Here is a 288358-nt window from a genome sequence, read left to right as displayed (position 1 = left end):
AATACCACCACCTTGTAACTTTGGGGGTTAAATTCCCAACATATGATTACTGACGGCCAGAGAGTTAAGCCACACTAAAGAAAAGTGGGGATGCGAGAAGTTCAGGTGGGATCCATCAGAAACATGTTAGGAGCATAAGCTTTATCTCATAGCTAAGGCAAAGCTGAGTGATGGTGTGAGGGTCCAGGCTGGGATGACAAAGGGATTGTACCTCATGGTTGGCTTTCACTTCTTGGAGTGCTATTTATTTTTTATAGTTCTGTTTATAAAATGAGGGGTGGCCTGACTTAAAACATCACAAAGATAAAAAGTACACACTTACGACAATACTTTTTGTGGAAAAAGTACTGTTTCTATTTTCAAAAGGCGAGTGAAACAACAGATTCTAATTGTAGAGTCATGAGCAACTCTGGGTTAACATTTTTGAGATTGATGGGTGGCCCCATCCTTCAACCAGGGTCCTTGCCTAACCTCTGGAAAGAATCTCTTCAGGTTCTCCCTCCCTTTTGTTGGGCATTTCAGATCATCTCCGTTGGGTCTTTGGAGCCTCTTGCTTTCCTGGCGTCTGGGACTTTCTGGTGGCTACCTCCAGTTACCCATCCCCCATTGCTACACACACCTCTTTGTTCAATTTCCTGATCCTCTGTACATCTCCCCCCCCACACACACACACACCTGATCCTGCCACTCTTTTTCCCCTTTCTCTCCTCTCTTCCTCCCAAGTCCTTCCCTGCCTTTAATTCCCATGATTATTTTTGTTCTCCCTTCTAAGTAGAACTGAAGCATCCACACTTTGGTCTTTCTTCTTCTTGAGTTTCATGTGGTCTGTGAGTATTCTGAGTTTTTTCCCTAATATCCACTTATCAGTGAGTACATACCATGTGTGTTCTTCTGTGACTGGGTTACCTCACTCAGGATGTTATTTTCTAGTTCCATCCATTTGCCTGTGAATTTCATGAATTCATTGTTTTTAATAGCTGAGTAGTACTCCATTATGTAAATGTATCACATTTTCTGTATCCATTCCTCTGTTGAGGGACACTTGGGTTGTTTCCAGCTTCTGGCTATTATAAATAAGGCTACTATGAACATAGTGGAACATGTGTTTTTGTTATATGCTGGAGCATCATTTGAGTATATGCCCAGGAGTGGTATAGCTGAGTCCTCAGGTAGTACTATGTCCAATTTTCTGAGGAACTTCCAATTGCTTTTGTCTAAAGGAAATACAGGGACAAAGAGTGGAACAGAGACTGAAGGAAAGGCCATCTGGAGACTGCCCCACCTGGGGATCCATCCCATATGCAACCACCAAACCCAGACACTATTCCTGATGCCAAGAAGTGTTTGCTGACAGGAGCCTGATATAATTGTCTGCTAGAGTCTCTGCCAGAGCCTGACTAATATAGATACAGATGTTTGCAGCCAACCATTGGATTGAGCACGAGGACCCCAATGGAAGAGTTATGGGAAGGGCTGAAGGAGCTGAAGGAGTTTTCCACTCCTTAGGAAGAACAATAACATCAACCATCCAGACCCCTCAGATCTCCCAGGGACTAAACCTCCAACCCAAGGCTACGATACACATGGAGGGACCCATGGCTCCAGCTGCATATGTAGCAGAGGATGGCCTTATCTGGCATCAATGGAAGGGGAAGCCCTAGGTCCTGTGAAGAATCCATGCCCCAGCATAGAGGAATGCCAGGGCATTGAGGTGGGTGGGTGGGGGAGCACCCTCAGAACCGGGGGGGGGGGGAGAGGGAGGGGATAGGGAGTTTGCGGAGGGGAAACTGGGAAGGGGAAATAACATTTGTAATGGAAATAACTAAAATAACCAATTAAAAACAAAACAAAAAATTGTAGAGTTGTGAATGTGATGCGGCTTCTGAGTGGGATCTTGTCTAAACTGCCCTAAGACTGGTGTGTAATTATGAAAAACAAAACAAAACAAAACAAAACAAAAAGAAACACCTATCAAGGCTGAAGAGATTTCTCAGCTGATAACAATGCTGCAGTTCTTGTAGAGGAGCTGGTCCAGGTCCCAGAGCCCATGTCGGGTGGCTCCCCACTACCTGTAACCCCAGTGTGACTCCCAACTACCTGTAACTCCAGTGACTCCAGCTCCAGGGGGTCTTATTTTGATGTCCTGTTCTGGTCTCCAGAGACATTGACACTCTTGTGCACATTGCGCACACCTATAGACATACACGTGTAGACATAAAAAAAAAAAAACATACAAAACCAAGAACTCTGCTGCTCCCAAGGAGTGGCATCCACACAGGTTCACTCCTTTTGTTGAGAAGGTAACTGGGCTCACACAGCACATTCACCAGGAGAAGGTCTGGACCATATTGAGATCATTTGGAAGACTCCTTCCAACAACAGGCAGATGAATGAGATAGGGAAGATGTCGACAGTTGAATAATGTACTAATTTACAAGCAAGTTCTATATCCAGATCCCTCATGGAATGACAAGAGGACTCATGTCAGTACAGGTGCAAATGGTTCCTGATGACACGTGACCAACTTCTACCTTGTAGAACACTTTAAGAAAGCAACTTAGAGGAATATACTCAAGAGTTTGTTTATAAAATATGCAAACGGTGAAGTGCTTGGGAGGGAAATTAGTCCTCAGCATACGAGTGGGCTTTGAAAACATTATTATTTAGCTAATGTTCAGGTTCTAACAATAAACACTGTTTATCATGGTAAGTTTTCAGAACACTGCTCTCCATGCGATCAAATCACAAACACTCCCTGCTCCTCTACCTTGCCTTCCCAAACCTCTTGCAATACTCTGCTCCCCTGGCACGGAACCAGCACCATAGACGCAGAACAAAGACAGAGCCCTCCTTCTCAAAGCCCCAACTGTAAAATTAACAGAGGAATAAAAAACAGCTGGTGAAACATGATAGCCATGATTCTGAGCCCGTGAACCTGAAAAGATAGTTTATTGTGGAAGACAAACAAAATCTGTGTTCGGTTTGATCTAGTGCGGCATCCACCGTCAGAAGCTGTCCGCTCACATTTTGAGAGTCCCGGGCTTGGGGCAGGCTGTACAGACGCCATAAACAAAGAACATAAAGGATCACTTTCCATCGTAATTTGACAGTAAACAGTACTAATTTGACTCTGTAGCTGTTTATTGATATGTGGGGGTGGGGTGGGAGTGTTGCTACTCACTAGAAAGAACAGTAGCCAGTGTATTGGGGCAGAATTGCTCATAAGATGGCAGGAGCCAGGCTGTCTTGATTCTCTCCGTGTAAGAAGAACACAATGTAAATTGCTGCTCATGTGGTTTCCATCTGGCAGCCGGACCAGCCAAGTGAGCCCCTAGCCTTCAGCCCCAAGAGGAGGTTCTCTGTAGTGGCTTCATCCTGATTTGTCTTAGGAACTGCCAGTGGCCTTCCTGTCAATCATTTATCATTTAGAAGAAAGCAGGTCTGGCCCAAGGCAAGATGCTTTATTCTCTCACTGACTCATTTTACAAATGTTTGGTAAGTGCTACTACGGGCCAAGAGTTGAACAATAGATTGGAGGTAAAAAAAAAAAAAAAAAAAAGATGAGGATTAGCCATGCCTCTGTGGTCTTTACTTCTGGGCTAGAGAGAAAGAAAGCTGCATACTGACAATGATCACACAGTAAGGTAGGCACAGGAGTGGTGGCACCCTGAGTCACCAAGGAGCCAGGCTGGTTTAGCTCCCATAAGAATATTGCATGAATCAGCCACACAGAACCTGGCAAATAGTATAATGGATTCAAAATCTATGGCTCCCTTCTTCTCTCCCTCTTTTTCTCCTCTCTCCCCCTCCCTCCCTCCCTCTCTCCTTCTGTCCCTCCCTCCCTCCCTCCGTCGCTCCCTCCCTTCTATGGTGATTTGAATATGTTTGGAAATGTGGCCTTGTTGGAATAAATGTGGTGGTGGGCTTTGAGACCCTCCTCCTAGCTGCCTGGGAGTCAGTCTTCTCCTGGCTGCCTTCGGATAAAGATGTAGAACTCTCAGCTCCTCCAGCACCATGCCTGCCTAAATGGACTGAACCTCTGAACCTGTAAGCCAGCCCTAATTAAATGTTGTCCTTTATAAGAGTTGCTTTTGGTCATGGTGTCTCTTCAAGGCAACGGGAACCCTAACTAAGGCACCTTACTTCCCTTTTCCCTTCACTGAATACCGTAGGCTGTGGCATCACAGGGTAGATTCAAAAGCTGTGGTTCTCTCTCTCCTTCTCCCCCCATCTCTCCAGTTCTTCATCTCTCCCTTCATCCTTCTCTTTCCCTTCTTTCCGTCCTTCTTAGGTGATTCTATTAAGGACAAATACTCCAGATGCCTTGGCATAGTGTTTTCCATGATTTATCTCCATCAGCCCTCCTTCCCTCTTCATCAGTCTGTTGTTACCAACATCACTATCTCACCAACAAAGAAACTACACTATACAGGTTGCATTTCATTCCTGGAGCTGTGCGACTCATAAACTAGGAAGCAGGGAGCAGAACCAAGAGCCTCCATATACCACGGTCTTTATAATACTGTGTATTTAATGTGTTCAGAGATCATGGATCTTAGCAGGCCTTCATGGATAGCAATCATTGTTGCCATATTATATTTTAGTAAAAAGGTGAAGCTTCTCAAAGAATATAGCTATCCTGGTAGTTCATTATATTTTACATCTCTAATCTGCCTATAGAAAATCAAACTTCACTTTGGCTGGTGCTCAGAGTCTTGTAAGAACAAACAAGATTGTGCGTGTGTGTGTGTGTGTGTGTGTGTGTGTGTGTGTGTGTGTGTCTGTGTGTCTGTCTGTGTCTGTGTCTGTGTTTAACTATTTTAGGGATGAGAGAGACAGCTTAGTGGCTAAGATTGTTTCTTGCTTTTCCAGAGAACCAGAGTTCAGTTTCTAACACTGACATCCAGCAACATAGAGTCACCTGGATGGAACTCCAGTTCCAAAGGACCCAACACCCTCTTCCAGCACTCACTGGCAAACCCTCCCACATGCAAATAAAATAATCATTAAAATCAACAACAATATTTGTTAGGTACTTGATGCTGTCCAGGATCAAAGGTGAGCTCTGTCATTCCCAGGAGCCAAGTGTCCCTCAAGGTATCTTCTGACATTACCTCAATTTTTACCAGGAGCAGTTGTCTGCTTTCCAAATCCAGAAACATAAAGCAAACACAATCCCACAGTACATTCAGTAACTTTGAAGACATTTGCCATTAAATCAAAGAACATAGTGAGAGTAGGTAGTTTATAGAAGAAGAAAGTCTTGTGTGTGTTCTCCATCATTTTACTACTTAGATTTTCATTTTCTTTCCTTTTAGATGCAATTGAATATCTGTCTTTAAGTCCTAGCTGGCCTGGCCAAACAAAGCATACTATTTAGAAAGTGGAACACTCTGTTCAGCCAACATCTCTCCACTCCACTTAAGGAAAAGGAGAAGCAGCATGCCTGTGACCCCCCTAGTTGTGTCCCGAAGTTGCTTTACCAGTGTGTGTGTAGTGAGCCGTGCTTGTAGCGAGTTCTGGAATTGGCGTGCGAGCATTTAGAGAAGTGCTGTAATGGTGCCACTTCTGCAGAGGCAGGGACGCCCCCTGGATGTAGTTTTATGTCCCTGAGATGATTATCATTTACTGCCTGCACACAAAGTGTGTGGTACACGGGGCTCAGCATCAGGAAAGGAAACGACACTAAGGTCAGCCTCCCAATTCCATGTCCTTTCACAGAGCAACAGAGTCAAGCTTGCTCGTCTGAGAGTGGCAAGCCTCTCTGGACTTCCGGGTCATTTGTTAATATTTTCCCCATGGGAACATTTGGTCTCAATAATTGTTACATTCTATTATAAATATAAGGCAGATATACATTTATATGTAGCTGTGTATATGGCTATTCATCTAGGTATGTACATACATATACATTCATATCACTATGTTGCACATACAAGCATCAGTATGATACAGTGGTCCACTAAGGTATATTCAAGACACTTCTCTTTATTACAGAAAGTGAACAGCACAAAACCACGACCCCACTGCCTTTAGCAGAGAATACGTGAATTATTTCCTATGGGAATTTCAGAGATAGGAACGTGTGATGTTAATTTTGATTACCTGGCTATATGTAGAATTTAGTGGGAGACAGTTAGGGGAGTTAACAGAGAGGTTTATTTAAGGTGGGGTATTGCAAACTGAATGTGAACAGCTTTGTCCTGTGTGCTGGGGCCCTGTAGTCAATAAAAGGAAAACAGGCAAAATGAATCTCTCTCTCCTTCCCCCTTCCTCCCTCCCTCCCTCCCTCCCTCCCTTCTTCCTCCCCTCCCCTCCCCCTCTTCTCTCCTCTCCTTTTATTCCTCTCCCTGTCCCCTTCCTTGCAAGGTGACTAAGGTCTTTATGCTTTCACCTCGATGCAGTCCACCCACCATCATGGCCTGTACACTCAAACCATGATCCCACATAAACCGCTCTCTCATGAACTTGTTTTTGGTTTGGTTTGGTTTGGTTTGGTTTGGTTTGGTTTGGTTTGGTTTGGTTTGGTTTGGTTTGGTTTGGTTTGCTTTGCTTTGCTTTGCTTTGCGTTGCTTTGGTTTTGTCATAGAAACAGGAGAAGTAACTAATGTAGGTCATCTTCAATTTGAGTCTATGCCTTGGTGACATCAATCATTCCACATCCCCACTCTGCTACCTGGAGAGTCCACTCTGTGTCCATGTGTGTCTATTGGTGGTGGCAAGATGTCCACAGCAGCCAGACAGTGTCTCACTCAGATAAAACTGTGACCAGAGAAGATGATCTCATTGCTTTCTAAGAGCAAGGAGGCCTTTCTGCTAACACCCAAGGACACCTCCCATATGGGTGTCAGGAAAGCATTGCATTTCCTTCTTCCCATCCATCCCTGACAGAAGGAACAGAGCCAACATTATTAGGTTAGCCATACCAGAACCCATTTCTTCATATGCATGGCCATATGAAAGAAAAAGATGACAATAAATGTAGGGTTTGATGATCAAGTAATTGTGGTGCCAATCAAGGAATTTAAGTGTGTGATTCAACATTCATGCCTGGTCTCTCTAATCTTCTAATAGCCTTGTGTCAGAGGAAGTGAGGGTCAGTAAAGTGCTTACCATGCAAACACAAGGACCTGAGTCAGGACCTTGTGAAAATACCTAGGAATGATAGCATAGACTTGAACCCAAGCAGTGGGGAGGTAGAGACAGGCAGATACCCAGGACTCGATGCATCTCTGTAGCCTATGTGGTGAGTTACAGGCCAGTGAGAGATCCTGTTGAACAAAACAAGGGAGACAGTGCCTGAGAAAAGACACCCAAGGTGGACCTCTGGTTTTACATGCATGGACACAGGCATGCATGGACACCCCCCTCCATATGCATACACATGAACACACACACACAAGAAAGCAGGTGAATGTTCCGCCACCCCCGAAAAGCACAGGATTAAACAGGACATTTAGCTGTTTATTCAAGGCCACATGAAGATTCCAATTATAGGGTATCAGTGTTTTGCCCACTTCTCTCTGCATTATCCATCTCCTGAGCCTTGGCATGGCTAGTGAGTCTCACCATTGCAAGGACTAAGCAGCATGCAACCAGTTTCTCTATGCATGGCTCAGTTTCTGGAGTCTGTCAGAGGCTGTGTGCTTGGTGGCTATCAAAAGAAGGGAGTTCCGGCTAATTAAACAGTTTTCTCCCACAATCATTTGATGGCCATTGACCCAATTTTATATTTGTTGGCCACTGGAGCCAGGTGAACACCTTCTAGCTCACTATGCTCTCTATTGGTGTAACTGGTGTTTTCTGAAAGATGCACTTTAAACACACTTCTAAGGCCACCCAACAGAGGTTCTGACTTCAGGGCCAGGGTGGGTCTTGAGGTTCTAGCTGAAGCTGACCTGGAACCTGGACTATTCTGATGGGTAACAGGGAAGAAATCAGGTGTGGCTGGCTTCTGAAGTAAGGTGAAGTCTGCAGGGCTACGAGATACAGTAATCGTCCCTCTGGTATTATCTATGGAGAACCAAGAGACCAGCTCAGCCTCTGAAATTCTTCCATTCTTTGGCATCTCCCCCTCCCCCCCCCCCATCGCTGGGTCCTTACCAACTAGAACGGCATCTGATTAATTTTCCCTTCAAGTTGCTTTATTATAAGAAGTTCCTGGGTGTTGAGGGAAGTTACCAGTCTCATAATTGAGAAAAATTTAGTTAAGTCAGATTCCTTTTTGTGCTAAGCTGAGACTCCTATAGATGATGGGACTTTTGGTTGGGTGGGAGAAATCAAAGTCGAAAGATTCATTTTGGGGGGGATGTCTGAGGGCACTGTAAATGGGTGCCTGGTGAGTGAGAGTCCTGGTTAGATTTCCATCAACTTGACACAAAGCACGATCATCTGGGGAGAGGAAACTTTACTTCAGAAAATGTCACCATCAGACAAGCTCATACAAAAATTTTTGGAGTGTTTTCTTGATTAATAAATGATGTAGAAAGGCCCAATCTACTTTGAGTGGTTCCCTGGGTTGTTTAAGAAAACAAACAAACAAACAAACAAAAAACAACCAACCAAACAAAAAACCAGGCTGAGCAAGTCATATGGAGCAAGCCATTAAACAGTGCTCCTCCATGTTCTCTGTTTCAGTTCCTGCCTCTGGGTTACTGTCTTGAGTTCCTGTCTTGACTTCTTTCAATGATGGCCTATAAAGTATCAACAGAGAAAAAAACCCTTTCCTCCCCAAGTTGTTCTTGGTCATCGTGTCTCACAACAACAGAAAGCAAACTGAGACTCTGGACATTCCCAGAAGATGGCACAGAACTTGGAGTTGAGCCATTCCTTCTTGTTGGGACTATCTTAAAGATCACAAGGACTGAACAGGGGAGGAAGTGGGGCAGGATTTAGATGTCTCCTAAAAGCCCTGACCTCATCCAACTGTAGTAATGGATGGCTATGAAACTCCCCTGCCCATGGAGAGCCCAGCTTCAGAGGCAAAATAGAAACTCTGGGACCTGGTGACTGAGTGTGTGTGCGTGTGCGTGTGTGTTCTAGGTGGACCCTGGGTCTATGAGAACATCTAGTGGCTTCTCTGCTCACCTATTTACTAGTGATCTTATCCCTTCAGGCTGTCACCAAGGCCCAAGGCTTCTGTCTCCTGCTTGCTCACTGTTACCCACTTGATTTCTGACTCCGTATCTCTTCCTGTGGTCTCTTTGCATATATTTCCTGTTTCTAGTCCTTCTGTTCCATGGCTGGAGAAAGGATATTACATTATGAACACCTGTGTTACAAATGTCCCCATTTCAAGGGGTGCTATTTATCTAGAACTCTTTCAAAATGTCAAAACGTCCTCTCAAGCCATGATTCTTCAGTAGGTCTAGTATCAGAGAAAGCCATTGTCCCCTTTGCCTTCTCTTCCACTGCTCCCGGGAAACAGGTAGCTTTTCACGGGGTTGCCTTCAGCAGCAGATGTATCAGATCTTCATGCCTCTGGGATGCTGGCTGGCAAACCTCTGTGGTTAGAGCAGTTTGGCTACCCATAATCCCCCAGCTTCCACTGTACGAAGGACAGTGGTTTCTGCAGGGTGGTTAGTGTTTGCTTTCATAGATTCTGAGCCTTGGATCCTCCCAAAGGGTCTTCAAGCCCTTTTGTCCCTGCATTCCTGCCTTTTTTTTTTCCCTGAGACTCCAGGACATGCACAGCATGGACCAACACCCATGGAGAGGTGTGGAAATCATTTACTGTGAGACTCCCAGGAGAGGGTGGAATTTCTGATCAAAGTTAGAGCAGACCCGTCAGGCAGTATTTACCCTTCCCCCTTTGAATCCTGATGACTGACATTGTTCTGTTTTTATTACTGGCCCTCAGAAGCAATTGTTTAAGAAAAATATTGTCTAGACTTGAAATTGAGTGAATACGACATTAATTACAGAGGCTTTCCTCCGACTGTCTCTTTGCCAGCCAGCCGTGTTCTTAGTGTAGAGGCTGCTGGTGGATCCCAGGGAGATGCAGATGATGGTACAGAGGGAGGGAACGGCAGGCAGACGATCAAAGGGCTGTGTGTGGGTCCTGGTCTCTGCAGTGAAGGAGGAGGCTTCTCCCCTTCGTGCATGCAGCAACACTGTTAAGTTCATCCCACTTTCCGTGATGGGGGACTAAGAATGCTGGGGCTCTAAAGAGTTAAGCTGTTATGTTCAGAAATATATGGGGCAAAGACATGAAGCCAGGATAAGTGACAAGCAGGTGTAGCAGTGAAGTGTGTGTCAGTGCTTGGGGCAGGCAGGGCCCACTTACAGAAGGGTTCACTTAAATTAACAATTCATCTCTCTCTCTCTCTCTATATATATATATATATAATATATATATATATATATATATATGTATGTATGTATGTATGTATATATGTATATATATACACACACACACACAAACACACACACACACATACACACACACACACACACACACACACACACACACACATATATATATATATATATATAATTAGATATTTTCTTTATTTACATTTCAAATGTTATCCCCTTTACTGGTTTCCCCTCTGAAAATCCCCAATCCCCCCCCCCACACTTTCCCCGGTCCCTAGCCCTCACACTCCCATTCCTGGTCCTGGCATTCCCCTATCCTGGGGCATAGATCCTTCACAGGACCTAGGGCCTCTCTTCCCATTGATGACCGACTAGGCCATCCTCTGCTACATATACAGCTAGAGAGCCACAAGTTCCACCATGTGTTTTCTTTGATTGGTGGTTTAGTTCCAAGGAGCTCTGGAGGTACTGGTTAGTTCATATTGATGTTCCTCCTATAGGATTGCAGACCCTTTCAGCTCCTTGGGTACTTTCTCTAGGTCCTTCATTGGGGACTTTGTGCTCCATCCAATGGATGATTGTGAGCATCCACTTCTGTATTTGCCAGCCAGAGCCCCTCAGGAGACAGCCCCCTCCTGTCCACAAGCTCTTGTTGGCATCTGCCATAGTGTATAGGTTTGGTGGTTGTTTATGATATGGATCCCCAAGTGGGACAGTCTCTGAATGTTCGTTCCTTTAGTCTCTGCTCCAAACTTTGTCTCTGTAACTCCTTCCATGGGTATTTTGTTCCTCCTTCTAAGAAAGAACACACATGATATGTACTCACTGGTAAGTGGATATTGGCCCTGAAGCTCAGAATCCTTCTTATAAGGGGGAGTTTTTATTTTTTTTAAACATGTATTTGTTTATTGTGTTTTCTGTGTGGGACACACTTATAGAAGCCAGGGGAAGGGGATTTGCAGGGCTCCATTTCCTCCTTCTACCACGTAGACTTCAGCGATCAAACTCATGTCTTGAAGTTTGTCTATGAGCATCCTTAACCACTGAGCCATGGCATTAAAGTTACTGATTGGGACTGTTAGGCCTGCTGCTGCCTTTCTGTTATTGCTACAATTTTACTGATTCACAGAGTCTGCATATATGTGATGCACATGTGTTTGTTTTTGTATGTGTACGTGCATGCGTACACATGTAGCATGCATGTAAATGTGTATGTGTGCATATGTGTGGTATGCATGTGTGTGGATGCATATATGTGTATGTGTGTACATATGCATATCTATGTGTGCATGTGTGGTGTGCATATATGTGTACGTGCATGTGTACATATGTGTGTGCATGTGTGTACGTGTGTATATGTCCATATTGTGGTCCGTGTGTGTGTGTGTGTGTGTGTGTGTGTGTGCATGGGATACACTATATGTGTATGTGTGTACATGTGCATATCTATGTGGCATGTATGGTGTGCATATATGTGTGTGCACATATGGCATGCATGTGTGTGTACATCTGCATGTATATATGTGTGTGCATATGCATGGTGTAGATATGTGCGTGTTTCTGTGTGTGTGTGTGCGTGTAATTTGTCATAAAACAGTAATAATTTTAAAGTGCACTATAAACTTCACACAATCCACAAAACAACATATTTTGAATAATTAACATTTTGATATATTTGTGGGCTGCCTATTATGATCATAACTTTATAGAAAAATAATGTAAAATTTTATGCAGAATAGAAAATTTGATCTTCTCTTGAGCACTGTTATTTTTTTAATTTTATTTTATATGTGTGTGTTTATGTGTGTATGTTTTACTTGCGTGTATGTGCATCGCATGCAAACATTTCCTGGAAATACAAGATCTCCTGAAACTGGATGTGTGGATGGTTGTTAGCTGCCACGTGGGTGCTGAGCCAACAGGCTCTAGAAGAGCAACAGTGGTCTTAAACACTGAATCACCTCTCTAATGCCTGTCAGCACTGTTAAGTATAAAATCACTTACAGAAATGTTTCAGAGAATTGTTCACGATACCTTGAGAGTTGGGAAGAGATGGAGGAGTTGACTCAGTCAGTAAAGTGCTTTCTGTACAAACACTGTGTTTAGATCCTAGAATTCAACATAATAGCTGGACTGGATGGCAAGCACCCCAGAACCCGGGTACTGGGCCAACGGAAACACTGGGGTCCCCGGAACATGCTGGAGAGCTAGCCTAGCCAAATCTGTGAAATTCAGGTTCAGAAAGAGACTGTCTCCAAAAATAACATGGAGAATAACGCAGTAAGACACTCGGTTAACCTCTGACCTCTGCATGTGCCTGTGTACGTCCCCCACCACATGATTAAAGACACACATGTATAAACAACCCCCAATGAGCAAACACTTGGGAAGATCTATCGTGTTCTTTTGAGATATGAGCTGAAAGAATAAAAGGAATTTCCCACCGACAGGCTACTAGCCTTAAAACTCTTCCAGCTTTTTCCGCACCCTGGTCACACGCTTTCAGTGATGAGCATCACCAGATGTGCTTAGACAACTCTGAGCACAAAGCTTTGACATGGTACATTGCTGGGCACCCAATCATTAGTAGAGTGAGATGTAGGATGATTCCCAAGGCTGTAAAGCAGCGATTTGTTGCTTGCTTCAGTTGGATCTTTAGTTCCTGGCCTCACCACCTGCAGAGACTGGCCCTCAAACATCTCAACAAGTATAGGAAGGAGACTGATGGAGGGGAAATTGGAATAAAAAGAAATAATGAGTGTTCCTCTATCTTATTTTCTTTGGATGTTACAAAAGCATATAACCCATTGCAGGTCCGTGTGAGCAACCCTAAAGCTTGGATATTTTGCCTCTTCATCAAAAATCCTTTTCTCATACATGTCTATCCTGGTGCTGGCTTCCCTACAGGGATAGACAGGATTACTAATTGGATTACTATTTGGAATATGCTTCTCCCACATTCAGGTGTTTCAGGAGTTTTTAAAAGCTTGAAACCTAGAGAAATCCATCCAATGGCCCTCCCAGGTGAGAGCTTATTCTAGTACAGCGTCCAGCCTGCCTTTCCTGTGCAAGACCAGGTGCTCCCGGTCTCTGCCGCTCAGCTCTGCACCCGTGACCCCCAAAGCCATCTCTGACAATGTCAATACACTGCATGGCTATGTTTAGCATGCATTTGTTTAGAAAAACAGTGCTGTCTTGATGATTCTTATTAGCTTAGTGATCGCCAATGAAATAGAAGATTCTTGCTCAAGATAGGGATAGCTTCAAGGCTGAGCTGTGTGAACTTTGGAGTTGCCATGTGAAGCAAAGTCACTGCTGTCCCCAAACATCTTTTGGTGACATTGGGTCAGCAGCATTTTGCAGGGAGAGAGAGAGGCAGCTTGTAAGATGAACAAAGTCAAGGGATTTTTTTATTTTTTAGGTGAAGATTTTTTTTTTCTTAATTTTAAGTCAAGCATAAACCAACATATACGGTAGACATACAGCTTTTGGACTCAACACATGATCCTCCTCACTCAATATAGTTGAAATATTTGGACACTCTCATTAGCTCTAAGTATCTCCCACTACCAAACCTTGGGGCCCAAAGTTTCTGATCCATGTCCATGTCTACTGCATACATCCCCACATTACCTACATCTTCATTTTTTTGAGGTTAGATTATATTAGAATGATTAAGGTAAAGTTGTACTTATCTTCTGAAGCCTTAGATGAAAAACACATAACTTTTTTTAAAAAAAACTTTTGGAAGCTTCAAACTATTTCATCAAATCACTATGATGACTGTATACTTCTGAGTTAAAATTAGGAATAAATTTAAGTATTACTTTCCCCCTCTCTTCCATTCCCTCTCATTTTAACTGAGTTATAAGACAGGACTTGATTAAATAAAGTGGAAGGCATCATGCTGTAATTGAAAGCATTTTGGAGTTGGGTTTTCCTTGTGTATACTTTCTCTTTATTATATTACATTTCACTCCCCCAATTAGATGCTTAACATCAGTAACAGATGCCCATGCTCCACCCAATGTGTGCAGAGGAGATCACGTCCAGTATTAGTCTTGAGAGTCAGTTAAGGCTCAACATAAATAGAACAAAATATTTTATTTAACCCACCAGGGAATGAGAAGTTCCAATTGCCAGATCTACTAAGAAAAACAAATGACATTTCATTCATATTTACTTTATAGCATAAGGCATACATTCTGACTGGCGATGAACACATTGGCTGGAGAAAGCTGGTATGGTTCAGATACATAGTATTCTCACAACTCCATGATTTGAATGTTTGGACCCCAGAGAATGCCACTGAGGACATGGCTCTGGAACCCAGGAGGTGGGGCCCAGTTTCAGGAAGTGGGTCACTGAGGAACATATCCCCCCTTGATGTCCCTGTCTCTTTCTTGGCTTCCTGATCGTCCATACAGTGAAGAACTACCTTCCACCTATATATATATATATTTTTTTTTTTGATAAAAGGTCTCATTATGGATTCCTGGCTGGCTTTGAACTCATAGAGATTCGCCTGCTCTGTCTCCTGAGTGCTGGGCTCAAAGCTATGCACCACCACACCTGGCCCACTTACACTCTTGACGCCATAGTATCCTCTCCCAGAGCATGGTGTCAAATAACCACAGACTGGAGCCTTAGAACTGTGAAGCACTAAGTTCATACTCCTTGAAGTTGCTTCTGTTGGACATTCTGTCCAAAACGTGTAGCTTATGAATACAGATGCTGACAGTTATGGGTTTTATAAATGCTGTGCACTCTTGTATGGCTGCTCCCACAGAAATTGGGGAGATTTGACATTTATTCTGTGACTTGTATAGGAAGTCACCAAACAGACACGCCCCAAGACATGTCTTGTGTAAGTAGTTAAGCTGGAGCAATCAAGGCATGGGTATCTAAGCAAGAATTGCCTCAGGCCAAGTGTGTAAAGGTATGTTATTGGCTCATGTATAGCATGGGGGTGGGGAGAGTAAAGAACAGGGGTTGGAGAGAAGGCTCGGTGGTTAAAAGCAGATACTGCTCTTGCAGAGGACATAAGTTCAGTTAGCACCTACACTGGGCAGCTCATAACCACCTGTAACTCCAGCTTCAGGGCATATCATTCTCTCTTTTGGCCTCCACGGGCACATGTGCTCATGTGCTCACACACAGAGACACACACTCATGTAAATAAAAATAGACTCATTAAAACAAACTAGCATGCAGGCTTGAATAAGCCTGAAGCAGGGCCTGTTGATTTACCACTGGCTGATGATCAGTGACCTAAGACAGTCATGAATTAGTACCTAGAATGCCCATTTTTCATGTGTGATGGGGGCATTGAAACTTCCTTCCTTTAGAACTATATGAGATGGCACCATAACATTTGAAATTCTGCTGCTTATCCACTTCTGTTATATGTGTTTGTGTGTGTGTGTGTGTGTGTGTGTGTGTGTGTGTGTGTGTGTGAGTGTGTGTGTGTGTGTTACTTAGAAGGCTCTTGATGGCCCCCAACAGATCCTAGAGCAGTACAAATCCAATGAATAACTGACAGGGAAACACATTAAATTATTTCACAGAAAAAGTGCATGTGAGTGAGCTAGACATCTTGCACGCTCACAATGATTTCCTTACAAGTAGAAAGGTGTCCAGATAAAGGGAGAGGTCTTAGAATATTAGGTTATATTTCCGCAGCTCCTTTACATTATGTTCAGTGGTGATCTTTGTGTATGTTACTGATTTTGCTATCTTGGCAACCCAGTAAGTATCTCCAGTTTCAGAAACATTAACCCCCTTGTGAAGGTTTGTGGAATTTTGTAAATGGCAAAATCGAGACTTGCCACTGGGCCTTCAAGTTTTGTGTTAAAAAAACATGAAGAAGACTCTATTATGTTCTGACATGTCACAGCTGCTGCCTTCCCAGCAGACTGGTGACAGAGCAGGGGAGACTGGCATGAAGATACCTGCTATTTCATATGTTTATAGGAATGAACAGCTGGCTTTCCAAACATCTGGAAGAAGGTCATTAATGGTGACTAAGATACTTGTAGGTGTCTATAAGAGTGATTCCTGACTTTGTTTTACATGGTGGAATAATTCTCCCACAAATGGGAAGACTAATATCTTAATTTTATTTAAAAAAAAAAGTAAAACAACTGGCATAGTCTACCAGTATCACATTAATGAATATAATTACTCTCAAAGCAATAGCTTACACTGTCAGAATCAGGAGATAAATCTTACCCCTTCAATGTGCCCTTTCCTGTCTCTCTCATTCCCTTTCCCATTTCCTCTGATTTCACCTTTCACCCCTCTCCTCTTCTCTTCCCTTTCTTCTCTCCTCTCCCTCTTCTTCCTCCCTCTTCACTCTTGTCTTCTCCTGTCAGTCCAGGTTATGAACTATCATTTGAGACACACAGGTGAAGCCCTCCTTCCCCACTGGGAACATGTGCTTCCTTCCTTTAGAAAAGGACCCTGGGCTGCAGTGAACTAAACCATTGAGAGACTTTCAGAGTTTCTGCAATCTGTGTTTCCAAGAAACATGGTGGATTTAGAATATTAGCATGCCGAGGTGCAAGGCAATACGTTGCAAAGGAGAGTCTGGCACTACAGGAGCGTTGTAACATGTCCACTGGTGACAAAAGGAGCTTACCTCATCTCCTCCGAGCCAAAGTGCAAGGGGCTCCATAGCCATAGGAAGCAGAGTCTAGAAACAGCCTATGCACCTGACAGCTGAGGAGGCTCCCCAGGGAAGGGCCTTGGAGGCTGTTGGCAAAGGGTGGAGACTGCAATGCTTGGATGGTGGCTCCAGGCTGCACCATCCATCGCTCTAGTGGAGCTGATGTCTCCCTATGAGTGTATTAACACTCCTGAAAACACAATTGAGTATGAGTCACTTCATCTCCTCATGCTCCCCCACCCTCTTCTCCATGCCCTTCCATAGGCACTGAAACGTCCTCCAGAATTCTCCGGATCTCCTAACTAGGCTCAGCTCTTTGGCCATGGGGGGAGATCTGGTTCCTTTATGACCATATGAGGTACAAGATGGCTGGTGAGCAAGACTCATGGGAGCTTTGTGTGAACAATCTCCACTCTGTAGGCTCCTTAAGCTAACATCAGTTGAGGAGAGGTGATAGCTGGAAGCTGGTCAGAAGCTCCCCAACTAGAGTCACATCTCAGCAGGACCCCAGGTCACGTGTGAGCCCTTTGGGGTCTGAGATGTACTGTTGCAAAGAAGATCACTCTAGGTTGTAAAACCCCTCCAGCATTGGTGTCTAGTAGAGCTGAGCTGTAGCTGCTGGGTTCCTAAAAGTTAAAATAAATTCCATACTACTATAAAGAGAGCATAAGTCCATGGTTTATTAAGCCAATTAACCATGAATTCTACATGTCTTAGGATTTCATGAGGGTCTCATTGCTGTGAAGAGACACCATGACCAAGGCAACTCTTATAAAGCACAACTTTGAATTGGGGCTGGCTTACAGATTCTGAAGTTCAGTTCATTGTCATCATGGGAGGAAGGATGGCAGTGTCCAGACAGACAGAGCACTAGAGAAGGAGTTGAGAGTGCAACATCTTGATCTGAAGGCAGCTAAGAGGAGACACTGTCACACTGGCTAGAATTGAGCATACAGATGAGTCCTCAAAGCTCCATCTCCACAGTGACATACTTCCTCTAACAAGGCCACACCTCCTCCAATAAGGCAACAACTCTTAAAGTACCGCTTCCCATGAGCCAAGCATATTCAAACCATCACATTACATGATGCCAAAACTACCTTCAAAGACAGTCCCTGATCTGGGTGGTACCCTGACCCTCTAAGTCTAAAAATCAGGAAGAATAAGCATTTAGAGTTTCAGGGTTAGTGCAAGCTATGGAGTGAGTTCAGAGTTATCCTGAGGTATAAGGAAAATCCTGTCTAAAAGACAGAGTTAGGGAGTATGGAGAAAGAATACACATGGTACAGGAAATGTAGGGCAGATAGGAGGCTGTCAAAATGAAACCTTAAATATCAAATGTCTTTTTTGAAGTTTGTCTTCTTTTCAGTCATGCAGAGGTTATTTGATTTTTTTTTACTGGACAAAAATTACATGTAATGTATCAATATGTAGTCTTACAGAGTTTGGACTACTTGTGTATTAAGCTTTTTCTTTTTAAGAGAAAGAGTGGGCTGGAGAGATGATCCAGTCAACAAAGCGCTGACTGAACGGAGATGAGGACCTGAGTTTAGATTCCTAGAAGGCGTGGAAAAGGCCAGATGTGGCATCTTACATTCACACTCCTGCAGTTGGAGAGGCAGAGACAGGTAGATGATTCTCTGGAGATGGCTGACCAGCCAATCAGGCATAACTCCATGTTCATTGAAAGAGCCTGCCTCACAAAGCTAGGTGAATTACAATTGAGGAAGGTGCACTGCATCAACCCCTAGCCTTCATATGCACATATATTCAAGACGATCCACATGAACAGGGATGCAGGGAAAAATATGCACCTACAGAATCCAGAATCACACAAAGGCTTGGTGGACAATGTGCTGAAAAGTTACCCAGGGAAAGTTTATATTAGTTCCATTTGGGGATAAAGCATTTAAACATGAACTGTGGCCAGAAGATGCTACAAGCTTCTCTTAAGACAAAATGCCTTCTCCTCTGACCTTCCAAAGACACACATCTTATCTATCCAAGCTTTAATTGCCATCGTGGGCAATTGAAAAATAGAGAGAGTGTGTCAGCCTCCATTAAACAGTCATGGTACACATGGCTTCTATGGGAAAGTCACCGGAGGAATCTATGGTGAACTGTCAGGGTCTGTCCTCTTAGCATGCCAACACAGGTTGTTTGAACTGGCTGGTGACCACCCACAATGCCAGGGTAAGCACAGCTCCCAATGACATACCACATAGGACATAGGGTCATAAAATGGGTTTTAAGATGCCAAGGCAAAGGCAGAGACTCTGGTGAGCAAACCCCTTTGAGAGCCTTCCTCATGGTCACTTGAGATGATTGAGCAAGACGGACCCATGTCACTAAGAAAGCAAACTGATGGAAGTCCCTTGGAGCCAGAGAGAGAGAGAGAGAGAGAGAGAGAGAGAGAGAGAGAGAGAGAGAGAGAGAGAGAGAGAGAGAGAGAAGAAGAAGAAGAAGAAGAAGAAGAAGAAGAAGAAGAAGAAGAAGAAGAAGAAGGACTTGTTCTTGTATCATCTGCTGTATTGTCCTTACCAATGAGCATGTGCTGAGCAATGAACACGATGTGCCTTCGAGGACAATTCAGCAAGACATTTTAGCCTGGATTTCCTCAAGAAACTTCAGAAGATCCTTAACACTGTTAATATTGTTAGCATAATATTGTATATATGGTCATTATGTATGTATATGTAGATGATGCATATGTATATGTATATGCATATGTGTGTATGTATGTGTGTGTGTGTGTGTACGTGCACATGTACATGTATATGCATAATGATCCTGCAAATGTTGAGCTGGTCAGAATGACTGACTCACCTAAGCTGCCCTTATGGCCTTGTGGTTCCTCCTGTCTGGAAAGTTCTCTCCTCTTTGCTTCTCTTGTGTGACCCCGCTATCCCCACAAGGTCCGTCTGTCCTTCAGGACTCTCAGTGAAGCTTCTCAACTCTTTCTCCATCCTTCTGAAGCCCTTCCCCTCCTGTCCCAAGGGGGCCCTTAGGGAAAATTGCTGTCTTTTCTAAGGTGATTTTAAAGTGTTTCAGAACAAGAAATGGATTGGAGAGAGTAAAGCTTATTGGATCCCAACAGCAACTGGCCAGGTGCTATCCTATGGTGTGATTTGCTTTTTTTGGATTCTCTGGCCCTTTGTCCATGGGGAGGGGGTGGTGGTCAGAAGACTTCTTCCTGGGTTCCCCCAACAGGATCAGGAAATAGAGAAAGACACAAAAACAAACCAAAGTGGTCACCCTGAGCTGTGATTACATGCTACTTTTTCCTAACCTGAAACATTTCCTTTGCCAATTGTTTGGCCAGGAAACATTTCAGCTCTGTTTAAGGAGATGGAAAAGAAGGTAAGTCGAGGGAGAGAGAGGGAAAGAGAGAGAGAGACAGAGACAGAGAGAGACAGGGACAGAGAGAGACAGAGAGACAGAGAGAGAGAGACAGAGAAGGGTGGAGTTTGGGAGATAGTTTGAAGATTTAAAAAAATGTAACAAAAAAGGAAGAAAGAAAAGAGTGCCGAGTGAGGAGTGCAAGGTAATGCAAGAGGCTGTGGAAGGAATATGGGAGAGACTCCCCCAGACACCGTGGGCACATCCATTCATGTGCGTGTACAGCCCACAACTATGTTTGCACAAATCTATCAGGGATATCAAGAATGTTATAATGATACTCCTTCACCCGTGGCTCTCATTTTAACCACTGTAATAAGCAAAACGCACAGCACACATTGCTGGCCCTGAAGGCTATAATTTTCTCTGAGGAGAAATATTGCAAAAAAGGAAAAAAGGGAGAGAGAGAGAGAGCAAGAGAGAAGAGAAGAAAACATGATATTTTGTTCAGATCCTAAAAAAAGCATTTTTCCCCTTTCTCTGTTGCTCTTTCCTTTCATTAAACTGTCCTTAAGTGCTTTTAGAGAAAACTAAGTAGGCCACAATTCTGGGCTGTTGACTGAAAGATTATAAGTCTGGGAGACTTCTGGGATGACCGGAGAGAGGCCCAGGTCCCTTTCCTGAAACCCGGAGACCCATGGGGGCCGTGCCAGCTGCGGCTAGATTCCTCACACTGAAATGATTTCTTATTTTGAAGGGAAATCGGGGACATTCTTATCCCTATTAGTCTTAGGAGAACTTGGGCCCCTGCCAGATTTTATTGGAAAATTGCAACAAAGGAATTAGAGATAGCAGGTCCTTATATTTGGAGGGTTATGTGAGAGGCATATCGAAACCATATTTATTTCCAGATCAACTCTGCTCCTGGGGCTCAAGTATATTTTCTATGTTTTGAATATTCACATTTCCTGTAACTCAGACCCTTCTGGTTAACTATTCTCTCTCTGTCTCTCTGTTTCTCTCTCTGTTTCTCTCTCTGTTTCTTTCTCTGTTTCTCTCTCTCTTTCTGTGTATACATAAGATGCAGTTAGTAAGTAGCTTAAGGGGGGAAGTTACTACAAAGACATGGGTGGGTCTTGGGCCACTGGGAGTTTCAATTTCTCTAGAAAAAGCATGGGTCTAGCTGGACCCACAGGTGATTGGGCACATGAAGGGACACCAGGGGAGACATATCACATCCAGGATGTAGAACCTATTGACAATGGGACAGAGACTGTTTATTCTCAAAACACAATGGTTATTACTATAAGCCCAATTTAAAAAAATGTGTGGTGCCAATGCCAGGATATGGCTATTTAGATTAAAGCTAGCCCAAGATAAATGGTGAAATGGTGACTGGGCTCTGAACTTGTAACATCCCAATGTTTCTACATCACTAAATTTTTAATCAGTCAATCAACCTTTGCAGACATGAATTATTTTCAGAGATGCTTATTCACAGAATGTTTCTTTGATGTTCTGAATGGAGTCAAGTTGACAATGGAGACTGTTTCTCTGTTTCCTCAGTTCTCCATTCTGACCGACTGGTGTGAACTAGATTGTGAAAAAACCCCTGAAGAGTAAGAAAAATGGCTCTAGACAGAGAGGCTAGTCTGAGACAAGGATACTGGTCTTACATTCTTTTTTGACCTAAGTGGGTTCCATGAACTGAGATGAGCTTGAGAGACCAGTTAGACAAAGAGAAGAGAGAAAAAAAATCTATTTGGAAGAGATGTGAGATAGATACCTTGAATTCTTTTCTTTATAGTCATAAATTTTACTACATTCCACACTATTGATTTTTACACAGCCAAGGAACAGACAAAGCCATGGCAATTTCTACTTTATTGTATATATGGTGCTGGTTCAATAAACTTTACATTGTTTTCCAAAGTTATTTCTCTTTACCCACTAAAAAAATGGAGACAAAAGATATGTGGACATTTATTCAAAGGCAAGAGAACAAACTTAAAGCTCTATGAGGAATTAAACTGCTCTACAAGGAAAGACTGGGTCATCTTCTCTGCCGTGGGATTGAGCATGGCATGGCATTGGGCTATTGCTGGTTGTTCACCTAATTCTGCACTTTTGATATAGCAGAATCATACTCCTTCAGCCATAAGAGAAAATAGGCTGCTATTACTGGGGCAAGGCATGTGAGAGAGGGATTTGAGTAAGAACAAATGGCTAGATACTGGAAGAAGAGCACCGGCTGCCTCTGGCTTAGATATTCTAGATGCTTAGCTGGTCCACACCCAGATCTTGGGTGAAGCTTCCCATTCAAAAGTTTTGTTCTCTTGGCTTCCAGGAAAAAAATCAATGTAGCTGCCTTTTGATATCATCTTTTATCTTTGTTCTATTATCATTTATTGGCAAGCACCACGTTTCTTATGATTCATGGAATGGCTGACATAAAGCCTCTGCAATAGAAGAATTAAATGTATCCCAATTAGAAGGACACATCTAGCTGGCAAGTGCACTTACTGGGAGGGGTACTTACAGATGGGGGTACTGGATGACTCTAGGTTTTCCCCTAGGGGATGATTGGATTAACTGAGTTGTAGAGGTATGGATATGACTAGAATGGTCACCTAAAAACTTGTGATGTATTCAGGAAACCTAAATGCTCAAAAGCACGAGAACTGGCTGACTCAACTCTCATCTCTCCCCTCCAGTCTTGAATTCTGCAATACCTACCAACTCTTATGCTCAGAAGCCTCCCTGGAGACCTCTCCTTCCCAGTTCCCTGGCCCTAAGTGAGCTTGGCATCCTGTCCCCGAGCCAGCGCTGATACTGAAAGGCAAACATCCCTCCTCCTCACACATAGATAGTGTGCTCACTCTGCAGCTCAGCCTTATCTCACACCCTCTAGAGTCCAGAGGGTGAGCACACTAGACTCTCCAGATGGATCTTGTCTTTCAGTATCACTATGAGATGCCACTACCAGGAGCCTAGACCCCTTGCTTCTTGCTCTCTTTCCAAGAAGCCCTTTTCACCGAAGCTCCCATTTTATAAATATCTGGCTGGTTTCTCTCATTGTCTACTCACAAAGTGCTCTGTAAAAGGAGGATTGGAACTGTATTTTATCCTTCTTGGCAGCACTCCCATGCAAAGTGCAGAATGACTGTCTTCATGTGTTCCTACACATGCATAAGATTGGCGTGATTACCGACCAACATCAAGTCCCATGGGCCCAAGCACCTGACCAAAGAGCTGTGCACTGACCAGTCCCTCAATAAATACTTTTGGATACACAAAAACAATTCACAACCCTCCTTTTGTGACTTCTTTCTGCATTAATAGTACTTAGAGATGGTGAAGTTTAGTGAAAGAAACCTGTGTTTTTTTTCCCAATCAACTGTCTTTGCCAACTCAAGTCTACAAGGTTCTGAGCCACAGTGACTGAATTGCAGCCTGAGCTTCTCTTCCTATGTGCCCTCCTGTCTAAGTCTCTATTCATGGCCCCGTGGACATCTGTGTGGTCCTTAGCAGTACCATTCTCCTTAACCCAATGCATAGTCCCTATCAGCCTTCTGTCAAAGAAAATGGTGGTCACCTGCACAGTGGGAACAACCCGTGTCTTATAAATGCTCTCTCACTCATTCACATAGCAGATTTATATCATCTTATACTTGATAATTAATCTTTATTGCCAACTTGACTAGAATTGCGATCAACTGGATGCAACTTTGGGCCTGTCTATGAGAGCATCTCCCGAGAGGTTTTACTGAATGTGAGTGACATCATTCCATGAGCTGAATCAGGTGAGGGCAATCTGAGCACTGACTTTAACCTTGCTCTGATTCCTGACTGCAAGTACAATGAGAGCAGCAATTTCAGGTTCTAGCCACCTTGTGGTCCTTACCTCGGTGGACTATACCCTCGATCTTGGAGCCACGGTTGCGTTTACAACTGTAGAGGCTAAAAAGGAGTCAGAAATGGTTGAGAACTCACTTTAAGGATGTTCCTAGAGAGCTAGGATGGTTCTAGAAGCTTTGGAACTTCTCACAGAAGGTGCTTGAGAGCCACTCTGTCCCTGTTACAGACGGTGCGTGTGCTAATGATCCACCTGCAGTTGGTGATTGCCCAGTTCACTAACTGTCTTGAAAGTCTTGGAAAAGATAGTTTCAAACTCTCTAGGCCCAGAGTTTTTCCAATGCATGTGAATTGACTAGTCTAGATAGCTCTCAGGCTTATAAACTAGAAGTTAGCAGTTAAAGGGGTGTCCAGCTATGCCAAACGGATAGGGAAATGGCACTTCTGGATGTCAAACAGCACTCAGAGGACATTTTAAATTAACTCCTTTAGCCCCACAGGGTCTGCACCTTTGTTAATCCTGTTTTAAAGGTGAAGCAATTTGGGCCCAGGAAGATCAAGTGACTCTCAAGGTCACACACTCTGGTCTGTAAAGAAGATTATTGGCTGAGTGGCTTTAAAGTATGACTGCGCACTGGGCTCAATAGTGCTCTTTTATGCTATGTCTTTAGTATTCTTGAGTTCATGCAACTCAGAAAGGCCTTAGGTATATTTTTTGTCTCACTGCTGTGACATAATACTTACCAAAATGACTTACAGAAGGAAGAGAGGGTTTATTTTGGCTCATGGGTTGAGGGTTCAGTCCATCCTTACGAGGACAGCTTAGTTGCAGGAGCATGAGGTGGCTCTCATTGTAGCCATAGTCAAGGAGCAGAAAAATTTATTCTAGTACAAGGCTCTTTTCTCTCTTACCTTTTTCCTTCCTTCCTTCCTTCCTTTCTTCCTTCCTTCCTTCCTTCCTTCCTTCCTTCCTTCCTTCCTTCCTTCCTTTCTCTCTTTCTCTTTCTTTCTTTCTTTCTTTCTTTCTTTCTTTCTTTCTTTCTTTCTTTCTTTATCTTTTTCTGTCTGTCTGTCCATCTGTCTGCCTGTCTTTCTTTGTTGTTGTTGTTGTTGTTGTTGTTGTATCTGGGACCCAGTCTACAGTGGAGTGAATCGTATTTGTTGAGGTAGAATTTGATTTGCCATTGGGCATTGTCATTGAGGATTGTGATTTAGCAAAGAGTACAAAGAGAATGGTATTGCGAATGGAGGGAGCAGCAACTCAGAAAGTGTGTGTGTGTGTGTCTGTGTGTGTGTGTGTGTGTGTGTGTGTCTGTGTGTGTGTGTGTATGTGGGGGGAATTTGGGCATGTCAAGTCAGAGAAGGCTTGACAGCCAGAGCTGTCCCAGTGGGAGATCAACAGAATGCAGAAAGTGTAGGTTCTGAGTGGCCATTGGTGGGGGAAATTGGAGCTGAGTGAGTTCAGCTCTCTCTCTCTCTCTTTCCCTCCCTCTCCCCCACCTCTGTGTGTATGTGTGTGTGGGTGCGCACATGCACATGCATGAATGTGAGTGCATGTGCCATAAAGTATGTGTGCAAGTCCAAGGTTAACTTGAGGATGTCAGTTCGCTAAGTTCTCTCCTTTCAGTCTATGAGTCTCAGAGATCAAATCCAGGTCATCAAGCTTCACCTTTACCCACTGAGCCATCTCTCTGGACCAATGTAGTAGTAATCTCAAGGCACCTGGCTCACACCTATTCGGACTATATCTAGAAAGTGGACCTGTGGACAACAGCAAGAATAACAAGGAACTGTTGAGTTCCTATCCAGTACCAAAACCTTTGTGTATAGTTTTATTTAATCTTCCAGGGAAATGTACTTTTGTTTTGTTTTGTTTTGTTTTCGTTTGTTTGTTTGTTTGTTTTGAGACAGGGTTTCTCTGTGCAGCTCTGGCTGTCCTGGAACTCACTCTGTAGACCAGGCTGGCCTCGAACTCAGAAATCTGCCTGCCTCTGCCTCCCAAGTGCTGGCATTAAAGGCATGCGCCACCACCACCCGGTGACATGTACTATTGAAAGCCCTCCTTCTACTTATTCTTAATGGCAGAGTCCCAGCCAAGGAAGAGCACAGGCTGCTCTCATCAATCCTTTCTCCAATCTGCAACTGAGAACAGGGTTCCAAAGTGGCAAGACTCCTTGACAATCACATGCTGGCCAATCAAGGTGCAGCTTGGATGACCTGAGTCTAAATCCATTCTCTTTATTTGTTCATGTGTTTTACTCAAGGCTCAGCACATGTTCTGCACTATCTTTGTTCATTTGTCGTTATGGTAATTTTGGGGGGAATAGTTCATAATATGTGCAGTGACACAATGAAGAAGGTGAGCGAGCAGTGACTGGTACATCCTTTGACAGATCTGTGGCTTCCACCTCGAGTTCTCAGGGCATCCATCCAAAGCCATAGTGGCTGCAGCTGAATAAGGTTGCCTACCAGGTTGACCAGTGGTGGTACCACATGGCCTTAACTAGAAGTTTCTCCATTAGTTCATTGTAAGGCAATGGACTATAATGCGTGGAGGGTCTGAGAAAAGAGCTGGGGTTTTGCTTATATGGAAAATCCCCTGTGAACAGGTGTGTGTTCTTTACCACTTCCCAATGTGGACCACCCACATGTTGCTGTGCCCTGGAATGGAGAGAGGAAACAGCCATGTGTTTTCATTTAGGTGTGACTTGTACCATTGTGCAAGTGTCACAGCTGACATTGTTCCTCCTGTGACTCTGGAATTCTAAACACAATGTCTCTGACTCCTTTGCCCTGAATTTGGTCAGACAAGTTGAAAAAAGGATCAGGGAGGCCTGAATCATTAGTGAATCCTCCTTGCCCATCAAAGAACTGTTGTATTTCTCAAGTTCTTACAGCTAGCTAGTGGCAGAGGTGGGCCCAGAACCCAGCACAGCTGCACACCAGAGTGGAGCCAAGAAGTACTCTGGCCTTGCTATGCTTTCTCCAGAAAATATCAGAATGACAGAAAACCACCTGAAACTGGTTGATCTGTCAATTATCTACCTACCTACCTACCTACCTACCTACCTATCTATCTCTATCTATCTATCTATCTATCTATCTATCTATCTATCTATCTATCTATCTATCATCACCTAATCTGTTATCTATCATTTATCTAATCTATCTATCATCTATCTATTCATCTATCTATCTATCAGCTATCTATCTAGCTATCCTCACATATCATCTATCTGTCTGTCTATCAACTCTCTACCAACTACCAACTATATATGTATTATCTATCTTCTATCTATGTATCATAACCTAATCTGTTATCTATCATCTATCCTATCCTATCTATTTATCATTTTATCATTTATTATCTGTCTATCTACCTATCTATCTGTCTATATAACTATCATCTATCCATCAATCATCAATGCACCTACTCATGTATCTACTTATTCATCCAATCATCATCCATCTTCTATCTACAAAACATGTTCATATGTATAAGCACAATATGAATTTTTATTACATTCATAATATAAGTTATGTCATCCATTCATTATCTATTCCTGTGGACAATTCCATGTGTTAAAATATACTATATATGATATTCATAATATTCATGTTTCATATGTATTAGTTCCCAATTTATTCATCTACATGTTTCATTTATCCTTTTATTTAATCTATAATAATTTCTAATAAGTCAGAGAAACCCTAAAGGTAGTTTACAAGGATGGATGAGAGGCTGCTATCCCTCTAGGAATCTATCTTAATAGATTTAAATAGGTAACCATCTGTATAGTCAGGTACAAAGCGGTTCTTTCTGGAATGTCTATGTTCATATATGTGATATAACAGAAAATAGGATTTGCTGTTTTGTTGAGGGACATACTAAATACCAGAATTGATTTAGTTCCCAGTGTGTTTAAAATCATGTTATGTTTGTATTTTCCTCTAGTCCTCTCTCCAGTCCACAAACATGTGCTGTTATCTTATTACACTGCTATAAATGACCCCATGCATTTGTGTATATGTCTGTGTAACTGTATGTGTGTATTTTGTATGTATACACATACAAAATATGTGCATAGCATATATGACATGTAATCATGGTTACAGAGCCAACAGAGAACAAAATTAGTCAGTAAGTTTCAAACTGCTCAAGGATATCCTGATTTTTCATGAATCCCAAGAATGTCTGGGCTTTTCATGAACACACTCCTATCTATCAGTTATCTATCTATCTATCTATCTATCTATCTATCTATCTATCTATCTATCTATCTATCTTCTATCTATCTATCTTCTATCTATCTATCTATCTATCTATCATCTATCTATCTATCTATCTATCTATCTATCTATCTATCTGATGCTCTGTCCTTTGTGGCGGCTGGAGGTGAGGAGAATGGAAGATGACTGTTTTGCTAGGTTGCTTTTCAAAGATCTGAAAGATCCTGGATCTTCTATGATGGTTCATCTCCATTGCCAACTTAGCAGAATCTAGAATCATCAAGGAGACACATCTTTGTGGAGATGAGTGAGGGTGTTTTGAGAAAGGTTTTACTGAAGAGGGAAAACCCACCCTGACTTTGGGTGGTACCATTCCACAGTTAGGGAAAGCAAGTGGAGCACCAGCATTAAGCTCTCCCTGCTTTCTGTTATGTAACACGGCATGATGCCGTGGTATAATGCAGTATAATACTGCTCCGGTGGGAGTACCTGGCGGTCTCTGCCAAGGTGCTCCCCTGAGGAATCATACCAAGTGACAGGCCTAATAATGAAGAAAGTTTGTTAGGAAAGGGAGGGGAGTGGATACCCAGAAAAGGGATAGAGACAAAGAAAGAAAGAGAGGAAGAAAGGAAGACAGGAGCACATGGGAACACACAGAGAGAGACAGAGAAACAGACAGAGAGAAAAAAGAGAAGGAAGAGAGGAGAAGATAAGAGAGGAGGGGAGGGAAGGGGAGGGGAGGGGAAGGGAGGAGAGGAGAGGAGAGGAGAGGAGAGGAGAGGAGAGGAGAGGAGAGGAGAGGAGAGGAGAGGAGAGGAGAGGAGAGGAGAGGAGAGGAGAGGAGAGAAGAGAAGAGAAGAGAAGAGAAGAGAAGAGAAGAGAAGAGAAGAGAAGAGAAGAGAAGAGAAGAGAAGAGAAGAGAAGAGAAGAGGTGGGGTAACAAGTTGTCCTCTTGTACAACCTTGCTGTTGCACCTGGCTTCCAGGGCAGGTAGGCAGTGATGACGAAAGCTGTGGCTAAGTAGCTATTGGGCGGAGCCTAGCAGAATTGTCCTTAAGCCAACATTGACCAACTGCACCTTCCTCCTATGGTGCATTGCACTTTCCGAATGTGAGCCAATAGCGATGTTCCTATCTGTGAGTCACATATTGTCAAATATTTCGTCACAGCAACGAGAAATGCAATATACAGTGCATTGCAGGTGTCGCCGTCACTACTCGTCTTTAACCTTGTTCCTCTCCCTACACCTCACTTCCAGTACTTGTTCTAGGTTGACGCAGTTTGGCCTGAGTATGAGTCGAGTGTTTGAAGGCCAGTGGAAAGCCTGATATGCTGTAGCCCTTCCCTGGAGTCCCTGCCGAAAGCTATGTGGCACGGCTGTTCCTTTCGATTCCCTTTGAGCAGAGACCTTCGTTGTGGAAATCCGGCATGCCACCGTTCTTGACAAATTCAGATTTCTCAGCCTCCATGTCTAACAAGATGAGACCATTTGGCCCCGAGGAGTTGGGGAAGAGCTACTGTAAGGGCAATGTAACATGGTCAAGGCCAAAGGTGTCTATGTCGCCATTAACACCCAGGGATAAGTGCCAGACAGAGCAAGGGACCTGCTGTGTGGTGATGCCTGCAGGGACAGCTGGGAGGATGCCCGCTCGCTCGTGGGTGGTACAAGAGTCTAGCTCTGGTATTTCCATTCTTTCCTGATGAGGCAGAGGGAGCCTGGTCTTCCCAGGGCAACTCCAGCACAGCTCATTTGTGCATGTTTTACAATGGTGTTGATAAAATCCCTATGGAGCCCCAGAGCATGTGTGAGGAGTTCCCACCAGAAATCTAAACAACGCCCTGGCCTTGCTGACAGCTTAATAATGTGACAAAGTTCAGCCCCTTCAATGACAGGGACAGGAATGCAGCTGGGCTGGTCTGACCTAGAGCTTGGAAAATACCTCCCCCAACTCCAACCCAGCATTTGACAAATAACCTTTTCTTAGCCTTTTTGAAGGCACCAGACAGAATCAAGTGCCATGCATGGGCCACATGCCACTGCTAAAATGTTAAATGGAGTGGCAGGGGCCACCAGAGTCACTTGGGGCTGACATTTATCTTTATTATTATTATTAATAATAATGCATATATTACTTTTTGGTGCATTCCACGTTTTTCTCTTTTTTTTCCCTACTAAATCATGGGGCTGAACCTCAGCAGACCCAATAAATCACCCCATGAGCCCAAATTCAATGCAGCTGTCAGGCCAGATCCAAGAGGAGCAGGGCTGGCTTAATTGAGCTGCAGCAGAGACCCAATGGGCGTTGCCCAGAAAAATCAGAATAATAGCGGCAGAGCCGGTGACATTCAAGAGCGAGATGTGAGCTGCTAGCTTCAGCTTCAATTTTACAAAAGGAAAATGGTTGTGGGGGGCAGGGATGGGTGCAAGGAGAAATCCAGACTCCTGGTTTCTTTTCTTTTTTTCCTTTTTTTTTTCCTGCCCCAAAGCCAGTGCAGACAATGAGTTCCACATTTCAGAAGCTCAGCAGTAAAGTCTTCCATTTGCATCTCTCCCTTACCTTTCTTTTCCTTTGCTTCCCCTTGCTCCTTTTTTGGTGCCATGCACCTTCTTTTTCAACTAAAATAAAAGCTGAAAGTCGAAAAGCAACAGGATTTGAGTCGGAGCCAATTTAGTGGGCCAAGAGGTTACATATGGAGCCAACAAATCAAAGAACCGTGAAGGATATTACTGATTTAAAGCTATGTATGCTAAAGCCCCAATCCTAACAGCATTCATAAAGGTAAAGGCAACTAGTGGAAAAGCTTAACCGACAGACGTGGGCTTTCCCTCTGGCTGCCCTGATCCCTTTGCAAAATCACAGAGCATTTTGGCTGAAGAGAGCCTTCCCACCACAGCGAGCCCTCACCCTCAGGTGACTAGAAAGGAAGGCACCTACCTGCTCACCAGGCAGAGATGAGCTCAGCTGGATTCCACATAGAAGATCAGCAGCTCCGTTAGACTCATGTCTGTGGCATGTGGCGTGTATATGGATGGATGTACACAAATGCACATGTATATTATATGCACACAAATGCACATATGTATGTGTGTGCACACAGGTGTGCATGCATGTGTATATGCATATGTGTGTATGAATGTGAGCACATGTGGCCATGTATATTTGTAGATGTGTCCACAAGTATATGTGCAGGATTGTACATGTGTACGCTTAAGTGTATATGCACACACGCACATGTGTATGTGAACATACATGCACAAATATTCACATTTATGTTCATACACACATGTGCATGTGTATGTATTTGTGAGCGTGCACATATTTATGTGTCTGTCTATTGTGTGCAGACATATACATATGTATGTATCTCTGTGTGTACAAATGTATGTGTATCTGTGTGTGCAAACATTTGGATATATACACGTGGTCACATATGCATTCATGTATATTTATTTGTGTGAGCCCACACACACACACACACACACACATATTTACATGTGCATATACATATACAAATTCACACATATACATGTGCACATGTACACACATATATAAATGTATGTGTGCAGGCATACAAATGCACACACAAACACTTGTGTACACACAAACATATGTGAGTACACATACACTCATATGTAGACATATTCGCTTAAATATGCCCACATGTACAAATATAAATACACAGGTGAACTTGTGTGCACATATATTTGCATGTACATGCACATGTGTGCACACATATGTGCATATATAAATCACATGAATACATATGAACATGCATATACATGTACACAAACATACATACATAGTATACATATACACATTACAAATGTGCAGATATATACATACTCATGCATATATGTGTAAACAAAGTTACACATGTACACATATGCAGTTATATACACATGTACATTCATAATTGTATACAAACACATGTTTGCATGGTTTTCATGTGCATATACACATTCACATCCACACATATGAGCATACACATATACTTGTACATGCACATTTCAATACACATGTGTACATATGAGCACATCCACACACTGTATGCATACATACATATGCATACAAATGTACAAACACATATACATACTCTTGTATATATGTGCACATACATATGTGCATATGTCCACTCACATATACATATATTCTTGTGTACAAAATACACGTGCATATGTGAGTATACATTTGTGCACTTACACATACTTATACACACATATATACATGTACATGTCCACATGTGTGTACATATACACATGTGAACACTTCAATATACATGCATACATACAAATACACATGTACAGCCACATGAGTATGCACATGCTTATGTGTGTGTTGTTTGTTTAGATGTACATTACCAGAAAAAAACTCTTTCCTTTTCCCCCTTAATTTGTATAACTGTATATAATTTCAGGGAAATTTGATCCATGGGTTTTGGGTTCATTTGTACTTAATTGTAAAAATCTCTCTGGAAAGAGCTATTTTCTGACCCAGAGAATCATTTCTATCAAGCCCAGTGAGGGCTCTGCTATTCTAAACCACCATGCCTGGTGCAGAAAATTGACTGGGCCACCAAAGTAAGGTAAACCACCACAGAGGCAGAACACATTAGAAATGCTGGACCTGTAGACCTGTATTCTAGACTCAGGGGCATATAAGAAAAAGAAAACTCTCTGTAAAACAAGTAAATAAATGCGGGCTGGGGGTGTCTTAGTGGGCAAAGCACGTGATGTGCAAGCATGAGGACCTGAATTCAGATCCCCAGAACCCATATAAACAACTGATGTGGTAAGCATGCTCCTGCAATCCCAGATGAGAAGTTTGCAGGCCTGCCAGCTTTGCATCATTGTCCAAGAAACCTTGTGTCAAACAAGGCAGGAGGTGAAGACTTTCACCCCAGCTTGTTTTCTGATCTCTACATATGGGTGTGCCTCACACATACACAGTTAATTTAATAAATAAATACAATTAAAATTGTGGATATGACAGGTCAATGGTAGCATAAAGTATTTCCTGCACATCAGAGGGATGTGAGCCCACAGAAAGTACTTCCTGGCCACCCACAGGTGAAGGTTATTTAAACTCTGGTTCACAGGATCATGGTATGCTCTTGTTTTCTCTCTGAGCTTCTTAGAGAAAAGACTTTTTATCCAGAGATTCCAAATTACCCCAAACCATCTTGGATGATGCCCAAAGGCCATGACATGGCAACATGGCTATGTCCAGGACATAGATCTCTCTGTCCTCCGTCCACAGCAACCCAACCACAGCAGGGAAGCCACAGTGGCATTCCTTCCATCCAAAACAAACATGCCATTACCAATCTCAGATTAATTGATACCATTTGTGTGCCTACTTGTTGGGTTTAAGATGGAGGCTTCCCAACAACAATGGCTGCCACCCTGGAAAACCTCAAAGCACTTACAAGTTTGGCCCTTGGCAGAGCTTCCTCAACTATTCTTTCTTAACCCTACAGCTCCAAGCCTTTCTCCTCCCCCTCCCTCTCCACACTGAGGCTTTTCATAGTTTTGGAGTGAGTTCCAGTAGGAGATTATCTGGACTACTGAGTTTTGCTTTGAGTGTAGGTCTTTGCTGTCTTTAATTAATTAAGATACACATTTGCCCTTGAAATTACAATGTTTCTATAATTAATGAGAAAAAAGTAGTGTAATGATGTCATGGAAAGCCTTGCACATTTTAGTGGTTCAAAAAATAATGGGGTGTCCATTCGAGTAATCAGAAAGTTATGATTACTTCTCAAAGCAATGTGATCACCTTTATTTTCCGCATTCATCAATTTTCTATTTCTTCTTCATTCAACCACATGACTGGCTCTATGCACAGGGAGGGAAAGACTAGAGCTGCATTAAAATAGCTCCTTCCTTTTAGAAAGTTATAATTTAGTTCTAGACATAAGTGCGTACATGACCCACCATGTAAAGTGCTAAATTAGTGGTGTGGGCAGAAAGTGGTGGAGAAGATCAAGGTGGAGCCAGAGGGTGGATGGATAAAGTCTGAGCCAGTGGTAGGCAGCCTGGCTGCAGGCTTGTCTCTGTGATCCAAATTTTGTTCTCTTGAATGAGAAGCTCATATTAGAGCAGAATATGTCCCAAAGAATCAAGTTCAAGGAAACACTTTGATACAAAGAATTCCATGTATGGTTGGGAAAGAACATACTTTATACATTAGCATAAGATGAACCCTCTGAGGTTCTCTAGCGAAGGTTGTTTTAGCTTTTGTTGATGCAACAAAATCCTTCGTGGAAGCAATTTAATTAGGAAAGTTTAGTTGTCAACTTGATAGAGCTAAGAGTCATCTGAGAAGTGAACATCAACTGAGGAATTGTCTAGATCAGACTGGCCTGTGGGCATGTCTGGGGTAACTGTCTTGATTGGTAATTGATGTAGGAGAGGGTCTAGTTGTGATAAAAAAAAAATGACCAAAAGGAACTTGGGAATGAAAGGGTTAATTTGGCTTACACTTCCATATCAGTATTGATCCTTGAAAGAAATCAAGCCAGGAGCTGATGTAGAGGCCACGAAGGAATATTGTTTACTGGCTTAGTCCCCATGAAGCTCAACTGGCTTTCCTTCAGCATCCAGGATCACCAAGAGCAGTGGTCCCATCCACAATGAGCTTCCCCCCCCCCAAAAAAAAACATCAATCACTAATTTTAAAAATGCCCTATAGGCTTGCCTATAGCTTGATCTTATTGAGGTACTTTATCAACTGAGGTTTTCATCTCTCAAATGAGCTTAGCTTGTGACAAATTAACAGAAAACTAGCCAACACAGGGGGCTCAGACCACTGTGGGTGGTGTCATTCTCTACTCAGGAGGTCTTGGACTATACAAGAAAATAGTTAAGCATTGCTCTGTAAATGAGCCAGCAAGCAGCATTCCCTGTAGTTTCTGCTTCAAGCTCCTACTTGAGTCCCTTTCCCAGTTTCCCTCAGTGATGGACTGTAATCTTTAAACTAAAATAAACCCATTCCTCCCCAAATGTCTTTTGGTCATGGTGTTTGTCTCAGCAACAGAATAAAACAAGATTAAGGTCCTTTTGGATCCTTTTTTTTAAAAAAATGGTTCAATTCATGGTCATTTGGTCCTATTTCTTTGAGCCTATCTTGGCACGATAAATTATGGTTATTTATATTTGGTTATATATCCTTCATGTTCTTCATATCTCCCCAATGATCCAATTTCTTCTTGATAAATCTTACCTCCTAGATGGGCCATCATCTCCCAATAACACCATAGGCTGAGACCATGCCATTAACCCAGAGACTTTGGCAGGACATTTACCCAAAACAATTTTAAATTTGATTTAATTCAGTAAGTCTCCAATACATTTATTTCCAGAATCCCTCATTTCACTGAGAGCTCATCACCATAACGAACCTGAGGAAAATTCTACATTTTCCCCAACTGTGACATGGAGGATTTAGTGGAAGTGTAAAACTAGAGCTCACAGGATAAAGAAGACTAGTTGAAGTTGTATGTGCCATGCTCACAAGGGATGGGTTTCCAGGATTGTGAAGGGTGACATCACTGAAAGATTGAATTGATTGCTCAGCAAAGAGATGCCAAATACCCACAGTGTGCCCTGGACTTATGTGTAAATGCTGATCCTGACCTCCAGTGATGCCTAATAGTGGAGAATATGAAAACATCCACTTAGTAAGATGTATACCTGACCAATGAAAGAGATGTAAACAAATGCTCAGGGAAGACAAAGCCTGCCTCATAGGAAGGTGTAATTCTCCATGCATAGGTGCCATCAAAACTGCATTGTGAAGGAAGTGGATAAATATACACCTGCCTGGGACAGAAGGAGATGAGAGCACTCTAGGCAGTGAGAGACTTATGACAAATAGGTCTGAGAATGATAAGTGCATCTAGAGACTTGGGAACAACAGACCCTGCAATGAGGGGGAAACTGAGGCAGGCTGGCTGGGAGCAGACCTTGAGGAACCTATGTCAGCAAGTAACATCAGCAGGAAGAGCCTCAATCGTCTACAGTCAGGATAGTTTGGCAGTGTCTTGAGGAGGTCACTGAGACTGCTTTAGAATCTGAGTGATGCTTCCAGAGGTCTGGGCTCCTGTTATCCCCTTCCTTACCACACTGAGATTCTGTGCTTCTGCTCTCTGCTTCATGCCGAGAGGTAGATACCACTGAACTGAGCATATTTCTTTCTTCTTTAAAATCTTTTTTAAAATTGTATATTTTTAGACATATTTATGTTATGTGTGTGAGTACACTGTAACTGTCTTCAGACACACCAGAAGAGGGCATCCGATCCCATTACAGATGTTGTGAGCCACCATGTGGTTGCTGAGAATTAAACTCAGGACCCCTGGAAGAGCAGTGGGTGCTCTTAACGGCTGAGCCATCTCTCCAGTCCTGAACATATTTCTTAAAAATAATTTGCCATACTTTTTTTTAATCACAGCCAGGATCTAAAAATGGAAATAGAAACAATAAAGAAATCACAATAGGAGACAACCCTGGAGATAGAAAACCTAGGAAAGAGATCAGGAGTCATAGACGTAAGCATCACTAACAGAATACAAGAGGTAGAAGAGAGAATCTCAGATGCAGAAGATACCATAGGAAACATTGACACAACAGTCAAAGAAAATGCAAACTGCAAAAAGCTCCTAAGCAGAAACATCCAGAAAAATCAAGGACACAATGAGAAGACCAAACCTTAGGATAAGAGGCATAAAAGAGAGTGAAGATTCCCAATTTAAATCACTAGTAAATATCTTCAACAAAATCATAGAAGAAAACTTCCCTAATCTATAGAAAGAGATGACCATGAACATACAAGAAGCCTCCAAATGATCCTGGGTAAATGTCATACAGACCCTAAGAGAACACCAATGCCAGTCCAGGCTACTATACCCAGCAAAACTCTCCACTATGCTCATAGCACCCTTATTTATAATAGCCAGAAGCTGGAAAGAACCCAAGTGTTCTTCAACAGAGAAATAGATACAGAAAATGTGGTACATTTACACAATGGAGTACTACTCAACTATTAAAAAGAATGACTTCATGAAATTTGTCCCAGATGCCAGGAAAGCAAGCTTCCCAAGACCCCATGGTGATGGCATTAGCTTAAATACCCTCACAAAGTGTAGGGAGAACCTGTAGAGACCATATCCAGAGGTTGGCATGGTTCCCCGGTTGAGGGATGGGGCCACTCATCCATCTCCAAAATTTTAACCCAGAATTGTTCCCATCTAAAAGAAATACAGGGAGAAAGGGTAGAATAGAGACTGAAAGAAAGGCCATCCAGAGACTGCCCCACCTGGGGAACCATCCCACATGTAAACACCAAACTCTATTGTGGATGCCAAGAAGTGCTGACAGGAGCCTGATACAGCTGTCTCCTGAGAGGCTCTGCCAGATCTAGACCAATACGGATGTGGATGCTCACAGCCAACCATTGGACTGAGCACAGGAACCCTAATGGAGGAGTTAGGAGAAGGCCTGAAGGAGCTGAAGGGTCTTATCTGGCATCAATGGGAGGGTCCTGTGAAGGCTTGATATCCTGTTGTAAAGGAATGCTAGGGTAGTGAGGTGGGAGTGAGTGGGTGGGTGGGGTAGCACCCCCATAGAAGCAAGGTAAGGAGGGATGGGATGGGGGGCTTTGCAGAGGGGATATTGGGAAAGGGGATAACATTTGAATTGTAAACAAATAAAATATCCAATTAAAATAGAAAAAATTTTAATAGATGAAAAAGTAAAATAAACCCACCCATTCCAAAAAAAATAATAATAATAATTAAAGAGTACAAACAATTGGCTAGAAGAACATCTGATATTTTTCAATGCCAAGTGAAGGAAGCCTTTAAACACACACAAGCTACTGTTGCAAGGTATCCACCAGAGAAGACTACTTGGACATGGATTTAGGCCAATAGAATGTTCTTATTAGCTGGTCAGCAAGCACACTGAGTGTTGGGCACCCAAGTACAGTCTTGAGCCTTCTCAGAATGAGCTTTGAATCCCAAAACACACATCCTGGGTTGACATACTTCAGTTAGCAATAAATAATGGCTGGCCAGAAGTAGCACTACAGAAGCCAAAACGCAAGGTTGGTACATTTAAAGACTTTCACAGAAGTTTTTATTCTTGTTTTGGCAAGTACTGCTGGATATATGCAGGATTCCAAGGCAAGAATGGTACTTCTACAATGGTGTCAGTTGTGTTAAGATCTGGGGTTCTGTTACATCAGCACTAGGAGTGGTCCATCCACTACTAGCAGCAACAGCACCACCACCACCACCACTACCACAACCACCATTGCTACCACTATCACCACCATGACCACCTCCTCGAGTCCTGACATTACTTCCAGCTTGGACTCAACATCCAGAGTACCATCACAAGGTGAACCACAGGACATCATTATATAGCCTCCATTAGGGGAAATGTGTGCTCTCAACAGTTCCACTAAGAATGGAGGCATCCTGCCCACAACCACCTACATCACTTCTGCATAGACCACTTTCATGAGCCCTGCTTCAAGGGACAGCTTAAACCTTTCAAGGCCACCCATTGAGCAGTCATTCAACAGATTTCCTTTTATTGATAGCTCATGAGAAGTAACTGGACACTGTAATTATGGGACAGAATGGGGTACTTTGGTTTATGTTCTTTGAGAACTAGCAAAGAACCCATGACCAGTCTATAATGCCCCAAAAGGCAATCTAGCAGAGAACTGTAGCAGAGTTTCCCCCCCCCAGTTAATTTAAATATTAATATAACAAGAAGCCTGTGATTGGACAGGGAAAAGAGAGGCAGAGCTAAGAGATAGAGGGGCAGGAAATGAGGACAGAGAGTAAAGAAGGAAGATGGAGAAAGAGGAAGACAGTCTAGATTCCACGTGGCTTTAAATAGCTATGAATGTCATAAAAGAATAGAATAATTGGGATAACTTGTCTAAAGGTGGGCAGCTTGTATCATTATCAATTGGCTCTGAAATTATTGTGTGGGCATCTTGTGAGTTGAAAATTTATTGATATATAAATCTGACTGATTAATTATCAGCTTCTAGAGTTTTGACTTACTGGGTTAAGGGGATTTGTGACAACTAGCTGCAGGGGGTAGATGGCTGAGAAGGAACAGGCTGCTCTGAGTCAGGGGAACCAGAGCTGGGAAGACTGCCCCATGGGGCTAGCCTAGAGGCCGAGAAAAGGGGGGTGGGGGCAGAGAGTAGCTGGGAATAGCATGGGGTGGTGCCATTTTATTATTATTATTATTATTATTATTATTATTATTATTATTATTATTATTATTATTTACTGAAACAGATAGCCCAATAGGTAACTCTTCCAGGTGGTTCAGGAAAAGTAAAAAAAGCTTTGAACATAGGCCTTTTCTCTTTCTAGTTGTTGCAAAGCTTGAAGAATTAGGGTGGACAAAACGAGAAGATTGGGTCCGTGTGTGACGAGGTTGGGGAAGCAAAAGAAGACATGTTTCTCATAGGTGTGTAGGCAGAGCAACACGTGAGAAGCCTTGTGCACAACAGGAATTATTTACAAATAAATGGAGCTGCATGCCCTATCTTGGGAGCATCAGATTAGTCTCCGTGCCTCCTTCAGTAGAATGCATACATGCTTAGGACAGCTCCTTAGTCTCGGGTTTCAGGACACTAAATGCTAAAAATTGTGTCTTCAATACAGCAAACATACTCTCTGGAGGTGCTTGAACATGCTCTGTTTAGGCTGGGAGTACTAGGAGAGAAGCGAGGACAGTGGCAGATGCAAGGCAGACTTAGAAATGAGTGCACACGTGACCAGAGACGGTGTATCGGCTTCCCATGGCTGCTATAACACAACGCCACTGTGGAGAGCCAAGCCAAACACAAAGTGTGTCATTCACAGTTTTAGATGCTAGCAGACCGGTAACAGGATATCAGTTGTGATGTGTTTTTCTGAGGCTTCTAAAGGAAGAATCTCAGTCTCACAGCTTTTGTAGATCCAAACGTTCCTTTCTAAAGGCGTATCTTCAATCTGTTTGTCTTGACATGGCTCCCTCTGTCAACTTCCAATGTTTTATTCTTTTAAAGAGCCAGTGATACCAACCTCCATTTCAATCTGATAATATCCACAAAGCCAGCCATCTTTCTTTTCTCTTTGCCTTTCTCTCACCCCAACCCTGAACTCACTCACTCACTCTCTCTCTCTCTCTCTCTCTCTCAATCACACACACACACACACACACACACACACACACACACACACACACATCCCACATCCTCCTACCTCAGCCTCATCAGGGCAATGAGTGAAGGTGTGTATCAGCACAGTGGCCACAAACCATTTTAAATTAAGCCAGATACACAGGTATCAGGCATTAGGATTCAAGCACAGCATTTGTGGGAAAGAATATTGAACCTATAACATACAGATAGGCTGAAAAGCAAAGGTAATTTCCTGATTTATCAGATCTCTAGCTGGGACACAGTGGAAGTTTGAGTATATCTTCATTCAAGCTTAGGGTTCACCTATCCTCTGAAGGATGGTGGCTTTCTCTTTCTCTTTTCTTTTCATTAAGACTCTGGTATGTCTTATATACCCTCTGGTATAACCTGTAATGGTTAATATTGATTGACAGTTTCCCAGGCTCTGGAATCACCTAGGAGATACACCTCCAGGCACATTTATGGTATATTACTTAGATTCCTTTAGTCTCTGGGAGTAACTGTAAGTGATGATCTTGCTTAGAAAATTGGAGTGAGAGGGCACACCCTAAAAGAAGGTGGTACCATTTTGAGGAACTTGGGTACTGAACTGCGTGGAAGGGAGGAAGGCTGTTGAACATTAGCTAGTAACCTTTGCTCTCTTCTTCCAGACTGCAAAATGCAGCATGACCAGCGGTCTCAAATGCCTGCTGCCTTGCCTTCCCCACTATGATGGATTCTACCATTAAACTATGGGACAAAATCAGCCCTTTTCCCTTAAGTTGCTCTCCTACTTTATCAAAGCAACAGGAACAGTAACTAATACCAAAACCAAATTCACAATTACAAAATTTTAGTATGTTTTTTTGTCCATTAGGGGGACTTCATCGAAATATGACATACAAACTCACCATGAAGAAGTATGAAGCTATAAAAAGTGGGGCGGTCCCTATGTGCTTGTATGGAAGGACATGTCTCAGAATAGATGAGCTACTAAAATAAACTGACATATGTTGGATGGCTTATGAATGACAGAACATTTTTTCTCCAAGTTCTAGAGGCTGGGGAGTCCAAAACAAAGATTACTGTTTTCTGTTAGCTTTTTTATCTTTGTGTTCTCCATGAGGGAGGCGTGAGAATTTCTTATTCTTATGACTATTCTCTCTCTTTTTTTAAAGTTTACATGTATGAGTATTTCATCTGCTTGTATGTCTATAACTACATTCATGCCATATGTTCACAGAAGCTAGAAGAGGGCATTATATTTCTTGGAACTGGAGCGACACCCACGGTTGTGAGATACCATGTGGGTGCTAGGACTCAAAGGCAGTTCCTTGGGAAGAGCAACCAGTGACCCTAACAATTGATCCATCCCTCCAGCACCTTATGGCTATTCTTCTTATGGTGCTGATCCAGTTTACAGGCCACATTATTCTCTCAGTGGTCATATTCCTGTCACCATCATACTGGACTGGACAACAATGATCAACATATAAATGTGGGGATAGCACATTCACTACATAGCAAGCTCTCTAGAAGATTGTATATGTATATGTGTATGTGTATATATGTGTGTGTGTGTATCATAAACAGCACTTTTGTTCATGAAGAAGGTTCAGAATATGTCTTGCATCTGCATAAAGAAGAAAGATACAAAGAAAGTTATTAAACAAATTGGGAATTCGAACCTTCCCAATATTTATCTTATTGCAGTAGTTTAATATTTGAACCATGTAAGTATATTTCTTAATTGAAATTAAAACAACAGTAGTTAATTAAATGCATATCTCTGTGGCCTGCTAATCACACTTTTAGGAACTTGTACTATGCATATTTTCTCATATGTATTCTGAGATACTTAGAGTGGCATTTAGTACAGCCCCTTCATGTTGTCACATGTACATCTCAACTAGATGTCACTCCAGGTTCAGGGACTCTAATGCCCTCTTCTGGCCTCTGTCAATACCTAACATGAGTGTAGTTACAGATATACACACAAATGAAGTACTTCAATAATCAGTAACTAGAAGCCACTTAAGTGTGTTTTAAGAGTGAACAGGTTCAGTGAAGTTGCAACCACAAAGTGAAACATTAGGAAATATTACATAGAATATGAAATATGCATTAATATGTAAAGTTCTCATATGCGTAGGTGTGTGTATGTGCATACATGCATATGTGTGCACACATTTGTAGCATGATATTTGATCACACTGTGAAATTTGAAATTGTGTTACTTACTGAAAGAGCCTTAGCACACACACCTTTAATCACTTTGGCTGGAATACAGACTTGCCCTTAGTACTCATGTTTAATCCCAAACAATGAAAGTAAAGTTAGTTTGTAGAATTAAGCACCCATGTTTTAAAGTGACTTCTAACTGAGTAGCAAACAAAGTGACAAACCAGCAGAAGATTTGACAGAATAGGATATGCCCAATTCTCACAAGAAGAGAAAGGAAAGGGAAGCTATTTGAGGGGCAGTGCAGAGAGAGAAGGAAGAAGGCAGTTTCACTGGAACAGTTGTCCAGAGACAGGTTGTAGAGAGATAGAACAAGCTCGACATAGGTGAAGACAGAATGAACAAGAGAATGAGATGAGCCGGAAGATTAGAACAGATTGATAGAAATAGTTTGAGGTCAAGAAGAGCAATTCAGGAGAAGCCAGAGAAGCCGGTTTGAATCAGTTAGCATGGAGAGGAGTTTGAGGCAGAACAGCTGAGTTGAACCACCTGGTCAGAACTCAGAACTAGAAATGGTGAGCTTATTCAGCAGTAAGTCTCAGAGGCTGAAAACATTCTGTTCCTAGATTAGATTGTATGAAAGCTAAAAGCTTCCAGGCCTAGGGCTAGGTTAGCAGACTGAGGCAGGAAGCCCCAGAGACAACAATTACATCAGAAAAATGAAAGTAACGTTTACACTTTTGCAAGATCAAAAGCATGATGCTCTCATTTTTTTTTTATAAAAAAATGAAATCTAGTTTATGTGTGTGTATTCATCTCCATACCTTACTGCTCTTAAAAGAGCATGCCTGCATCAAGTGGAATATGTGTGTTTTACAACAATTTCCTATTATTTAAAATGTTTCATCCAGGAAGGAAGCTCATACAGACACAAAGTAAACTCAGAAATCTGGGGGAATTCCTGAAATTGACTAGATTCACAATGTTCCTGCTTTACTAAGGTTTGCTAAGGAGAAGAGACTCTCTAACCATTGAGATGCCTGTAAGCTATGAAGAGAACTTTAGGGTTCCAGGTTCCATTGTGGGGCAAGCTTTTGATGATGTAGTTGTTTGTACGTTATACATGTTCCTGTATGTCGCCCCTCATTTATACTCCTGTAAATAACCCAAATAAAATAATTGGTTTTACCAAGTTGGACTTCAGTGGTTTTGTTATCTTGGTCTGTGGTCGGTTCTCTCTCTGTGTTCATGTTTCCTTAGGAGTCAGGGTTAGAACAGAAGTGTGCTGACATTTAAAATTCTGAACGTAAATAACCATGCATAAAATCATGAATACTCATGACCTGTGGAATGCAATGAGAGCGTTTCAGGCAGGAGAGTTGCCTAATGTTCATTGTAACACTTTGACTTGAATGGATTTTCTTTTCTTTTGTGCATGTTTTCCTTTTTTGAATTAAAAATAAACAAATATCTGCTTGATAGAAATGCACATGGCAACAAGTGAAGCCGATGAAGCTCCTTTGTACTTAGCACAGACATTAAAGTACTTTTAAAGTCATCTGTACTTGAAACATAGTTACTTCTTGCTGCTGTGATAAAATACTGAGAAAGCAACTCAAGGGAGAAACTATTTATGTTCCAGAAATAATTACAGTTACAGAGGGATATGGCCCATCATTGACAGCAAAGACATGGTAGCAGGAGCAAGGACCAGCAAACTGGCTGGTCACATTGCACTTCCTCCTGCAAGACTCTACCTCCTAAAGCTACAACCTTCCCAAACAGAACTGCCAGCTGGAGACCAAGGGTTCAAACCCGCGAGCGCCTGCGAGGGACATTTCCCATTCAGAATACAAACTTTCAGCTGCTTTGCTTCTTCACGCTGCTATCCGATCCCTATTCTAGCCAGTGGATTTAAGCACAGTACTTCTTTCCTTTCTGCCTAAGGAGAGTTATTCTCCATTTCAGTTTCACATTTAAGATCGCTATGACAGTCTTTGGGTTGGAATCCTGGCTTTTTGATAACTTACAAACACTGTTAACTGTGCAATTACTGTAAGTCTCAGATCCCATCTATAACTGAAGCAGAGATGACATTACAGAAATATCCGAACAATCTAGAAGAATATAAATATGTACAATTTAGCATGTGAGAATCCAGGGGCATACATTTAACAGGGTGAATGACAGTTTTGTTAACAGGTCTTGTGATTGGGCAGCCAGGATTGTAAATAGGAGTCATCTCTCTTTGATTGTGCACCAGGTGGGGCCTGTCCTGTGTATCTCGGCCAGGCCAGAGGTTTTTCCAATGGAAACCCAAACTTTTCCTGTGTTTCTTAGCCACAGTAGTCATAGGTAAGAGAGTCAAAGATCCAAGTAATAATGAGTGTTCTGAATTCATTATTCTGTTGGTATAAATCGGTATCCATCCCTGCCTGCATGGGGGACTTCACGGCCATTAGTAAGAAAGCTTTTCTTCTTTGAAGCTATTGTTTTGTGCCACCCTCAGAAGACCTTTGGCTGCTATACCCTAGCCTCAGTCCATCAAGTCTCTTTGTCTGTGAGCACACATGTTCTTCATAAAGGGAAGTGAAGTCATAACTGTGTTGTCTTTCCTTGCCTTCATAGAGTTAAGATCTATGGTGATCATTCTTCATGTTTTTCGATCCCATTCCCTCCTCCAGTGTAACTCTGGGTCAAATGGTCTAACTGTCTGGTTGGCTTTCCACCTTGATGCATTTACAAGGTCTTTTATTATTGACTTTAGAGCTCCTTGTAAGGTACTAAAATAAGCATTTTAAAATCGTCTCCAGTGGGCAGTTTAGAATTAACTGCTCTTTTCATTATCCTCCTCAACACTCTTGTATAGTTCCCTTTTCTAGAATTAAATAACCACACGGTCGCTTTGGGGAATCTGTGTCTCTTTTGGATGTTGAACTTGGCCTGGCTGTAGCCTTTATTATGTGGTGGTTCAGCGAAACTCTTGTGATTCCTCACAGTCGTTACTTGGTTCCTAGTCTTTGTTTGTGGGTTCTGTGGCATCTTGTTAAATTTAGGACCAAATCGCAGCAGCATCTTGGCATGTTTGAGAGTCTGTAAAGATCACAAGTTGTTGACACAAGATACTCTTCATGGAGCTCTGGGATTCATGATGACCTGATGGGGCACTGGGAAAGACTGGAGAGGCTATTTTCTGGAAGGCAATCCATTCCTGCTAAGTCTCCTTCCAGCACTAATTAAGGATTTCATCAAATCTTTGCAGTATCTTGGCTCTTATTTGAGGGACTACAATACCTTGGAGGCCCTTATCCAAGATACAGATGCTTATAGTTCTGGGTCACTCTTGTATATGCCCTGGAGCAGAGCCAGCCAACATTGCAGCTATCTCCTAGCTTGTCCACGCTCATCAGCCATGAGGATGGACTTGATTTAATTCTATACACTGAGAGATCAACAAGGTCTGAGAGGTTCTTGTAGATTTTTTTCCTAGGGAAAAAAACCTATCTCTACAAATCTAATGCTTTCCCATGCACTGTTTCCAACTCTGCAAGTCAGAAAAGATCCCCTGACCCCCCTATACCTCGAATGGTGATGGGGAAACTCATGGACAAGATTTAGGGTGGCCTGGGTGTGGTCTAAAGTACGTTTTTGGGTATTTTTGTTGTTGTTTTTTTGTTTGTTTTGTATGTTTTATCTTGTTTCAATAACAGAATAAAATCTACACAGCAGTGTTTTTCAAAATGTCCTTGGAAGTCTGAGGAGAACAGTAGCTGCCAGGAAGAGCAGTCCATGCTAAGTTGATTCCCGAATGTGGCAGCTTCATGATCCATGACAACTGGGCCGTGTAGAAGGAAAGTGCCCCCTTACTTTAAGAGCAGGAACCTTGGGGCTCAGCGGTTAAGAGACTGCTCTTCCGAAGGTCCTGAGTTCAATTCCCAGCAACCAAATGATGGCTCACAACCATCAGTAATGATGTCTGATGCCTTCTTCTGGTGTGTCTGAAGACAGCTACAGTGTACTTATATGTAAAATAAATAAATCTTAAAAAAAAAAAAGACTGGGAACCTTAACAGTAAATACAAAGGAATCAATGTACTTTGGAAAGCTCTCAACATACACCAGCCAAATGCAATAGAACTGAAAAACAATGACAACCCTTTCTGGCAATGATGTGAGGGAAGAGACACTCTCATATTTCTGCTGAGGAGGAAGCATGACAGAACATTCTAGAGGCAATTTTAGCAGCATGTATCAGGAATCTTACAGTACGCATGCTTACTTACTTATGTCACTTCTAATATTAATCCCACAGAGAGACGTGGAGATGGCGCACAGTTTACCTTACTGGTGTGTCTCTCTAACATTGATTTTTAAGAACAAAAATTAGAGAGACCACTCTTTGCTTTTAAGATTAGGATTTAATTGCGGAAAATGTGACAAGGACTGACTAACATATGGAGACTCATGTCACTTCCAGGTAGATGACAAATGGTGGGAAATGAAGCTTTGCTCCCTAGGTGAAATGTTATTTGGTTTTATTCTGTATCTATATTATGCATCTTAGGTGGTCCAGTTCTGAAGCATATGTAAGTTGGGAGCGAAGAAAATGTGTGGCATTGAGATAGTCAGGTTAAATGGGGGTAAATAAGGGTAAATGGAGTAGTTTTTATTTTCACCTAAATTTTTTTTTCTTTCTAATTAAATGTTTGCTTTATTTCCAGTTATATATGTGGGGGGCAGGGGGTAATATAAAATGAGTGAAGGTGTTAGAATTGGCCAGAGATGTTCTAAGATCACTGCATCTGGGATATAGGTGGCTGTGAGCTGCCCAAGCTGTATACTTGGGAACTGGACTCAGATTCTCTCAGAGACTCATCTCTTCCACCTCTTCACTCGTAGTCTTTATCTTCAAAGTTTTCAAACGTTGACTCTTCTCTCCTTTAAGTAGTAGCAGACTGATGAGCTTGATGGCAGAGCCTGGGGTCCTGTTCATTGCCTGATGATGCAGAGTTCATTGTATGTAGGAGGATCATAGGAGACGCAAGTATGCACTGTCATTCCGTTTAAAGTAAGTCCTAGCTGTCAATAAGTGTTCTTCATCAGAGACTGCATAGTCTTCAGACACAGGAGTTTGTAACTTCTTCAGAAAAAGGAGGGTACAAAACAGTCCCTCCTCCAGATCAAAGAATAATTTACTAGCTGCCCCTGGAGTAGAATTATGTTCTTGTCTTCAGCCTTAGCTGCCTGCCTTCTTAGTCTGACACTCTATGCTTTTCCCTAATTAAAAAAAATCACTTTATTTTATGTGTGGGAAGCCCAGCTTCTAGACCTAACAGAATCAGGGGCTGCAGGGATGGCCCAGTGAATAAGTGTAGCAATGAGTTCTGGCTACACCATTTTGTACTCCCAGAGGGTCGTGCACTTAAAGCCACCCACCCAGGAACTCTTTGGATTTGTGAATGGAAGACACACACACACATGTCAGTTAATTTTAAAAGTCTGGGCACTCCTAAACCTTCCTCTGCTACCCTAGGCCCAATCAGAGAATTGGCCAGTGGCCACTCACCTGAATTCTCACATGGATGGTTGACTTTCTTTTCTGCAGCTCCTTTGTCCCACCCTTCTTCCCTGAGTCACAACCTTCCTTTTCTCTCCCCTGAGTTTTAACCTGAGAAAATCTAAGGTTCACTTCCTGTCTCCCTTTGCCCAATAATTTTACGCTGGCATCTTCATTGATCAACCACAAACCAATTGGGGACAAGGACCTTCAGCATTTGGCCATGCAAAATCATGATGGAATCAAAGCATTAGAACCAATCTCCAACAGATTGGAGCACTTTTCCACACAAGCTTGAGGACCTGAGTTCAGATCCCAGCAACCACATAAAAAGCAGGTGTGGATATGCACACGTTGGTAACCTCAGAAGTGCATATCATGGAGACAGGAGGATCTCTGGGAATCTTTGGCTCTTAGCCTAGTTCTGGGATAGACTCTATCTCAAAAACAAACCAAAAAAGTAGATAGTGATGGGGTAGGGTACCTAATGCCCTCTCTCACAAACATGAGAATATATCACATTTAAACACGCACACTAATCAAAAATAAAAGTAAAAGAGATAGAATTCAGCAGGTTTTGAGTATGAGCTGCCTTTGTTTCCAAGATCACCTTTTGGAGACTCTCTGCAACAGGACTCAAACCTCTTCAATACTGTGCACAGCCATTATACATTGTAGCCACCACTTAACTTACGGCTAGGACCAAATACCTTGCAAGAAGCAAATGAAGAGAGGAGGGGTTTGTTTTGGCTTACAGTCTAAGAAGAATCCAGTCCATCCTTGTGGGGAAGGCATGGGGTCCATGATCCTGAGACTGTTGGTCACACTGCAACTGCTGTCAGGGAGCAGAGAGGATGTGAGCCTAGTCTACACGCCTCAATGCCTGAACACGATCATCTGCTTCTCCTAGTGAAGATCTTCTAAAAATTCCACAACCATCCAAGTCACATAAGCCAATGGCATCTATTCCAAACTCAAACCACAGCCTAGTCCTGTGCTTCCTAGTTTCTTTATGATTTAGCTAAGGAGAGATAGAATCTCCCTTGATCCAGCATGCACTCTTTAGTTTCCAGTTCTGCATCTGTGCAATGAAACATGGGGTGTTAGTTGTCTAGTAACTATGAAGGTGGCCACTACAGGATACCTTGGGAGGAGGAGGGGGAGGGGTAAGCACCAAACAATCAAAACACTTTGGGATAATCTGGGATGAGTTACAGCATAGGGAGTCCAGAGTTAGGATGGGGTTCGGGTTCAAGGTCTTCTGACCTTTTCCTACTGAGTGGTTTCCATTGCTTTGTGCTGCCTCTGTACTAGGGCTAGTTACCTCATAGCCCTTTAAGGGCAACAACACATCTGGGACACACACACACAGAGAGAGAGAGAGAGAGAGAGAGAGAGAGAGAGAGAGAGAGAGAGAGAGAGAGAGAGAGAGGGAGAAGGCACCCTGGAGCAGTGATGTAAAGAATTATTTTTTCTTAAGAAAAAGGACATTTTCTCCAGAACTTCTTGGGCAGAGCTTCCTTCCCATTTTGCCCAACTCTGAAGCCAACTGGCAGGTCAGGTACACGTTATTGCTGATTTCCTGACTACTGAGAACGAGAGCTTTAATAGATTCACATGATGTAAGGCAGGAGAAGGATGGGAGACTATCGCCTGACCCAATCAGACTCTCCCAAAACACAATGGGAGTGGTCATCTGGCCGTCAGTAGCACCTGATGCCCCTGCCCTGAGACTCAGACTGCCCTTCCTCAGCAGCTAGTCAGGAACTTCTAAGATTCTTGCAAGCTGTTCTTACCGCACAGAGACTTTACAAGATGACCAGAACCATACTTCACGGGTGGCCTCACTGGAGATTGTGTTGGCTTCAGAGACCCTGGAAACCTCAGCCCTGAGACGGTGATGGGATGCTAAGACTGCACGCTTAGGGCTGGGGATGTGATGGGGCTCATGAGAGACAGGAGAGGGTTTGGGGCACATGTAAATTGAAAGCTGATAGATTGATAGATGGATAGATTCCTGATCTACCTCCAAGTATGACAATGCATAGAGGAAATGGAAAGCGTGGCTGGAGGGGTATAATGATTTATTTTACCCATGCACCCTCAATGAGCTTATATCCGTCTTAATTAACAAACAAACAAACAAACAAACAGGAATTGGGACAGCTACATCACGAGCCTTTTGACTTCCTGCTTCTTCCTTCCTATTCCCTTTTTTCCTTTTCCATTCTGCTTTCCTCTTTCCCTTTCTTTGTCCCATCTCCCTTCCTCCCTTTTTCTTGCTCTCTTTCTCCCTCTTTGTCTGTCTCTGTCTCTCTGTCTCTATCCCTCTGTCTGTCTCTGTCTCTCTCTCTCTTTCGATTTTTTTCTTTCTATTCTGAGGATCAAACCTATGACATGTTACACAACTCTAACACAGAACCACACTCCCGTCAAACCTTTATATTTGTTTTTTGTTTTGATTTTAAGGAAATGGCCCTATTTTGTGTGAAACTAAATAAGCTTTATTTGAAAAGGAGAGAGGTTTTTTTAAAATATATATATTGTCATCTAAAACAGCAAAACCATCACCCCCAAAGAAGCCCAGTGATCTCTTTTGTAATATTTGAAAATAAACCAACTTTATTTGAATCAGTCAATACCAATCAAGACCAGGAAATGCATTTACAGCTGGCTCAAGGATAAGTAGAAAACACTTGACTTGGTATGTAGTCAAAGGCGTGGTACATTGAGTAAGGCTTGAAAGCAAGGTCTGTTCTCACCCAAGCTAAAGGTCTCAAAAAATATGTTACCATCATTTGGAGTGTCCCTACATACAATGTATTAGAATTGCCAATCAGTTAACTCCTCAGCTTATAAAATAAAATTAAAAAAAAAAACTAGGTGACTTGGGTGGAGGGGGGAGAAATTCAAGTATCAGCTGAATATTTTACTTGTTTTGAGACAGGGTCTCAGACCAGCCTCCAGTTTGCTATGCAGCTGACCTTGGTCTTCCTGACTTCAGCTCCCTTGTGCTGGAATTACCAGTGTTTGCTACCATGCTTGGTTGATGCAGTGCTAGAGATCTGACCCAGGGTTTCACGTATGTTAAGCAAACACTCTATAACCAAGCTTGATCCTACCCTTCTATCTCCTATAAATATATTCACAGTTGATGTTGTGACATCTCTAGCTATATACAAAAATACCATGTCTTCAAAACTGTTTTTACCAAACACTAGATTGATTTTATTGAAAGTACGGTTTAAGTCAAACCTTATATTGGAATAACATTTTCTTTATTTTTGCTGGTGCATGTGGTGATAATGAACAATAGATCTATATCCTGAAACAACATTAAATAAGATTGGGCAGTTTGATTTATACTCATTCATAATAATGAGATGAATGTAGCTTGCAGCAAGGCTGGGAGGGAAATATTGGTAGAGGGAAAATAAAATACACTTATAATTCAGGCACAAGCTGTTAGTTTGAATGATAAAGAGCAGTGGATACAAAGTCATTGGCTTATTTGTAGAAGGGCCCCAAGGCCAAAGACAAGATCACAAATCTTCTCCCAACACCAGAGTCTGAGGCCTCATGAGCACACTTCTTTCCTTCACCCTTTCTAAAGGTTCTTTGTAATATCATATATAGATATAATGTATATGAATATGGATGATAGAAACATGTAGATCTCAAAAGGTTATCCTTGAGAATCACTGAATTTAGTTTCAATCATGAGTTAGTGTTTCATGTTTCCCAGCAAAGCCACATTAGTATCCTGCCTCATCTTGCAGCTGAGCTAACTCCTAGACCATGGAAGAATGGACAGAAACCCCAGAAGTACCTACCGACCAGACACCTACTGCTTCTAGAAGGATTTGATTGTAGATGCAAACTCTTTTAGCGATGGTGAACTTTTATTAGATGGACACACGGCTTCTGCCTTGACTTCCCTCATAATACAATTTACCTGGGCCTGGAAGGTCCCCAGAACTTGTCAACAGCAACGTCTCTCTGTGCCAGGCATGTTTCATTCCATGATGGTTCTAACCTGCTTAGGACTACCTGTCTGCAGAATGTCCACCCCTCTAGTCACTGTTCTTGTTTCACCTCATAAGAACCTCACAAGAAGGTACCAGCAGGTTCTGCCCCAAACTTCACTTTTGGAACAGTTTGGTTTTGAAGAAAAAAAAAGAGAGCCTATTTGTTCCCACCAACACTAGAGGGGACCAGTGGGGACATTGCCACCTACCAGGAAGCTAGAACTAGTTTGGGATCGACTGCCTAAATAAACTGAGTGACCATTTCCTACTTTGCAACTGATTTGTTTGGTTCCAGTAGGCTACCTAGACCCCTCATTTAAACTGTGAGATAGACACATGACTGTGATCCTGAACTTACCAGGACATTTTCTTTTTTTTCAGGAGAATATGAAATTATATTTCTAAACAAGCAAACAATTCACTTTCTATCTTATTGTGGATAGTTAATAACATCTTCTCTCTGGATCAACCTAAGAATGTCTTCTGTCTGGATCAACCTAAGAAGTGGGCAGTTTTAAATAGGTAGGTACACTCAGCTCAGTAATTTTGAGTCAGACCCCGTCTGTCTGTCTTGCTTTGCACTTAACGTTTCATACATACAAGATTGTCATGTGACAATCCAAGGTGAGAAAAGAATACACAATAGCTCTGTCAACATAGCTTCCTTTTCTCTGACATCCAAATGCTTCCTGGGGGACTGGCATTTACCGGAATAGCTCTTATCCAGAATTTCTGCAGGTAGAGTCCACACTACAAACCCTTCCACATGGTCTGAGCTGGGACTTGGAACCTCAACACAGGGTGACTGCAGATGGTAAACCATATACATATCAAGGTTAAGACCAAGGTCCAAAGAAACTAGAGCCTCCAGAGAAAACTCTCCTTGGAGGGGGTGGGGTAGGTAATCATCATTGACTTTATTGCTATTTTTTTTACATACTATGATAATTGTGTCCTAAGACATTGGTTAGTCTCATTATAGTTATTTGATAACATTAAAGTTACATCTGCATTAAAGTACTGAGGAAAGCCTCCCATTTACAATCGTGCCTCTCTTTAAAGGGGTTCTGATTGATCCTATAGCATCCAACATTGCCTAAATATTGTGATGTATGTGAAACTAACTCAACCATAGGAGAACCGTCTAGAAACAACATCGACTCGGCTTGGGAAGTTTGTTTTTAAAAGACATGCCGATTGCTGGGCTCAGAGCATCACATGAGGAAAATTCTTCCCCTTCCTCTGAGGCCCCTCAGCATGCACGCTAGTCTTCATATCTTTAACACCAGCCCACCTTTGGAAAATAGGGGTGTGAGCTGCGTGAGTTCACCCTGCCTGCTTGTAAATTCTAGGAAGGATCCCGGAGAACAGCATGGTTTTCTTTTAATTAAACGGCCTTCCGGATGGTTCCGGAAGTTCTGCTTCCCCGAGAGGCCCATTGAGGGCTCTTCCCTGAAGAAAAAAGTGCTGTTCCCTCAGCAGTGCTACACTTTTAAACATCCCCAGGGGTAGCTTATGGAGAGCCCGTGGAAAGGTTCCTGTAGCGATGGAAATGAATCGGCTCATTTTGCCTCTTCAAAGCCCCTTCAGGTTTATAAACTTCTAGCAGGCAGAGTCCTCTTCCCCAGTGGGCTAGGGAGACCTCCTGCTTCCTCCCTCCTTGGATCAATGGTCACTCTTTGCTTTGGAGATCCCTAGAGGCAGGAGGGCTCAGTGACTGCTTGGGTTAAACCATGTTGTATTTCTATGGAAAGGATCTGTGCTGCTCCACCCTCCCGAGCAATGAGCCAAGACCAGGGCCTTACCGGCCCTCAGGAGCCTCGCCTCCACTGTCAGTGACACAGAAGCGGGATTGTTGGAGTTGAGGTCCTGGTGATGGATTTCTTCTAGGCACTCACTAGCTCACTGGTAGAGGAAGAGCTAATGAGTGATTGATTTGTCATAGTTCCTAATCAGCCTAGGTTCTCATGGTCACACCCTGTGAGAGTTGTAGGTAAAACTCAAGGAGAATTACTAAAGAGAGAAATATTAGTTTATAAAGAAATTTTTAAAAAGTTTTCTCTTCCTTGAAAATCTGATAGATGAGCCTGCTGACAGGAAAATGAACCCAAGCCCAAGGCAGTCCATAATTTCCAAATTCAAGTTGTGGCTTCCCAGTCAGAAAGACCCATGGGCTTTCTTCCTAAGGTAGCCCACGATCACACCATTCATTAATAGACTTTCTCTTTCATCAGAGGCTGAGGCTGAAGAAACTGGGAGCCAGGGCACAGGCAGGTGGCAACCCACATCTGCAAGTGACTATGAAGAGCCTGGAAGACATTTTTGGCTGATGTTGGAGTCTGCTCTACAGTTGGTAGGGGTGCCGTAACACCAATCCAAGATTTAGATAATGAGAGAGAAGACTGCTCTAAAAGTTTTCTAGGCTATGTCAAACTCAAATAGAACTTTATTTCCTCCCATCCCTCCACTTCCTTCGCTTGCTCAAACCCAAAGCTACCCACTGAAGAACACAGTCACACACACACACACACACACACACACACACACACACACACACACACACTCTCATGTGATCTCCAGTGGACGACTACTCTTCAGCCAGTGACCCCTGTGGCTGTAGACCCTGTTTGGGCCTTTTGGCATCAATATTGCTTCCCAGAAGTCTCTCCCTATCTGGGTCACCTTGGTTTAGAGTTATAAATCGACTGCCTTTGTGGCAAAATGGAGACAGGAGGAAAACTTGGGTCAGTGCTGGCCAGGATGTAATCATATTGCACCAGAAAACTGGGGTATATTGTGTGTTGGGGGTGTCTCCATCTGGCCCACTGTCAGAAATAGTGAGCATCTGGAACTGTTTTGCTAGAGCCACACCCAGCTGAGTCCCCCCAACCACTGTCTCCCCAATCAAGGCATAGATCTCTCCCTGACGATGATGTATCTGTCCATCACCTTGCATTTGCTGAGGAACGAGGGGAGAGAGAAGCTGGCATTTCAAGTTGTTAGCGCATCTGAGAAAGCATTATGATATTGGCAGAAGGGAACGGTGACAATCCCATGAGAGCTCTGCAAACTGACCCCAGATTCACTGACCCCAGATACACTGACCCTAGATCAGACCAGCAGGTGGAAAAAAAATCTGCCACCGTGTCCTCTGCTTGCCAGGCTCCTGCAGGGCAAGGCAGAAGGATGGCACTGATCTTAGAAGGTAGAAGGCTGGAGTTGAGTTCAGGGGTGCCAGTAAGATGTGGCCTAATTTTTTTTTATGTTTCCCCAAGGCAATGGGGAAGAAGAGTCTGTAGAGCTGAAAGCCATTGGGAGAAGTAGAATTCTTCTGCAGCAGAAATTGGGCCAGACAGCCAAGCTCACGATCGGCTGAGGCGCCTGGCGACATCTGCGTAGGCCAACTCGATCTCACTGTCAGCTGCACAGGTGTTGGTGAACTCGTCCCGTGCATAGGCATTCTTGAGGTATCGCCACAAGCCTGTCATCTCAGCTGGGATGTCATAGTTTCGGTACTTCTTAGCCACAATCTAAGCAAAGATGACAAGAAAATGATGGCATGAAGGCAGGAAACAAAACATTAGGAGGTGTTGGGACCATGGTTTCATGGGTGGCTGTGCATATCAGGTATGTTTGCATACAGCATGGCCAAGAGAAGCTGGGTAGAAAGACTAGCCATATCTGCAAGCTCCCAGGGTCTTGCAAACAAGAGGTCCTTGCTCTTGCTTTAAGGCTGTGTCAATATCAGTACATTCTTCATATATTTTTTTAACAAAGGACCTCTTATTCACTGCTCCCTGGGACCTGCCCATTAGTCTTTCCTGTAGCCCTCAGGGTCATGCAGGGGCAGCAGAGAGCAGAATCTCTCCCAGGGTTCTGCTTCTAACTTTCTCTGTTTTCTCTTGGGGGTGGCAGAGGGCACCAAACCATGGGGTCTGATATTTTCCTGCTCAGGGACCCCCAGCTCAGCCACGCAAGGATTTCTTCCTTGCTGTATGGGTCATGAGGAGTCCACAGGAAATGATGCCAAGAAGACAATGACAGTCTGCTGCATGAAAAGCCATTAGGAGGACACCTTTCTTCCCATCTCTCATTCCAGTTCTGAGCTTCTGGTACAACAACAGGACACATTCTGTCCTGAGTCAAAAGGATGACAACCACATCCTTTTCTCCTCCCCAGGTTGTGAGGAACAGTAGGACAGGGAGGGAGCACAGCCTTGGCCTTTCTAGACCCTTCCCTAATGTTAACGACTATGTAGACTGTGGCAACTGACAACACTGGCCCAACTGACAACACTGGGTGCTGTGTTAAGCTACCTAGAACTGGGTGCAAAGCTACCTAAATCTCTAAAGAATCCTGCAAGGCTTGTGTCCCTAATGTACAGATGAGAAAGGTGAGGCACAGACATTCAATAATAATGTTTTGATAAACAGTTGAATCTAAGTTTTGGTATCTTCAGTTATCCCAGTATCAGAAAAGGTGCATATAGATATATATAACGAAACTTCCCACCCAACCCCTCTCCCTGTGTGTGCATCAAAATTACAGTTACGAAGTAGCAATGAAAATAATTCTATGGTTGGGGGTCACACAAGATGAGGAAGTGCATTAAAGGGTCATAGCATTAGGAAGGTGAGGAGCCACTGAGGATTATAGGGACTATCGTGAGATGCCTACCCACTGAGTAATTAGGAACATTACTTACAGCTTCTGCTCTCCCCTCACTCTCCTTCCCACACAGCCCTGTGCAGATGATGAAAAGCCACTGCAACTCAGATGCCACCAGATCCCAACTGCCAGCTATTAACCTGTGACTTCTACTGCCCACACTCACAGAAGGATACCCTGGTGCTCTGACATCTGGAGAGACCCAAGAAACTGCCTCGGTTTCAAAGTTCCTCTGACTTTGTCCTGCTTCTCTGTGCCAATTCAGATAGACAAGAATTGCCTCCTATAGCACCTGAAAATGTCATTGTCTGTGGCGGAAAGGGAAACTGGCCCCTACACACACCTGCCCAGGGTTTCATTGGGTGTTTGATATTAATGCAAACTCAAAAAAGTTATCATCTTACAGGGGTTCTCTGTCCTTATGCCCATTCTCCCTCTAATAGTGATTGAGGTACCTTCAAAATTGTTGCATTACCATCTCTCTTCCCTTTGAGAAAGGGCAGATGAACCTCAACTACTCCAGTCTCTGGTCTCAGGTTTTACGGATGGCCACATGTTCTTGTGTAGAAAGCAATCTGTGATTCCCCCCCCTCTCCTCCATAGAATCTCTCCATTGCTAGAAAATGACTCAAAACCTATGCTCATCTCCACATCTATCCCCAATTTGTTGTCTGTCTGTCTGTCTGTCTGTTTGTTTTTGTGACATTGGGGTTGTGAACACTCTACTTGTGCCTCACCAGGAAAGTTTGTCTGGCTCTGAAGAAAAGTTACTATTACCTTGCAGCAAGGCTAAATGTCAGGGCAGGAGGCATATACCCTTTCCAGTTAGTCTGTAGTTTATCTCTATAGCAGCCATCGAAGCATGTCTGTTATTTTGCCCACACACCTACAACTACAATGTGCCAGCCCAGAAAGAACAGGACACAGCAGGGACTCGGCTGCAAACATCAGCTCCCCATACAGCCAACTATCCATCTCACCTCAGCAGGCCGGGTTTCATCTCTGCTGGACCCACACCTGCAGGGCTCCATGTTAACAAATCTCTGGAATTCCAGAATGCTTCCTTGGGAAAGTAGCCACCTTAGAAAGTGGGAACCTCCAGGAGCATCTGTTTTTCCCAGTGTTCAAGATTTAGAACTTCTTGATACGAGATTATTCTCTTCTGATGATGAGTACCAAAGAAGCCACCCACAATGTTCTATCCTCCTGTATGAGTGTGACCGGCTTGAATCAACACAAACCACTAGTTGTCCTAAGACCTCCCTCTGGACACTGTACTAGGAGGGCCTTGCAGTTTGACCAGGGGTCTTTGAGAAGGGATTGTCTTGGCTCAGAACAAATCTAGGCAACTATAATGATCTGATCCAAGGAACTAGCTGGAGTTACCGAGGTGGAATAAAAAATGGAGCACAGTAAAGTGAGCAGATCTACTAAGAGATAGTGTGCAAAGCTCGACATGATGGCATGGACTGCTAATCCAAATACTCAAGAGATACCAGCTGGAGGACCTCAAATTTGAGCACAACAATATTTAGACCTTGTGTCAACTGATCTCAAAGAAACAGGGGCTGGGGCTGATATTTTACACTGATAAACTCATATTTTGTTAATGCTAGCAATTTAATTTGGGGTTTCCTTTTCTTGTTTATTCATTTGCTTCCTTGTCTTTTGTAGAGCCGAGTTTCCAGCTTAGTGCTAAGTAAGAACTGTACTGGTTAGTTTTTGTCAACTTTACTAACTAGAGTCATCTGGGAGAAGGCACTGTGTCAGGTTGCCCTGTGGATATGTCTTTGGGATCATTCTCTTGATTGTTAATTGATATAAGAGAGCCCAGCCCATTGTGGGTGGTACCATTCCTAGGCAAGTAGGTCTGGGCCATACAACAAAGGTCAAGAACAAGCCGAGGGGAGCAAGCCAGTAAGAAGCATTCCCCCTTGGTCCCTGATTCAGTTCCAGCCTCTAGGTTCCTGCCTTGAGTTCCCTCCATGACAGACTGGGACGTGAAAGCTCCAGGCTGCTCTTGGCCATTTTTTTTTTTTATCAGAGCAACAGAAAAGCAAACTAGAATATGTGTTCTGGGTTATCTTTATTAGCTTGAAAACAGCAGACATGGGATTAAAGAATCCATATTTGCATTTAAATGTGGATCTTTCTTCTAAGTTCCCTCACAGAGGAAATGGCCACTATACTGAGCCAGCAAAAGACCATCCAGGGACCAGGCTCTCAGTGAAGTGTGAGCCATAGCCACTCAGCATCCTGGAATGGGGATAGATAAGAAGGAAGACAGGTAGGATCGAGGGTGCACTGAGCTCTGATATTCAGAAGAACTTGCATATTCATGCTCTGAATCTTCTGTGTCATATGAAAGCAGTTAGCTCCTATAGCCTGGATTATATTTTGCATCTGAGGCCAAACTGCCTTGGCTTCCTTTCATGCTCTCTGCACTGCAGAGGTTTGCCAGGTCGCCGAATCTGATAAGCTGGATCAGCAGAAATCCAAGGAGACAGGAGTCCAGGCTCAGCCTTTGCTCCTTCTCAGGAGATCCTCTCTTTGATCACCAGCATCCCAGAACTAGAAACCTGCTAAACTGTCTCCAAGAACAAGGGGTTAACTTAGTCATTTAGGGCTAGAAGGAGCCAAGACATTCAGAGAATGAGGTAGACCCTGTGAGTGTCTTCTGTTTGCCTACTTTGACAAAGGATGCTTAAGTGAGCTGCCCATACATGTTGAAGTAGAAAAGAGAGAAAGAAGGAAAAGAAAGCAGGGGGAGGGAGTTGATCCACACCTCTTCTTTTATGCATAAGAATAATGAAATCCTAAAAGATCAAATGGCTCGTCCTAGTCTGCCCAGCTAGTTGGTGGCAAACGATGAATTAGAACTTGGGTCTTCTGATCTTTCTGTTATATCACTATGACACTGTGTGACTGAGCAGGTATCATGCATCCCCAGTGGTTCTGCCTATTCCTCAGGGAAAGAAGAAGAAAGCACAATTTGGTGGGTGGGGCCTGCAATAATTAATAACTTCAAAGTGACGTACTTGGCTGGACCTACAAGAGATCTTTAGCTTGGCCCTGAGCCCAAAATATCTTCATAGTCAAGTATTGCATTGGCCTGCCCTAGAAGCAAGTGATTCTCTCCCCAGTTTTAACCCAGGGCAGTTGGACACTTATGCATAGATGTTCAGCTAAGTGGCCTTACCTCAAAGTGGTGTGTGCTCTGATTGGAGGAACATCTATGTGGCTAGCTCAGTACTAAAGCTGGAAGTAATAAATCTACCCTGCTGCTGAGCAATGGGTTAGCCTTATCCTCAGTGAAGGGTAGAAAAAGCATGAGTGTCCTAAAAGACACATAGTAGCTGTCCAGATTCCTCATAAACAAATGTTATTAAAAGGTTATCTTACCTTGACCACATGCAGCTTGGGCAGCAGATTGCAGTCGGCCAGGGTCAGCTCATCCCCATCCAGGAACTTGCGCTGGGACCCCTTCTCGTCCCCGTGGGTGTTGGTGTCAATCTCCTCTGGCAGAGGGCTGTTTAGGTAGTCATCCAGCTTCCTCAGCGCCTTTGTCAAGCCTCTCTCAAGGGCTGGCAAGGAAGAGCAAAAGAAGGGTCAGCTTTCTTCTTACCAAAAACATTCATGGACACTTCGAAGTAGACTATGCTGAGTCGCTTCTCGTCATTGCTCTGCCATTTCGACACATACAATTGGACTCCTGGTGGTTAATAGCATGATTGTATACCGGACACAAACCCTGGACCTGGAGCGATGTCTCAGGGAAGTTGCTGCTATACCAACAACTGGGATCTGTTTCCCAACACGCACATCAGGCAACTCATGGCCACCTGTAACTCTGGGTCTAGGGAATCTAACTTCCTCTTTTGGCCTCTGTAACCTCAAAGAAACAATACCTAAAGGATGATGAAGTGGCAGAAGACCTTTATAGTCTTGTCCTGATCAATTAGCAAATAATTCATTTAAACCCACAGAAGCAGAGACCCTCTTAGTCACAGAGGGGTGACATGGAAATTTTACACCTGAATCCTCAGGGTAGTTGTAGAATAGATGCATGGCTGGTCATTAATGTACCTGTGATGTACCTGTGACATCATCCCTGCTCCTCAACCCCACCAAGACTGATATACAATATGCTCCTGAGCTCACAGGAGTCCCAGCTGCTCCATGTGGCAGCAAATACAAGAGGGACATTGGCACCCCAAGAAGCTGGGAGGCCTGTTATCCTTCTCCTGAATTCCCAGATGTGTCTTCCATTAATTAGCCACTCCCACATAACCCACTTTTGTCTCTGCATAGGAGATCTTTTGTTTGAGACAATGGAGGGACCCCAGTCTGAGACAATGCCACTGAACACTTCCTGGAAAGTTTGGAAACCTGCTAGAGGCTTTCTCAATACTTCCTTCTCCCTGGTGTGGCATTTGAACTCCTCTTCATCATCTGCTTTGTGTTTCCAGTTTGGGAGAACAGAGTAAGAAGGGCTGGGAAAAATGCTTGAATTCCCTTCAGTGATTGTCTAGACTGTGATGGGATTACCAGACTATTCAAGGGCTAAAACAGAGGGTGGATACTAGACAATACTTATTATGCTTTTCTCCCCAATGTGATCGCATTTCAGGCTGGGTTTGTTTGCTTACTTAAATCCCTTTAGCCCTTTCAGGGATATAGTGGGGCAAAAAACCAATCACAGTGGGAACAGGAAAAATATAACACAATATTTTAGGTTCATCTCTGTTGTCCTGCTAAAATATAGTGATAGAAGGCAATAGAGGTGAGGAATTGCTGATCATCTTTGCAGGGAGGTCACAGAGGCAAGAAGAGCCCGAAACAACTGGTCATATCACATCCACAGTCATGAGCAGAGAGAAACAAATATTCCCTCTGCCTAGGGAATGGTGCCACCCACAGTAGACTAGATCTTTTCATATCAATAATCAGTATAATTCCTGGTCAACCTGATCGAAGTAAATCCTAAGCTGAAACTCTCTTCCTAGGCAAATGCAAGTTGGCATTTTTAAAAATGACAATTACACAGCGTATACTTGTTAAAATTTGGTCAATTGCATTGTCCAAGGGATGCGAAGGAATACACAAAGGGAAAGAAGACATTTCAAGTCCTAACTTCAAACAACTCTTTGGAGACCTGGAAGACCAAAGATATTGGACAAAGAGGCTTGAGGCAATGATGGAGACCTTAGAAGACTAGGTCTGGAGAGATTTCAACTGTCCATCAAACAAGCTCTAGAAATGGAAGGGCTAAAGTTTAATAACAAGTCTAATTGTGTCCTTGCATCATTACTGCAACACAACACACGGTGTGTACATTCTGATCGCGCTCCCTGTTGGTCAGTTACTTAACCTGTAGCTCTGTATTCCTGGTCAGGAGCGTTGAGGTTGGAGTTGGTGTTAATCATGGTAGAGACACAAGATGAGAAGCAGAAACTGCAGCTACCTTAGATTAGGATTTTCTGCAGAGTAGACTCACTGTTAAGCTTAGAGCTTCCAGGTCCCTTAACTGAAGAGTTTTCCTCAAGGGCTCAGGTATGATTTTGTTCACTGCCTTAGTGATGTTTATTGAATTAGTTTTAGGCACCATAAATCCCCTCTGTGCCTCTCTGGCCCTGGCCCCTCTCTGTGGCTCCTTACCTATTGAAAGGCAGTTTCCTCAAGTTACTAATGACAACGAGGATCTCTAGGTCTCACATGGCCCTTTGTAGTCTCACTCAACTCAGGCAGTGGAAGGGGAGTTCCCAGTAAAAGGGTCTGGGCTGTACCAGATTGGTCAATGGTTATCACTGTTATTTTGTGACTCAGCTCAGCCGGTGTCCTTCTATCCGGATCCTTTTCTCCAGTCAGTATATTCTTCAACATTCCAAGATGCAACAGAGAATGGGCTGTCTTGAAGTGCCTCAGTTCTGAAGGCAAGACTCCCCGAAGTCAGGCTTTCTTTCCCTCGCTCCCTCATTTATATTTTAAATTGTTTGGGGGGACTTTATTATGAGGCTTAGACTGGCCTTATATAATTCATAGAACTGCCCTCAATAACTGGTTACAGTTGACCTTGAAATTTGGATCCTCTCGTTTCTACCTCCCTTGTGCTAAGATTGAAGGCATGTGGCACCACACACTCTCCCTTGTTATGTTTAATGGCTTAGTTAATAGTCATCACTAAGCCACTTCTGCTCCCTGGATCCCTCCTGGGCGACAAGCCTTGTAGAAAGGAATGGCCTGAGGGAAACAGACCGGCCACACCTATATGCTGAGACACATCCAGACCGACAAGGCAGCGGAGGCAGTTACCTGCACACTCTCTTCCAGCTTCCTCCCTCCTTCCTGCTGGCTCAGTCCTGGAGCTACAAGACTAAATGATCTCTTTTGGTTGATGGCATTCAGGTCATGAAACTACTCTGGTAAAAGGAATAGGAAAGAGACCAGGATGACGAGGCAATATGAACTCCTCCAGTGTGCGTGTTTAAAATCTTGCCTCTGAAAGACTTCCTTAGAGATGCTGGCTGGGGTTACTAACCTCAGACAGACTACAGCACCCACTGGCCCAGTATGGCTAATGTCCCATGAACTTGATGGGCACCCAGACTTTTAATTGCTCTGGTCCCCTCTCTGCCTCTGCTCCCCATAAAGATTTATTTTGTCTGACACACAAATGCACTGGGTAAAAAATATGCAATGAGGAAAAAGGGGAAGGAGTTCATAAATATTCTCAGCCATATGAAAACAATCTCAATTTATTTCTCTCTCTCTCTCTTTTTAAGGAGGGGAAAAAATCCACCCATTCCATGATGGCTTCCAGATTCATTGAGGTTGCTATTACATAAGAACCAATATTGTTTTCTCGTCACAGAGAAATAATGAGTTGGGAATGGAATATAGTCTTAGCAAGGCATGGGGGGGGGGCGCCTGAATGAGTAACAGGAGCCGCGATTCCAACCCAGCTTCCAGCAAGTTCCTCAAGCACGGCTCAGTCCTGGTTTGCCAGCGTCTGGGCAGAGCAAGTGAACTGATGAGCATCAGGCCAGAAGCGCCTCTGGATCTCAGAATCCACACAGAGAGGGTGCACTTTGGGAAGACGGAAAGCAGGTCTGCGATCAGAAGCTCTGTAGGTTCCCCTGTGGATCTTTCTCTGTCATGTGTACTTCTCCAAGTATGCATGTGTTACACACACACACACACACACACACACACACACACACACGCACATTCATATAAACACAAATAAAAAGCCTTAAAAAATAAATTAGGGAAAGAGATGTCTCAGTGGTTAACAGCACCGGCTGCTCTTGCAGAGGACTTGGATTCAAGGTCTGGCACCTATGCTGTGGCTCACAAATGGCCAGAACTCCAGTTCAGGGGATCCGATGCCCTTCTCTGCCCTCTGCAGACACTGTGTGAATCCAGCGCAGACATACATGCATGCAAAATATTCATACTCACAGATTAAAATTTTGTTTAAGAAAGGAATCAAGGCCCACCTCTGACAGAGGTCTGCAGCCTACCTGGCTAAATGCCCATCTCTTACATGGAAAGGAGATCATGGCTGCTAGGTGCTGACCCCAGGTTGTGCCCCCCTCCCCCTCTCCCTTCACTCCATCCAGTGCTCCTATAAGGATAGTTCTCACAGCAACACTCTCACTGTTTTCTAAAGGGACTTCAGAGTGTGGTGTCTTTGTTGAGTTAATACATGAAGGGACAAAAGTTAGTATTTATTCTCACTTGACACTGAAGGAAACTGAGTCACAGAAATACTCAAGGGACATCTGCATATATATTATATACATTGTATATACATGTATATACACAGCCACATTCTTGAAGCATTAAAACCACTCCTGAGGAATACATGAACATATGCTCTTTTTTTAAAAATGCTTTCTCATGGGATTCTATGCCCTGAGCAATGGGAAAATAACAATTTATTAATCTCTTCTGGATTATAAGCTAGTCTGATGTAATAGTCCCCCTAGAGAATTCTCAGTCTCTTTTGCATAGACGTGCTCCGTTTCTCAGACAGACTGTCTCTCCCTTGCTCTTCTCCATGTGTCAGTGAGGCTGGGTAGGGAGGATGCTCTTGTTACCTCATGGCACTGGGTGGGGGTGGGAGCTAATGCAAGGCTTGACTTCTTTCTAGCATGACCATGGAGATGCTGACTCTAAAGGTGAGTTGTATACAGGCCTCCCCTACATGCTGGAAGGCGTTCCAAGCAAAGCATTACATGGGTCTCTTAGACACATATCCAGGCTGCTGGCTTTCCTACCTCTCTCAGTTTTTCTTCATCCACGAATCTTCTAAGGCAGTGTGGTTCTCAACCTTTCCCAATGCTGCAACCCTTTAATACAGTTCCTCATGTTGTAGTGACAACCCCCCCAGCCATAAAATTACTTTCTTTGCTACGTCATAACTGGAATTTTGCTGCTGTTATGAACGCTAATGTAAATATTTTATGTGCAGATGGTGTGAAAACATCATTCCATCCCCCCCATAGGGGTCACGACCCACAGATTGAGAAACCCTGCTCTGAGCCTCCCTTTCAGCTGTTCTATGCCAAGCAGTCTAGCGACAGCACAGCAGCAAATCTACTTTGCTTGGGAGCATGAACAGAAGGGTTGCCTGTCCTCTGTGAGCTCTCCAGATAGGGTTCTTGGTGGGTGAAAACTTAAAAGAAAGGCTAGAATTTAGAAAAATCTCAGGCAAGTAGGTAGGTATGCCGTGCCCCAGAAATAAACACCAAACTGCTCTCCACCCTGACCTTAGAATCTTAGTTAAAATGGGGCTGGGGAGATGTCTCAGTAGGGATAGGCTTGCCTTGAGTTTGGCTCATCAATGCCCATGTAAAACTCAGGCACGACAGCAGGCGTGTGTAACCCCAGCACACCAGGGTGGAGATGGGGGCAGGGCATCTCTTGAGACTACTGACCAGCTAGCTGAGAAAGTAAGCCCAGGTTCACAGAAAAGACTCTATATTAAAAAAACAATCCATAGAAGAAAATTTCTGAAGTTGACCTCTGTTCCCCCACCTCCACACACACACAGACAGAGAGACAGAGACAGACAGACAGATAGAGACAGAGATCCTTTTTAAAATATCCTAATCTCTAGAGTTGAAATATGTATAACTTGAATTACATATACTCAGAAATGTAAAGAAAAAATATTTTCATAATATTAGCTCCAACTATACATACATGTCAGGAGCAAAAACCTGGTTTTAAAATCTGAGACATTTGATCTCAGGACTCAAACTCTCCCATTCTGCAGACCACTGTGAGAGCCAAGGGCTATTCCACTGGGTACCTATGTGTTCTATCACCAGCTAGAGACTGCCTGTACATCTCTAGCTCCTTGCCAAGGAAACATTATTTCCTCATACCCTACCTTCCGACAAATCTGAGGACACATTTGCACTCTGCTTTTAACTGTTGGGTTTCAGTAGACTCTCAATGCTTCCAGTCATCCAGAATGGTCTAGAAGTGGTCAGTTAGTTTGGAGCCTGGTAGAGTCCTCCCCATACTTTCCGAACAACAGAGGCCTTGCCTGTGCTGGGGCCAATGCTGTGTAAGGAAAAGTGAAAACTCGGCTTGGATTTTCTCTGTGAAGGAAGAAATATGGAGACACCGTGAAGTACTACTGGAGAACTGGCTAAAATGTCTACTTCTCATCAGAGCGCATGTGGGTATAAAAGAAAGAGGCACTTAAGCCGAATGTGGTTTGAGGGAGACTCAAGTGGGAGTCTCTACCCATCGTACTGCTGGAAACACAAGAGAAATGATTCCACACCTTGCTGACATCTGAGAGTTAAAAACATAAATGAGGCCGGGTGATGGAGATTTAAAAAATATCCAATAAGAAGAATTTGACATCCCTTCTCTGTCACCTTTTGGAGGAAGCTATTTTTTTCTTGTGTCCTGCGATTACATAGGAGGCGACGTAGAACAGCTGAATTGTTCTGACCCAAACATCCAGGGGACTCGGAGCTGCCGCTGGAACAGTGCACGCCCAGGAAGAACAGAGGGTAAGGGGATGGAGAGGAGGCTGGCACGTGACATAGTAGTACTGTCACATTGAGGAAGCCAGAGACGCTGTAAGGAGGTCTTTTAGGAGGTTCATCTTTGTGGTTGCCAGTGTGGTCCCTCCCTGCCTCCAGTGAAGCCTCACCTAAGGTTTGTAGTCACTGTACAGGGTTAGGGACTCAGCCTTAGTCAAGTTATCTGAGTAAGGGGTCAAATGGGAAACAGGTAGACTGTGGGGTTCAGCCGCCCACAGGAGAACACCCAACGGGTAAAGTGAGAGGTCTCCGATGACTTCTCTGACTCACAAAGCATGAGGTCCTCAGAGCCACTGGGTCAGGGCTGGAACAGGATTTTAGAAGAGAGGAAAGGGCTTATCTGGAGGGGTGGTAGCTTCCTTTGTTGAATCTGGGCCTCTGGCTATGTTCACACATCATCAGGGTCCACAAAGGACAGAGAACCAGAACCTGGGTCAGGGGTGTCAGAACCAAGGCAGAACCTGGGTCAGGGGTGTCAGAACCAAGCACCAGGCTGCCTTTGGGGGTCCAATGCAACAGGTGACAACCTTCCATGACATGTCTGTCACTCACGAATAACTTGCCTTGAATTCTGCTGTTAGCAATGCCTGTTTCCTGGCTGCTGTCGGAGCAACTTCTGCAGGGTCTGAAGCGGAGTAAGGACCTAGCAGAAGATCTAACTTAGGATCATTATTACTGGAGGTCAACTCAAGGCAGACGGTTGGGTGTGGGAAGGAAAGTTTCGAACACTAGAACTATCCTGGGCACAAGGGGGATCCTGGGGGATATTGGAGGATGACTCATGCATTCAGAGTCGAACCTACCATTGTCTGGAATCATCCCTAAGGCCTTATTTTCTCCTGTCAGTGTTCAACATTCTTGGTCTGATCCCTTGGAGAATTTGAGCCCACAACTACCATCAGACCAATACCCCTGGGCAAGCTCCATTGGCCAGCAAAGTGTGTCTCAACAAGTCAAACCCAGCTCTGGGAGAGCCAGGAACTCATCTATGGAAAGCAATGCCCCAGTCTCCATTTCCAGACAGTGGCTTAAATTCAAATGTCGAGAAGACAAACTGAAGCAAGATGCCATGGCCCTCACCCCAGGTCCCTGCCATGCCTGGGAGGGATCAAAAGGCTAATAGGGAATCTGCAGTTCCTCCTGCCATGGTGGGAACTCTTTGCTCTGGAAAGAAATTCTTCCCTGGATGAAGGATAAAATGATCCCCTTAAGTATTTAGGATGCTGGACACTATGGGTCCCCTCCCCAAAGTCACAGAGTGAACAGAACCCTCTCGGATATGTCCCCAAGGAAACAGGGGACTTTCCTTTAAGGAAAACACATTCTCTATGAAGCCAATTCTCTGAGCTTTATAGAGGAATCAGTGCTTTGAAGAGAAGATCTTTTTCATCTAGCTCCACAGGCCAGCTTATTATTAGCAGACATTTATGTGGACAGTACCCAACAGCACAAACACACTTTGTATTTAAATGACACAGTCTTTGGTGATTGTTTTACTGTGTTTAAATCATGGTTGTGGTGAGGAATTTGGGGCAATTTCAGCATGCTGCTCATACAATACATTTTTGGAGGATGATATTGACGATATAGACAAGTTCCAGGTGCAGATATTTTTGTAAATCTCCTCAAAGCCACAGTACATTCGAAGAGAAAAAAAAATGTCACTTTTACTTCTTCAAATTAAGGGCTCCATACAACCTGTACCATGCAAGCCTCACACATGTTTATTTATTAGTGGTGGAAGAAGCAGGATTGGGGAGGGAGGGAGGGAGGGAGGGAGGGAGGGAGGGAGGGAAGGAGGGAGGGAGGGAGAAAGGGGGGAAAGGGAGAAGGAGGGAGGGGAGGGAGAGCGAGAGCGAGACTGAGAGAGAGAGCGAGAGAGAGCGAGAGAGAGCGAGAGCGAGAGAGAGAGAGAGAGAGAGAGAGAGAGAGAGAGAGAGAGAGAGAGAGAGAGAGACTATGTTCCTGATTAGTGGCCAGCACTGACTTCAGCCATGGGGCGGTGGCGCCACCTTCTGGCCTTAAGCAGAGAGACTACCTTCCTTTTCAGTAGGAACGTGTGTGTGTGTGTGTGTGTGTGTGTGTGTGTGTGTGTGTGTGTTTCCTATTAGGCTGCCAAGAAAGTCATAAATGGCTGTAAAACTCAGTCATATTAAAGAAGGAATGACATAACTGCTGACTGAGGCAGCTGATGCCGCCAGTGTCGTGCACAAGGCTGACTGAGTCGGGGAGAAATCTAGGAGATGTTTACAGTTACTTTACAAACGGTGAATTTTAAGTGTGAGGACAGTTTAGGTTATCATGGATGTTCAAACTTAAGGGGTGAGCTGCCCAGAGAGACGCTCATTATATTGGTTATCTGTTCCTGCATCAACCTGGGTCTTGCTCACCTGTCTTTCTCACCACGAGCACTTATACCAAGGGATTCCATTCCCTATGGCTTGCTTCATCCTCCAATGGCGACATCTTTTGCATGAGAGACCTTGGCAGATGTTGAAACAGCCACCGCCCCTCCACTGCCCTTGTCTGGTTTGGGTAATTCGATGAATACACTATATGTTCTTTCTCAGTTGCCTATGTTCAGTGTCTAGTGTGTATGACGTTTGGTACTTCCTGGTTCCTCATAGATGATGAAGTCTGGGTTCGTGGTGAAGCTGGGCCTGCAATGTTTCTGTCAATGTTGGGAGTCTTCCTCAGTCAGTCATTTCTCACCTTCCTTTTTAAGGACAGTGTCTCTCACTGAATCCAAAGCTTAGCCATTTGACTACACTAGCTAGACAGCAAGCCCCAGCATCTTCCTCCTTAGCGGTGAAATGACACATTTTTTAAAAATGTGGGTGCTGGGAATCCAAGCTTGGGTCTTCATGTCCACCCAGCAAGCACTTTTCCCACGGAGCATCTCCCTCAGTCCTCATTGAGTGGTTTCCTTTTTCTTTCTTTGTTTCTTTCTTTATTCAAGACAGGGTTTCTCTGTGTAGTCCTGGCTGTCCTAGAACTCACTCTGTAGACCAGGCTGGCCTGGAACTCAGAAATCCACCTGCCTCTGCCTCCCGAGCGCTGGAATTAAAGGTGTGGGCCACCATCACCTGCCTGATCTGTTCTTTATAACTCTTTAGCCACAGTCTGGCCACAGTGAGCCTTCCTCGTGCTCACCACAAGATAGGGCAGCCTTGATAGATACTGCCACAACATTTCTCAGGTGCACTCAGACTACACCCAGCCTCCCCGCCCCGCCTTGCTTGGAGTAATTTCCTTATGCTTCACCTGCTCCTGTAATTTGAGGAGCATCTACCCATGCGTGTTGCATGACTCTTACAACAGGAGACTGCGCCTTCTGACGTTTGAACTGAGAACGCAACAAATTCTGAGCATGATATCCTACTTCTGTCTCCTAAAGTCTGGCAAACTTCACTAACCCAAAAGTACATGGAAACGACGTATCTTTGTGGCTGGGTCAGAGAGTTCACCATCGGGGGACGATGGGACAACCAACTTAACTTGAAAAGGGATTACATGCACAGACTCCCTCTTCTCTTCTTTGTTACTGATAAAAAATTCCCATATATTGCCCCTCCCTAGGATAGCAGAGTGCCCTGCTAAAAAGACCCATCTTCCCAGACTGCCACCTTTTCAGGTAGCTCTGGTTAATGAGACACAAGTAGCGAGTAAGCTCCAGGCTTCTGGAGAAGACAATGCCAGAAACTCAGATGCAGTATAGAGTGACTTTTTGAGAGATGAAGATATAAGACACACACTGGGGCCTGGAGAGATGGCTCCATGGATATAAGCACTAGGGCCTGAGTTCAAATCCCCAACATATACCTCATCTCAGCACAGCACAGAGGTGGGGGTGGAGCAAAGATGGGTATATTCTGGAAGTCCAGGGCTAGCTAGCCACTCTGTCTGAAAGGGCAAACTTCTAGTTCTGTGAGCAATTGTCTCAAGGTAACAAGGTGTAGTGAGAAGGGAAGACATCAGACATGCTACTCCAGCTTTGTGTGTGTGCAAGGATGCCATACCTGCACATTCACATACTCCTACCATAGAACATGCATAAAGAAAGGCAAACACACATGTGTATGTATCCACACATGTGCACGCATACACAGAGCCGCAGACTAGTGATGGAGAACCAGGAACTCCGAGGACCTGAGTCCACTGTTTCTTTAAGCTGTCACGTCAGCCTGAGACATGCTGTTCTTTCAAGTACTTGTCATATGAGAAAAGCAAACTCCTGCTAAGACGTGCTAATAAACATTATGGAGAACACCCAGGACAGGGCATGGTGAACAGTAACACGCTTCGGAGGTCTGGCTGAGTCAAAGAGGAGAAACATTTGCTTTAGCTCCTGTAGTCAGGTTTCTATTACACAAAGGAAAACATACCCTTTATCAGTACATGGAGGCGCTGGAATAGCTGGTGGTTCTATTTGTATTCTAGCACTCTGTACAGCTCCCAGGATGGGATGGAAGGGAAGGGATGTGTGGGGTATGTCCGTTTATGTGTGCACTTGAGAATATCCATGTGCACACATGCAGAGGCCAGAAGGGGGCGTCAGGGGATTCTACTCTACCACTTTCTGCTTTACTGCAGACAACGCCAGAGGGCCTGGGAGGTCTCAGAATGCTCCTGACTCCACTCCGCAGGGGTGCAGGTATAGGCTCATCCTGCCATGCTTTGCTCTTTCACACGGGTATCTGAGGATACAAACTTAGCACTGGTAAATGCTCTAACCTATGAAGCCAGCTCCCCACCTCCTTCTTAGTGGAGTCTGAATGAGCACGTGTCCCAAGCTAGGGGCTGAGGCGGCCTCTGGGGATGACCGTGGATGAGACACGCCCTGTTCTGCAGAGCACCATCAGGATGAGTAGTAGCAGTGTGATGGCTTGGGAACCCTAATGCTTACTTCAGACCCATTGCTTAGGTATCTCCTTAGGTAGCTCCCCTCGTGGGGACATTCAGCTAAAGATGCTAAAGTCGCAGGCGATGCTGGAACTATTCCTGCCATCCTCTCTGTTTGTTGAAAAAGAAAATCATGGGTTTGCCAAAACCAGGAAGCAGAGAACAAGGTTGGCCCCAGAAGACAATTGAGCAGCCTGGAGATATAAGCACCCAGGAATGAAGGAGTTTAAATAAGCAGGGCTCATGTGCCATTCTTGTCCAGAGATTCGAAACCACTTTGTGTCACTCTAAAAATGCACTGTCCTCAAATGAAGCTGTCCTACATGGTCATTCAAAGCCACTTTTCAACAGGACTGGCAGGACATAAACATAGAGACAGCAGTAGCAGACACGCTAAAGTGGGCAACAGGAAGCCCACGGGGTCTCAACCCTGCAGCAGCAGGAACTACAGTCAACTAAAGGATGCAAAAATAATTAAATTAATTAAATTGAACTTTAAAAAAGTAAGAGAAATCGCCTTCCCGGGAAGATCTCATCCAATGTGTTGTGTCACCCTGAAATAAGTGAATGGAAGAATTTTTTCTGTTTAATTGAGATCTACTTAATACAATGTGTAAGGAGGTGTGTGAGGACTTTGCTAGTGTGCGTGTGCGTGTGCGTGTGTGTGTAGAAAGAGGGGAGGGGGTTAAGAAACTTGTTTGTAGACTGCACAAATTTAAGAGATCTGTCACCCACGGTGAGGCAACACTAGCCACAGGTAAAGGAACATACAAGTTTTGTGCAAATCATTCATCTAACGATCCTTTATTCCCTAGGTGTTGATCTGAGGCCAGACTAGGCCAGCAGAACTCTTTCTGGTCAGACAGCAGGAAATTCCTCCACACGAATGGCGTTGGTGGTCTGCACTCTACCCTAGTCCAGGAGCCCACACAGCAAAATCTCACTAATGAATGAGCCCACCCACGCAGGACCCACCACTCCTCCCCCCTCCTCCCACCAGAGCCAGCCCCATTCAACACCCTCACACCACCGCCGACCACCTTCCTCACTACTACCCAAGGATTCATTTTGCTTCTGGAACAAACTTTGTTAAAATTAAAATCACAGAAGCCTCCTCAATAAGGAACCAAACCAAAGACTCTCTGGGGGGAACCTCTGGGCAGCTCCTGGGAGGTGCCACAGGAAGTCACGCCCCTCTCGCTCTCAGCCTCCAAGACCCTCGTGGAAGAAAAGACTAAGGGCCTGGGGCCTGCCAAATCTTGGAGGTGGGTCCCACAACGCTTGGGTTGTTTGTTTTTACTTGCAAGAATGCTAATCAAAGCACACCGTTAACCTAACCAACCAACAAAATATCGGGATCTGGCAAGTGGCGGGCAGGGGATCCAGGGCCAGGCAGCCCGGAGAGTTCCTCTGTGGCCGACCTGCTTATTTTGGAAGGAGAACCTTGGAGGGTCTGGCCACCCAGGAACCCAAAGATAACCACATGATGGCAGCCCGCCTCACCTCCACTCAGGGCTTCTTTCAGCCTGAAGTCTGTTGTTCCAAGTTGGTACCAAGTCTTGATCTCTAGCGGTAGCAGCAAGTAGTCCCAACGGAATGAACATGAAGCCTCCAGACACAACCCTGCCTGACCCCTGCAGGGCCTCTGCGCCCACATTCCCCACAATTCCTGCTATCTTGAAGTCCGTTCCTTTATCTTTTCTCCAGACCCTGGAGGTTAGGGGGTTGAGTAAGTAGAGGCTGGGCACAGGCCTAGAAAAGCCAGGCTATCACACTGGGGCCAGGGTATGAGAGGACGCTGGGAAGAAGGGAAGATTTAAGTGTCTTGTTTTTGGTGTCCTGAACACACACATACTATTTTTACTGTGGCTTGCCACATTCTGGGAATGGGGGGAGGGGGGTCAGGAGTTAAGCTGGCTTCTGTCCCCAACAGCAGTGTGCATTCATGACACTCTGGGGCAGGTGCGGGCTTTGATATAGGGACTCGTTAGTTCTAAACTAATGGCCCTCCCAAGCTGCTCAAAACCTTTCCAATATTTCTCTGTTTTAGGCCAAAGAAGTTTGTAAAGGTTCAGAGTAGTGGGAGAGAAAGCAAGAGACAGACTGGGTGCAGCTTGTCAGGGTCTGTCAGGCCTGGTAGGCATATCCTTCCCTAAATATGGAAGGTAGCTGGGAGACATGGTTTGTTTTGGAACTCCCAAGTCAAGACTTTCAAGTCTTCGGAAGTTCGCAGATCCTCCAGCTTTCCCGGGACTGGTTTCTCTTCCTACCAGCAGAGGGCAGCACACGCCTCTCTATCAGTGGGAAAGGCCAGCAGCAGAGGGCAGCCACAGAAACCGCAGCCACAGCTGCCTTAGTTAGGTGCTGTTGGTGTGCAAGCAAGTGTTTGACTGATGCAACAATGCTACAGGGGAAGGTATTGTTTCAATCTCCTCACCGCAGACTGGAGTCCAGAGACTACATGAGAGAGAAATGGCAACATTCCAGAGTGAGCCCACTGCTCACTGCCCAGTATGCTGTCCTAAGCTAACGTTGATCTTTATTTTTTTATTTTTTGGATAGATAATTGAAGGGCAGGGAGGGGGAGTGAAAAGAAAAAAATATTTTGTAACATAGCAAAAGGGCGTGAAGTTAGTATTTCAGGATCCACAGATAACGTTTTGTTGAACACAGCCACATACACTTGTTCGTGGATTGTCCGGAGTGCTCAGAGATCCCAAGGACCTTGCTGAGTCTAATTAAGTGACAGTTCATACAGTTTGCCCAATCCACACTTTTTCCTATCTGACCCCTCACAGAAAGATCGAATTAGTCCTATCCTAAGACTAGAGTGCCTGCAACCCCCACAGACACGTAGAGCCAGAAAATGTCATGACATGGGCCTGGGGCTGCAGCAAAGCTTCATGGGCCTTCCAGAGAAGAAATAGGCTTGGGGTGCAGAGAGAATGGGAGTCAATACATGTTGAGGGTGCAGCCCAAAGTCAGGCCAGAGCCAGGGCTTGCACGGAGAGAGAATACAAAAAGTGTCAGCTAGCCTGGCCTGGACTCACCGGGAGGGAAGGCAAAGCACAGAAGGGGGAGCTAAAGAAATCAGAGACAGCAGCCCCTTGCTCAGCGCTCAGCATCTGGGGTTCAAGTCACGAATGTTTGTTATTCTTAGGGGAGCTTGGTTTGTTTTTATCTGCAGGGGGAACCAGGTTACACTGGCCGGGAGCCTTATTTTTGCTTTGTCTACTTGGAAGTTCTGAACCATGCTGGTAGCCCGTCATGCCTGTCAGGCAGGCAGTTCTGGGTGGTGCTAGTCCTGGCTTATATCTCACACACACACACACACACACACACACACACACACACACACACCATTTAATACACCTCTCCTGTTAATTTTTTTCTCACTTTCTTCCAGTGAATGGTGCTTTACTTCGAGGAGCAAAGAGACTTTCTAGAACAAATGGAGAATCCATTTTAAATAGAAAAGTTCCCCAAGACAGAAAGACATGGGAGAAGAAATAAGAGAGAAGTGGAACCCAGAACAGAGATGAGAAGGGGGAATTCAAATAGGGGAAAACCACACTCAGCTCAGAGATGTATGGTCAGAGTATAAACCAATGGAGTAAAACCCTCAAACTGTAGATGATTTACAGAGTCCACACTCGGAGGCTACAACTGAGGGTTTCAGCCCCTTCTCAGGAAATGAGAGCCCTCCCCACACCCCCAGAAGTGGGATCTTCAGAGTTCCCCACTCTCCCATCTCTGTGGCATGTCCACCGAAACTGGGGACCGAAGACGGTGACGGTCAACCAAGGGGAACAGAGCACCAGATCTTGGTCTCAGTCTAATGCATACGAATGCCTGTTCCTTGCCAGCTAGAAAGAAAACACAGGAGAATCCGACCCTCTTCCCCAAAATGGGGATGGTAATTCTGGGCAGGAATGTTAACTGTAGCTGAGGGAAACACGATAGGGTTGGAAGGAATAAAAAGGGACTCGCAAATGAGTTAATAAGAATAGAGAATTAACCATGTGTGTTCCATCCCTCACTAATTTCCTGGAATGCACCATATGGTACAAGACATGAAATGTGTCCTGGGAACCGATAGGTTTGAAGGGCAAGGAAAAGAGAGGTTGTGAGGAGCAGGAAAAGCCGGCGACCACACCTAAATTACAGTGAGTAGCTAAACGGAATCTGAGAGAGCCAAATGATTTGGCAGAGAGTCCAGGCTCCGTTCTGATGGCGGGTGGGAAGCTGAGTGCTCAGGAGAAGCCTGCATCGTCCTGGGAGATGGCAGGGAGCAGCGTAGATATTGGCTGAAGTACAGTGTAAAAGAAACCCCTCCAGGGAAGAGGGGAACCCATGGAGAAGAATTGAGGTCCCAGCAGAACACATGCCATGCCCTTGCAGTGGGAACAGGCAGGGCTGCTTGGACTACTAAGCCTCTGCCCATCAAGGCTCATCTGGAGCTCCCTGTGCCCTGGTTGCATCTCCTAGGAGGGAGCAGAGGTGGAAGGAAAGAGCAGTTCACAGCAGCATCTAAGACAGAAATGACAGGAGGGAGGGAGGGAAGCTGGACTCCGCCACATGGCCAGACGCCGTGCATGGGAGCAGTATTCAGGGTGACAGCAGACATCTCTGCCTACCAGGGACTTCTGGGATGGCACAGGATGTGCCAAAGAGAGAACGGGAGCTTGTATTCCACTACAGGATTCTGGAGACCCCAGTGCTAACCAAGTGGAAGTGTAGAGGATCCCTGCAGCCCCCCCCCACATCTAATGGACCACTCTTCCTCATCTGAGAGGTGTCCTTCCCTGGAATCATGAACCCTCTCTCTAGGTTTCTGATTCTATTCAGTTACATCTCAACATCTCCCCTACAAAACAGGAAAATCCTGATTCTTCACTCAGCAGGGGTCTCCCTGAGAAAGCAGTGACATCCTTGAGAAACACAGTTAAAGGAGACACAGAATTCCAGAATTGCTCAGCAAGCAAGACCCATGGTCTTGGGCACTACAAGGTTTCCCACAGATACCCCTGGGCTTTTCTCTTTAAGCTTTCTGCCTGCCCATAACCTCTCCCTCCCTCTCCCTCCCTCTCCCTCCCTCCCTCTCCCTCCCTCTCCCTCCCTCTCCCTCCCTCTCCCTCCCTCCCTCTCCCTCCCTCTCCCTCCCTCTCCCTCCCTCTCCCTCCCTCCCTCTCCCTCCCTCCCTCTCCCTCCCTCTCCCTCCCTCTCCCTCCCTCCCTCTCCCTCCCTCTCCCTCCCTCTCCCTCCCTCTCCCTCCCTCCCTCTCCCTCCCTCTCCCTCCCTCCCTCTCCCTCCCTCCCTCTCCCTCCCTCTCCCTCCTTGTAGGCTGGTGCTTCTGAAACACACACACACACACACACACACACACACACACACACACACACACACACACTCACACTCTGACTTTCCTCAAACAGGTTCAGGTGTTGACTTTATCGTTCTTTTTACTCCAGGACTTAATTCCCCAAACATAAAATCCCTCAATGCCCCCTCCCTCCCTCCTGCAAGGTGCAGTTGTCAGCCTTAGAAGAACAGCTCCGCAGGGATGAAGACCCTTATTTCACAGGAATGAGCGTGAGATGCACAGCCATTCTTGTGGTTTCACAGATGGAGAAACGAAGGCAATCCCCCATGCCACGAGGCCAACAAGAGGCAAGGTTGGCATATGAACCCAGGTCGCAGTGAGGAGTTGAATTTCACACAGCTCCTGGGCTCTGGGCTGTGGGAAATGGTGTACGTGCAGGTATGCTGGCATTGTGATATCGTAATGGGAGAACTGGGATGGCACCCACGAGCCTTCTGATGTCATGACGTGGCAGTGTCATGATATGAATGGAGTATTTAGATGCTGTAATTCCCGTTGTGGTGGGACAGTGAGGTAATGTGATGTCACATGGCTCCTGTCTCTGAAACCAGGTAATGGGGGGGGGGGTTGTTGGTGGAGGGGATTGAGGGGCGAAGAGGGTATGTCCTCAGCTTTAGGAAATGAAGTAATATGTTTATGCACACCTGGCTGAATGTAGAATCTCATGATCCATTCATGACAAAAAAAACCTCAGGCTACTTGTGAGGGACTTGAAAAGAACACTAAGAAACAGTTGGGAGAGGCTAGAGGCAGAATCTGATCACAGAGGACCAAGAGAAGTCTGGATGTGGTGATGACAGGGAACAGCAGCAACCTCCTCAAAATTGGGGAACAAAAGAGCTGGAGTGATGGCTCGGACATTAGGAGTCGATAACAAGCACTTCCTGTTTCTTACAAAGGACAGAGTTTCTGTTCCAGCCCCTGGTGCAGTGAGTGCCCTCACGAAAGGCCTAAGGATCCAACCCCTCTAGTCACAATGAGAGCACCCACACTCCCTTACACATAAAGATATATGCACTGAAAATAGAGGAGGAGGAGGAGAAGAAGAAAGAAGGAGGAGGAGGAGGAAGAAGAAGAAGGAGAAGGAGGAGGAGAAAAGGAGAAGGAGAAGAAGAAGGAGGAGGAGGAGGAGGAGGAGGAGGAGGAGGAGGAGGAAAAGGAGGAGGAGAAGGAGAGAAGATTTTAAAGAGGGAACCAAGGCTGGTATGGTTGCTCAGTGGGCAGGTAAGGTCACTTGCCCTGCCAACCTGGTGACATGAGTTAGTTCAATCCCCAGACCCTAAGCAAAAGCAGAAGAAGCAAGCCAATCCCACAAAGCTCTCCTCTGACCTCTGCGCCCAACACCACGGCATCCATCCTGCCACCAGTGATAATTTTAAAAGTTAAAAAAGAAAGAAAGCATAATGAATTTAAAAAGCAGAAAGGGACCAGTGGGTAGACACCTACAAACACAGGCTGGGGGCAGGTAGAAGGAAAAGCAGAGAGGAAACCCAGCAGGATTAGCTTATGCTTTCTACAACAGTGACCATCATTAGCTCATTATTAGCATGTAGTGAGCTCTCCTTATATACCAGGTACTGTGCCAAGGCATGTATATGCTTTGACTTAGGAAATACATGGACCTGTCACACAGTCACTATGCTCGACAGAAGTATGAATAAACTCACCTCATGGCATCAGAAACGGGCTTAGAGAGAGCCTATCTTCCAGGCACATTTGTGTAACTAGTTGTGCAATTCAAACTTGGGCTGGTAATCCCACTTCTGCTGGATTTCTAGCTCGCATAGACAGCTAGCTTGATAAGGGTAATAGCTTTTACCTGCCCCTGGTAACTTCAGAACCTAGTGCAGTGCCTGCCACATGAGACGAGTTCTTTCAAAATGAGCTCCAAGTGAGTGCTGCTCCAGGCACTGTGTCGATGTGTGTACATGGAGGCCAGGCCAAGATACTGGATGTTCACTCCTATTGCTTTCTGCTTTATTGACTTTATTGAGACTTTTGCTGAACAGGGACTTCACCCTTTTCATGCTGGCCAGCAAGCTCTAAGGATCTGCCTGTCCCTGCCCCCAAAGCTAGGGCTACAGGCACACGGTGCAGCTAATGATCAGCTTTTTTACATGAGGGCTGGGGATTTGAACTCAGTTCCTTCTGCTTGTGGAACAAGCACTCTTAGCCACTGAGCCGTTTCCTCAGTTTCCACAGAGTTTTGTTGCATGTCTAAATGAAATTAGACATTCAAATTAATGGCCCATTCTCTTGAGCACTAGCTGGGGTCGTTTCTGGAGGATGAGATCTGGCTTTCAGCAGTTGGGAGACTGTGGGTGGTAGCTACATGTGTATTTGGCTTTTCTCAAGCAGGACAGGGTAGGGCTAGATTATGATCGGTGACAGTGTGTCTAGGGGATGTAGGGAGCAGACTCTGTCCAAGAGAGAAGAGGGACTCATGATAGCTCAGCTGGTAAAGTGTTTCTGTATAATAATGAGGACATGAATCTGACCACCCAATACTGGGCATAATGGCTTGGGGTGCCATATCATCACTTAGAAGCCAAACAGATTCCTGGAGCTCGCTGGCCAGCATGCCCAGCCAAATATATGCATTTCAGGATAGCAAGAGCTACTGTCTCAACAACTATGACAACAAAACCAAGGGGATGTGACCTGAAGAATGACACCTGCGGTTGATTTCTGGCCTCCACATACATGTGCACATTTGTATACATGCATAGCTTGCTGCCCACACATGTGTACCTTGACATGTCAGAAAGTGGGTAGAGTGATAGATGTCAGAAAGCCTGGAGCTGCGAGCCTGGAACTCTAAGAAGGTAGAGAGAGTCATGGCCTGTCTTAGTTAGGGTTTACTGCTGTGAACAGATACCATGACCGAGTCAACTCTTATATAGCCAACATTTATTTGGGGCTGGCTTACGGTTCAGTGGTTCAGTCCATTATCATCAAGGCAGGAGCATAAAGCAGCATCCAGGCAGGCATGGTGCAGGAGGAGCTGAGGGTTCTACATCTTAATCTGAAGGCTGCTAGAAGACTGGCTTCCAGGCAGCTAGGACAAGGGTCTTAAAGCCCACACCCACAGCGACACACCTACTGCAACAAGGCCACACCTCCTAATAGTGCCACTCCCTGATCAAAGCATATACAAACCATCACATGACCTTTCTCTTGGACCATGTAGACTGTGAGCATAGAGCTGGCTTGGGAGTGTGGCTCTGGGCTCTCTTGTAGGAGTGAGGCTGTCTCTATAAGGAAGGCCAGCCTGCAGGAACATAGGCTCCTGCCTTGTGAACCAGGAACTTTTGGATTCTGCTCACCAAAACTGGATCTGAGAATTCAAGGGGTTATAGAGCAGTGGTTAGTTTCTAGTGGCTAAGAAGAATAAAGCATGTGGGAGTGGGGCAGTTATTGAGAAGGCAGATATGCCTGAGCTTTCAATTGTACAAGTGAGCGAGGGAAGGAGTCACGAGGGTAAAGCCCATCTGGGGGAAAACCAGGCTGAAACAGAAGAAGAGAAACAGTGGAAGCTGGAGAGGATTGAGTTTACAGGAAATCGACACTTGGCGTTTTGTGGAAACTGATGCTTTGGATTTGGACACAGCAGAACTGTAAATGTGGATACTATGTAAATACCGTTCCTAATTCAAAAAGTCTGGAAGGTTCAAATGAGATAATCTTTCTGAGGACCCTCTGACAACTATGGAGGAAGATGTTTGTGGCTTGAGATAAAAAGACACGGAATGTAGAGTCTGAGGAAACAGAGCTCAAAAGCTGGTGGGCACCGGGGAGGAGAGAAATCCCTGGTCCTCTCCTTTGCCTCTGGGCCCTGGGCCAGTGAAGTGACAATAACTGTTCTTTTCCAGGAAGTTCTAAGGGCTCTGATACTTAATATTGATGAACAACTTGACTGGATTTAGAATCACCTAGGAAACAGACCTCTGGGTGTGTCTATGACGAGTTTCCACAGAGGAAGGAAGCCCCACCCTGACGTGGGTGGTAATACCCCATGGACTGGGGACTGGATTTAATAAAATGGATAAAGGAAAAAGGAAGTTGAACTCACCTGGCTTCCTGACTGCAGATACACTATCAACAGCTGCCTTGAGCCCTGCCCCAAGCCTTCTGTCGAGATGGACAGTGCCCTCAAATCATGAGTCTAAGTGAACCTTTATTAGGAGTTGCTATTGTTATCATTTGTCACTACAGTCCAAAAAAGCCAATCATGGCTGTGTTAGTCTCCTTGGACTTGAAGCAGTAAAGGGCCACCAGGTGGGTGACATAAAATTATGGAACATCATTCTTAGTTCTGGAAGACAGACCATTCAAAAATTAAACCTTTCCTTTGGTCTTCCTGTTTCTGGAAAGCCTTGGTTGTGGCTGTGGCTGTAGCTGTGGCTGAGGCTGTAGCTGTGGCCATGAAGAGGAGGGAGCCGGGCTTTTAGAAGTCCTTCCCTAACTCCCCACAATCAGGGCATAGAGTACAGAGAATTAGGTCTGTGGTGTTCACCAAATTTTGGCCATCTTTGCCCTCCTCATGCTTCTTGTCAGCCCTTGCAAAGCTTTTTGAGGAGACTAGGAAGAACTGGGAATATATGACACAGACGTTATGTGTCTGGAGAAAAGACCCAGCACTATGAATCCTCCCAGGCTGTGCAATAAGGAGGCTTTCCAAAGCCGGCGATGCCCTGCCTCTGAGTCACCGACAACACACTCTTGTTTCTCCTACTTTACAGGCAGCAGGTTCTGAGTCAGGGGGATGACAGGGGGTGAGAAGATAACAAGCAGCACTGGTTCCAGAAGTTTCTCTGGCTTGAAATGTTCTGAAATGGCCATGGGCAAACCAGAGAGGCAGGTCTGCCCAGCATCCCTAGAAGGGTCACTCACCAGCATTGTTCTGTTGTTTGGTGTTTTTGATGTAGGCTGAGAACTTGGAGAAGATGTCGATGCCCGCGGTGTTAGATTCCCGGTGTTTTGCAGCCAGTTTGGGGTACCTGGAAGGGAAGCCATCGAGTTCAGTGATGCTAGAAGGACAGGACTCTTCAGTAGCGATCTTGTCTGCATCACAGGGAGCGGTGTTCCCTTTTCTGGCCGGAGCTACCATCTTTTGGGATTTAACCATCATTCCACGGGGAGGGTGGGCACACAACCCTCAACCATTATCAAGGAAATCAGAGGCCAGTAAGGTGCTGAGAGACTTAACCAGGGTGATTTGGCCTGTTAGGCAAGGAACCAGGGTGGCACCCATAGCCCTCTTCCTGAAATGGCCCAGGAGACACGGCAACACAGGGCTGGCCTCTGAGTCAGGTGGGGTTTCTGATATGTCCCCTGAACTTATGAAAACGCCTGTCTATTCACTACCACAATCCTAGCTGCCCAGAGCTGGTGGGTGCCTGGGTCCACAGCACCAAGGTCCTAAATCATATCTCAAAGGAAAAGTGTCCCCTGCGTGCTTCTAAAATGTCTCTCTGGTGCTTATTATACGTGCAGGGTAAGAGTAACTTAACCCGGCTCCACTCGCAAGTCATGTGTTTTTTATCACTTGGATTTCCAAGCATGGAGGGAGATTTACAATGATCCTACTCTATCCCTTGCACTGTTTCTCATTTTGAAGTGAAAAAAGAAAAAAGAAAGAAAAACCATGCAAGAGGTTGGCCAGGGTTAGGATCCTTGGTGTTGAAGCTGAGTGAGGAGTAAGCTCACATGTGTGGAAACCCTTGGGTTTCCCCAATACCGTCATCCCATGGGTAATGCTAATTATTCATTTAATAAAAGAATTCTTAATATTCATTAAAAACTCATTTCACAAGATCATTCTGTACATGGCCAGGCAGATGGTCAATTTATCATTATTAACAATAAGTGTAGGGCTTTGTGATCTGGAGGGGTTGGTTTCACTGTATGCGTCTAGGTTGTTTTGTCTATTAATCAAAATTCTTTTCTTCAGATTTTATGTTTTTAACCACAATGGAGTCTTTAAAAATCACGTGCTGTGGGGTTTGGGAGCTAGGGCAGCCAGTAAGGATGGTGAGAAAAGGCCTGAGTCTGACTCCCAGAATCTCTGTCAGGAGAGGATGGTAACAAGCTTGTAATCCTGGGGCTGGAGCAGTGAGGCAGGGGGATTTCTGGGGTCCAGTGGCCAGCAGGGGTAGACTAACTCATGAATTTTAGGCTGGGGAGACTTTGATTCTTGGAAGATAAGAGAGGAGGTGACAGCTGAGGAATGCCACTCTGTTCTCCATACACACTTGTGCACATGTGCACACACCTGCACTTGTACACACAAGTCATTTGTCATTATTCTTTCATTCCTTTCTCCTTCAATGATCTCATTAGCTAGGACTGCCCCACTCTTGGAGCCACGGCAGACTATTTGTTTAATTTTGTGTTTGATTGATTGCTGATTGATTGATTGATTGATTGATTGACTGATTTTGCCATGACAGGTTTAATGTCAGAGACGCGGCCTTTGGAAAAGCCCTCAGGAATATATTGGTCCCAGCTCTTCGCCACAGCCACTAGGCAGGTACAAAGGGAGCTACTGATCCCATTTTGTAGCAAAGGCTGTTGGAGACCCAAGGCAAACAATCACTTAAGGACCTTAGTGTGGAACCAATAAGAAACTGACTTGGAGCCTCTGAAGCAGTGAGTATCCTTCCTACTTGATGCTCTCATGATGGGAAAACTACCTTTCACCGAGTGGCCACTGTGTTCTGGACACAGTCCTGAGCTTCATAGGTAACTCTGTCTCATGGGTGAATAAGAGCAGTCTTGATCTGGGAAGTTCCTGTCTCTGCTTCGTAAGTCCTGGCATCACAGACAGCAGCCACGTCTGCCTGGCTTTTAAGTGGGCTCTAATGCTCTGAGCTTAGGGACTGACACTTGTGGGCGTGCCTCTCCTTCTTGGAGCAGAGAGGCAACCTCCTAAGATTCCAGAAGCTTCGGAGGTTACACAGCTATAAAGCTCCTCCCTCAGGGAAGGGCAAGCTCCTCGATGGAACTGGCTTCAAGTTGAGCAGGAGTCCCAGGACGCTCTGGACACCCAGGAGTGATTTCATAAGTAGTAACCATGCTGGGATTGACCTTTGAGTTGCCCATGCCCCTATAAATAATCCCAATCATCTCACTGGTTTACCACACTCCATCTGGGTGGAATCGTCTCCCTGGCCCGTTGCCATGCCGACCTGGGCTGAATTGACGTGTGTGCACGTTGCCTCACAGAGTATCACACAGCTCTTGGGAATCAAGATTGGAAAAGTATCTTTCTGATTGCTTTGTTTTAAGTTTGCCTATTTCGTCACTGTGCACACAAACTAAATAATGTCCATGGGCTTCTGCATATTTCCCAGCCAGCCACTCTGCAGTCTAGTGACTAGGTTCTAGCCAACGGAATGGGGTGTGCATGTGTATGTGTGATGTAACTCCTTTGGGCTCTGGTCTTTGAAAGCACTGTGTGTGCTTCTTTTTGTTGTTGGTTTTTTCTTTCTGCTTAAGACATGTTGGAGGTGCCGTATGCACAGCTACAAGGTGGAGGAGCCCCACAGTATCCACTGAGACTCTGCTTAAGTGACACATGCCCTTGTCACGTCAGGCCACAGCACCACATGTTTCGACAAGAGAGCACCAGCTGGCAGCAGAGACCTGAAGCCGAGGCATGGACTCCAGAACCCAAGCTCAACCATCGCGTGGAGGCTTCTGAAACTGCTTCCACCTGTCAGAGCGGCGGGAGAACATAATTCTACTCTACTGCTGTAAGAGATCTGTATACACCTTTAAATATAAAACCGTGTATTCTCAGTGCCTTGATTGTGAGCCTCAGATTATGGCTACCACCTGACTGGTGCCACGGCACACCGTGTAACCAGCCCATTTTTGATTAGCGTCCAGGATTCTATTTTTTTTTTCTTCCTTCAGTTATTTGTGTGTGCATGTGGCATGCTTATGTGTATGCATGGCTTTGCATGTGGCATGTGTGGAGGTGTCTGTGCATATGTGTGTGTGCGTATGGGAGCTCCGAGGTCGATGTTTGGAATCATTCTCCATCAGACTGCACCTCCCTCCCATTTGCTGAGCCCGTGTCTCCCAGTCAAACCCAGAGCTCCCCAGTGTGGCTAGTCAAGCTGTCCAGCTTGCTCTGGGGGATCCCCTACTTCTGCCTTTCAATGATAAAATTACAGGGGGGTCACCATGCCCACTAGGCAGTTAAGGGAATTTCTAAACCCTGGTCTTAATGCTTGCATGGCAAACATTAAGTGCTGAGCAACCTCACCGGCCCCTCACCTCTGAATTCTTATCCTAACTTCTATGCACTCAGATTATTTTATAATAGTCAGCTTTATGCAAAGTCCTCTGAAACTCATGCAGTCCCAGATTTGGGGCTGAAAGAGATCTTGGAGAACACTGGTTGATGGCCTTTCCTTCACTTTCAAGAAGATCAAATAAGAAGGGAGGGAGCCTTGTCTAAAGTCACCCAGGATATACAGTTGGTTTTGAGGTGGTCAAGCTTCTCTGTTCTGAATCCTAGCAACTTTGGTTATGGGATGGAGATGGTTCTGGTTATGGGCCAGGCATGTCTCAATATATAACTCTGTATGAGCTTCTCGACCCTCTCCCCAGCACTAAGTGGACCAGGCCACAGAAAGCAGGGTCGTTAGTCTCATTTAGAAACTACTTGCGATTCCCTGGACTCCTCATCTTGACACCAAATACTCTCTGGAACCAAACATAATTTTTTTTAAGTGTTGGAATATTTGTGTGTGATTTCTTCTCCTTTAAAAAAAACAAAGCTGAGAGAGAAAAATCTTGGCTCTCTGGAAATTTTTACAAACAGCGGCACGATAAGAAACACACGGCCTTCTCACAGCATCGGGAAACGGGGAGTTCTGCTGCCCCCTGGAGAAGCATAAGGCCAAGCAACACTGCTCTCTCTGTGAGCCTCTGGATGCGGGCCACCCCACCTTTCAGCCTGAGTTAATGGGGGGATTGGCTAAGCCTGTGGCTTGGGAGCAGACTGTCAGGACTCTGAGGCTGGAGCTGAGGCACTGGCTCGGTGCTAGTTACTGGCCAATATCTGGAGCACCTGCCCCCACCTGATGGGCACAGAGGCATCTGAGAGCACTTTCTGTGAACAGCATCCTGAGCAGTTGATCAGCACCTTACTTCAGAAGACCTCTGAAGTCTTTCGTTTAATGAGCTTGAGGATCTAAATGATTAGTTCACCAGCCTGGCAGGAAGGGCCTCCATCACACCTCCTACACCTAACTGAAATCCAGAAGAGACCTAGGCTGGAAGCAGTGTGTTCAGAATCAATGGCAGAATAATGGAGCAGGGTGGGACATCTAGAGCGGCCCTGCCCAGCACTTCCAGCCCCTGCTTGAACCATGGGAGCTTACAAGCTGATTAAAAAGACAATGGATCTGATAATGACCTTATTCAAGAAGGCTATCCACAAACCGTGAAGTCTATAATCCCAGGGTCTTTATGTCCCTCTCGTCTCACTGGGGACACAGACCAAGATGACAAGAGCTAAGGGGCTTGGCTAACCTGAGTATCAAGGACTAGGACTGGAAACCGTCTGGGGCAGAGGGTGTTCTTTCACGGAGGAGTTTGAAGCAAGAGCAGAGATGGGAAAGGTCAAGATGACACTTGTGTCCCCTGGCAGAGCGAACAGTATATCCCATCTATCGGCTTGGCAGAAGACTGTGTGGACAGCCCTGCCCCTCATTTCTGGTGTTTCTGTTATCCTTGCTAGACTGGGTGGATGTAGACATTCCTCAACAGGAGGATTTGTTCCAAAGAGACAACAATAACCTAACCAGGCATTGTCTGGACTCTGCCCGAGTCAGTGAAAGCAGGTTTTCATGTGGAATTTGCAACTAGTACAAGCAACAAATGAGGCTGAGTCCCAGGAGAGCAAGGAGTGAGGAGTCAGCCCCTTTGGGACACATCCACCCCAGAAGTTGTCTGGTGTTCTGTTTGAAGACACACTGGGCTTCTAGCTGCCACCTGTTAGGCGACATGTGTGGCTCGCTGTTGATTGAACTTATTCCCTTATTCAAAGTCTGTACCCAGGGCTGGAAAGATGGCTCAGCAGTCAAGAACACTGAATGCTCTTCCAGAGATCCTGAGTTCACTTCTAAGCAACCACATGGTGGCTCACAACCATGGGTCATGGGATCCGATGCCCTCTTCTGGTGTGTCTGAAGAGAGGGACATTGAACTCACATATATAAAATGAGTAAATAAATCTTTTTTAAAAAAAATGGCCACAGGCCACTTCCCCCTCAGTGTGAAAATGACCTGTCCTAATATGATGACAAAGGATGCTCTTAAGGGAGCGTGGTTTCTTGCTTAAGGCTTTCTTAGGGAATCAGGGACCAGTAATCATCCAACAGTAAGGCACCATTGGTTACCATGGGCTATCCCACTGTACCAGACCATAAAACAAGGATAAGGACAGCCCTTTCTCCCAGGTACCAGAGCTGGTGAGAGTGTGATGTGCCTCACAGAGCTCAGCGCCTGACACAGCCCAGGAGCAACATTTGCTGACAGGTAAACAGAACTTTGAGAGAAACACAGAAAAAATGATTGTATTCTAACTCTGCTTCCCTTCCTGAGAATGCAGGCATGTCCTTGGGGCAGGAACTCAGGGCTTCTCGTGTGACAGGATTGCACCAACCGAGCCGTATCCCCAACCCTTTTACACGGCTTCCCTTCCCAGCAGCCAGGGAAAGTCTTACAGCTGACAACGGCCCAGCTTACAGATCTTACAGCTGAAGATCCTTCCGTGGCGACCCTGCAGCACTGAGCTCATGCCTGACTCTGTCAGGAACGCCGGGGTTTCCAGTGTAACAACGAGGTAGGATTGTTTTCATCTCTGATTACTGTATTCTGCAATTAATGACCCCAGACTCGGCCATCTTTTAGACTATGTCTCTTACCTCCTCTTGTATCAGCAATAGCTAATCTGCCCCCGTGAGAACTCTCAGCTCCTACACCTGCCAGTCCCAATCTGTATTTGTATGTATGTATGTATGTATGTATGTATGTATGTATGTATGTGGCTTGCTCAGACTTATGGCTCCTGGTGTGGTCTCAGTTTCCTGGTTTGTCATCATTACATCAGCCTTTTATCCCTTCTACTGAAGATGAAGAAGTTTGCACAATCTTGAGCTTTTCAGGAGAATAAGGCTGGTGGGGAGAGAGGGGGGAAGGGAGAAGGAAAGATGGAGGGGGAGGGGAGGGGAGGGGGAGGGAGAGGGAAAGATGGAGGAGAGGGAAAGATGGACGGGAAGAGAGAGGAGGAGGGGAGGAGAAGGGGGAGGGGGAGAGGGAGGGGGAGGGGGAGGGGAGAGAGGGAGATCTTCCCAGGTCCCCTAAAGGCACTCTGTAGGAACTGACTGGCAATACCTATGGGTAACTTGCCTTAATGCACCCACTCTGAGATTGGCATTCCATTTTGCTAACCTCAAACTGAAGCAGCCCCACTGGAAATCTACCTTCCCACAGCTAACTCTCTCCCTGTCCATAGGTCTGTAAAGAACCAGCTCATTACTTCTCGGGGGTTAGGGTCTCCTCCAGGAACTCTTCAATCTTGTTGACATCTGTCTTCACATCCCCATTGAAGGTCAGGAAGGGCGGGTGCGTGCCAGGAGCCAGGTTGTGTAGATCGGCTGGCTTTCTGTGGAGAGAGTAAGATTCCAGTGATGGTGTGAACCATTGTCCCTCTGGTTCTGAGAAGCCTATGGCATGAACTCTGGTCTGGGGTTAATCAACATGCTTGTAGCATAACCAGATTTGTGGTACTAGGTGTGAGACAGTAGGAGCTGGATAGAGCTCTGTGGGCCTGTGGTGTGAAACCGAAAACTCATCCACAGGAAGAAAATGGCAGAAGTAACTCACAAGTGGAAGCTGAACACAACTGAAAAGCCCGGAGAGGATCATGGTGACCGTCTAAATTAGCTCCCGGCTTTAACTGCACAGGACTGTGCTTCCAAATGCCCTCTTACTAATTATTCCAACAAAACACACAATTCCAGGCTTGACAAATTAACACAGCGGGGCTGAAGAAATGGCTCAGCGGTTAACTGGCCTCCACAAACAAAAATAAGTAACACATTGGATCCTAAATGTATTTGAATACTATATTACTATATGCATGTGTGTGTGTGTGTGTGTGTGTGTGTGTGTGTGTGTGTGTGTTTTGGGGACTTCTTCAAGTTCCAATGCTCCCATTCTGAGTAACATACATTTTAATATGTAGCAATTAACATCTAATATTGTTCAATCTCTTCCTAGACTTCACAAATATACACACATATAATTTGCCTCTAAATGATCCCTGGCATGGAGGATCCATGAGAGAGGGAACTAGTAATTGAAAACCAGACTGTTGGATGAAGTCAGTGTGTTCAAGGAGCATTATTGCTGTTTAACCAATGGACCCTGGTGAAAACTCATGGGGTTAGGTCCAGAGGCCTACGTTCAATATTGCAGATCAGGAAACATCAGGGAGGCTATGGCTAAGGGTTCTACATCAAGAACTATGAGCTGGGCTTGGTGGTCCATCCATTCCTGTTATCCCAGAGCTTGGAAGGCTGGAGCAGGGGGATTGCTACCATTGTGATACCAGCTTGGGCTACAGACTAGAATACCGTCTCGGAAATTAATCAAACAGACAAAGAGTTCCCAACACCTACATTCAGTTTCCAAAACCCACAAGGCAGCTAACAGCTCAGAATTGCCTGTAAATCCAGTTGCAGGAGGACTGATGCCCTCTTCTGGCCCCTTCAGGTACTGCACACACACAGTGAACAGACACACATGCAGGCAAATCAGCCACACATGTATAATAAAAAATTAAATTTAAAAAGGGTTAACTTTAACTGTGAAATTAGAACTCAAAAGTTGGTCTGATATTGAAAAAACTCCAACCCAATTATGAAAGTTTGTGCTTTTCAATGAATGCCAGGGACCAGTAGGCAGCTATCCTACAGGAAACCAGTTAATAATCCAACATACTTCACCATTTACTGTTTTTAATCTTAATTTGAGCACACATTTTTAAAAAATATAACCATTATGATTTTAATTTTACTAAAACTTAGTTGTTTTGTGAAAGATTTTTAAAATTAATTTAATATATGTAAATTGAAGATCTCCCCAGTCAGAAATGGAATCTTTTACAATAAAGATTGAGGGCACTTAAGGGGTACTTATAGTTATAAATAATCCAATTCCAAGGAGTCACAACTTCATTTATCTAGTAGGACTTGAGTAAACACAATGACTCATGTTGAGGAAAGCAGTTTCCTTTTGTCTCAGGTTTTCCCGGGACCAGTAAAACCTTATAGATGAAGGCTACCTTGCCAAACTCAGTCCTTCTGAAGAGAGAATACAGGCCCGCTTGTCCCAACTAGACAAGTGAGCTGAGGCAGAAAGAGCTCAAGTTCAAGGCCAGCCTGGACTCCCAGAGTGAACTCAGGTTTAGTCTGGGAAAGTTCGCAAGATCTATATCAAAACAGAAAGTACGAAGAGGGAGCCGGTTTGAAATAGCAAGCCCTTGCCTAGTATGTGTGAAGCCCTGGTTCCATCCCGGACTCCATACCAAAGCATAAACAAGAAAGGTATCTTGCTATGCTGCTCGCAGTCACTCTTAAATCTAAGATAACCCAGTGTCGGGAACCTCACCACCTTTGCAGCGCACACAGGAGACACTGCATGCATCAGGGAGAGGGAGATGCTGAGGTCCTCGTGATCCAGAGAGGCAGGGGAAGATGTTAGGGAAGAGTACAGCAATGTGGAGCATGCATCCAATGAATGAACAAGGAGTAATCAATCGAACTTTCTAGACTCAGCCCTCAACAGTGCCTGGTGTGGTCCCTGTCGGTGCTGGATACTTAGTATATTGAGTGCCACAGGGAAGGTACGTCAAGAACGCAAGAAGGACATTGCGTCTGTTAGTGCCAGTGATGTGGTGTGCTTCTAAAATCCCTCCTGCCAGGTGGTCAAATTCCTGAGCCAGTATCAAGGAAGGAGGGGACGGGGTGGGGTGGGGGTGTGGCTTAGCAACAGGAAGTGGAGACTCCCGGCTGTACTGAGGAAACAGGGTAGGGCTCACGCAGGAGTCTCAGGGCAGCCATGGGAGTTTCCATTCTCTGAGTTTGCAACATTCTTTGTGGCCACTGGAGCAGAAAATATGAGATGGAGAAACTGTAAAATGTCAACGAGAGGGGGCAGAGGCTTCTGTGAGGAGACAAATTCCTGGTCTAATCAGCTAGGGAGGGGACGACAAGAATTCCAGTGACAGCTCCCAAGTCACTCCCAACAGGCTGCTTGCTCTCCAGCCTCCTTCTGTGACACTCAAACAACTGAGACTAATTTACTTAGTTCCTTGTTGACTCAGTGTGCGTCCCTCCCCTCACATAAAGAGAGGACATTCTTTGCAGGCTGCTCCTGTTTTGTAACTGACACTGGCCAGGAAGGAAGTCCTCTCTGGTCTTATTTTGGAGCAGTTACTGTGGCTTAAAGACACAGCGGTCTGTTAGTCTGTTGACGGGGCAGCAGTGTGGTTTTGTTTGTGACGGGGCAGCAGTGTGGTTTCGTTTCTGGGATCCTGGGGGTACTTTGGCTGCTAGGTTCTGACACCTTTGGGACATGCCACTTCTGGCTCCTGAAGCTGGGCATTGTCAAAAGCATGCTGGCCAGCGCCACCCCTTCCTCTCTCAGTCAGCTCCCACCCCCGCAGTTGGAATTGAAATTACAGAATTCCATGTCTCCAGATTGGATTTGTGAATTATTTCACGGGCCTCATCCTTTCTTTAGCTCCCTGATTCACAGCTCCATGAGGGGCGCCGGGTTTCAAGTTCGTGCAGCAAGCCAAGTAGAATCCTAAACATAAACCCATGGCCCACCTCTTTAAACCCCTAACAGCACTCTCTCGGATTAAAAACTGGGATAAGATCAGTTTTCATAGGAATTAGTATTTGTGTGCGTGCGGATAGTGCTGTAAACAAAGGTGACCACCAAGGCAGCCTTAGAGGGATGTCGGCAGGACTGGGTCTGATAATGTGTGTGAGAGAAGCAGAAGCATCCTTAAGATGCCCGAGAGACTCCGTCCCCTGCCTGAGCTCCAGCTTGGAACTCTAGTGAGAGTTCTCTCCTACGGATGAGAATCTAAAGACTCTGGTCTCTCGGAAAGGAAGCTCCTTGCCCAGGCTCTGGGATCCTGCTCGTTTTAGTTGTTACAGACACAGGCTGCATGGGAGGTACATGCTCCCTTACTGTGCCAGACACTAGGATCTTAGCAGCAGCCCCTCTATTTCCAGCTGGTAGGAGACCTCAGTGGGTCTGCTCGGCTTCCTTGTCTAATATAGAATGCTGGAATTTCCCTTATGAAGTACCTATCACGGGATTTTGCAGGGGAAAGCCATCAGCAGTTAGGAAGCATTGGAGTTGTAGATGTTACGACGAGGTAAGGCACTAAAGGATGACTCCGCCTGAGGAAGCTCAGATCGGACCTAGGTGAGTTTCAAGGGAGGCCACTCCGGACAGTGATGGGTTACAGAGGCCTTCCCAAGAAGTTGGGACTGAAACTGAGCCTAGAGGCAGGAGATTCTCAAGTTCCGAGGAACGAGGAGGAGAAGCCTGACGAATGTAGAAGAAGCCTCTTACCAGGAGCTTCTGGGAACAAGAGCAGCCCCGAGGGCAGATGGGACCCAGGGAGGAGCATTAGACCTGAACAGAGTAGGCTGTTTTGGAAGCCTTTCCACCATGGGCTGGAGGACGTGGCCAAGCTTTGCTGGACACTGTTAGCCGCCACGGAGTTAAGACACCTTCTACGTCTACTCAGAGGACCCAGACTATAGCTCAGTGACAGCACTTGAACGGCATGCAGGGAGCCCCAAGTTAGATCCTTAGCACAACAGGTAACTATGAATACAATGGAACTCAGGAGTGCAAAGGAATAGACACAATCAAGCTGTATGTTTCGCCTCTTAGGGCCTGTACATGCAGTCCTCGGGTCCAGAACCCTCCCACTAGGTGTTCTGAAAGCCAAGACAAATCCTCAGTAAAGGTCTTGATTCTAATTCCCTGAAAATTCAGCTGTCAGTGCTGAAGCCCACCAGGGTCCTGCAGACCTAACGCCTGTGCTATTGTGATATATGTTTTTATACGCCTGTGCCCATCCTTGAGGCAGACACTTGTTGTGTGCCCTTGCCTTCCCTTCTCTTTTCTTCTTGCTAATCAACGGATGCCAACCAGGGTAGTGAAGCACAGCCCTGAGGGAGGTTCTGGTTATGTTTCTTTTAGCCTCCTTTGTGAGCTGGGTTGGGCCCTGGGAACAGTTCTGGGCAATGAGATGGGATTCATCCGAGGTTTCCTGGAGCCCCAGGATGGCCCTGGATTTGCTCTCATTCCATCTGACTCTTCCTTGCGCTAGATGTCCCCTCATGAACACAGGGTCCTTTACCTTTTCAGATCCACGGTGGTGACATTGAACACGACTCCTTTCAGCCAGAGGATCATGAAGAGACGCTGAGAGAAGGGACAGTTGCCAATGCTTTCCCCGTCGATCCCAGCCTGGAAAGAAAACAAAGGCAGAAGCCTGAGTCTCAGGGCACTGGTGCACAGAAAAGAATATGGATCATAAAGAACAAACTCTGGGCTTAGAGCCACACACCTCCCAGCCAACTTCAGAGATCCGTTGTATCCTTCTCCGTTTCCCTACTATTAGGGCAGAACGATGCCTGTGCCTTGTGTGCTCTTCATAAATGCTGAGCTGGAGCTTCCAACATGAGATGTTCTAGAACCACACTTTCTGAAACCACAGAACCTCCAGGCTCTCTAAATAAAGCAGGAGTGAACGATTCAGTTCCTAGCTCGCTAAGTGACAAGCAGCAAGGACTGTGGAACTCTGGTCACACTTGCTCCATCAGCATGTCTCAGGACAGGAACCTTGGACTGTGATTCCACCTCCAGTAGCCAGGATAATCATCAAAGGCAGCACTCTAATCAGTACGGCGCTTAGTATAGTAACAGCGGTTGGTATCAATATATTACTTATTGGTGAAAACATCCTTTGTATTCAAGAGACACATATTGATGATTAACAGTGTGTTGGGGCATTGGGAGAAATGGCCCTAGAGAGTTTTAGTAAAAGGTGTGTGTGTGTGTGTGTGTGTGTGTGTGTGTGTGTGTATGTGTGTGTGTGTGTGTGTGTGTGTGTTGGTCAGAAAAGGGCATCAGATTCTTGGTGCATGAGTTACAGACAGTTGTAAGCTGCCCAGTGTGAGTGCTGGGATCTAACCTCAGTCCTTGGAGAAGCAGCAAGCCATCTTAATCACTGAGCAAACTCACTAATGCCCAATGACTTTTTTTTTAATTTGCAGTTTTAATTTATTCATTTATGTATATTATATTTATGTGTATGTGTAAGCCTGGGTAGATGTGCCTGTGTGAGTGCTTGCACCTATATACGTGTGTACGTGATTTTGCATTTCAGAAAAGGGCATCAGATCCACTAGAGCTGGAGATATAGGTGGTTGTGAGCTGTTGGACTTGGGTGTTGGGATTTGAACTTGGGCACTCTGGAAAATCTACATGTACTTTTAACCACTGAGTCAATTGTCTAGACCCCAAAGATGATTCTCTAATTAATTTATTAATTCCACTCCAACCCTCAGTTTCCCCTCCCTCCTCTCTTGTCAGTCCTCCCCAACCTATCTCCATGCTCCTCCCCACTACTTCTCTGTTTCTCTTCAGAAAAAGGGAGGTTTTAAATGGATTCTCTCTGAGAGCATGGAACCTTCAGCTGGGTGGGTTAGGGGAGTCTGCAGGACTGTCTGTTACCATAACAACAGCAGTGAGTGTTGGCGTTTCTCTTATCCACCTGTCTCATGGTTCTTCCCAACACAGCAACCGTCTGAGGGGTAAGTTCCCTCTACACAAAGTGAGTTGCAGAGCCCTGAGATGTATAGAGAATTTATTCCAAACAAGCTTGAGAACAAACAAAAGAGATCGGAAAACTGGTTCCTGTGATTTATTTGCATCCAGTGGTTTCTTCCCCCTTCCTTACCAAGGTACTCTGAGGAAGTAATGTCTTAGCCTCTCTAGTCTTGGATATTGGCTTCTCTGGAGGCCTTTCCCTCTTCTTTATGTTCAAATTTGGAACCGAAATATCCAATTTTGAAGGTTTGTTATGTGACTAAACAATGATACATACAAAATACATGGGATTCACTTTATAGAATTGCTGTCATTATGAGCAATAGAAGAGAAGAGAGCCTTAGATGTCTTTGTTTATGGAGTTCAAGGCCCTACTTGAGAGTCAGCAAGTCTCTGTGTAATGGCACAAAAGATAAACAATTCACTGTGCTGAGGAGTTTGTGGGTGGAGCAATACTTTGAATCCAGAAGGCAAACACGGGAGGAACCATAGCCATGGTTCACTGGCCAAGGAAAAATGTCCCCAAGTAACCCATTCTCAAATTTCTCAGGGATGGAGATGGGGGAGAGGGACTCTGCTGGATTGCCTGAAGATACATTTACAAGCAGGTACATGTCTGTTCTCTCTGAAGCCTCCATGCTGATGTCCAGAGAAACAGGATGCAACTAAACACTTTTAAAAGGAGTCCAGAAGCCAAGCATGGAAAGAGCCTGGAACCCAGGAAGATAGATGGGTGAAGTTGAAGTGTCAAGTAGGGGTATATTCTTGGCTCTTTATCAATGAAGTCCAGTAGAAGTCTGTGTTTTCTGGGAACTTCTGTCATCAATATTTAAGGGTCCTCCACGCTGTTTATCAGACCTGATTATAATGTCTCAGTGCTTGGATCAGGATAGTTCAAACTGGAGATCTTCTACCTCAGAAAAACACTTAAGCACAGGAAACAAAAAAGTGATAAAAATCTATGTGTCTAAGCAGCTAGACCTCCTTTCTGTGTGGGCTTAACTTGAAGAAGTCTCCTCACTTCAGTTTCCTGTGGCCATGAGGGTCCTAACAGAGAGAGCTTGCTTTGCTCTTAATCAGAGCATGGTCAGAAGTTTCACTATCGTCTCTCGACATGTATTTTGTCTTGTAATTGCAAAATGCTATTAAAATTAGTTCTAGATTTGGGCATGAATCTACTTCCCTTATACCCATGAAATGAATTTCTAATCCCAGAATTTGCATACCAAATAAAGGCATCTTGACATGCAATGGTTTCTTTTGCTGTTTGGCCTTTGAGTTCCTGGGATAGCTGAGATCCTTTGGTTGCTACCATCTTCCTGTTTCCTCTGCTTGTTCCTAAGGTTGACTTTGGATATTGAATCTTAAGAGTCTTCACAGTCTTTAATCCACAGAATCTGTCATCCTCCTCCCTTGGTTGAGTTGATCTAAGTGCATCATAGCCCCAAGTTCACAAACATCACAAATTAAAAGCTCATGTCACTGAGATCAAATCAGAGTCATGGAACTCTGAGATTTATCAAAGGTCCCCTATGTCTGGCACTTTCTGGAGAAAAATGTGTGCAATGTCAATATTTAAGAACATGTCAACAAAGTATGTTTGTAGCACTTGAAATTTCCATTCTAGTACTCGATAAAAAATGCAATGCCTGGAGTCCTCTCTTGGACGCTAGATTTAATTTGCCTGGCCCTGGCCAACCCCAGTTTTTGTTTGCAGAGTTTCAAGGCTTGCCAGGGACAGATAACTTCTGCCCACTGGGAGATGTTCTGCAAAACCATGCAAGAATATCATTGCAAAGCAAATGAATAAAGAATGATCCCATTGGAGGTGGGATCAGAGACCTTGGGTCTGGGATGTAGGTGACCAGTTGGACCAGACATCAGGGTGCTTGGACATTGCTTCTCACTACTCTTCTTGCTTCTTGTTTTCTCATGTTGTTGCTCCTTCAAATCTTACTCTCTCCTGCCTCCTACTCCACTTCTGTGCTGGTCTCCATCACTTCCTGTTTAGTTACTTTTCTATTGCTCTGATAAAACACCATAACCAAGACCAGCTAGAGAAGCAGGAGTTTATTTGGGCTCATCTTGCATAGTGTAAGTTACAGTAACCCATGGAAAACAAAAGTTGTCTACCATCCACAGTTTATACTTAACTGGGAATGCTTTTGAGTTGGTACTGAAAATGGGCACAAAGGAAGGATAAGGATATGTTGGTTAAGGGTATTGAAGGGAGTTAGAGGCCCATGATGCTATGAAGAGGAGCCCCATCAGAACTCTCTGTGGCTTTACTTGCATCTGGAGTAGGGTCCTCAGACTAGAGGAAGACAGAGTACTGGAGAATTCTCTTATTCTTGCATGATCACCTGCTTATAGCTCTTGGCATTCACACACTGTGAGATGCAGTTTAAGGCCTGTGTTTATTGTATTTGTTGCTTCTTCCCGATGCTAACCTTACCTGCCACTATTTATGGGTAACTTGTTCTTCAAGGATTGTATCAATTCATGGCTATCCGTAAACCTTCCTTACGGGCTCTCCCATGTTCCCTCTCAAGCTCTGCTCCATCATCAGTTCACTGTGCTCTACCTTGCCCCTTGGATGCACTATGTTACAGTTCCTGAAGAAATGGGCATGTTTTGTCCATCATAGAACAACCAGGGTTTGTTATCAAACTGGTCCTGGGTGTCAACACACACCAGGCTATTTGGATCCACCCTGATCCAAGTCCTAGTTTGATGCATATGGTTGAAGACTCTTAGTCTTCTGGATAGTCAATAGCACCAACAACAGGATTTTGTGGTAACCTTTCCTATTAGAGGAAGCCAAATTTTAAGGCCTTGCTAAAGAAAATGCCATTGAATATACAGGTCTATGGTTAAACTGACCATAAGAGAGCTGTACCTAGCAGCTAGGAATTTGGGTCTCTTCTCTGTTAATCTCCAGGATGACCACCAAACAGCCATATTTAGGTATACATAAAATATACATACAAAGGTATAACCATAAAATTACCACCAGCAAATGAAGCGTTTGGCACTGACTGTGATGGCCACACTGGCTTAAATCTCTCCAGCTGTTGTCCAGATGTGCTCTCTGCTCCCAGAACGACTCAAATTAGTGCATTCCTCCACTGTCTGTGTAGGCATGGGGTGTGAGTCATACAACATGGGTTCTGGGGACCTGATTCAGGTCCTCCACAAAAGTAGCAAGTGCTCTTAGCTGCTGAGCCATCTCCCCAACCTATCCGATTGCTTTTCAGATTAAGCCAACTGAACCAAAGGATTTGCATGACTCTTATAAGGCTGTGCGTACATGGTAGGCATGGGCTTTGCAGCTGAATTGAAATGGTTGAAATCCCAGTCAGAATCAATGCCTGGGCTAAAGAAAGAGCCACAGAAGGTATGTGCCATGGTTGGAAGAGATCCGTTTCCCAAAGGTTTGTATGTCAAAACTTGGTGTGGAGATGCCAGGAGGCAGTGGGACTTACAAATGGGAAATCATTGGGGTCATTGCCCTTGGAAAGGATTGATGCTGGTCTTACACAGAGAGAAGGTTGTTCTCTCCAGAAGGTTGTTATATACAACCACGTGCCTCTTGTCTTGACCTGTGGTTTCCCCCAAAGTGGACTCCCAACACTGTGATGTCATCTGCCAGACTTCCTCAGGGCCAAGTCACTTCCAGCACCATCCGGGCACCACCATCCCTTCCAAAGTAGAGAACTGTAGGCCAATAAACTCTTTGTTCATAAAGTACCGAGCCTCTCAATTGTTGTTATAGTAGAAAAAGATCAGGCTGAATTAGAAAATGAACACCCCCCCCAAAACCCTGAAATCTTTTGTAAGTCATATTTAATGGTTTCCCATGAATCTTTGCTTATCTGTCACTTTACTCTTTTGAAATAATAAAATGCTCAAGATCCTGGAAGAATGTGACATTTTCAGGTGAACCAAAGACAAGAAAACTAGATTCCACTACAGCTTGTGGGTCTCAGGAGGACAGCCAAGAAGCATCAGAACCAAGTCACCTCCTTGCTGCCTCCATCCTGCCCTGCACAGACCTCTTCACCATCACAGATGAGAAGACTGAAGGAAATGATATCATGGGGACAATAGTGGCAGAAAGAAAGTCCTCAGTACACTAGTGTCTGTAGGCTCGTACCTTGGTAATTCATCTCTCTCTCCTCCTCTCAGTCCCCAGCCAGCATGGTAAGTGCCTCGTGCCTGGAGAAAGTCATCCTCTGACACCATACAATAGAGAAATGTTCCTACCAGGCAAGTGTTCCCGTCTCCTGAGCCACTCCCGCTGATTCCGTCTAAGATCCCAAAGACCTTACTGTAAAAAACTGTCCAGGAGGTCACACATGGGTTGCAGAGGTGTGCATGGTTCACACTCCTGTGATCCTAGCCTTCCAGAAGGCTAAGTCCAACCTGAGCTGAATAGTGAAGCTCTCCAAAGAAATTTAAAAAAAAAATCCCATGACTGAGGGGGTCAGGGGAGGGGGGAGAGGTAGGAGCTGAAGAGATGGCCCAGAGAATAAACTGCTTCACACACTAACATGAGGACTAGCATTCAAGTCACCCACAGCCCACATAGAAGCCTCTTGGCTATGAGAGCAACCTGTAAGTAATTCCAGCACTCAAGAAGCAGAGACTAGGAGAACCTGGGACAAGCTGGCTAGCTAGACTAGCCAAAACCCATGAGCTCAAGGTTCAGGGAGAGAGCCTGCCTCAATAAATGAAGTGAAAGCTACCCAACACTGATGTCAGCCTCCATGTGTGTGTGTGTGTGTGTGTGTGTGTGTGTGTGTGTGTGTGTGTGTGTGTGTGAGATGTTGGGACAGGTAGGTGTGTGTATGTGTGACACACACACACTCACACACGCATGCCCTACAGGAACACATTATGCGAACACATTATGCTAACACATACCATAAAAATGGGGAAAGGCTGAGGATCGTGGCTCATGGGCACAGCATTTCCTTAGCATATAAGGCTCTAAGGCTCAGTCCTCAGCACAACAAAAATCCGAAACCAGAAGACTTGTTTTAAGTGACTGTATCCTCTGCTTTAGAGGGGAGCTCTTTCTTATAAAACAATCTTTCAACTCCGGGCGCTGAGACAGAGCCAGGAATTAACTTGAGGAGACTTGCTTTCATTTTGCTATTACCTTGAAAAACAAAATCACTCGAAACCCCGCACCTGACTCTGTTACATGGTCAAGCTCAGGCTGAGCTGTAAGTGACAAGGAGTCTGCCCTTTTTTTTTTTGGTGTCCAGGCTAAAGAGGAAAGAAGAACCTTTTCCAAGTGGCAGACTAAAGCAGGAAATGTCCTAGTCATTGTATTCCCATTAAAAATAAATAAATAAACTTACACCAAGAACCGTGCAGCACACACAATCACCCAAGGGAGCCACACCCTAAACGGAAGGGAGTCAGAGAAGGGAATATTTCCAAGGCCCACCAGTATTTTTAAAAGCTCCTGGAAGTTATGAGACACACACTCGTGCTTTCTGACGGGTACACGCTGGTCCTGCTTGTGCTGAAAGATAAACGAGCTCTTAAGCGAGTTGTTGCTTCAGTCTGCCCTTGCACTTCCGTGCCTCTGAAGCAAGAGATGCATGTGTATGCCTTAGTCAAATTCCCCGATGCCCGCTACACAGGTTCATTGGCTGGAGTTTTTGTCTGTGAAGCAATGAGAAGGGAGCGTGTCTCATGAACAGTCCTTGTAGATTCTCCACCTGATGTCTCGGAATAAAAGCTGGAAGTAGCCATCATAAAGATTCAGGGGGGGTTGGGGTGGGGAAATAGCTCTGTTGGTAAAATGCTTGCCCAGTGGACAAGAAGACCTGAGTTCAAGTCTCAGAATTCACATTTAAAACGGCTGGGTGTGCTGGCATGCTCTTGGAATTCCAGTGCTGTGGAGTCTCACACAGATGTGCCTCTGGAGCTCACTGTCCAGCTAGCCTCATCTAGGCCAGTGAGACACACTGTTAAAAAAAAAAAAAAAAAAAAAAAAAAAAAACAAAAGCAAACGAGCAAATAAACAAAAACCTCAACACACAAGGTGTAAGGTGCCTGAGGAAAGACAACAGAAGTTCTTCTCTGACTCCTTCATGCACAGTAAGGCATGCACACAGAGAGAGGGGGGAGGGAGGGAGGGAGGGTGAGATAGAGAAAGACAGAGACAGAGACAGAGAAGTAAAGGGAGAGAGAGAGAGAGAAAGACAGAGACTGACACAAAATAGTACCCATGGGTTGACTCCAAAATAAAGAAGGTACAGGAATTGTCTCTCCTCCTAGATTCTTTCTGTAAGTCTAAGAATGCATATTCCTTCTCACAGGTCCTATAAAACCTCATTCTGGTACAAGCATCTGCTCTGGTTTGCTTTCCTATCACAGCAGTGGTAGGCAGTGACGAAAACTGACTGGGGGAAGAGAGGGTTTACTTGGCTTGCAGTCACAGTCCATCATCAAGGGAAGCCACTGCAGGCACTGGAGGCACGAACTGAAGCAGAGAAGACAGAGGAACGCTACTTACTGGCTTCCTTCCTTTATCTTTCTTATATAACGTAGGTCTACCTGACTAGGGATGACACCGCCCACAGTGGGCTGAGCCCTTTAATGTTAATCAACAATGAAGAAAATGCCCCATGCCCCACAGACCCATCTGATGGAAGCAATCCCTCAGTTGAGACTCTCTTTTTCTTGGTATGTGGAGGTTGATGTCAAGTTGACAGCCTCCAGGTAGACACACTCAAAGAGTGAATCCCTTCCCATGAGCCATCTGGATTGTTGGATTGTTAGAAGATGTGAAAATGCATTTGCATCCCTAACATAAATGACACCATTCAAATAATTACCATCAAAGCAGATCATGTATGTTTTCTCCTCATTTAAAAGAAATATATATATATACATATATATATACATATATATATATATATATATATATATATACCTGTTTGTGAGAAACTATATTACAGCCACTGTTCCCCCCCACCCTTAAAGGCCTCTGAGCTCTTTGTAAGCCAGGACAAACCCAAACCCCTTTTACTTGAAAGAAATAGCTAAGGAAGGAAGCCTGCTATTGTTGGGCTATGTTTAGAACGGACGATACTGAGATGGCCTTCCAGATTTCATAGCATCCCAATCTCATGTTTAAGATCAGCCCTTCCCAATTATATTTTGATAAAAGAACAACAGCAAAGAACTTCCAACTCGGGCCTCCTCTCCCGACTGCTTAAAGAGGCTTCCGGAAGTTATGATCTAGGGAGTTCTGAGGTACCCACTGGGATCAGTGGGAAAGAAAGTGAGCATGGTTTTGGTGATTACAAGTTTTATTTATAGCATTGACCTTCTGTGGAGTCCTCACAGATGCTCCTACGCTGATGGTGCTGCTGAACATCGAGGAAGGAAAACGAGAGCAAACGCCAACAAAAGGCACCATTTCTCCTGACAGCTTTCTTTTCTTTTTTTTTTTTTTTTGTGTGTTTTTATAGTCCTTTTCTTTTTTTTTTAAATTTTTATTAGGTATTTAGCTCATTTACATTTCCAATGCTATACCAAAAGTCCCCCATACCCACCCACCCCCACTCCCCTACCCACCCACTCCCCCTTTTTGGCCCTGGCGTTCCCCTGTACTGGGGCATATAAAATTTGCGTGTCCAATGGGCCTCTCTTTCCAGTGATGGCCGACTAGGCCATCTTTTGATACATATGCAGCTAGAGTCAAGAGCTCCGGGGTACTGGTTAGTTCATAATGTTGTTCCACCTATAGGGTTGCAGATCCCTTTAGCTCCTTGGGTAATGGAGGAGCTAGAGAAAGTATCCTGACAGCTTTCTAATGAGCCCTGACTATGCCTTCACTGGGAATCCTTTCTGCTACGTTGTAAGACAGATCCTGTAAGGTTCTTTTTCTTCTCTATCTGTGACTTGCTTCAGGGCTGGGCATACCTTTTCTAGTTCTTCAAAAAGTGGCCAGCACACCAAGATCACACATCTAAGAAACTGACAGGCTAACAAGAAACCAGGCTGTAGGATCAGATTTTAAGAGTATGTAGCGACACCCAGGGTTTACCCCCTCATACCTGTGGTTGGATCATCTCCCTGCCCTTTCACCTGCAAAGTATTCCTTTTTAAAGATGGTTTTAAATCGGCCTCAATGTTCCCCTCCAATGGGTAATTAATTAGAAAAGGGAACGGCGGTCCATGGTACCCCAAGTCCTCTGAGAAGATAGTGTGATTGCCAGTGTCCTAAAAGAATGAGCTACAATCGTCAAATTTAAAATCCCTACTGTTAGTCTCCCTATCAGTGAAGTGCAATTGTAACTAGAATACAATGTTCTACAGCCTGGCAGTTCCCTTAGGAAAATGAACTCAGACACCCACCCCACCCTCCTCACCCACTCCACCCACCCCACCCACCCCACCTAGTCAGTTGACTCCCATTGACAGCTTTCTCTTTCTCTTCTGGATCTTCCAATACAGTCCTTTTTTTTTTTTTTTTTTCTTTTTGGTTTTTCGAGACAGGGTTTCCTCTGTGTAGCCCTGGCTGTCCTGGAATTCACTCTGTAGACCAGGCTGGTCTTGAAACCGACCTGCCTCTGCCTCCCAAGTGCAGGGATTAAAGGCATGTGCCACCACTGCCCGGCTCCAGTACAATCTTATTTTCAGGGAATTCGCTGCTGCCCCCAATCTTGCTACTCAAAGTATCTCCACATACTAGCAATATCAGCTCCTGGGAGTTTCTTAGATAGGCAGATTCTCAAACACACCCTGTGCCTATAGACTCTGAGCATCTCTACCAAGGTCTCCAGATGAAGGATGCCTATGAGTGTTTAAGAAGACAGAAAAGGAAAGTTCTGGAGACAAAGATTTCATATAGTATCATAACAATGTCCTAGGCAAGCAATACAAAGCTTTGCTCTTTTTATTTAAAACGTAAATCTTTACACACTTCATATAGTTCTTTTCATATAGCTCCTTCTCAGGGGTGGGGGGAGAAATCTGCACTCTTGTATATAATAATCTGGCCTTAGTAGGTTCTCAGAATGTCAGTGAATCTCAGCCAAATTTCCATACCTCCCTCGGGGGAGGAGCCTGCTCAGAAAAGAGGATGGTGCAAGCAGCTGAAAGCAAACACTGAAGCTGCAACTAGAGATCGAATTAAATTATTCATTGAAATTCCAGGACTTGGCCTATCTGTTAGAAGTCAGCCATGCTGAGAGTCACAGAGAGTGTCTCTGCTGGGCAGGCTCCTCCCAAGCCCATCGAGCTCACCTGCCTCTTCACCTGTGGGGCCAGTCAGATGCTGAACCCCGATTGATGAATTAAATTGTAGAAATCTGACATGTATTGGATTTTGAATGAGGCTCTATGAAAGTGTCACACTGAACGTTCATGCTGTCCATCACGGTACAGTACAGTGGCTTGTCAGACTTCTTGCGTACAAGCCCCAGTGCAGAGAGAGCCCATATGCCACAAAGAAACAAGAACACCCATGTACTGCAACTAACAGCTAACTCATTTTGTCTCAGGCATCCTCTGTCCTAGGGTGTCTGCTTGTAAAACGAAGAGCAAGATTTTCTTTACCAAGCAACATCCATATATATATGATTAATTAGACCCTATACATACATTTTCCTTATATCATCACTTGATCCTCAAATTCAATATAGTATAAATATCATGCCTCTTTATAGCAGAATAGTGACTATGACTTAACAGAGATATATGATAGGTTAACATACAGTTATTATATCAGAATGAGATATGTTTTTTTTCCTTATTATTATTCTGAAGAAAGCTTCATGGTCAGAGAAAAAGGCAAGTTGCAAAAAAACATGAGTGGTATGATTGGTTTTTTTTTTTTTTTGGTTTTGTTTTGTTTTGTTTTGTTTTGTTTTGTTTTGTTTTGTTTTGTTTTGTTTTTCGAGACAGGGTTTCTCTGTGTAGCCCTGGCTGTCCTGGAACTCACTTTGTAGACCAGGCTGGCCTCAAACTCAGAAATCCACCTGCCTTTGCCTCCAAGTTCTGGGATCAAAGGCATGCGCCACCACCGCCCGGCGCTTTTTTATTTTAATATAGGGCCCTGACATGGGTTTGTAAGTGTGTGTGGTGGGGAGGGTACTTCCATATGCTGATAACATCAGTTGCCTCCTCCTCCTCCTCTTCCTCCCTTGCCTTTTCTTCCTCCTCTTGCTCCTCCTATCTTCCTCCTCTTCTCCTCCTTCCTTCTTCCTCTTCCTCCTTTTCCCTCTTCTCTTCCCCTTCTTCCTTTTCCTTCTCTTCCTTCTCCTCCTCCACTCTGTTCTCTTCTTCTTCTGAGACAGATCATCATGTAGCCCAGGCTGGCCCTGAATTCACTATATATCCAACGATAACACTGAACTTCTGATCCTCTTGCCTCCAGCTCCAACTTGGTAGAATTATCGACATGTGCCTCATACAAGGTTCTGTGGTATGCTGAGGATCAAATCCAGGGTTTCATGTAAACACTTGCTAGTCAAGCACTCTCTGAAACTGAGCAATGTCCAAGCTCCCCCCACCCCTCACAATCAGCATCATTAAGAGAACAATTGCGGGGTGTGAAGGCAGAAGCTTGATTTTTGGTGTCTTTTGTGGTTTCAAGCAAGAAAATATCTAAACACCTTAGGAGCAGATATATTTCAAAACCCCAAGTACTTTGAAGGGTAAAACTTATGTATGAGGGACCTATGCCTGTATACATAGACATACCCCTAGTTGTACCATATTCTCAGCAAGTTAGAGAAATATTTTGATAATACAGAAGAACCTGAGGCATCATGAGATCTTGAAATGATTCCATGTGGCTTCTGTTATTCTACATGAAATAGAAACAAAGCATTTCTTCCAAAGTGAAGTGCATGTTGGATGGGGTCACTGGGGAATGTCTAGAGTCTTTTACGATGGCAGCCATAGTGATGTTCTCAATATCCTGTGTACATCCAGGTAGCACCCCTTGTGATGGTTTCAGAGCCCCTAAGACAGGCTACCATTCACTCCTGTGTAGGTCCCTGTCAATTTTGAGTATACACATATGTGTGTATGTGTATATGTGTGTCTATATACATATATGTACTTGTGTGTTTCTATGTATATAGTTATACTATTTGTCTAAAAATGTCTTCCAAGTTTCCATTTCTCTAACTATCTTAAATTACAAACACTAAGCCAATGTTTTAACTATCAATCTCCTGGTGGTAAGCATGGGGCAACTGGTGTCACCTCTCTATGACATGCAGTTATAGTATTCAGTGTCATCATCGTTTGGAAATTTGATAATGAAACCAGAAAATGTGCTGTTTTGAGTCAATGCATGACATAAGCTATAAGTGGCCCCTCTTTCTATGTTGCATGGGTGGAGGACCAGGCCCCGAGTTTCACAAAAGGATTGATAAAAACACATCAAGCCGAAAGTCAAAATGCAGGCTCTTTCTAGAGGTGGGAGCTGCTCATCTTTGGATGTGCCATCTACTTTAGCCATCACTCTGAATGGCAACAAGGCTCTTCTACCCATGGGAAGATGAAGATCTTATTGACAGTAATAACTATAATATAGATGTACTTCAACTTTGGGTTTGACTTCAGTGAATTTTTGGCTTTATGATGGTAAGATGCTATGTCCACGTGGCATTGGCATCTTCACTTTCGTACAGTATTCTATAAGTTGCATGATGTAGTTGATATTTGTTGTAAAATAGGCATTGTGTTAAATGATTTTGCTCAACCATAGCTTAATATGAATTCTGAGTGCACTGAAGGTGGGCTAAACTAAGCTAAGCCAAGCTATGATGTGATGTTCAGTAGCTTGGTATATGAATGCACTTTGATTTAAAATGGGTTTATGGTCATAATTTCAGGAGAGTGGAATTAGAACTAACTGAGAGTCCCAGCATGCCCATGACAGCTTCACCATTGGGCGTGACATGGGGGAAATTGTGCTTCAGTTTCTGCTATTGCTCTGGATTGATTTTTTTCTCCACCTGTTTGATTGTTACACATACAAGGTGACTTACTAGGATGTACCAGAATTGGGTGGAGCTAGGACATCCAAGGTTAAATCTGGGAAAGTGTGGCTGGAATAGGTTGGACATCCTATGTGATGGTTTATCTTCACTCTCTACTTGTCTGCATTTAGAGTCACCTAGGAGTCCACACTAAACTGTGCCCATGATATATCCAATGGACTAGAGTCTTGAGCTGAATAATAATGATGATGATGATAATAATAATAATAATAATAATAATAATAATTGATGATGATGATAATGATAGGAATGTGAGCTAGCACCAGCATTCACTTCTCTGCTTCCTGACTGAGGGGGCAGGAGTGAGCTTGCCTTGCCTCTCTCTATCACCATGCCTTTCCAGCCAGGATGCACCCTAGCCCCTCAGAGTCTAAGCCATAATAAGTCCTTCCTTTCTTAAATTGTCTGGTCAGGTGTTTTAACACTGCAACAAGAAAATAAACTGCAGAGCCTATGTGTTTACATTTCTACATCCATAAAGGACTCAAGGAGAGATTTGAGTGAGGATGCTTACATTTAATAAGGTCCTCATGCAATGCCTGCCCATGGGGCACTGTCTGCTCTACACAGAGCATGTTAAAGACTCCAAATGACACTTAAAAAAACCGTTATGGCTCACCACACTATATGACTGTCTCTAATTGCGTCAAGTCTGGTGTCACTCTGTATTAATAATGACTCCAGACTCTTCAAGTGTTTCCGTGGCTGACAGGCATTACATTGGATGAGAAATGGGAGTTGTCTCCACATATCTAGAGTATTAAAAGACTCATCAGGACACAGCAATAAGAGTAACCACAGCATGTTCTTGAGTACTTTTAGGGCTGGATTGCATGTATATGCTGTGAAGTATGCACATCGTGGTCCTGCATTTATTTGACCTCTCATAGACAAACAGAATATATTTCAAATGCTCTGGCAGCATAGCAAACAAACATAGAAGATACCATCTTCTTTCATGATGGTAGTTTTAAAAGAAACTGGTTGATGACTGATAAGTATTTATAACAGATAAACATTTACTTTAAATAAATAGGTTGGGTATTTGTTTGAACCCCTGGATTAACAAGCGTCATATAAATGTCTCTCTTCTTTGTCTTGGCCTTCTGGCCTTCTGGATTTTGTATTCCCCTTTCTTCTTACGGTATTGCATTCTCGTTTTATCAAACTCCACAGATGGACGCAATGGCAAGCACTGATTCTTTACCTGTCGTCATGGTAGTGACACACACACGGTATGTGGCCTTTTGAAAAAGTGGTTTTATGACTTATTTTTATTCATGAGTCTGTGCATGACAATGTACATGCCCTCAGAAGTGTAGGTGCCCCAGAAGCCAGAAGAGGGCATCAGACTCCTGGAGCTGGAGTTATAGGAGGTTGTGCACCACTTGATGTGGGTGCTGAACTCCAGACTGCTGGGAAAACAGAAAGAGCTCTTAACCAATGAGACAGCCCTCTATCCCCATGACTTTTATTTATTTATTTTCAAAGGTTTTTTCCTTGCTTCCATCTCAGCAGCCCAGGATCTGGAGAGAAGCAATGTAAGCAATTTCCTCTGTCAGTTATCACATGTCAAATAACAAAGAGACATAAGAGAATCTCTGAGACCGTTCTGTCGAGCCATGCTCACAATCCTTCAGTGACCTTCCACAGATAATAACTAACTCCTTACATTCAAACTCCTTAAGCCGACTCTCAGGACTCCTCGCCGTCTTTATCTTAGTTTGTTGAGTATAGCCATTTCAGGACTTCTTACTCATACCCTAACCCCCTCTCTGATAGGGCTCAGGATCCACTGTCTGCTCATTTGACTAAAGATACTCTCTCCTTTGGAGTCTCTTACCCCCTGCCCCTGCTCTCAAGCACCCACTCAGATTCCACCTGCCTGAAGAGCCTTAGAGGACTTCATACTGGTATGAGTATTAGCTATAAGAAGTTACTAATAGTTACAGTAGTTACTATGCCACAGCTTAGCTAATTTGCATGGCAGATATTGCTCATCAACAGTGCAGGAGACATTGTTGTAGAAGCAAGGAATGCCCACCAAGTTCCAGATCAACACATAGGTCTTGCCACCAATTGATGTTCTCCTCACCAAGGGCATAAGAAGAAAAGACAGTAATGTGTGCCCGTCTTTCCCAGTTGTTGGCTTCCTGATCTGGGCCAGGTCCCTTGGCTTTATAGTGCTCAGCTGTAAATAAGCAAGGAGATGTGACACCTGTGTCATCAAGTTGGGGCCAGGATTAAGTGAGGCATCTCAGGCCTAGCATTTAAGAATAACTGATAGTACAAAATGAATACTAAAATGATTTCATACCTGCTCTTACATGCCTATCAGAGGGGTGTGTGTGTGTGTGTGTGTGTGTGTGTGTGTGTGTGTGTGTGTGCGTGCATTATTTTTTCATTCTATGCCTTTCATATGTAAGAGCACAGAGCTGGATCTCTATTGCTGGATGATAAAATAACCCCCTACTAGATTTGCAGTTGGCTCATAATGGGTGATTTCTGAGCAAGCCTTGAAAGCTTTCAAGTAGAATTATGGAGTTTTCACAGATTTTAATGAAACTTATGAGAATTCTAGAAAGCATCCATGAATACTATTTATTGTTAACATTTATTGAGCCTTTTGTAAATCCAGGCACAATGACACATATTTGTCACGCCAGCACCAAAGCAGGTAGGAGAGAGAGTTGAACCCCTGAGATTTGCTGGATAACCACACTATTTACTTGGTGAGTTCCAGGCCAGTGAAAGACCTTGACTCAAAAAATAACTGAGGAGTGGTAGCCAAGGTTATCCTGTGACCTCCATATGCTTGTGTGCAAACATGTGCACATACCTGCACACACAAATGAACATGTACACACCCTGAAAACTTTGGTAAGCCATGTTCAAGACCTTTTAAATACAAGAAGTCTGGGATAAAACCCAAGAACTAGCATGTTTTTTAAATTAAAAATTATTATTTGTCAGAGAGAGGGGGGGAGAGGGAGGGGGAGAGGGAGAGAGAGGGGGGGGAGGGGGAGGGGGAGGGGGAGGGGGAGAGGGAGAGGGAGAGAGAGAGAGAGAGAGAGAGAGAGAGAGAGAGAGAGAGAGAGGAATGTCTCAGCCCACAAGGTGGTCAGATGACAGTGTTGTGGAATCTGTTGTTTCCTTCTATCCCATGGGTCTCAAGAATTGAACTCGGGTTACCTGACTTGTACTGCAAGCACTTTTATTTCCTGAGCCATCTTACAAGCCACAAAAGTGACATTTCAAGCAGGCTTTGTGTGATGCTAACAAAGAAGTCATCTGGGTCAGGGTCCTTCCTATAAGGACCCCGTCCTAGGTACAGAGGTTAAGAGAATTCTAAGGACTGGGAACCAACCTTCCAAAAGAGCACAACACTATTCTGACCTAAGGAAAATCCACAATAAAATAAGGTAAAGCCAGAGTCAGGTTAGGTCATTTAGATTTTAACCCTGGCTCTCTGCTCATTGAAATATGACCTTGAGCTTGCCACCGCCCCCCCCCCCCCCACACACACACCTCCCAGCACTGTCCTCCCTTGTGATTCATAGTGCTAGAATAATAATAGTCATTTCGTATCTGACCATGAGATAGAAGGACTCAGGATGAATGGAAAGTATTATGTGTACTGACTGGAATCCAAGCTTCAGATGGAATGCAGGGGACATTTCTTTTTCTTCTCATCCAAGTTGAATCCTTGAATGGTAGAGAGACTCTCAAGTAATTGACATTCTTCCCTTTCCTATATCACTGTTCAGTGTCTTAAAGGCTCCGCTTAAGAAGTGGTATCCCTGAGTAATTCAAGACATTAAGGCAGCCTTTGATCCAGAGGCAGTCTCTGGGAATTGGCATTTAGGAAAGGTCTGCTATGGGCCGTGTGGGACTACACACTATTCTAGCCTCTGCCTTGGCCTGAATTGCATGGTTTCCAATAGTCAAATGCTTCCACAAAGCAAGATTTCCACCAGTGAAAATCATGTGCTTTGTGGTTTCTTTTCTTTTTAATTATGTGTGTGTATGTGTGTGTGTGTCTTTGTCTACGTGTGGGTTTGAGCATGTGAGTGGGGGCAGGGGTACACAAAGGCCAGAGGAGAGCCTGGATCCCTTGGAACTGGAGTTACAGAGAGTTGTGAGCCACTAAGTCAGCGCTAAGAAGTGAGCACAAGCCCTCTGTAAGAACATCAAGTGCTTTCAACTGCTGCGAAATCTCTCCAGCCCCAAATATCATTTCATGTTTTAAAGAAATTCATTGATGAGGAATTTTATGTCCTTAAAGAAATTAGACATCTTTCTTCTTCTACTCTGCAAATTCTGTAACTATTTGCTTTTTCATTTCCCCCTTGCTGTCTAAGAAACTCAAAATCCTCTTTTGATAAATTTTCAATAGCTTTCTTGACTCTCACCACCGGTGTGGTCGCTGACATTTTCTACATTATTAATATTTCATTTTCCATATTAACTAGATGAGTAAAACTCCCCTTCCTATATAATTTCTAAGGTTTCTAACACTAAACATTTTCAGAATGAAAGGAAGAAAAGAAAATGAGGTAATATATTTAATTATATAAATATTCATATATGTATATATATATACATATCTATGTATATGAAATGAGCTTCTAAACACTTGAAAAAGAAATGTACTTTCTCTGAACCTTTTGATGTTTAATAGGAAAAGCTTAAGCAATGAGCAAGTATGACTCAGTATTTATCAGAATCATAGGGTATGTATGGCCCGTTTCTCTCCAATAAATGGTCAGCCTTCAGTTAGGCACAGCATACATCCCCTGATAATGGACTCTGTGGGGAACAGGACAAAGCAGGAGTAAAATAATGCACTTTCATGTTGCTATTCAGCTCCAGTGAGTGTCAGCCTTGGTGCTAGCCACAATGTGGGCTGGAAAGATGCTATGTTTGATGGAATACAAAGGATCCAGGGTGATGCTGGGTGGCTGATCAATGTCAATGCCAGGATGGTAAATGGGGCATGGGAGAGCATGGCATTTGGGAAGGTTGGGGTGTGAGACAAAATGGTGGGGGATTATACAGCAGGCAAAACAACAGACAGGAGTTATTATTATTGCCCTGACTCGAGTCTATCTATTAGGGTGACCTTGGACAAGTGTTTCTTGCTCTTGCCTGGACTCGGGAAACAAAGTCCTCAAGAATTGGCTAGTTCATCTCTACTGCATTTCTAGTTATCTTAATGAGTGAGTTTATAGAACACACATATGTATATGCATATATATATATATATATACATACACACACATACATGTAATGTGTGAATAGAATACTTATACACATATTGATCCACATATATAAAATGTGTATATATATATATATGTATATATATAAACAACCATGAGTGTGTACCACCCATGTATATCTGCGACTCATGAAGCATATTTCACAAAGAGCAAAAACCTGGGTCAGCTCTGTCTCCAATCGCATAGCTGCATGGGCGAATCATCAGTGATATCAAAATTAGCTCTTAGTGCTAACTGGCACTCATCTCTTTTCTGAGAATTGGTCTACATGCCATTTAGAACTTGTAAGCAGGGAAACAAATGTCAGATCCAAAACTGGAATAAGCTATGGTGAAAGGTGAGAAATGACTCAAATTCACCTTAAATGACTGAGGCCGGATGCCTTTGTTTATGGGCTGCACAGGGGAATAACCAAAGCTCCAGGCAAATGGGATACCAATAAAACAGAAAATCTGGGCTCTTTCTAGCATTTACTCAACGAGAGTCCCCAATTCTCAGTAGATCTGTGATATCTTGACCTTGACACAAGGGCCTTTTTACAACCTGGTCCCTGCAGATCTAAAACTCATGCAGAAGCACGGAACGAAAGAGAGGGTCTGGGTACAGCATCGTTAACATTCTTACTAGGACACCATAGTATTTCTGGGTGCCACACATATGGAGCTATGAAGATACCATTGACAGACCAGTGTTCCTGAAAATTCTACCAAGAGAGAAGTTCTAACAAGAGGATGAAGAAGGGCATCAGGGGAGAGAGAAAGCAATGTGGGGAAGAGAAGGGAGCCTGGTTCCTCTCCAATCTGTGAGCTGTTTGTTCGCTGCGGATTTCCCTTAGACAGTGAGGCAGGAAATGGAAAGATAGACTCATAGCAAGCATGAGACCTAGCGCCGAGAGAAGCCACACATTACCTCTAGAGCATAAACTTCACTGTTGAGTCTTACACATTGGAATGATCAGGTGAGGATTTATCATGGCTGTCACAAGAACAGGAGAGCTAGAGATTAAAACACTTGGCATTCTTGTGATGTCTTCACTAGTGTTCTGTAAACAACAGGCTCCCTCTGGGAATGTTTCTGTAAGCCTCCTCCAGTGCAGTCATGGCTCCTCCCTAGGCTGTAGCATGGGAGATCTTTGTCACTATGGGCTCCCTACCCTGTTTCCACACACTCTGGATTCTAGGAGGCTGGTGGTGGGGACAATATCAAAGGAAGCCTTGCTTTCTGGCTGCAGAGGATGTGAGCAGGCATCAGAGCAGGACTGGGGCTCTTAGGAACATGAAGTTGAAGTATTCATTGTTGTGGCTCTCCACACCACTCTGTATTGGCTGCATCCCTTGGCCAAAGGTCATGTCCAGTCTCCCTGGGTTTAATGAAATGGTTTAGGTCTAAGAAACCATGCTATTGCCCTCACATGTAAATCTCTTTATTCTCTGCTGTTGGTTCTGCCGGATTCTGTCTGTACCTTTGTAAATAACTCCATCAGTAGGGTGTCTTCCACATGTCCAGTTTGAGAGGTGAGTGACTCCCCCATACAACTTGATGTATTCTTTGGTTTAAGAGGAATATGAGATTGGAATCCTCAAGGCCACCTCAAAGGCAAGGAACATTGGTCTGGCGCTCAGAGAGCCCACTATTGGCCCATAATTAGTCTATGGTCTCAGACATAAAACTTCCGCCTAGTGTGAACAGTAGTAGCATTAATTATAAATCTATAAATAATTAGTATGGGCTAGAATTAAGGCTTAGACTATGTTTTCTGAAGCCCTAGAGTTCTATAGTGTCTTAGATACTGTGTGTGTGTGTGGGGGGGGGTCAACAATGACCAAAATGCCCTTTTCATTGATTTATTTTTTGTTTTATAATGAGATTGTGATGGTTAATATTATTGTCAACATGACAGGACCTAGAAACACCATGGAGGCAAGTCACCATGAGGGACTTTTTTAGATGGGGTTAGCTGAGGTGGAAAGACACACCCTACATGTGGGTGACAACCTCCCATCTGCTGGTCTCCTAGGCTGAACAAAGAGGAGAAAAAAAAAACTAAGCAAATAAATAAATAGATAGATAGATAGATGATAGATAGATAGATAGATAGATAGATAGATAGATAGATAGACAGACAGACAGACAGATAGATGATAGATAGATAGATAGATAGATAGATGATAGATAGATAGATAGATAGATAGACAGACAGACAGACAGACAGACAGATAGATGATAGATAGATAGATAGATAGATGATAGATAGATAGATAGATAGATAGATAGATAGATAGATAGATAGATAGTTCATCATTCTGTTCCCAGCTGTAGACACAACACGATCCCATATGTCCTCGTATGTTCGCATTATACCTGCTGTGTTGTGATGGGTACTACTTCCAAACTACAAGGAAAAACAATGTCTTTGTACCTTAAGTTACTTTGGTTAGGAATTTTATCACAAGAAAAATAACTAAATAACTAATAGCATGAGGTCTCTGATCCTTGAGAGCCTACTGCGCTCAATGGAAGCTATGGGGCTCCTTCTAGCTCTTCCAGTGCTCATTCACTAGGCACAGGACCAAGAAGATGTACTATTCCCTGTCATCCTCCATGACTCAAGCCCCAGGGAGTCTCCTAGATGGTACGACCTAGCTCAATATAGCCAAGCTTCTGAAAGAAGAGATGACCCAGGAGCCGAACTGGTCATACTAAACTCCTGAGTGGCTTTAGCCTGAGTCATTTTCCATGAACTGTTCATATGCAGTCTCAGTAGGGTGAGTAGGTTGAAAGTCAGTGTGGCTCTTGCGTTGCCCATGAAACCAGAGATCTACTCCACCATTGGCAGTCAGGGGGAGATGCTGAGAATAGTAACATGAGCCATCCTGTAGTCTTTACCCAAGTATGTGATCCCATTAAGTAAGCTGGTGTATGGGAATCTCTACAAAAAGCATTGGCTTCCTGGGACATTGGTTAATCTTGAGACTCTATTAAAACGTCTCATGATAGCTGCCCTGGCAGGAGCCATTGCTGCTCTTTTAGAACTCAACATGCAACACTATCTTCCGTTGCCCTTGGCTGTTGACAGATGCTCTCAGGCTCGACTTCTGCTAAGCTACTGGGTCTTCTGAAGAAAGGAACATGATGTGCCCGCCTCTGCTTTCCCCACGGTGACTTTATGGATAGCTAGAACTGAGAAAACGTATTCTGATTTATTAATCGTGAGAATCAATCTGAGAGGAACCTGTAAGTTGCATTTTGCATTATGGTTATAATCACAGCATTTATGGTCTTAAGGGACTGCGTTAGTCTGTCAAGATTGCTAGGGAAAATAGCCCAAACTGGTGTGACTTTAAAATCATTCTTGTCATGTGAAGAATACCTTCATTCTATCCCAATGCCCCGCCCCAAACTCTTAACTTATCACTGAATCCCAAAGTTTCTTGAAATCTCATCAGTAGGTGTCTGAGGCATGGCTTCTTGAGGGTTCACTCCTTCCCAGCTATGAGCCTATGAGGCAGACAGGCTAGATGCTTTCAGAATACAATAGTGGGATGACATATGGTAGGTGCTTCAGGGTGGGGGGATCAGAAAAGAAGAGAGCACAGTAAGTCTTGAAGAAATGTTAAGACAGAAAGGGTCACAGTATGACACATGAAACCTCTCCTATGCATCAGGCCTCAAAGCCAATCAGAAGGCTGTTAATCACCCTTAACCTTCATGCCATCATTGCACTACTGGTCATACCTTGCCTGGCAGGCTGGCATTGCAGGATGTAGGGTTCTGTAATGGGAGTGGATATGTTGTGGGGAGCGTATGGAGCAGTCAGAGGAGGGAAATGGGCTTCTATAATATTTCATTATATAAATGTGTGAAGTTCTCAATGATAAGGGAAAAGTTAAGTTTTGAGTTTTAAGTATGTTTTGGTTTGATTCCCTTCCTTCTGAGGCCACTGAGTTGTGGTCCTCAGGGGTAGGTGGTCCATCCCCAGTGCTCCATTAAACGGAGGTCCTGGCTTCTTACCTTGGAATTCCTCCTTCCAGTTGTTCACAGATTGACCCATCCTAAGAGCTCTGATCAAATGCTGGTATACTAAACCTGAGGCAATTGTTCCACTCTTTGCAGTCACAATGTCCTTCTAGCTTCTTCTAGCATTCAGCATAAGTGGTATGTTCTATAAATATGCTAGTATTTAGCCACTGTGGCCTCTTGGTATTACTTCTAGGAAGAAGCCAGGCTGTTTTGTATTTTGGTGAAAATATTAACTTTTTTAAAAAGGACGACAACAAAACCCTAGATTGGGATGTAGAACAGTAGATTAATGTCATTCTCTGCATTGACCGCTGTGCCCACCTCACTTTGAGGCAATGTCTTGAGTACCTCCCTTACAATACCACATAGTGTAATGTCAGCAAGTGTATCAGATAGTACAGTTTAATCTCTATGGGATGGTTTTTAAAACAAAACTTTTTTTACAAGGATTGTCTGCCCTGCTTCTATTCTGAAAGTGAGGTAAGAGTAGAGAGAGTCCAGGGTAAGCCACACCCACCTTTGCCTGGACTATTCCTCTTCCTCACTAGCCACAGACTCCAGCTGATCCTATCTCACTGGTTCTGACTGTTGATCTCTTAGTCTACTTTGTGTTGCTTCAACAGAGTATCTTGAACTCTTAAGGCAATATCCAAAGGACTAGCCCCAGGCCAGTGGTTTGAGGAATAGCATCCACAGGTGGCCGGGGTTTGACTCCAGGGTTATATCCTAGAGTATGGATGGGTCTAGGCTGAGATGCATTCAGAAACTCACATCATGAGTTCTCTCCAGTGACATCTCTATCCACACACCTGTCGTCTTCTGTGGGAGAGGAGTTTAGACTGGAAACTTGGAATTAAAGCTTCTCCTGCGACTTGTAGCACCTTGGGAAAGAAGGTCCCCTCCCTGAAATGTTTCTCCATCTGTGCAGGAGGGTCATGTGGACATAAATGTGAAGAATGTAACTTATACGGTTGTTCAAGCACTCTCTACAGGCTGTAGTATGTTTTACAAATAGAGGTCTGTTAAGATCAAACACAAGTGGATCATTCTCTGCACTCATCTGAAAGCCTGGCCTACAGTTTCATTGCAGGTGACACCAGTGTCCTGAGATTATTTTTTAAAGTGGTTTCCACTCATGTTGAAGGCACAAGTTTTCATTCCAACCATGAGTCACCATATTAAAGAGACAGCAACAGAAATGTCTACCAAAAGCAAACAAAATAACCCTTCATCTTGACTCCCCCCCCCCCACCTCCCGCCTTGTCCTTTGGAAAAGCATGACCAACCAGTCCCCAGTGAGCCAAGCATGGTAAAGCAACTACGCTAGGCTCTGTATGCCTGCAGGTGAGTTTGCTTATAGCAACAACCAAAGTGATTGATAATATTCATCTTTCCAAGTAGGCTATAGGTAAACATACTAAAAAATACCAGACCCAGTTATATGTAAGGATACCCATACTCTCTCAAGCCATCAAGGTGGCTCAGAGGGAAAGATGTTTTCCACTAAACCTAATGACCTGTATTTAATCCCTGAGCCCCACATGGCAGAAGGAGAGAGGCAACTCCTTCAGGTTGTTCTCTGACTAGTTGCTGGCCTTGAAGAAGGATGCTACTGTGGTGTGAGCAGATGTCTATGGAGATGAGCTGTTCGGGCCACAGCTTTTTAGAGCATCCTGGTCATCACAATGGAGAGACACTCAGAGTTTCTCAATGACCTGAATTAAGAAGTTAATGGCAAACATAAGCTTTGGCCTCTAGACCCTGTTTCAGGGTCTCAAAAATGCCAAATGCCATATAATCTGTTTGTTGTCTTTAATGACCATTGCTGAGTGTAGTTGTAGTCTCTGCCTGGGCATAGCCCAAGTTTGTTTCTCCAAGATCTTTCCCTATATCCTCGTTTTTATGCTGTTGGTCCACTGTTCCCTCCCACTGGATACCATCCCTCCTCACTCTCCAGATACCCCTGTTGGTTTTGGAACACTGTGTGCTGATGTCTTAGTTCACTTTATTTTGCTATAACAATACCTTGAGGCTGGGTAATTTATAAAGACAAGAGTTTTATTTTTTCACCACCCTGAGGGTCTAGGAAGATCAAAAATGCCAAGGTATTTGGTTGCTCCCAAGACAGGGCTTTGGTGTGTTAGCTACAGAAGGCAGAAGGGCTGAATTGAATCTTGATTGTCAGAAAAGTACCCTCAAAGACAAATACCTCTCAAGGGTCCCTCTTCTCATTCAACCACACAGGCAACATCTACCTTTTTTAAAGATGCATTTCATTTCTAAGTGTGTGTGTGTGTGTGTGTGTGTGTGTGTGTGTGTGTGTGTGTGTGTGTGCAGTGGAGGTCAGAAGACAAAGGCAGATTCCCTGGAGTTGGAGTGACAGATGGATGTGATCCACTTGACTTGGGTGGATGGGAACAGAACTCCAGTCCTCTGTAAGAGTATCCAGCACTCTTAACCACTGAGCCGTATCCCTGATCCCTGAGGCTTTGTGGGACACATCCAAGAAACAGCAGCTGTTAACCTCAATCCTCTAAGTATCCCTTTTTCGGTGTTCCCAGCGAGTTTTCAGAGAATGTACGTTATAAGCTGAAGATTAAACGCTAAAGATGTAGGGGAGGCCCAAGCAGTTACTGATGCAAAGAAACAGTGTTGGGACTCGTTTGTGTCACCCATCCTGACCTTTCCAAGACTCCATCCCAAAGCCAGGTGCCTGTGAAGCAGGTTAGCATTTCCTCAGCTACAAGTGGCAGCCTCCTGTATGAAGTTTGCTCACTGGCCTTCATCTAGGCCTCCTGCTGTGCCCTGCCTAACAGTAAGAGACCCCCGTGTGGAAGTCTGGTCAGGTCAACGGCAGACACTGATTCATGTTTGTCACGTCTGAGTCTAGCACAGCCACAGCCAGGGACATTGAAAGCGCTCAGAGACTTTTTGTTGACTTAAGATAAAATGGATGAAGGGGTGGGTGCCAGTGTCAGCCTGAAACACCAGTGCTGAACACGAGGGTGGAGAGAGAATTTCAGGGGCTTGCTGGCCAGACAATCTAGCTGACTATGGGAGCTATAGGTTTCCTGAGAGAACCTTTCTTAAAAAGAAGGTGGAGAGTAACCAAAGAAAACAGTCTCTGGGACACACACACACCAGCATATACATGTACATACAAGCAAGTATAGAAATATACAATAGCATGTACACGCATGCACTGTATACATATACACACATGTATATATGTATGTGTATATGTATAGATAGATGATAGATTGATAGATAGATAGATAGATAGATAGATAGATAGATAGATAGATAGATAGATAGATAGGCAAGCACCCAAACACACTCAAACATGTACACACATGCATGCACACACATGCACCATACACAAACACACACTCATGCACACACATACACATGATAAAATGCTGAAAAGTGTGCTTCTCCAAGGAATAAAGCAGGAAGACTGTAAGAGCCAGAACATCAGGAAGTCTGCTGTGAAACAGTCGCTCCTAGAACGACTGCATAAACAGGAGTTGAACAATGGCAGTGTCAATGGACACGCTAAAGTGGAAGAAGGAAATTTCTCAGGGTCCCAACCTTAAGCAAAGAACCAGGCAGCTAGTGACTGGAAGAATCAGACTCTCCCCAGATGAATCCCCCCTATTGGTTGTCTAATGGAGAGTGGTCAGTCCCTAAACAAAGTGTACATAAACAACAAAACCAGAATCTGCAGGTTGCATTTATAAATCTGTGTGTGTGCGCGCACACACACACACACACACACACACACACACACACACACACACACACGTTATAATAAAAATCAAAGAAAAAGAGTCTTCAACTTGAAAGTGTGGGATAGACCTGAGAGGAGTTGGAAGGAGGTACCTGGGAGAACCTAGAGGAAGGAAAGGAATGGGGGAAAGTGGTGTACTTCTATTTCATTTAAAACATGTTTTAAAAAAAGAAGTGCTAGAGAGCTTTGTAGGTGATGTAACAGGCATGTGTGCAAACAGAACAATAATAAAACTCCATATGAACTGTGTCACCAAGTACCAGTCAGTGTCTTCGGCATCGTGTGGACACTAAGTCCCACTTATTCCAAGGATTCTGTGAGGGGGCCTGACATAGCCTGACTCCTGACTGACGCTCTACGTGCCTCATGGAGAGTGACGTCACCGTGCTCAGCGACCATGTCCTTCATCTAGTGTCCTGTGCCTCGCCCACAGTTGCTGCTCAGAACACAGAGAGGACTCAAAGAGTATTTGGCTACCCCATCTTGAGCTTCTCTCTCTCCATCATCCCCTCTTCAGAATCTGGTCTTTGTTGACCATTTTCCCTGTCCTCCAACTGACTTTAGATTTTTTTTTCTAGATCAAATTATAAAGGTCCAAGCTTTTACATGGTAGCTCTACCATTCAAGTGGAAAAAAAGAAAAAGGAAAAAAAACAAACAAACTGTGAGGTTTTCTTTGTATTCCCACAGCCATAGACATACAGACAGATAGCACTGAAGACCAGCATGCTACTAACTGAAACAGAAGAGGGTGTAAGGAGCATGGGCCAATCAGAAATGGCCTTGTTTAAAAAAAAATTCCCAAAATGTTTTCTAATAGGGAAGAGGAAGAGGAAGAGGAAGAGGAAGAGGAAGAGGAAGAGGAAGAGGAAGAAATGCTTCCAAGTCAGGAACTGGTGTCTGGAGAGCAGGGCTTCAGCACACAGAGCTAGTTTGAAGGATGAGGTTTTCTCTTCCACTCTGGGATTCTCAAGCTCCTGAGTAGAGCTCGTGTGGTGCTATGCTCCCCCAACAGGCTACGATGTTCAGTGGTTTGGAGCCTCGGTGGCTTATGACATTGATGGCCAGTCTGAATGCCTTTAGAATCACAGTGCTGCATGGGAGAAATACTAAAGCTCACCCCCACCACCACCCTAGACATCCTGATCTTACTGCTTCTAAGTGGAGTCATTAACTAAAGTTTCAGGGTACCCCAATAAGGCAGAATACTGTTTCAAGGTAACCAGAGACAGAGTCGGCCGAGGGTCTGTGTAAGATGGAAGAGGATGGTGCACACAAAGAATTCACTACTGACACTGGCCAGGCTGCTTAAGGAGATATTAATTGACACTGTGATTTTTTAAAAAAAAATGTTTAAAGATTACATTTTAATTTTGCGTTATAGACTTTGTGGAATCTATTTCCGGAAATTACTTAAACTGGGGCTGAGAAGATGGCTCTGTGGTTAAGAACAATGGCTGCTCTTTCTAGAGGACCTGGGTCCCAGTCTCAAGAATCCACGTGGCAGCTCACAAACTTCTGTAACTCCAGACTCAGGAACTGATGCCCTCTTCTGGCCTCCGAGGAGACTGCATGCACATAGTGCACAGACTTGAACACAGAGAAAAAATTATACTCATAAAATAAAAGTAACTAAAGAATATTCCAGTATGGAAATGCACCCCAATGCAAATCTCTCTCATACTCTTTGGAACATTTGCTGGACCTCACAGTCAGAGTTAATAAAACAACTTGAGGCTGTGCTTGATACATAAATAAGATTGCTGTCCTACTGTGTACTTGGCCTGTTTATTTAACTCCTTTAAGAGACCAATGTAATAAACTTATTTGCCTTGGATTTACTACGTAATCAACCTTTATAGTTGAAGTTAATGCAGAACTATAATGTTAAGTTATATACTCTTCCGTGCTCCTAATCCATGTTATGATAATAAATTCTGGGACAAATGCAAATGCAGCTTTAAAATAATCTTATACAATGAAAATATGTGATAGACTGTTGAAAGCCACATATAGCTATTTCTTAATAAACAATGATATTTGTAATACTGTTTATTATCTGGCCAGTTGGAATCAGTTGGAGTCAGTGACTTTATCCCTTGTAAAACTCTGTGAAAGATTTCTATGAAATATCCCAGTACTTTCCCATGTGATACTTTGTGTGTATGTCAGTAGAACAGAGAGCAAAGCCTTTTGTTGGGGACACACAGACACAGGGACACACAGACACAGGGACAGACTCATAAGCAGGCACAGATCCACACTAATACAGGCAGACAGAAAACAATAGATGGCACGGTTAAAGAGAAAGTGGAAAATTCAAATCTGGGTTCACTCTTAGTCAAATTATATGAAGGGGTTGCTCTATACTTTTTTTCCTTAATGAGACACTGACAAGTTTTGAATACTCTGAGGGTCTCATCATGGTGTTCAAACTGAGGTATTCAAGCTCAAAGTAAGGGAAAGTCATAGGAAAAGCAGTTGATAAGGAGAAAGATGAACACAGGGATAAAGTCAAGAGAATAGCAATGTAGCTTGAATTTCAGATGAACCATTGAAAACCCTTCTTGCCCCCAATTCAAGCCAACTCTTAACCTTCAACATCACAAAAGTATACATATCTCTAAGGTCCATTCTGTCCTGGGATTCCTAGCCCAGGCACCCTGGTTGCCATCTTTGGACACCATGAGATATACTACAAGAAAACACACACACACTCACACACACACACACACACACACACACACACACACACACACACACACACGAGGTGCTTGGTAGATGTCTGGAGAGAGAAACTATTGGCTGTGTTCATTTCTAACAGTCAGCCTTTCCAGACAATATGGCAAGTACAGACTGTGCCTGAAGACTGTGCGAGACATGGATGTCTGATTCAAAACGAGAATAGCAGTTCGCAGGTCCATGAAGAATCAGGCTGTAAACAGGCACTTGAGAGGGAAAGCGAGTGCTTTCCAGGAGGTTATGACTGCAGGCGCACTTGGAAGGGATGATAAGATCAATCCTGTCAGGACATCAATTTAACTTTCTAGGTGGACCTAGCATATGTGCACACCTAAAAGCCACAGACATTTGCATGTGTGTGCCCAACTACATGGACATGGATACGTCAGAATAGCTGTTCTAATACCCCATTAGCATTTTTCACCTCCGAATCTTTTCAATAACTTTTTAAGGCTTTCTTCTAACGTCTCCCATGAATGATTTAAGACCATAGATGTACTATATATACATTGGTGTTTGTGATGTGTACCTGTTATTTCAGTATAAAATAGTGAGTTTTTATCTCATGGGAATAAATGGTATTCACAATGTTGTCCCTTTCTGAGAAGACACAGGCTATCTGTGTAGCTGTCCACATCTGTATGTTACACTCAGAGAGACCAGTTGGAAGGAGACAACGGCATCTTGGATGAGCCTCTACACACTAACAGTTGCCTTAGAGAGCAGCCCTGTTCCTTGCCTGAATCAAATGATAGCAACTGGAAGGCCAGAAGGTCCCAGCCAAGTTGTTCAGCTCAGTGGGCGTGGCCTGATTTCCTAACCTCAGAAGACATTTTTATAAGCCCATGTAAGCAGAAATCATATGATCGTTTGAAGGAGGAAACTTTCTGTAATTCTAATTTTTACACTGTCATCGCAAACGATGAAGTGTGTGCATTTAAAATTTTTGATTAAAAACATTTTACACAATATATTTTTGACCGTATCCTCTCTCCCATCTACCAATAGAAATCATTTAGGATCACAGAGAATCGCAAGCATATTTAACATTTTTGAACTCTCATCATCAGGATAGGAAAGGTTTCTGTCAATGAAATGATCAGCCTTTGAGAAATTCTCCAAACATCTCGGAAGGATTTAGCTCTTCACCAGCTTATAGGGATGTGGACATAGAAGTCAATGGCCCTGCCTTTCCATGTCTTTCAGCTTGTGACAGAAATCAGAGAGTAGAAGACTCCAAATCCTGCACGAACTGCATCAATCATAGGATGCAGAAAAGAAGGTTTCTCCCTTTATCGTTTGAGTAACCATGGCTCTTTGAAAACCATAGCATCATTTGAGCCTATTTCTAACCTTGATGAAATCTTCACAGAAGCACATATGCTAACTTTATGGAGAACACATAAGCAAAGAAGAAGATTAACGTCCTGGATGTGTGGAAACTGATTTCCTAAAGACTGCGACACCTACCCCATGCCAACTCCTATGTGTTAGGTCTAAATGCACAGATTATTTTTACAACAAGCCCCTGTCCAACCACTAATTCATAACTCTTTGCTTATCTGGTCCATTAAAAAGCTTTCCATATAATTTACTGGAGTTATAAAATTACTTTTGGTTTTAAATCTCCTAATGGAGTATTTTCATGTGCTCAAAGTAGGAGTTTGTAAATAATAGAGTATGGAAGACATCAAAAAATATTCTATTTATACTTTTTAACCATAGAGAAATAATGATCAGGGAATCTTTATTGCAAACCATAGGTAGAACCCTAGATAATAGGAACAGAAAAGAAATGGGTCTAAGACAGTTAATTCATGGAGACAAACTGGGCCTAAGTGGTTGGTGGTAGTGATGGGAGGGGGTAAATTTGTCCACTCTGAATGTCAATGTTTGAAATACAGACATATAAGTAATGGGTTAAACTGCCTTTTTATTACAGTATGTTGACCCAAGGAAAAAATTTCTGTCAAACCATAAGAAATCACACTGATAAAAAAATACTTGAATATGAAGATATTATATACACACCCTCGTATATCCATGCACAGTGAAAGTGGCTTATATAAACTTTAGTCAGTGCAGATCAACAAAATCCAACGGCTTTAAGTAGATTCTTCAAATTTATACAATTTGAATCAAGGCCAGCATGTTGCAGGGTGAGGAATGTGGTTCCATCTATTTCATAATTGAAAAAATTCCCAAGGGAGGTCAAGTGTCTTGGTCAAGGGCACATAGAAGTCAAGAGCAGAAACTACCCCAACTGTTTACCATTAAGAAAACGTAACCTCATAGGACAGTGGTGTCCTTTCTCAAGAAATTTAGCTTCTTGAACAGTTGTCTGAGGTCCTACAGATGGGCTTGGCTGTTTGGATGGCTTGCCTATCTCATCCAAAGGGCGAGGGCAAGGGGTTTGTGCCACACTGTCTGTGGGAGGACATGTTACTTTGTGTGTGTGTGTGTGTGTGTGTGTGTGTGTGTGTGTGTGTGTGTGTGTGTGTGTATGTATGCACGCGCGCCAGGTGGTTATGTCCTAGCACCTATGTGCTAAACAGACACACAGCATATGTCAGCAACATGTGGCCAGAGGGATCATTGGAAAAAAGTTTTGTCAGCCCAAGTGCAGGGAAGGGAGATGTTAGTAGTGGTAGAATCTCAGAGTGAGTCAACTACACTCTGACTTCAACCTCAGAATCTTTGTTATGAGCCTGGCAACAAAGTGTCAAACCTCATGTGAATCACACCAAGTGAAAAATGGGGGAGGGTTATTAACAACCTGGATTCACACAGAAACATTTTCTAAGGAATTCTGAATCATCCAACCTATTATTAACTTTTGAGTTTGCCTCATCATTTTTGAGGTTTTTATGAAGGAGTGACAGGTGTGTCTGGGCACCTCCATTGAAAGCATCAGCTGTCCTGCAGGGTGACAGCAAAGATCATGCCCACAGCTCTGGCTACCATATCAGGCTCAATGCAAATTCAGTTGTACATATTCTACAGAATTCCAGTTGGGTAACTAAGTTAGGGGTCGGCTCATGGTGACAGGACAATAAAGTATTATTAGAATACAGGTGTGCCTGTTAATTTGCATGTTGTCTGTGGTTGTCCCCATGCTGGAGTGACAGAACTGGGTACCTTATGCCTTTGGACGGAGACAGTGGTATCCTATAAAGCCTGAAATACTTACTGTGGGACTCTTTTAATGGAACACTTGCTGACCCTGACTTATGCCATAAGAGTTCAACCCCTTCAGCAAGTATCTTGTAAATCCTTTTGGAATCTCTCACCAAGCCCTGGATGATATCCAGTACACTGGAGAATAAAAGGATCAAGTTATCAGAGACTTCAGACAGCAATTCATTCAATTCCTTTAGTTTAGAGAGGAAGGCACACAAGCTATCAGCTCCAACCAACAACATGGCAGGAAGCAAAACCCCCTCCTCACAAAGAGAAGTTTTCTGATCACCACTGTCTTGCCCCATTATGTGTTAAATATGTGAGATGCAGAGATACACATGCAAACGTATGATAGCAACACCAATTGTTGTGCAAAGGATGTGTTCCAAATACTATGTAGATGTCGACTTTCAAGTTTTAGGGCCTCAAATCTCAAGAGAAAGTATATAGTCTAGGATTAATTGTTAGGTTTAATTGTTATTGGCCATAACCTAGCATTACCTAGAAAGTGAGTCTTAATAAAAGGTGGCCTACAATGGGTTAGCCTATAGGAGACTGTGTCAATTAAGTTAATTGATGTGGGATGACTCAGCCCACTATGGGAAGCGCCATTCCCTAGGTAGAGGGTCCAGAATTGTGTAAGTGTAGAGAGATTGAGCTGAGTACAAGTAAGAGAGTAAACATGTATACTAGTGAGTGTGGATGTGATGTGGAGTTCCTGCCTTGATCTCCCCACAGTGATGGACTGGAACCTGGAGTTGGTAGCTGAAACAAAGGCCCTTTCCTCCCAAGTAGCTTTTGGCTGCATTTCACCACAGAAGCAAAGATCAGACAAGAACAGTCAAAATTTACATGTGGCTCCTACATAGTACTTTTGTCTTTGTGTCTATATGAAGTGAACACACATGTAATATATATTCAATAATGAAATGATGGTGCGTATACCCCTTGGTAGGAAGCATGCAGGATGAGGAGAGAATGTACTCAAATGAGATGCTGAGATCACCGTTTTAGAGAATTATGTCCTACTGGCTTGAAGCCAAGAGAGGAAAATCTGCAGCAAGAGGAAGGGGCAGTAGCATGAGCAACCTTTATCCCATCTCAATTCTTCCTCAAGTGAGCCAGGCCTCCCCTACATTCTAAGCATGTTATCAAGTAGATGACTCTGTTAAGCCCCTCCTTCTCCACATCGACTGTACTATAAACTCACTTTTTCTGACCCAAAGCGCTTACCAACTAAGAGCCATTTATCCCTTACTTATGAATGAAAGGTGCCTCTCCTGTGTTGGAGTTTTTCTTAGCACAGATTTGATACTTGTCAGGAGTACAGGTTTATATGAATGTCATATTGTCCTTTACAGGGACCCAAGGTGGGAGGGGCCTCCAAGGGCTAGCCCAAGGTTTTTTTCTAGTAGCATTCCTGTGAAGGGAAGAAGTACCAGAAGTTTTTAGGACCTTGACAGGGGTGGAGATGATGACATCATTTCCTTATCAGCCCTGGAAGCAGGTCTGTTGGGGAAGAGCTGCCAGTGAGTCACACGGGGCGCTTCAGGATACAGTTTTTATGAGTTGCTAGCAAACCCTTTAGCTTTTATTCAGCCTCACAAGAATCCTGTCAGGCCAATCAGATCCTTAGAAATGTGACTCAGCTGATAGTGTACTAGCCTAACGTGCACAGCCTCTCGCCTCTTGATACCCAGCACCCCATAAACCAGGCATGACCGTATATGCCTATAACTGCAGCACTCAGCAAATAAAGGCATGAGGATACAGAGTTCCAAGTCATCCTTAGTTTATAGAAAGTTTGACGCCAACCTTGAATAGCTGGTCTCAAAATAACCACATACAAAACAACAACAAAAGCCATAAGGTATGATAATGAGCAAAGGTCACACAATTCCCCACGTGCCCGACAGGAAAAATCTGACTGATGCCTTTGAGACAATCAGCAACAGCCTGATGTCTCTCTCCTTTAGTTACTGAGACAAATCCCAAAGACACCATGGTTCCTGACTTTCCTGTTCTGGCTAGCACAACCCGAGACTGCCCCTCCCTTTTTTTTAACCTGTGGTGCTCTCAGGGCCTTTACTCAGTGATAGTGTTAGGAAGCATTGGTGCACATCTGGGAGAGATGATGTAGCACAAACAAGCTATCTATCTCCATAGCAACCTCCCAAATTGGCCTCTTAAGAGACAGTAACTGGGACAAGGATTTCCCTCTCTCTCATTCCAGGTAATGGGCTTTCTTCCAGGCACTGCTCAGAGCACATTTTCCCTCCTCCACCTTTTGTGCTCTTTCTATAGTTGAATTCTTGGTTTGTTCTCCCTCATTGATGCCTAATGATGAGGAGAAGTGGCAAACATTATTGTAAGGTTCATAGAGTTCAGGGAAGCCAACTACACCAAGCATAGGTGGCCATGACCGTGACGCTACAGCAACCTTCCTATGCAGGTGGCTTTTCATAATCAGTCAATTCAGTGACATCAGTAGGGGCTGGTGAACCATGGCCAGATAATTAAGCACCTCTCTCTTGGAATGTCTCAGTTGTTCAGAGATGCCTCATGACTTGCTAGGGGATGACCTGCATTCCCCTCAAATTCAAATGTTGAAACTTTACCTTGAATAGCATTAGGAGATAGGAATTTGGGGAGAAATTTAGGTCAGGAGAGAGCCTCTAGGGATGGCCATCCCATCAGTTGAGAATACAATCCAAGCATGCCGATTGTGAACCAGAAAGCAGACCCTCACCAGGCATCTAATCTGCCAGTGCCTTTACCTTGGACTTCCAACTTCCCCAGTACTAACCAATACAGTTCTCTTGTTTATAAGCTCTCTAGTTCATCATCTGTGTTAGGACCCTTACTCACAGGCCCATCTACCTTCCAAACAACCTCTAGAGAGAGATAATGCTCTTAGCCCTAACCAACCGTAGGTCTTACCTCTTAGGGAACACAGCCTGGTATTTGTCTCCAGCCTTGATTCACACAACCCCACCACCCATCTAGCCCATTCCATTTATTTTCTTCCTGCCTGTCATTGCTTCATCTCTTTTACCAACTCACTCCATGCCTCCTCCTTCCCTCTGTTAATGCACCTTACTTATTTCTTCCTACCCTCTCCATGTGCTTTCCTCTGGGGAATGCCTTTCTTCAATCATAGCTCTAAGAAGTCCAAATCCAAAGCCCTGACCCTGATGACCCTGGATCTTGATTCCAGTTGTCAGGCACTGTCATGAGGGTTTATATACAATTGGGCAATTGCCCTGCCCATGTTTCAAATGAAACTCCTTTGAAATCGCCCTGTTTTCATGACCAACAACTGTCTTCCTCACAGCCCTAGTTTTACTGTAGATTCATAGTGTTTCAGCACGGAAGTTACCTTAAAGCTTAATGAATTGATTTCCACTCCGTGCACTACACGGGCACCACCGTAGACTGTGATGTCAAGCACATTACATGATGCCATCATTTCCAAATGACAACTCATCTCCCAAATAAGAATTCACCATGTTATTATGAGGTTTTGATGCTCCTCATGTGCTGCACAGGCCTCTTCTGGACACTCTTCCACAGTTTCCCACAGCACCCTTGGCCATTAAAATCTACTTGGGTATAGAAAGACTTCTAATAAGACTTCTTCAGTGTTGAACTTGCTTCAAGGCTCCCCTTGCTTTCTTGTGGCCATGCCCACAGAAGCAATGACACAACAGCAGCTTTCTCTTCCATCCACACAGCACACACTCCAGAGTCTTGGACTGAGACTATCTGCTCAGAGCTGGCCACACTAGAGGATTTCTAGAGATTAGTGCAAATAGGAAAAGAAAAAGATATGGTTTTATGGTTGCTGATCCCACTGCATAGAAGAGCAACATGGTAGAGCAGAACCAGGATCCAGGTCTTCTGTCCATGACTTTATTAGTGTCTTAATGCATCACACAACATGGCAGATAAGCCTTTCTAACCACAAGCACACACTTCTAGTGATTTCCATTGCCCACAAGGGATCACTGTCAAACATGATCCCTCATCTTGTTGTTCTTTATGGCTTATCTCCAACAGCAACCATTGTCCTGCAGGCCCTGTTCCTGTACAGCCTGGTACAACCCTGGGTCCTGAATTGTTTCATCCTGCTTGCCTATCCCAGCCACCTAAGTTGTGATCATGCCTCAAGATTCAACAATGCGGGTCTCAATCCCTCCCAGATTGCTCCCAGGGTCACCCCCAACAAAGTCACCCTGGTTCCTCCATCTGCAACCCTCAACCTGCATCCTGTCACATCCTGTGATGTGTTTGCATTGCTGCTCCCTCACTGCATGTTCCTCCCAGACTGCTGTGATCACCTCTGTTTTGAACTCCTCCCTTACTTCCCTTCTGCTTTCAGACTCTGGCACAGATAGTACTTCATAAACAGCTTTGCCAACTGCTTAATCCATCATCTGAAATGCCCCAATAGCCTAACTCCTCAAAATCTTTACGTAGCTAATATCTCCCACTTGCCTGACTTTTAAAAATGCTTGTCACTTCTGTATTGCTAAGAAAAATTATAAGAGAAGAAGAGAAAATGTGGGGGAAGGGGGATAGCCAAAGCATTCCTCTCTTTCCTGGTTTAGCTGAGGCCAAAGTGGGGTTCACACTAATGAGCATATTTGCCTTTGCCTCCTACATCCTGTGAAATGCAGGCTTCAGCAGGGGCTGGCTTTCATTTTTGCCCTTTTGATCTCCCATGGGCTCATTTAGTCCCTCTTGGCCAGATTTGAGCCACTGCTTCTTCATCTTTGATGAACCACAAAATGACCTCAGGGTGGAGAACTTTGCAAGGAAACAGTTGCCTCTTCTCGGCCTCCCTAAATCTAAGTCTAATGGGAGAAGGACTGAGGAAGAAGACACGGAGAAAATCTACAGGAATATCCATACCTCCAAGGCTGAGGCCCTCTGTTTTCATCAGGACTACAACGATAAGTAAAATCTCTGGACTTCCCTTTCCCTGTTAACAGTGCTAGAGGGTGCTTCTAGAGCTCTCTCTCTCTCTCTCTCTCTCTCTCTCTCTCTCTCTCTCTCTCTCTCTCTCTCTCTCTGTCTCTCTCTCTCTCTCTTTCTCTCTCTCTCTAATAAAGCTCTTATATCAGTTCTGATAGAAAAATCTTATTTGTCCTTAAATAACTTCACATCTTGGAACTCAAATCATCTTTCGAGGAAAAAATATACATTTCTAACCTCCCCAGAGTCTGCCAGAGGCATTGAGATCTTCAGTATGTAGAACAGGTTTCTTCTGGGTTCCTGTTTGGCAAGAGACCTTTTCCACACCCACAGCTTTAGGAAGCTCGTGTCTGTTTGTGTTTTAGAGCTTCTGCACCTATCTGAGGGGCGTGGAAATGGAGTGGGGAAATACAAAGAGTAAACCAGGAAACCTTCAGAAACAAAGGGCCTAGACTCCAAGGTTTTCTTTCTCACCGCCAAAGGGTCAAAGTTACAAACAGTTCTCAAGTGATACTGGGAGACTCTTCCCAGAGCCCAGAGACAGCAATTGGGAAATGGAGCAGAACCCTGAAATCCCTGAAGCAGCCATGTGGAAGCTCTGTTGAATGAGGGATCAACTTCCAGAAAGAATCAACTCTGAGAATCAATGAAGGGTGAGGATACCCCTACTCCAGTGACACCAACCAAACCCTTTAGACAATGGCCTCTCTTTGGTGAAATGCCAGGCCAATCAGAAGACTGAGATGTAGGAATGGCTACCCTGTGGGCCAGCTGCTTGGTCTGTGCCACAGCTCCATCAAGGAGACAAGGTGGCGAGTAAGAGTAAGCGATGGCTTCCTGTACCATCCAAGGGGAAGGGGTGCAAAGGTGTTGTCTTTGATGTTTGCCTTACACAGAGTTTGCAGAGGAAGCCCTGGTTACCCAAATTTATACACAGCAAAACAAACCCATTGCTGTTATTAGCACCACAGTGATTAAAAGGGAGGAAGGAAAGAAAGAAGGAAGGAAAGGAAAATAAAGGAAGGGAGAGAGGAAGGAAGAAAACTATGATCTAGGGTATCACACTTTTCTGTGGCTATAGGCTTAGCACCTGACATCTCAAAGAGAAGCAAGAATAAAAAGCTTTCAATCTAACTACTAATCTAACTTCATTGACTTTGACCCAGCTATACAAAGCCAGTAGACAGCCAAAGACAGAATGCAGGTCTGCAGGGAGGGAGAAGCTGATGCCACTGATATGGGATTTCTGCCCCCTGTAAACCCATGGTCACCCCATACTCTGCCATAGCACCAGAGATGGACATCGTTCAACCATTGGCTACCTGGAAACGAATCACTGATGGTGGACATAGACATTAAGTATTGGGATACCGAGAGTAAATCCTGACGCCTGCCAGAAAACCAGATAGGCTGCCTAAAGACCTTCTCCTCCCTCTTTCTATATTCCAGTCCTGCAATTTCACCCCTGGTGCTGCAGTGGATTATCAAATGCAGCCCCCTTTCACTTTGCTCAGAGATCCTGTGATTCACACAAACCATTCCCTCTTAATCTCCCTCCACTCATCCCTGTATCCCAGCCTCCAATACCAGAATCATCCCAAACCCAGATGCCTAGGCTCCAGTGTAAAAAACACAACCAATAAAAGGCAGGGCGGGCGTATGTCTCCATTAGAGCCCTGCTATCCTACCACAGCAGACCATGTATATTTCAACATAGCTGAAGTACAAGGAAAAGATCTTAAAACTAACTGTATGAAAATGAGAGAGGTCATTAAAGAGGGAATGAATTAACCCCTTAAAGGAAGCCAGGAGAAAACACAAACAATGGGAGGAAATGAATAAGCCAAGAAAATGCAAATAAACAGCTGAAGGAAACCCTTAAGGCTGTTCAAGACTTAACAATGGCAATAGAAGCAATAAAGGAAACACAAACTGAGGACATTCAGGAGGAAAAGTTTAGGAATTCGAACAGGAATCACAGAAGAAAGCTTCATCAACATAATACAAGAGATAGAAAAGAGAATCTCAGAAATTGAAGATATGATAGGATAAATAGATGCATCAATCAAAGAAAGTATTAAACATAAAAATTCATGAGACAAAACATCCAGGAAATCTGGGACACCATGAAAAAAACAAACCTAAGAATAATAGGAATAAAAAAGGAGGATGAGAAGGAGGAGGAAGATGAGAAGGAGGAGAGGGAGGTGGAGGAGGAGGGAGAGGAGGAGGAGGAAGCAGAGGAGGGGGAGAGGAGGAGGAGGAAGCAGAGGAGGGGGAGAGGAGGAGGAGGAAGCAGAGGAGGGGGAGAGGAGGAGGAGGAGGAAGTGGAGAAGGGGGAGGAGAAGGAAGGGGAGGAGGAGGAGGCCCAACTCAAAGGACAGGGAAATATTTTCAACAAAATTTTACAAGAAAAACTTCCTAACCTAAAGAAGGAGATGCCTTAAAAGGTATAAAAAGCATATAGACCACCAAATAGTTTGGACCAGAAAAGAAAGTTCCATTTCCATATAATAATCAAAACAACAAACATATTAAACAAGAATATTAAAAGCTACAAGGAAAAGGAGAAAGTACAATGCATACAAAGGCAGACCTATTAGAATTACACCTGGCTTTTCAATGGAGATTCTCAAAGCTGGAAGAGCCTGGACAGATGTGTTCCAGAATCTAGGAGACCACAGATGCCAGGTCAGACTACTAACCCAGCAAAATTTTCAATCACCCATAAATAAATAAAATAAGTTATTCTGTGAAAAAAGTCAAATTTAAATTATAGCTACAAATCTAACACTACAAAATGTGCTTGAAGGAAACTTCCAACCTAAGGAGGTTAACTATACCATAAAAACACAGGAAATAAATAAACTTCACACCAGCAAAACTAAAAGAAAGGAAACACACACACACACACACACACACACACACACACACACACACACTACACCACCACCACACCACCACCACCACTACCATTAACACCAACAAAATAACAGGAATCAACAACCAATAATCATTGGTATCTCTCAATATCAATGGACTCCATTCCCCAATAAAAAGACAGAGACTAAAAGAGTGAATGTGGAAAAATGATCTATCCTACTGCCAACAGGAAACATACCTCAACATCAAGGATAGACATTACCTCATGGTCTAGGGTTGGAAAAAGATATGCCAAGCAAATGGACCTCAGAAGCAAGATGGTGTAGCCATTTTAATATCTAAAAGACTTCAAATCAAAACCAATCAAAAGAGATGAGGAAGGACACTACATACTCATCAAAGGAAAAATCCACCCAAATGATATTTCAGTTCTTAATATCTATGCCCCAAACACAAGGGGCACTAAGTTTGTAAAAGAAATATTGCTACAGTTTAACTTATATATTGACACTCACACTGGTAGTGAGACACCTCAATATTCAACTCTCTCCAATGGACAGGTCTTCCCAACAAAAACTTAACAGAGAAGTACTGGGGCTAACAAACATTATAAACCAAGTCGACCAATGTATTTACAGAACATTTCACTCAAACATTTCACACCTCAGCACCTCATAGAACTTTCCCCAAAATTGATCACATACACGTACTCATACACAAGCCAAGTCTCAACAGATACAAAAACAGTTGAAATAGCTCTATTCGTCCATCCTTATCAGACCTCTATGGATTAAAGCTGGATATCAACAACAGAAAAAGAAACATTAGTGCTGCTCTAACTGGATATTTACATGCAGAAGAATGCAAATAGATCCATATTTATTACCCTACACAAAACTCAAATCCATGTGAATCAAAGACCTCAACATAAAATCAGTTATCCTGATAGGAGAGAACGTGGAGAATAGCCTTTAAACACATTGGCATGGGAGACAGCTTTCGGGACAGAACACTAACAGCACAGGTACTAAAATTAACAATAAATAAATAGGACCTCGTGAAACTAAAAAGTTTCTAAGGCAAAGGACACCATCAGACAAAGTGGCAGCCTATGGTATTGGAAGAGATTTTCACCAACTCCACATCTGAAAGAGGACTAATATCCAAGTGATATAAAGAATTCAAAAAACTAGACTTTGAAAAACCAAATAATCTAATTTTAAAAATGGGGCACAAATCTAAACACAATATTCTCAATGGAGGAATCTCAAATGGCTGAGAAACACTTAACTGTCAGAAGGGCTAAGATCAATAACACAAGAGAGAGCTCATGCCAGAGAGAATGTAGATCAAGGAGAACACTACTTCATTGCTTGTGGGAGTGCAAACTTGTACAGCCACTATGAAAATCAATATGATGATTCCTCAAAAATGGGGAATGAATCTACCTCAAGGCCCAGTTATACCACTCTTAGACATATACCCAAAGGACACACCATCCTGCCATAGGGACACTTGCTCAACCATGTTCATTGTGTTTATTAATAACATAAACTTAAAACAACCTAGATGCCCCTCAGTGGAAGAATGGATAAACAAAATGTGGTGGTAATTTCACACTACAGGTATTACTCAGTTGTTGTTGTTGCTTAAGTGATACCATGAAATTTTCAGGCAAATACATGGAACTGGAAAAAATATCATCACTAGTGAGGTTACCCAGATCTGGAAAGACAAATACAGTATCTATTCACTTGTAAATGGATATTAGATGTTAAGATAAAGACAACCAAGCCACAATTCACAGACCCAGAGAGGTTAGGTAATGAGGAGGGCTCCAGGGGGTGAGGAGGGAGGCCTGCATGGATCTCCCTGGAAATGGGAAATGGAATAGATTTTACGGGTGGAGTGGGGCTGGTGGAGACAGAATCAGGAGCAAGCAGGTTGTGAGGAGAGGTGTAAGAAGCTGAACTGGTGTCTACACAGAGCACTCGCCCCTATGTTCAACCCCTATGTGCAGGAGCGTACTCTGCAGGCTAACAAAAGAGACTGGTGGATACCAATCCAAGTTTCAGAACTTTTGACCTACAATCTGTCCTGCCTGCAAAATATACTAGGGCAATTGTGACACAGGACATGTGGGAGTAGTCAACCAATGTCTGATTTGACTCAGGGCCTACTCTCCAAGAAGGAACCCTTACCTAACACTGTTTGGGTAACCAAGAATCTGAGACTAGATAGCCCAGAGACCTAGGGTAAAACCAAACACAACCGATCTTTAAAAACAAACCAATAAAATGATTCCTAATGATATTCTGCTATACTCACAGACCAGTGCCTTATTCAGTCATCATCAGAGAAGATTCGTTGAGAAAAAATAAAAATAAAAGTGGTCATAACCCTGGGATATGAAGAAAGAGAATCCAAGTAGTTAGTGAGGTGAAGGGAAGACTAAAAGAAGGCTGAGGAGATGGTTCAGTCAACAAATGCCTATACTATGCAAGCTTTGAGGTGTGAGTTGAGACCCCCAGGCATCTAGGTAAAAAGGCTGATATAGTGCATATCTGAAACTCCATGCTGGTCGGGGCAGAGATAAGCACATTCCTGGAACTGGCTGGATGAGCTCCAGGCTCATTGAGAGACCCTTTCTTGAAGGATAAGGTAGAGAATAATCGAAGAAGACATCTCTGAGCTACACATGCATGTGCACACATGTACATATTCACCAGCATACATGCACACACAGCTCATGAAATAACTTATGCTTAATCTGAGCCACCCAAAGGGACCAGGCCATCAGAACACAGTAGCTGATGGTGGCTATTCAGGAATACCAGGAGGCTCCATCCTGCCTGTTCTGGAAACCAGAAGATCACACTCATGACTTGACTGAAGCTCTGCTCCACTGTCAGAGCTTTTGGGGTCCCTGGTAAAGAGAACAACTAGTCATTTCCACCAGACAATCAGAAGGATTGTTTTATTCTCTCACCGCACACACATGGTGTTGATAACTATTTGACTAGCCACACCCACGCATGGACTGTTCTAGAGTTCTGTGGAGAGATTTCCTAACCAGCCCATCAGTGCATGTTAATTGAGTTGAGCTTTCTATCCACAGCCCTCCTGACACACAGAGTTAACTACGCAGTGAGGATTTTAACATACACTGCTTCAGCGGTAGCAGGAGCTGCCTGCTCTGCACCTATCCCTGGCTGTTCAGAAGGCCTGCATACTAGAGTCACCCCAGGGTAGCAATGAAAAGACTGCTCTGGGCTCTGCCCAAGGGGACTGATGCCACCAGCCTGGGGCATGTCCCAGCACAAGAGATTTTAACTCTCCCTAAGTGGATTGCTCATGTCAGCCCCCGAGTTTGAGAATCCATAGCTCTAGCCCCAAGAAATGACTGTAGGGGACTTGTTCACTAAGATTTCTCATCTCTTTGGTACCTTTCTGTATCTGGGATCTAGGGTGGGACTGAGAGTGGAGGAAGGTCATGACCTAGCCTGCTCAGAATGTCCCGTGAGTGTCCCCTCAAATTGCTTTCTGTTTTACTTTGATTCCCTTGCTCTCTATTCTTTATTTCACCAAGCCACACTCACTTCCTCCTCTAACCTGGTGCCCTCCCTTTATGATCAAAGTCCAAGCTACAGATGATCTCACCCTTTCTCAAAATATCCCTGCAAGAGAGGAGGAAGCCAAACCTCTGCTCTCCAAGGGAAGTCAGGGACACACAGATCCAGCTGAGGCTCTATCTGCCAAGCATGCCACTAACAGGAAGGTGGAAGATAAGGCGTCTGTAGGCATCTTCAATGCGCAGCACTTTTACCTGTATGTCCCTGTAGAACTTGCACAGCAAGTTGGTGGTGACTGCACCTGCCTAACCAGAATACCGCACATCCACACAATCCTGGTCACATCTGTTCTTTCAAGCTAAGCTCCAGATACAGTTCCCTTCGCTCTCCAAGTATCGTGGCTTGGACAATGGATTGTTAGTATCACTGTTATTAGTTACAAACATATTTTGGCTAAAGAAGATTCTGGAAGTGGGGTTCAGAGTCATCTTGCTCTTGGAGGGAGGCAAAGAGATGAGTTGGGTGCAAGTTTTATGTAACATCTGAGAGCCTAACGTCAAAAAAAAAAAAAAAAAAAAAAAACCCAAGCAAGCAAACAAACAAAAAATAGACAAGAGGCTTACAATGAAACTCAGTTGATAGAGTATTTGCCTAGCAAGCATGAAATCCTAGATTTGACCTTCAGTAGCAAGTATATTGGACATGGTGCCACATTCCTTAGCACTGGAAATTAGGAAGGATTAGGAAATAAGCCTTGTCTGCTATCAAACCTAGAAGTTTGGGAGAAAGAAGACATCCAGAGACCTGTCCGCTTCCATGCCATGCTGTGCTTGCAGGAAGAAATTCTCAGATGCCCAAAGCCCTGCCTGCCGCCACCACCACCACCACCACCACCACCACCACCACCACCACCACCACCACTATTTGGTGCAGAAAAGGGAAGACATTCATAGACCAGCCAGCTGTCATGCCACACAAGAAGGCTATAGACAATTACAGATCCACTTGCTGCCATGCCATGTGTCAAGGAGAGAGGAAGTCACCCAGAGGCCAGCTGGCCATGTGTCCTATCTATAGCAGGAACCACTACAATCAATGTGCAAGTGTGTAGTGGACAGATGGGAGAGAAAGAGAAGCAGAATAGCTTGAGCCTAGTGAAGAGAGGTGGAACTGGGGACATGAGGAAGGAGAGGAATAGCCTGTTGTGAGTAGCCAGCCCAGATGTCTGAGGCCATGGTGAAGTCTTAACAGTGCTGCTACTGAGAGCCATGTCTAGGTCCATGGCTATGCAGTGGCAGGGGTCAGTGTAGCTGTGCATGGTCCACATTGTCACTAGAGACCATGGGGATGACTATTTTCTGATTTTCTAGGCAGCTACCTAGAACCACATGAATGCCCAGGGACTGTTTAAAAAAAAAAAAAGGAAATCAAGGTCATTTGGGGAGTTCAAGTCTAGCCTGGGCTACATGATATGCCAGTAAATGAAGAGAACAAGGACTGGCATCTTAGCATTTGAGCAGGGCATTTCCCACACCCTTTTTGAGCGCAGGCTTGCTCAGTGGCATCATGACACTAATCCCCCCCCCCTTTTTCTTTCCTGAGCTACTGGAAGGGAGCAGACTTCAGCTCACCAATGGCTGTGACTATAATATTGGAAGGTCCCGTGGGGTCATAATTAACTGTTTTCTTCATTTTACATAGGAGTGAAATAATCTTCATGAATAAAGATGGGACGCTCCAGTGAGTGAGACAAGCTCTCGCTGCACTTCACATGCCCTAGGACGCTGCCGTGTATCTACTGCAGTAGACACAGATGAGCGCTTCACGTGCCCTAGGATGCTGCCAGGTATCACTGCTGTCTCACTGCAGTAGACACAGATGAGAAGTACTGTGCATGGCAGGGCAGCACGAGTCTGTGAGACTCACAGGACAATAGTTTAGATGGGCAGACCCAGTGTTGTACTGAGCAGGGGAGGGCTGGTCTTTAACAGGCTGTTGAAAATGACCCACATCATGGCTCCGGGTAGGGCATCCTCTACCTGAGTTTCTTCATAAGAACCAACCAATCCTCTCCTTCAGAAAACACCTCTGCTACCCAACACCAGATGCCAGAGACTTTCTTTCGATGGGAATCCAAAATGGAGGCCCTGCAGATTTGGGGGAAAGTCTGATTCTACAAGTGAGCCAGAATCCTGCTCCTCTATAATGACACCATTGGAGGCTCAGAGAAGCACCCTCACCTCACACACAGGTTATTCAAGGCATGGTTTCTCAGTATAGCTCTGGCTGTCTTGGAACTTGCTCTGTAGACCAGGCTGGCCTGGAACTCAGAGATCTGCCGGCCACTGCCTCCGGTGTGCTAGGATTAAAGGCGTGCGCCACCGCTGCCCGGCTGACCCAGCTTTTGTGTTTCCCCTGTGGTCATAACAGTAACCAGAAGCTCAAAAATGAGGATGGGCATCGAAAACATCTCTGCCATCAATCTGGTCTCAGAGCCACAAAGGCTCTTACTATGTGCTTTTCTTTAAGTGAGCAGGTGGGTGACAGCACGGGCATTCTAGAACTCTTTTGGGGGCCACTTGGGCTGTGGAGTAAGCGTTTTCATACAAGTAGACAAAATCTCCGAACGCTGCCAACGTGAAATTCCAAAGACACAGGTAGAATTGGTCTCCACGCTTAGTGCAGGGCAAAGGGCTCCTTTGGCTCAAAAGAACCAATTTGTGTCTGAAATATCGCTCAGGGAACCTGACACTTGAAGCTCCTACTCCCAGGGAACCTGAGTAAGCCCAAGACTGGCTCTCAAGGAAAGCGGCAAGGTTTTCTGAACGCAGCATCCAATCACCCTCCCTGCTATGGGCCTGGGCACCCAGGCCCCCACGGCCCCATCCTGCTCAGACTGGGAGGCGATCTAGCCTTGTTCTTACCTAGGTCTGCCAGCACACCCAAAACTGCTGCCTGGAGATTAGCAACATCACTTTGTAGACATAAAATAGGTTGCAACAGATTATCTATATTAAACTTTCAATATGTATATTGAATTGTGTGTGTGTGTGTGTGTGTGTGTGTGTGTGTGTGTGTGTGTGTGTGTGTTTCAAAAGTGTCAGAGAAGAGAAGATTGTTATTCGGGTTTACACAAACTTAAACCCTTCTGCTGAAGTCTATTCAACTCGTTTAGAAACAGGTGGTTTAAGCAAATTAACACCTTTCTGCTTCCAGGTTATGTGCACGACCTTTAGACCCAGTGTGTTTTCAGCGCTCTGCACTCTATTCTTGGAAAACAGCACTAGAGGATTTTATTCCCATTTGTGAAAGCCCTAGGTAATCAGGCAGTAGAGTTCGCCCCTCCCCCAAGGTCCTGGCGACTCTGCAGCCCAGCCCAGGGCTGCTTTCCTCCGCCTCAGGTTTCCCGGGTTCTGCTTCTGCAGTGTCCCAGCAAGGAGGGCTGATCAAATGTTTCTGCCTACACCTGCGGACCCGGCCTCCAGTCTCCCGCAGCTTGCAAAAGAAAAAACATTAGAGCTGCTGTCTGGTGTCTGCTACTGCTCAGGGGAGCGCCCAAGAAGCAGGGGGGCGCTTAATTTGGTTCTGCAAGAAGCTGTTGCTTTGCAGCCCAAGTCGAAACTGACAGGTCCCCTGGTTACCTGAGACGGTCCTGTAGAGTCATAATGACAGTGATAATAACAGCAGGGAACTGGGTGTTCATTTTTTTCTCTCCTCTACAAGTCACAAAGCAAGAAAATAGCTTTGTGGCCTTCGCTTTTATTTTAGTGTTTCTGAGTAAAACAAGAGAGGGTGGGTACTAGAAAATGCTGTTTTTGTTGTGCCAAAGAGGATCTCTCTCTCTCTCTCTCTCTCTCTCTCTCTCTCTCTCTCTCTCTCTCTCTCTCTCTCTCTCCCTCCCTCTCTCCCTCCCTTCCTCCCTCCCTCCCTCCCCCCCCCCCTCCGCTAAAGAAGAAAAGTTTACTAGTCTAGCCAGATTCCCCTGTCCCTATATCTGGAGACATCTTTCAACTTGGCCAAGATCCCTTCCCTTGGAGCTCAGGATCTGCTCTTCCCTCCGAGCTCAGGATGAGGGACGGCAACCTGTCCTACAATGTTTGGTAGACTACGGGTTAACTCTTCAAGAAGACAGCCACCTGCCAGATCGAAACTCACACCCTTCTCCGGAAGCCCCTGGCAGAAAGGCCACCGGCAGGACCAGGAGGGCGCTGGACTGTGCTCCCTAGGGAGGGTCTCAAGTCCCAGAGGGACCTGCGTCCTGACACTTGAGATCTCCTCATCTCCAGCCCGGGAGGAGGCCCGCGAATGCCGACCTACCTTCACGAAGAGCTCGATCTCGGGGTCCCTGTCGTCCCCATTAGTTGTCGCTGAGTCCGTCATGCCGTTGGCGCCCCGGACCACGGTCCCGGGCCGGAGAGGCGCCACCTCTGCAGCACTTCAGGCTCCTGCTCACAGCGGGGGCCTCTCTTTTGCACGGTGTTTAATGTTTTCTTTTTTTAAGACTACCAGTTTCTCATCAATTTCTCCAAGCAAGGACAGCGATGCCTGAGAGATCAGAGTCCCAGGTGTCACGCGGAAAGAGAGGACTCCAAGAGCCAGCAGGGGGCTAAAAGGAAAAGCGAGCTAAGGGATTGACAACAGGTCCCAAGAGCAACAAGTGCCTGACTGCTGGGAGGTGTCACAGGATCCGAGACTGTCAGCGATCCCGCGCCGCTGCCGCGGGTGCGCCCAAAATAGACCACGGCCGCGGGGCGGGGTCAGTCCGGGCGGGGACTGGAGGGAGGGGGACACCCTGGGAACTCAGCATTCGTTGGGCCCAGTCACATAGGAGACCCCTCAGTGTACGAGCTCAGACAGAGCTAAGAATGTTCTGAAGGTCATGAGGGACAGAAAGAGTGGTGTACAGAAGATGATTTTCAAGGTTTGTTTTTTTTTTTTATTTTTAAATTTTTGTTTTTTAATGAAGAGGTTCAGTTAGTCCATCAAAATCACGCACTTACAATAGCGTGGAGCGAAGAAAAGATCCTGAATTCGCTGAGCTTGCCATTTTTGCTCTGTGCAAGTGGAGAGGGAGTGGGCCAGGAGCAGGGGAGAGGCTGAGGGGTGAGCCAACCAGTAAGGTGCTGGAGTCAGAGATCTGCAGCTTTCAACTTTGTGGGGTTTTCATTCCCTTGCTTGGTTTTATTCTCCTCTGCTTTCTTATTCTCTCTCTCTCCCTCCTCCCTGTCTCCCCTCACCTCCTTCTCCTCTTCCTGGTCCTGCTCCTCCTTCTCTCTCTGCCTCTGTCTCTGATTCTGTCTCTGATTCTGTCTCTGATTCTGTCTCTGATTCTGTCTCTGTCTCTGTCTCTCTCTCTCTCTCTCAGAGAGAGAGAGACAGAGACAGAGAGAGAGAGAGAGAGAGAGAGAGAGAGAGAGAGAGAGAGAGAATTCTATAGCATAGGCTGGCTTTGGCCTTAAACTCACTATGTAACTGAGACTGGTTTGGAATTCCTCATTCTCCTATCTCAAAACCTTCTAAGTGCTGCTTACAGGTGTAGGTCACCACATCCAGCTTTCTCTTTCTCTTTCTCTTTCTCTTTCTCTTTCTCTTTCTCTTTCTCTTTCTCTTTCTCTTTCTCTTTCTCTTTCTCTTTCTCTTTCTCTTTCTCTTCCTCTTCCTCTTCCTCTTTCTTTCTCTTTCTCTTTCTCTTCCTCTTCCTCTTTCCCTTTCTTCCTTTCTTTCCTTCTTTCTTTCAGAACTATGATACAGATATACTGTGCTCACATCCTGTAAGCATAGCTCAATGTATTTTCACCAGCTGCTACCAGCACTAGATGAAGGAATAAAATATTGACTTCTTGCTCTTTTTTTTTTCTTCTGCTTTTCCACTCACCCAAGGTAACCATGACTCAGACTTGAAATAGTCTAAAGTGAGAGTTAGGGTTGGTAGGTTGAAGCTACTAACGCTGGTTTCTTTCAACCATAATGGCATTGGACACATTTCCCATAGATATAGACTTTGGTAGAGGTGTTGTTAAATCACGGAATATAAGAAGGTTCTTGATAAATATTCTCTCATGCTTTTCTGAAGTTCTTTCCTCCCCTGCCCCCACATTCCCACCTCTTATTTCTTTTTTACAAGTAGTTGCAGAGCTGGGGAGATGCTCCGGATGTGAAGTGCATGTCAGGCAAGCAAGAGGCCTTGAGCTGGGAACTCCATCAACTCAATTGGGCAGGCTTGGTGGCTTGGCTCGGCTCCCAGGCCTCTGGAGGTGGAGACTAAGCAGATTCTGGGTTCAGGTGAAAGACCTTGTGTCCATACAAAATAGAGAAAGCAATCAAAGGTGTTTTAATCATTTTAAATGGTGCTATTAGCCTGGCTTTATAAAAGTAAAGAAACTGAAGCATGGAGTACTTAAGAAACTTGACTCTATTCCTCAACCCAGGAAATGGTAGAGTCAGAATTTGGATACAGATAATTGATACTTCAGCAACTACTCAACTAACTCAACTAACTGATTTTTTTTTTCACTTTGTGAACACTACACTGAGAGAAGTGCAGGTCTGGTTGTAATCTTTGAAATTAAAATCCACTTCAGTGAGGCAGTAACAGAAGGGAGGAACTGCAAGGGTGTCACATGAATGAGGAAGATGTAGGATATGGGTCTGAGTTTGGATTTGAACTGTCTGCCAGTTGCCCATGTCCTAAAGACTTGGATCCAGCCATGACACCATTGGAACCTCTAAGAGGCGGGACCTAGCAGTAGGAGACAGTTGGGCCACTGGGGCCATCCTCTCAAAGGGAATTGCCTTAGTTACTTTTCTAGTGATGTGAGGAGACACCAGGGCCAAGTCATCTCATTTTAAAAAGCACTTAACTAGGAGCTTCCTTACAGAGGGTGAGTCCATGACTTCATGGCAGGAAGCATGGCAGCAAGCAGGCAAGCATGGTGCGGAGGAAGTAACTAAAAGCTTACATCTTAGCCACAAATTTTAAGCAGAGATAAATGGAGACTGGACCTGGCATGGGCTTCTGCATCCTCAAACCTCACCCCCAGGGACAGCCACATTTTGTATTATAAGGCCACACCTCCTCCAACAAAGCCACACCTCCTCCAACAAGCCACACCTCCTCCAACAAGCCACACCTCCTATAACAAGGCCACACCTCCCAGTCCTTGCCCAAACAGTTCTACCAACTTGGGGCCAAGCATTTAAACATAAGAGCTTATGGAAGCCATTCCCATTCGAACTCCCAAAGGAGTTAAGGAGCTATGCCTGTCCCTTTCTTTTTGCTATCTAAGAGGTAAATGCCTCTCTCCACACAAGTTCCTGCCATTATGTATAGTATAACCACAGACCATAAGCAATGAGGCCAATTGATCGTGGACTATAGAACTTTGAAAACTGAACCCAAATAAACCTTTCTTCTTTTTAAGTTGATCATCTCAGGTATTTTGTCATGGCAGAAAAAGTGGACTAGCACAGAGGTGTTCCATGGAATGGCATGCACAGAGACTACTTAACACAGTTGGGATGAGAAGAAGAAAAGGCTACGTGGCTCAAGTTGATTTGGATGAAACTCCCTGGTCATCTATCTGATGGGCAGATGAAGAAAGCACGGTGTTGCCCACCATTCACAGACTCCAAGCTCAAGAATCTCATTGTAACGTAAAAAGCATCACCACGGCTGCACGCAACCCTTTGGGCTCCTTAGCACTTAATCAAGGAGAGGTGCAATTACTCTTCCTTGCTTTCAGGCTCACATCAGCTAAGCCTTTAGACAGGCAGCCACCTCACAGCTGAAACTCTGCAGCAGTGGCCACACACTCGAGGGAAGGACCAAGGTGACAAAAGGAGCCTGGAGCCTTCACTGCGGGATGATGCAACCTCATGGCTTCTGTGCACTGAAGTGTAGAGAATATTTTTAGTATCACTATAGTAAGTGCAAACAGAATTATAGGAGCAAAAAGTCTTGGAAGTTCCTTTTAATGAAAAGTCCTTTCTAGGAACTTTAGATGGTCTTCTTGCCTTAGATTTAAGCAATGTGTGAGGTGACCTTCCTTTCTAGACCTCAAACCTGCTAACCCATTAAGCACAACGAATCTGCTTTTTATTTCCTTGACATATGGAAAAACAGGAAACTTTGGTTTATTAACATTTCTAGAAATCATCACATTTGAATATCCCTACAAAGAATTATGTTTATATACAGTAAACCATTTATGTGTGTGAGTGTGTGTTTGTGTGTATGTGTGTCAGAGAGAAAGAGAGAGAGAGAGAGAGAGAGAGAGAGAGAGAGAGAGAGAGAGAGAGAGAGAGAGAGACTTGAGTGTGAGTACACACAGCACACAGAGCTGGAGTTAGGCATTTGACATGGGTGCTGGGAACTGAACCCAGGTTCTCAGCAAGAACAGAAAACACTCTTAACTGCTGAGCCATCTCTCCAGCCTCTTATGCACCTTGCTAGTCTCCACCTCACATTGGGTTTGTCCATCAACTAATTTTGCACACAGTTTTAATATTAGATCCACAGTATGACTGATGTAAAGGCTGTAGCTTTATACCCAATGCTGCAAAGCCAAGTCACTTAGAATCAAGTATTACTCTGACCATCAGAAACACTTTCCTTCTCATTTTAGCACATAGCTTTATAAGCCCAGTACAAATTTTAGATTAACCTTTATCAGTAAAGAATTGCAAAAACGCTTTCAGTATTTAATCTGGCTGTCACTCATGCTAAAACTGTAACCAAAGAGAGAGGAGACTAGCATGGCCAAGAGAAGGCTGATATGAAGGTCTGTGTAATACCTGCATTCTTGCATGACTATTGAAGGGAAAAATACAGCATATCTAATAGAAAGTTTGTATATTAAAGTTTTATTACTATGAAAAATACTACACAAGGAGCAGAAGGTAAAGGAATTTGTGTAGTAGTAAAGTTTATATAATTAAGTTGAAATGCTAAAGTATTCATTGTAAGTGTAAGAAAAGTTAGGCATACTTATTGCAAGCTCCAAATAAAAACCTACATTTTAAACAAAAGTATGTAGTAGAAAAGCAGATCAGGTCTGGAGAGATGGCTCAACAGTTAAGCGAGTATACTGTTCCTCCAGAGGATCCAAATTCAACTCCTACCACTCACATCACATGGCTCACAACTTCCTGTGACTGCTGCTCTGGGAGCTCCGATACCTTTGGCCTCTGAGGTAACTGCACTCATGTGCACAATATCCGCCAACAGACATGCACATGATTTAAAACAAATCTTTAAAAAACACGCAGATAGAAAAGCTGGAGAAATAGTTTGGAAGTTTAGAGAACTTATGCTAGCAGGGACCTGGATTTGAGTCCAGGCACACGCATGGTGGCTCATAACTATCCCTAACATATACGTGATGTGCATTTGTACCCGTAAAATCAGATAGAGACCAATAGTAATTTACATGCCTGCCTAAGTGGATCTAATCACAATAATTAAGAGATAGAAATTTTGGAGCTAAATAAAATGAGCATGACAAGTGAAGTCCCAATTGTATACAGTTATAGAGCCACTTTGAGCATAATGATATTAATAAGTTAAGACCACAAAAATTTAGAATATAAGCTTATCATACAAATCATGATAAGAAGAAAGTTCTATTACTGTCAATCAAGTCAGACTACAAAGCAAAGGAACTATTCAAGATAACAGAGATAACTTGACAGCTTTACACTGTTAACATGCATGGATTCTTCTGGGTAATTATCAACAGAATACATATCATTCTCGAGTTTGCAAGGAAAATTCACCAAAAGAACATATTCTAGTCAACGAAAAAAGAAATGTAATTTAATTTAATTTAAAAAGAAAACATTGAAAAGACACAGAAAGAAATAATAGAACATGATTTAAAACCAGAGTTTGTTAAAAAACAAAGACAAACAAACAAACAAAGACATAAAAGAAAAATGAAAAAAGAAGAGACAAAAATGAAAAAATCCACAAAACTGATTGCTCAAACCCATCTGGATTTTTGCCAAGAACAAGAGAGATGGTATGTTACCAAAATCAGATATGAAAAATGGGGCCATCCGATCAGTGACCAGCCCAACTTGGGATCCATCCCATGGGCAGGCACCAAACCTGACTCTATTATTAATACTGTGTTGTGCTTGCAGACAGGGGCTTATCGTGGCTGCCCTCTGAGAGGTTCTACCAGCAGCTGACTGAAAGAGATGCTTACAGACAACCATTGGACTGAGGTTGGGACCTTGTGGGAAGCCACATATGCCATTACAAGGTGGCACTGGCTACCGCTGGCCACCACGCATAAATCTGGGTAAACAACCAATGTGTACATATGCAGTAAAGTTTTTCACTAAGTCACTGCCTGGCCAGGGCATGATAATGAGGCTCCATGAGATACTGAGAGAGAATCACCAATCAGATGAGAGACATGCAAATGAGGTATGATAATGAGGCTCTGTGAGGTACTAAGAGAGTATAACCAATCAGATGAGAGACATGCAAATGAGGTTGAATGCATAACCAATCCGGGTATGAGACATGCCTCTCCTAGGCCTATATAAGCAGCACCAGTTCTGGGCTCGGGGGTCTTGCCTACGCAGTCAATGCTCCCCCAATAAACGAGTTGCAGAAGGATCCTGTTGTGGCATCTGCTTTGCTGGTGAGTTGGGCACGCACATGACCTCTATGGAAGAGTTGGGGGAAGGATTGAAGAAGCTGAAGGGGATGGCAACCCCATAGGAAGACCAACAATGTCAACTAACCTGGAATCCAGGGAGCTACCAACCAAAAAAAACAAAAAAAAAAACAAAAAAACAAAAAAAAAAAACCACCAACCAAAGAGTATACAAGGGCTGGTCTGATTACCCCAGTCCCCTGCATATATGTAGCAGAGAACTGACTGGTCTGGCCTCAGTGGGAGATGTGCCTAATCCTTTAGAAACTTGATACCCCAAGGAAGAGGAAAAGGGGAAGGAGAAGGGGGGGGACTTCTGGGAGGGAGGACTGGAAGGGTGCAAAAATAAAAGCATGTAATGATCAAAAAGAAAAAAGAAAGAAAGAAAGAAAAGGAAAAAGAAAAGAAAAGAAAACGGCCCATCACTTTCATAGATGTGAGAACACAGGAATGCTTCAAGAGGCTGCACCTAAGTTACTTCCACAAAATGGATAAATTCTTGAATGATAAAAACTAACAAACTCACTCTCAAAAGAAAAAGAGGATCACCTGACAGATAACTCCTTCCTTATCTATTAAATGTATTCTGTTCTAACTCGAGAACCCTACAAGTCAGTAGCCGAGAACCTTGAGGCCCGGGTGTTTCATTAACAAACAGGCAAACGATATGAACAGACAGGTTACCAAACAAGTAAACTCGAAAGTACACTTATTCCCTGGAGATACAGGGGTTGAAAGAGAGATGCTACAATGTGTCGGCTAGAAAGGCTGACACAGGCACTTAGGAAAACCTCCTGTTCTAGCAAGAAGTTAGCTACAAGTCTCAACTTCCAGTGCCTTTCTGCATTGCAGTTTGGAAATGTTATATGATGTCAAGCCTGTGCTTTCTGGGTCTTCCCAGTTCTCTGGCATGGCATGACTCTAGAGAAGTGCAAATCCCTGTCGACCTAGAACCTTTAGAGTGAATGTTTCCATGGTATTATTTATAATGATCCCAAACTGGAACAATGGCTAAATGAATCAACGGATTGTCCTATGCTCAAACAATGGCAGTGGGGGTGGGGGTGGGGGGTGGGGAAGCTAGTAAGAGTTGTGTACTTGCATAAACACGCATAAATCTTAACTGAACAATGCGAAGTGAAAGAAAGCTGGTCTCCAAAGGCTACACACTGTCCAGCTTCGTTTGTGTGACAATCTAGAGACGTGGAGAGTGGGAGAAAACCGGTGGCAGGTCACAGTTGGATGGGGGAGGATTCGGTTGCTAAGAGATTCCAGGAAAGAGTTTTCTGAGGTGCTGAAACTGATAATCCTGTCTGTTCTGGTGGTCACAAACATTTCTGTATGTGTTAAAATCTACAGAACTGCATGCCCACCAAAACGAATGTTCTCTGTGTAAAGTGATCAAGGTTCATGAACAACTTCAAGAACTATAAAGTCAGGGCTGGGAGGACAGTTTGGTCAGTAATGTATTTGCCCTATAAGCAGGAGGACCTGAACTTGGTGTCCATAACCCATGTAATTTTTAAAAAGCCAGGCATGGTGGCACCATATACTTGGAATTAGAGCACTTGGAAGGTGAAAATGGGGATCCCTGGAACTTACAGGCTGTCCAGCCTTGCTTAAGTGGCAATAAGCAAAGATTGCCAAGGTGGAAGTCTCCTGAGAAGCAATGCCAACCTCACCCCTGCGTTTGAAGCCGCCATCTTGTTTCCATATCCTTCTTTCCCTGCACCCTTTCCCTAAATCTTATCACATCATTAACATCAGAAATGCAAAAACAAACTCCTGAAACGGAAATTAAAACCAGATAAACCAGAAGGAAGGAAGCTCTGAGCTCTGTATATAAAAAAGATATGCATGATCACAACATACGTTGCCACAGTAAACATTTCCCTTCCAAAGAAAGCAAAAGTGGGCGTAGAAGAGAGGAAAGATGGGACCCAGTCAAAAGCAAAACCGCAAGGAAAATGTGAAATCTAGTAACTCCATGTCTGGTCTCTGGGGCATGGAGTGCCATGGTGTGTACTCAGGACTGGACACAGCCAGAAAGCCCGTGCCCCAGGCTGAGTGCTGAACTCATCTGTCCCCGGAACCTCAGGGAAGGAACACAGCATAGACAAACCGTTGGCTTCACTGTAACAGGAATGGCCTCTCAGCAGCCCTCTGGAGTTCCGGTCCCACTCTCAGTGAGCTCACTCTTAACCGTCTGGCATTCCAATCATCATCCTGCCGTTCAGAGCTTATGCCAGGATCTCTCACAGAGTTTTGCTTATAGCATCACCCAGTATCTTCTGCCCGTATCCTCAACTTTTCCCACGATCTTTCTACAGAGCAGTTCGAAAGCCTTTGGAACCAATGCTCAGGCATAGTCTACAGCAAGGACTCCATCTCTCTAGTTTTCGTTCTTATCACACTGACAAATCACTCGAGGAAAACAGCTCAACTGAGGAAAACTTTATATTCATTTTCTAGTTAGTTAGTTAGTTAGTTAGTTAGTTAGTTAGTTAGAGATAAAGTCTCATGTATCCCAACTGGCCTCAAACTTACTATTCATCTGAGGCTGGGCATGACCTCCCAGCCCTCCTGCTTTGGCCTTCTGTCTTAATTAGGGTGTTACTGCTGTGAACAGACACCATGACCATATTTAATTGGGGCTGGCTTACAGGTGCAGAGATTCAGTCCATTATCATCAAGGCAGGAATGTGGTAGCATCCAGGCAGGCATGGCGCAGGAGGAGCTGAGAGTTCTACATCTTCATCTGAAGGCTGCTATTGGAAGACTGACTTCCAGGCAGCTGGGGTGAGGGTCTTAAGCCCACACCTACAGTGACACACCTACTCCAACAAGGCCAGACTTCCTAATAGTACCACTCTCTGGGCCAAGCAGATACAAACCATCACACCTTCCCTAGGCTGAATCATGAGCATTTGTTTTGACTTTTGGTTCCTGAGATCTCAGCTCTTCGTGGAGTGGGTATGACCAATCAATACATCAACATTAGATGTACAATCGATCACTGAGAACTGGAGCCTCTTTTATCCACAGCTTCTCCCTCTCTTTGGGTTCTACCCTCCCATCGGCAAAATGAACATCACACTATGGCATTTTTACAAATCCTAATTTAAACTAAAACATGAAAAAGGTTTGCATAATAATAATAATAATAATAATAATAATAATAATAATAATAATAATAAAACATAGGTAACATTTACTAAGATTCTGCCGTGTGCTGGGAGTTCTGGATCCCTTACTAGCTTCGTCATCTCTGTAATAGCCCAGTGATGGGGTGTTATTGGTCCCATTTCACAAGTGAAGAAACCAAGTCTTAGAAAGGCTGAATAACTTGCCTGGAAATTACTAATAGCAGAGCTGATTCCCCGGCCAGCTGCCGCCATGAGACTGGAAGCCAGTACTCATCCATCCTGGGACTAGTGTGTTTTATAGGAAGAAGCAAATGCCCATGGACACACAGGCAAGCGGTTCAAAGGAACAGGGTCTCTGGTTTCCTTGGTTACCCACACCTCTTCCATCCATTGTCCTTTAGGTTTCTGGGGAGCTTCGGGAATGAACAGGTGGCTAATGTGGCCAGCTCCGGGACTTTCATCAGGGATGTGTTTGACATCATGTTTCCTTCTGTTGACCCAAGATGAGTAGAACAGGACTAGAAAGCTGTGATTCTATCCTATCCCCACAAGGCCGGGCTGACTGAGAGCAATGTTGACAGAAAACAAGGGCTGAGATATGGGGGTACAAGAGAGGTGGGGAGCCCATGTGTTCCTGTGCCATTGGAGTGACTGGGTCACAAGGTGACTAGAACCTCAAATCTCTAGAATCTTCTCTCCTAGAGATCAGCAAGTTTTTTGTTGTTGTTGTTGTTGTTTTGTTGTTGTTGTTTTTGTTTGTTTGTTTGTTGTTTTTTGTTTTTTTTGTTTTGTTTTTTTTTTTTTTTGGTCTCAGACCACCTCACACTTCCTAGTGCTCACAGCTTGAGATTTAGCTCAGGCTCAGAATGTAGGTAGAACAAAGAGGACTTTGGTGTGAGAAGTTCCCTGTGATATAAGAGACCTCCCCGTGGGCAGGGGAAGCTATTATCAAGTAGACATGAGCCAACAGTGGAGTGATACACTTTAAAAATGGACTAGATTCTGGTGTTTGAAATAATATTTTTTTAAAGTTCCAGATTTTCACAAAAATGCCACGTTGTCTTTGGAGGCTCATAAAAGACAAAACAAAAGTAAAAAATGTGTTCAGAAACTGCCAGAATTCCAGAGAGGTGCTGTGTATGGAGCTACAGTGATTGCAGGTAGTTGAAGACTAGAATACTACAGATATAAAATACTATCTTATGACTTGATTGTTTTTTAAAGCAGACAGAGCACCTTTCAGTATAATGAAAAGGTCAAAAACCGGAATCCAGAAACTCCAAAGACTTTAGAGACCTGGAGTGTGGTCATCCATACTCACTGAGCCTCAGTTTCCCTATCTATAAAATGGGGATGAGAGACCCCGGAGTTAGGTCATTTCCAGCTGTTATCTTTATTTGTAACACAATCCACTCCTACAGATGTGAGCAACAGTGTCAACGTCCTTTCAAGGACCTCTAGGAACAAGTGTATATTTAAGTCTATTTCCTTCTCCCATTTATCTCTTTACACAGACATTCCTCCCTAGGTTTCCTTAGAAAGGCAATAAAACTCTGTGTGTGCTTTTCCCTTTGGCAGTGAGGCAAACACTAAGAAAATACAAAAATATGTGGAGGAGGTAAAATATGTCGTAGAAGGTTCTGGTCTATCCCTCCCTGGGGTGACAGCTTTCTCTCTATTCTGTCGTATTCTTTATTCACTTGTGCAATTCAGAACTGAATTGCCTGGAAGCTTAGTCTTACCCCTGGGAGATCCGAGCATATCACCTTGAATTACTTCCATTTCCCTTTTCCAGGGAGAAGGTAGAAAAATTTCCAAATATCTTAGTTGGGTTTGAAATTCAAAATTTCCTGGATAGGGACCTGTGTTCAATGCTGGGGCTCAATTTACAGGAATATCACAGCTCTGCCAGCAATGAACTCATAGCCCTCCCATCCCCCAAAGCATTTGGCATGGTGCCCCTGTACGCCACGGCTAGCCATGTCGATGTGGTATGTTTTTTAGGAGAATACAAAAATGAAGCCATGGGATGGAGGGGAGAGGCTCATTTGTTCCCCTTTTCCATCACTGGGAGATGTAGTGATTGGATACAGAGCAGCCTTCTCACTAACAGGTCCACTTGCATTGAGGTGTCACTGTGAAATTACCATATTCACACACACTTATTGTTGGCCTATTAACTGTCAGATACAATTGGCAATGAGGGAGATACGTTGGGAAAGGAAGGAGTCCTGGCCAACCTGTGCATGGTGAGTCTTGGCCATCCTCCTTGGGGTAGACATGACATGCGCAGGATAGAGCAAGTGATAAGTAAGCGTGAAGTGTGATCAAGCCTAGTGAGGAACTTCAGGAGGCAGATCATCATCAGGGAGAGGAGGGCACCTCCTGTGCAGTGAGGTCTTTGGGGAAAGCCTCAAAGCTGAGGGGAAGCCAGTCCTTTGAAGACTACAGGGAAAAGAGATGGGAACCATGTGTATGAGGATAGTGGAGTGGGAGAGAGTGTTCCACGGTAGAGCTACTGAAGGGTCCACTTTCACTCCTTCACTGTCTAGTGAAGGGGGCTTTATGTAGTGGGGTCACACTTTCTCCCTTTCCTGTGTAATTGCATCATGGATAGCCTTTGTGATTTCATCTCATCTTTAGTTACAATCTGTCCAGAAATTTTCATTCTGTGGGACCTTTCTAGCATAACCAAAAGTGTCGTTTACGATGAATACATGTCAACTTTCATCGCATCATTTAGAGGAAAGGATTCCTGGACTGTCTTGACACTATTTCTAGTGCATCTTCAGTCATATACACCTTGCCACAAAAAAAAGCGTGATGCAGTGGTTGGCTCAGTGAAGTAAAGCCCTTGCCATGTGAGACTAAATTAGCTCTGGTGGCTTGTATCTGTATTCCAGGGCTCCTGCAATGACCTGGGAGGCAGAGACAGGAGAATTGCTCAGAAGCTTGCAGGCCAATCAGCCTGGAAGATATGACAGAGGAGCAGACAAAACAAGGAACTTCCTCAAAGCAATGTAGAAAGCAAAGATGGACTCCCCAAGCTAGCCTCTGACCAATGCGTGTGTGTCTTGTGGCACATGGATACCTGCTACTCATCCACTTCCTGAGAGAGAGGGAGAGAGAGAAAGAGAGAGAGATTGCTTATAAATTTTAAATTTTGTGCAGGAATATGCTTAAAGTTTAAGCTTGCAATTCAACACTCTTCTGTGACACCTTTGCAGTACAATTTTTTCTCTAAAGATCCCTCCATATTCTGTCCTGCTTAACAGCTGCAGGGACACCATTGGTTTGAACTTATGGAGAAAGAGAATCCCCTGTGGGAGATTGATGTTGAGTCTAAGTGATGTCATGTTATTTTAAAGTTCCATTGCAATCAACTCGAACTTAACTCCTTCCCTCCACCCTTACCCTCTTCCCACCTCATTATCCAAACACTAATCCCTTGCCTTTCCCAGAAACGATTACGGCAGTGGACACAAGACCTTGTGCCCTCTGTAAAGCTAGAGGCGGGAAGGACCATAAGGTCAAATGATGTCACAGGTCCTGCCTCACTCACAGGCATCTGCTTCTTGGGAGGAGGCACAAAATTGAAGGTCAGAGAGGTACAAAACAGCCACACCAAAGTGGTCTGGTTGAAGTCACCGGTCAACACCAGCTCCTCCCTTGCTTCTTGCCAGCTGAACACAGAGGTGCCGTGCCCCTGGCCATGTGCGGGTCAACCATACTTGTCTCTCACTCCCTCCTGGCAGGCTGAAGGTGGCTGGTACCGCTCTCCATTTGATGGCCATTTATACTTTGGTGAATGAAAACTAAGGCAGTTTTACCAATCAACAATTAAATCAGAGGCTGGAAAGATGGCTCAGTGGTTAGGAGAACTTGCTGCTCTTTCAGAGGACCTGAGTCAGGTTCTCTGCACTCACGTGGTAGCTCACCTGTAATTCCAGATTCAAGCCATCCAATACCTTCCTCCGCCCTTTGTGGAAACCCATCTTCACACTTGTCATACACACAAAATTAAAAAAAAAATCTTAAAGCAAGCAAGCAAGCAAGCAAGCAAGCAAGCAAATGAACACACAAGCCCAGTACTGACCCACTGCTTGAAGATAAACAGAAGACAGCTAGAAAGCAAAGTGCTTGCTCATCGCATATGCATGCATGCATGGCTGGTCCTCCCCCATTAATCAACATTTAACGATCTCACCTATTTCTCTCTCCTCTGGCTAGGAAGGGGTACCTCTAAGGTGTATACATCTCTGTTTTTTATACTCTGTATAGTAGTTTTAGGATGATGGAAAATTTGAGCAGAAGCAACTGAGTTCTCATATAACCTCTGCCCTCTGACCTCTCCCACACACCTGGCCTCCTCAAGAACTGCACATTGTATTTGCAGTGAGAATCTGCCCTGATGTGGAGTAGCTGCCAAAATTCCATAGTTCCCGTCACCCTTGGCATTGTCCATCTAAGGGTCTATTGCTGATTTTATTTTATTCATATGCATAGGTGGTGATTAGAAAGAGAAGTGGCCCCCTGTAGCCTCAGACATTTGAACACTTGGTTCGAGTTGGGGAGGCTACAGAAAGGTACAACCTTCCTAAGGAAGTACATCACTGAAGGTTGACTTTCAACATTCATAACCTGGTTTCACATCCTGTTCACTCTGCTTCTTGCATGCTGTTGAAGGTGCAATATGTCAGCCTCCTGCTCCTCTGCCTGCCCTTTTCTGCCATGTCTCCCTGCCCTGATGGAATGCTATTCATCTGGAACCATAAGCCAAAATAAACTCTTTCCCAACTCTTTTGGTCCTGGTGTTTTAGCACAGCAACAGAAAAGTAACTAATGTGTCATTATTTGTATCTTTCACGAGTGTGTACCTTTGGAGAACAGAAAAAGGCTTTGCACTTCCTGGAGTGGGAGTTACAGGTGGTTGCGATCCACCCATTGTGGGTTCTGAACACTGAACTTAGGTCTTCTGTCATTCCTATGTCAGCTAGGTGTGGTCCATCTACTAAATACCATTAAATAATAATATTGTTTGCATCCTGTTTCTGCCACTGTCATCACAACAGCTGGCCTGAGGGGTATGTGAACAAATACTGTTTCCATTCTAGCCCTCTTAACAAGTTCAGAAGATTCATATTCACAGATACAAAGTAATCTGTCCAAGCTCCCTCCACTAGAAGGATGCAGAGTTAGGCCTTATCAGGTGAATCCCTGATGCTCACTGTGTCTCACCATTTGCATTGCCTCCCTAAACCAAGCTGTGACTCACTTGATTGTTAGATATTTAACAAAAAATAAATTCATGTTCACACAGGATAGGTGAGGGCTGACAGAGGCCCTCTTTCAGATATTACAGCTGGCTGATACAGGAGACTATCCATGTGCTCTTGGCCTTGATGGTACACCAACATGGCCCACTGCAAGCAAATCTCTGGTAGGTGGACTTGGTCTGTGTCCAAAGAAAAAAAAACTTGAGCACTGGATCACCACATAGCCCATTGTCATTCAGTGGGAAACGTGGTGCTTCTGGGCTTCCCAAGCTCCTGTTGTGAATTCTAAGGGCATTGGAGGTCCAGGCTGGATTTCATTTGAGATATGCAGTTGTAATGGGGCCTCTCCTGGACAGAGGTTTTACTCCGGTAACTGCGGCTGCTTGTGGGTGAACCATGAAGAAATCTAATGCAGTTTCTGCTTGAAACTCAATACCACCGGGATGCATCTGTTTGTTTTAAGAGGTTTATTCTCAGCCTTAGCCACACCTACTGATATGAATGATGGTGCTATCTGATGAGTTTGTCTCTTTGGAGTTCCAGGATCCTCAGGGCCAACATACCTACAACTCTGCTCTGACAGCCTTCCTGCTGAAACCTTCTCCTTGACCCACATTTTCCTTCCCAGCTAGTGATGTCACCATGTATTTCATCATTCAAACTAGAAGCAGAGCTTATGATTTATGAAATCCATCTGCCAACCCCACCTCCAAGTTTCTGTTTATAATCTGTCACTTTTTGATGCCCATCCCACGTTTCTGTTTTACAGCATTGCTCCCCACACCTCGCATCCTCACACTCCAGCATCCCACAGTAGATGGACCAATGCTGTCTCCTGTCTACAATGACCTCCCAGAAGCCCTTTCTTGGGTCATTTTCCAATTCACATTTTCTGTCACTGTCACTCTTTGTCAGAGTCAAGCATCTCAGACCAATGGAGAAGGGGAGAGGAAAAGCAGGAAGCTGGTGATAGGGACATTCAGGGACTGCAGTCTCCTGCTTCACACTGGTTTTGGAAAAATTCATCTCATTGGCCCCAGTCAGGATTAACTCTCATTAATGAAGAAACCTGTGCAGCTGCCAGTCTCCTCAGAGCTCTTCTGGCTCTACTCATCCAGGGCTTTGCTTTTCTGAAGCACTGGGTTTAAAGAAGAGGCCACTGATGTTGCCAATTTGGGTTTGCTTTTCAAGCACCAGATGGGCTTGCTATATCAAAACTGTTTGCTTTCTTAGGTTCCATAGCGAGAGGTAAACTCCTGAGAGAAGTTCACTAAAATCACACTCACAATCTAAGGTAGAGGCAACTCTACAGCATTGTATACTCTGTCCATTGGGTGATGAATTGTCACCAGATGTCTAAATAGTAATTCAACCTAAATGAGAAAATATTATGAAGACTTTATAGGGAGGAAGAATATCCCGAGTTAAAGGTAGATGATATTCATCACTAAGAAGCCAAATGTTTTTCAGATAAACTTTCTGTTAGTATGAGCACAATTAAACCTTGTATGGTACAGCCTATAAAATGTCAAGTATGGGTCTTAAGATGCTTCTAGAAAAACATGGTAAAGGAAACAGGAATCTACCTAGGGTTTGTGTTTTAAATTGTAGACACATGGCAATGGTGGATGCTTAGTTCACAACAGAAAAAAAAAAAAAAAAAAAAAAAAAAGGTTCAAACTGTAGCCAAGGCTTCAAGCCTGGAAAAGGTTATACAAAAGCAAGAAGTAATTATGTGGCTGAGCAGAGTTTAGTCAGCAAGGTGCTTGAAGCACATAGTGACATAAGTTTGAGCCTAGCAACAATGTAAAAAGTCTGGCGTGATTCAGGGCATTTATAATCCCAGCACAGACTTGGGGGTGGGGGTGTGGCAGAGAAGGAGGGTCCCTGAGGCTCAATGGCGGGCTAGCCTACCCTAATCAGCAAGCTCCAAACCAATGAGAGATCCCCCATCTACAAACCAAAAGGGAAGGGGTAGAGAGGCAGTTCAGTGACTAGGAACCTACCCATGTCAGGTGTCAGGTCGCTCATAATCACCTGTAACTCCAGCTCCTGGAGCCCAGCGCCCTCTTCTGGACTCCATGAGTAACTGCACTCACACAAGCACATATCACACATGGAAACATATTAAAAAGAAAACTAATCCTTAAAAAAATAATGGAAACACATGGCTTATGAAGAACAGTGTTCAAGATTATCCACCAGTCTACACATACATGCTTAAAACATGTACTCACACACACATGCACACACACACACACACGAATATGTACCCATACACAGTCACATAAAAAAGGAATCACTGGGTGGTTCATGAGGACATCAGGTCGCATTACAGAGACTGGACTGAATCCACACTGTAATAAATGTTAGTCAGAGCAAAAATGATCATCGTAAAAAGAAAACCAATGCAGAATCAACAGATCGTTTTCAAAAAAGAAGAAAACAAACAGTTCTGCTTGCCTAATGGACAGTTAGACAGAGAATGCATGTGTTAGCAGGCCACTGGGATTGCTCAGCAGTAAAGGGGCTTGCTGCCAGACCTAATGATCTGAGGTGGATCCTTGGGCTCCAATGGTAGAAAGAGAGGACCAACTCTACCAAGTTGCCCTCTGACCTACATATACATGTCATGGCATGCATACACTCATGCATGTGCGTGTGCGTACACACACACACAAACACACACAAAACCACACACATACTCATGCATTATTTACACACTCACAAATAAATAAAAAACATAAAACTCTTTTGAATACATGTTAGGATATAAACAATTAAAAGAGCTTTAAAAGACAATATGAGGAAGTTGGAAAATCACATGTTGGTAATGTTTTAAAGATAGCCTTAGTTTTAACAAGCAGAGCAGTGACCCAATTATCTAAGGTTATGAGTCAACTCATTCAAAATGAGATCATAGGAAATCAATGGCGAGTGTGCACGCAGGGAAATATCGACAATAAATCACCACATGGGAAGGTGTTCAGTCTCATTAACTAGTGAAACAAAAACAAGAGAGTTTTTAACACTACCACATTCCGATCACAAGTCAGCATTAAAACTCTGTACTGCTCTTCCAGAAGATCCAGTTCAACCCTCAGCGCCCCCATCAGGCAGCTCATGACTGCCTATAACTCGGCCTCCAGGGACATTTGATGCCTCTGGTCTCCATACTCATGCACATTCATGCACACAGACCCACATATACACAGAATTAAAAAGGAAAAAAAAATCTCAGGAAAAAAAAACAACAACATAATCTAAGAGGTTGGGGAGGAAGCTTGGTCTACAGAGCACTTAGCTAGCATGCAGGAAGCCCTGGGCATCTTATCAACTGAGCAGTGATTTGGCCTGCAGTCATTGAGACAGGCAGGTCAAGTTTAAGCTTGGGGTGGAGAGAGAACTTAGTGTTTGCTATGCAGACATGAATACCTGGGTTCAGAGCCCCAAAATTCATGTCAAAAGCTGGGTGCTGCAGAGAGCACCTGAGACCCTAAAAATCTGGGGATAGTCCAGCCAGATCAACAAACTCTTGATTTTGTTGGAAAGTCAGTCTCACCAAACCAAAGTGGGCAGAGGAGGCACTTCCAAGGCCCCAAACCTTGCTAAGGAACTATTGCCAATTGATGGCTGCTGTCAGAAAGAAAGTTACTTTCCTTTGGGTTGCAGGCATTGGCAGGTGGCCAGCGTCCTATTGGATGACCTTATGGGCATGTACTCAGGACAGCATTAATTGGATTCAAAGTTGAAAGGGAGATACTTTGGTGAAGAGGGTCAGGGTAGTAAGAGAGAGGGAATGACGGGACAGATATGATTAAGATACATCGTATATATCTATGAAATTGTCAAAAATTAAATACATTTTAATTATCACAAAAACCATACTGGACATGATTGGAGGATGGCATTTGATACTAACCATGTATACAACCATGTACATACACATAATAATAATAATAATAATAATAATAATAATAATGGTAATTATTACCATTATTATTATTATTATTATTATTATAGAAAATAGTGGAGTAAATGGGGAAGATGGAATGCTAAAAATTTGATACTACTGACCATCCAATTTGTTGTTTTTCTTTCTAAAATGTGAACCTAGTAAAATATGTCACACACATTTGACCCAGAAATTAAACTCTGGGGGAATATAGATCAGGAAAACTGCCTCCAAATTTAGAATGATCTGGAAATAATATAGGAGTCCTATTTTTACCAGAAAACAATCCAAAGCCACAACAATAGGGAAATGACTAAGAAAATTACAATTAGTCAAGATGATGGACTAATTCATGCTTGAACAACACAACAAAAACAGATGCTCATGCAGTGTGTGTTTGTCCTTTGACTGGAGCACGGTAATGCAAACTATCGGACCTAACCTAAAACATTGCAAGAGCTGGCTTTTTCTTGGGCACACACGCACACAGTGGATTCATCAGTTCAGGAAACATCACGGCTGCACTTCAAGCAATGTCTCCACTCAGATTTGTCCCCCTGCTGACTGGCACCGAAAGGGGCCAGCACCTACTCTTTCCTGGAACCCATTACAACTCAACCTTTAGGTTCCAACCCAGCTCTCTGCTCCTCATTTTTCTACACAGTGCATAGAAAGAAATTAAAAAACAAAACTGCTTATTAGTTGTTGTTGCTGTTGCTGCTGATGCTGCTTATGATGATGATGATAATGATGATGGTAATGATGATGATAAGAAAACAGCAATCATAAACACCCCGTGGTATCTGTCAGTTTCAATATACACCAGAATATACTCAAATGTGAGTTAGTGCATGGGTATCTAATGAGAAGGTCACTGGTATTGCAATGTTTTGGACTTGGTGCTGTTACCGAATTTCTCCATACCTCGGTCTTAGTTAACTTTCAGTTGCTGTGATAAACACCATGACCAAAAGCAACTTGGGAAGAAAAGAGTTTATTTGGCTTACACATCCCTGTCACAGTCCATCACTGAAGGAAACCAAGGAAGGAAGAAATCAAGAGAGGAATCCGGAAGAAGGAACAGAAGCAGAGACCATGGAGGACGGCTGCTTACTCGCTTGCTTCCATGGCTTGCTCAGCCTGCTTTTACCTCCTAGGACCGGCTGCCCTGAGGAGTGGAAAGTATTGAAAAAATTCCCACTGTGTTGGGCTCTCCAGCATCAATCTTTAATCAAGAAAATGCCCCAGGGGCTGGAGACCTGGCTCAGTAGTTAAAAGCACTGACTGCCTTTCCAGAGGTCCTGAGTTCTATTCCCAGCAACCACATGGTGGCTCACAACCATCTGTAACAGGATTGATGCCCTCTTCTGGTGTGTCTGAAGACAGCTTCAGTGTCAAACAAATAAATAAATCTTTTAAAAAGAAAGAAAAAAAAGAGCCCCAAAGATATGCCCACAGGGCAATCCGATGGAGTCAATTTCTCAAGTGAGGCTCCCTCCTCCCAGATGACTCTAATTTGTATCAATTTGACAAAAATCTAACAAGCAACACCTCCATTGCTTCAGTTGCAAAGTGATAGCAATAATAGTAGCAGTCCAGCTCCTTGTTGGGAGGATCAAATGAGGTGAGTGGGTGGGTCATGTCAGCACCTGCCTGGTAGACAGGAGGTTAATATTTAAAATCTCTGTATTGAATAGCATCATTGCCTACTGTTAGACCTTTCCTTCCAGAAAGTGTCCGGGGCTCTCAAATTGGAATAAAGGTATCAGGTCTGGGGGTTTATTATCTATGTGATAAAAGGTACAGACGAGTTGAGTTGTCACTTGCTATGATGCTGTGGAGGAAAGACTGAAGCTGCCCTTGATGTTTTTTCTCTCACATCAAGGAAAATAAAGAAACAAATGAACAAACAACAAAACCACCAAAAACTAAAGTGTACTTTTGAGATAGATGATTAACACTTATTAAAATACTGAGTAGATAAAATACTGGTTTACCTTGTTTAAATGTCCTGAACGTTGAGATGAACGTTTTTTGGATATGCCATATGATGCGGACTCGTGTGGTGCTTTGCTGAGGCAAGACTCATGGGAGGACACAAGATGGTTGGAGAGAATATAAATAGGACTTAACAGCGAAGGCCCGCTTGCATAGCTAGCCTTGCAACACTTTGCTGGTCTCTGGTCTTCTCTGATCTTCACTTTGTTGTGAGAGGCACTGCAATGAACTACCCACCCCGCCTGACTCCGGCATCCTGGCTCCTTCTGATCATTCCTCCTAACCCATGCTGATTCGGTGGATGCCTAGCTGTTGTTGCTGGATCGTGCTATCTCTGCTGATTCATCTTTGGTGTCCTGACGCTATTGAACTGGACTGCTGGTATCCTGACAAAGAGGTTGGAATTGCCCCCAAGGAACTACTTCTAAACAGGTCCACATCCCTTTGTCCTATTTACCATCTTTCTCTCCTACCTTTGGACAGTGGGTTAGAAGGGTTTGAGAACCCTTATTAAAAGTGTTTTTTTTTTTAAATTCTAAGCCCCACAGAACATCTTTCTAAATATTCCAGTGGAGCATTGAAAGGTTGTATTTCTTGGGACTAGAGGGATGGCTCCATGGTTCAGAACACTTACTTGATTTTCTTTTCTTTTCTTTTTTTCTTTTTCTTTTTGAATTAGATACTTTCTTCATTTACATTTCAAATGCTACCCCGAAGGTCCCCTATACCCTCCCCTACGCTGCTCCCCTACCCACCCACTCCCACTTCCTGGCCCTGGTGTTCCCCTGTACTGGGGCATATAAAGTTTGCAAGATTGAAAAATGGGGTACAGTGCTAAACAACGAATTCTCAACTGAGGAATACCGAAGGACTGAGAAGCACCTGAAAAAATGTTCAACATCCTTAATCATCAGGGAAATGCAAATCAAAACAACCTGAGATTCCACCTCACACCAGTCAGAATGGCTAAGTTCAAAAATTCAGGTAACAGCAGATGCTGACAAGGATGTGGAGAAAGAGGAACACTCCTCCATTGCTGGTGGGATTGCAAGCCTGTACAACCACTCTGGAAATCAGTTTGGTGGTTCCTCAGAAAATTGGACATAGTACTACTGGAAGATCCAGCAATACCTGTCCTGGGCATATACCCAGAAGATGTTCCAACCGGCAAGAAAGACACATGCTCCATTATGTTCATAGCAGCCTTATTTATAATCGCCAGAAACTGGAAAGAACCCAGATGTCCCTCAACAGAGGAATGGATACAGAAAATGTGGTACATTTACACAATGGAGTACTACTCAGCTATTAAAAAACAATGAATTTATGAAATTCTTAGGCAAATGGATGGATCTGGAGGATATCATCCTGAGTGAGATAACCCAATCACAAAAGAACTCACTTGATATGCACTCACTGGTAAGTGGATTTTAGCCCAGAAACTTAGAATACCCAAGATACAATTTGCAAAACACAAGAAAATCAAGAAGAAGGAAGACCAACCCGTGGATACTTCATTCCTCCTTAGAATAGAGAACAAAATACCCATGGAAGGAGTTACAGAAACACTTGGTTTTCTTGTAGAGAGTTTGTGTTCAGTTTCCAGTGCCCACATGGTAGCTTCCTGCCTCCTAGTAACTCTGCAGGAAACCGGACACCCTCCCTCGTCAGACTATGGCCACCAGGCACCTACCCACATGTGGTACTCAAACACACACGCTAGCATTCACATATACATAAAATACATACATGTTTTCTAAAAGGCTGTTTTTCTGCAAAACGTGGCACATACCTTTGAAATAAATGGATGTTCTACCAAGTTGGATTTAATATTTTCCATAATAATTATCCAACATAATTGGATTTCTATACTCATATAATTTTGTAGGGCTTTTGTTTTGGTGTTACTTTCTCATGGCACTTTAATTTTTTTCCAAGAGAAACTTATTTAATTTCCCATTAGGTTAGAGCAAATTTTTTAGCCTCTGCCTTAGGATCTCTCAGGAAGCTCTGCGGAGTTCTTTTCTCATCCTCTTTACAGTTATGCCTTTGAAAAACACTAGGGGGCGTGATTTTCTTGGTATGGCTTCTGCTCTGCCCTCCCAGTGGAAAAATGAAAAGGAACAGTAAAGGGGAAGTAGATATACCATAAACAAAAGAGACTTTGAGTTTTAATAAAATAGGGACTGTATTCCTGAGCCATAGGTGGCAAGAGTTGAGTCTAGGTTTCTAATTGCTAGACAGGAATGCGGAAGTCCCTTGATTGCGGTCGGTCGCTCTGTACACATGATTAGTACAGACTCAGGCACCCGCCCTCTCTGCTCCAGCACCTGCCTTGTGTGATGCATGAAACACGAAACCACCAAGCTGGAAAGCCAAGATGCCTATTTCTGGAAGTACATTCTCTACTGTCCATAGCATGTGGGCAGAAAGTGGGATGGGTGGGTGTTTATGTATGCAAATGAGCATGCATGCGTGAGCATGTGCATGCGGAGGTCAAAGGTCGACTTTTGGTGTGTCTTCCCAATTGCAGTCCTCCTGTCTTTGTTCCTTTCTTAGTTTCTTAATTTCTCTCTCTCTCTCTCTCTCTCTCTCTCTCTCTCTTTCTCTTTCTTTCTTCTTTCTTTCTTTCTTTCTCTCTCTGTCTCTCTCTCTCTCTTTCTTCCTTCCTTTCTTTCTTCCTTCCTTCCTTCCTTCCTTCCTTCCTTCCTTTCTTTCTTTCTTTCTTTCTTTCTTTCTTTCTTTCTTTCTTTCTTTCTTTCTTCCTTTTTGAACTAGGTGTTCATTGATTCAGCTAGGGAGACTGTCCCATGAGCCTCAGATATTCACCTGACTCCACTCCTTCTCCTCCCCTCCCCCTCGCCCCAGCATTGATGTTTGAGGTGTGTGCTTCCACACCTGATTCTTCTGTGATGCTGGGATCTGAAAATAAGCCTTTATCCTAGCACATCAAACATTTTTCTAAATCATCTCACCAGCTTCCTTGATTTTGTCTCCAAGGAGCAAGAAATCTACCTGACAAGCAGAAGTATAGTCTCAAACTCTATATAACACAGAGCATTTATCCCATGACTCTACCTGGGTCCCATATAAACCAATTCATATCTCTGTCTCAGCATTTAGAACTGGTCGCTGCTACTCAATACAGAGGTAATGGTGGAACTCTTGATAGAAATGGTGATGGCCACGGCCACTGAGTACCTCAAGTGTTCAGTACTAGGTCCTTATATAGACGATTTCACTTAAAATCTGTAACAATAACCTCATAAGGTACATAGCATCCTATCCACATTTGTAAATGAGAGGAATGAAGGTTTCAAGTTTTAAGATTCCTCACGTTCACACATCCAGTAAGAAACTTGTTTGTAAAACCAGACTGATGTCTTTATATTTGGTTCACCACATTATCAAATACCTCTGATCTACAGCCTCTACAGATAGAGGGGAATATAGTATCTATGGTGGCATAGACATCACTGTCAAAGTCATTTGGAACTTTGGGATTGCCAATCAAATGAGGCAAGTCCCTTCTAAGCTAGGCCCCTGTCCTATGTGTAAAGTAAGTGGAAAGTGATTGAAAGGGGATGGATCATGGTAGCATTTAGAGGCTAGGGTTAAATCTACTTCAAAGGACCAGTCAAGTAGCCCAAGAGAAGATGCTGAGCTGCGGAGAGGGACAAGAGTAAACTGGACCATTCTCTAGTCATTCTTTTTCTTCCTTTGGGAGGTCCTTTCACCAGATTGTGTCTACATTTTCCAGTACAGAAAACGATGGGAGGTGCAACATCCCACACATGTGACGATGAAGATGCTGTTTATACAGAACTTGCAAGGAGAACCATGATTTCTATTCTGTGCCTAAGGGAGTGGCAGCTTCCTTTGGTTCATAATTGTGCGGATGCAGACCCAGCCTGCCATATGCAGTGTTTAGGACTGTACACCAGAGGGGAGATGCAATGACTGATCTTCATTGTTGACCCGACTGGATTTGGAGTCACCTAGGAGACACGTCTCAGAGCATGTCTGTGAAGATGTTTCCAGAGAGGTTTGAGGGAGTACGGAAAACCCACCTCGAATGTGGGTAGCACGGTCTCATGGCTTGGACCAAAAGAGGAAAAGGCAGATGCCAGCCAGCATCAGCATCCATTCTTTCTGTTTCCCAACAGTCTTAAAGTGTTTAAGTCCTCTGAGAAAAACAACCTAATGGAGAAAGGATTTGTTTTAGCTCAGAGTTCCAGGTACAAGTCTATCATGGTCGGGAAAGCAAGGAATCCACAGTCAAGAAACAGAAAGACATGAATTCATGCTTGCTGAGTAGTTGGCTTGCTTTCTCTTTCTCTGTTGTAAGCAATCCTGGATGCTCTGTCAGAGACCAGTCTGACTCACAGGTAAGACCAGCCTTCCCACATCAATTACTCTAATTCAGATAACCCCTCACAGACTATTACAGTGAGCCTAAGAAGCCACCTTAATAGAGATTTTTCCTCACCAGTGCCTCCAGGAGCAGTATTACCAGTCATGTGCACATACATGTGTGCATGTAAGTATGTAAGCATGCGTGACTGTCTGGGAGGCATCTCCATCTACTGATTTTTATCCTTTTTTTGCTTTTTTTTTCCTTTTTTGCTTTTTAAATTTAAATTTTTTAAAAAATTTTTGAGCATCTAGTATGCAGACCCCGTATTTACATAATATGCACCTCTCCCTCTCCCTATTCCAAGTCTTCCCATGTCTCCCCAGTTCTCTCTCATATTCATGATCTCTTATTTAATTATATATAAATATATAGATATATACATGTGAATTTGTAAATATAGCCACTGAGCCCATTTAGTCTTGCTCATATGTATATACACTCAGATCCGACAGGTTATCCACTTCCAAGTAGTCAATCTACCTTGATTTTTAAGGCAAGGTTTCTCACTGAACCTGGACCTTGAATTCTGTAGGTGAGCTTAGAGTCCATGTACATGTGGTTACCAAGTTCTTGTAGCAGCTGCTTTTCCAGAGGCAGGGCTTAGAAATGCGCAGAAAGGAGAGCAAGGGATGAGAAAAGCAGGAAGTAGGGTGAGAGAACCCGTGGCTTCTGGGGAATTTATATAAGACCTCTTCACATAGTTTAGGAACAAGGTGGTGCAGACACTCATAAAACTTGGGGCATTTCCTTCTGTGTATCTGGATTCTTTTGCTTTCAGTGTTGCGAGCTTTCAGCACACCTGCTAGCGGGGTTGAGAGAATTATCTGACAATAGAATCCAAACGCAGACCCCCTAAGTCCACAGAAGCTACTTGGAGATCTATGTTCCGTGCTTGAGGAATCCATTTCCCAAGGTCCCACGGCTCCAACGGAGTACCCCTCCCCCTCCCGTGGCTCTTCCCTCATCCTCTCACATTTGCTGACCCAGAGCAGTAAGGGGGTGGGGGTGGGGGTGGGGGTGGGGGAGAGGCTGCCCTGCTCTCCTCTGAGAGTCAAATGCCCTGTTACATTTTTAATGCCACCCCAAGACGCTGTGTCAAGTTTCCAGGAAGTTTGCCAGGGTTAGCTGCTTCCTGTTCATAGGCAGTTCCAAAACTCAGAAGATAAACAGATGTGGCTCAAAATACTGCATCTTGTATTTTTTAGAGAAGATTGGCATGTAGAATTGTGCCACCTGGTCCAACATTCGGAAATCCCCTTTTGGTGCCATGATCACAGCCACATTATTATTCTTCTTTTTTTCTTCCTTCCTTCTCTTCCTTCCGCTGGGAGATGCATCGGGAAACATGACTCATCAGACTGCCCCACAGTGAGAGAGAGCTCAGGAAGGGCCCACAGAGCCCCGAGCCCATCCTTCGGGATACTGAGAATCAAGAAGCCACTGTTCTCCTGGGCAACCAGGTGGCCGCTCTGTAATTGACCTCAATTTTGGAATCTTCTGTGGAAGTTTGTCTAGTTCCTTTGAAAGTATGTCTCTGCTCGCTAAAGAAGATGCCTAAATTGAAAGCACTAAAGCCAAATGAAAATGTATGTCTTACTAAAACTTCAAGGTGACTTTATCTTTAAAAACAATACAAACTTTCATCTACTCATTAAATTCGAAAAATAATTACTAATTGCAACACAACTTAATATAAAAGAGACGGAAGAAAAGAAACAATGAGCAGTACCTGTGAGATCATTGTGCAAATATTGCTCCCGCTAACAGTTTGATACAGTGTGCTTGTATGTGTTCCCCACAGGGTATTGTTTTGTTATTTCCTATACTTAAAAAAAAATCAAATGTATCCTTTATTACCAACTCCTTTGTGTATGTGCATGCATGTGCATATGTGCATGTGTGTGTGCACAGGCAGGTACAAGTGTTTGTAGAGGTCAGAGGCGTTTTTGTTAACTGCTCTCCACCATATTTTTTTGTGGCAGGGTCTAGATTAGCTGAGTCTCTCTTTGCTTGCCAGCACCAGGACGACAGGCATAGGCCCCTTGCCTGCCTTTTTTTTTTTTTTTTTTTAAAGATGCTTTGGGGGAGGGGGGGGTCGGTGCTCTTTCCTGTGCAGTGAAAACCTACTCCAAGGTTTATTTCTTCTCCCATAACTGTGATGCTACCTCACTTTTAAAACTGTAGTTGCGTATAGGTGATATATTTATGAGTAAACGGCTACATGCCTGTGCGCATGCACAGGAGGGCTACACGTAGGGAGGCTCGAAGTTAAAGTCACTTAATTATTCTCCATTAGTAACTTAATGTTTTTGTGAAATAAGTTCTCTCTGTGTGGTTTGAATTTAAATGGCCCCATAGGCCTGTAGGGAGTGTCACTATAGGGAGAGTGGCCTTGTTGGCCAAAGTGTATCACTGGGGGAAGGACTTTGCGGTTTCAGAAGCTCAAGCCAGGACTAGTGGCTCACAGTCTGTTCCTGCTATCTGTGGATACAATTCTCAGCTACCTTTCCAGTACTATATCTGTCTGTGTGCCGCCAAGCTTTACACCATAGAACCTTTGAACTGTAAGCCAGCCCCTATGAAATGTCTTCCTTTATAAGAGTTGCCATGAGCCAGGCCACCGCTGGCACATGCCTTTAATCCCAGCACTTGGGAGGCAGAGGCAGGCAGATTTCTGAGTTCGAGGCCAGCCTGCTCTACAAAGTGAATTCCAGGTCAGCAAGGGCTATACAGAGAAACCCTGTCTCAAAAAACCGAGAGAGAGAGAGAGAGAGAGAGAGAGAGAGAGAGAGAGTTAGTTGCTGTGATCATGGCGCCTCATCATAGCAATGAAACCCTAGCTGCAACACTTAGTGAACCTGGAATTCATCCTTCTGGTTATTCTTACTGGTTGGCAGGCTCCGGGTATTCCAGCTATGTGCCACCATGCCCAGCTTTTCACGGGAGTCAAGAATCTGAACTCAGGTCCTCATGTCTGTGTGGCATGCGCTATACTAGTGGAGCCACCTCTCCGCAGCTTCTCGCCTTCCTTACTTGAAGACCTTCTCTAGTCGAAGTAAAGCCTCCAGCAAGACAAGCTCACAAGCCTGCCTGGGAAGACACAGAAGAGGCGCAGGAAGGGACAAGGTCAGAATAGGAAGTGGCCTTATCAAGAGCCTGCACACTTCCTGTTCCGCCTGCGTCTCTAACTTAGTGGAATCCCACGTGGTCCGTTCAGTGTGGCTCCTCAGGGCTCTCCTGGCACGCGTGTTCCTTTCAGCTGGGCTCACCCCATTTGGGACAGTCAATTCAGAGCAGTGTTAGCATCCTTCTAGTGATAGCAGGTGTTTCCTCAAACAGAAGCATGTGACATCCAATTCCAGCACACATAAGGTGTTTCTTTGTTCCTAAAGACTACCGGGTGTCACTAATCCTTACTATGTCCCCAGAAAGTATAGAGGCCAAAAGGACTCAGTCTTACTCAATTAATTACTTCATGGTCATGAAGAAAAGTTAACAGTGACCACAAAAGTGGTTAGTCCCGGGAGAAAGTGGAATCCTATGACACCCATAAACCTCACAATCCAGGTTTCATAGGGTTTGCATCATTTGGGGGGGGAGGGGTACAGTAAATGCCTTGGTTAGGCATTGCTGTGAAGAGATGCCATGACTCTGGCAACTCTTATAAAGGAAAACATTTCCTTGGGGCTGGCTTACAGTTCAGAGGTTTAGTCCATTGTCATCCTGGTGGGAAGCATGGTGGTATGCAGGCAGATCTGGTGCTGGAGGAGGCAAGAGTTCTACATCTGGATCCGCAGGCAGCAGGAAGAGAGAGGACTACTGGGCCTGGTGTGAGCATTTGAAACCTCAAAGCCCATTCCCTGTGACAGGCTCCCCTCAACAAGACCACACCCATCCCAACAAGGCCACTATTCCTAATCCTTTCAAATAGAGCCACTCCCTCGGAGACTATGGGGGCCATTTCCATTCACACCAGCACAGTAAACTTTGTAAACATATGGAGAAGTTATTCATTGCACAGGAAAGGGATTCCCCCCCAAAGAGTCTAAATTAAAACAACAACAAAAACCAGGCAAGGGGACCTGTGCCTGTCATCCTGTGCCTGTCACCCTGATGCTGAGAGTATTTGATGCTCCAAATCCTGGAGTTTGCCCCAGCCAGACTAGTCAGTGAGCTCCCTGTTCAGTGAGAGACCCTACCTCAAAAGATAAGGCTGAGAACTATTAATCATAAATGCCTCTGACCTCTACAGACACAGCCCCTGGATGTGCACACATGCATGCACACAGACACACACAACCATTGGTGATAGAATAAATGTCCTTTCCACTGTGGTTCTCAATTATGCTTTTGTTAGGATCAGGTAGCTCTGGAGTGGCCTTGGGAGCTTAGGGGACATCATTGACCAGTAAGTTAAATTAGGGACACAGTTTAGACTTAGAGAGATATATGTTTGTGGTCCTAGGTCATTTCCAACCACAGCTGTATTATAGCTGCCATACATCCCTCCCTGCCTTTCCGTAATGATCACATTTACCGTGTTAACTTAGCCCAGGTTGTGATACCAAAGTTCAAGGTCAGGGGTCATATCAAAACAGAAATCTAAGCAATAGCAACAGCACCAACAGTATGTGGGTAATAAAGAAAGATGGAGATTTGAAATACACAGATCCAGAACCTGGTCTGTGGGGAGTTGCAAGCCTAGCTAGCTTGTATTCTAATATTAATATTAAACTCAAATTTGTTGGCTCATGATGGTGAAGGAAATGTCTCTTCTTTCTTTCTGGCATAATAAGGACTTTCTTAGTCACTGTCAAATAAAGAGGCAAAATGTCATATAAAAATTAAATTAGAGAGAAGGGGACTATTCCAGGTGACAGCTAAGTGCTGAACGGCACTGTTACTTTTCTGGATTTATTTTTTTCTTTGAGGTTTAGTATCTGATGACACGTAACAAATCTGAGGATTGTTTTGACTTTTTAAATCCCAAATGCATAATCACCTCAGGGGCTCATTTTGCGTTCCAAAGTCTACACATGTTTATTAAGCAGGGCTTCTTGATCGCATGCACTTCAGGTCCCTCAGACCTGAGCCTGCCACAGTTGGCCACTCATCTTGGCATGGGCATTTGGTCAGTCCTGGCCCTCCCAGTTCCACCCTGTCTCTGCCTGTCCTCTGGCCTCTCCTGCCCTTGCCTACAGTAAATAGACCCCTGTGTTCCCAATCTCATTGGTCCCTGCCTGCTTTGCTTCATGCAGTCATGATTCTCCAGGTGGGCCCCTGCTCATCTCTAATTCTGTTTTTTGGGTCCCACTTCTGACCCTGAGGTCTTGCTGGAGCTGTGAACATCCTCCTGATTGGGAGGAGGACCTAAGCTATGGGAACCACCCAGAACCGGTTCACCAATGGAAAGCTGGAGATTAGATCAGGTGCTACTTGTCTCCAGGGGCACAGAATTGGCCCAGAGCCTGAGGGTTGGGCCATTCTGATGTGCCATGGTGACTTGGCATCAGAAGGCATGGGCCAGGCCCTGGAGACAGCAGGGGAAATGGATTCTGCTTGATAGGCAATCATGCTAAAGGTCATTTCAAATCTAATTTGAAAATTCAAATATAAGAATATGACAACCAGAATGGCTGGAGGAAAGGGAAGGAAACCAAGACTCGGGCTGTCTAGGATGAAAGGCTTCTCAAATGAACTGTCCCAGGCTTCCCAGAGGGAGAGAAAGGCAAAGTCTCTGTCGCTGGGACTGCTTTGCTTTGCAAACAACTTGGAGAAGAGTTCAGCTCCCCCAGAAAGCCTTCAGGGATGAATGCTAGGCCTTCTCATTCAAAGCCACCCCTTTCCCCATCCATAGAAACTGGATGGCTTTTCTCCTTTAACAGATATTTTTAGCTTATGTCCAAACTTAGTGTCTCTCAGGGTTTTAGAACAGTAGAGGATGAAGGGCAAAGGGACAACAGTCACAAGTGGTTGGACAAATGAACTCCTGGGACTCTCCTCATGGTTCTACAAGTCAACTCTTCCTCTCACCATCCCCTCTCTTCCTTATAACAAGTGGGCATCACGAGAGATGCTGAGAGCTGCCAATCACTGACATGTCCCGCAGAGAAATTTAAATGAGTTCCCAGGAAGCAGACTGACTCCTAGGTAAGAGTGTGCCTTTAGAGACCAACATGGCCAGCGATGAGCCCCAGTGTGCACACGGCCTTTGGATTCAGGCAGGAGCTGTAGGAATCTCACTACAGGATTTTGCAAAATTTATTTCAGCGAGCGATCAAACATTAAGTCATTGTAGCCATCCCAGGGAAAGATACAGATTTACGTAGATGAGAATTTTCACTCTTCTACCATGTCAGTAGGCTACGCCAATAGCTACCAGCAGAAACCTTAGGATGTACCAATTGTAGTATGGGGTGTGTTAGCTTTAGTGCTTCCAAATGGGACATTCTGAGCCAAAGAAGGTTCCAGGCTTCTTGATAGTTCTCTGGTCCTTTTATAGGTTATCCCATGAGTCTTTTAGAAATGGAAGTAGATAATGTTTTCATTTTTTACATATAGAATCATGCATGTGTCTGTTTCTGTGTCTCTGTGTCTATGTGTACGATCTCAAGGGATCTGTCTTTGGTACATTTTATTTTCATGTATATTCATTGACCCTAGCATATAGCAGAACGCACCATGCCTACTGCCCTTTTGTGTTCTCAGAGGCAAGCATTTAGGGCCACTTGAAGGCCTTTGGGTAACTTACTAAATACCAATAGTCTCTCTCTCCCCTCTCGGGGTTCCTCTGAGTCTTTGGTGCTATGCCTTTCCACAAGGCCATCAAAGCCACTCTGCTCAGAGGACAGCTGCCACTTCTGGAGTTGAGGACAGAATATTCTGCATGGTGGCACGTATCTCTCTGCTATGACTGTGCCTTGGGCTTTGGTTCTGGCTATTTGGCTCAGTTGGATTCTCCAATATAAACAAAAGGGGAAGGCTGTTAAAAAAATCCTTTAATGGGAAATCAAGACGATATACCATTTGTCCAAATACAAAATAAACATGGTCTCCTGAGATGTTTGGCCACATCATGCCATGATTGCTGCTAATGAGAGACCAGGCCCACTAATTGCCCAACAAAATTATCCCACATCAGGGCCGAGTTACTAATGGATGCCAAACCAATTTGCTGTTCTATAAAAGTTAGCTGGTAAAGCACTAATTGATCCCCTGGCCACCCAAACAAACTTATTATTTCGATACCAAGTAAAAATTGTTGCCAGGAAAATGGGTGCTTTCTCCTCTGGTCTTTGGCCACAAAAAGACTATCAATTGGCTTGGGGCCTATGACAAATATGCAACAGACCCCTTTGCATTCTGGAATATGCAACAGACCCCTTATATTCTGGACTTTTGTTGTTGTTGCTCCGTTTGTTTTTTGAGCCAGGGCTTCACTATATAGCTGTGCTATCCCATATCTTGCTGGCCTTAGATTAACAGAGATCTGCACTCCTCTGCTACCCCAGAGTGCTGAGATTAAAGGGTCTGGTGAGACCCTGCAATTCTAAAGTCAGGAAATGGCCTGCAGGGCTGAGAAGGTGGCTCAGTCAGTCAAGTGCTTGCTATTCAAGTGTGAGGCCCTGAATGCAGTCTTAGAACTCACATAAAAATCCAGGCACAGAAGCAGGCTGCTTGGATCCCAGAGATAAGATAGAAGGATTGAGATGGGTAGAGCCCTGGAGTTCTCTGGTCCACTAGCCTGGCTGGATGTCTGAGTTCTGGGTTTAGTAAGAGATCCAAGTCCAAATATATATATATATATATACACACACATGGAAAGAATCAGCCTTTGACATTCCTAAGAGATTCTTCAACTTGTTATCAGGTATGAAGTACTCCAAGGATAGTGAAAACTAACAACCAAGATAAAAGATTAATAAGTAAGAGCTCTCTAGATAGTTCTCTCTCTCTCTCTCTCTCTCTCTCTCTCTCTCTCGCTCGCTCGTTCGCTCGCTCTGCCCTCTCTCTCTGTGTGTCTGTGTGTCGTCCTCTCTGTCTCTCCCTTTCTGTCTCTCTGCCTCTGTCTCTCTGTGTGTCTTCCTCTCTGTCTCTGTCTCTCTTTGTGTGTGTGTCTCCCTCTTTCTCTCTCTGTGTCTCTTCTTATGTTCCTACCCCTCTCTCTCTGTAAGGATGCGTGTATGTGTATCCCATGTCCCCTAGGGATATCTGAGGTGACTAAGAAGAATTTCTAACAGTGGAAAATACTAATTACTAAGAAATCATTTCATCTAGTCACCAACAGGCCCTTTCTCTGAGCGTCTAGACCACCCAGCTGAGCCAGGCAATCTGGAATCTCCAGCCTGCTTCCAGTGTTTGCTGTCACCCTCCCTGAAACACTCATAAGCCCTTCAGGTGGGAACCCATCCCCACTTGGGATGCCCCAGCCCTGAGGCTATAAACAGCCAACACACGAGGCTCAGAAAATGTGTGTTGTGCTGTATTGTGTTGACCAAACCTTTGAGGACCTCTTTGCTATGTCTGTCTCAGAGCAAAACAACAATTACACACACACACACACACACACACACCTCCAACTATTTTATTGTGTATTCAAATTACAGCTCATTATATTGTGGGTTTTGGGGGGAGGGGTGGTAGATGAGAATGTAGTATTGGAATCCAGTCCTTCTACCTCAGGTACAAAGACAAGCATCCAGTTGAAACAGTATGAGCTAACTAACATAGCAGACACTTCCCAGGGCCAGGATCTCTGAGCCAGGGAAATGAGTCCCATCAAAGCAGTTTCTCTTTCTCCTCTCAACCCCTCTGCCTGCTGCCTGGGATCTTTATAGCATCCCCATCCTCAGAAAGGTCTAAGAAGAGACAGCTACAGGAGAGCTTGTCTCAAAAGAGCAAACCCCTCCCAGGAGGTTCCAGATAAGGTTACAAGAGAGACAACATGGAGGGGGATTATGGAGCAGCAAGGCGCTTCTTAGGAAGTTAGTGATGCCGTGGAGAGAGCCTGTAGGTCTACAGCATTAGCCACTTTCTAATAAGCGCTCGTGTAGACCAGGCTGGCCTTGAACTTCTCATGTAGCTAAGGACGACTTTGAACTTCTGTCTCTCCTTTGCTAGTGCCCGGATTACAGGCCTGCATCTCTGTGCCTACTTTAACTGTGATCTTCTGTGCCACCCCGCAGTACAGAAGGTCTAACTTTGGAGTTTAAAATTATGAGAGAGCTAATGTTTTTGTAATTTAAAAAAAAATATATATATATATAATATACTGCTTTGGTAATGCTAACCTTCAATTTAAAAGGTTTTTTATTTTTTTTATTTTTTATTTTTCTTTTTAAAGGAAGAGCAGTTACCTTCCCCATGTCACAAATAAGGGGACATGGACACCAGCAGCTACAACAAACCTCAGCTCAGCCTGGACACTTTCCACAAGGCTTAGCTGATCAAAGCACCGCCACAATGAAGAGATCCACTGCACAGATAAGGTGGCATCTGACCTATGCGTTAGGCCCCTTGACTCTGTCCCCTTTGTGTATGCATTTAGTAAATAGCCACGGTGTTCTTCATTGCAACTCAGGGACTTATATGATACAGGTAAATCAAGGCAGAATTCCCAGTGTGAAATTCCCAGTGCCAAGAATTTCTTGGCACATGGTTCTGCTGAGATTTCCCTGAAAAAAAAAAAAATCCTCATGGTCAAATAACTGGGAACCTTTTCACACCACACCCTCTGTTTGCCACTTTTGCTGAGTTGAAGTCAAGAGCCCTGTTTAAACACTTCAAAGTCCCTGGGTTCCAAAGGGTTAGAATCCTTTCTTTTTGCCTCGTCGTCGATGAAAGCCCCTCCACAGATCTTGTGGGAGATGGCAGATGTGAACAGAGAAAGTGACAGGGGCTCCAAAGAGGGAGGGATGCACACGGAGTTCTGGAGCTTTGAAGGCTCTGGGAGCAACTGATGACAGAGGACAGAAAACACCGTGGCCTGTACATCCAAAGGGGTCTCTGGAGGCAGGGAGGAGCTCTGGCCCCGGAGAAGCTGTGGTTTGGAACTGGCTATCCCTCACGGGGCCTGGACTCAGGTAAAGGAATTTAATCAATACAAAGGGCATCTTTGGGAACAGGTGGGATGGCTCAGTGGATAAAGCACTTCCTACCCAAGGATGCAAGCCTGACAATGTTAAGCTCCCCAGAGCCGATCTAAAGATGGAAGGAAAGGACTATTAACTCCACAAAATGGTCTTCTGACCTCTACATGCATGTTAAAATAACAAAAAATAAAGTTTAAAAAGAAGAAAGTTTTTTTTTTTTTTTTAAGGTTTTAAAAGAATGAGCCACCACGCAGCAGGGACTGCAGCTCTCAGGTTTAAGCAGCACTCCAGAAGCCTGACATTGACCCCAGCCTCCAAATGGAAGGTCTGGCTAGGACAGCATCAGGACCTTCCTAGGACAGCATCAGGTCCTTTCTTTCTGGCTCACCCTAAAGAGAAGGTAGGCTGGCTTAGGCCTTCCCAGTTTCTTCCCCAGAGCTCAGATATGGGAAGCTGTGGGAGAGGAGCACATGTCGAATGAGAGTAGTTTTAGTTAAGATGAAGACAACTGACAAGTCTCAGAGCAGACCTAGAAGTTACAGAACAAAACTCTCTGAGACCCTAGCAGGTCTTCTTTTAGGACTGTGGAGATAGCTCCGTGGCGAGAACACTGGTTGTATGAAGACCTGTGTTTGAATCTTAGCACCCACATAAAAAGGTGTCTATTTCAGGGCTGCAGGAGTGCAGACAGGAGGATAGCTGAGGCTTAGAGCTGTTACTCTAATCCCAGGCTCAGTGAGGAGACCTTGTCTCCAATATAGGCCTTGCACACACACACACACACACACACACACACACACACACACACACTTGCACACATGCACATATAGCATACACACAAACAATAATAATGATGATGATGATGATGATAAGAAGAGTAGGAGGAGAAGGGGGGAGGAAGAAGAGGAAGAGAAGAGGAAGAGTAGGAGGGGGAGGAAGAGGAGGAGGAAGTAGAGGAGGGATGAGAAGAGGAGGAGAAGGAAGAAGGAGGAGGAAGAAAGAGGAGAAGAAGAAGAGGAGGAGGAGATGGAGAAGAAGAGGAAGAACCAGAGACAGGCCACCAAATACAAAAGGGGCAATACACAAATAAGAGGAATAAAAGTTAGGAGAGAGCAAGGTGGCAGACACAGCACACTGGCAGCTCAGCACACTGACTTCAGAGCCTGGCCTGGCTGCATCCATGCCCTGGCACTACCTGACATTCTGGAGTCCAGAAAGACCGCCAGCAAAACTCCTATCCAGGCTGAGAAGGAAGTAGCCACTGGAAGTGTTGCTTAGCTGTAGAGAACAGCACCCTCAAACAGGCTCACTGGAGGCTAAGTCACCACAAGGGAGAAGCATCCTGGTGGGACTGTGGTGCAGTACAGCCTCGCTGGGTTCTTCCATAGAAATAAGGGGTTCCCCTAAGGTAACCTCCAATGTCTAGTGACCTTCCTTCCCACCTTGTAAATCCACTTTAATGGAGAGCAGATTTTGCAGGTTCCAGGAACTCATGTCCCCTGAAGTGTTGCAAACACCAGGCCACACTTTGTCACACTCTGCCTTGCTGCCCTTGACAAAATGTTTTCTCTTGCCGCCCTGGAAGCTGGTGTTTTATATTGTGTCTATTTTTAGAAGCGGTACGCAATGGCTGCTGGGACCAACTACTTCAGCGGGCTGGGGAGAACTTTACCCTGGGATAGGCAAATTCCACTCCATGACCTTGCCCTGAAGAACTCTTGAACTGATACTGGGTAGTTTACAACCTCTAAGAAGTAGATACCACGTCACGTCATGAGATAGATCAGGATACCATGCTGTGAGCTCGAGAATCAGAGAAAAACTCGCTGGGAAGTGATTGGGCCTGAATGGGCAGATCCTAATCAGACCTTTTCTTTTTCAAATAAAGAATACTCCACTGCCCAGGGTTGTTGCATGGAAGGTCTGTCTGTCTGTTGGGGGTCTGTCTGTCTGGGGGTAGGTGAATCATGATATTCCCCACACTGATTTTTCATGAAGACTCCTTAGAGTCCATTCCCATAACCCATAAGCCATCTGAAATGAGAAGCTGGGTAAGCCTAGCCTTGCTTGAGTTTCCTTTCCCTACCCAAGGTAAGGCCGTTAAGCCCACTGTAGCCAAAACTGCCCTTCCCCTGGCATACCCGTGGCTTTATAACTGCCTGATGTAAGTCCTCGGTGGCTCACTGCTACAGACCAAACACACTTGAAAAGTCTTTGTTGCTATTGAATACTCTTCTAGAATCTAGGTCAATCCATGGGTATAGTTTTATTCGTCCAGTGTCTCTATTTTCAACGCCCCCCCCCCAACTATAGTGTACATGTTCCCTCTAGATGGGTGGTACTTGGGGGCTGAAGAGATGGCTCAGACCTCAAGAGTGCTGGAGTTGCAGGGACTCTGCTGCCCCCTCCTGGCCTCTGAAGGCAACTGTATTCATGTGCACACACTCCCACAAACATAAAATTTAAAATAAAATGTAAATGTTAGTAGTGCTGGAGAGATAGCTCAGTGTTTCAAAGCATTGATGGCTGTTCCAGAGGATGCAGGTTCGATCCTAACACTTGCATGGGACACAACCAGCTGTAATTCTAGCTCCAGGGATCTGACACTTTCTTTTGGCCTTCATGGGCACTGCATGCACCTGCTGTACAGATATACACACGGACCAAACATCCATACACACAAAATATTTTTTTAAGAATTAAAACAATCAACACTATCAACAAAAAAAGAGAGAGAAGAACCCAGAGAATTCACTTCCTATTTTCCACAGCTGGTACAAGCCATCCCATTACACCATCCTGAGAAAGCCCTATTTCCTGCAGTGTGGCTATATTTTCAAAAATTCTCTTTTGGTGGGGAGCCTAATATGGCATGGGAAGCCATAGAAATTCACAAGACTTGAGGCCAAGAAGTATAGGAAGTTACAAGGCTCACTAAATCCCTCCCTCCAAGATATATAATTAAAAAGCAACCGGCATGGGAGTGGATGCTCTTTGATGGGGTAGCCTACAGGTTGGGCACAGGGTTCCAGACACGCAGCTTTTTTGAATGAATCACTTGCCCACCTGTGCTGTGGTGGGCTTCTCAAGGATGCAGCTGCCTTTCAGCCAGCCCACCTCTGCAAATAACTCCAGGAAATGACTTGGTTCACCAAGGTAGACAAACTCATGTGGAGTCATTTGTCTATTCTGTCACTTGTATGCCCCCACCCCATCCCCACCCCCGGGTCTGGGATGAATAGATATTTGTCCTCCTTAGGAAAAAAAATATCATAAAAGCATTCTGCAATATTCTATCTTCTAAAGGATCCTGCTTCCCTATCCATTCTGAAATTCCCTGCCCATATGCCTGCCTACATACCAGATCAACCCAGATAGTCCAAGGCTCAAAAAGTAGTAGGGACGAAGCCCTTCCCACTCCACAAAGCATTACGTCTTCCCTGGCTGATGCTGTGTGAATCCACAGGACTGTCTGCATCCAACTCTGAAGTTCTCCCTCTGTAACGTCTTTCAATGCCATCCTTCCTGGAGTGTCTCCTTACTCCTCATGGGAATCACAGCCCTTAGCGTGTCCCACCTGAGATACCTGAGGCAGTCACTCCCCGGCTTCCACTCTCTTCCTATGTCTGGGATACTTGTGTGCAGATGTAATCAAGTGACTCCACAAGGTAAAATTCACCCTCTGTCATCTGGCCCTCTGAAGCTGGTGCCTGCTGCCAACGTTGATTTTTCAGTGCCATTTACTCTCCACTTTTCCAACATGTTCAAAACTATTTGCTGATTCCCAAACACCCTTTGACTCTTGCGGCTTTGTTTTACCTTCCCCCTGCCTCTCCAGCTGGATTTCTCTATAATGTTTATTTCCTGGGCTTCTTACTCCTTCTGGAGAAATCCCTTTTCACCTTTGCTTTGTACTGTGTTGTTCAGCCAGGGGCAGAAATGTCCCTTTTCTTGCTTATATAGAGAATGCTGGTAAGGCCTTGTGTATTTTGTGCGTGTGTTTATTCTACACAAAAATGGGCATACGCGTGGGGACTAGAGGTAAGCCCCAGGCATTGCTCCTCAGGAGCCATCCTCCATGTTTTTAAAATTAGAATCTCTCACTGAGCTAGTTGTCTAGTAAACTAGGCTAATTGACCTGTGAACCTCAGGTAGGGTTATCTAGTAAGCTAGGCTAACTGACCCGTGAACCTCAGGGATTCTCCCATCTCCAACTAACTCCCTGACATTGGGATTACAAAATCACACCACCCCATCCATATTTTAACATGAATGCTGGAGATAAAACTCGGTTCCTCCTGCTTGTGTGGTAAGCACTTTATCATTGGTTCTAGGTTCATTTCTGTTGCTGTGATACAGCGTCCTAACCAAAAGCAACCTAGGGAAGAAATAGTTTATTTAGCTAACTATTAACTTGGAGAAGTCAAGGCATGAATCCCACCAAGCCGCCAAGTACCACATCACATGCACCGGCAAGGAGAAGCATGTGCACCCATGCTGCCTTCTTGCTTATTTGTTTGGTTCTTTATGTGGTTCAGGGCCTCCTTTTTAGGGAATGGTGTTGCCCATAGTGGGCTAGACTCTCTTACATCAAGTAATAATCAAGACACACCACCCCTCCCCCCAGATATGCCACTGGTCAATTTGATCTATTCAATTCCTCACTTGAAGTTCTCTTCTCGGGTGACTCTAGTTTGTGGCAAAGTAACGTTTAGACTAGAAAGTCTATGGAGTAATCGTCTCAGCCCCTCATAGATTTTTTTTTCAATCTCAGCAACCTAATACTTGGCACATAACTGATACTAAATATTAATAACTTAGAGCTATAAACTTGAAATTATTTTTTGTTTGCCCTACCATGTTTGCTACTGATTCATAGCTACTGCTCTTGTGTCAGCCCCCTGCATCATAGACTCTAGGACCCAATCCTGCCCCACCTCTAGAATCAATTTCTAAATCATTCTCAATGGCAATCCTCTTGAGCCAGTTGGTCAGAGTCTCACAGACCGGGCCCCACCTTACCTTGCCTTTCTGCCTCCACACTGGCGGCATGTGAGGTGCAGAGTACAGGCACAATAAAAATTTATTGCTCTGCTGATTTAAGACATATAAAGAGGAACCTTAGAGAGAACAGGGGACCAATCAGATGCTCAGTCCTGCAACTATAAAATGTTGATTATGGAGTGAGGGCATTGTTGAGGCGCCACCTAGTATTTTCAGAGTCTATGGAACAACCCTTGTCTTAGCCTAGATAACCGTCTCTGCTTTACTTTTGTCAATTTTTTTTGTTTGTTTTTGGCTCTTATCAATATCTTTTTTTATATTCTGGGGAATGAAACTCAGGCCTCACGCATGCTAGGTACACTATATTATTGTGCTACAGCCCCAGACAGTTTCTCACCCTTTGAGTTGTCTTAGCTGCCTTGAACTCAATCTGTTGCCCAGGCTGACCTTAAACTTTCAACCCTTCTGCCTCTGCCTCTCTAGTGGCTGAGATTACAGGTCTGTGCCTCCTCCATGTCTGCTACCTCTCAATGATTCTTTATGAACACTGACTACCTGGTAAATTCTTGGGATTTAGGGGGAAAAGGTGGTCAAGCAAAGGACCCTCCTTTCTGTGGCCACACTTGGCCCTGGTGGCTGGAGGGGTGGCCCCTTACCCCTCTGTTTCTGAGGCCTCAACAGAGCCCTTAGCCTCAGAGATATTGCGCTAGTTCTCAGTATAGCCAGTGGATCCTGACAGCTTTGCTGTGGTTTGCAAGTGTCCATGGCAGTTGCATAGCTTTGCCTGAGTGGATATAATTTAAAGCTGGCCTGTTCCCACAAACGGACACTGTAGGCCTTGCTTACAGAATTGAACGGTTTTCACCAGTACTTTGTGTGCACAAACACTCTTCTAACTCATGAAGACCAGCCACTCTGCCTCCAACATTTAGGCAAAAAAATAAAATCCCCAGAAGGGCCTGTGACCACATAACTGACAGGTCTTCATGACAGAGATGAACTCTGGTCTGGTTACCCTATGAGACGCTCTGTGCTGACAGACGGTTCCTTGTCTGCATGTCCCAGTGTGGGCACACTTGAAGTATGGCCCATGGGATTGAAGAACTGACTCTTATTTTATCCCATTTTAATTAATTTACACAGAAACAGCTGCATTCTCTTGTGGCTGTCACTTGGAATCGTGTTGTTCTGGAAGAATGAAGCTAGTTTCTTGAGAGTTGCTACTGTGGATATTAAAATTATACCCACTGCATTCTTTCCTTTCACCACAGAAGAATAAAATCACAGGCATTTCTGTAGCCACAGGCCAGCGAACAACAGGCACTTCCTCCTGTTATTTGCTCCGGCCTTCCATATTGACCTTAGGTGTGAGCATTGAAACCTTGGAACATTAGATGTTTGCTAAACAATGCACCCTCTTACTTATTTCAGTGGTTGCCATGTGACTGTTGCCTGCAAGCCCTCTCAGTATAGCTGATGGCTTTTAACAGACCTAGTACTTATTGTTGATCCAAAGGCTCTTTCAAGGAGCAGAAAGGACTCAGTTACAAAGCACAAAGGGGGCATGGCTTCCAGCCCGGATGGCCGACATTTGTCACTACAAGCATAAACAAATCACTTAGTTTCAGATGAAAATGCTATCCACGCAGGCGAAATATGTGTATATGCATGTTTTAGTGGAAAGAAGACAGCATCTTTAACAAGTGGTGCTGGCTCAACTGGTGGTTAGCATGTAGAAGAATGTGAATTGATTCATTCTTATCTCCTCGTACAACGCTCAAGTCTAAGTGGATCAAAAAACTCCACATAAAACCAGAGACACTGAAACTTATAGAGGAGAAAGTGGGGAAGATCCTGGAAGATATGGGCACAGGGAAAAGATTCCTGAGCAGAACATCAATGGCTTGTTCTGTAAGACCAAGAATCGACAAATGGGACCTCCTAAAATTGCAAGGTTTCTGTAAGGCAAAGGACACTATCAATAAAATCAAAAGGCAACCAACCGATTGGGAAAAGATCTTTACCAATCCTAAATCTGAAAGGGGGCTAATATCCAATATATATGTTCATGCATATGAGTGGGGGCATGTGCATATCAAGATGTGCACACGGCAGTCAGATGTCAGTCACCACCTTATAGCTTCCTTGAGGTAGGGTTTCTTGTTGTTCAATGCTGTGCACACCAGGTTTGCCGGCTGACAGACCTATGGGTTTCTCCCATTTCACTGGGGAAACAATGAGATTACAGACTTGAACTTTCATGTCTGGCGATCCAAATTCTGGTCTTCATGACTGTGTGGCAAGAATTTCACTCACAAGGCATGTCCGCAACCCCTGTCTCATGTTTCTGAAGGAATGTCTTCCATTTAGGAACAGAGATGCCAATCCAAGTGGCTTTCCCATGCATTCATTGGAATTCATACACAGGTAGATTCTGAACACTGAGGCTGGGTGTGGGAATATAGCTTGCCAATAGGATTTCACATTGACAGAAATACAAACAGCTTTCCTTATGTTCTCCCAAAGGAAATTATAGCAACTCCAGAGACTCAAATTGTATGAGATTAACAGATATCATGTTTGTAATTTTGTTGGTGAATAATTATCTAGGATATGGTGAAAACTGAAAGAAGAAAGATAAAGACTTTGTAAAAGACAACACACCTTTAAGAGAGGGAGAGCAAGGGTCAGAAAGGGACCTTTCACCAGGGGCCAACATATTTGCTGAAGTTGTCATTTCATAAAATAATGCCAGGGCCATTCGACTGTGTTGTACTTTGTGACTGTACTAGATACTTCAATTCAAACCCAAAGAAAGGAGAAGCAGCTTAAAAGAAATGAAGACCTTAAGCTCACCTTAGACCAACCCAGCTTCTAGTTGGGAGAGAAGAAAAGAAGTCAGACTTCAGCACTACTGCTGAAAAAAAATGATTTGAAAAAAAATGATTTTCAGATACCAAGAACAGGCACTATAGGATCTACATATAGTCTATCAATCTCTGTGCTGAGTGAATAATGGACTTTGGAGTTTGAACAGGTTGAGGCAGCTGGAATTGTCAGTTCTAAACACCAGAGAAGATAGATAGATAGATAGATAGATAGATAGATAGATAGATAGATAGATAGATAGATGGGTGGGTATCTGGGTAGGTGGATGGCTGGGTGGGTGACTGGGTGGGTAGATAGATAGATGATAGATAGATAGATAGATAGATAGATAGATAGATAGATAGACAGACAGGGCAAGAGCATACTTCAAATAGGCCCTCTTAAATCCTTAAATCTTTGGCTGCATCCAGACTTGCATACCATTTGAAGAAAGTATGAAATATGGGAAAAGACCTGAACAGAGTGGGAGAAACAACCCCAGGTCTTCACACTGGATTGGCAAGTGTTTGTGTTTCTAGGTAGTAGTGTGATGAGTATACGAGCATTGAGCAGAGTCTTCACAGGACACTGCTCTATAAACACAGCCAAAATAACTAGACAAGTTTATTCCAAGTATTTAACTCACAATGGAGGATGTGATGGGAGATTGGTTTTTTTTTTCCCCTCTGTGCCAGTTGGTTTCTCACCAGTCTTCAGAGACACAGGGATTTGCTTGAGTGCTCACCCAGTGTCCCAGAGCACAGAAAGAAATGAACCCTCCACCACCCCAAAGCAAGCCCAACTAAAGTTCCCCTAACCAACATAAGCCAATTCTGTTCAACTAGTATTTATCAGCTCCAACTGTGGGCCAGATTCTTCTAACTGTGAGCAAGATGTAATACAGGAGCAAGATGTGACTGGAAAGTGCTTTCACTGTGGAGGTTTCTGCTCAGTGGGAAACTGAGGAGAATCAACTGAGATGCCAATCTGTACTGATGAACATTTTGACAAAGGTAAGTGCTGAAGGAAGGACCCTCAGAATTCCCCTGAGGGTTGGAGATATCTTCCTAGGGAACATATGTCCAGAAAGAAAAGGAAGGGTTGACCAGATGGAGAAAATGAGTGTGTCAATGTTCCTCGCAGAAGGGGTCTGAGAAGCATCATTATACCTTAGTCTGACATCATACCACGCAGTCCTTCCTGATCCTCTCCTCCTAGCTGTATGAAATTCTATCCCAGCTGCATGTGGTCTTTGGAAAGTATATAGACTGTGAAGCTGAAGTGTAATGGGGACTCCATCTATGCAGCTATGAAAAAAGTCATCATTCGGGAGCAGGTAGGACTTTTTATGGATGTAGATCATGGGATCACCCATGATCCTGTAACCCCTCACCTATACTCCTAGAGACAAAAAGACTTATTGGCTTACCAAGGTGTACTATTGTCTTGCTCTATCTAAGATGAGCAGATGTTTGTTCGAAATTCTTTAGGACAAGTTCAGTCAACACTTAGACACACTGTCCCCTACCACCTTCATTTTGAGAACTAATATCATCCCCATTTGAGTAATACTTCCCTTTCCTCTTTTTGAAGAGAATTCTCAAGGTGACAGAAAGAGTTCAAGGAAACAGTTGACTACACAGCAAAGACAAGGTTGCCCTGGAGCCAGCTCTATTCCCCTGTACATGGGCTTCAGAGCAGGAGTGCCCATGTAGGGGAAAAAAAGACACAGTGGCAATTATGATTTCTGAGAGAGCCTTCTCAAGTCACCTGACACAGAAATTTTTCACAGAATTTTGGAACATTATTGAGCCTTCTGAAACATGCAGATGAACTCTTGGCTTCCCAAGCCACAGGTGCCACCCACTGTAAAGAAAAGCACCCTTGGCTAACAGCCTAGAGTATCAGCTTGTCAAAGACAGTTCTGTGGAAGCCGCTTGGGTTGTCTTCTTGTTGGGTTGTAATCTTCTTGTCATGGTACTGGGGTTCTGTGGACTTCTTTGAGTGGTGAAATTGATTTTCAAAGCAAAGCAGTTCACATGGACTCCTCAGAAATGGCTTTGAATGTGATGGAGTTCTCAGCATTGTAATTGAGATGAAATAATAGCAAGAATAGTGGTCTGTTGACACCCACCCATTGCTTAATGTCTATATGCTTCATTGGTTCTGTGGAAGGACAAGTGCTCAGGAGACAAGCTTGGGCTTGTGTTTTGTTTTGTTTTGGGGGGAGTTCCTTTTCCATTCATTTATTTATTCACTTTACATCCCAATTGCAGCCCCCTCCTGCTCCTCCCTCATATAGCCCCTCTTCTCTTCTCCTCTGAGAAAAGGAAGCCCCCATCCAGGGTACCAACCCACCATGGCATATAAAGTCACTGCAGGACTAGGCACATCATCTCCCACTAAGGCCAAATAAGGCTGCCCAGGAAATGGGCATGGGCATCACATGTAGGGAGAGAGAAAGACCCAGGAGAGTAAATGGAAATTCAAGGTGGGCATGGGGAGGAGGAGGAATCTAGAACATGCCAGAGACCTGGGATAGGGGGGTCTCCAGAGAGTCTATGAGTGTGACTCTAGCTGAGACTCCTAGCAGTGGGAGATATGGAGCCTGAAGTGGACACCTCCTGTAGCCAACAGGACTCTGAGTGGAGGGATAAGGACACCAAACAACCCACAAAATCTTTGATTTGAAATTTGTCCTGCCTTCAAGAGGTGCGGGAGGGACTGCATATTCTTACAAATGTTTGTTAAGAACTTACTGGCAACGTCTTTAGCAGTGACATTAGAGCTGAGTAGTCTTCCTGATTATGGAACAGGAAGACATTCCAGACATCTGAGGAGTGATCAAGCTAGGATACTCTAGACCTACCCAAACACTTTTTTTTATATTAACATAACAATAGTTGATATTTTTGTGCTGAATTTCTATATTTCCCATCACCTTACAAACAATGAAGCAACTACAAACACAGAGGTGATCTATAAAATAATATTACGGTAGCTAGCTTGTTACTAAAGTTTTCTATGTGTTAAAGTCAAGCCCTTAAATATTTAGATATACACAGATGCTGAGTTTAAAGGTAACAGCCTTAATTGCACACAGGTCTTTACAATTAAATCCTTGAATGGATCTTAGAGATGTAACCTACAAGACAAGCAGTCTTGGTCCTGCTCTAGGTGGCATGTAATTTGGTCGCCTGTCTTCTGGTACAGTGCTTTGCTCATGACTCCCCAAAATAATTCTATTACTCTTGATGGCTTCCAGGGTAAACTCCATGTTCCTTAGTTTGTAGGTAAAGTGACATATTATCTCTCCATCTTCACTCTCTGGCACCTTCATGGACTCCGGCCTACCCAACCTCAGGAATGTAAGTCATATTCTTGTGTTCCTCTGCTGTGTGCTGAGGGGGCTACCCTTTTCCAGCTTTAGCTGGGCTGTGTGGCCCAGCATCCAGGTCCAGCTTCCTCTCTCTCATTGCTCAATGAGGTTTTATAGTTTCTCACCTGCAACGATAAGCCTCGTTCACCTTAGAGACAAATGGATTAAATGGGATACTTAGGAAAATCTGTAGGTGAAACTTGGATACTAGAGATCTGATCTTATCAGGCACTGGCCAAGGAAAAAGCCCCATGCCTCCCTTAGCAGGGGAGAAGGAAGGTTGTGATGGCTGTTCCTGGCTGTCAACACAACTATCTGAAATGAACTGCAATCCAGAAGTAAAGGGCACACCTGTGAGAGATTTTCCCCTTGGTTTGAAGTGCGTGAGTCCACTTCTAGTTCAGACCTTTGAGGTAGGAAGACATACATCTTTAATCTGGGTCTTAAGGTTGGAAGACAGAAACTTTTAATTTGGGTCTTGAGGTGGGAAGACTCAATGCCTTTACTATGTGGTCCATGCCTTTGACTGGATGCCTATATAAGAACATAGAAGAAGGGAGCTTTTGCTCTTTGCCTGCTTGTCCTTGCCTGGCTAGCACATCCATTCCCTCACTGGCATTGGAGACTAGCTCTGGATTTCAACATATGCTGAAGACAGTCAGCTTGGTGGCACTGAACAACTACTAGATTCAGGGTCTTTCCACTCATAGCCAGCCATTGTTGGATTATCTGGACTATATCCTGTGAGTCACCCCAACAAACCTTTCTATGTACACATATAGATGCATTCCCTGAGTTCTGTGATGTTAGAGAATCCTGACTGATGCAAAGGCCTATGGCTCGATGTGATCTTTTACACTGCACATCTCAACAGAAAAAGTCAGCGCCCATCCACAATCTGCGTGCATTTTTTTCACTTACAGATTATATCAGTGTAGTACATTAAGAATATATTTGTATAACATAAAATAGGTAAAACGTTACCATTTAAGAGAACTTGGTAAATATGTATGTTGCTTATTATTTTTAATTCTAATTCTAACATTCTATGATCATATGAATTAGGTTGACAACATAGCATATCTTGAATTCCATGACCCTTGGCATTACAACAAGCTCCTGATATTATGAGCCTCAATAAAATGCTTGTGGAACATTTTTTATTATTATTAATCTATAGTAATAAAACTATTCAGTGAAACATCTTACTACCCTGAGTCAAGTTATAACAAAAATCATTCCTTTAGAAAAACAACTTCTGAGCTCATGATGGTGGTACACGGCTGTGATCCCAGCACTTAGGAAGCAGAGACAGGAAGATCACGAATTTCAGGTGATCCTCAGGTCCATAATGAGTTTCAGGCCATCCTAGGTAACATGAGACTCTGCCTGGAAAAACAAACAACAGCAAAAACACAAACAAGACCCCACAGGACCCAATTAAAGCCAGATAGGAAAATGCCCTTGATTGAGTAGCCAGAGTCCCAGCTTGCCGCTGACCAGACGGTGTTTCTCAGCCTTCCTGATGCTGCGACCCTTTAATACAGTTCTCATGTTGTGGTGACCCCCAACCATAACATTATTTCATTGCTACTTCATAACTAATTTTGTTGCTGCTATAAGTCATAATGTAAATATCTGATATGCAGGATATCTGCTATGAAGCACAGGTTGAGAATCAGTGTATTACAGGCTCATGACTATGAGTCTCAAAGATACCAAATGTGCTCGCTTATGTTATGTCACCTGCCTTCAGGATGACACGATTTACATTTCCTATGAAAAATTTTAGTTCTGCTCAAAGCTATTCCCTCCACAAGCCGTTTATCTCTTCATGTGGAACTCATGAGTGGTTTAATCACAGACAGGCTCTGTTGACCATGGTTGTCAATATTTTACAGAGATAGGCTTCACATGAGCCACGGGTGCACAGGAGTATTGGTTCTAGGTCAGTCTTTCCAACCACATCCGAAGCTAGAGATTATCACTTTGTCACACTCCTGGAGTGGATGCTTGAAGGTTCCATCTGCGTACACAGCTGATAAAGTTAGGGCTATGCACCGTGGAACTAAGGACCAGAAGAACTGGAGTAGATTGCATTTCAAATATGGGGAAATTTGGGCCCAGGAATATTTCATAGGATACAATTGACACAGAAGAATAGACCAGTGTTCTTTCCACAACATTACACCCTCATAATAGAATAGAACAATGATGTACTCAGTGCTTACTAGCAACAGACATTCTGCTTAAACTAAAAGTTATTTCTGTAAGATTCAAATTCAGTAGACTGAATCATTCAGGCCCCTGTATATTGACACTTACCATATATACCAGAAAAGGTAGCAAGCACTTCATATGCATTACCTATTTTTATTATTCAGCATACCAGTATGCTGAATAATATGAGGGACATGTCCATATAGCATGCACTTTTCCAGTGAACAAACTGGAAAGGAGAGAAACTGAGAATTCAACAAAAATTAATTTGCAACAAAAATTAATTTGTAATCTCAAACGTAGTTGAGTTGGCAGAATGCTTGCCTAAGAGGCATAATGAAAACCCAGAACTGCATAAAACCCAGCCTAGTGCTGCATTCCTGTATCCCAGTACTCAGGAGGTAGAGGCAGGAAGGTCAGAAGTTCAAATGCCTTTCTCAGCTACATAGCAAGTTGGGGGCCAGCCTGAGGTACATACGACTCCTTCTGTCTCTCAAATAATTAATTCTGGAAGCCATTCTGTCCCTGGTTAATGGCATTGTTGCTGCCCATGACAAATGGTGTGTATTTGTGCCATTTTCCTTTGTTTAAAAAAATCATTATTTGTTCACTTGTTTTTCTTGGCATTGAACAAAATACAAGAACGCTTTTCTCCTGGCATCTTCCTCCACCACCACTTTCCCCGCTCTGGACACGTGCATACAGGCATCATTTGGAAAAGTCCACTCACTCAGTCACACGTCCCTGAGATAGGGTCATGGATGGATGAAAGGGAGCGAACACCCCCATTCCCTCAGTAGCTAAAGCCTCTGCGTCAATCAGGGCTCTTCATTCATTAAACTCCACCTTGAGCCCTTCACCAAATCGCTAGGCTCCTTCTTGCAAACAGTCTCTCTCTCTCTCTCTCTCTCTCTCTCTCTCTCTCTCTCTCTTTCATTGCTTGCCTACTATCTAATCCAGCCTCAGATTCCATGCCTATTCTTCTCCAAAAACAGTCGTTTCTGTAAAAACAGCCCCCCAGCGTTTCCTTTGAAACTGTCCAAAGATTGCCTGCATCACTCACAGTGGACGTGAGAGTCCGTCTAATGCCCGGGGGCTAACACAGCCCCTCATCTCACCTCACTGTCTGCTTCTCAACACCCAACCATATTGCTTTCACTCTCCCCTCCTCAACACTCTGCTCTATGGGAGGCCAAACAGTGGCCAAAACTACGCTCATGCTAATTCCTGGGGGTTGTGAGTAGTACATAATGTCAGCATATGGATTTGTAGATGAAATCTAGGGCTCTTTAAATTATATTATCCTAGGTTATTATTAGATTCAATCTAATCACACTTGTCTCACTAGAGAGATGTAAGAGAAGAAGGGTGGAGAGAAGGGAAAAAGGAAGAGGAGGGGAGGGGGAAGAGGAGCGGGGAGAGGAAGAAGGGAACATGATGATTGTGGAAACTGATAGAAGAGTTAAGGTTGTAGACCTAGACAACATCAGCAGCTTCTAGGAGCTGCTGGAGACAAAATGGAGAGTTTGTCCTGGACCCCAACAGCACAGCCTTACCATTCCCTAATCAGTGGATACATACATACATACATACATACATACATACATATGTATTTATGCATATGTGGAGCATCCTCCTGAGTGTTTGGATTATAGGAACACACTATATGCATGATATATATGTGCATGTGTGTATATAGATATATGTATATGTACGTACGTATACACACACACACACACACACACACACACACACACACACACACACATCTCCCAGAGCTGTAAGACAGTGAGCTGCTTAAGCCACTAAGGTTTCAGCCATTTGTCACAGCAGCAGTAAGTAGATACACCCATCTTTTGAATATTTCTTGCTAGTGTTAACAGCTGGCTACAGTTTCTCTTTATGCAGTTACTGTCTGTCATGTTATAAAGCCAGTGCCCATCACAACTATGGCTGGGAGGACCAGATGAATGAGGTCGTTTAAGTGTCTGTTTGACTCTGAAATGAATCTCAACATAAAGTTGGTTGGACATAACCATCCTCCCACATACATGTCTTGCACTGTCACTGGCATGCCCAGAAGAGCAGGAGCATGCACAAGTCAGTCAGATATGACTGCAGCCCTGGTTATCAGCACTAAAGTAGGAAACCCAGAGTGTAGAATCCTTAGCCTGCTAGGGAGATGGTGAATCATATTGCCCTTCCAAACTGAGGTTCCAACACACATTCCAGGGAACTGGGAGGAGAAAGGAGCCCACACAGGTCACCACACTGACCTCCTCTACAACTGTCCCAGCAGAGCAGGGCTTGCTAGATGTCATTTATCTATGCCATAGTCATTCAACTTTGAACAGCAATCTACAGTCAGGATGGGGCGGGGCACGGAGTTGGGAAGGGGGCTCCCCTCATGAGTTCCCATGTGGGAACCAAGATGCATAGTATAGTCTGCAGGTATAACATAACGTTACTAAGACACAATAACTCAAACAGCTTACATCCAATACCTGCCTTAGAGATGAAGCAGTTTAGAATTCCCTTACTACTGTTAGACAGCATCTCCCACTGCTGGGACCAGCAAGTGACACCCATATTCCTTTTTCCTGCTACTTCTGCTTGGCTCTAACCACAAAGCCAGAATAATTTCTACTTCAATAAGCTCTTTGCCAGATTTATAAATCACACATTTTGATGGGCCACGGAGGATGGCAATGACACGACTCCCTGTCTTGTTGCAGGAAGTCATGTGGGTATTTCTATCTTGAGAAGAAACACATCTAGTTTCCACTTCCTAAAAAGTTAGAGCACTGTGATGCCACTTAGATGTGGACACAGAGATGGGTAGGTAGCCTGGCACTGCCTCCTCTGTGGAGCCTCTGCTGATTTCTCTGTGCACAGCTCAGCATCTCCTCTGGAACACACACAGCATCCCGTTGCCCTTCCATCCCGTCTCTTACAATGCGGTGCTCACCTCTTAAGGACAAAAGTCACATCTGCGTCCCTTCTCCCCTCCACACTTGGCATGGTACCACCCAAGTATTAAGGAAGTTCCATGGGAGGATTTTAGAAGGTAGATTGAGGGAGGCATAATACACAAAACACATGACACAATGCAACATACAAAGCCGTGTACACTGAAGCGTTCAACTGAAAAGGTTCATTTCATCAGCAGGATGTCAGAAACCATGACGGCCTCATGTATCCCAAGTTAGCCTGGAATATAGCCAAGGATAACCTTGGACTTCTGAGCTTCTTGTCTCCACCTTCCAGTACTAAGATTAGATTTCTGCCAGCACTGGAAGTTTTATGTGATGTTCAGGATAGTGTGTGGTGTATATGTTGGCAAGAACTCTACCAACTGAGATATATCCCAGGCCCGAGAGTAGCCATGCTTTTTTCTCTCGTGTGTATGTGGTGCATGTCTTGGATGCATGTGTGTGTGTGTGTGTGTGTGTGTGTGTGTGTGTGTGTGTGCCTGCATGCATAATATGCATATGAAAGATTAAGGCTGACCTCAGCAGTCTTTTGAATTGTTTTTCACCTTATTCGTTGGGGCAGAGCCTCTCTGGCGAACCCAGAGCTTGATAATTCGGCGAATGTTAGTAACTATCTTGCTCCAGGGATCCCTATCTCTGCCTTGGGAGAACTGGAGGTACAGCCAGTCTGCGGTGCCTACCCGGCATTCACACGGGTTCTGGAGATCTGACCTCCATCCCCACACTTGAGCATCTAAGCTTTAACTACTGAGCTATCTTCCCAACCTTCATGTTGTTAGCAAGAAATAGCAATATACACGTGAAGGTGACTGTTATCTGCATTGGTAGGAGATTGGATGATTTGTTTAACTCTAAATCATAACCTTTATATTATCACTGTAATACAGAGATCACCAAATGCCTTTGTTTCCGTATCATCGGCATTAATTATTAACACATGGTTGGCTTCTAGGTACTTTTCAAATTATTTTACATCCTCAGATACTGAGTTTTATTGGCGTTGACAGAGCAGTCACGATGACAGACACAGCATTTTCTAACCAAGTATCTGAAGTATGTGCGACCTTAGAAACGCAAGGAGGAGGAGACTCAAGCGCCTGAAAGGAGATAAGACTTTCTCTCGCTGGCTTTGGTTTCATTTTTAAAAATAACATTGGCAAAATGAAAGAAAAAGGAAAAAGAAAAAAAGGAAGGAAGAGAGAGAGAGAGAGACAGAGAGAGATAGAGAGAGAGAGAGAGAGAGAGAGAGAGAGAGAGAGAGAGAGAGAGAAAAGAAAAAAAATTAACCAAGCATGAAAATGCAGTTAACATTTGTCACAGGTGTAAAGATTTGAGCAGCAATTTCTGGTCACTTGTTTAAATGCTTAGAATGTGGTTTGCCTGGGGTTTATAAAAGTCGATGATTAAACACACACTTTAAATTGAACTTTCTAGTTTGGATCATTTTGAGAAGTCCTGGCACTATTCCAAACGACCAATTTAATCTTCTCTGCTCTGAAGTATAGCTGGAGACCCACTGGCTAGGACATCATACACTGTCCCCTGATCCACAGAACAAAAGAAAGGAACCCTTTACCCTGTTAGGTGTGCCCGTCAGAGACAGCCCTTACCTTCACAAACAGGAAGATCTCAGGGTTGCTGGAAGCTGCTTCTTTTTCTCCCAACCCAATAGCAGCAGAAAGGCTGATAGAGGAATCCTGGCTTGTGGCAAGCACCTTGCTGTGCTGAACCCTGAAGCTCAGTAAGGAAGGCACGTCTTCCTCGGTTGCTCCTCCATTCTCCTGAGGTTCCCACGGGAGACGCTCCAGGTCCTGGCTTAGTGAATGTGAGGAAGACACGTCTTCCTCGGTTGCTCCTCCATTCTCCTGAGGTTCCCACGGGAGACGCTCCAGGTCCTGGCTTAGTGAATGTGAGGAAGGCACATCTTCCTCGGTTGCTCCTCCATTCTCCTGAGGTTCCCACGGGAGACGCTCCGGGTCCTGGCTTAGTGAATGTGAGGAAGGCACGTCTTCCTCGGTTGCTCCTCCATTCTCCTGAGGTTCCCAGGAGAGAGGCTCTGGGTCCTGGCTTGGTGAATGTGAGTCTCCCATGGAGACATCCCGAACCGCCCGGGACTCTGAAAACACCTCATCCGGCAGGAGGTAGCCATCTGCTTCTGGCTCCAGGGAGGCTGGGGTGGCTTCATCACTTTTCGAGACATACGGTGACAAGTATTCGTACTCCTGGCTTTCTAGCCTGGTGGCATACAGATCATTTTCAGAGTCTTCATGGACTCTGTCATACAAAGGAGCGTCACTTTCCTCCTGCAGGTCTGGAGCCTCATCTGTGCTCCTCTTTTGGATTTTATCATAGGTATCACTGTAGTCTTCATTCATGTTGCTTGGTCTGGCAGATCCTTTCCCAGGCAGAACGGAGTCGGTTGGGTCTAAGGAACGGGCTAAGGGGTGATGCTTTGCCGCTGCACCGCACGGAGGAATCAATGGGCTTTTGAAGTACAGCCCTCAGCAACAGCTATCAATGACAGGTCTCTAACAATCATTTACCGGAGATCTAATAAGCAAACCACAGGTCCATTGGACCAAAGATAAAGTCCATCCACTTGGTTAACTCCTTCACTACTGAAGACAACTCTCAACTAGACTCCGATGTTTCCTCCACACCCCGCAACTCTGAGAAGTTGAAGTATCAATGCAGTCCAAGTTGAAATTCTGAGCAGTTAGCCTCTTGTGACTCACGAGGAGCCCCCTGCTGCAGTTACCTAACTACTGACCCCATACAAGAGTTCCCCACAAGTTAGTGGAGGACTATAAGTCAGTGTAAACCGGTCTGCTTGCGTCTGAATTCAGCACTTTTTCTATTCTTTTTGCAAATACAGCTCTTTGTCATGAATTCCACGCAGCCCAGCTGCCCAGCCAAGGAACCGATTTCATTTACAGCTCTTATCTGGAACCTCCAGTAGGTGATTAAATGGCAGAAGGAAAAGAAGATAAGTGCCTGTGGGCTCATCAATACAGACCACACCAAATGAGATTCAAACATTTGTAGCTTTGGTTTTTATCCCCACCCTACTCCATCCCTCCATCCCTCCATTGTACATGGTTGTCCACAGTCGACAGATGTCCTCTGTGATGCTCTTATGCACGGGATTCTTAACTGAGCTCTAAACAACAGAAATAGAAGATCACTATCCTGGGAAGACAAAGGAAATCCTAACAGCACAGAGCTAGCTATGTGAGGTCTTGGGTGCAGTTGAGCTTAGCTTGAGTTGAGGAAGTTGTAGTGCTCATACACGTGCATAGAACACAGAAATGATCTCCTGACTTATTCAGAAAAGAGAAAGGGCTGCCTGATCTGACTCTACCTGATACCTACAATTCCACTGGGCTCAGGATGCATGTCCATTATAAGCTATCCCTTACTCCGTCTCACATTCTCTCTCTCTCTCTCTCTCTCTCTCCCTCTCTCTCTCTCTCTCTCTCTCCCCGTGTGTGTGTATGTGTGTGTGTGTGTGTGTGTGTGTGTGTGTGTGTGTGTGTGTGTGTATGCCTACATAGATATTCATGTGGGTGTGGGCATATTTGTTCAGGTGCTCAGACATGTGTATGTAGATGCATAGGGAGGCCAGAGTCTGATGTCATATCTTCCTCCACTGCCTTCTGTCATACTTGTTGCAACAAGTGTCTCTCACTGAACCTGGAGCTCATGAATTTGGATAGACTGACCGATCACTAAGCTCCAGAAGTCTGCCTGTCTCCACTTCCCCAGCTCTGGGTTAATGGCTACATCAGTACCCCGCTTTCCTACAGCTACATCTAGCTTTTGCATGAGTGTTCAGGATCTGAACGCATGTCCTCATGCTTGCATCTTACCAACGGAGTCACCTCCCAAGGCCACACCTTCCAAACAGTACCCACTGGGAACCAAGGCCAAGTCTATGGGGAACATGTCATTCAAACCAGCTCTCATAGCAACCTTGTAGACACCCTTGTAGGTTGTAATCACAATGCATTACTCAGGTGTCTGTGGGGACACTGGTGTAGACAAACCCACTGTATAGCAAGCGATATGAAAAAGCAGTATATATAATTGTGTAAAGTAGATAGTACCTGGTAATAATAATAAATGACTATGTTACTGGTTTATGCATTTGTTATACGATAATTTTGTGATTGTAGAGTGTATGTTCTCTACTTAAAAAATAAAATAAAATCTTTCTATAATACAATCTGCCCTGTTAGCAAGCTCACACATGTTATGTTTCTGAGTTCTCTTAGTGGGCCACATTTCAGGAGTGTCTAACCATTTGGTACTATGATAATGTTGTCAGCTACAAGTGTGTTGGGTGGCATTTATTTCATCGAATACAGCTTGGCCACAAGTTACCCTACATCATGTAGATTTGTGTAAATAAAGTCTATGGACATTCATACTATGGAGAAATCATCCAATGGTGGTTGGTTCAGAATTTCTTCTCCTCACTACAGGTGTGCAGGGAGACCGCACAGCTGCCTCTTGGAGAGTCTGTTGTGGAATTCTTCAGATTGGGGGAGGGGGAGTGTTTCATGACAGGGTTTCTCTGTGTAGTCCTTGCTGTCCTGGAACTCACTCTGTAGACCAGCCTGGTCTCAGAGATCTACCTGCCTCTACCTCCCAAATGCTGGAATGTGGAATGTGCCATCACTTCCTGGCTAGACATTTTTTTTTTAATATGAAGAAAACTTTCTGTTTATAAAGGAGACTCACACACATACTATTTTTTAGATAGTGAACACTACATTGGGTGATGTGATTTGTAAATTTAGAATTTTTAAAGGTGGATTTGTGTTGCTGTTGCCAAGCCAAATGAAAATTTAAAAGGCAGAGGATGCTGTTAAGACTGCTCATCAAATCAGGCACTGAGAAGTAGAGCTTCCCTGTGCTAGCTAAGCTATGTGCCCTTCCCAGATGCCAATGCTGTGGTTCCTTAGAAAACACGGATTTACGACCACAGCTGGGAGTCCACCCACTGTAAGGCATGACACATTCAGATGGTGGACAATCTCACCTTCCAGGTAGTGTGCTCAACTGCTATACATATGCAACATTTTCAAGCAGCATAAACAAGCCGAAAGGACAGATGGTACAAATAATGAAACTGAAGTATAGAAAAAGATTGTTTACCAAGACATTTTATGTGAGTGTGGGTGTATGTGCATGTGTGCATTCTTCAGAGAGAGGGGGGGTGCTCATGAGTATTTGAGTACATATGTGATGTATGTACGTAGTATGTGTGCTTTGTACAAGTGTGTGACTGTGTGTGATTTATGCACATGTGTATATGATATGTAGACATGCGAGTGTGATGAATGCATATGAGCGTGTCTATGATGTATGCACATGAGTGTGTGGATACACGTGTGTGTGCAGTCCAGAGCAGGCTGTCCCCTCTAGTCCTCTACTGCTCCTACTGTCTGTCTTGCTACTTTGAGACAGGGTCTCCCAACGAACTTGGAGCTTATCATTTGTTCTCGGCTGACTGGCCAGGAAGCTCTTGGGGCCACACCTGTCTCTTTGCCAAAGCCAGAGGCACCAGCATTCAGTCATGCCTAAGCCATGTGTGGATGCATAAAATTCCAACCCAAGTCCTCATCCTGGCAAAGAAAGCACTCTTACCCACTGAGCTACCTTCCTGCTCCTGAGATATTTCACTTAGTAAAAGTTGTGTAGACATAGGGAGACAGACCTTCACATTGTTTTAGCAACAGGAAATGTGGGATAGGGGTACTTGAGTTCAAATGCAGGTGCTGCCACTCGCAGCCCTGAGGACTCCTGGTCACAATCCTCTAAACTTTCATAATCATTTTTATGAAAATGGAATATCCTCCTCAAAGCATTGATGGGAAGAATAAGTGCAATCTACATTTAAAATCTTAGTATCCAGCAGACTGCATAGGTGTTCTGTGCTAGTATTTTACAACTAAGCACCACCCAGAGTAACATAAGACTTCCAAAAGAGAAAAAAAATGATGGAGAAGTAGGATAATTAATCATAGCATGTTAGCATGTAGCTGCAACCACGTTTCAGGGTGTCAAGCTGATTAGTATGCATTTGGAAACTTACTCTCCTTCAGTCAACCAATCCCTACTAATCATGGTGATTGAAATTTGCACGTTTCAATAATTTCAATCTTCACAAAGTCAATCACAGCCATCATTTCTCATGATGTGCATAGGAACACATAAAATAGGCGGACATATCCAGACCCACTTAAAGACAGGGTTCCGCCAGGGATGAGCCTGAGCCTGCGCTCGTGGTATTTAGGGCACTGGGCCTGTCAGGATGACACTGAATTTTCAGTGCTTACACACACACACACACACACACACACACACACACACACACACACACACACACACACGTATGTGTGGGTGCTTTCCTAAAAGTGTGTTGTCTAAAAGTCAGCCTCAAAATACCACATGCTATAGTTGATCCATGGTGATGGATAATGCACTGAAATTAATGTGAAGATGGTCATTTAAAAAAAAGCAAAACCAAAAACAAATGCAAACGTTTGAAAGAATCATGTTCATATCACTCCAAAAACTGAGAACATCTGGTGCATCAGCTTCCAGAGTCCACGAGGGGGCGCCATTGTCCACCGTATCTGATCTAGCCCCCTAAATCTTGACTACTACTGCTTAAAAACTGTCTCAGAATGTAGTCAACCTTGGGGCTTTCCCCCTAGGTAATTCTGCTTTAAGGAGGGCATCTTCAAGATCTAAACGTTGTTAAACATGTTTGATCGGTGTAAGTCGTGTTGCTTTAGGAATCAGTTTTACTTACAATTCATTTAACAACTCATATTTTAAACGTTTTTAATGTGTGTGTGTATGTATGTATGTGTGAGGAGGGATGAATGTGTGATTATGTGTATATACATTCGTGTGGAGGCCAGAGATTGGTGTTGGACACATTCCTCTCTCCACCTTATTTATTTATTTATTTATTTATTTATTTATTTATTTATTTATTTATTTTGTGGACGCTGATTGGCTACGCTGGCTGGGCATGGAGCTAGGAACATCTATGTCATGTTTTGTTGTGTTTCCCTGTCCCTAAGCCCCAGTTCTTGGGTTATAAATGGGTTATAAATCCCACACATGGCCTTTATGTGGTGGCAAGGTTCGGAACCCTGGCACTCAGGCTTTGGGAGCAGACATTTTACCACTAAGACATCTCCCCAGCCCCTGCCTTTAAAAACTTTTAAAGAGATAAAATTGTGTATACTTATGGTGTACAACATAGTGTGTGTGTGTGTGTGTGTGTGTGTGTGTGTGTGTGTGATGGGTAAATACGCTTAGCTTAGTTTATAGACATTCTATTCTGTGTGGTAAGAACACTTAAACCATGTTCTCCAATCAATTTTCCAACATATAATAATTTCTTATTAACTCTAGTCCCCAAGTGGTACAACAGACCTGTTTAGTTGCTTTCAAAGGTGCCAGGGCAAAATACCTGATTAAGGCACCGGACGGGAGCCAGAGGATCCACTTTGGCTCCTTGCTGCAGGTATGTCTGAGCTGCAGCCTGTGGGCTGCATGCAGCCTGACAGCAATAACCATGGCCTGACACAACCGTAGATGACAGCACCCTGGATGCCCCTGGCAGGCGGCACAGTCTGTTACGGCAAGGAAGGCATGAGGCATGACATGGGAGTGGTTTATGTCTGTGGCAAAAAGACCTTGTTCACATCCAGGGATATCAAGATACTGAAACGTCCTGTGTCTACGGTTAATTTTAGGACCCCGGCCCATTACGCTGTAGCGCCCACAACCTTCCCTCCCTGGGCCCCGGAAACACCCTCAGACACAACCAGAGGTGTGTTGCCTAGGCGGTATCAAATCCAGTCAGGCAGACAATGAAGAGTAACTGTTATAAGACCATATATGAGTTCGTTCTCTGTCGTTGTGGTCAAATATCAGCTTAGAGAAGGAAGTGTTTGTTTTGGCTTACAGTCCACAGTCCACCACAGTGGGGAAGCATGATGGCTGATGGCGGGCAGGGAGGAAAATGTGTATCAGGCATGGTGGCACAAGCAGGGAGCTGAGAGATCACACTATTTATTTATTTATTTATTTATTTATTTATTTATTTAAAATTATTTTTTACACTCCATATTCCATTCCCCAACACACACCCCCCATCCACCCTCTGACTGCTCTACATGCTATACGTCCTCCTCACCCTGTCTCCATGTGGATGCCCCCACCCCACACACCACCTGATCTCTAAACTCCCTGGGGCTTCCAGTCTCTTGAGGGTTAGGTGCATCATCTCTGAATGAACACAGACCCAGCAGTCCTCTACTGTATGTGTGTTGGGGGTCTCATATCAGCTGCTGTATGCTGTCTGTTTGGTGGTCCAGTGTTTGAGAGATCTCCAGGGTTCAGATTCATTGAGACTGCTGGTCCTCCTACAGGATCGCCTCCTCCTCAGCTCCTTTCTGCCTTACCTAATTCAACAACAGGGGTCAGTTGCTTCTGTCCACTGGCTGGGTGCAAATATCTGCATTTGACTCTTTCATCTGTTTGTTGGGTCTTTCAGAAGGCAGTCATGATAGTTCCCTTTTTGTGAGCACTCCATAGTCTCAGTAATAGTGTCAGGCCTTGGGACCTCCCCTTGAGCTGGATCCCACTTTGGGCCTGTAGCTGGACCTTCTTTTCTTTAGTCTCCTCTCCATTTCCATCCTTGTAATTCTTTCAGACAGGAACAATTATGAGTCAGAGCTGTGACTGTGGGATGGCAACCCCACCCCTCACTTGATGCCCTGTCTTCCTGCTGGAGGTGGGCTCTATAAGTTCCCTCTTCCTACTGGGAGAGGCATTTCATCTAAGGTCCCACTCTTTGAGTCCTGAGAGTCTCTCACCTCCCAGGTCTCTGGTGCATTCTGCAGGGTTCCCCCAACCTCCTATTTCCTGAGGTTGCCTGTTTCCATTCTTTCTGCTGGCCCTCAGGGCTTCAGTTCTTTTCCCTCACCCAATACCAGACCAGGCTCACCTCTTCCCTCCACTCCTTACCTACCCCTGTCCACTTTCTCTCCAGGTCCCTACCTCCCTCCCCACTTGTGATTGCTTTCTTTTCCCTCCCAACACATTTTAAAACACAAACATGAAGCAGAGAGCTGTAAGTAGGTCCATAGGTTGAGACTATGAACTCTCAAAGCCTTTACCAAATGATGTACTTCCACCAAGACTGTGCTACTTCGGCTGACATCGCCCCCTACTGGCAATCAAGAGTTCAAACCTGAGCCTATGGGGAACACTTCTCATCCAAGCCGTCACAGACTGCTTGAACTGCTGCCTCCCACCTGAAGCTTTGTATCATTTCACCAACGCGTCCTCACGGGAACCCCTTCCCCAGGGGCTGACAGCCACGATTACATTCTCTGTTCCGGACATTTTGTGTTTTACAGTCTACACAGAAGCGAGTGCATATAAAACAGGGTTTCGGAGCCTGGTTTAATACACTTAGAGCAATGTCTTCCAGGTTCAACTATGTAGTTCGAAATGACAAATTTTTTTTTAATTTAAAAAACCAATGAGTTCGAGGCCAGCCGGGTCTACAAAGTGAGTTCCAGGACAGCCAGAGCTATACGGAGAAACCCTGTCTCGAAAAACGAAAGAACCAAAAAACCAAAAAAAAAAAAAGCCAAAACAAAACAAAACAAAACAAAACAAAACAAAACAAAAAACCCAAACCAAACCAAAAACAACCCAAAACTAATAAGGCTGCATTTGTTTGAACACAATGAATTTGCTTTATCCATTCACCTCTTGGTAGAAACATAGGAGAATTCTTGATCTTGTCTATTATGAACAATGCTGTAATACAACATGGAAGTGAATATATATATATTCTTGGTAGACCTTAAAAGATATCTATTCACTCCAGCTAGCTATCAAAATATCTATTTGATGACAGACCAAAGAATTGTTACCCCCAAGTCTAGGTCAATGGGCCTGTGAGTTTCCTGGGGTTACTTACAGGAGTGTGGGTGAAGGGTAATTTACAAAGGTATGGATGACTCTGTAACAACCCCATGACATAAAAGCCCATGCCAGCATGGGTGATGATTTATGGAAGCTCTCCTTAGCTCCATGCTCAATTTGTAGTCAGCTCCACAGGAGAATCTCTGTTCCTCCAAATCACTACGGATGATGCAGCTCTGCTGAGAAGCCTTGTGGACCTTGATACTCTCTGAGCTTCCCAAACCATGGCTTTACATGTTTGCTTAGCCTCTGGCGCCTCACACACCTTTCTCCTACCCACAGAAGGCAGCATATCAATGTAGAGGAAATAGCTAAGCAACCACCTACCAAACGGATTGTGTTACATACATCTATCTATCTATCTATCTATCTATCTATCTATCTATCTATCTATCTATCTAGAAACTTTATTTATATTGTTTTTATTGGATATTTTATTTATTTACATTTAAAATGTTATCCCCTTTCCTGGTTTCCCCTCCAGAAACCCCTATCCTGTCCTCCCTGCCCCTGCTCTGTGAAGGTGTTCCTTCAACCACCCACCCACTCCTGCCACCCTGCCCTGGCATTCCCCTACACTGGGACATGGAGCCTTCACAGGACCAACGGCTGCTTCTCCCATTGTACTGCTTCTCACAGCGGCTGTGCTAATTTCCATCCCTGTCAACGGTGCACACAGGCTCCTTGCTTTCCACATTCTCCACTCCGTCTATCTCCTATGACTTTGGGAAGATCCACTCTATAAAGCAGAGTGGGAATGGCTTAAAGTTTCAAAAGGAAAGGGGGCCGAGCCCATTGGCTTTTCTACTGCACAAATGTAGACAGGGTTTACAACAAGTTGTCCGGGGTCAGGGAGGCAGGAAGTAAGAAAGCAGCTGCAGTCACAGTGGGTTCGCACCAGGGAATCCTCTCTTTATTCCACCTCTTAACATCTCGACTTCCACTGCAAACTATTATGGACTAATATGTTCTCCTTGCACCTGCTGAGGAAACAAATTCAGACGGTATTTTTAAATATTGCTTACTTCAAAAGTCCTTTTACAGAGCCTTTAAGGCTTTTCCCTCTATTTTTCTCTTTAACAATCCCCCCACCACACACACACCCCAGGGTTAGTCAACAGAAGTTTTGGGGTAGGGCCTGGAACTCTGCACTTCTAACCAGTGTCCGAGGGATACAAGCACTGCTGGTGTCCAGAACACAGTGAGCGAAACCATCTCTGTATGCACAAAAGATGACCGAAAGCTAAAAGGCAAAAGCAAAATATAGATCAAAACTGTAGTGGATGAATTTCTGTCATTGTGACGAATGCCCACCCAAAGGCAACTTTAGGGAAGAAAGGGTTTATTCAGCTTGTCATTCAAGGTCACATCATTGCATGGACGTCAAGGCAGGAACTTGAAGTACCTGGTCCCACCCACAGTCCAGAGGAGAGAAAGAATGAACACACGCTTGCCTACTATGCTCGGTTTATAGTTTCTACTCTCACAGGATTCAGAACCCAATCCAGGGGAAAGATGCAGTGTAATTGCGGGCTGGGTCTTCCTGCATCAGTTAACATAACGAAGACTTATCCTCCCACAGATGTGCCCAGAGGGCAGCCTGATCTAAATCCCTCACTAAGACTCTCTTCACACGTGATATTAGATTGTGGCAAGTTGAGTATTAAAACTACCGTCATGGATGGGTGGTAAGACAACTCCAACCAATATGGCTGTAATTAAAAACTGGATAACATGAAGAGCCCATGAAAATGTGCAAGTGCCCGGACTCTTGCATACTCTTAGTAGAAAGATAAAGGGCTGCATCTGCTTTGGGGGAAATGTGGCAAGATTCTGAGCTTCATTTACTTGTGAGATGTGGTCTCGTCCTGAAGCCTAGGCTAGTTCTCAACTTTCCAAATGCTGCAACCCTTAAATATATGTTCTCGTGTTGTTGTGACTCATCAAACTATTTCATTGCTACCTCATAACTGTAATCTTGTTACCGTAGTGAATCATAATGTAAATCTCTGATCTGCAGGATTATCTGATATGAAAACCCCAAAGAGGGTCGTGACCCACAGGTTGAGGACCACTTCTTTAGAGTCAGCTTCCTGCCTGCTGGAATTGCAGATGTGTGTCACCACACTCAACTTTAAAAAAATAATTCATCTCACACATCTCTGCCCTTTCAATTTCAATTCCAGGAATTTATTAGACATGAAAACGCACGTCCACAGAGATCATCGTAATTCATAATAGCCCCAACTGAAACTAGCCCAGATTCCACTAACTGGTACATTGATCTGTGGTTTGTGATGTCGCTCTAACATTCGATGTTAGCTACTCCTTCTATGCCATGGGATACGACCTCTACTGGTTCACATTCTTCCATGAAGGTGCAGTCATGAATAAGTATGGATAAATTTATGTTTTGCATTCAGAGACACACCAGACACAGAAGAAAACGTAAAATGTGTTGGATTATATTTCTTTTATATAGAAGAGAAATCTGTAACTTAAGCTGAGACACAGCAGTGATTATCTCGGGGCAGCTTATTTTAATGGGTCGTGTGGGGAGTTTCCTGAGGGTGGGGTGTTCTATTTTTCAATAGGACTCTCTGGGTTACAGGGATGTATATATGCTTTAACTCATAGAATAAAACACCCCTTTCCCTACAATATTTATCTACTTATTTCTGTGCTTGCCCTTGTGGTATGTGTATGTGTGCATGCATGCCTGTATGCAGGTGCACTCTCCCAAGCATGTGAATTTGGAGGCTACAGGCCAATGCTGGGTATCTATCTACTTCAGTGCCTCGCCAGCTGACTTTTGAGACAAGGTCTCACACTGAATGTGAAGCCTTGTCGTTAGCTAGTCTGGCTAGCCCGGGAGACTCCAGGATCTGCCTGCCTCTGTCCCTGGAAAACTGGGACTGTGGACGCATACCCTTGGCTTTTCCATGGGAGGGGATAGAACATCAGGACCTCTGCTTTGTTCAATTGAAGCGATCCATTTATTGAGTGTTAAAGACGCAGATTTATTTAGACAAAAATGATGGCAGAAGGATAAAAGGAATTCGTTTTTTGAATTTATGGCCAAAGCCTTTCATTGAAAAACTTGAGTAAACAAATATAAAGGATGAGTGCTTCAGCTTCTTGTCCAGTCCCCAGGCAGAGTCACTGGAGTTGTGGTGCTTAACAGAAGTCTTGACTTCCCCTCTGCTCAGGTAAATAGATATACTTTAGAACATCGAATCCAAATGAAGACCTGCAGATGTTTCAGTTATTGTTAGTTAGTGCTGAACCAATTGCTTGGGTGCAGGCTCCTTACTGGAGTCAAAATAAATTTTTTTCTTCCCCTCATCCCCACCAAGATTTATTTTGTGCATGTGTGCATGCCTGTGTCTATGTGTATGTGTATGTGTATGTGCACCACATGTATGAAGCTGCCTTTGGAGGCGAGAGGAGGGTTTAGATCCCCTGACATTGGAGCTACAGTGAGTTCAGAGCCATCCAATGTGGGTGCTTGGAATCAAACTCTGTCTGTCCCTTGCAAGAGCAGTAAGTCCTCTTGGCTGCTGAACCCTTGAAGGCCCCAGCCCTTGAAAGCTGGCCTCTCACTGGAACCCGCTGGTGCTTTTAACAGCTGGAGGATGCAGCCTACCTTAGAGCAGAAGGCTCAGCATGGAGTGATGCATAGAAAGAGGCCTGGGCATCAGTAACTGTCGTTTTATGTTATTTCTACCATTTGTGGGTAAGCGCTTTGCCTGCACGTATGACTGTGTACCACTTTTGTTCCTGTGAAGGCTAGAAGATGGTGTTGACTTCCCTGGAACTAGAGTTAAAAACTTGTGAGCTGCCATCTGGGTGCTGGAACAAATCCTAGTGCTCTAGGAGAGCAGCAAAGGTTTTGAACTGGAGAGCCATTTTTCTAGCCCTGGTGGTAGTAGTGGTAGTAGTAGTAGTAGTAGTAGTAGTAGTAGTAGTAGTAGTAGTAGTAGTTGCTGCTGCTGCTGCTCTTCTTCTTCTTCTTCTTCTTCTTCTTCTTCTTCTTCTTCTTCTTCTTCTTCTTCTTCTTCTTCTTCTTCTTCTTCTTCTTCTTCTCCTCCTCCTCCTCCTCCTCCTCCTCCTCCTCTTCCTCCTCCTCCTCCTCCTTATCCTCCTCCTCCTTCTCCTTCATTTATTATTCTTTCATATTATATCCCAGCCAGCTTCCCCTCCCTTTTTTCCTTCCAGTCCCCACTCTCAACCCCCCTCTCCCCCAGATCCACTATTCCTCCATTTTTCTTCAGAAAAGAGCAGGCCTCCCAGGCCAAACATGGCATAAGACCCTGAACGGAAGGCCATTTTCTGTAACCAGGCAAGGTTTCCAATAGTAGGACTCATCATTGTATTTTAAAAATTCTCCCTTTGGGTGGGAATTTTACATAACCAGATTTTAAATTTCTTTTAATGTATTAAAAATAATCTTCAAACAAAATATAGCTTTCTTTGAGGAGCACACTTCCTGCTTGTTCCAGTTCTAGAAGATGCTTATCAAAGTATGACTGAGCAATAAATTCATGTTACAATTAGGCAAACTTTAGAGGCTGGAGCAGTGACTCCGTGATTAAGATCGAATATTGCTCTTACAGAGAACCCCAGTTTTGTTTTCAGCACCCACACTGGGCAGCTTTCAATCTGCACACACATAGAATGAAAGACAGACAGACAGACAGACAGACAGACAGACATAAGTACATTATAATGAAAAAAATAGATCACTTTGGTTTTAGATTGTCAGAACATCTAAGTTTAGATTCTTAGGATAAGATCTCTCTGGCAGACATTATTCTAGCCTTATACTTACGTCCAGAATTCCTCTGGGTGGATCCACATTACCTCCTAGGCAGTATCAGTATCATGTGCTTAGGGCAAATGCCAGTTCCTTCTGGAAAAAGCTTTATGTTTGATATTTCAGAGGTAGTAGCACTGAAGGAGTCAAACAAAAAACAAAAACAGAATTATGCCAGTATTCCTTATTCCAAGTCTGGGAGGAGGGAGGAACCACGGCCTTTGGAAGGACTGTTGTTAGAAGGTCTCCGCAGCTTGTCCAGGGAATGCAAGGTGCTCTCCTGTTTCTGGGCTCTTGCCCCACCTGGCCCCGAGCTGTAGGAACATCAGACTAGGCCATTAAAGTACAGGGGAGCAGGAGTGAGCCTGTGCCTGCCCCGAGGGTTACACACTAATTGAGAACAGAGTCCATATTGTTCTTTCTTTGCTGAGCAGGGCCCACTGCCAGTGCAGAGCCACCAAGCTCAGAGATGCCCCGCTGGGAAGATGCCTCCAGGACCCAGCTAACTAGGTGTGGGAGGGAGCACCAGCAACTGGTGGCTCTCTTTCCTGGTCGAAAGGTCAGGAGGTGAGAGCAAAGAATGTGGTTAAACTGTGGTTAGAAACGTCAAACTTCCTAGACAGGTTCCACCACAAGATTTCAATTTGAGAGGTTGAAACCTAATAAAAGTTGGGCTAGCTCAAAGATCAAACTCGGGAAAGATGCGCAATTTATCCTCGCTACAGGTATAATGCTTGGGGCAAGGCAGTCACCTGGCTGTTCTCAAAGCTTTGGAGGAACAATCGGGACGTCACAATTTCCTGGAGTAAAGCGACCGCGGCAGGAAGCCAGAACTTTCTAGAAAGATTATCACTGCACACTGACATGTGCACAGGCAGTGGTTTCTTCTGTGTTCACAGGGGGGAAAAGGAGTCAATGCATACTTTTTAGAAAAACACAGGTGAGAGGATTGTGGGAAATTTTTACTTTCATTTCTGTGAAGTTCTAGAGTATGCAAAGGCTGTGAACATCTTTAAAACTCAGGGTGGGGGGATGGATTATGGGGGCTGTGGATGTCCACTGGCCATGTGGCTGGCGTTTGCTGTGTGCTCAAGTGCTGGAGAGTGGGACTCACTGATGGGCATATTTCCTCATTGACATGAAGGGCAGAACAGATCGTCCTGGTGGTCTAAAAGCCTGCCCTAAAGAGGAGGGCCGGCACTCTCTTTAACCGCTCTGGTGAGTTGCCGCCCAGCTCCTCACCTTGGTATGGTGTGATTTAGGCCATGGTCTTAGATCTGCATACACGCTAGGCAGATATTTGCCATGACAATGTGCTTCTGTTTGCTACCCGCCTCAACCCTTGCTTTGTCTGCCTTGCAATCTTTGCCTTCTTTCTGACTTCAGTTGCTGAGGTCAGAGCTGTGACACGTGGAAACGTCAAGTGGCTAGGGAAAAAGCAAAACAGAACCAAACGTAAACCAAATGAGAAATCTGTAGGCATATATTTTTGCAACCTACTTCAATAAGGGTTCAACCTCTCCTCTCGCCCACCGCCCAGCAGAGGTAATGGAAGAGAAACGTTATTAGGATATGGGGGAAGTGGGCCTGTTCATAAGAGTTCTTTGGGGGTGAGGTTGAGCTTCTTTGGCAGCAGTTTGGTCCTGTAGCAAACACCAAATACAACTCAGCAGTTGCAGACCAGTCCTCTAGGCAAGCAGATACCAAATGCGAACTGGCAGCTACAGTCCAGTCCTTCCAGCAAGCAGACACCAGGCAGCTGTAGTTCAATCCTGGAGAAATTATTGCCAGGCTCGCCAACCAGCCTGCAACCAGGCCACAGTAGAAGGAACCTCGAGAAGTGGCGAGCTGCCGCACCACACACACAGACACACACACACAGACACAGACACACACACACACACACACACACACACAGGATGGCGTGCACATTTCCATTCTCTAAGGGGACTGACAGAAACTTCAAGAGGCTAATATGCCTATAGTCACATAACTAGTTTTAGCAGAATCCATAATTAAGATTTTTAAAACAAACAAGCAAATAAACAAACAAAACATGGCCTCTATATGTTTTTTCCTGGAAGCCTTTGCACATAAACAGTTTTTTAGCTTGGTCTACCTTACCTTTAAACAACTGTTATACATTGTATACTTGTAAATTTGGTTCTACGTATTGAAAATTGCTGCTTTAAAAACATCTGAAATCCTTAACAGTTTACCAAGATGATTTCTGCTAATATAGAGATTTAATGAATATGGCAAAATGCAAGTGAGACCCACAAAGCTACATATGGAGAAAAACTGATGATGGGATGAAGGCCAAAGTTCTCAAGCAAAAATGAGGAAGAGGCTGTTTGTCAAGGATGATGGTATACAGCAGCAAACTGGGAAGAAAATACTCAGATAAGAAGACATGGGACATCAGCCAAGAAAGCAAAGAGATCTCAAAGCAATTGACAGCTGCTGGGCTAAAGGGAGAGTTGGAAAAGGAAATGAAGCATGGATATGATCATATATCTTTGTATACATGTAAAACATTCTTGAGAATAAGGAAAAAACTGAAGCCAATTATGCCTAGTACATAGCACTAGAACAAAGTAGCTGAGCCACAGTAAGTGAATTTTCAATTGCAAAACTGTCTGGCTTCCCAGTAGAGACTAGACAGTGTGTAGCAGGAAAGGAAGCAGGAATTGGGGAGGTAGGTACAGCAGAGCCTAGAGAAGGAGAGGTGTGACCAAAGCATTGCTAGAAGGAGATGGAAGCAAGTTCGAGGGCAGCATTGCCCTAGATGCCTGTGATGTCAGCAGGCTGGCCGTGGTGCTAGGCAGCCGAGGAGTAATTTAGTGCAAAGGTCAGTCACCCAGGCAAAATCAGCCAGTTCTCATTACAAGCAAGTGGTTATATGACACTGGCCGGCTTGTGTGGGTTCTAGGTAAGAGGCAGGTCAGGTCACATTTGCAAGCAGGTAAATTATGCTGGCAAGCAGACTCCTCAGTCTTTTGAGTGGGTAGTGTTATGAGCTGAATTGCATTCCCACCTACCTGAAATTCATATGATGAAGTTCCAATACCGAATGTCTTGGTGTGGGACTTTAGAGATTACACCTTTAAAGAGGTAATTAAAGCAGATCTTTAAGAGACTACAAAGTTTAAAGAAAGATATTAGGATATACACAAAGAAATGACACTATGCAGACATGAAAGATAGCTATCTTAGTTTGGTTTTTATTGCTGGGATAAGACACCATGGCCAATAGAAACTTGGGGAGGAAAGCATTTATTCTATCATAAAGGAGAATCAGGGCAGAAAGTCAAGGTAGGAATTGAACATGGAGCCAGGAACTGGACCAGAAACCATGGAGAACATTCTTTACTGTCTTGCTCTGGGGCTCTAGAGCTTTCTGACAGCACCCAGGACACAACTCACACCACATCACCCATCAACCAAGACAATACCAAACATAAGGCCCACAAGCCAACGTAAGTAGCGTGTTCTATCAGAGAAGCTGCTCTCTTCTCAGATGACTCTGTTTTCTATCAAGTTCACAAAAGCTAACCAATACAATGGCCATACAAGAGCCAAGGGGAGAGGCCCTCCAAAGCTTGCTGATACTTCAGCTTAGACTTTTAGCCTTTGAAACTGTCAACTAAGACATTTCTGTGACCATTAGCCTCACAATCTGTGAGGGTTTGTTAGAAACACCCTGTCAAATTAATATATGCACATAACAGCCATTAGTTTTGTGTGTGTGTGTGTGTGTGTGTGTGTGTGTGTGTGTGTGTGTGTGTCAGACAGACAGTCAAACAGACAGATAGACAACTGAGGAAAAATGTGAGTGAGCAAATAACATGGAAATGAACATGAAGTTTGGGAGTTGCTGGGGAGAGGGATGTCTGGAAATCATTGGGTGACCCTAGCAACTCTAGAAATGATAACTATTAGCTACTTTACTATTGCTGTAATGCAACACCATGACCAAAGTGCCTTCTGGCAGAGTTTATCTTGGCTTGCATTTCCAGAGGGAAAGACGGTAGTGTTTGGGGAGCCATGGTAGCAGGCAGCTCTGAGATCATATCTTTGACCACGCAGAGAGAACAGAGAAAGTGAACTAGAAGTGGGGTGAGGCTACAAACTCTTAAAGCTCACCGCTAGTGACATGCTTCCTCTAGCGAGATTGCATTTCCTTAAGGTTCTAGAACAATGTTTCTCAACCTCTGAGTTGTAACCCCCAAAAGAACACTGGAAAGTATCTATTTTTATATTATGATTCAGTAATGTAACAGTAACAAAATTATGAAGAAATTATGAAGTAGTAATAAGTAATTTTATGACTGGAGGTTACCACAATATGAAGAACAGTATTGAAGAGTCCCAGTATATAGAACCACTGTTCTATAACCTTCTCAAATGGCACCACTAACCTGGGTGCCAAGTGTACATAAGCTTGTGAGAGACAATAAGGAAACATCCTATTGAGACAAGAATGTCTGGATGCTGAAGATAAATCATATGGGTGTGGGAAGTGAGAAGATACTGGTTTGGGGAGCTAGCTTTGCATTGCCGCTGAATCACTAGAGGCTGAACCATAAGGAGTATTAGGTTTGACAGTTAAAAAGCTTGGCTTTTGAAAAACACCAGTTCTCAGGTATCACACGTAATTTCTCAGGTATAAATCTTTATGGGAGGAATCTGTCCCAGTTTAAACAGAAGCCATGGGATGGCTCAACAAACCGGAGGAAAGCCAAACCATGAAAATGCATTAGGTATCACATTAATCTATCTGCACTTAAGCGAACCGAAACTGGCATACATCTTAAAGGAGTACACTCATTGGGAGGTTACAGGATTTATTCCTTAAATAGAATTCCTTTAATTGTGCTGTTAGGAAGAATACTTATTGTAGTTAAGAGACAGGAGAGTATCCCCAGTGAAAATGATAGAATAAGCAAATAATTAGAAGATATAAATGACAAATAAAATGACAGGAATGAAGTTCTTGTTTCAGAAGTCACTTTGTCAAGAGACTCTAAATTTGAGAAGAGATACTATCTTTACCCATTCCAAATGGAGGGCCTTTCACATTGTAACACAGGATAAATTAGAGTATGTTCTGTGGCTGGCTGTAAACAAATTTGTTTAGTAGTGTATAAAATAAACACAAAATGGGGTCTCTTCCTCCAGTGCCTTGCATCGCTGAAGTACTGAAAGGCAGTGGCTAGTCTTTCCATTTCTGCGTATGTGTAACAAGTGATGCAGGTTTGCTTCTTGCCTAGGTACCACCCAAGCCTCAGCTCTAGCAACGTGACCACACATGCAGCTCCAGCACCAGCCAGCCCACTTCACGGTGTCCTGTACTCTGCTCCCTGTGTCCTTCCTTGGGAGATTTTTTTTTTTTTCGAGACAGGGTTTCTCTGTATAGCCCTGGCTGTCCTGGAACTCACTTTGTAGACCAGGCTGGCCTCAAACTCAGAAATCTACCTGCCTCTGCCTCCCGAGTGCTGGGATTAAAGGCATGCACCACCACTGCCCGGCTCCTTGGGAGATTTTTATTGTCTTTTGCATCTATTTTCTGTTTCTCTATATAAACATTTTTTATATTCTTCTGTGACCAATTAGCTTTTAGGATGTCTTATCACTTTGTACCATTCTAGGTCATTTCCTGCAACTGAATATAGCTTCTTCCTCTGTGGTGTCTCTCTCACAGTGTTTACCTCACTTGATGGCAGAGGACAAACTATCAGTTGGATTTTCATATCTGATATAAGCCATTGGAACTCAATTCTGACTAGTTTTGGAGAAAAGAATTTATCAGAAGCTGGGAGATAGTTCAGTGAATAAATCACTTGTGGCACAAATTACCGGAGTTTAGAAATCCCAGAAGCCAAATAATCTGGAAGCTTCCTAGGGCCTTTGTAATACCTGTGCTTCTGTGGTGAGATGCGAGGCAAAGGCGTGAGAACCCTTGGAAGCTCCAGAGAGCACAACGAAGAACAACTAAGGGGCTGCCTCTTACAAGGTGTGGGGGAAGGACCAACAACCAAGCTTGTCCTCTCACCCATTCTCATGTGATGTGGCACAGACAAATGCACATACATAGCTACACAAACAACAACAACAAATATACCGGGGTGTACAAATGACATTCTGATGAAGTTACAAGGAAACGTGGATAGAAGCAGTTGATGTCCCTGAGTGTTGAGCTCCTGCTCTCGGTTCCTCTTTCTTCTGCCTCGATTTATTCCCCATCAGCTCTTCCCTCTCCAGGGACCATGTTGTCCAGGATCACCTCTAGGCTTACAGACTTCCAATGTAACAACTGTGTTGAAACATTGACTTTCTCAATTAGCTCATCAAGTGTTTATAGAGATTGTACTGTTTGGGATTGGAGCATGTCCCCATGACGGAACAAAATCTTTCAGGTAGTGGAGTGGAATTGTTCCAATAGACCAGGTTTGGGTCAGTTTTTACCAACTCGCTCCAATTTGTTTATTACTCTTCTGATTTTCTATTTAAAAAAAAAAATAACTTCCCACACCCAAGAAAGTCCCCAATTTAGAGTTAATCAAGGCGCCTCCAGAGTCCTTTCTGGAGATGAAGGCGTACTATGGTTAGCCTCACCGATCTCTCCTAGACTAAGAAGCTGGAGCAGCCACACTGCAGAGATGGTGCTGTGGTGAAGAGCAGGCCCTGCTCTTTCAGGGGACCTGAATTAGGGTTGCAGCACCTACATAGGCAGGTTACAACTGCCTGAAATACCAGCTCCAGAGGGACCTGCAGTCTCTAGATTCCTCATGTGCCTGTCCTCACTTACACATAGCCATACACAGACACTCATACACATAATTAAAAATAACACCAATTAATATTTTTTTTTTAAAAAAAAGAAATGAAAGTAGCTAGTCTCCATTAGAACACAAGAAAAAGGAAGGAAGCTGAGCAGGCATAACACCAGAATAATACCTTCTCTTTTCATCTCTTTAGATTAGAGGTCCCCTAAGGGTGTTTTCATTCCTCTGGGGGGAGGGGGTGACCATGTTAATCTCCATATAAAAAAGCCTCAGAAGGGGGCTAGAGATGGCTCAGTGGTTAAGAGCACTGACTGCTCTTCTGAAAGTCTTGAGTTCAAATCCCAGAAACCACATGGTGGCTCACAACCATCCCTAATGAGACCTGCTGCCCTCTTCTAGAGTATCTGAAGATAGCTACAGTGTACTTACATGCAATAAATAAATTTTAAAAAGAACATTACTAAAAAAAAACGCCTCAGAAGACTTTCTGCTTTCTCATTTTATTAAACACTTGGGAAAATATCTCTCAGGATGAAGAAGTGTCACAACAGATTATACAGGATTTTTTGATCACCTCTAACTAAGATGACTCAGATGCAATATTGCTTAAAACAAGCTAGGTGGGTACATAGGGAAGCAGACTACCCGGGCCTGTCCCGGGGCAAAAGCCCCTTCCGCTCCACTCGAGCCGCGGGCTTCCTGGCTAGCGGAGTTGCCTGACACCCGCAAGGGCCCACACAGGATTCCCCACGGGATCCTAAGACCTCTGGTGAGTGGAACACAGCGCTGGCCCCAATCCAATTGCGCGGACCTGAGACTGCAGTACATAGGGAAGCAGACTGCCCGGGCCTGACCCGGGACAAAAGCCCCTTCCGCTCCACTCGAGCCTCGGGCTTCCTGGCCAGCGGAGTTGCCTGACACCCGCAAGGGCCCACACAGGATTCTCCACGGGATCCTAAGACCTCTAGTGAGTGGAACACAACTTCTGCCAGGAGTCCTGTTCGAACACCAGATATCTGGGTACCTTCCCTGCAAGAAGAGAGCTTTCCTGCAGAGAATACTCTACCCACTGAAACCAAGGAGAGTGCTACCCTCCCAGGTCTGCTTATAGAGGCTAACAGAGTCACCTGAAGTACAAGCTCTTAACAGAGACAACTATAACAGCTAGCTTCAGAGATTACCAGATGGCGAAAGGCAAACATAAGAATCCTACTAACAGAAATCAAGACCACTCACCATCATCAGAACGCAGCACTCCCACCCCACCTAGTCCTGGGCACCCCAACACAACCGAAAACCTAGACCCAGATTTAAAAACATTTTTCATGATGATGATAGAGGACATCAAGAAGGACTTTCATAAGTCACTTAAAGAATTACAGGAGAGCACTGCTAAAGAGTTACAGGCCCTTAAAGAAAAGCAGGAAAACACAGCCAAACAGGTAGAAGTCCTTAAAGAAAAACAGGAAAACACATCCAAACAGGTAATGGAAATGAACAAAACAATACTAGAACTAAAAAGGGAAGTAGATACAGTAAAGAAAACCCAAAGTGAGGCAATGCTGGAGATAGAAACCCTAGGAAAGAGATCTGGAACCATAGATGTGAGCATCAGCAACAGAATACAAGAAATGGAAGAGAGAATCTCAGGTGCAGAAGATTCCATAGAGAACATCGACACAACAGTCAAAGAAAATACAAAATGCAAAAGGATCCTAACTCAAAACATCCAGGAAATCCAGGACACAATGAGAAGACCAAACCTACGGATAATAGGAATTGATGAGAATGAAGATTTTCAACTTAAAGGGCCAGCTAATATCTTCAACAAAATAATTGAAGAAAACTTCCCAAACATAAAGAAAGAGATGCCCATGATCATACAAGAAGCCTACAGAACTCCAAATAGACTGGACCAGAAAAGAAATTCCTCCCGACACATAATAATCAGAACAACAAATGCACTAAATAAAGATAGAATATTAAAAGCAGTAAGGGAGAAGGTCAAGTAACATATAAAGGAAGGCCTATCAGAATTACACCAGACTTTTCACCAGAGACTATGAAAGCCAGAAGAGCCTGGACAGATGTTATACAGACACTAAGAGAACACAAATGCCAGCCCAGGCTACTATACCCGGCCAAACTCTCAATTACCATAGATGGAGAAACCAAAGTATTGCACGACAAAACCAAATTCACACAATATCTTTCCACGAATCCAGCCCTTCAAAGGATAATAACAGAAAAGAAGCAATACAAGGACGGAAATCACGCCCTAGAACAAACAAGAAAGTAATCCCTCAACAAACCAAAAAGAAGACAGCCACAAGAACAGAATGCCAACTCTAACAACAAAAATAAAAGGAAGCAACAACTACTTTTCCTTAATATCTCTTAATATTAATGGACTCAATTCCCCAATAAAAAGACATAGACTAACAGACTGGCTACACAAACAGGACCCAACATTCTGCTGCTTATAGGAACCCATCTCAGGGAAAAAGACAGACACTACCTCAGAGTGAAAGGCTGGAAAACAATTTTCCAAGCAAATGGTCTGAAGAAACAAGCTGGAGTAGCCATTCTAATATCGGATAAAATCGACTTCCAACCCAAAGTTATCAAAAAAGACAAGGAGGAACACTTCATACTCATCAAAGGTAAAATCCTCCAAGAGGAACTCTCAATTCTGAATATCTATGCTCCAAATGCAAGGGCAGCCAAATTCATTAAAGACATTTTAGTAAAGCTCAAAGCACACATTGCACCTCACACAATAATAGTGGGAGACTTCAACACACCACTTTCATCAAGGGACAGATTGTGGAAACAGAAACTAAACAGGGACACAGTGAAACTAACAGAAGTTATGAAACAAATGGACCTAACAGATATCTACAGAACATTTTATCCTAAAACAAAAGGATATACCTTCTTCTCAGCACCTCACGGGACCTTCTCCAAAATTGACCATATAATTGGTCACAAAACAGGCCTCAACAGATACAAAAATATTGAAATTGTCCCATGTATCCTATCAGACCACCATGGCCTAAGACTGATCTTCAATAACAACATAAATAATGGAAAGCCAACATTCACGTGGAAACTGAACAACACTCTCCTCAATGATACCTTGGTCAAGGAAGGAATAAAGAAAGAAATTAAAGACTTTTTAGAGTTTAATGAAAATGAAGCCACAACGTACCCAAACCTTTGGGACACAATGAAAGCATTTCTAAGAGGGAAACTCATAGCTCTGAGTGCCTCCAAGAAGAAACGGGAGAGAGCACATACTAGCAGCTTGACAACACATCTAAAAGCCCTAGAAAAAAAGGAAGCAAATTCACCCAAGAGGAGTAGACGGCAGGAAATAATCAAACTCAGGGGTGAAATCAACCAAGTGGAAACAAGAAGAACTATTCAAAGAATTAACCAAACGAGGAGTTGGTTCTTTGAGAAAATCAACAAGATAGATAAACCCTTAGCTAGACTTACTAAAGGGCACAGGGACAAAATCCTAATTAACAAAATCAGAAATGAAAAGGGAGACATAACAACAGATCCTGAAGAAATCCAAAACACCATCAGATCCTTCTACAAAAGGTTATACTCAACAAAACTGGAAAACCTGGACGAAATGGACAAATTTCTGGACAGATACCAGGTACCAAAGTTGAGTCAGGATCAAGTTGACCATCTAAACAGTCCCATATCACCTAAAGAAATAGAAGCAGTTATTAATAGTCTCCCAGCCAAAAAAAGCCCAGGACCAGATGGGTTTAGTGCAGAGTTCTATCAGACCTTCAAAGAAGATCTAATTCCAGTTCTGCACAAACTATTTCACAAAATAGAAGTAGAAGGTACTCTACCCAACTCATTTTATGACGCCACTATTACTCTGATACCTAAACCACAGAAAGATTCAACAAAGATAGAGAACTTCAGACCAGTTTCTCTTATGAATATCGATGCAAAAATCCTCAATAAAATTCTTGCTAACCGAATCCAAGAACATATTAAAGCAATCATCCATCCTGACCAAGTAGGTTTTATTCCAGGAATGCAGGGATGGTTTAATATTCGAAAATCCATCAATGTAATCCATTATATAAACAAACTCAAAGACAAAAACCACATGATCATCTCGTTAGATGCAGAAAAAGCATTTGACAAGATTCAACACCCATTCATGATAAAAGTTTTGGAAAGATCAGGAATTCAAGGCCCATACCTAAACATGATAAAAGCAATCTACAGCAAACCAGTAGCCAACATCAAAGTAAATGGAGAGAAGCTGGAAGCAATCCCACTAAAATCAGGGACTAGACAAGGCTGCCCACTTTCTCCCTACCTTTTCAACATAGTACTTGAAGTATTAGCCAGAGCAATTCGACAACAAAAGGAGATCAAGGGGATACAAATTGGAAAAGAGGAAGTCAAAATATCACTTTTTGCAGATGATATGATAGTATATATAAGTGACCCTAAAAATTCTAACAGAGAACTCCTAAACCTGATAAGCAGCTTCGGTGAAGTAGCTGGATATAAAATAAACTCAAACAAGTCAATGGCCTTTCTCTATACAAAGAATAAACAGGCTGAGAAAGAAATTAGGGAAACAACACCCTTCTCAATAGTCACAAATAATATAAAATATCTTGGCGTGACTCTAACTAAGGAGGTGAAAGATCTGTATGATAAAAACTTCAAATCTCTGAAGAAAGAAATTAAAGAAGATCTCAGAAGATGGAAAGATCTCCCATGCTCATGGATTGGCAGGATCAACATTGTAAAAATGGCTATCTTGCCAAAAGCAATCTACACATTCAATGCAATCCCCATCAAAATTCCAACTCAATTCTTCAACGAATTAGAAGGAGCAATTTGCAAATTCATCTGGAATAACAAAAAACCTAGGATAGCAAAAAGTCTTCACAAGGATAAAAGAACCTCTGGTGGAATCACCATGCCTGACCTAAAGCTTTACTATAGAGCAATTGTGATAAAAACTGCATGGTACTGGTATAGAAACAGACAAGCAGACCAATGGAATAGAATTGAAGACCCAGAAATGAACCCACACACCTATGGTCACTTGATCTTCGACAAGGGAGCTAAAACCATCCAGTGGAAGAAAGACAGCATTTTCAACAATTGGTGCTGGCACAACTGGTTGTTATCATGTAGAAGAATGCGAATAGATCCATACTTATCTCCTTGTACTAAGGTCAAATCTAAGTGGATCAAAGAACTTCACATAAAACCAGAGACACTGAAACTTATAGAGGAGAAAGTGGGGAAAAGCCTTGAAGATATGGGCACAGGGGAAAAATTCCTGAACAGAACAGCAATGGCATGTGCTGTAAGATCGAGAATTGACAAATGGGACCTAATGAAACTCCAAAGTTTCTGCAAGGCAAAAGACACCGTCAATAAGACAAAAAGACCACCAACAGATTGGGAAAGGATTTTTACCTATCCTAAATCAGATAGGGGGCTAATATCCAACATATATAAAGAACTCAAGAAGGTGGACTTCAGAAAATCGAACAACCCCATTAAAAAATGGGGCTCAGAACTGAACAAAGAATTCTCACCTGAGGAATACCGAATGGCAGAGAAGCACCTGAAAAAATGTTCAACATCCTTAATCATCAGGGAAATGCAAATCAAAACAACCCTGAGATTCCACCTCACACCAGTCAGAATGGCTAAGATCAAAAATTCAGGTGACAGCAGATGCTGGCGTGGATGTGGAGAAAGAGGAACACTCCTCCATTGTTGGTGGGATTGCAGGCTTGTACAACCACTCTGGAAATCAGTCTGGCGGTTCCTCAGAAAATTGGACATAGTACTACCGGAGGATCCAGCAATACCTCTCTTGGGCATTTATCCAGAAGATGCCCCAACTGGTAAGAAGGACACATGCTCCACTATGTTCATAGCAGCCTTATTTATAATAGCCAGAAGCTGGAAAGAACCCAGATGCCCCTCAACAGAGGAATGGATACAGAAAATGTGATACATCTACACAATGGAGTACTACTCAGCTATTAAAAAGAATGAATTTATGAAATTCCTAGCCAAATGGATGGACCTGGAGAGCATCATCCTGAGTGAGGTAACACATTCACAAAGGAACTCACACAATATGTACTCACTGATAAGTGGATATTAGCCCCAAACCTAGGATTCCCAAGATATAAGGTACAATTTGCTAAACACATGAAACTCAAGAAGAATGAAGACTGAAGTGTGGACACTATGCCCCTCCTTAGAATTGGGAACAAAACACCCATGGAAGGAGTTACAGAGACAAAGTTTGGAGCTGAGATGAAAGGATGGACCATGTAGAGACTGCCATATCCAGGGATCCACCCCATAATCAGCATCCAAACGCTGACACCATTGCATACCCTAGCAAGATTTTATTGAAAGGACCCAGATGTAGCTATCTCTTGTGAGACTATGCCGGGGCCTAGCAAACACAGAAGTGGATGCTCACAGTCAGCTAATGGATGGATCACAGGGCTCCCAATGGAAGAGCTAGAGAAAGAACCCAAGGAGCTAAAGGGATCTGCAACCCTATAGGTGGAACAACATTATGAACCAACCAGTACCCCAGAGCTCTTGACTCTAGTTGCATATGTATCAAAAGATGGCCTAATCGGCCATCACTGGAAAGAGAGGCCCATTGGACACGCAAACTTTGTATGCCCCAGTACAGGGGAACGCCAGGGCCAAAAAGGGGGAGTGGGTGGGTAGGGGAGTGGGGGTGGGTGGGTATGGGGGACGTTTGGTATAGCATTGGAAATGTAAATGAGCTAAATACCTAATAAAAAATGGAAAAAAAAACCAAGCTAGGTGATTTCATTCACTGAACTTTCTAAGTCATTACAAAGCTATGTTTCATAAGGTAGGTTTATGCCTTACAGCTACAATAAAACCTACATTGTATATTTATAATATAGAAGCATCTGGTATATATGAGAATCTGAACCTTACCCTGCACTCTGAAGGCCTGAGAGTAACCCACTGGCTTGCGTCTCATGACTGTCTGCTTAGAACCGGGCAGTGAGCTGCTATTGTTTTGCTGTGGCCAGGGTGTGGCTTTTGCTCTGAAACCATTTTCCTGTAACTTCTGACCTAACTCCTGCCAACAATGAGTTGGGCATGAGGTTTTTTTTTTTTTTAACTTTGAAAATTAACTAAAATGATTTTAACATTTTGGGTTAGCGAATGGACAGGAAATCTTGAGCTTGGTTCATGAAGGACAAAGAAACATCCTTTGACATGCTACCTTAACTCTGTGGCTGCCTGTGGAGACACAGACTTTAGCCTCTGTGAACTGAGCCGGGCCAGCTCTTTCTGGAGCACAATATCTATCTGTGAATAATGAGTTCGGCTGTTGCTTCCTGGCAGTGTCTAACACAAGGTGAGTTTAAAGGATTTCTCTATAAAACCCTCTTTTCAAAGCTGAGATGAGAGAACACTGTAAGTCAATGTTAGTCTCACCTAAATGAAACATGTATGTAAAAAAACAAAATCACATCAGAAATGAAGATCAGTGGTAATGTCCCATTCTTTCATCATTACATTTCTAGAAGGTCCTTTCCAGCACCCACTCCATCTCAAATCTACTAAGGAAAAAGTCGTTTTGATAAATAATCCCTAGGGTGTGGATGGAAAGACTGGCAATTACCTGTTCTTTATTTTTGTTTTTCTTGGCTTAGAGTTGGGCATGTGAGACAGGAACTAGTTTAACTGAAATGGGAGGTGTCACTGAAAGACGAAACCCCCAAGAAGTCGCTTATATCACCCAGGGTATACGGGGGGTGGGGGAGAAAAAGATCTTATCATTTCCACGAAAGGATACATATGCCAATTAATTTCCAAGTAGGAAGAGGGGAGCGGCGTACATGAGTAATGCCCCACTCGATGAGTTGCAAAGCCAGCAATTTCTGAAGTGTATCTTCTCTTCTGGATTTCTTGTTGTACAAGGAAACAAATAGCACTTATCATTTACCCCTATTTGACATGGATTCCAAGCATGGTTGATAAAGGAAATATAAGAGAGATAACAGGAGTTTGGTGCCAAGGGAGACCATTTTGCCTCTTTGGCTTTGACTGCTTTATCTTAAAGTGGAGGAGACCGGATAAGGAAGCGTTTCTTTCTGTTAGTGATCAGCTTGATGCTCTCTTTATTACATGTGCCACCCATAGAGCACTCAATTCTGTTTTTTTGTTTTTTATTTTTGTTTTTTTTTGTTTTTGTTTTTGTTTTTTTTTTTTTTTTTTTGCATCAGGATATGCAGAATCTCGGTTCCCAAAAGCAGAAATTTAAGTCCTGTTAAACTGTACATTGCATAAACTCCCCTAGAACTCCATCTTACCCTATTGTTCAAAACAATTGGCGGTATCGCAGTGACAATGGCAGCTAACACGATGACCGGTGACTGGCTGAGTGCTTTATTTGCTTTAGAAAACGTATTGGACAAGAACCCTGAGAGGTTGGTCCAGGACTTGCTCTGCAGATGAGGAGATAAAGCTCAAACAGGTTGAGGCACAACCTTACTCAGTGCCCAACATTACTCAGTGCTGGCCAAGCCAACCTGTGGGTCCAAGACGCTCCAGTTTGTGAATGTACAGGATAGCTGGAGGCTTGAAACTGGAATCAATAATGAACTGACTACACTCATATTAAAATTGTCTCCTTGATTGCACCCAGGCTCTGAATTATGGCTGTACTCTCAACTCAGAGCAGGGTACCAAATTCAGCCTTTGACGTTTAATGCCCAGAACCCAATAAATCCAGCTACTGGGTTTCCAGCTAAGTCTTTTAGATTTCAGGGTATAGTATATGATTTTGATATCCTTAACTCGATTAATTGTATCCCCTTAAGTATCTTGTGTGTAGATACTGTAATGAAAACATTTTCTGAGCACTTGCATCTTAACAGAGGAAGCATTTAAACATGGAGTACCTTAACATACCTCGTTAAACCCAAAAATCATTGAGTAAGTCCATGCATGTCAGGTTCACCTTTGGGCATTAGAGATACAAAGAAAAAATACTAACCTCTTTGTCAACTATGTCTGGGCAATACAAATATTAAAGAAATATATCTCGGGCAATTCTGCTAATTAAGTTTGAAGTTGGATAATTCAGCTATTAATACTAGTTTTAAAGGCACGAGCATAATTTCACATCCACGGCTGTGGCAAAATTAGAACAAACTTAGTTTGAGGACCCCAACAGACTTTTATTTGGGACTGTAGAAACAGACAACACCTTATTCTAAATAGAAGGAATGTGCGCGTGAGATGACCAGAGGATGATTTTAAAACAGAAAGGGAATTTTAAAAGGCAGAAACATGACCAGAAAAAAAAAATGAACTGGTTGTTTCAGAGTGTCTTTCCTTGTGCAGGTGAAGGCAAAAGGAACTTCTTCGTCTTCTGCCTAAAACAAGGGACCCACAACAGAGTAATAAGAAAAGGGCAGCCAGGGCGGGTGAGAGGGTGGGAAAGGCAAACCTCTCTGTCCAGCTCCATTCTACCTGTCTCCGAGTGGTACCGTTAAATGAACCAATGGGTAAGGGAGTCCCATTCACCGCGGGCTCGGGCATCCAATCCGGGTACGCGTCTCACACTCGGCGGTCGGCCCCAGGCGCTCTCTGCGGCGTCCCGCAGCAGCTGCGCACTGGGAGCCTCCGGAGCGCCCCGGGGCAGCGCCAGTCTCTGCGGGGGCCCGCGCGCGGGGGGTGGGGGGGGGCGTCCGCTACTGCGCAGGCGTCCCAGGAAGCGCTCCGCGGAGCCGCGCTCCGCCCGCGTCCGCCGACCAGATAGTGGCCGGGAGCGCGGGGTTCCGCTAGCGCTGAGTTCCGCGCGCCAGACCGAAGTGGCGGTGGAGGCGGGTGAGTCCCGGAGGGAAATGCCACTCCCTTCCCCAGCTCGCCGAGGGCGGAGGGTAGAGACGGTGAGAGCTTCTGGTTCCTTCTTCTCCACCCGCGGGTCGGTTCCGCTAGTGGAGACGCGCGTGGGGTGACCAGGGAGGCGGGGAGGAGGAGCATACGGCGGCAGGTGGATGTCAACTGTGGCGTTAGGTGAGGGGCGGGGGTCATGGCCGGGGTCAGGGTCAGGGTCAAGGCGTAAGGGCGGGGCCACGGCTGCCTGGGTGTCAGCTTCAGGGTCAGTGCTTTCGTGCTGTCAATTGGCATTCCTGATCTAAAATGTAGAGAGCAGGCTGAGGGAGATGCCGGATGCTGGGTAGGCGCTGCGCAAACAACCCTTCCCAATGCTGGAGCCAGCCCTGAGCCTGGATGGCTGTCCAGCCAGTGACTGGAAAAAAAATCCCCTGTACCTTTGGTGGGACTCCAGAGGAGCCAGCTGCAGAGAGAAGCACGCGGATGTGTGGGTTTCCCCTTTCTTCCAGTTTCCCCAGAGATTTCTCAGTTTTAGGGGGACTGTTGAGTTTTCGTGCTTCTCCCCTGCCTTACCCCTCAACTAAGTTTAAAGGCAGTTTTACTGGGTGTGCCTGGGAAGAAAGTTTGTTGGATGTACATCATGGGGCATTTTGTGTGCAGTAAGATGTAACTGAGTTGAAGATGCTATGTGTGGCCTAGAACAGCGGAGAACCATTTAGAATCGTAGAATCATTGAGACTTAGAAAACTTTCAGGGAGTTGGGTTTCTTCCCTTAGGTTAAGCACTTAATAAAAATCTATGGGTAAACCACCTGTTACCTGTGCCACACGGGCAATAAAGGATATTGCTATTTTAAAGCCACATTTGAATTTCTTTGCTTCAAAGAGCAGAGGGAATGCTAAGGCTGATCAGGGACTTTTCCCTTACCCTCTTCCAGTCCAAGCCTTCGATGGTCTAGGATTCAGTGAGAGCTGATGGACGTTTAGGCAAACAGTTAACCCAGAGGAGGCAAGGGATATTTCCCCACCCCCACCCCCAAACTGGAGACTATATCAGATTTCCAGTTACTGCTAGTCCAGATATATCTGCCCTTTCCCCTCCCCTGCCCCCCTTTTTAAATTCCCTTTGGGGTTTTGTTGGGGTGAGAATTACAGAATTTCTTACAGCATTTTATAATTTCACTCCTGGATCCATGGCTTTCTCATTCCATGAAAATGGTCTGAGGACCTTTGGATGGGCGATTTGTTTATAGCTGAAGACTCAGTGTTAGCATGAAACATGGATCTCTACTCTGCTGAGGAAAGCTGTCCTGACAGACATGGCTCTGTTTAGCTCAGAGAGTGGTGTCCGGCTTGTTAACTTGTAATGTTTCTATACATGTTACAAGCAAGAAATTAAGATGGTAGTAAACTTTCTGAATCCTACCAGTCGGTAGACTAAAGAGCTACCATGGATAGAAAGAGACTAAAGTCTTCTTAGTTTATCATTAGTTCCATTGTAACATTCTGCCTGCCATAGCACAGGCCTAACTAACTTTATAACTAAAATGGATGAGGGAAGTGAATATTGAGGACCTGCTCCTAAACTTTATGCATTGACCTTTTACCTACAAGAACGGGAAGCTAGGAGAGAACAGATGGCCAAGGACCCTATCTTCTGGCAGACTTTTCTACTCTGTCCACATTGCTGAGCTTAAAGACAAGCAGTGCTTTCGATTCCCCTAAGAGTTCTGGGATTCATAATAGCACGTGTTCTGTTTTGTTTTGTTCTGTTTTGTTTTGTTTTTAAACATCCTCTTTATTCAGGATTTGGGGAAGAAAGTTTTTCTCATTTGTGTTTTGTGGGAGAAGGGCAGACATAGGTTTCGCTATGTGGTATCACTTTGAATATAGGAAGTAGTGCAAGACATTTTCACGTTAAAAACACCCAAATCTGCATTATAAGATGTAAAATTCACACCATTTTTGAGGTAAGATGAAATAATAAAGATGTTTGCTCTTTTGTGGTGGGACATTTAAGGATACAGTTCCACTTTTTAAAATATATGTTGATATGTAAGATACAATTAGATTCACTCATTTAAGTGTACAGCTTTCTGAAGCTGTAACCACCATCACAGGCAATCTGAAGGCACTTTTTACCACCCCCAAAGGAAACTTCCTTCCCTCTGACATTTATTGGTACTTTCTCACAAGCCTACCCCTAAGACCGTCTATGCTGTCTTATCTCTATAGAAATGGCCTTCTTAAAAGTTTCATCTAAATAGAGTTATACAAGAGGTAGTCATTGGTGATCTCCTCTTGCATCTGTGTGCATGGCAGGGTGTCTGAGATTTGCACATAATCAAAGGTGATGAAGAGTCACTGCCAAATTTTCCTCTAAGGACTTTAGGACTTTAGCTTTTATGCAGGTTGGTGGTCGGTCTTGGTTTAACTTTTCTGTGTGTTAGGAGATGAGAGTTTCATGGTCATTCTTTTGCATGTAGCTGCCCAGCCTTTGCAGAACTTACTGAATTGGCTCCTCATCTCTCTAACCATTAGAGGTAACTGTCTCTGAAAATTTTTAGGCACACTATGAAATTGCAACTAATCCAGTAATCAGTGGGCTGTTTCTAGACAGTGCAGTTAGGCATAGTGCAGTAGTTCTGTCTTAAACACACACTGGGGATGGGCCAACATGGTGGACTTCCCACCGGCTACTCATGTGGGCTGACGTGAACCAAGAGAGCTTGTCTTTTGAACAAAAGAATCCTTTTTATGTTTTCATCTATTTTTTGTAAATGTTTAGGATAATTTCTGCTGTACTAGATGAGCAAGATAGACAAAACATGGATGTTGGTAGTGAACTGGGAAAGAAAAGGCAATTTTTTTTTTCTGTTTCAACTTCATTGTTTTTCTTTGAAGCTAAGTTCTAAGTTGCATCAGAAGAGTTAGCATGTTACAGGGTTTGTAAATGTTGATTCTCTTCTGCTGGGTAAATTTCTGAAACTTAAATAGTGTTACTACTTTATGCATTATGGGTTGTTTTTATGTTTTAGGGGCCCTAGCTGCTGTGTGCAACATGTTCAATATGAAGATATTAGTAATTCCTTTGTTTTGGGGACTTGTCACTGGCTATAAAGGGAACTCTTCCGATAGCTCAGCACCTCGGTTACTTCTGGTATCCTTTGACGGCTTTAGAGCTGACTACCTGAAGAGCTATGACCTTCCTCACCTCCAGAACTTTATCAAAGAAGGTGTCTTGGTGGAACATGTTAAAAATGTTTTTATCACCAAAACTTTTCCAAACCACTACAGCATTGTGACGGGCTTATATGAGGAAAGCCATGGCATCGTGGCCAACTCCATGTATGACAGTGTCACAAAGAAACATTTTTCTGAATCCAATGATAAGGATCCGTTTTGGTGGAATGGAGCGGAGCCTATTTGGGTGACCAATCAGCTTCAGGAAAACAGGTCAAGCGCTGCCGCTATGTGGCCTGGCACTGATGTGCCCATTCACAATATCACAGCTTCCTATTTTATGAACTATAGCAGCTCCGTGTCCTTTAAGGAAAGACTGGGTAACGTTACCACATGGCTCAGCAGTTCCAACCCACCAGTCACCTTTGCAGCGCTCTATTGGGAAGAACCAGATGTAAGCGGCCACAAGTATGGGCCTGAAGATAAAGAAAACATGCGCCGGGTATTGAAAGAAGTAGATGACCTTATTGGTGATATTGTCCTAAAGCTCAAGGTGTTAGGACTATGGGACAGCCTTAATGTGATCATTACAAGCGATCATGGGATGGCTCAGTGTTCTAAGAACAGACTGATAGATTTGGATTCCTGCATCGACCGTTCAAACTACAGTGTTATAGACTTGACCCCTGTGGCTGCGATTCTTCCCAAAATAAGTAAGTAGCTGTCTAAAATAAGTGAGATAGACATGTCTTCCAGTGATGGAATTAGTTATCAGTAGTAAATCATAGTTTATATTCACTTAAGAAACTCAGTGTAAGGACTCTCCCCTTTCTGAGTCAACCAGGACAGGCTGGTCGGATGTGTGGGTTATTCCAAGTGCCCATCTGTGACACTGTTGCCTGGTTACAGTCTGTTGTGAAGAATAAAAGCAATTTAACTAGATAATATTATCCAGAATGTATTTCTATTTATGCTAGTCAGATATATCTTGGCTTCCGAGTCAGCCACCGTTTTCCCATTCGCCTTTCCCTTTTACAGATGTAACAGAGGTTTATGACAAACTGAAACGCTGTAACCCTCACATGAATGTTTATCTCAAAGAAGCTATCCCTAACAGATTTTACTACCAACACAGCAGTCGAATTCAGCCCATTATTTTGGTTGCTGAGGAAGGCTGGACAATCACCCTGAACAAGTCATCATTTAAATGTAAGTGTTTATCTCTGCGCTTGTGCAGTCTCTGAGGCTCCATCACACCGTGTTTGGAAAGGCAGGTGCTTTGCTGTAGTTCTGTTCATACCGTACTATCAGCTCAGCTTTGCAGGGCAGCTCTCACGTGGGTTTCCTCGCACGGCCGTGTACTGTGGCCACAGCTCACTCTTCCGTCTGGAGGTTGTGTGACTCCAGGGAAGAGCTGCACTTTCACTTTCCAGTTCCTTCTCCCTGTATGTGTTTGGGGAAAAAAAGTTTGCCTAGTGACCCCAGACTTTCCTAGATGATGAAATCACTTCCTTATGTGCTCTGGTTCTGTGGGTCACTGGGCAACAGTTAAAAGCAAACAAATGGTTAAATTAGCAAAGTCGATCTGTCACACCTGCTCAGTGATTGAATGTACAGGGAGATGGTGATTACTTATGTATCTGGTATCTGTTTTGTTTTGAGTGTTACTACTTTAAGAATTCTGATCTTGAAGTCCATTGCAATGCTCAGCAAACGTTCTGAAATTGCTGGGTAATAAATATTTCTGGCTTCCTGGGCCAGCTGCTCTCTGTTTGAGCTACTTAGCCCAGCTCTGGTTTTCTAGCTTGAGAACTGGCATGGAGAGCTGTGAGCTAGTTGAAGTATGTGTAGTAACGAAAGCTGGCTTGCAAACGAAGGTGAAGGACCACACTTAGGTGTGGACTGACTGTAACATGGGAATGTGGAAGTAGGTGGCAAGTGTAAAGTAGACTGGGTACTATTTATATTTATGTTGTTTTAAATACTTATTTTTGTAAACTAGGAAAATACAGAGAAGAGAACAAAACCATCGTAATCCATCAATATGGAAATACAGACAAATACTATTTGTAGGACTTTGCCCTCTAATACTTTTTTCATATTATTACTTGAATTGCAATTTTAATCACAGTGGAATCATTGGAGGCTTGTGATATTAGTCCTCTGTATACTACATCAAACTTCCACATCCCTAAAATGGAAATTCATGAAATGCATGTGGTCCACATTCACAGACAAGGTCGTTAGAGCCAAACTGAAGATTTCTATGGGGATGGTTAGCCATTATTTCTTTAAGCCAAACATTTACTGGAGCTACAAGCTAGAGTTGTCTGCATTTCTTTTATATTCAGTATACAAATGCTTTCTCTAAAATCCTCACTTACCTGCCCTTCCTGACTTTTGAGGTGTTGATTAGCCGGCAGTAAGTCAGTGATGTGTTATGCCATGGTGTTGCTTATTAGAACAACTGAGAGAGTTAAGTCTGGAATCCCATCCCCCATTCAGTGTTCTTTCTTCTCTCCCAGTTGTACAGGACCCTCAGCTCTTGCAACTAGCACTGGGGATGAGTAGGTGAAATAAGGGGCTTAGAGCTGAAACATAAGTACCTCAGGTTGAGAAGTGTTGAAGTCTAAAGCTGTGGTCCCTGGGAAAAGAGGTGTGTGCGTGTGAAATGCAGGCTGCCTTAAGCTGAAGGAAACAGATTTTCACGTCTGGCTTCTGTTTAGTGCAGCCAGCCAGAACCTTAATGGATGGAGACAAGAAGCTGGTGTAGTTATAGTGAACAAGATATTCTGTAGTAAAACACTGATGTTTAATAACGTAATTTTGTCTTTTCTTCCAGTAGGTGACCATGGCTATGATAATTCCCTGCCTAGTATGCACCCGTTTCTTGCTGCCCACGGACCTGCCTTTAGAAAAGGTTACAGGCAGAGCACCATCAACACTGTGGATATTTATCCAATGATGTGCCACATCCTGGGACTAAAACCACATCCCAATAATGGAACCCTCAGTCATACCAAGTGCTTGTTGGTGGACCAGTGGTGCATTAATCTCCCAGAAGCCATTGGAATTGTTGTTAGTGCACTATTGGTATTAACCATGCTAACAGGCCTCATGATATTCATGCGGAGCAGAGCATCCACATCCCGTCCATTCTCCCGTCTTCAGCTGCAGGAAGATGACGATGACCCTTTAATTGATTAATTCACCATGTCTTATTAATTTCAAAACTAAGGATCCATGCAAGGAGTGGTGTTACAGCCATAAAAAAGGTATATTTCAAAAGACAAGACACACATGGCAAAATTACTCTGGGGTGTGTGTGTGTGTGTGTGTGTGTGTGTGTGTGTGCCCTGTTTTGGTGTGTTGCCTGATGCAAATAACCCTGATGGTATTTAATTGCTGGTAAATCAGTTCAAACCACTAATGTCCCTAGCAAGACTAGCCTTTGAGAAAAAACAAAACAAAACAAAAAAACAAAACAAAACTTGAGTCCTTCTTCCTTCTTTCCTTCCTTCCTTCTTTCTTTCCTTCCTTCCTTCTTTCCATTATTCTTCCTTTCTTCTTTCTTTACTTTCAATGAAATATATCTTTAAGTGAAAATATACCAGAATTTAATAGGCATGCTTTTCTAACAAGTTTATATATTTGTAAATGACACAAAACTATTTATGTAATTTGTGCATTTTGTGTACCCTAGAGAAAAAGTTGCATATATTTTTATATTTGTCTTTAGTTAGTGTGTGTCCCAAGAAAACCCTTGAGATAGGAAATTCTGTGATAGTTAATAAAACCGATTAGCCACAGGGCATAACTGTAGCATACAAAGAAACTGTTTTAAATAAAGCTGCTAAAAACAATCAAAACCCAAGGAAGACTATGTGATGTAGAGCCCGAGCTTAGTAAGACCCGTCAGCTGTTGACACCTCAGAAGCTGAGTCTGGGGCTGGGCACAGTGGTGCACACAAGTAGGAAAGATGAGGCAGAGGCCTTGAGATGGAGTCCAGCTTGGTTACATAGCAATACCTTGGGGTTTTGTTTGTTCATCTGTTTGTTTTAGTTACATTTTTGGATACTATTGTTTATAAGAAGTTTCAAAGAGCATAGAGAAAAATTCTTCTCTGTTTGTGTTTAACGTCTCTGAGCAAGTTGTGTGTGCCAGTGTGTTTGTATGAGTGAATGTGCAGAGGTCATGTGACATGTGAAAGGGACATGTGCCAGAACACAGCTGTCGAGGAAGGTTCGGCTCAAGGAAAGGCTACTTCTTGCAGACTTTATGCGCATACTTTTACCAACTCATAACTTAATATCACTATTAAAAATACCATATTTTTGTTATAATTTTCAATTCTCATGTTTATTGGAAGTGTTCAATGCTGTAGGAAAAAAAATATGACGAGAGTATAAAGCTGCAAGGTCAGGGTTTTGAACTTGACCTTTGTGGCTCTTGAATGTGCCTTCTGTGCAGTCGAGTGGTCAGCCATGTAAAATGGAGTTGAGTGTCTTCTGCCCTGGCAGCAGCTGCGTGCTAAGGGCAGAGCAGCTCCAGCCCTGCTACTGCTCGCTTGCTCGCCTGACTCATCATAACTCCGAGAACCAGAGAGTTGTTGGGAAGCACTGTCATCATTCACTCCCTCCACAGCTGGGTCCTCAGAGCCAGAGCTATCAAAACAGCCTACATGATGTCCATTGGACAACAGACCACTGCTTCCTGGTACTGGGGTGATCTCCCGCATTCTGACAACGTAAAGCAAACTTGATTATTGCTCTTGAGACGCAAGATGGGTCTAAAGTATGCAGTGCAGGTAGACACCGATGATCCGTGATGACTCTCGACACTTGTCAGTCATCTTAGATTTATTGCGCTGAACTGGCTCACTGTGAATTTCCTTAAAGTTTGATGTCTGGAGCCTCATTGTATTTGGGTTTTGAGAGGCATTTCTGTACTGCGTACATAATCTATGCTCTTGGTCACAGAATGGATGTTTTAAGAACAGGATAGGAATGATTTTGTTCATAAGTGTTCTGATTTATTTTGTTACATGCAGTAGAGATACTAAAGGTTGAAGGGTTGATCAAGTAAAACAATAGAGAAATCTCTGCTTATTTCAATTTCCATTTAAGAAAGTAACAAACTGCAATATTCGCTTTGAGAAGAAGTAGGTGGGCACTTAGGACTTGTCTCCAGCAGAGTTGAAGACAGTTTAGCTCCCACAGTGCTGCGGATCCCAGCACAATCCCAGTGCGGTCTCCTTCCCCTGGCTGCACCTTACACTTGGTGTCCATGTGTAGAACAGACTTTTATAAAGGCTGGGATGGGAAGGGATGCTCTGCCAGTGTCTTAGTCCTTGCAGCACATGGATTTATTTTGTATTTTATTCTGTTCTCAGAATACTAAAACTAGTTAAAATGTTATAAAGTGCTTATTCAGGAGACAAGAATAGTATTTGTTTAATCAAGTATATTATCATATTGAACTTTCTGCTAGTTCGTTTGTATCCTTGAAAAACAAAAACTAAAGCCCCTGGCTGTAGTTTTGCTCTGAGAAAACCTTCTTAGTAAAGATAGGCTTTGACATGGAGATTTAGTGTTTGTGTTAGCTAAACCTGCTCTGCTTTCTGTTCAGGAGAAAATATTTGGCTTCCAAAATATTTAGCTCTTGGTGATAGTACCCAAAGATAATGGGAACGTGTTTGTCTGTGTACTTGTTGGTAATTGCACTAGTCAGCTCAGAATTTAGTACCTTGACTCTCTAGTAGAGGTCCAGGTGTGTTCCTGTTAGCCACCTATCATGTGTGCTCTTCTGTAAAAGCAGTAGGGTATGGCAAAGGCGTGCTGGCAGTGCTGCCCAGAAGGTTTCCTTTAAGAACCCACAGGTAAAGCCTTGGGATATTAAAGGCTCTGCCTTTGCACTGGTCTTGGATGTATCCCTCTCTGCCCACCTGGGAAGCTTTAAGGCTTGTTGGCTTTAATTCTTTTTGTGAAGAGTGGCTCATTTCATTTTTAATTTATAACATTACAAAAGAAGGACAAAGATTAGGTGTAGAGTATGTATTTATTGTCAGTTCTCAAACAGCATGTAAATATAGTGAGTGTGCTATAAGGAAGTTTGCAGTGCCTTAAGTTAAAGGGAGTACATTGTTTCAACTTGTAGATAATGACTTTGCTTATGATTAAAATGTATGTAAATAAAGTCTACCCAAACAAATATATCAGCCTTCTTAATTTGTCAACTTACAAAATGTACATACTGTGAAAACTGAATGTTCATGACTTGAGTGGTTCTATAAAGACCTTTACAGACATTCATTACAGATCTTTTTTAAAACCAGGATTAAAGGTATATAACAACCAATTTTTAAAACAATATATAAAATACATATAGTATGAAGGCATCATTGGCAAGAAACCCAGAGTAAATTTGCACAACCTCTTGAACTAAGATTAATGGCTTAGAGTAAAAGGGAAGAGACTATAAACTGATTACTGAACAGTGGGTGTGGTTAGAGTATTTAAACTTTGTCTTTTGCAGAACTATAGACCTTTAGTGACTTACCAAAAGCCTATGGATTCAACTACATTCTCTCTAGGAGAGCATTCAGTCAGTCAGTATTTTTAAATTAACCAAACACTGGTAGGAACTAAGAAAACTATTTGTTCTTTACTCTGAAAGAGAGGTCTTTAAAAATTGGGAACATTCATATGAATAGATGACACACATCTACCTGCAGTTTAGCTCTTGCTGTTGAGTTTCACGGAGCCAGAATAATTTCCTAGGCCCTCCACTTCTAGAGCTTAGATGACGCTTTGCCACTTTCTTTACCTAGTGTTGTGTATCGCTATACTGTCCTTCTCCCAGCACATACCCCAGGCATTGCTTGAGAGACTATGTGAAAGTCCAAAGATCCATTTGGGTCCTGCGGTGCTGTCATACAAGATGATGGTTTGTATTCTAACGTTTGTGAGTGTAGTGATTATCAGTGTCAACGTGGAACTGCTCTCACTCACGTCCCAGAGGTAGAACTGTTTGGCAGGCACACACTGGACTGCTACTCAGGCCTTCTGCCTACCTGTGGGCCCATAGGGAGTGGGACTATTAGAAGATGTTACCTTGTTAGAGGACGTATGCCACAGTTGGGGACAGCTTTGAGGTCTCATAAGCTCAGGCTTTGCCCAGTGTGACACACAGTCTCCTGCTGCTTGCGGATCAAGATGTAGGAACTCTCAACTCCTTCTCCAGGGCTGTGTCTATCTGCATACTGCCTTGTTTCTTGCCATGGCAATAATAGACTAGACCTCAAGCCAGTCCCAATTAAATGTTTTTCTTTATAAAAGTTGCTGTGGTCATAATGCAATGTGGTCATAGCAATAGAAACCCTAAGACAAAAGTTGGTACCAGGAACTGTGATATTGCTGTGAAAGGCCTGAGCATGCTTTTGTTTGGAAGAATGTGGGTCCTTGGATTTTGGGTTAGAAAAGCATTTGCACACATTAAGTGGTGTTTAATGGGCCATCTAATAGGAACATGGAAGAAAGTGGTGCTGACAGTGATTTGAACTGTAGAGCGCCTGACCCAGGAGGTTTTAGAGAAGACTATTAATGGCCTAGAGACTATTCTTGTGATAGTTTGGCAAAGAATTTGCCTGCATTTTGCCATTGTCCAAAAATTCTGCCTGAGGCCAAAGTGAGGAATTTTGAATTAATTGCATTGGTAAAGGAAATCTCAAAACAGCCTAGTTTAGACTCCATTTTGTGGTTACTAATGTTTACCCTTATGAAGCGTGTACTGCTGAGAAGAAGCACGCTGAGCAAGGAAAAATACAAAATGTAGAGATCAAGGAGAAAAGGGGCACCAGGAAGCAGAATTGAGCTAAATTTCATGTTCAAGGAGATAAACAGATTAAAGACATTAAATGATAAATGGAGCCGTGACCTCAAGGCAAGATCCCACCCAGTTATGCTTCCATCTTGTAAAAAAGGAATTAAAGAATAGCTTAGGTCCTTGTCCACCCCTTCCAGTGTGACAGCCTCATGGCCAGTCCTCTAGTTAGTGTATGTTTCATGGCCACCATGCTTAACCTCACTTTCATAAAGACTGTGGATAATTAGCTCCGAAACAAATCCAGAAATTATCCATAAACATACTTGAAGAGTTTAGCACTCCTCGCTAATTGGTTAGACTAAAACCACCCCTTCCACCACGCCCCCCATCCCCAAATAAACCTGGGGATGTCAACTCAGGTGTGGTGTGACTTACGTGTCATTGAGAGAACACTGCAATCTAAGCTGCAGAGGACATTCTTTTTATAGGCCCAGATCAAACAGGACTCCTGATTATGCTGAAGAAATCAAATGATGTTTTTTTTTTCATTCAAACTTCGTGTGACAAAGGTGCTGTCCTTGTGCCTTGCCTTACTGCTTCCTCTGCTTTTGCTTTAATATGTGAAAAGACAAGGAGAAGTTTATTCTCCTAATGGTAAACTGTGTGACTCAAACAGCCATCCTGCTAAAGACTGGAGAATTGGAGAAAAAAACCAGAAAGGTAGTGCTCAAGGTTTAAAGATGTTCAGAGGAAGTGAAGAATCCACAGGCTGAGGCTGAAAATGAAGAACTATGTACATGTGAGCACCCAATGGCGTCTGAGTATTCTAGAAAAAATTGTGAGGCTGAGGATCTGGCCTCATCATGGGGCAGGCCAGGGGTGGGGACTGAACAAGTACAGATGTTTCCGTATATCATTTAATCAGAAATCTATGTTCTTTGGTACAACTAAATTTGTATGTACAAATGAAATGGATAATTTTCTAGGGAGTTATTAGACATTGAGAAAAATACAATGGAATGATTTCTTGACTTAATTTATTTTTAGAGTGATTTTTAGTTTGCATATATACTGCACTGTGTCATGGAATAAATATAGGTATTAAAATGTTTTCTATAGTGAAGCATGATCATATCTACCATCCCTTAGTCATGGTATCAGTTTCTGTATCTAAAACAGGTTCAGAAGTTTCTAAGCTATCGTACAAGAACGTAACAGGTGAAGACAACAGACCTCTGAATCCTTTTATTTTTTTAATTAGTTTTCATTTGCCACCATAACAAGAGTTTTAAGAAAAAATAATTTTTAGGTGAAAAAAAACCCTTGATATCAAATCAAGGAAAAATAGAACAAGTTTCTTGAATGAGACAGCTAACGAAACGGAAATTTAAACTTGAAAACAAATTACATGTAAAGGAACAAAGCATTGGAATGAAAATGGCAGGGGTTAATAAAATTGGATGGAAAAACAGTATCAGAAGGTAGTGTACAAGAGAGATACCTCAACTGCAACATTGCATATTGCAAACAAATGCATGGAAAGTCGTTATCCAACCATCATCTGGATTAGCTGGGCTTGCTATGAAAAGCTCGCAAGACCCAGCTTTAATCTGGAGAGCAGCAATGCATTGTGGTCAAAGGAAGGGGCAGATGTGAGGAAGAGCCAGCATTTAACACCAAACCCTTTGAAACATACACATGGAAGACTGATGAAGCATCCCTAAACATACCTGAAAACAAAAGTTACTACTACTCTCAAATTGATAGAACTAGACCAAGAAAGTCAGGCAAAGAAATAGATTTGCCATCAACCACCTTCGACATCGAGAGAACACCACAGTGCAAATAGCAAAGGACGTTCTTTCTGATTCCATAGAATTGCCAAGACAGGGTGTTTACACATTGTCATAGCAGAGTCTTAGCACATAGTCTCAAAGGATTGCAGTCTTAAAAATTATATTTTCTGACCCAAGGGGAATTCTACTGAATATAAAATGAAAAATATTTTTAATTAAATAAATTGCATGCTTCTAAACCATGAGTAAGCTATGAGACAGGTAGAAATGCAAAAGAAATATTTTGAAGTTCCAATATATAGCCTATTGAATTCTAAGATTGCAGATAAAGCCTTTTTAGGAGGAAAGTCACAACCTAGATTTGCTATCTGAGAAAAAGTTCAAAAGTCAACAATTTAAGCTACCTCTCTTTGGAAGCTAGTAAAGAAGAAAAAAGAAACTTGCAAAGATAAAATCAGAAATAGAAAAGACGAGCTGAGAGAGCTAATAAAACCAAACTTGGTTGTATAGCCCTATTAGTAAAATGGTTAAGTCCACAGTAAGATAGCAAGATGAATTAAAAAGTGGGCAGTCACAACTACAGTCCTGTGTTTAGCAAAAAGGATGCCAACAAGTTTTACAGTGGAGATAAAATAAAGAGATTCTTTGACAAAATATGATCAAAGTTAACACAAAGTCAAGTAGGAAGTCTTAACTGCCTCCCTCTAAATGAGGAATTGTTAAAAACATTCCCAGACAAGGAAGTTTTATTAATTCTGTGAGAAATACTATCAGTCTTACACAGAATAAAGAAGTTCCTTGATTGGTTATTTTTACAATAAAAGACATAATGACACAGGCTTACAGTGAGTTAGGGACTTGCAATTTCCCAGCCAGTCTTGGAAAGTGTCTATATGAAATAATTCTTTAGTACCTGAAAGAACTACATGAAACATGATTAGTCTGATCATTGAAAAGTTAATTTGTTTCCCCTCAGAATTCACATCTTGAAGCCCATTCCCCGCCCCCCCCATATGATTTTTTTTCCAAGTTAGGGCTTTGAAATTTTCTAGTGAGGAGAGAAGGAGCTCCAAAACAGAGTCAGTGTCCTTTAGAGGAGGAGAGAGGACAGTGTCTTCCCCTCTCCAGCCCCTTCTGCCCTAGGCTGCGGGGAGTTGGCCATCTACAGGCCAGGAGGAGAACTCAGGAGAAAGATCCCTGGGACTTTCCACCCCCAGAGTTAAGGCACAGTACTCTCAGGGCAGCTGGAGCTGGCTGTAGTGTGATTTACTTTCAACACAAGGGTCACCTTGCATTGTCTCTTAACAGTCACCTTCCAATTCCAAGATGACATCATTTCAAGAATGTCATGTGAATAACTCCAGAGTGCTAGATTTTGTAATCAGCATCATCATTCACCAAGATTTAGCCATATCATCATAAATCTCAATAAATCTCTTTGCTGCTACATTTCCATGCTATTCTCTATGCTTAAAGCCCTGTTTGTTTATCCAACAGTTTGAAGAATGGTCAGTTTCAGAGTTTGGCTATTAATACAAAGCCAGTATGAACATTGTGTATAGCTTGGCTTTTCTGAAGATGTTTTTCTTTGGAATAAATATCACAGAAAGGCAAATACCAAGGCATGTTTGGCTTTCTAAAAAAACTGTTTGCCAGAGTGCATTTTCTGCTTATAGTTCCAGGAACAAATGGGTGATCTATGTGTCCCCATAGCTTTTGAGGGAAAGCTATTTTTAAAAATCTTAGCAAGTCTGATAGATACTGTTACTTTTCTGTGGTTTCACTTTGCAGTCCCCAGGGCCCACTGATGCAAAGCAGTTTCACAACCATTCTTGCTCGATTTGGTCTTTGGTGAAAAGTCTCCATGATTTGCTTGCCTTGAAATGGAATGTTCTAGGCCTTTGTTGGATGTGTGGTTTGAAGATATGTTCTTCCCAGTCAGTGGCTGGTTCTCTGGCCTCTCCACACGGACTTTCACAGAACAACAAAATAGTTCACTTCAGTAAGTGTCAAGTTCCCAGTTCATAGTCTTACCTCCCAACCTCTGTGTGCATTTGTGTGTGTCTGTCAGTCTGTCTGTCTCTGTCCGTCTAGTGGACTCTATACACATAGTTTCTTGCATACTAGGGATGCACATTACAGCTGAGCCACGCCCGTAGTCCCCAGTTTGTGCCTTTGCTAGAAGCCCACTAACTTCGTCTTGTTCTAGGTTCTGAAATTTTTCTACGTTTTCCATTTTGAGCCATTCTTAAAAGGAAGTTCTATTCATTATTCATGTGTTTATGGATGCATGCACATGGAGGTCAGAAGACAACGTATGGGGATGGCTGCTAGAGATTCAATCCGGGCTGCCAGGCCAGGGGTAAATGAGACTGCACACTGAGCCATGTCTCCAGCCCTGGCTTTAAATTACAGTTTAGATTAGACGGTGCATTTGTTTGCCTACAGATGTTCAGTTTCTTCGGGTACCGTCCTTGTAAAGTCTGCTCTTTCTCCATTCAAAGCTATGGACCCTTTGTCAAAGTCACAAGGCTATTTCCATGAATGTACCCAGTTTTCTAGTGTTCTTCATCGAGGTGCTGTCTCTCTGTCACTTCTATGCTTCACCGATTATCACCTCAAGATAGTAGGATTTAATATCAGGTCAGATAATTCTCACTTACCTCTGTCACTTGCAGGGACTGTGCCGAGAAGATATATAAATGCTGGGATAAACTTGTCTGTATTTATAAACATGCCCTGAGAGTCAGGTGATCAGGATCTATAGTAACTCTGGCTGACATGACATTTTATTATTTTGCAAGCAACCTATGAATATAGGCTGTTTTTCCCCCCCTATCTTTTGAGGTTTCTTCCAATTTCTTTCATCAGCATTTGGTTGCTTTCAGGATACAAATTCAGTAGGTTTTGTTATGCTCATACAACATACCTGTTTTCATCTTATGAGGTGATTATCAATAGCATTACATTTTGAATTGTCTTCTGCATGTTCTTAGCATGCAAAAATGTGACTAGTCTTGGTACACTCTGTTGACATGCAGAAATACAGGTGGTCTTGGTCTTGGTATCTTTGATGTTGTAGTTTGCTATGCTAGTCTTAACACACACATGTTTAGCATATGGCGCAGGGGCAGTGTCAGCCTAGTGTTCAGTCTCTGTAGTGGGGCATTGACATGCTTTGACTATGGCTGCTAAAAGTCACTTCTTCTGGTCTGGTCTGCAGGAAATGGAAGGATTGCCCCAGGGTGAGATGCCAGGTGTCACTTTGGGGAGGAGGGACAGGAGATTCTGTAATTCATCCTTCTACAGACATTCATGGTTTTGAGGAGCAGGGGAAACCAGTCTCGGGAAGCAGGGACAAAGGGGGTTTGGTTCTTAGACCAGAACACTTTCCATAACATGGCCCATTTATGGCTATGCTGCTCACCCCTGTGTCTCTGAACCTTAAGCCTTCAAGGACATAAAGGTTGGGCCTCTCTTACAGGTTCTGCTTACCACATCTCTTAGTAGTAGGGCTTCAGCCCTGAGGATGGGGAGAGAAAAGACTTCTCTTGGTTGATTTTTAACAGGCCCCCAACTGGGGCCAGTGAGACTATCTTACCTGATACAGGAACAGAGGCTCCTCTTCAGTCCCAGGGAGAAGCCTGCTTGGGCTGCCATCTTTCTAGGCTGGACTTTGAGAGTGGAGACCATCTGTCACCCTCTGTTGGGTAAGGAATATGTGAAACCCTGCCACCATTTTGGCCACTTACCAGCTCGATACCCTCTTACCACCTCTCGGGGTCTTCAGGTCCATTTCCAGGTTTATATTTGTGTTTGCCATGGAGAAACAAGGCTACACATGTCAATTCTATCCTGTTCTGGCCAGATGATTTCTGGTGGTTTTGTGTGTGTGCGTGCATATTCCAGTGTTCAAATGCACATGTGGATAGGTATATATGCTATGTGCATATACATATAGAGACCAGAGAAAAACCTTGGGTATCACTTGTAAAGAATACCATCCACTTTCTTTGAGCCAGGGTCTCTCTTTGGCCTGGAGCCCACCCATAGGCTATACTAGATGGACAGCTTGCTCCAGGGATCTTACTGTCTCTACTGCTGCAGTGCCCGGATTATAAACTTGGGATTATACCCAGCACAATCATGTTTTCATGTAGGTACCAGAGCTTTAACTTGAGTCCTATGCTTGTCTGGCAAGCATCCTCCCAACTGAGCCATGTGCCTAGACCAAGATTTATAAATGTCTTTTCAAAGTATCAAATTCCCTACAGCATAGGAAGGAGTTACCAGGGTGAGAGTCAGAGAAGGTTGAAATGCTGAGGTGAGAGCCAGCCTCTGGACCACCTCTGACCTGTAGCATTTGGCCAATCAGGAAGGAAACTAAAATTTTGTGCCTATCTCAAATTCAAGTGTGGTAGGACAGAGCTTGCCAACGCAGAAACCTTCCTTAACCACTTCCGGCTTAGGGTGGTTTCAACAGGCTTCCCTCTAGAAGGACCGGTAAGTCTTCTGGCCTCAACTTTGCATGTAAACTAAGTCAGGAACCTGGGCCTGCTTCTACCCCAGGCATCCAAGTTACTTCTCTGAAAGAGGGCAAGGACCCTAGCTAAATTAGATCATTGAGTGAACCATCAGACCCTTCCAAGCTGTGTAACATTAAAGGCTGTCCCCCTAGCCAATGAGCAGCCATTGGGCAGCCAGAAGAGCTAGGACTTTTCGGTAATAGAGTAATTTCTTGTAAGAAAAAGACTAAGAGGACGCTCACTTTACTGAGTCAGAATTTAGAAAAGCATTTAGCCTTAAATAGCAGGTGGCAGAGGGCATGAACTTTCTAAAAATCTATACTTAAAAAAAAAAAAGTCTTGCCAATAAATTGTACAAATACCTAAAGGAGCAGGAGGTTCCAGCAAATCAGGGAGAAAGAAGAGCTCTATTCTACTATTTAAAGATTTGCAATTATAAAATTAGGTAGTCTCAGAACTGTTGCCAAATGCTGACCTGTGTTCCCCACATAAAGTTGGACCATGAAGACATTTAGGTAAAAACTACCTAAATATAGCTACCAAAGAGTGGTTCCAAATGACAAGATTTTCCCAGGAAAGTTAAGTTTTCTTTCTGCTATCCCCTCTTGCTGCTGATTTTACAGGGATGTGGGTATCTCTGATGAACCGTTCAGTCATCAAATGTATGTGTGACAAACCTTTGAGTGACCTAACCATCCTACCTAAACTTGTGACGCGCTCATCACTTTGTTCTGAGGTAACGACATCTTCTAAAGTGAACTAAACACAGCCATATGAGTGTGCACAATGCCGTCTGGATAGTGGTTGTCTGAAATGGAGTAAATCCCATCTGCATGTCACTATCCTTGTATCAAAGCCACAGTCAGTCACCATGTGTGTGCATACACCTTCAAGATGTAGGCAGCCAGAATTGAAACTCATGAGGCATTTGCTACCAGATGTCTGACTTCCCAGCATCCTCTGGGATATTGGCCATTCACATGTATTCTCTTCTGTCCTGTTTAGAGGTTTTTTTTTTGTTTGTTTTTTTGTTTTTTTTTTTATTACTGAAATGACAATTATGTGCGAATATTCTTTACCTTAGGAGCAGTATAGTCATTTATAAATACCTCAGTTCATTTTGGGGACCTTGTTAAGATCCAGCTAAATTTCCACTTTTGCTGTGCACACATAGGCAAGCCTTTCCCTCTGAAATAATGGTGCCCTTTCAGTAATTAGCTGATGGTGTCTGGAATGCAGTATACATCGCATGCTGTCCTATGGGCTTTGTGTCTACTTTGGTATTGTTTTCCAAGGAACACTCTCCTTTGCTGGCCCTCTGCTTGTCCCAGCTTCCTCGATGCTTAGCATCCAAAAGGCACAGCTTGAAGCTGTAGTTAACAAGAGGGGCTGATGCCATGAGGAGCTGGAAACCTCTAGCTGGTGGGTGGGGTATCTGGGAAAGTGCATCCTCCTTTTACATCAGTAAACACCTGGCAGGTGTTACAAGAAATGTTCAAATATTTCTTGAAACAAAATTAAGCACTCCGAGTTTGTGTGTTCCCGCACCTATTATAACCAAAAGCTTTTTTGCCCTATTAGAGCTACACTTTGTTACTATGGTGACAGGCTGCACATTTATGTATCTCTCCCTCAATTTATTTTCCAGGGTTCTTGGTATTCTTGATAACGTTTGGTGGCCTATATGTTACCTAATACAGTTTGTCCTCTTTTGCAACTCTGGATTTTGAAAGGCTCAGGGTTAAATGGTGTCTGTATGCCACTTCTTGCCACCAGAAACAACCAGTAAGCAAAACAAAACACTATTTTTTTTAAATTTCACTTGATCTTTTTAATATGATTAATAATGCAAATCATGACAGGCAGGAAAAAAAAAACACAGCAGAGATGGTGTCTGGCCCCCCGCTTTTCAGGCCACCGCTATTCTACACAGAAAGGAAGACTCATGTGCATGGCATGACATCCTCATCACGGAGTCAGGACTAGACTCATCCACAGGGAACAATACTAATGTATAGAGATAAGATCTTTAGAATTCACCTTTCAGTGCTGGAAGCTAGCTGAGGGAAGAAGCAAATGAAAACGATGGTCACTGAGGTGTGGGTGGGGGGCATAACTAGAAATGTCCACAGTGCGACCTGCTGCTGGAAAAGCATCTATCCAGATGCAGGCTACAAACTTGGTCCTGCTGACTTTCAACACCTTTACTTCCTCCTCCTCCTCCTCCTCCTCTTCCTCCTCCTCCTCCTCCTTCCATTTAAGGAGACAAGAATTCTACATCATTTGGGAATTGCTAGAAACTTCCTTCACTCTGTACATGGAATGCTAGTATTTGGTGACAGAGATGAAGAAGGATATCATGTTCAATCAAGTTACTAGATGCATTTATAAAGTGCATGTCAGAGAAGTAGTACCTACTAGGATAGCACTTAGGTACTCTCAATAGTGCAAAGTTGTTAAGTATGTACATTGTACGTGCCAACCCCAGACAGAGCACCATCTACCTACTAAGCCAGAGAAAGCCGTGGAGGGGTACCCTTAACGTCTTTGATCATTTGCAGGCAGGGAGTGTTTCGATCTGTCGGTGTGCGTGTATGTACCTGTGACTGGGCCCGCGTATGGGTAAACTGCTTGATGGCCTATGCAGATATCTGTGACTAGCTTGTGAGAAGCTGAAGGGTCACCGCTGATAGAATTTCGGACCCTCCACTTTGATCTGCCATTCCATGTCAAAGAAGCACTAAGCTTGGAGTAACGGTTGAGCAACTTCGACCTGCCTATATTGTAAAGTATGCACTTGACTGCGTATTAAATGCTTAATGAGAACTACAAAGAATACCATAGCTATGATGCTGCCAAGAGAGACACCTATGTAATAAGGGTACGATTCCTCTTGCTCATCCTCCCCTGGTTTGTCACTCCCAAGGAGGAGTGTGGTACTCTGTGTGTAAGGAATTGGCTTGGGAGTTGCTGAACTGAGAAGGTCCTGGACATTCCAGAATGATCCATTGTGTGGCAGGGCGGTGAGATTGAGGAGGTGGCAGAGCAGTGAGTACAGATCTGTGGAGTTCATGGCTTCTTTTGTGAAATTCTTTCTGAAGGCAGGACCGTGGGCTAAAAATATTGGATGCATTTCTGCTAATGCATTATCATAACCATGGTTGCCTACTGTAAAGAGAAAATGCATGAATAAGTTAGCCAACCAGATGGCATTAGAAGGGAAAGAAACTGTCGTAGGGTCAAGTTCTGACCTTAAGTGCAAAGGTTATCCAATTTGACTTTATTTTAAAAAAATGAAGTTATCACTTATCATCTCTGCTGCTGTCAGCCCCACAAATCACCTCAAGAAGTCAAATGTTACCTAGATACCCGTCTTTCTTACAGGCCTGTACTACCTTAAATCACAGAGAAGGAAGGGAACAGAGAAAAGCTGAGCCAAGCCAGGCTGGGGGATGCAGGCAGGTGGTTGATTTTGCTTTGTCCTGTGGCTGGCTGATTCTTAGCAAATACTTCCTGGGTAGCTACAATGTCTAACTGTCATTCCAAAGTAAGGTGGTGGAAGTCTCAGTCACAAAAAGTAGAACCCCTGATGGCCAGCAGAGAGTGAAGAGCACTATACAAACACGAGACAGCACAGCCATCAAACCTTTAGTCACAGCTCTGACCCACTCTGAAACTCAAAGGTCAGGACACGTAGGGGGACTGAGAAGTTTGGTGGCTCCGATGGAGACCCAGCTGAGGGTGCAGTGCGTTAGTGTGGCTACAAATAAAACCTGAAGAGGTCTTCTGGTGGGCATTTCCCAGTGATTCCATTAAAAAAAAGGGGGGATTGAAACTGCGTATTCAAAGCTGAATGTATGGCTGGCGTGCTGTCAGAGCAAAGGCATGGCCACGGTTATGGCAAAGATGGAGACCTAAGAAAACTGACAGGCTTTTATTGGAGAATAATGAGGAGCATGACTCGTGACTCCAACTGGATTACTTTATCCTTGCTTGCTACAAGGAAATCCACAACAGCATTCACATGTAGAACGGGAAAGCTCAAGTTCACTTCTCTGAAAGTCACTGATCTGTCATCCCCAAAGCAATCTGACATCTTCCTGTGAGTCAACTCCACCCGCAGAACCCATTCTGAACGCCACCATTCCTTTTAGTTCACTCGAGCATGAATATTGCTGGGCTTATAAGCCAATAGCAACCATCAGACAGGGTGCTGTGCTCGTCTGTTTAGTTGATAAATTACACTGGGAAACGTACCGTTATGTAATCCAGAGTTGATTTAGGTTGTGTTCATTTTTGTGAGAACTCAGGATCTAGCGTCTAAGTCATATGAGCAAGCAACGATAATTCTCTCACACGCCATGGACCAGAGAATCAGAGTCCAGAGGAAATCGCAATGAGCAGGGACCCTGTTTTTTAATGGTAGTGGTTACCATTACCATTTGAGCTAGTGGACAATATTTAATAATAAGTGTCCAAGGGTGATGGTTCTCAGACTAGGTTGGGAATGTGACTCCTAGGGTCTATGTAAAAACAGAGGAGTAGGCCATGTTCACCCAGTGTCCAATTCAGTGCAGCTAGGTTGGGCTCAAGGATGTGCCTTTCTGACAGTTTCCTGATGGTTTAGACACTGATGTACCAAAGGACACACTTTGAAAACTCCTGCCTTTGCACTCAGTAACTTGTAGAATTCTGACAGAAAAGGACCACAGGGGGCAGAGTTGAATTCTCCATTGAACACGGAAGCAGAAAGCAGTAGAAACAGGATCGCTGGAATGTTTCTATCAACAACATAAATGTGACCAGCCCACAGTGTAACTGTAGCTCACAGAACCAAACGCCCTACAGCGTCTCCCTAAATTTTGGTTAACTTGAAAATAGAAAATGCCCTCAGATAGCAGCAGACCTTTTCTGAGTAATAAATACATCTACCTACAGAGTTCACAAACAAATGAAGGTGGAGATTATTCTCAGGAAACAGCCTTCCCAGTTTCCTTGGTGTGATCAGATGCTGTTTTACTGATTATTTGTGGGTACAAACGGTTAGAAACCAGAATGCATGTAGCTGTACACATCCGCTATTAGGAGTCACAGAAACACTACAAGTACATAGTCATGCAACTACTTTGCTTTCAGTCACTAAACAGGGCAAGAACTCAATTGTAACTAAAGAGACATTTTTACACACTTTTCCCTGGTTGGGGATCAAGCCCAGGGCCTTTTACATGCTAGGCAAGTCTATGTGCCACCAAGCGGTAGCCTCAACCTTGTATGTTTCTCCTGTGTATATCTTTATGGCATTTCTAGGTGAGTACCAATACAACACAGATCCTTCAACGTTTAAGTAACAGAGAGTTAAAAAAAAATCAGTAAGTAAACTGCTGTATTATCCACAGCCTCCAAGTTAGCAAGAAACGGTGCAGAATTGGAAGAAATACGATAACATACTCACACAGAAAATCATCTGACTTATTCTGCAAAATATACCACCCTTCATCGGCCACAGCTACGATTGGTTGAACTCTGTCATTGTGCTTGTAATGCCATCTTTCTGGTATCTCCTCCTTTTTATAGACCGTTAGATTAGGATGGGCACCGGCCAGCGCATCATAGACTTCATCAAATTTACCTAAGGAGAAAGGAAGAGTGAGGGACTCAGAAGAAGACTCACATTCCAGGACAAGTCACTGAGGGCCAGGAGAAAGAATGTGAGCCATGCACAGTGACACTCCACACCCCGAAGAAGAAAGAGGCTCGAGGGGAAAAGAGAAACAGCAACTTTCTTATTAGCACATTCTCTTACAGAATAATAACAAAAAAGGCTTTTTTCAAAAACTGTACTCGATACTCTCTAAAGACTTAAATATGCATGGAGATACAAGCACTTATTTATTGTACTATAGACGCCACCTCAACACTAAGGTTTTATGCAACCCAAAGGAGAGAACACAGGTAGATTAAACAGACAGCAGCCAATTGCTGTGGATGTAGAGTAGAGCAGTGTATGTAGAGGTCAGGAGTAACGGAAGAAAACTAGGGGTGGAAATCAGCTTGAGAAATTACTGGGGGGATTAGAGAACACATCAGAACTAAAAATGTCCCACATCTTGCCACCATCTTTAAGTCCTATTTCTCAAATCCAGTTGTCAGGTCTTTGTCTCTCTGATCAACAAACCTCAACAAGAGAAAACCCACACCACCAAAACCCAACTGCCCGAGGGAATCTAACGGGCTAGTGGGAAGCTAATGGGCTAGTGGGAAGCTAATGGGTTGGCGGAACATTTGAGTTGCAAACCATGTGTACAGGCAGGCAGGCATACTTCCGCATTGCTACTTAATAGATTTTGCTTAACTCCCCCGAGAGGTCACAATTCCCCTAGGTGAGGTAGTAGAGCTTTTCAAAATCCCTTCTCTCTAAGTAGGACCAACTCTCCAGGGTGCTACAGTTTCATTCAGAAAAGCAAGCCTTGCATATTTGGCTGCATATTCTGCAACCTCTCCTCCACATGATTCCTTGACCTAGTTTTAAAGTGTTGGGGAGGGGGATTCCCAGACGTTTATCAAGAATGCAAGGCACTATTCAAAACTCCTTACAAAAATTTAAAAGAGAGAGAGAGAGAGGGAGAGAGGGAGAGAGAGAGAGAGAGAGAGAGCCTAGGATTGACAAGCACAGCCCCTAAAGTGTCAGTATTTCCAGGTGTGAGAGGAAATTAAACTCAAGAGGAAGGAGATTTTGTTTTCCAAGTCTAAGGACTAAATCTTGGTACACCGTTACGGCACAGGCAAGTGTCTTGGAAAGACCGCTGCTTACACACTGGGTATGTGTGGTGCTGTGCTCCGATCGGCATGAGGTCAGACATACCTTCTTTTGGCAGGATGGCAGCTACAGGTGAGTGATCAATCAAGGTGTAGTGCTCTTTGTCCAGGTAGCGGTCAAGTTCTATCACCCTTTGCTTAGAGCACTGGGTCATCCCATGGTCGCTCGTGACGATGAGGTTAACATTATTCCACAACTTTGCCCTTTTCAGCATCTTTATCAGATACCCTAACTTGTGGTCAACATCAGAAATAACAGACCCCATGAGAGGACTGTCAGGTCCCACATCATGGCCCGTGTCATCGGGTTCTTCCCAGTAGAGGAAACCGAGATTGATGGGATCTTTGGCTGTAAACCACTCAATGATTTTGGCAACTCTGTCTTCAAAGGAAACAGACTCATTGTAAGGTAGATAATAGGTCGGGAAACTATCGTGGATCTTCACATCTGCTCCGGGCCACATGGCCGCGCCACTAGCATGCCCTGCCCTCTGGTTTGTGATCCATATTGGTGTGGCTTCTTCCCAAAACTTAGAATCATAAATATCCATGTGCTCCAAGGAGAAGGACTTGTTCAGAATAGGGTCGAACATGTCATTTGCAACAATCCCATGATTCTCTGCAAAGAGACCAGTGACCAAAGTGTAATGGTTAGGGTAGGTCTTTGTGATGAAAACATTAGTGACTTGGTTCACATGGACACCATTTTTCATGATATAATGGAAATGAGGGGTTGGAACTTTATATAAGTAATCCCAGCGGAATCCATCAAAAGAAACTACCAGAACTTTCTGCTCTTCTGGCTGTAGAGAAAACGGAGCCGAATGGCATAGAGTAGCCAGTGTGCAAGACGCAAGGAGAAACTCTGGAATCATTTTTCAAGACCTTGATCAGCTCAGCATAAGGTAATCTGTAGAATAAGCACAAAGGAATTAATGCTGACAACTGTGATTAATACATTTTCTTCCAAACTGAGAATGACAGCGATGAGTGATCTCATTTACATCCTAAGTCACAGCCTGAAAAAACTGTACAGAACTCCATTTGACACAGGACACCAGGGCCAAAACGCTTTAGTGCCACTTTACAAACAAACAAACAAACAAACAAACAATCTTATAGTTTCCTATATTCTATCAAAAGATATTCCTCAAAGAAACAAAGGAATTACTCAAATGGACCCCACAATAATATTTAAAAAGATGATTTGTATATGTGACTTTTCAGAGACAAATTCAGGATGATTTAGAATGCTTGAAAATTTGTAGATATGGTGTGTGTCTGTGTGTGTGCGCGATGTGCGCATAGGTGGTATGTGTGCATTGTGATGTGTGTGCATGTGTGGTATGTATAAATGTGTGGTATGTGTGCATGTGTGGTATATGTGCATGTGTGATGTGTGTGCATGTGTGGTATGTGTGTATGTGTGGTATATGTGTATGTATGGTATGTGTGATGTGTGTGCATGTGTGGTATGTGTGGTATGTGTATGTATGGTATGTGTGCATGTGTGATGTGTGTGTGTATGTGTGATATGTGTATGTGTGGGATGTGTGCATGTGTGATTGTGTGTGCATGTGTGATGTGTGTGCATGTGTGATGTGTGTGATATGTGTGCATGTGTGATGTGTGTGATATGTGTACATGTGTGGAATGTGTGCATGTGGCTCTGACTTGCCTTGCTATGGTCTAGGAATGGGCAGATGTAACCTATGAGGCAGGCTGGCTTTGTTTTCAGAACCATAAGCTGTATGCAAAGGATGCATATGAGCTTAAGGTTAGATTTGCTTTTTTAAACTGTGGTTTCATCCAGACTAGAAACTGTTTTGGACATTGGTCTCAAGACAATGACTGATTCCAAACTTAAATTTACTATTGTATCTTGAATGCCACTCATTCTGGGAGCAACATTAATAATGGCCATGACGGGGAATTAAATGTATGCAGGAAACTGCAAATGACTGATCCCTGTTTCTTCCCTCTTTTCTTTTCTTTCCCCCAATTTTCTCTCCCATCTCACTAACACGAAGGAAATTATTATCAACCAAATACAATTTAATGCCAAGAAAGAATCAGTTGCACGGAACATATGATTTTTTTCCCATCTATTTTAGTTAATTGAGGTAAATAGAAGACAACTGTTTTCTTGGGGCAAACTGAAGCGAAGTATGAGGCTCTGTCTAAAGCTCGGGGATGTTCGATAATAAGAAGCAACATAATTACATGGGTGCCACAACGCAGGTGGGGGTGGGGATGAGGAAAAAAGGACAAATCTCTCATTTCTCCACGCAGAAACAGCACGGAGCCCTGAAACTCTCTAGATCTCGATTGAAATCGCCCTGGCCTTTCCAGTCCTTCCTCTCTCCAGCCTCCCCCACCCCCACCCCGCCCCAACCTAAGCAAACAGGCGCACCAATCAAAGAGCAGAGGAGTGGGCTTATGTCAGGGTGTTTGCCAGGGTGGGTGGGTGCGTCGCCTCTTCTCTACGGGGTTGCTAGGCCTCCCCGCCCCGCTGGCCGGTGACAGCCCCAGTGTGGGCCTCTGGAGGCAGGCCACCCTTCTCCGGGGACTCACCCGCGCTGAGACAGATCTGTCCTGGAACGTTTGGGACCAAGAGGAGGCAGAAACAAGGGGCACTGTAGGATCCTGTTCGCTCACCTGCACGCAGCCTCAGCGCAGAGCACCTGACTCGTCGCTGCAGCCCGCCCCGCTGCTGGAACGCCATTGGCTCCCGCCAGCTTGTCACTGTTACCAGGGTGAAAAATCCGCTCCTAGGAGTAGCTGTGCTGCCTGTCAATTAGCGGAAGCAGGGGGGCGGGCGCTGCGTGGGTTTGAAGGAGGGGGACTTGGTGGCCAGGTTTGGGGATAGGGATGGGTGGCTGGGGGCTCTTGTCACTCAGAACTGCCCTGGTAGGCCTGTTGTGTCCGTGATATTGAGGGACTTTAGTGTGCTATCCCAGTGGTTGGAGATCTGAAACTCATGTTCATTATAAGCTAATTTTATTCTACCATCTCTTCTGAGTTTTCTTCTTCCTTTATCATAAACTGATGACGTCACTCAGTAAGCTTTAATTGAAGGAGGGACATCAGAATATCCAAGCTTGCCATGAGATGGTGTTAATAATTCGAAACAGGGTCTCATTTAGCTCACCATAGTGTGGAACTCAGTTTGTAGCCCAGCATTACCTCAGTCCTAGTACCTTCCTGCTCCAACTTCCTAAATTCTGGGGATTACAGGCATGTATCACCATGCCAGGTTTTATGAGGTGCTGGGAATTAAACCCAGGTTTTCCTGGATGCCAGCTGAGCACTCTCTCAACTGAAGAATATCCTTAGCCCTCATGAATCTTTTGTTCATGAATAGCTGGTGTCAAGTATTTCCTCTATGGAAGGCTTTGGGAATCTAGTCTGTTCTGAAGCCCAATGTGTGACTTCCAAGTGTTTGCATCTTATTATAAGTTGGCCACGCAGGCACTCCCCACTCCTATCCTCCAAGCAGTAGCACCTGAAAGCTTCAGCTAACCAAATCTGTCTGCAATAGGCAGTATTATCTGCTTGATTGTCACAACTGAAGTTTCAACATTTAATCAGCTGGTAAGGCTACAAGCATCCACAGCTGTGGCCTTGGTGCCTGTCTGTAACAAATGTCTTCTGTTCTGTGTGCTGGGGCTGTGATGTTTGTAGCCACGTTCTGTAAAGGAATTGAGCCCTTTGGTCTTAGCCTTTGGTGTATTTCTAATGAGGGGACAGTCTCAACTCTAGCCATGGGCACTTGCTAAATTGGGCGGCACTGCCCTGAAGGGCATTTGGGCACTCTGCCATGGGGATTTTTATCATTTTCAACACGTGGGAAGGAGGCGGAAAGGGAGGTTGTTTCTGCGTGTAGCCAGACCCAAAACCATGAAGCTGCACAACTTGTTCCGAAGCCCCAAGTCCTGACCTTTGAAACTGCTCAAAGTTGGAAGGAGGTGGTTCAGTCTAGTAAGTCCTTATCTCCCAGCCTAAGAAGCCAATTCCTTGTTCACTCCAAAGAAAGAAAACCTGGAAGAAAAAAAAATCAGGGGTGAGAATGGGCCTGTTTCTATGTGGGTCATTGAGAATTGGAGGCTCTGCTCACGTGACAGGCTGCCATGCTCTGCAAACTTTTTATGGAAGTTGGGATTGTTTCCCACCCGCCACGCTTACTAAATTGTACAGTGTAGTTGCTAAGCACAGCTCAGAACACAGAAGACAACTCTCCGCGGGCTCAGCGAGCTCAGGACCTACTTCTGGATCTCCATACAATAATGTCTAGTGGTCAACTGGTAGGCTTGAATATAACTCACTTTCCCAGTGGGCAGGGTCTGGCTCAAATAAGGAATGATTGTTGAGTTTTTGTCGACAAACTTCCTGCTTCCACATCTGTACTCTGCCAGTTGTTTGAATTTCTGTCCAGTCACAATAGCTACTGAGCAAGTTATGTCAGCATGGGTTAGAAAGGTTCCTTTATTTCAATGGAAATAGCAGGATAATGTCAGAAGTAGGGATGCATGTCTGAACACAGAGCAACAGGATTCACTTTCGTTTCACAGGCTTGGGGTAGGGAGGTCCCTCTACCTTTTAAAGTCCTCAGAGAAATCTGACATACATTTGGGGACTAGACCATTCTCTTCCCCAGGACTGTAAGGACATTGTGCTAGCACTGGAATAATGCAGTTTATAAAATAGCAAAAACAAAACCAACTAGCTGTATCAGAGAAGTCTTTTTTTTTTTTTTTTTTTGACCTAGAATTTATGGTAAGAATAACTAATTTTAAAGGCAGCGGGCAGGAGAGATGACTTAGCAGTAGGAAGAGCCTGCTGTTGAGTTGGTTCCTGGCACCCATGGCTATTGGGCAGCTGGGCTGGCTGGTTTTATGTCAACTTGCTATAGTCATTTTGGAAGAGGTAGCCTCAGTTAAGAAATGTTCCTACCTGCTTGGCCCATGGGCAAGCCTCCGTGACATTTTCTTGATTGACATGGATGTGTGAGGGCCAGTTCACTGGAGATGGTGCTCCCCTGATCTGTACTGGTCCTCCTGAATGCTTTAAGGAGGCAGCCGAGGAAGCCTCGAGGAGCGAGCCAGGATCATAGTATTCCCCCATGACTTCTCCACTTCCTGCTTTCCAGTTCTTGCCCTGACTTCCTTCAGTGACGGACTACAATATGGAAGTATAAGCTGAAACAAACTCCTTTCTTCCCAAGTTGATTTGGTTGTTGTGTTTTATCACAGCAGCAGATCCCTAAGAGCAGTGGCTCACAACTGCCTGTAATTTCAGCTTCGGGGGCTCCAATGCCCTCTTCTGGCCTTCTTGGGTAAGTGCACTAATAACAATAAAAACAAATCTGAAAGCAAAACCAAAAATAAACCCAACAACATCAGGTTCATGTTCCAGGTCACTGTACTATAAAAACAAACACAACAACAGAAACTAAAAGAAACCCCATTTCTTAATCCTTTATAGAACATTCTGCAAGATAGGGCTCTCATCAACTCAGTAAGCACAAGTATGCACTTGGACTGAAAGGCTTCTAGAAGTTACCGAAGCTGACCAAATATATTGCCCCCACCCAGGCTCCAGTGTGTAAGAAATAAGGACTGTGGAGAGAGACTCTCAGACCAGCTGAGCTGCCTGATCAAAAAGCAGCCCTTTAACCTGTTGACCCTCTGCAGGCTGTGCAGTGTGCTCCAGGGATCCAGTTTTCAATGGCTAACACCCACGACAGCGTGGCTTTTGGTGATGCAATTGTTGCTGTGTCATTTCTGCTTCTGTGAGCAACCCCTTGTCCATACTTCTACAAGTAACTCCAGCAAAGGTCTTTCACCCACTTGGATTTTGGTGGTATCCATGCTCTGCTTCTCTCATTGGTTCCTATTTGGGGTGAGTGGATTTTGTTCACATCTCTCTAGGAATCAGATCACATGACATCCTGAGATGGTGGAAGGAGAGGGCCAAGTCCTGATATATGGAAACTTTGATTTCCATACACACACTGTGGCCAGTTCCTTTCCTCCCTATCCCACACCATGGATAAATACAGTGCTAAAAATAAAAATTCTAGGCCACCTGTCTTAGTTAGGGTTTTACACCTGTGAACAGACAACATGACCAAGGCAACTCTTATAAGGACAACATTTAATTGGGGCAGTCCATGGCAGCTTCCAGGCAGGCATGGTGCAGGAGGAGCTGAGAGTTCTACATCTTCATCTGAGGGCCGCTAGTAAAAGACTGACTTCTAGGCACCTAGACCACCCATAAATGACACATTCCTTCCAACAAGGCCACACCTACTCCAACAAGGCCACACTTCCTACTAGTGCCACTCCCTGGGCCAAGCATATTCAAACCACCACACCATCCTAAATTACAAAGAGATACCTTGTCTAATTCCAGGTGGGTGGTAGAGTTAACAGTTCACAGGGCCATGCTGCCTACAAAGGCTCTGAGGAAGGATTGCCTTTGCCTCTTCCACACAACCTTAAGTTCTGCCTCTACCATCTCATGCTGGCCTCCCAAGTCCCTCTGTAGGATCACATACAGCTTTTTACTAGATGACAGCCATGAAAAGTGAGGTTCACTTTCTCTATAACCAATTAGACTTAATTACATATGCTAAGAACCTAGTTCCATGTCAGGTCACAATTTCAGAATCTGGTAAATTTTAATTTTCACAGGCCTAAACCAAGTACATTTAGTTAGTAGAGGCTTAATTTTACAGTCTAGCCTAAAGAAAAAAATAGAAAAATATCTAAAATGAAAGAAACGATAGTATCTAGTCAGAGAGATCATCTGGAGAGCATGCTACTGATGGGAAGGGCTTCTCCGCTACAGAAAACAGTTGACAAGTTTCTTAGGACATTAAATGCATGCTTACTAGTCCTGGGTATTTATTTGAGAAAAAGCAAGATGGAAACTCACTAAAAAACATACATATTTTTATAGCAATTTTATTCATAAAAATCTAGAAACAAGGCAGATATCCCTCAGCGGGTAAGTTGTTAAATTATGATGTGTCCATAAGTGGAATACTATTAAGAAATAACAAATAAAATCTGGTGACACAATATAATTGAGTATCAAAAGCGCTACACTAAATGAAAGAAGCCAGGTGCAAATAGAAACACACCGCACAGACTCATTTATGTTAACACTCTAGAAAAGGCAAGGAAATGGTGATAGGAGTTAGAAGGTGGAAGTTGGGAGAGGCACTGGCTGTAGAGCCAGCCAATGATAGTCACCTCTCGTGGTGGAGTTTGGTTTGCAATGGTGCTTACATGACTGTGTGGGCTGATCTGATTCATATACTATGTGCATGAAAATGTTTGCTATGGAAAGTCTGCCTCAAGGAACTATCGTGACACAGCCCCACCTCACAGTGACCCCCTTAACCTCCCATCAGGAGGTAGCTCTGATGGTGTTTGACTTGCAATGTTATTTTTTTCTTTATGAATAAATCTATGTTAATCCAGCCTGCAGGATCAGTAACAGACTCCCTGAGCAGAGATTTCCCCCCCCCCCTTTTTTTTTAGGCTAGGGGTAAATCTAATTAATTAGCACCAATTCAAAATCTAGGCTGTATGAATCTAGGCTGAAAGGACAATTGCCTATTTGTGTGTGTGTGTGTGTGTGTGTGTGTGTGTGTGTGTGTGTGTGTGTGTGTATGTGTGTGTTTGTTTGTTTGTCTTGAGGTAGGAACTTGCTGGATGGCTCACATTGGCTTCAAAATCATTGCAATCCTCCTGCCTCAGTCTCCACAGGGCTGGGACTGAAGGCATATATCATCATGCCTTTGGAGTCTGTTCTATAGCCATTTTCTCAAAAGAAGACAGATATAAACCCATTCATGATTTGGTGGCCCAGGAGGAAACTGCCTTCTACCCCAGTGGAAGAGCATGTCAATTTCCCTAGATGCCTACATGGTTCACACTCACTGTGATGCTGAACGTGCCTAGCAGTGTGGATCTATGGATTCACTCCAGAGTGGAGAGCCTCAGATTACTCTTCAGTTCCCGTGATTTTCCATTTCAGGCATTTATTTGCTTTACAAATATAAACAATCAGCTGTCCTGTGGCAAGTCGGTGAAAGTAGTCAGTGGATGAGTCTCCCTCCCTATTCTGGGACCCTGCAGCTTGCTTGAAAATTACTCAGCCTCAAGCTTTTCTTTAAGGAGGAATTTCCTAGTTGCCTCTACCAGCCATATATAGGAGGCCAATAGCATAGGTCACAACATTCAATAGTGTGCACATAGTGTGAACACCTCCTTTGTTCAGAACAACCCTAGATAAGTTGTATAGATCCCAGGTAACCATCTAGAGTTATGACACTAATAGCAGCAAATTCCTAACAACACGAGAACCTCCTCACTCTCTTTTTCTCTGCAAATACTATTAACTGCCAGTCAGTTTATGGTGTGCTTGTGTGTGTGTGTGTGTGTGTGTGTGTGTGTGTGTGTGTGTGTGTGTGTGTGTATGTGTGTGTGTGTGTATGTGTGTGAGTCTGTGTGTGTGAGTGAGTCTGTGTGTGCATGTGTGTGTTGATGGAGAATCCCAGGTCAGTTTGAACTACAAATGGAGATCCTGTTTTGTCTAAGGTGAGGTCAGGAGTGGGGTTGCAGGGCCATGCTGCCATCAGAGGCTCTAAGGATTGATTCCTTCCTTCCTTCCTTCTTCTACCTCATGTTTCTTGGTTCATTGAAGTATAGCTCTGTTCTTCACTCTGTCGTCACAAGCTGTTTGCCTAAATATGTTTGAGGCTTCCCATGGCTTATTTATACAATAGCAGTAGAATTAAGGTCTACTTTAACCTAATGCCATCTCATCTTAATTACATATTCAAAGAGCCTAGCTCCAAAAGCAATCAACCTGTGTATACTGATACACAAAGAGCTGCAAAGGTTAAATTATATAGAGTGTGTGTGTGTGTGGGGGGGGGTGTAAGCACATGACTGGAATTTATATTCCTGTGTTTCCAACTATCCGTTGTTTGGTTTTTGTGCCTTTTCTTGTTATTTATGGGCACAATGCCACAGTCATACCCTTCTCTGTCTAAGGTACATGCGGCAAAACTGGTACAAACACCGACTGCAGTCCTCGACCCCTGCTGACCTTATATTTATGCAAGGATGCCATAACACTGCCTTTACCATCGATGCCTTACGAACATATTTCTTTGTGTCCTGCACCATCAAGGAGCATGTGCAATGCAGAGGTGAGGCTGCGGAAAAGCAGGTGAAAGGACACATGACAGTGTGCAAATACTATCCACTTGAGAAATCCCTAACTTTGAGAGTGTAACCCCCCTTTTCTATTGGGTAGTCAAGCAAAATTACAATTAATCTCAATCTCTTTACCTGACCCCTCAAAATTGTTCCTTACTAAAGAAAGACTCAGGTCACCTATCATATTAGCTAAAGATCACCAAAGAGATAGAACCAGTGATATAAAGGGACTAGATTAGCATGGACACTGGCTCATCTAATTATGGACTTTGAATTCCCAAGAGTCCCACAGTACACCAGCTATAAGTTAGAGAATCTGGAAAACAGGGACACAGTTGAGTCAAAATCCAAAGGCTTTACAACTAGTGAAGCCAACAGTGTAATTCCTGCCAGAGGCCTATGACCTGGGGCCCAGTGTAGGGGTCAGATGCTGGCTATTGTTCTAAGTTCCCAAGTCCAAAGACTTGAGAATCAATAGGTCCAATGTCCAGGGGCAGGAGAAGATGGCTGTCACAGCTCAGTAAGTTAGAGCTGAGGGTGGGGGGGAGTAGGGTGGAGCATGAGATAGGGACTTCACTCCTCTGCCTTTTTGTTCTTGTTGGATCCTCAATAGGTTGGAAAGATGTTTCCATCAGTGAGGAAGAGCTGAATCTACTGGGCTCTTTGCCTAAAACCCTCATGGCCTGTTTTGTCTGTCTCAGCCCACCCTCCACCCCTTCTCACTCCTCTCTCTTTATGCTGCTGTATATATATATGAAGACCAATTTTTTCCAGCTCCTATGATAAAAGATATGTTATGACATTTAATTTCCTCTGTGGGATCTTAGCAGCATTGGCTAGAACATCCAGTGATGTGTTTTGTAGCCTGGAGCAGGCTGTAGAGATTTTTATTCCTTATAAATGATGTCAGATAAAGCCGCTGGCATTCCAGATAATGGCTAGGTGACCCTGTTGGAGCACTTTTTACACCAAAATGATAAATTACCCCTCTTGATATAAAAACAGGTAAAAAAAAAAAACTGAAACAAATAAACCTCGCAGGCTAACCTCATTTTAGGATTCTTATCTCTTCTATTCATTTGTTCCTAATTTTTCTTGGCAATTTCAACATGTTGAATCTCACATTCACTGTTTATGCTCATCATAATTTAGTGATATAGGGAAGGAAGATATGCCCAGAGTGAAGTAGAAACAAAGTTTTCCTATACATAAAGGGATGTGTTATCCTCAGGAGTCACTGGCTTGGTTGAAAATAGGCAGCCCAAGGAACCATCTGACAAGAAATAAAGAAGTGGCCTGGGAATTTGTATTGAATCTAGTATGGCGAGTGTGGACCCCTGTCTTTCCTTCTCTTCTACGTTAATTCTTCGACAGACTTAGAAGGTTTCTATCCTAAAGAAGAAATGCAACAGACATACTCACTACAGGACATATGGATCTCCTCCTATGACCTGCATGCAAGCTACTGACTGCACTCCATTCCTATTGCGTCCCCAGCAGCATCCAAGACCTGTTATGAGATGATGCAGAGTATCACTGGGAGTAGGGGCTGCTTATTCATCTAGTGGCACTAAAAGAAAACATACTTATGGTAACAGTGTACAACAATCCCTTCACCTGAATTTCCTAAAGCCACTATAGCATTCCCTTTAAGTCATTTTACATGCTTAAATTTTACGTTTTGCAGCTGATATTTTCATATCTCCTCCACAGTGTGTGTGTGTGTGTGTGTGTGTGTGTGTACATGTATGGTAGTTTGAATGAAAATGGCCCCCATAGGCTTATAGGGAGTGGTACTATTGGGAGATGTGGCCTTGTTGGAGGAAGTTTATCACTGGGGGCAGGCTTATGGGTTTCAGAAGCACAAGCCAGGTTGGTAGCACCCTTTCTTCCTGCTGCCTTCTGATCCAGCTGTAGAACCCTCAGCACCATGTCTGCCTGTGTGCTGCCATGCTTCCTGCCATGAAATCTCTGAACTGGAAGCCAGCCCCCATTAAATGTTTCCTTTATGAGAGTTGCCATGGTCATGGTGTCTCTTCACAGCAATAAAACTTGGGGGGGGGGACGGTGTATGGAAGATCCCAGGCATCCTTCTTCAAAACTGACACCCATCTCATTGTTTGAGACAAGGTCTTTCACTGGCATGGCATTGTCAGGATGAGGAAGGCTGGCTATCGATTGACCATTGAGCATCAGAGACGCATCTTCCCCACTGATTCCCACTGTGGTCCCCACTGCTGGGATCACAAAAGCAGCCACTGCACTCTGCTTTTTAACTCGTGTATTGGGGTCCAGACTGGGATCCTCACTCTTGCGCACAAAGCACTTACAGACTGTGCTCTCCTCAGCCTATGCTCACACTTCCTTGAAATGGCTAGCTCCTGTCCTCTCACACCATTCAAATGATTTGTGGAAAGCAAGATGTATAAGGCATATTCTCCATTACCAAGTGTGGTGGTTGGTTTTGAAACCTTGATTGACTTCACTGAGAAGAGATGACCCACCGTGAGTCCTGGCGGTACCATTCCATGGGCTGGGGCTTTGGACTGATTAAAAGTGGTAGAGGAAACAACCAGAAGACCAGATGAACGATGCATCATACCACTTTCTTTACGTATTTTTCCACCAAGATGTGACCTGGCAGTTCAGGTTCCTGCCGGTCTTGTTCCTGTTGCTGTGACTCTGTCTTTAGAATGAACAGTACCCCTGAAACCATGAACCTAAATAGGCCCTGCTACCCTTAAGTTGCATCTGGCCAGGTATTTGGGCACAGGCCTGAGAAACGTAATTGATGTGAGAAGTGATAGTGAGATGTGGGAGGCTGCCACTTCTGTAAGGGATTTCATCATGGGGATCCCAGGTCTTTGGAACTGTTGCATGGGAGGAACATGGAAGAGTTTAAAGCCTCAGGGACTAGAGAAATCCCAGATTTACACAAGCAAGCTTAATGGGTGGCCCTGCTTGGGATGAAGAAGACTCTAACTGGTGGGGGTGGGGGCAGACTGTAAAGACTCTACCTGTGTGTTTCGAGAAGGGAGCAAGGCCATTCTTAGGAGCTGGGCAAGGCCATCCCTTTTACATTCTTCGAACATCTGCTGGCTTTTGTCTCTGTCCTAAAAATGTAAGCAAGGCAATTTTTGACATGAGTGGACTAACTTGTCTTCCGGAGGGAATTTCAAGACATGTTCACCATTGGTGTGGTATTGCTTAATGCATTTCCTCAGACTCATGGTAAGAGAGAGAAGAGAGCCGAGGTATGGAACGTCTGTGGTTCTGTGGGAGGGTAGAGTGGAGCCAGTTAAAGCTGCTGACAGTAATGTGACACGTGGTAAGAAAAGGGACTTTAATGGAGTTCAAGTAGAGGACAGAGTGAGTGCACAAAGTGATGATAATTGTTCAAGAGATCAGTGCCACTGACAATAAGGCTCGAGCTCAGCACTGGGCCATTAAGAAAGGTGCCCATCTGCTGAAGACTGCCTTATGAAAGTGCAAACTCATTTGAAGGGAGAGAGCCTAAACTGAGAATGACATTGAAGGGGTCTCTTGGTCAAGAACAACCACTAGGGATGGAGTGGGGGGGGTGGGGGGGTGGTGGAAGGTGGTGGATTCAGTAACAAAGGCACAAAAAAGGAAGCTGTCACAGATTGGGTCCAAGTTTGGCATGCAAGATCGGGAGCATGCCAAGCAGGCAAATAACTTGGCATCCGTAGAGAGGATCTCTTATGCAATGTATAGAAGCATCACCTGCCCCAAAAAAAAACCCACTGCTGGCCTATTAGCTTAGGCGGGGTAAGGAGGTGGGAGTTCTGGTACAGAGAGAGGATTTCTGGGATAGAATCAATCATGGAAGGGATTCACCATAAACTCTGAGGAAGACGGTCACATGAAACTGAGGAAGTGGTAACGGGCCACATGGCATGACAGAGAAAAGAATAAATGGGATAACTAAGTTATGAGTTAGAGGAAATGAGCCTACTTCATTGGCCTTGTCACTTATTCATATATTAAAAGTCTCAGGGTCATTATTTTGAGGAATTTGGGCATGGGTGGAAAAGCCCACAGTTACAGCCATCATTGTTCATGTAATGCTTGCTTTGAAGGGATAGGAATGAGGGTGTCCTAGAGTCTTGTACAAAGCTTCTTAAAAGCCCCAGAGCCCAGGAAATTTGTAGGCAGGTTGGATTCTCTAAAAGGAGCTTGCAAGAGGCCGTTGTATGAACTTGTGAATATGAAGTCAATGTGGCAAGGAGTTCCTAAGATACTGGAAATATTCATCATATTCCAAAGAAACCTGAAGGCAGCAAATGGAGTCGGTGTCAAGAGAGGCAACATGCATCTATGACACCACAGGCTGGTGAGTACATCTGTTCAAGACCAATGGAGCCCAGATGGTGCCACCATACCCCAACACACACACACACACACACACACACACACACACACACACACACACACACACACACACCATACTGCATGCAGACTGGCAGGATTTAGCATCTGCCCTGTTGGTCTTGCTTAGGTCCAATCTGTCCTCTGCAAGTTTGTTCTGTGACATTGTGTATCTGTATTTGTATCATGTAGTTAGATTTGCAGTCTACAAATTCACAGTCCAAAGTTTGCCTTCAGCCTCTGAAGAGACTTTGGCCATTTGAACGATGTTAGAACTGTTGCAACTTCGGGAAGTTCTTAGAAATGAAGTAAGTATATTTTGTATTATAAAATGTCCACGAAGCTCTGAGAAACATAGGTAAAAGTGGAATGGTTTAGATTTGTTTATGTTCAATTGATGTTTATATTTAGATTTCAAGAACAGAATTGGAACTGTTGATTTTAATGATAAACTTGATGGAATGGAGAAACACCTAGGATATTAGGGATGTGCGTATCTTTGCAAATGTTTGTGAGGGTCTTTTCCAAGAGGAATGGTGTGGGAAACCCATCATGAATGTGGATGATACTATGGATTTCTCCTGTCTCTGCTCCTATTCCACAGAAATACAAGCATCCTTGTACTCAGGCTGCGGTCCACTTTGAGAGACAGACAATGTCCCCTGAATAAATCATTCCTCCTATAAGTTGATCTTTGCCAATTATTTGGTCACAAAAAATAGAGAAAAATAACTAATCACGTCATGTTAGGTACCAGGAAGCCAGCCCCAGATATTTCTATAACATTTCATCACGTTGCTGGGCTAGCCATTGCTTCCAGAATGCAACCATTTTCACAGCTGCAGATAAAATAACCTCACTGTGAACTGTCATCTGGAAACACCCTTGTTGAAACATGCTTGTGTAATTCTTGACGAGCAAAGTTAGGAGTAAGTTCCTTCAGGAAATCCCACACTCCCTCAACCTTCCTGTTCATATGGCTCCCACGATGGCCTCCATACTTGGGTCATTGTTCTGACACTAGAATTCTTGGTTGATGTACCAGATAGCCAAGATGAAGCCCAATGCGTCTTTCATCCTTCGGTGGTTTGAATGAAAAATGTCCCCTATAAGATCACGTAGTTCTCCACCTGTTCTCCAGTTGGTGGAGCTCTTTGAGGAGGTGATGGGAGTGTTAGGGGGTGGAGCCTCCCTGGAGGAAGTACATTACTGCAGGTAGACTGTGAGTGTTGTGCTACTCCACTGCCTGTTCTCTCTTTCACTGCTTCCAGTGTGTGGATGAAAATGTGACCAGCCAGCTTTCTGCTCCTGTTAACCATGCCTTCCCTGCTCGTTGCTATGCCTGCCACACATCCCTGCTGCAATGGAACCAAATAAGCCATTTTCCCTCGAAGTTGATTTTGGTCATGATATTTTATTACAGCAACATAAAAATAATTAATATAAAGTTTACTGAATGGGTGAAAGATCTCCCATCAGTTACCTTATGGGAGCCACAATTGTGTTGTCTTTGGAGGACAAGAACCTTGTGTTTGCTTCATAGTACTGGGGTCGGCACATGTAGACTTGCTCAATGTTTTTATCTTACTGTCCCTTAGTCTTTGAGGAGGAAACTTCATCAAGTTAAATACAGCTTATGTATGACTAGTTTGCCACATCTGGGAATGAAGTATTCACTACAGCTTTCTAGTAAATCATTTTATTTTTAGTGGAATTATCTGAAGTGTGTCTGGGATATGGGATTGATTTGTCTGATGGAATAGATTCAGGAACGGACAGCCTGTGTTTGGCTCATAATCACCGGGAGAGTTCAGTCTGTGTCAGGAACAATAAGAGGTAAGATTGTTATACCATGTGCACCACGAGAAAGGGAAGAGGATACATCAGTGGGCTTGTGAAACAGCAAAATCTTTTACTAGTCACACCACGGAAGTGTGGCCTCTAATAGATCAGGGCCACCAGATAAGGACTCAGCACACCACATAAGTGTGGTCTCTAATAGATCAGGGCCACCAGATAAGGACCCAGGAGCGCTGTGTATTCTGGCAACCCCTAGTAGAGGCTGAAGATGGCTTATAAGCATAAAATCCACAAGCATCTAAGCCAAGTTACAGTTATAATATTTACCAGTCAGAAACTCAGGGACTAGGGACTTTCCCAAGTGTTCTATCTTTTTCAACTGTCATTAAATCTAAGTGCTTTGCCCAAACAAGCCAGTTAATTTGCTCTTTCTGTTGTTAGGAGCAGGCATTATATTTTGAGTAGCTCTTGTTACGTAGAAAGGGAGTTGGTCAGCGTAGGTAAAATGGAGTCTGAAGTCAAAAGGGTCGCACTTAAGACACCGTCCTTTGTCTGTCCCCAACAAGATTATAAAGTTGTTGAAAAGTCAGCCTAGTAGTCAGTCAGGCTAGCAAAGTTGTATTTTGTACCTGCAGTCAAAATGGAATCATGAAAAATTGTTGAGAATTAAAAAGAATTCATATGAGTCTATACTATCTATAAACAGTGACTGTAAATAAAAGTTTATTTTTACATGCTGACTTTTGTCTTGTTTTAATTAATAAATAATCATAGCTATCAAAGCTTTTAGTAATTTTAGTTTTACTAAAAGTTAAATATATGAAATTAGTTTTAGGAATAGAATACCACATAAGAAAAAGAAGTGAGAAGAAAACTGGCATGGACATACCAATAGGCTAAGCACAGAAGATGAGACAAGAAGACAGCTAACTTCAGGCTAACCTGGGCCATGTTTCTATGTAACAAGAGCTACTCAAAATATAATGCCTGCTCCTAGCAAGCTTTGCTAGTATCCCCAGAAATAATTTTTTAAAAAAGGCAGAGAATGAATGGAACATAATCAAAGACCAAATCAACCTTGCTGCTTAAAACATGTCCCAAACTCAACTCACCCATCCTGTGGCTTGTCCATGTTTATAGTTTTTTTTCTTTCACAGACAGCCTCTGTTCAGTGTAAACACACCAGTGATCAAACGAACCCTGTTAAGATGCAAACACAGAGAAAGCCAAGTTCCGCAGCCGAGAGTCTAAAGAGGCAGTCAGAAGATTTAACAGTCTAGAATAGCATTTTTTATTGGAACACAGGTATGGATTTCATTCCATCTGGAGACCATTCAAGCATAGACCATTAGCCTGCGGTGCCTTGAAGCAGAAAGAAACTATAAAACTTTATCATAATAGTTCTTGAGAAAGTTGAAGAGGAGTATCTTGGGGGCTGTCAGGGATATAATTCTAGAAAATGGAGGTGAAGTTGAAATAAAACGTAAGACAAAAGAAGTTGCCATATGAGATGCTAGACCCTGGCTCTTTCCAGCTCTGCCTCTTCCCTACTGTATCCTCACTGCCACCAGTGGCATCTTAGAATGCTTCATCTTTATGTGTGCCTTATTTTTAAATCACACTAGCCTAACTAGGCCAAAATAATGGAGAGAAGTTATATGAAGGAAAGTTACTAGAACCCCATGGAACCGAGAATGATCATCTTGGCTTACTGTTTTTGTGGAGCACAAAAAGAATAGAGTTTAAAGGGATGGGGTGTGGGATACCTGAGTGGATAAGAGGGCTTGCTGCTCAGGTGTGAGGACCTAAGTTCAAATACCCAGCATCCAAGTTAAAAAAAAATCCAGGTGTAGTCATTCAAGCCTGTACCCCTCGTGTTGTGGCCAGAGACAAGAGGACCCCTAGAGCTTGCTAGCTGTCTGCCTAGGTCAAAGGAATGAGGTAGAGATTTACAGAACAGGAAACCTGACTTCCCTCCTCTTTTCTCTGCATGGATGTGTGTGCTTTTACACACACACACACACACACACACACACACACACACACACACACACACACACACCATTCCTGTTATTCTCCCTTACCTACCTACCCACCTCTTATTTTTTTCCCAATCCTGAAAGCCTTTCTTCTTCTGCACAAATATCTTCCCATAGTCGTTACATTTTAAATTTATCTTTTTTTGTCCCACAGGGTTTAACTAGGCCTTCTGTGTGACGATGGGTCTGGAATTAGCCATTGGATAAGAATTGGATTTTCCCTTTCTTTAATCTCTTTGTGTTTTCTACGAATTCAACCAATTCATTCCCATCCTTTCTAAGTTCATCCTGACTTTTTTTCCTTTTCCCTCTTTCAGGACTTCTTTGAGTCCTTTGAACATGTTTATAGTTGTTCTTTTGAATTTTACATTTTAAATTTAATCTAAGTTATTATCTGTGGGACCACGACTACAGGATTGGTGACGTGTCGGGGACATGCTGTCTTGGTTTTGCACGGCATCCATCCTGTGATCATTATAGTTGAAGATGCCTTTAGAGGTCGATAAATGTCCACTGAGGGCATCAATTGGCCCCAGAATGAGACCCAGCATTCAGGTTGCTGCCCTTCCTCGTTCTGGCGCTTCCTTCTCTAGGAGTTTCCTTCCTACTCTTCTGTGTGTTTCCTTAGCATTTGACGCTGCTGTTGACACATAATTGCTAAGTTCTTACTTAAGTCTATGCAGTAGCTAAGTTATTTTCATTTTATCATTTTTCTTTTGTTTAATTAATTAACTAATTAATTAACTAAATTTTTTCACTTTACATCTTTATCACAGCCTCCCTTCCTCCAGGTACCCTCTGCACATGGCCCTCCCCCCATTCCCCTTCCCCATCCCCTCTGAGAAGGCGGAGTATCCCTTATATCAACCCAGCCTGGCACACCAAGTCACTGCAGGCCTAGATGCACCCTCTCCCACTGAGGCCAGACAAGGCAGCCTAGTTAGGGGAATGGGATCTCCAGGCAGGCAATGGGCAGCCCCAGCTCCAGTTGGTGGGGACCTACAAGAAGACCAAGCTGCACATCTGCCACATATGTGCGGGGGGAGCTGGGGGCTAGGTCCAGTCCCTGCTTGTTGGTGGTTGGTGGTTGAGCTAAGATTTTACATGAGGACTGAGGTATGTGTGTGGATGTTTGCCTGCATGTATATAAATATACCACATGTGTGTCTGGTGTCTGTCAAGTCCAGAAGAGGGCATCCAATCCCCTAGATCTGGAGTTGCAGAGTTGTGAGCCACCCTGTGGATGCTGGAACCCGATCCGGATCCTCTGCAAATGTTTTTAACCAAGGAGCCATTCCCCTAGCCTGTGTGTTTTCTTTTTCTTTCTTTTAAAAATGAACTTTACTTTTGAAGGCACATGTATGTGTTTGCATAGGTACCTGCTGTATGTGTTCCTGTGTGTTCATATGAAGACACCAGGGGCTGATGTCAAATGTCTTCTTCTAGGATTTTCCCCATTACTTTCTGAGACAAACAGTTACACTAGCTAGCCAGAAAGCCCCAGGGCTCACACACACACACACACACACACACACACACACACACACACACACACACACACACACACATTGCTCCCTAGTGCTGGAATTAGAGACACATGCTACATTACCCTTATGTGGTATGAGAGATCTAAACTTAGGTCTACACACTGAGTCATGCTCCTAGTTCCTAGGTTGGACATAGTTTGAGAGTGTCGGCCAAGGTTGCATGTATTGGAATTTTGGTCCTTCGGGTGACAATATTAAGCAGTGGTTACCCTTTCCAGGTAGAACTCTCTCAGTGAGAGGTTATCTACATCCTTAGGAAGGGTCAATGTAGTTCACTCTAGTTGCAAGGTCCTGCCTCACCTGCAACCACTCCCTCTCACAGACATGCCACCTCATAATGCCACCTTCCATTGACTTAGACAACCTGGACCTTCACTTCAGTGTCAAGTGCTATGGACTTCCCATAGCTGAAACCCTGAACCAGATAAACCTGTCTAGTACGCCTCAAGTTTTAGCAACAGGAACACAGCACATTTACTTTGTTATCTGTATAAGAGACCTGTGCGGTAGGCTCTGTCGTTAACTTTTATATGAATGACAAAGGTAGATTTAGCAAGGTCAACATCTTGCCAAGCCACAGAGCTGAGAGCCCTGAAGCCTCTGCCTACACGTGGGTCTATTGCTTTCCAGTGCGCCTGTTCTGAGCCATCTGTTGTCTAGCAATGTTAGCCTCTGGCTATATCTTGCCTCCTCCGCTTGTCTACAGATTTTCAGAGGGCAGAGACCAAAGAGTCTTTAACACCCACCATGACCTGGAACGAGGCATATGCTCAGCTCAGTATTTCTTGAGCAAGGGAAGTGGGTTAAACCCTAGGGGAAGGTTTTACAAGCCACACATAATTTCTCAATATGAGGGAGGACTGCTATCCCACATTCATGAAGCTGTGGCTAGGATCTGATTACAGAAAACTTTGCAGGGCTGGGCAGAAAGCCCATCTAGTAAAACACTCAACTTGTAAGCAGAAAGGTCTAAACTTTAATAAATCTGGGCAAGGGATCACATGCTTGTAATCACAGTAATGGGGAAGCAGTGATCCCCAGAGCTTGCTGGCCAGCCAGCTTAGTCCATGAAGTGATGGCTAGGCCGATAAGAGACCTTGCCTCAGAGTAAAATCAACAGTGCCAGAATAGCAATACCTGACCTCGTCACTCTGGCATCCACATGCATGCCCACACATGTGTATTGCACTTCCTCACATGTGTATGACTGCATGAATGCATCGCAAGTGTCTAGACAAACACAAAAGACTAAAGACGGAATGTATGTTGTATGTCTTTCCATGAATAGTCTTTCTTTTAAATTTTCTACTTAAAATGAATTCAAGGAGAGAGAGAGAGAGAGAGAGAGAGAGAGGTGAATGTGAGTCCATCACTATGGTTATTTAAATGAGAAATGTCTCTCTATATACTCATCAATTCAGGCTAATGTCCACAGGAGGCCAGCCGGTGGCACCCTTTGGGGAGGTTTAGGTAGTACAGCCTTTCTGGAGGAAGTGTGTCACTGGGGGTGGGATTTGAGATTAAATCCTCAGCCTACTTCCAGTTTCACTCTCTCTACTTTGTTCTTGTGTTTGTAGATGTGGGTTCTCAGCTTCCTGCTCCTGTCACCATGTCTGCTGCTCACTGCCATGACTCTTACCATGACAGGCTCTTAACCCTCTGGTCCTGCAAGCCAAAACCAACTCTTTCTTCTATAACTTGTCTTTGGTCCTGGTGATTTATTACTGCACTAGGAGAGGGATGAGTAAAATCAGACTATACATTCTTTCTCAACATGAAAAGCATACAGGCCTCTGTAATTAAATCTCATACATCCCCAAATTATGTTCAGAAAATTCACTTCCTCCAGGATGACCTCTTACAGGTAAATACTGCATGATGAAATGCATCATGGAGGAGATCTAATTTTCTATAGCTCAGAAGTGAACTCTTACCAGGGGCAATCAATGTCTGATCCCTGAAGATCCCTGCAGAACAAGGTCCTAGCTAGGCTTTCAGGGTAGTGCTGTCACCCAATGCAACTCCCTCATGCTCCTGTCCAAGACCTGACTCCTGAGACTCTTCAGTGTGTGTGACAGCGCATGAGAGTGCTGGTTCATTTTTGCCATCTTGACACAAACCTAGACATATCTAGGAAGAAGGACTCTTAAATGAAAAAAAAATGCCTCCAAAAGTTTCTCCTGTAGGCAAGTCTTTTGTGTATTGTCTTGATTGATATGGGAAGACCCAGTTCACTGTGGGCAGTGCCAATCCTGGGCTGGTGGTCCTAGGTGGTATAAGAAAGCAGTCTGAGCAAGCCATGGGGAGGAAGCCAGTAAGAAGCATTCTTCCATGGCCTTTGCTTCAGTTCCTGCCTCCAGGCTCCTGCCTTGGGTTCTTGCCCTGACTTCCCTTGGTGACAGACAACAAGCTGTAAGCCGAAACAAATCGTTTCTTCCTCAAGTTGCTTGTGGTTGTGATGTTTTCTCACAGCAATGGAAACCTGACCACATATTAAGTACTATCTAGAGTTCTGCTGCTTCCTGGTAAATCTCACTGGGTGACTCTCAGATAATTGAGTTAGCATTTTCTGATCTGTTAACTTCTAGAATCCGGCCGAGCATGGTGGTGCATGCCTTTAATCCCAGTTTTCAGGAGGCAGAGGCAGGTGGATTTCTGAGTTTGAGGCCAGCCTGGTCTACAAAGTGAGTTCCAGGACAGCCAGAGCTATACAGAGAAACCCTGTATCACTCCCCCCCCCAAAAAAAAAACTATTAAAAAAAACTTCTAGAATCCGTTGGCCATTCCTTGTTCCTCTCCCTACATCAGTGTGAGCTATGATAGAGAGTTCTGTATCCATGCTCTGACCAGAAACTGCAAGAATACAGGCATCAGAATGTCAAGGTGTTGAGTAGGAAGACCTAGGATTGAGAAAAGATAGAAAAGATAAAAAGGAAGATAAAAACAATACCTGGGACCAGGAGGTCTTCCATAAACTGATGATTTATGCCAAGCAAGATTATTAAGAAGTGTAACATCCTATATACTATTTGCAGAGGGAAAGTGACCAAGGTCAGTAGAGAGTGAAGTCCGACAAATGCCAGCAAAGAGAATGCAGGCTACCTCAGACACAGCTGCTTTAGAAACACAGCCCACAGTCAGAGTCGAGTCCACAGAAAACACAACACTTGACGCCTTCTCTCCTTCCAGGCACTGGCTTCATTCTCAGATCAGGATGGCCAAACTTGCACTTAGCCAAGGACACAGAGCTACAGTTCCCTTTGTCTTTTCATCAGGGCCTCTGGGAAAACCGTGGGTCAATCTAGCTCCCCACAATGCTCAATATTTTTTCCCTGTATTAGTAGACCTTCTTATCTCTTCTTGCAGGAATGGGTATTTAGTCCAGGGTAAAATGTCTTCCCACTGGGACCATCACAGAGTTCTGCATTCCTTTGGGGATGGGTTCTATGTTTGTATTTGTGACCCTACCTGCTAACACTATCATCCTGCAAGGGGGATTGTTGGGAACACTAATGTAAGGAAAGTTATGCTGTGTTCTTTCCTATCCATAACCCTCATTAGTCCCAAGAGAGATATAAATGTAGCCTTAAGGCCGTTAAGTGTTTGAGGGGAGCATGAAGGATGTCCAGCCTCAGCAGCTGCCGAGTAATTTATAAGCCATAAGTGCATATACTTGTCTTTTGTGTTTGTATAGTCCCCCAGTGTCTTTATCATTAACATGATGCTTTGGTTTGGACAAGGTGAATTCCCATGCTTTGGTGCAGTTGGCCATTTCCTCTCTCTTGGTTTGCATTATGAAGAGCAGAGGCCCTCCATCATCTTCAGGATGCAGGTTCTGTCACTTCTGCTTGTGTCCATGGCAATGGTTCAGCCATCATTCTATTTGAGAATGATGAGCTAGGGGAGTCTGTCTCTGAAAAGCAGTTGCAGTGTTCTGTTGGTGATGGAATTGTGAAAGTTGGCTTCCCAACTTTATCTGTACTTCTGTTCTTCAACAGAACTTCACACATCCCCTGTATCAACTCTCAATCTTTTGAATCTTATGGGAATTCTCTCCACTGTGGTTCCAAGGTGACCAGGAGAATGGTTTTTCTTCTCTGACTGATATTGCTAGAAGGTGTTTATAGTCACCCACAGTAGAAAGCCAGCTGGCTATCTTGACTGAAACAGAATCACCCCTCCTCCAGTAAGGTGTCTTCAAGAGATATTGTCAAGGTCCTCAAATGGGAGGAGTTGGAGAGTCATGCTTCTCCAGTTACCACAAGACCTGAACAAGTTTCTTTTTCATTTGCCTCATTATCCACAGGAAAGTATGTTGTGCTTGTAGACAGGAACCTAGCATGGCTATCCTCTAGGAGGCTCTACCAGCAGCTGACTGAGACAGATGCAGATACTTAAAGCCAACCATTGGGCCGAGGTCAGGGACCACTATGGAAGAGTTAGGGCAAAAATTGAAGAAGCTGGAGGAGATTACAACCCTATAGGAAGACCAACAGGGTCAACTAACTCGGAATTCTGGGAGGTCCCAAAGACTAAGCCACCAACCAAAGAGCATACAAGGGCTGGTCTGAGGCCCCCAGCACATATGTAGCAGAGAACTGCCTTCTCTAGTCTGAGTGAGATAGGATGCACCTAACCCTGTAGAGACTTGGTGCTCCAGGGAAGGGGTATACCCTGGGGGAACACCCCTCTAGAGGTGAAGTGAAGGAGGGATGGGGTGAAGAACTCTTGGAGTGGAGACTGGGAGTGGAGCAACATTGGGATGTAATTAAAATAAATAAATAAAAATGTGTTGCAAGATCAGAGGGTAACCCCTGGCTTTGGGTTTTCCAATCCTCCATGAGAAGTTCTCCAAGGAAGTCTGGGAATAAAGCCATGCTTCGTTAGTGTTTTTCAGTGTGTGTGTGTGTGTGTGTGTGTGTTATATGTGTACATGTCAAAGGATGATGTCATTTGCATTCTTCAATTCATTTATTTAGAGACTCTTACTGAACTTGGAGCTCACCAGTTCCATTGAGTTAGCTAATCATGTCCCAGCAATTTCCTCTCAGCTTCACCAACTCTGCCACATCTGCAAAGCATTTTCCATATGTTCTCTGGGTATGTGGACTCTGCTCCACACACTTGTTAGGCAAGTGCTTTGTCCAGTGCGCATCTCTTGGCACCACCCTGGTGGGGTTTGTGGTTGTTTTTCTGCACCTTCTGACCTAACAGTCTGCCATGAAATCAATTCAGCCTGAGGAACTTTGGACCTGTGACTTTTCTAGATGGAAATGTACACAAAGGTAAGCCTGGGATTCCAAAGTCCAAGGACAGATTAAAGTGCTAGCTACCATTTCATTTGATGTCCTAATTCTGAGACTATTTTTCAATGTGGGGAATCACAATTCATTGGTAGTTAAATCTTATGTAATGACTGTCAACTATGCTTTTAAAAGAAGATCTATTTATTTATTTATTTATTTATTCATTTATTTATTTCTGTGTGTGCATATGTATATGTGTGTGAGTGACATGTTTGTGAATGACATGGAGGCCAGAAGAAGAAATCTGATGTCCTAAAATTGGAATTATGGTTGGTTGTGAGCCCACTGTATATAGGTACTGGGAACCGAACTCAGATCCGCAGGAACAGAAAGCACCCTTAATCTCTGAGCTATCTTGAATCAGAATAGAAATGAGCAGAGTACACCAAATGTAGCAAGGGCAGATGCTTTTGGGAAAAAGGTCTCCATCCAGGACCTGCATGTAAACCAAAGGCATATATAGATACTTGAGTGTTGATTCTCAAGTCAAGTGTATTTCTAGCTGTGGACTTTGGTATAAAGAACTTGCAGAAGATCTGATTAGTCTAGCAATCCTACTGTGCAATCTATAGTTTCTTTGGGATCATACAGACATAGTTTTGATATATTATAGGTAACTGAAAATGAGGAATGTGCCTAACCCTTGCTCCAGAAACAGAGGAATGGGGACTTTAAATATATTTTTAGAAGAGTTTGCTTGTTTATTTGTTTGTTTGTTTGTTTGTTTCATTGTTTATGTATACACATGTGTATGGGGCAAGGTGCCCACATAGACCTGAAGAGGGCATAGACTCAATGAAGCTTGAGTTACAGGCAGTTCTGAGCCTCCTGATGTGGGTGCTGGGAACTGAACTGAACACCAGGCCTCTGCAAGGGCAGTGAATGCTCTTAACTGCTGGTCCATCTGTCCAGTCCTTAAACATACTTTTGAGACAATGAAGAAAGTGGACTGTGGAAGCCACTGTAAAGTCAATTTTTTTCTTGCTATAAATTTGTATGGTATATATTTATTGTACATGGTGCAGTGTTACATGAGATATGGTAATATATTTACACTGTATGTTGGGCATGATCCTCTACTCTCGTCAATCCCTCACTCCAAACACTCCTCTGTCACTCTAGGCAGTTTCACTTCTTTTATACCACACACCACACACCACCACCACCACCACCACCACCACCACCACCACCACCACCACCATCATCATCCTTCTGTTGTTGGACACCTGGGTTGGCTCTGTCACTTAACTATTATGAATGGTGCTATAGTCTCTGTGATATGCTGGAGTCCCTTGAATGAGTCGTTTGACTGAATACCCAAGAGTGAGACGACTGCGTCATGTGGTAGAATCTATTTCTTTTGACACACTACAGTTATTTCCACACCAGCCGACTAGCTCATATCCCCACTGTTAGTGTATAATTATTCCCATTTGTACTTAACCTCACCAGCATTAGCTGTTTGTCTTCTTGGTGACTGTCATTGTCCTGTCTGAATAGGAAGGCTAATGCTCCATTTAAGTAAACTGTCCAGACAAACACATTTGCAGGACTCAACACAATCAACTTTGCTATTGGTCGATTTCCTGGACATAAACTTTCTGGAAAAGTCACCTTGACTCCCAAATTTAAGCATTTGTAAGATTTCTAGATATAAGTTCTTTAGATTTAAGTTAATTTTCCTACTCTGTGATGTTGTTTTCTTAGTCACAAAGTAAGCACACAGGATCAGGTACTAGTTGTTTTTGTTGTTGTTGTTTTAGAAATTGGGTGCTGGCAAAATATGAAAGAACAAGAAGGCTTACAATAGGGATTAAATTGTCGGATTTTACTAGTACTTGGCATTTTTCCAATGAATACTACAAATACAATTTCTTTTAATTAAAGATGTTGATATTACGATTGGCCAAGTAGTTGGTAGTTTAATGAAAGCTTCCTCTGTCCTAGCCATGTCCCTGAAGAGCCACGTGATTTAGCAACACTGAGTTCATTGAATGACCTATTTTACCCAGATAATCGGAACTGAAGCATTATATTATATTAATTATGGAGCATTATAAAGCAGAATATAACACAAAAGGTAAATTTCGTGAATCAGAAAATCCTTTGTGAGAATAAGTGCAGGTGTGACCGTTTTGTCCTTATCTATGGGGGCATTTTCTATAATATCTTAATTAGGTTTAAAATTTTAGTTGTATTCAATAACAAGTATTAAAACACAAATAATGCCATGTTCAAAGTAGCTTTAAAAATCAGATTATTATTTTAAGATTTTTTCTTTATATTATGTCTATACGTGGACCAAGGGTACGTGTGCCTGAGTGCAGGAGGTGTCAGAGGCCAGGAGAGGGCATCAGATCCTTTTGAGGTAGAGTAAAAGGTGTTTATAAGCTGCCTGATGTGTCTACAGTGAACCAAGCTTTGGTCCTCTCTTAAAGCAGTCTGTGCTACGAACTGTTCAGTCATCTCTCCAGCCCCTAATGACATTGTTTTAAAATTTCATTTAAAATCAGTTAAGAACCTACAGTAGATAGGTCATGGGCCTAGGGGAAAACCTACTCTTTTCATTCTGCTAAAAAAGCATAGCATTGACGTGACCCCTAGTGATATATTGATATGCCCATAGAGCTGTGTATTCAGTCATCATCAGAGATGCTCCTTGCAGTAGATGGGAACTAACACAGAGACCCACAACTTCAGACCACCCAGTCCTAAATGGGATGTCTTCATCAAACCCCTTCCCTCAGGGCTCAGGCATCTGTGTGAAAGAGGAGGCAGAAAGATTGTAAGAGCCACTGTTGATGGATGACTCTAAGGAAACAGTGTCTTCCAGATACAACAGGACAGATGCACATATGAACTCACAGAGGCTGTGATAGCATGCATGGGGCCATGTGTGGGTTCATGCCACATGGAGTCTCAGCACTGAGAGGGACAAGTGGACACGGGGCCCAACTCCTAACCAAGACTCTATTTGCAACTGATACTTGCCGGCAAAGGGAAAATGGGTTTTCTCCAAGTGGAATGTCACTGCGTATATCAACCACGCTCTGGGGCTATCATTTTATAGTGTTTTGTTTTATGTAGGAAGGAAGGGAGGGAAAGAAGAAGAGAAGGAGAGAAAAAGAGAGAGGGAGGGAAGTTAAGTGGGTAGGGACCTGGGAGGAATTGGGAGAGGAGAAATACAATAAAAAATAACCTATAAGTTTTTTTTTTAAATTAAAAGTTCCTTTAAAAAAATCAATCAAAGAGAGATAGCGCCACATTTAATTATGTCAGGAGCAGCACATGCCACCAAGCCACAGCTGTGAGCCTTTTTTCTATTCTTACATCCTGGCTTGTCTACCTAAGCTTGGCTGACACAAGCTGGAGGCACCCACTCTTTTGTTGGGGAGTCAGTACATCCTCGTCCCTGGCACCTGTGGATGATACTATATGTGGGAAACGTGTAAAGGCACTATCTGAGGCTGTGGACACTAGAGAGACATACTCTACAAGAGGGAGCCAAAGAGAAACTTGGCTGCAGAAGAGGAAAAGGTAGTATGGCCACAGATACGGAACAGAAACTGATGTGGAGGGACGCTAAGCAATGCCAGTGGCCACAGAAACCACAAGAGACATAGAATGCCTTCCCCCCCAGGCACACTGGAGGAAGTCTGACCCTGGTGATGCCTTGCTATTGACCCCGTGACACTGACTTTGGACCTCAGTCTGTTCAACTTGTGAAAAAAATCAAGTCCTGGTGTTTTGCACCACTGTGATCATTGTTAGAGCTTGGAGCTAATACAGAGAATGAAAGTGAGACTTCTTTGCCAGCCTCCTTTAAAAGAGAGAAATCTCAGAAGTCCCATTGCCGATCCCTACCTCATACCTCCCAGTTTCCTGCCCAGATCCTATTAAAAAGCCTCTTGTTTCCTGGATGCTTAGAAATATGTGTCTGATATAAAGCTCTGCTAGCAAATAGAAACAATGTTGAGAAAAGGCACCTAACAGGGTCTGTCATAGTTAGTATAGGGGAACAGTTGGCATTGAAGCAAAATGCACCAGCTAAATGCCAAGGTCAAGCTGCTGCAGTGTGAGGGACTGGAGAGTTTACTAAGGTCCTCGAGAAAACTCTTTCATAAGCACCCAGTACTAGGCATGCTTTCTTACCTCACAAGCCATTGTGTTCTATGTTCTGTGACAAAGCAAACACAAACACTTTCTATGTGATAGGCACCTCTCAGGGATGAGGTCTCACTTTCTCATGGCTTGGATGACCTGTCAAGTCATCAGGCATGCAAGTGAAATCTTCCGTAGAGGCTGGTGAGCTTTCCTGGTAACTTTCAGCTAAAGATTCTGCCTTCCAGTTCTTTGTTCTGCCTTCTAAAATGCTGTCCACCACAAGGCAGATGTCTTCTCAGCGTCCACTTCTGTGTAACTTCAGACAGCTGACGCTAAGCATGGAGGTGTGTGCCTATAGTTCCAGCTACTCAGGAGTCTGAGGTGGGAGGTTTGCTTATCCTAGGAGTTCAAGGCCACCCTGTGCAGTACAGCAAGATCCTGCATAAAAAGCAATGTAGGCTGAGTCGGTAAATATATACTTCAAAAGTGAGTTCTAACCCCAAGAAATCAGCTACAAACTGTCTGTCCTCTCAGAGCCCTTCCAGTAGCATGGGAGGCAGATACAGAATTCCTGAAAACTTATGGGCCAGGTGGCCTGTCACAAGTGATGGCAAAATAAGAGACCATGTCTGAAGGCAGAAGACAAGGATACATCCATATACATGCTATGGAACACACACTTATATTCATGTGCAAATCACACAGCAACATATAACACACACACACATGCACAGACAAACACACACACACACATTTTCAAAAATCCAACCTGCTGATTCATGGGTAGTCACTTATATGATTTTCCTGGTGGCTCTTCACCCACTGATTTTGGGACAGCCAGGAGTCTTGCTTCTTGCCTTTAAGACCGAGTACTGTTACTGCTCGCCTCGTTCTGAGCTCTGAGTTGAACTAAAGAGCTCGGAATTCTTTGTGGCAGGTTAGTCTCAGCAGCTAAGGATGAGGTCTTTGCAAGAGACTCCTCTGCTGAGGGCATTTTCTGAAATTAAACAGTCTTCAGATGTGATGAGTTCACCATCTTCCCCAAGAAAATACATATCTTATTTTTTCTTCATTAATTTAAAAAAATATAGAAGGTCGACCCACAGAGGATTGTATAGCACAAAGTCTTAACCATCTGGAAAATTCCTGTCTTGCTGCTTTTCAGTAAGACTTCATGTAAAGAAAAGCTTCACAGCAAACACCAGGTGATGTGGTTCTGCCAAAACATAATTTATGTTGATGCACAGCTAGGGACAACTTGTGTTTGATATCTCTTACTTAAGGAATCGTTCTATTCCTACTAGGCTAGTGATTGTCTTGGCTAGTGGAGCTCTGTTGACTTGGCCATGTAGTGAGTCTCTTGAGCACAGTTGATGTTTTTCAGAGAGCAAGGGCTGTGGAAATTCAGGCTTTTAAAGGAAACTGACACTGTATCTGGGGCTTAGGAGCCTTTAGTGCTTTAGCAGGCAATAGATAAGATTTTCAAGCTGCATTCTGCTCGTTTCTGGAATAGTTCAGTAGTTTTGGGCCTGAGTTAACTGCCAAAATCTCTGCAGAGAGGTATTTGCTGCTCTAATGCTACTTATTCGTGGTATAACCAGAACTCCAAAGCAGAAGCTCCAGGGTATCAAAGTCCCTTATCATGCCAGGAGTTATGGGAGAGACTGGAAGGAGCCCTTGGTGAAGCACCAGCTGGTAGAGAGCAAATGGCTCCGACTAGGTCACTGTCTCAGTGTGCTTTCTGTTTCTCTGGTTAAATACTATGACCAAAAGTAGCTTGGGTAAAAAAGGGTTTCTTTTCTTTAGACCTCCAGAATACAGTCCATCACTGAAAGGAGGCAATGTGTAAACTTAAAGCAGGAACTCGGAGGTAGTTTATTGGCTCACTCTCTGGCTGGCTTTTGCTCAGCTAGCTTTCTGAAACATCCCAGGACCACCTGCCCTGCAGTGGGCATGCCACAATAGGCTGAGCCCTCCTCCCACCTGAATTACCAATTAAGACAGTCTCTTGCAGACATGGCCACAGGCCAATCTGATCAAGGGAAAAAAAAATCAATGCCCAGGTTCCTCTAGGTTGTGCCAAGTAGACAATAAGAATTAACTAGGGCAGACCCTAAGCTGTGAATGAGTATTACAAGAAATGGAAAACAACCGAACAACGTGGACGGTATGGGTCCTTGGTGGGGTGACACATTAGCCAACTGTCTTCTGCCATACTCCCCATTTTCTTGGACTCCCCGAGTCTCACAGGAAGGAACTCAGTGGAGCACAGACTTTCTCCCTCTTAGGATGAGGTTGATTTGTAGCTAAACCTGTCCCTTTCATCCCTTCTCTCTTCTCTACAGAGATGCCTGTATCCTGTGATTGCTCTGTGTAGAGCCTGGTTCTTTTGATCCCAAAAGTGAGGCTGGGCTATTGTGTGACTGAGCCCTCTGGTGGTCAGCAGCCATGATGTAAACAAAACAAAAACAAAAACAAAACTATGTAGAGGGTTTTGAAATTTCTAGTAGCCATAATAATATTAAAAGAAGCCTGTAAAATGAACTTTGAAAATACATGTAGCTCAGTGGTTGGAGTACATGCAATTTCAGCATACCACACTGTCTACCTCTCGATTGCTCCTTCGACACCATTGTTAGTGGTCACCGCAGTTCTAAACTTGATCTTTGTGCCATGCTGTGGCCTGAACTCTGGTGGTGCAAAGGCTAGCCTCTCAGCAAGCTATTATGATGTTCCAGGCAAGCCTGTAAACCAAATGTCCTGTGGCCAAGGATTCTCCACTGGGCCCTTCACCTTCTCTGCTTAGGCAGATATCCACTTTGCATATTTGCGTACCTACCTAGATGGTTTTTAACCTTCTGAAATATCATTCTTGATAATTCTTAGGAAGAGATAGAATGTGGGGGGGGGGGAGTAACATAATAAATGTATTCTTGTGTGCTGCTTAAGGCCAATCCTATAGAGACTTTGGAAACCCAGGCTGGTGTCTTTGATGGGTAGTCTATGTCTTGCTTTCCTCTTGTTTATCCCTTCGAGGTCCTCCCTTTTAGCGTTTGCGTTTCTCCTCTGTTGATAGATAGCCGAGTCTCGAAAACCTTGAGTTGTCTCTATCAGGGACACAGTTTTTAAATGAAATTAGTTAGAAGAGCAAATGAAACACGCCATAAATCATATAACTGTAAATCGCACAATTTCCTCCCACTAACCCCCCCGCCCCCCATAAGTAATTACCTTGGGGCTTCTGAGGTGGCCCAGAGGTGGCACACAGAGGGTTGGGTGTTTACTTGTCATGCTTGATGACCTGAGATTGCTTATTGGGACCCACATGACAAAAGGAGAGAACCAACTCACCAAAGTTGTTCTCTGACCTCTACTCTATACTGTGGCATGTACACACCCGGCCACCCTCCCCTCCAGAATAAATGTAATAAATATTGTTTAAAAAGCAGGGCAAATTTTCAGATCTTCGAGAATGATAACAGCTGTGATCTTGACCAAAAATTCAGGTCTTAAACTAGATATTTGACTAGAAAATAAACAAACAAAACAACTATGACAACAAAACTCCACCACTTTTGTTTGTTTGTTTGTTTGTTTGGTTGGTTGGTTTTTTGAGACAGGGTTTCTCTGTATAGCCCTGGCTGTCCTGGAACTCACTTTGTAGACCAGGCTGACCTTGAACTCAGAAATCTTGCCTGCCTCTGCCTCTGCCTCCCAAGGGATTAAAGGTGTGCGCCACCACCACCCAGCAAACTCCACCAATTTTAACTGTCTCTCCCCCCCTCTTTGTATCCTATGAGGGATGAAACCCAGGGCATCATGAGCATTAGCTTAACACTCTACCACTGAGCTGGATTGCCCGCCCACAGCTACACATAACAGAACACCTAGATGTAGACATGTAGAGCCCAATCTTTAGGTACTAGGTTGTCATCAGCAAAGCTTATGCCAGAGAATCATGTAATCAAATTACCAAGACTTGGCCAAAAAAATTCACCCTTATAATATTTTAAATAAATTTATGATTCTGTGCAAACCTGTATCCATAGGTTAAGCATTCATAGAAACTTCTTTTCCTCAGAGGATAAAAAGGTTGGTGGTGGCTGCAATTGGTTCTATTTGATAGTATGATCGCTGACACGTATTCTTCACTCTATCATCCTTTAGTGTTGATATTCTTTAAGCACTTGCCTCAGGAACACAGAGGGCTCTTAATGTTGTAGACACTGAATCCCAGCTGGAAAAAAAGAAGAAATTCTTAGAAAAACTGAAACATTCTGAAGTAAAATTATTAAAATCCCAACCCAGGGTTTCAACCCCACTTTAGGTTATTGAGTTCTTGGAAGAAAGACACATTCACAGCCTTTACACTTACAATACACTGTAAGCGGCACAGTAGCTGGGCAGATACCTACCTTCCATGCTGTTAGAATCTTCTGTTCCAACGATATCCCCAAATTATTACTTCCTATGTTTCATCATGGTTACTCTTAGTTCCAATTGGGCAGCCCTGAGGTGCCACACTGTCCTCTCTCTTAACCCATGGCTATTATCTCCTCTCCTGCACACTCTTTCTTTATTCCATGGTGGCTTCTTCCTTCTCTCTGCACATTTTCCTCCTCTTCCTCTTCTCCAATCCCAAGCCTGAGAAACCTAAACCCTGCTTATGTCTCTTCTGCTCAGTTATTAGGTATTGTTTTTTTTTTTTTTTAATTTACTGATCACAATTAACTGGGTGCAGGGTCATTCAGAGTCTTACTTGCTGACCTTTTCATTTCTGGGGCACTAGTCTTGGGGACCCCAAATTAGCACTGGAATATAAGCAGCATTAGGCCAATCCACTACAACATTCTATGATCCATCCCCAGCCCCACTACAATTGGTGCCATGTGTGTAGCTGCAAGAGAGTCCTGGGGAATGTGCCATTTGCTTTTTAGTTCCTAAGGTGGCAACTATGAGAGAAGGTTAAGTTGATGAACCAATGATGATGGAGGATGTAGTAGCTTGCCTGTTGGGTTGTCTTGCAGGATCAGAACATGACAAGCATTTTACAGATAACTTTTCATTTGATCCTCACAGCTGCTTTTTGCTGTATGTTCGTTCAGTGCTCTCCACTTTTAAGGACTTAGAAGAGGTCAATTAGTTTAGCCAATTCATGCAGAAGTCCCTTTGTGGTTTTGTTCACCTCCGCCATCACTGTCACTAAATAGCCACCTCCATTTCCATGCATTTTATCTTCCACATGACTCAGGAGAGCTTAATTGATAACTTTTCTCCAAGAAGGCAGAGTGAGGGAGAGGAAAGATTTCTGGCTTGGGAAATTAGGACAGCATGATATAGTTTTTGAGATAAGAAGAACATTTTTTTTTTTTGGGTCAGGCATTACATAAGCATCATCTTGGGTGGGTTTAGTAGGTGGTACCTGTCAGTCACCCAAGTGGCTGAGAGGAGGTAGTAGGTGTCTGGAGTTCAGGAGAAATTTCATATAATTAACTAATCACTGAAAGATTGACAATCACAGCCAAATCAGTACCACCTGCCTAGACTCCTTTGCTTTCAAATTAACAAGGTAAGTGGGCCTTTTTTTTCCAGCAAAGGAGAATAAATGGGGAAGATGCATGGTGGATATAAGTGACTTCTCATCTACTTACCAACACTGGTAGTCAGCATCTCAGATAAGCCCTAATGATCCCCCACTTCCTGATACCATGAGTGGATTGCACCTAGAGGCTTCTAGTGAATAAGACAAGCAAAGGCAATAAGAGGAGATCCATGGCCAAGTCATAGGCAGTATGACTTCTACCTTCTAGGGAGACTTCCTTTGTTTCCTTGGCTATCGTGCCTTGGGGAAGGAAATAGCCATGTTGTATATTTGTCCAAGGCAATGATTATAGGGTTCTCACTGACCATCGGCGCCTTCAGTCAACTGAAGATAGCAGTGCAACCCGTGAGCCTGTCAGCCCATAAGGAACAGACAGAATTCTGTTCAGTGTGTGAGCATGGAGGGAGATCCTTCACCAGCCAAGTGTTCAGACAGGCCCCTAGCCCTGTAGGCAACTTGAGAGCTCAGCATGTGGTAGATCCCTAAGTAAAGCAAGACTTCTGACCTGTAGATATGAGATAGGCCAGGCTAAATGTATGTTGCTAATCTGCTAGGTTAATGGTGACGTATTAAATGACATTAGATAAAAAACCCAAAGAGTTAAGATGGGACATAGAGCCTTGTGGCAATGAGCTGGCTCTAATGCTTGCTTAGTCCAAGAGCCAATAGACTATCTTCAAAGAGATTTGGCCAATCAAAACCTGCTCTAAAGAATCAGTGCATTTGGCTCACTGGAATGAGAAAACCCCGTGCAGGAGACAGCCATATTTGGAGCAGACTCTGAGCAGCAGCAGCTGATGCATGAACCAAGTGCACCATGGGAGCAATGGCACAATCCCAGGAACCAGAAAACCCAAACATAATCACACAGCAAAGGCTTTCAAGAGTGTTGAGGCAGTCAGATAATGATCATCGGAGTTAGAGATTTTCCTTACCTGAATGAGCAAAGAAATGAATGATGACTTTATCAGATAAATGAAAAGAAAATCAAGCTGATGAGTACAGCCTTCAGTATTCTTGTTCTGTAAGCAATTTCTTCTTCCTTCCTATAATAGTTATGGTTGGCTCACAGTTTGAGGGAGGCAGAGGAAGTCTATCCTGTGGTGAATCATAAAACAGCTGGAGCACAGAACAGCTGGTCGAATCAAATCTGCAATTGGGAAGCAAGGAGAGGTGAGTGTTGGTGGTCAGCTTGCGTTCTCCCTCTTATCAATGCCCCTGGAACATCACTGCCCACATTCAAGTTGATTTTTTTCTCCAGTAAAACCTACCCAGGAGCCTTCTCACAGTTACCCTCAGAGGCATATTCCCATTGCTAAGCTATATTGCGTTAAGCTGATCATAAAGATTAGATATATTTTCTATCTCCTTAGAGTGGTGTTCTTATGAATCATCTTGGGTTTCTATAATGTACTTCCATAAAGTCTGAAGCCTGCATGGCTTAAGTAACAAAAGTTTTGTTTGCTTGCAGGTCTGGAAGCTAAAAGTCTAAGACCGAGCTGCCCTCAGGATTGGATTCTGCTGAGGCCTCTCCCTGGCAACTGACAGCTGCATCCCAGAGTTTCTTCACATGTCCTTCCTCCTAGGTTAGGCATCCCTCTAGTGGGGAGGTCAGAGGACAATCATCAAGAGTCAGTTCTCTTCTACTCTGAGGGTCGTGGGGGTGAATTGAACTCAGGTTGTTAAGGCTTGGCTGCAATCAACTTTATCCACTAAGCCATATCATCAGTCCCCTCTTGCCCTTCTTATAAAGATATTATTCCCATAGGGTTAACTAATAATTGGACACTATCTCCAAACATACTTACATTGAGAATTGTGGCTTTATGACTGGATTCTCAGGGAGATACAGCTTAGTCAGTAACACTTGAGAGTCAATAAGTGTCTATAAAAGGTAATGTCAGACAGAATTTTTTTTATGCTTTTTCGAGGACTACTGCAATGATGGGCACAAAGTAAGACTTCAATAAATACTCATTGATCAAAATAATGAATGACAGACTACTCTAGATTCTCAGAGCTTGAGGAATCCATGAGAACAGGCAAGGTAAGCAGATGTTATTTTTCATTCAAAGTATATGGTTTTCATAAAGTTCTTCTCCAGTTTTATTAGACTTATACATCCCACTGGGATTCCAAATCATCTGATATGTTCACATCTTTCTTGAATCAAGGATTTATTGGGAGTCAGGGAGCTGGCTCTATCAGTTTTATTGTAAGCATGAGGGCCCATTTTTTTCTTCCCAGAATCCATGTAATCCCATCACTGAGAAGGCAGAGACAGGCATATTCCTCAAGATTTCTGGTCAGCCAATCTAGCCTACCTAGCAAATCCCAGGACAGTGCAGAAGCCATTCAGAGATATCACTGGCATGATTACGAGGTTAAATGTTCCTTTTGAGAGGACTCTGAGTTTGAAGTCAAGCCCAGGGGAGCAGTATTTTGGAATGAAGAAAATGTTATGAAGGCACTCACATTTTTGTCTATGTGTGGTTAGTTGAATTCACATTTGTTTTCACTCTTAGCATGATTGAATAAAAGAAGGAAAGTTCAAAGCCCACAGTGACAAAAATGAGAAGATAACAAGAACATGTGGGTAGCAAAAGACATGAAGAAGTCTAGCTACTTCACTGACAAGGAAAATCTGATATCTAAGTAGGTGGTCAAGGTAAGCCAAGATGCAAAGAATGTGCAGAAAATCATACTTATTTAAGATGTCTCTGAAAGTGTGGGTGCTGGTAGGACTACATTTGAGAGGATTTAACCAGAATATGTAACAAGTGGCACCTGGAATTCTAGATTAGTCTCTCTGTCCCCTTCCCATCTAGTACGATGACCCAAGTGAGTTGTGAGCAGGGGGAGATGAGACTATTATAGACACGCAGCATCCTGAAAGGATGACTGCTCTATGAGCTTCGGAAGTAGTGGTCACCAGACTTAGAACCTCCAGACAAGAGACTGGGTGACTCTTTGTGTAGATAGGAGAATACTGGGCTATGGTCCAAAGTAGACATGTGCAAGTGGATATGAAAGACCGTCTTCCTTGTAAAACCTTCAGTGTCATGTTTTAGCTTAGAAATATCACAAGTATGTGTGCTCTCTCTGTGGTTCAATAGTGTAGACAGCATGGTTGTTGATCCTTAGACGTAGAGTCATCTGCCTACAGGGTAGAGTGGCCTGATGTGTTGCTGGTCCTTAGATTTTTATAACATCTGTGCAATAGGCGCCGATGAAAGACAGATGCTTTTCAACTTGTAGGTACCTATGGAATTGTCTAGTATATAGGATGGGGGTGTGACTCATGTTAGAGCACTTGCCAGCACCACAAGAAAGCTATCTGGCCTCACTGATGACCATATTAGGTAGGTGAGGACAATACTGGATAGAAATGGCTTGCACAGATCTAGGGAGCTCAATGTGATGGAGAGTAGGCTTTGGTGTAGTAGCACAAGCCTTTAATCTCAGCATCTGGAAGGCAGTGGCAAGTGCATCTCTGTGCACTTGAGGCCAGACTGGTCTACAGAGTTCCAAGCCAGTTAGGGTTACATAGATGTTGACCCTGTCTCCAAGAAAAAAAATATTGACTAGTAAGTATTGTAGATAAATAAGGCTAGCTTCTCCAAGATGTAGTTTCTGACAGTGAGACATATATGCAGGAGGAAGACTGGGGGAGTCTTCAGTGTCTATTCCTATGAGTGACCAGAGAAAATGAGTACAGGCAGAAGAAACACCTAAATTGAGATATAGAGACCCCAGCGAATCTCACTGGTAGCTCCATAGCTGGGGTGGCCCTGGGCACGGTCTTCCTATTCCATGCTGACTAATCAATGCAGGTAGCCTATCCCTGAGTAGGGGTATAACCTGAGATGGGGGACTCCTTTCAGCACAGGTAAGTGTTTGGCCACTCAGTGACCCGAGCTGCATCTGGGTGTGTGAATGCCTCTACTGCAGAGTGGGAACTCAGATTCATACATAACACCCACTCTTACACATGGGATGACTCTCAGGGTATGGAATTTGGGAGTACTCTAGAGACAAGCACATATCATGCTTTAAGAATAAAAATACTTTAAGAGCTAAGTGCAGACTGCTTAGAAATGGCCATCATCTTAATGATGATCACAATTAGTCAACGAGGCCCCATAGTTCTTCTTAACCCTACGTTCTCAGACTCAGTACTTAAGTAAGAATGGGCAGTTATGCAAAAGAGCCAAGGTTGTGTGTGTGCGCGTGCACACGCGCGTGTGTAAAATTTCAGAGTGAAATACTTCAATTATATTACCTGATTCGGAGTTTTCCTATTTTTCTGCCACCGAGCAACATCTGTAGACATTCCACTGCCCATCATCTTTGAAAAGAACCGGTAAACGAGTTTGAGAGAAAACATTTTGCTTGAAAATTTCCCTTACTCTGATTGCATAAATTTAAGAGGCGGATCTGCCAAGAGCTCAGTGACGCTTTGCACAGTGACTTTTGGCAAGAACGCTCTGTACCCGTAGCTAAGTGAGTGTTTTCCTGAATAACTGACCCATCATCCTTTATAATCTGTTCTTGTGACTTGAGGAGGGGGAAAAAAAGTCTCCAATTTTCTCAGACACTCTCTGTTAACAGTGGATGCTGAGAATCCAGTCTTGAGTAGGTAAGTGGGTCCAGCCCCTCCCCAACCCCCACCCCTGCTGCCCCAACACATACCATAGAGCATCTATATGTTTAGAATTCCAGCTTTGGGAAAAGAAATCTCTCCCATTTGTGCCAAGATTCATCTGATGAAGGG

At 43.8% G+C, this 288358-nt stretch overlaps 3 protein-coding genes and 2 long non-coding RNA genes across 17 annotated transcripts; 1 reads left to right on the top strand and 4 right to left on the bottom strand.

Annotated features, from left to right (window-relative positions):
- Positions 1 to 50945: 50945 nt before the first annotated feature.
- Clic5 (chloride intracellular channel 5) lies at positions 50946 to 196353 on the bottom strand. 2 transcript variants are annotated; one of them, XM_006524135.4, is made up of 6 exons: positions 195461 to 196353; positions 93873 to 93982; positions 88956 to 89081; positions 82289 to 82395; positions 60443 to 60624; positions 50946 to 55901 (listed from the first exon to the last, which is right to left on the bottom strand). In XM_006524135.4, the coding sequence occupies exons 1-6, from the start codon at positions 196223 to 196225 to the stop codon at positions 55734 to 55736; spliced, it is 1458 nt and encodes a 485-aa protein (XP_006524198.1). In that variant the 5' UTR covers positions 196226 to 196353; the 3' UTR covers positions 50946 to 55733. The 2 variants fall into 2 exon arrangements, with proteins under 2 accessions (XP_006524198.1, NP_766209.1); NM_172621.2 differs by lacking the exon at positions 195461 to 196353 and adding an exon at positions 142154 to 142543 and having other exon boundaries at positions 50947 to 55901.
- A 10584-nt stretch (positions 196354 to 206937) lies between these two features.
- On the bottom strand, positions 206938 to 225331 carry Gm34917 (predicted gene, 34917). Its single transcript, NR_167720.1, has 4 exons — positions 225048 to 225331; positions 209938 to 210122; positions 208711 to 208832; positions 206938 to 207129 (listed from the first exon to the last, which is right to left on the bottom strand). It is a non-coding gene; the product is annotated as a predicted gene, 34917 (long non-coding RNA).
- Positions 225306 to 234808, top strand: Enpp4 (ectonucleotide pyrophosphatase/phosphodiesterase 4). Of its 5 annotated transcripts, none has more exons than NM_001357996.1 (4): positions 225306 to 225404; positions 228451 to 229308; positions 229634 to 229804; positions 231438 to 234806. In NM_001357996.1, exons 2-4 carry the CDS (start codon positions 228474 to 228476, stop codon positions 231800 to 231802), a joined length of 1371 nt encoding a protein of 456 aa, NP_001344925.1. In that variant the 5' UTR covers positions 225306 to 225404; positions 228451 to 228473; the 3' UTR covers positions 231803 to 234806. The 5 variants fall into 5 exon arrangements, with proteins under 5 accessions (NP_001344925.1, NP_001344926.1, NP_950181.2 ...); NM_001357997.1 differs by having other exon boundaries at positions 225306 to 225501; NM_199016.2 differs by having other exon boundaries at positions 225307 to 225466.
- Positions 234809 to 244547: 9739 nt separating this feature from the next.
- Positions 244548 to 252313, bottom strand: Enpp5 (ectonucleotide pyrophosphatase/phosphodiesterase 5). 7 transcript variants are annotated; one of them, NM_001329618.1, is made up of 5 exons: positions 252217 to 252313; positions 250341 to 250468; positions 249605 to 250177; positions 248195 to 248371; positions 244548 to 245910 (listed from the first exon to the last, which is right to left on the bottom strand). In NM_001329618.1, the coding sequence occupies exons 2-5, from the start codon at positions 250387 to 250389 to the stop codon at positions 245483 to 245485; spliced, it is 1227 nt and encodes a 408-aa protein (NP_001316547.1). In that variant the 5' UTR covers positions 250390 to 250468; positions 252217 to 252313; the 3' UTR covers positions 244548 to 245482. The 7 variants fall into 7 exon arrangements, with proteins under 7 accessions (NP_001316547.1, NP_001316549.1, NP_114392.1 ...); NM_001329620.1 differs by having other exon boundaries at positions 248191 to 248371; positions 249605 to 250468; positions 252133 to 252313; NM_032003.3 differs by having other exon boundaries at positions 249605 to 250468; positions 252133 to 252313.
- A 13692-nt stretch (positions 252314 to 266005) lies between these two features.
- On the bottom strand, positions 266006 to 287375 carry Gm34857. 2 transcript variants are annotated; one of them, XR_876801.2, is made up of 4 exons: positions 284520 to 287375; positions 282020 to 282219; positions 278031 to 281089; positions 266006 to 266186 (listed from the first exon to the last, which is right to left on the bottom strand). It is a non-coding gene; the product is annotated as a predicted gene, 34857 (long non-coding RNA). The 2 variants fall into 2 exon arrangements; XR_385587.4 differs by lacking the exon at positions 266006 to 266186 and having other exon boundaries at positions 274863 to 281089.
- Positions 287376 to 288358: the final 983 nt, after the last annotated feature.

The sequence above is a fragment of the Mus musculus genome, chromosome 17 (assembly GCF_000001635.26).
Source record: "Mus musculus strain C57BL/6J chromosome 17, GRCm38.p6 C57BL/6J".
NCBI classification, from domain to species: domain Eukaryota; kingdom Metazoa; phylum Chordata; class Mammalia; order Rodentia; family Muridae; genus Mus; species Mus musculus.
The sequence above is the reverse complement of the archived record's forward strand: the minus strand, read 5'-3'. Positions and strand labels throughout refer to the sequence as shown.

Bases quoted from the DNA above. Each gene is read 5' to 3' on its own strand.
- Clic5 (XM_006524135.4), bottom strand. From the start codon at position 196,225: ATGAATGAAGACTACAGTGATACCTATGATAAAATCCAAAAGAGGAGC. The intron at 89,082-93,872 runs GTAAAGGACCCT...CTCTCTCCACAG, and splicing joins ACCACCGTGGATCTGAAAAG to AAAGCCAGCCGATCTACACA. The intron at 55,902-60,442 runs GTAAGATAACCT...ATCTTTGCTTAG, and splicing joins CCAAGCTGCATGTGGTCAAG to ATTGTGGCTAAGAAGTACCG.
- Enpp4 (XM_006524133.1), top strand. The intron at 229,309-229,633 runs GTAAGTAGCTGT...TCCCTTTTACAG, and splicing joins TGCGATTCTTCCCAAAATAA to ATGTAACAGAGGTTTATGAC. The intron at 229,805-231,437 runs GTAAGTGTTTAT...CTTTTCTTCCAG, and splicing joins GAACAAGTCATCATTTAAAT to TAGGTGACCATGGCTATGAT.
- Enpp5 (NM_032003.3), bottom strand. From the start codon at position 250,433: ATGATTCCAGAGTTTCTCCTTGCGTCTTGCACACTGGCTACTCTATGC. The intron at 248,372-249,604 runs GTATGTCTGACC...CTTTCTCCTTAG, and splicing joins TGCCATCCTGCCAAAAGAAG to GTAAATTTGATGAAGTCTAT. The intron at 245,911-248,194 runs GTGAGTATGTTA...TTCTCTTTACAG, and splicing joins TAAGTCAGATGATTTTCTGT to TAGGCAACCATGGTTATGAT.